The sequence below is a fragment of the Toxorhynchites rutilus genome, chromosome 3 (genome assembly GCF_029784135.1).
Source record: "Toxorhynchites rutilus septentrionalis strain SRP chromosome 3, ASM2978413v1, whole genome shotgun sequence".
NCBI lineage: Eukaryota > Metazoa > Arthropoda > Insecta > Diptera > Culicidae > Toxorhynchites > Toxorhynchites rutilus.
The window spans coordinates 275,965,850-276,225,390 of record NC_073746.1 but is presented as its reverse complement, the minus strand read 5'-3'; the positions used below and the strand labels follow the sequence as shown (position 1 = coordinate 276,225,390).

Below are 259,541 nucleotides of genomic sequence, written 5' to 3'. Positions count from 1 at the left end.
AGTGAAAAACTTAATAGCTGATGTTTCACAACTATATCCTGTACTAAATTACCTCGTCTTCAATAAATTGTCATTGTTGAAATTCCAACATATGCGTATATCATTCAAAATTTCAAAATTTTGTTGGTTCTTGAATTTTTGATAAAAAAATATTTTGACAATATTTCTCGATACGCCAGAGTAAGATGCAATTTGAATATTTTTTGCAAATTTTTATCCCGAAGTCCACGAATAAGTATCCTTTGTAATTCGTTAGAACCATGCACTACAACTTCCGAGCACGTTTTTTAACTACCAAATTTTGAAGTTCACTCAACAAATATTTACTGGAACGACGTGGAATGTGTTGTGTTTTGAATTCACCTTGCGATCAGCTCCGCAAATCAAGATAATAAAACGAGTCCATTCGAGTGAACCCTCGCAGGTTTGCAGTCATCGCGAACATCTCACTCGTCAATACAACATTTTTATTTCGCCAAGAACTTACCTGTTGGGTTTTTCAATCCTTCCACCAGCCACAGGAGAAACAACGGCGGCAGCAACGCGATGCGGAATTCGAATTCACCTCAATTGAAACTACAACTCGTTCCACTAACAAACCGCGAAATAAAAATAACACGACAGAAAACTTGTTTCCGAAATTAAACAAAAGATGGAAAACACACAAGAGAAAACCACACTGTTTGAAACTCAGCCAAAGCTGCCAAAATTCAACAATAAGAGCATTATCCAACATCAAAATAATCCTCCACTTTGCGTTTCTTCTTGCGATTTTGCTGCGAATATAGCCTTTTTGATAATAGCCTTTTTGTTACTTTTATTTTTTGGCTATTCTTGTGTGTCGTTTTTGGGACAACCTTTTCTTTTTCTCCAAACCGGGAACCACTTTTGACTTTTACATTTTTATCTCTCCTCCACTGCTGTTGTCACTATCATTCACGCCTTCACTCGCCTCCTCGCGGCACCTCACTTCACATGAGTGTTTTTGCTTTATAAGTTTTCTCCTCTGACGAAGCTATAATCACTTTTATTCACTCTCTCGGGCGGTGAAAAACCAAAATGATACCCAAAAAAACCCTACATGTTCCAGCAATTAGTGTGACATTTCTGTTTGTCCTCTTGTTTACAAACGCGCGCGTTTGCTCATGATAATTGACAATAACTCCAACTGAATCCAATGCTGTTATCGAGTCTGAAAAAAGGAAAAAGGAACAAATGTATCGAAGATTCCGTACAAACAAACGAAGCCACACACACACACACACAGAAAAAAATTACGAATGCAAAAGCGTGGCGCTCAGTATCGTCCGCTATCGAGCCCCATCGTCCCGGATGCGATCTTTCAGATGATATGCGAGCAACCACCATATGAATACGCTAATGATTCTTGTACACCCACTACAACTTGGAAAACATCGCAATAATATCCGCCTGAGACCTCGTGTGTACACTTCCTAAATACTCTTTTTTGATCAGTGTTCAAACAAGATCCGTCACATCCGATCGAATTCACCGTGCTTGTCCTGTGACGAAAGTTTCATCAATAGTAAGGCGTCTTGCACCAATTAGGCAACACGAGAAATGGGTGAAGAGAGAGGGGGAAGGGACTGGAGGTTGCGTTACTTACTGAGTATTAGAGATAGGAATTGCGTTACGTAAGAGGGGGGGGGGAGAAGGTGTCTTCAATCAGAATTTTTAGCGTTACGTAATTTGTGCACTACGCCTTATGGCTTGAGATGTGCTGATACTTTAGGGTTATTGGTTTCATTCAGAATCTCCCGAGCAGTATTTACTACCAAACGTTCTGTACGTCCTCTAATAGTGATTGTACGGTTTCCGAAATGGTTTTTTTTTTCTTATTTCATGATATCATCGTTTACAGAAGAGCTGCAATGTCCAAGACAGTCGTCGTTTTCATCCCCTTCTTGGTCTTCTTGAAGGCCTAGGTAGCATTCGAGGAATCTTGCTTTACTTATAGTAGATGTGTCAACAGTATCTACATTTATACGGCATTACACTTACCTATCCACTTATGATAGGAGTACGTGCATCATTCCTTTACCCAGTTATCAAATATATCAAATAAAAAAAACCCAAATGGTAACACAAATAGTAAGATGTTTGATATAAAAAGCAACGAGTTTTTTTGTTGGTTTCACCGGTTGTATCCTGTGGCAAATGCTTCATCGGATTTTTTCCAATGAAGACAAGGATCCGATGAAACATTCGCCACAGGACACGACCGGTGAAACCAACAAAAAAACTCGTTGCTTTTCATATCAAATATCATACTATTTGTGTTATCATTTGGGTTTTTTTTATTTGATATCTATTATTGAGGATTTTGACCAGTACCTGAGTAGAAATTGAACTGGGATTCTTCAGATTATGTATCATATTCCAAATAGCTCGTTTCCTAAGTCGAAAAACTTGCGCGTCCGGCTACTAAACCAACTATCGCCAGTTCAATTTCAGAACCCTTCAATTCCGATTCTTGTGTTATCATTCATACCGGATTCAGTCAACCAGTTATAAGTTTTCAGAAGATTTCAGTTTCCAGCTCGTATGATAGATTGCATATTAAAACTACAAACTCAAATTCTACATTTGATTTTAGATTCTTATATCACATCCAGATTACAGATTACAGATTCGAAATTTTACCCTTTACGGCCATATGTATGCTCTCGGACACCAATTTTTTTCACGTTTCCGGTTATATGTTTGCTCTCAGCCACCATAGCAAGGAACCTTACTATTCTTATATTTTATCCAGCCATATACAGTTTACAATTCCTCTAAACCAGGGCGTCTCAAACTATTTTGGGCAATAGACCCCTTTTCCAGAATTAAGTGATACCTCTGACCCCTTTAGTCAAATTTTTAAAACAAAAATCTATTCCTAGTTTCTATCTTATTCATACAGAAGTCTTACTAATTTAGAGACTTTGCGGTTGATTAATCTGTTATAAGGCCGTAACAACTATATTGCCACCCACAGAAAATATTTTTTTGCTCACTTGAAATATTATTTCAATTTTTTGTTTAACCAAAGACTTCTAATAGTATTCTGTTTAAGTTCGTTGAACATGCAACAAGTTCATAAATTTTCACTGTAAGAGTTCATTTTGGATCTACTGTGTAATTTTATATAGTTTCTTCGATAAAAAAAGGTGTATTTGATGAAAAATTCAGATTTTATATTTTTTCTTTGAAATTCTACAGGGTTAAGCCAGGGTTGTCAGGTGTATTATACAGAAATCTGGATGTTGGAAAATCAAAAGTCTGGATTTGTCTAGATTTTTGTCGATATTTTTTTCATTTAATTGCGAATTTTATTGAACATTTTCCCGAAAGCGTTGTTTGACGTTTGTGGGAGCGAACACGGTTTGTTGACGAGCAATGACAATGAAGTGTCATTCTCAAGGCAGGTGAAGAAGAAGTTTGGATTGAGTGTGTCCACAAGCAACCTTCTCAAGACTAGAACTGCAAAAGTTTAAAGTCTCTGCAATCAACAACACAACACAACACAAGCAACACAATCAATCAATCAACATTTTTACGCCTGATGTGTAAACCATGTTTTGACAGTTATTTCTTCTTATCATCTTATGTATATCGACGCATAATACTTGAACTTGAGTTGTGGCTAGAACTTTACCCAAAAAGATAACTACAATGATTCGGTCATCCGGAGAATAGTCTGGAAAATCGACATTGCGCAGCTCTCTGAATTTCTCATCTATTGGCTGAAAGATTAGGAAAATTTTCAGCAAGCGGTAGAATGGTTTGATGTTTTCTTCTGATAACATAGGACGGGTCCAGCATGGTCAGCTCTCCAATGGTTTTCGTAATTTTGTTGATTAAACGCAACTTTATTCAGATCTTTTAGTGTTTGCATGAACTCATTTGTGAAAAAAATATGATAAATATGATTAATATGTTTCACAAATCCAAAGTAGATTCGGAGTGGTTCATATCTGGCAAGCACTCTCTGCACCACTGCTTCCAGTGAAAGCCATCCTGAATCTCATCAATTTCCTGAATCTCATCACACTCACTAGATTGCAGCTAAGAAAGCTATTAGTTTGCGTATTTTCGTCTGGAATATGCTTACACGCATACGAAGAACATAAGGCAGAACTATAGAAAATACACTGAAAGGCGATGGACCATCTCTTTTAAGCAAAGCGCCAAGTGAGTTACCTGGTGCAGTCATGGTCTTTGCTCCATTAGCCTCATAGTCAATCAAATAAATTTGGTATGCAATCATTCACGAACAGTATACCGTCCTTCCAATAGCTGGTTCTGGCTACTAAGGATTCTCATACATTGTTTGACCGAAGCCAACTGTTTGACTCTTTTCGACAGATAATTCAGATCTTCGACACAAAACACGACAAGCAAATATTCAGTTATAAGATGCCTAACATATTGTTTTGGTCTGTTTTTCAAACCATCAATGGTAAGGTTACCTCAAATATTTCATTCGAATTTTTTGCATGTTCGATGTTTGACTGTTGACTGTTGGTAATTGAAGAGTGGCAAACAAAATAGTGTTTGTACAAATTTTAAACCAAACTTCATCTGTGTCAATTATTTGACCTCCGAATAAACAGTGTACGGCTACCTTAAGGCTAGTGACTTTTTCTTCGGCAGATCCGTCGATTCGTCGGCAATCAAACTGAACGGATTGCTTCGCAGTTTGCTCGTTGGCTCCTCGTGTTGACCATCTCCGAGAACATTCGTAATCACAGCAGTCGCTTTTGTGCTTCTCAGTCGTAACATGCTTCAAGAAACCCTTCAATCCTCCAAGACATTTTATGTCTTTACTACATACTTTGTAAAAACCAGCATGCTTATCGGTGCTCTGAGAAAACCAGCTCAATCTGGCCTCCCATTCTCTTTGGTGAAATCAGTGATGCCATTTTGAATAACTGTTTCAATAAAACTAGCACAAACTAGTTTTCCAAACCAACTCAATAAAGTCAAATGTGATTGCAGAATTTATTTTTCATCTGGAAAAATATGGGCAAAATGCGGAAAACCTGGGCGTTCTGAATATGATGATGATTCACCAAAATCTGGAAGGTTTCAGACAAATATGGAAGTCTGACAACATCATTTTCTCATCAAAATTCAACAAAATGGATAGATGTGTAATTATATAAATATTCATTCAAATGTAAATATGTTAATACAAATTACTCACAAATACTGGAGTAGGCAATAAATTTTAAAATATATATAAAAATCGCACGTTAATGATAATTTTTTCAAAAATACTGTGCTATGAAATGAACCTGGTGCCTTTCTTTCTATTTCTACTAATTTAATCTCTTGTATTAAATTAGTGAATGAGTGTATTCAAGTTCCAACAAATTCAGAACGTAACAGTTTGGCTGAAATGTTAATAAGGTTGACATCTAGATGGCGCGTCTCGCAAAAATCTTCTTGAAAAAGTACTATAAAAATGGTATCGAAAAGTTGCAAGATCGCTATAATCGCTATATCGCCCTCGAAGGCAATTGTGTTACATAATAAAATTGAATTTCGCAAGAAAAAATAGTTTTACTGTGTTACTTATAAACTTTTCAGTCGTACTGTTATATGCCAAATGCACTTGCCATATTTTTCATTTTATACGAACTTGCGCGCTCATCTATTTTTTGAGTTTTTGAAAAGTACAACAATAATACTTTACACTAGCAATCTAGTTGGATCAAGTAACACATATTAGATGTAAGGATAGTTTTAAGAATTAAGTGTGAAGTGTCAGTGTGAATGAGAATGTGAATGTGAGTGCGAGTGTAAACACACATCTCCTTACATCCCATCCTTTTCCTAATGAAAATGTGTCACCCTTCTAAACTCGAGTCGACCGCGAGTAATCGGTTTCCTATTTCATTAACCATAGAATTAAGAAAACAACATGTTGATATATGCTAGTTGAAATATAGTTAAGAGTTTGGCTCCATTAAACTTATGTAACTGAGCCTGTAAAAATAAACGGATTAACAAAAAAAAAAGGTAACACAACTTATACTGTATCGTGAACATTTCAAACAAGAACTTGTGTTAATTAATGGGGGTCAAATCTCAGATCTCGTCGGCCCCCGAAATCAATTTTCGTTCATGTCGACCCATGACCGACCCAATATCGACCCCAAGGGTTGAGAACCCCTGCTCTAAACAAATACTTATGTCTACCCAGGTAACCACCAAGCATTAGTATTAGCAGTAAATCAATTCTTTATAAGCATTCGAACTGCTTGCTGCTGTAAATGAACATTTTTTAAGCATAGCTGTTGCAAATCAGCATATACAATACTGTTTTAATACTCCTTGTCATTAAACAGCATTCTGACTGCACAATGGCCGTGAATAAGCAATGTGAATGCTCTCAAGTATTCCGAGAATAGTGCGTCTTAAATGCCACGGAAATGCTATTGTATGACTTAAAAATTTGGAGTGTTCAAAATCAAGTGTGGGGAGAATGGAAACTGAAATGGTCTCCACCATCCATTATATATATCTTTCTATGTTCGAAAATCAACGCGCCACTAGTGTATATGCATTAGTAGTTACATCACTAATAGCACATAAGCAATAATAAGGTAGATATATCACCTTTGTCAAATTACACCTATAGATCGACGTATCATTTTCATTAGAAATTAGTTTAAACTCCATACCTGAAAACAACATGCTTTAAAATATCTGTAAACCAAGTTCGAAAATATATGCACTATTGGAAATCTTTCGTAAACTGATAGCCATAGCTGTTAATGAAAAAAACTGTATTTATACCCCTTCATCACACGCTCCCAACAACAAATAACTGAGATAATAATAAATAAATAAATAAGCATACATAAACACATTACATTTTATTTTAATTCATATGAATATAACATTCCGAGATCTATTATTCCATCGATTCATGTCAATCTTTTATTACATTAATTCAAACAATAAACTGAATCAAAGCTGAGAATCATTCAATAATAATTGAATTTCGATTCTTTTTAGTTTCTTTTTCCTCAATATTAGATTTTGAATTTCGTGATCCTGAATCCTGAGGTTTGCGCTAAGCTGCTGTTGGCTTCCTTGTACCACCGATTTCTCAAACCTCGGTGCAAATACTCCTTACATTCAGCAAATGAAAAATCAGAATCCAAATGGAGAACAAACATGGAACATGGAAAGAACAAATCGATCACTTTCTCAAATTTGCAAAACGGGATCTTCCGCGGAATTTGCTCATGGTCATCAGATTTGCGTCCTGTTCCAGTCCAATAGCATTGAAGGAGAAAATTGCGTTCAAAAGAATTATCCACGATTTGGAGACAAACACTGACACCTTTTCCTGTATATCGTATACGGCCGCAAAACTGACCGATTGAAGCAAAAACCGATTCCACAAATTTGTCGCCCTTGCATTTTCCTCCAAATCATTCATATCTTTAACATTCTTCACTTGCTCCAGGTTAATCTTACTAATAACCACTGGTTGTGCTACGTGGTTGCACTGTGAAGATGCGGTGGTACCCAAAGCTTCTCATATAGCATTTGCATGTGCCAATAATTCCATACATTTATTCAGTTTTGATTCCGAAATGAGCATTTCCTGGTTAGTCTGTGTAGTTGCATCAGAGAACATTTTCTCGTTTTCATTTTCTAGAGCCTCGAACAACGCTGCTGCAGAGTGCTTCTTCGTGGCATTTCGTTTCGCCATTACGCCTGCAGACATATTATTTATTTAAATTTACATGCAAGAAAAATATAATAGAAACTTACCGGCTGAAAGTTATTTGCACTGCAAAATAAACACGCAGAAATTAAATGATCCACCACATCGATTCACTGTTAGCAGAAATATGTTTGACATTCCGTGTACTGTGATTAAGACAGGGATATGGAAATAACATTATTGTGTCCTTCACTAACGCGCTACATCGCTACATATACATCAAAATCGTTTTTGTGTACGGTGTGTGGGAGAATAGAAGAAAACGAAACATCTCATCACAAATCGCTCTAGCCAAAGCGGTGTATGTGGTAACGAAGTGTCACTCGCTCAGAGAGGAAATGAGAGAAATATAATGCCGCAAGGAGATGGAGTTTATGAAGGGTAAATATCACTCCTTCCTTCATGTCATCCACAGGTCATTGGATAGGGGCAACGCATAGGAGAGTGGTTTTACCGACTAATCAGAGTAGTTCAAGGTTCGAATCCCGTTCAGGTAATATATAAAATTGTTAAGAAATAATGGCGTTCAACATTGGGAATGGATAAAAATGATATTCAAATTATACATATCATATAGCAACAAATTGGAAATATATCAGCTTATGGGGATAAGATATGCACATAATAATAACCTCTCTGATACCTGGTGAGATGAGTTTAAAAAATAAACAAAACCAAAATCTTTTTTTTTATTCAATTAAAAAAAAAGCATTAAATCAGCAATGATACAACCGTTTCAATGCTAACGTTACCAATCTTTGCTACCAATTCTCGCCAACTTATTGACATTGGCAGCGTTAAGGTCACCTAGCAGTAAAGCGGCCGTATATTTTGCCAAAAGTTGTTTTAAAATAGCACTGGGGGCGCATTAAATGCTTATTAGCATTACTGTACCTGCATTTGAAGCGCATATATTGCTATTCAAATGCAGCTCTTAATGCTTATTGGTTACCTGGGTAGTGAAGCTGTTCACAAATTGATACGGTACTCCTAAGAATAATAGAAATAGATACTCATTAAAACAAAAGTTATCACCCATGCAACACTACGTTGCAAGTCAGTCGCCTCTTGTCCATGGAGAAATCGACAAGACATCACATCAAAACATATCGTTCAGTGAATACATGATGATGAGTTGTACGTACGAAAGAAAGACCTTCGTTCTATATATACAGTATACCCAGCTTTTTAAGCGGTTTTTAAGAGGTTTAAGGTATGTGAATTTTCCAATCAACGCGGTTTTCTACACGGATTTTCCAATTACCGCGTTTTTACGAGGTACGTTTCCCCCGCGTAAAAAAAAAACTTTGGTATATGTTCCAGTTAGTATTTGGTCGCTTCTTTCAAGTTACTGCAGCGCTAGTTGTCGTGCCACGCAACTAATGACAATGTTTATATATAGAAGAATTGTTTACTCAGTAGTAAAAGTTTCATCAGAATTAATACACACGTTGAAGATTTATCGTAGATGGTGAAAAAAATCTTGAAAACCCAACGTGGTCAGTAGGAATGATCGCCACGGTAATCAAATTTTTAAAATCGACTTAAAATAACGCCCTCAAACGTATGCATTTGCAAAGTTGACATGAAGGCCGTACAACACTCCTGTTCCGACATCAAACGGAACCTTCGCCGAACAGTCGATTACGAACCGTTTTTAAATTTTCAAATTTTTGTTTTCAACAATGGACAATGTATCTTTAATTTCAATAAATCAGATCTTCCTCAATTATGTTTGTCTTCTTTGGCAAGAGAAATCCCAAAAAGAACTAGTGGCAGCTACTGAGGGGTGCGATTTACTGCAACTTAGACTGGCTCATACGATCACTGAACTGGAATCAGAAATGTCATCTCACTCAGGAAAGATGATCCGTATGTTAAAAAAATAATGAGAAGTAATGTAGAGGTTTATTTTTTGGAATAATATTCCACAATGTGTTTGATTTAAAAAAAAAAAATCATTGTGCCCCACCACAGAACCAGTCAAACAACTGGAAACGATGTTCCTGGTGCAACAGTAACACCAGGGGAAAAAGTAGCACTAACAACTTTTCCATGGTTTCATTGAAAAAACTACAACTAACCCTAATTTTGTTCAAATTCAAGATAGCGATACAGTGAATTCGACAAAGTTTTAGATTTCATTAAAAATGTACTTTTGTCGAAGACGTCAACTTTCTATCTTTTATAGTTGCTGGAATATACGGCACTTTGTATGGAGACTCCGGAGAAAGTAATGTTTTACTCGTAACATTTTTGTGTATAAATTCTCGCGTTTGACATGTTCTTGACATGCTGCTAAATAGGAGAAAAGTTTGCAGATCATGTAAATCGCGATAGTTTACACATAAAAATGTTACGAGTTTAACGTTACGTAGTTTAAAGTAATTTTTCAAAGAAAACATGAAAAAGTTGTTGTTCGAAAAAAATTTCCCCTGTAGCAGTGCTCTTCTTCCGATGTATGGGCGACTTGTTGTTAATTGTATGGGCTATTCATATAATTTTTAGGCAGAATTGAAAAAAAATAAGAAAATATAATTTTAAATTTTAACATTATTTGGTTTCAATTGAATTTCATTTTTTTTATTTGTTTAATTTTTTTCTTAAACCTAAATATGTTCTTACATTTCAGTCTTCAACCAACATTTTATAGAACTTATAGTATACTTATAGTAACTATAGTAACTCATAGAAAAAAAAATTGAAAAACTCAAAATTAAAAAAAAAATTAACTCAAAAAATATAAGACCTTCTAAATATTGGTTAAATAATGAAACGTAAGAGATTTTTTATGTTTTCATTAAAAATATCACATAAATTTAAAAAATTATAGGAGGTTGTGTTCAAGACACGACCGCATTGTTGACGTAGAATTACGTGGCTACGTTGAACGCTGTGGTTTAATTCAAGTCGCTTGTTTATAACTGCAGATATTATTTTATAATGCCACGACAATTTTGAAATAATCATTCTACCAGTTTGGTCGCCTAGAAATGTTTTTTTATTGTATAATCATTTGACGAGTATTGTTTGATGATTCATTCTTGTGCTCGCAGAACAATACATGCTCGAGATAAGCGCAGCTGTCATTCTTAGTGGAGAAAGTTTGGCTACTGGCAAGCGAAACCAAATCACATAAAAAAATCCAGAACGACATTTACTTTCTTGGTGACTAAATAAACGAAATGAACTCTATCTGTTAAGCTCCATAACCTCGAAAAGAGTAGCACTGATCAAGATTAGCGCAAATACAATCCTACTTGAAAGCAGTTTTGCGGCTGGCTCACGAGACCAAATAAATTAATAACTTAATATAACTTTACGAATAACTTGGTATTCCCCAAAATTTTTTTTGGTGCACAACCTTAACACGTGCTTCACCATAGCGTCGGTTCAATGCATTGATGACAGAAAACAAACAATGTTAACTGCTTGGAAAAAGACTGAATATTTACCTCAGCAGAGATTCATTAAGGTGGGACCACAATGCCGCGCTATGCGTCGCATTGCGACAATTGTGCTTTGTGAGCTTTTTTTGAATTCTGGACTGGTCAGCTTGTTTACCAGATCAAAACCCTATCAAGAACCTATGAGGAGTGATCTTGAGAATAGTAGATGCAGCTTACAAGCAGTATGAGTGATTTGAAGAACTTAAACAAGCAGCATGCTCTCCGTAGAACGAGATACACACTACAACATGGCGCAGTTTGGTCGAAACCACCCCGAATGGGTTATTTGAACTGATTGAGAACTAAAGATGACTTACAAATTAGAAGCTTATTGTAATTCATGCGAAATTGGCGTTTATTTTGTAAAGGAGTGAGAGTTTTTCCATCTGGTTCTATAGTTATGGAACACTGGAAGTTTAGTTTTTCGAGTGTTTCGCGCCTGGATACAGCAATAAAGTTCAAATGACCAATCTTATAAATGAAAATAGTTATTATATCTTACAGTATATACTTCAATTCAACCGACTTCTTACATATCTCTGGAAACTCAGAAAAAAATAAGGATATGCTGTAATTTTTTCGAAGAAAACATGAAAAAATTCTTGTTAGAAAAACTTTCGATGTATGCCCATCAAATTTCCAACAAGTCACCCAACAAGTGTAGGAAATTTCAAGGACTATTTATATTTTTTTGAGAAATTAAAAAAATCGGTTGTGAGAAAAATTAATTTCAATTTTTAAAACATTTTTACTTTTTCTTTTTTTTTCAGTGTCTCAAAAAAAAGAAGTTTTTTTAATGAAAACTTCAACATTTTCCTATATTTCATTTTTTGAGCAGTATTTTGTAGGTATTATAGTTTCTAGGTTATATTTTTTTGTAAAAATCAAGAAAAAAAAACTCTTGAACATTAGGTCGGGCATATAATTGTTAAGATGAAGTGATATCGATAGTTTGTGACTACGGGGGAAGAGAGCATTACATCACTTCCACTCCCGTAAGGTTTCCCCTTCATCAATACAATACAAACCAATTCTTTTAATATAGCTATTAATGTGACAACCATCGGAAGGCCGGAGTGCTTTTGTCATATACTACAATTAGGAATGATATAACTTAACTAACCGATCCCCTCCGCAGATACCATTTGCAGTGAGTAAAAGTTTTTAACCACCAGCAAAAAAAAACGGCTGCGTTTATCCTATGGCTTACCTTCCATACTAACACATTCCCAAAACTCCCGAGATATTTAGAAGAGATCGTAGGGAGTTACGCATCTCTCACAAGTCCATGTCGAACTAACATTCCTTCCCTTTTTCCGGCAGTAGCAAGGGCGTGGCATAGACAATTCTGAATTGTTGGAGGGAGCATGCCTATCTCGAAGAAATTTATCTATCTATTTATAGTAACTACTAGCTGACCCGGCACACGTTGTTCTGCCATATAATGTACTTCTGAAGAATATTTTGGTTGGTAAAAATAACGAATATACTTCAAGAGAGTTTGTATATTATCGTTCAGATCTGTGAAATTTATCTAAATGATGATTTTCACAACGAAACATACATATGCGTACCACTTTTTTTCGAATTTTCCCTTTTTATTTTAAATATCCTTCTTATATATAAAGATATGCATAGTCATTTTTTCTAATTTTTCTAATCATCTCAAATATTTTCCGAAGTTTTTTCTAATTTTTCAAATCATCTCAAATATTTTCCGAAGTACTTTATTATTCTAATTTGGGTGAAGACAAACTCACAAAATATATGGACGATGTAGATCTGATCAGCCGTTCTCCCGTGATGATGAGTTGTACGTACGTGGGAAAAACTCTCTTTTATATATAAAGATTTATTATGCAATGGAGGTAAGCTTTTAACTCAACAGTGCTAGATTCATACTACCCACAATATTGTGCGGCTGGCTTGTTCAATGCTTTTACTAGTTTGAGAAATGGTAATCTAATCGTATATTTCGAAATTAATTAAAAAAGTATTCACTAAAGATACTGCCTCAAGAGACAAACCGATTTTTTTCGTTGATTTTAGCTAAAATATCGAAATAACCTAAAAAGAGTTAATTACATGTTATCTGACTTAATGAGAATATAGACTATTCAAATTCTTCGTAACGATGCCACGATGACTACAAACGATTTATCAACCTTGTACCCAATTGAGATCACTATTACTCGCCACAGAACCACTCTTGACCACTATTACCACTTCGCGACCCCACAGCATCTCACTATGGTAATTCCATCGATCTTTTTATTATATTCAGTTCCAGCCCCCCTGACCCGTGTGTTGGTACTAAATCCCAATTCTCATCGTTGCACTGAAATTGACGACCATTTAGCCCGTGTTTATGTCAACCACCTCGCTGCACTGGAAGCAACAGGCTGTCAATCACACGATCGCACCATACTTGCGTTGACGTTTTTTTTTTTTGCAAACACTATAATTTTGTGTGCTCCGAGCGGCAATCTCAGGAAAGAGAAAAATCCAAAACATGATAATCACCTGGATAAATAAAGTATACTGCAAACTCTCGGCACCGAACACTGACCACTGTTAGGTATATCTTTTTTGTTTTTAATATTTTTCGAACTTTCTCACGGTGAAATTTTCTGCAACACTTGATCACCTCAAACGTCGCAATACACCAGCAAAAATTACACGGAGAACTGTTTTCCAGAGCACAAATCTGCGTTACGTCAGCTTCTTGAGCACAAATCAAGAACGTTTCAAACAGTTAGTTCAGAAAATTTTTTTCTGCGAAATAATAATAACCAAAGTAGAATTCACCAAAACAGACAGAGCAGCAATCCGCGCGATGTGCTTAATTGTCCGAATCTATAACCACATACTACGCGAATAAACCAGCCGACGGTTGGAACAAAACTGAATAGAAAACTTCGGGTTGAGCTTTGGACGGCGTTGCGGGGAACAACCGCTACGCAAACACAACATCATTCATTGCACAAAAGCGCGAGCTCACTAACACACATACGCATATATAATGTTTACATTTCGGCAAAAGCTGCCATCTGTTGGAAAATGTGCGACACTCAATACCGTCAAGGGAATATTCTAGTAGGGGAGATAGGGGTAATACGGACATGTTAAGAAGAACCCTAATTATATCATTTGAAACTTATGCTTTCCAAAACTTAAATGCAGTTTCGTGCAATTCAATATACTGTTTTACGAATCAATCCGCCAAATGTTTTCAAAAATGTGTTTTTAATGTTCTTTACTGAAATCCAAACAGACCGAAAAGTAGAACATATTTGTCGATGCGGGTATAATGGACATATAGTGGGGGAAATATGGACAGATTCTTAATACGTAGAGGTTTATCAATCGCGAGAGGGATAACTTCGCTCTCTCATCGTTCGTTTGTCCAGCGACTGATGTAGAACAAACAAAGAAAGCGAGCGAAAAAGAGTTGAATACTCTTTCCATCCCGGTCCGCCCGGATGTCACCCTTAGAGGGGTGACACCCATGACCAGAGATGCCAACCTTCCTGATTTTTCAGGATTTCCCAGACTTTTCAGCACGCTCCCTGATATCCTGACAAACACTCAATTTATCCTGATTTTTCTGAAATGATCCTGATTTTTTCTGATTTTTGTACTCTTTACATTATCTGTAATAAATATACTGGTTTCCATGCCAAAGTTTTCTGTCATGATAGTTCTCCGGTTCGCACTTGTATATATCTTACATTAAGTTAAATTCTCTAGACGCAAAGCTGTACTTAACTTTTCTTATCTCTACCCTCAGTTGTTTTGTGGCTTTTCAAAACAGTGCTAGAATATTCATGAAACCAGATTGGCTGACGAATTTATGAAATTACAACGAAATTAAGTTTGAGGAACAACATTGCTTTATCGAGAACTGAGACTAGACATGACAATAGGGGGCCGATTCCGGACCACTTTTTCTGTCAAACTCGGACCACTTGCAACTCGGCTTCTGATTGGCTGATGAGGAAAACAATTGACAAAGATATATATATATATATATTGACAAAGATATATATATATATATATATATATATATATATATATATATATATATATATATATATATATATATATATATATATATACAAAAATGGGATTTCCAAGATTTTCACAGTGTTGCCAACTATATTCGAAATTTAATAATAGTTGCATTCACATTTCAGTTTAGCGATAATTTCTATAATGAATTCTTTGTATATTTTCGGTTCTATTACGTCCGGTGTTCAGTTTCCGAAGAGAAGGAAACATTGCATCTGAATTTCCACCATACATCTTTTCGGAATTCTCTTGCCATCTAGCATAGCATAATAGCAGCGGCCTAGCAGAGAAGAGCATTCAATTATTTCCCAACCGTTAGCAGTTAGCAATAAAGTTAAGATCAAATAACAACCAAGGCAGCAGAAAAAGTATTTAAAATCATGTTGGCACCTGAATAAACGATACATACCTACAAAAAAAAACTGAATAAACGCTATGTTATAATTTGGGAATGTCATATTTTATCAATATTTCAGTACTGTTAGTATTTGAACGATATCAAAGTTGAATTATAAGGCCTTATTCCCGTATACACTCCACGGAGAAAACGAAATGAAGAGCATTTGCGATGACAACAATACGGTGTCGATATCTGGATACGAAATTAGTTTTTAAGTCTTACTTCTCGGTCCGAAGGCACTTTTAAATTGCTAAAATCTGAATGAAAATTTGTATCTGGCGATATTTATTAACTTGAAGTACGTCTTTCTTACCCTAACTTGATCTATTTTCTACACATTTTCCGATACTCTCACTAAAACTTATCATTATAATATAAAATTATCTTCAGATACAATTTATTTTTTTATCCCTTTTATTTATTTTAGGCTCATTAGCATTTTAGCTGTAACAGAGCCGAATTTTAATCGTGTACCTGTCACATTTATCATATCTATAATTAGCACATTACACAGTTGCCATTTTTCGGCGTTAGAGTATTCCCTTCTATACCATTGCAAATGGTACACATTTACACAGTAGCCATTTAGGCGTAAGAGTTTTTCTATCTGTTCTTCCATTATCCAGTTAAGATTGGACGGCGGAGACAGTCGTTGATCCATTGTTGAGTTATTTATAGAACAGCAGCCCGATGTTGTCTTGCAGAGCAGAGCAGTTGTATGGATGAATCGATCTTATTTCGACCGTGGATCGATCTCCATCGCTGATGATTGTTGCGTGGACGTAGTTATTCTGTAACAACACAAAGATGGTCAATGAGGGCCCTGAGTTTTGAACTCACGATCGATCGCTTACTAAGCGAACGCGCAACCAATGTGGCTACGGAGACCCCCTAGATACAATTTTTGTACGAGATTATTTTACCAAATGAGGAAAGCAAGGTTTTCCATTCTCATTGAACACTGGTTTGATACGGAGAAGTTAATTTTCATTCATAATTTCTATTTGAAAAGTGTTCATTCTACCTGAAAACCATCATTTTCTTCAACTCGTAAAACGAAATTTAATGGCGTGTCGCTCATTTCGTTTTCATCGTGAAGTGTAAATCATAGGCCCATGATCTCTTGATAAATAAAATTAACTTTGAAATTAATTCATGGATTTCAACATATCATACTCCTACTATCAAATCTACGTTTTTTAGTTTTCTTTATCTTTTCACGTTTAATTTTTTTTGCTTACCTAAATAACAGGAAAATAATTATTGTTTAAAATATGTGATATTCGGTTGAAAAATGAATACAAAAAATGGTGCAGCACAGAAAATACATGATACGAAGAACACATGTTTTTCATGGGAAAATAATCTTCCGAAATTTTATAACATTTGGCAACCTTCACGTCTCGCTTCCCTGCTATCTTGCACTTGGTCGACGAAAATGCAGAAAGAAGAGCAAGAAGCCAGTTGTCACGTCTTGTCTTAGATCGAGAATAATGTGTATGTAAATGTATCCCCAGAGTTATCAATGTTGGAATACATTTCAGAGTGAAAATTACTCGAGAGAAATTTTTTGAATCTACAGTCAATATAAAAAGATTTTATATGTAATTTGTTTGTCTGATCCAAAGTAGAATCATCTGTAAATTAGGAAAAAATCAACAAGCTGATATGCTTTCCACATTTGTCGAATAAAGATTCATTCCAAAGCATAGACGATGGATTCAGTGAAAAGTTGAATATTCATTTATCTGCAATTGACTGTAGTGATGCTGTAGGTTTTTTGGAAAAAACATAAACTATCAAAAGGTCGGGCAAAACACTAGCATTTCTGCCTATGCGAGGATTTATACCTCATTAATTCTTTTACATATCCGGTTTTCGCCCGAAGAAAGATATACTCTGTTTCTGGTGGGATTTGCAATGGATTCTGTATTAACCTGTTTTTCACATGTATGCCTCGCAGCAGTTTTCGACGAGGAAGCAAACATGTGCTGGGAGGATAGAATACTTAAGCTGTCTGAAAGATTGTGAAACAGAACTAGGGATATAAAATTAAATTATAATACTTTGATTGAAAATTATTTTTTTGTTTTCCCAAAAATCGACATTAACTTTTCGGACAACCCATTATGAGCTATCCTGATTTATCTTGATTTTTATTTTCATTCTTCCTGATTTTTAAAACTTATAGTTGGCAATCCTGCCCATGACCATGACAAGTATATTATCATATTATATTGAAAAAAATCATGATTTTGAATGAAGGTAGCCGGTTATTACTTATTGTATTATCTAACAAAGCAAGTCACTGTGGAAAAGTTTATGTTTTGTAATCTTTCTTGGTTTTTGTTCATTATTTCGTTATACTACATCTTTCATTTGTTTACTGGGGTGTAAATTCAAAGTCTCGAAAACGAGGGGGTGACGTTCGAAGTACAAGGTTCCAAACATGATTATCTCTCTATCGGATAAACGAAGTAGTTCGAAAAATAAAAGATCTACGAGAGACATTTTTTACAGTTTTGCGAAAGCAAACTATTTAAATCATCATGAATAGTGTTAGCTTAAGTCTCGATTAGTCTGCAGTTCACAACTATAGAACCACTAATGTTTCCGAGTTTCCAGAGACATGTAAGAAGCCGGTTGAATTGAAGTATATAGTGTAGCACAAGGCGTCTAAAAGTATATCCTAAGGTGAGGCCGTTTCGTCACTAAGTTGGTTAGGGGAGCGGTATATGAAAACAGTACGGAACAAGGCAGAAGGGGAATAGGGCTCTTGCTACACATACATGCGGAGCATCTGTTGGGCAAACATCGCTTGTTTACGTTTGTAATTTCTTTGCAGCAGCAGAGGCTTTATTATCAATCGGCATCTTGTTCTCGATTTAAATATAGATGCGGTATTCCTACTAGCACGAAATTGTTAACAGCACTAGGGGCTGTCCACATACCACCTGGACACCTTTGGGGGGGGGGGGCAAACTTCTCCGCTCAAATATGTATTATAAATGAAACTCACATAAACGGTGAGCGATCAAGTTTCCATCGAAAGTAGAGGATCATTGTTTTCAACTTCTAAGCTTCGTCATTTAAGCATAAACTGAATTCTGTGTTCTAGGTCCAAATCTACGGAGAGTAAATTTGGCATGGCAAAAGGCTGATGCATTTTTATCTGCAGAGTACATGTGGGGTGTTGATAACTGTCGTGACCAGGAATTTTATCGAATTAAAACACGTCTATTCGCACCAACAATAATCCAGAGAATGAATCATCGTTTCAATCAAGCACAATACTTGAACAAAATCAAGCTCTCGCTATACCAAACTCTCAGCTCTCCATATCCTGACAAGGGTACAGGAGATTGGAGAATGTGTTCGGTTTGCATTCCCGATTCTCTCTGTATAACGCTTTCTCATTTTTCTCTTATTATTATTCTTAGTTCTGATATTTTCAGGTTTAGAGTTTGTCAATTCATCGCTAGTTATTTTCAGTTCTAGTAGTGTTATGATCCGATGAGTTCTAATAATATTCAGCATTCCTAGTCTTGTCTCCCACAATAAGATGATGAAATGACCGGAATATTTGGAGGATTATCTAAATAATTTGGGAAGGAAACGAGTGCTATCCAAATCTCTATACCTGCACTTGTGTAATAGAAGAACCAGATTCAGTCCACCTTTTCTGGGTACTCTCGTTCCCGAATATTTCCCGAATTTTGCGACGTTATCTTTAATACAGCTGAGTTAGGCATGCTCAGCAGCGGAGAGCGGTTTTTTTACGGATCACTTTGTCCTACCGAACGAAAGACTGGGATGTTGCAAGTGAGTTTTCCGTTAATTAGTACATCTTATTACAACATTCGTGTTTTTTTTCAAGAGGCTTTGAATCCGGGATTAGATTACATATTTTGCACCACAGCTAAGAGGCTGATTTCCTCTATGGAATTAGATCAATTCCACAGTGGAAATCACAAGCGTTAAGTCTTCCTATATTTGAAATTGAACTTGACAATTCCACGTTTTATGGAATTAACCGCATCGAGAATATTTTTGTTTCTAATTGGAGCATTTTAGGCATCCAAAATATTGTTTTATTTGTTCAAATTTTCTCTTCATTATCTGAACTTGTATCTCACGGCAAAGTTCAGTAAAGAAGTATGCCGAAATTCATTGGGTGTTTCTCCATTGGAATGCTTTCGACACATTTTTCTTAATAGTACCTTGATTAGCTTCATTCAAAACAACATTCAATTGTGCTAAATCGTTTCAGAAGTCTTCAGAAAAACTATGTTCGATAGACACTTGTTTCTCGGAGATTTTCTGCAGGCGAATGATTCTATTGCCAAATAAGTTTCTTTAGATGTTATTTCATGCGTCATTTGATTATAGTTTATTGATTCAGCTGTGATTTTTATATTACAGAAAAAGTTTTTGCTAGATTGTGCAGTTCTACTGCCGTACCGTTTTAACCATTAGAAAAGCAGATATGCATTTGTCGTTGGTTTTCTCGAATGTGCTTGAAAAGCGATTTTGAAGGAGTAATATTTTGGGCATAATACCAGTTATCATAGTGGAATAATTACATAAATGATTAAATAGATTTCCATACGCATTAGAACAAATGAGATTGAAAAGAACGATTTTTTGTTTTAGCAACATTAACCCACCATTTCATACATTTGCCATTACCGAGCTTTTCCTGCAGCCAACGATTTCACATATTTTCAAACTCTAAGATATATTGGTAGGGAGAGGTGCAATCAATCAAAGAATAGAAAACAACCGCAACTACTAATAAAGCCTATTCGCATTTTTTTCTTTTCAAAAAAGAATTTAGGATTATGATCCGAATAAAACGATTTCAATGTTGCAGGCTCCGGAAGTGAAGCAGTTTGCGTTGCATCGTAAGAAAGATGCGCTGCCTGAGTCAATAATTGTCTAGTGTAATTGTGCCTCACGAGCACTCCGAGAGAAATCTGGATATTCAATGCAGAATGGTCGCTAGGAATTTGTTATTAAAACAAGTTTTCAATGCGGAAAAAACCAAAACAAAGGACATCTTTTTTTCTTTAAATGTTTGTTTCTTTTTTTATCATTATAAAAACACAAAAAATAAGACTAATTTAAGATTGAATATAGACGCAATGCAATTATTTCTTATTTTTTCAATTAAAATATATGGAAGAATGTCCACGTGGACAACAGGGGAGGGATATAGTCAATGTTCACGCTTGTCCACGGAGGGGGAGGGGGGAGTCTAAAATCGTGCTTTTTCTGCCCACGTGGACAGCCCCCTAACATAAACTTTGTGAAACAATAAGTAAGCTATTTCTTGAACAAGAGTTTTTGTGTGACGCATATTAGTTTATTTTATTAGCACTCATTTCGCATATCAGTTTATATGAGCGACTTTCCCCCTAGATTTGGATCGAAATTGACGGAAAAAAGGATTATCAACATGTTTGGATCAAGATCAAAGTTATAGAGGCTCGAGCTCACGTTCGAATGCTTCCTTGTATTTTCTATGAATTGGTGAACTGATGGATTTTCTCCGTTTCCGATCAATTTTCTTATAACCATATTTCACTTCTCCGCAGAGCATTCAGGTACCTGGAAATCATATCTGAGGGATGGTTTATCTTTCTGGTTGAATATGCTCTTAATTTCAACATAATCGTCTGCTTTTTTGGCGAAACTTACCACCGATTAAGAATATCTGCAAACGAATACTCATTATAGTTTACTTCTTCACGAGACCAGCATTTTAGGGCAAAAGCACGAAGCCTAAATGGGAGCACACTTCACACAATCCGGCTATACAGTCGCAATGTTCAGTTTGTTCAGTTTCTGTGAATCTTTTTGAATAATCAATCTGCTTCGATTGATATGTATCATAGCCATAACAGAAATTTCTATTTTTCTCCGTATATATGGCTTTGACGCTAAAAGTAAATATTCTTATGTAAAGAGACATATATTCGCATGTTATTAATGTAGTGTTGCGCGTAATTTCTACAACTATTTCGCTAAAATAATTATTTTAACAAAGCTCAATCTTGTCGATCCATATAAATCCTATGCAGCGATCTCTTTTGCCTGCCCAACAGATCACTAATACATATGCCCGCTGCAAGGGCCCTATTATTAGCTTGAAGCGTGAAAGAGACCGACTGATCACGAGCGAGTTTGGGCACAAGCGTATTGTGTTTTGTTTACAAACAAAACACAGTAGACTTTCAGGACGGCTGAAGAGTGGTTTTAGAAAGTTGGCCCACCTTAGGATATACTTCTAGGCGCCATGGTGTAGGACATAACAACTATCTTCATTTAAAAGACTTGCCATTTGAACTTTATTGTTGTGTTCAGGCGCGAAACATTCAAAACAAAAATTCCAGTGTTTCACAACTATAGAACCAGATGGAGAAACTCTCACTCCTTTACAAAATTAACGTCAATTCCACATGAATTACAATAAGTTACTAATTCGTAAGTCATCTTCAGTTTTCAATAAGTTCAAATAACCCATTCGGGGTGGTTTTGACAAAACCTGCGCCACGTTGTAGTGTGTATCTCGTTCTACGCAGTGGATACTGCTCGTTTAAGCTCTTCAAATCACTCATACTGCTTGTAAGCTGCATCTACTATTCGTACGATCACTCCTCATTAGTTATTGATAGGGTTTTTGATCTGGTAAACAAGCTGACCAGTCCAGAATTCCAGAATTTGAAGCTCTTATTCATCAAACCATGCTATGAATTTCCGGATTTTATGAATTTGTAAAGGGGGATCCTGCTCGGGTCTGCGAAATCTCCGACTTTCGCGCCAGAGGACGAACGCCCTCTGTCGGAATTCAAATTTATAGTTGCCCCGGACTAGCGCCTTTGCTTGGCCACGCGACAGTATCCACCTTCAATTGACCTTCTCCACCAACTTATCGGAACCGATATGAACAGGGAATCAATTTATCATTGTTTTTGCTTGAAAACAAGCGATAATATCACCGAATGATACAGTCGATATTTTCTTTCAGAGTCACAATCTCTTGTTGCTACTGTTTGCGTATCACAACAAAAAATTGAGAGAATCAACTAATGTTGCACCGGTGAGACGACAAAGGCGTATCGCAGTGTGACATTGTTGTGATACACATTCAGGCTGCAGCAAATTTGTTTTTGTGTGGCTGTGACAAACGTTTTGTAATTGTTGCATTTCTTGAACAACAAGGAAAGAAACTTTGTCATCAATATGAAACATTTGGGACAATTTTTCAACTCAATCGCATGTTTTTATGTCAAAGCAGCATTTCTTGTTTGAATAGGTAACGAAATGGGAACGTAAGCATTTTCAAATAAATTCCAAATAAATTTTTCAATATTTTTTTTATTTTGGGTACGAAAATATAAGTGGCAAGGATGATTGAATGGAACTGGAGGACACCTTTACAGGTATTTTTTTTTCGGAAACATGTGCTTTGTTCCCGATTTGGAAAAAGGTACTTTTGCCATTTTCCAAATCGAAAACATGGGTTATGTACTGAATCATAACCCGTTATGTACTGAATCATAAGCGATGATTATTGTGTCGATTCTATAACAAATACCCGAATTCTACATGCCCGAGAAACGTTTACCCAAATGTATGACTTACCTGAAAAAAGTTTACCCGAATGTAACAAATACTCGAATGATCAATTATCCGAATGCAACAAACACCCGAACGACAAAATACCCAGTATTATTCAGTCTCTCCAATGGTTGAGTGTTTTGTGTTACACTTATCATGATGAATGTTAAATAATTTTCATATAATTAAATTGTGATGAAATATTGAATTATTGTTTGTGTACAATGCACTTGTTTTGTTCTTGAAAATATTAATAAATAAGAGTTGGAAGACATTGAATAATTTTGACATAGAATAGTCAAAACCATAAATTTCGGATTAAGAATATTCATATTTAAATTAGCGAAAAATTCCTGTAAATCCAAACTGGTCATCTCTTTAAAATAGTGGTTTTAAAGAATCTCTTTCCACCCCACAATATGAGTATCAAATGGGCCTGACTAGTGGAATACGAAAAACAAATTCAAAATGACCACCATCATAAAATGTCGGAATGTGGGTATCAAATGAAAGGTCTTGACTAGCAGAATACGAAACACACATATCCAAGATGGCCGCCATGGCAAAATGGTGGATGACAACAATCTTATAGCGAATTCGTTTTTAAAACTGAGTCAGTGCCAAACTGACTCTGTAATAAAAAAACGTTTTCAGTTTCACGAATGTGTTGGTTTGTTGGTGTACGTTATATAGTCTGATTTGTTTATATTTACGACGGCAAATGTACAGTGTCGACGTCTGGTGGTGATATTAGTGCTTGGGAGGTAAATTGTTCTCCATCAGATCAGAAGGGCCAAGTGCAGTGTAAACATATAAAAGTTTGAATGAAAATTTGTACTTCATATTGTTCGATTACCTAATACCATGGACAGACATACAACTGTACTAGCGCTGTACGTGTACAGCGTTGTACAGGTACCACGATAGCATGACACACATACTTTGGTTGTACATTGTACCGCATGTCAGACTGACAAATAGAAGTTTGAATTTATTGCATTGTATTTTCACCAATATTTCAATGAAAAAGGTTTTTATTTAGCGTCTAAACTATCGAACACAACAAATATGTTTCCACTCTGAGTTATTAACTCAAGAGAAAGTCAATGAAAAGAATGTATACCAAATGTTTTGATTCGTTTTGTTCATGCTACCCACCACTAACCATCTATGGCGCTGCGCACAGTACAACTGTAGCCACGTACAGCGGTAAAACAGGTCGGTACAGGTACAGCGATTGTACCGAGTTGCTTGCATGGTTCTAGCGCTGTACATGGTGACAGACATACAATTTTCGAAGTACAACGGTAGTACAGCTGTATGTCTGTCATAAGTATAACACATGTAGTTCTGACACTCACTTAACCATTTGTCGATGCATTTCCTGTCTGTTCCACAAATAATTACTATTATAATATAAAATCATCATTAGACACAGTTTTCGTTCAATATGTTTCTGCGATATCGGAAAAATCCTCTTATTTAATCACATAAAATAAATATTCGATACGTTAAAGTAAATTTTCATTCATAATTTTGATTTTGAAATTTATTCCACCTGAATATCCATCATTATTTTCACCCTCCAATGAAAGCACACGTAGCTTAATGCCGTCTACTCGAATATACTCTTCAAAATCAGAATCCGAATTGGATTACGCTTCCAATAATACAAAAGCAAAAGCAGCAGGTTTTCCATTTTCATAGTCTTTATTTTTAGATTTTCCAAAATAATATTCGGAACTTGACAGTTCAGTATAGTTGTATTGGTGAACCCGAGTGCCAACCCGTGAAACATCTCAGTGCGAAACTAACAGTTTTCGGGGCGAACTAGTGCGACACTGAGTGCGAAACTGAGTGAATAAAAAAACGTTTTGACAGCAGTTAGTGCGGCACTGGGGTTGAAACTGAACAAAAACGAATTCGCTATTATACCCAATCCACACAATATGGGTATCAAATGAAAGGTCTTGGCTAGTAGAATACGAAAAACACATATCGAAAATGGCCGCCATCACAAAATGGTGGATGACAACAATCTTATTCCCAACCCACACAATATGGGTATCAAATGAAAGGTCTTGACTAGTAGAATACGAAAAAAAACATTCAAGGATAATATAATTCGGCAAAAATCAATTTGAAAGTTGCGGTTTCAATGCGATGTGAAGAGCGGGTTCAACAAGATCTTTGTTCAGTTTGATCTTCATAACATTTTCAACGTTTTCGCCCCCCAAACGATTTCTCTCGTTTGTAAAAACCCTGTTGTATGATGAAAAATCTCGCTCCACGTCTGACTAAGAAGATGCTGCAGCGAGGACAACTCGTGCTATCTCCCAGTACCGTTTATCTCGTATTCTTTGCGCGTACCAGTAGTGAAATCCTCCGCCGGACTGACCCGATCTTGATACTGGATTTGCGATATTTTATCTTCCAAGGATGACTCAGATGGACGCGAGGATGTGCCTTCTCCAAAAAGTTGAGTGAAATAATGATCAATCGATATTTTCGATATTCGATATTTTCAGTTGTAGTATTAACTTCCGGACCATTGATATCGATTTTATTCCACAGTTTTACCAGATATTTCTGAAAAAAATAGTTGTTCATGAAAAAATAAGATCAGTTAAATACTTCAAAACGTAACGTATTTATAAGCAATGTGAGAGCAATCAAAAAGTTAACGTACTCATAAAGGTTAACGATATAACGAACCTCCAATTATAATTCTCTTAATAATTTTGGCGTAGAACTACGTCTTTGTTTCTAATACAGGGGGTGTAACTCCACGAAAGCGTGTAACTAAAAAAGTGATTTCAAACGCAAGGCAAGATATTGCTATGAATTTTTTATTATATATCATTAGACGGGTAATCTATTCAGCAATTTTCAAAGTGAATAATAAATTTGGAAAAGTGAAAAATCAGATTATTAGGAAATTGTAAAATTAAGGATTCTGAAAAAGGAGAGCGTCGGTCACTGGGATCGACAGTTACAAAATAAGATAATAAAAAGTGGTTTATTTTCGGATGTTTTAAAGAACGTGACTGTTTTTAGTTATGTTACTGAAGATCTCCATTTTATCAAATGAATGTTTTTGGGAGTTGGGACTGACATTGAGCTGGGACCGACACTTTGACATTTTCCATTTTATTGCCGGAAAAAAATCGAAATGGATAAAAATCTTCCAATCCTCGAAACGTTCCAACACTTATTTGTTTTTTTTCAACTGATCGCTTAATAAACATCTTTAGAATGAATTTGAATTTGGAGCGTGCTTGTAGCAGTTAAATGTTAAATGTTCTTTCGAACATGTTATGTTCTTTCGATGCGAGCTGAATGAAAAGCGCCATAATAACGGTCCGGGGCTTAACGTGTTGAAAGTGTATCTCCACTTGTACCTTGATAATTGAGACTGAAAAAATATTCAACGGCATAAAATAGCATGAAAAAAAAATAATCAAACCTCACATTGTAGAAACGCCTTGCGGAGTAATGAATTCAAACGTATTGTATTTGGAAAACCCAAGATAAACAAGGTGTGTGAGAACACCATCTACAACTGTGAACTTCGTATCACACCAGAATTAAATAACTTATAAAGAATTCAATTGATACAAGAAATAATTCAAAACCAAAACGTAGAGGGGTCTATACCTCGAACGGAAACTTGGCGTAGGACTGTGATGGGAACAACTACTATTAATTTTGATTCTTTGGATTTTTGAAAACCGCAATTTCCACATTCTGAACAGTGGTCATACAATAGATCGTTTGTTATATGCATTAGTGTGCTTCAAGGTAATTGTATTGATGGACAGAATCAACTATTATTGGGAACTAATTCTGGCTGTTGCTAAGATTTGTATTCCAGAAAAGCTTGTTATTTATTAGAACTTAGATTGTGGGTTGTTCACTAATCACGTAATGGAATATGGAGGAAAGGGAGTATGTGGAAGTCTAATACAACATTACGTCAACTATGAATTTTCACACAAAAAATCTTATTTAGAAGAGACGGTTTTTTTTCGTATGTGAAAAGTGAATAGTTCTTACGTTAAAATATGTGAACCCAACTGTCCAAAATTTCCAATTTTCCAATTCTTTTTTCCGACTTTCCAACTTTCCAATTTTCCAATTCTCCAATTTCCCAGATTTCTAATTTTCCAATTTTCCAATTCTCAAATTTTCCAATTTACCAATTTTTCAATTATTTTCAATTTCTTTGTCCCTAAAGGTGTTATATAGCTAATTGACTCTCCCTCCAAAGCCTGAATGGTTAAAATAATCTGAATTTATCATTTGAAGCAAGGTACATCAATGGGGGAAAAAGTTTGATCATATTAAAAAAGTGTTCACTATATCGAGGAAAAATGTTCGTTATATCGAGTGACGCAATATCGAGGGTACGTTATATCGAAGTTTACTTGTATGTCCAAGAATCTCAAGCACCCGGAAACTTAAATCCTCCAAAACACAATCGTCAATGATCCAATCATACGAAGATTTAATAAATTTCGCTACCACACTTGCGAATCAAGCAGAAAAACAGTCCTGTCGGTGTGCTGTTCACACTAACCACACACGCAAACACTATGAAAGCAACGGTAGTAGCAGCAGCGGAATTGAACATCATCGAAAATAAACAACAAGAAAATAAACATCACACGACACACCATCAGCGCAGAACACTCAGAAATGGTAAATTTTTCACTTTTGGACCTCTCGCACTTATTGCTTGGCTTGATTTTTTTTTATCCCATTTATTTATTTATCAGGCTCATTAGCATTTTCTCTGTAACAGAGCCGGGTTTTTATCGTGTACATGTACATATGTTTATGTTTCTATAAATTGTAAATTACACAGTAGAAGTAGTAGCCATTTAGGCGTTAGGTTTTCTGTTCCATTACATTATGGTAAATTACACTCTAGTAACCATTTCGGCGTAAGGGGCTGTCCATATACCACGTGGACAGAAAAAGTACAATTCTAGACACCCTCCTCCCCCTCCGTGGACAATCGTGGACATTTCCTATACCCCTCCCCTCTTTGTCCACGTGGACATTTCTATCTATTTCTGGAGAAAAAATCGATTTTTTTTTGGAAAACCACATAGTTGACGTAGGATTACGTTACGATATTTGTTATATGTTGATTTTGAATATCTTCGAATAAGATGAGATTCTAAATTCAACATCATCGTGAAATAATCAAGGGGCGAGATTGTATTACTTGTTATGTTTCAGAGGTATAGCTTGCGATACGTTAAGGAGGAGGGAGGTCCAAAATCCATATTTTCTGGCGTTATGAATTTTGTGAATAATGCCATAATATCGATCTATTCACTATTATTTTCTTTCTTCAATACTACTCGGGTATCACTCTTCAGTTTCTTCCGAATTCTATTATGTTTTCTACAATTAGCTTCTGTGCATGAAAAAAAAATGCTTCAACTGTTCCTGATAATGCGTATACATTCAGCATCTCGAAATTGTTCAGTCATTTCGTTATGAATTTACGAAATGGTCTGCAGTAAATTGCTCTACTCTCGTTTGTGCGAAGCTCCCGTTCTACCAGCATCCCAAGATCAGAAAAGTCGCAAATTAACTCAACTCCTGATCAAACTTTCTTAAAGCTTACGCTTGTCGAATGTTCACAAATGCTACAGTAAGTGTATTTGATAGTTTCGACCACAGGGTTGTCGAGTCGTATTCATTGGAATTTATCGACTGATTGTTTGTAAGAAGCTCATAACAGAAACGTCAGACCACATGTCTCCTCGACAATCTGGCAAGCAATTTTGGAGTTTGACAGGGATGTGCTGTTCCTGACATAGAAGATGACCTTTTGCGGGTGAGGGCTGACTTTGGGAATTGATAACGGTTTGTGTCGATTATCCCTATGAATTTTCCATTCAAAATTGTTGTAAATTTTATCACCTTTTCATCGCCCATCACGATTTTTTACAAAAATGGCGTTTTTTAAATAGAACGAGTCGCAAATTAAGATGTGATTCATTGAGTTTATTTCGGTCAAATAATGTGGAACCCATACGCCGTAGTAATTTGCTAGCTGCACCAGATGCTCAAAGACGGTGGTTTTTGGATATTTGTAGTGACTCTGTTAATTGATCTGTCGTGTATCAAATATTATTCTTAATGGATTCCTCGATTTGATTGACTTGAATTGACTCACAAATTACCACATTTCAATAGAGGGAAATAAAGAGCTTCGCTGCTAGTAACCCTTATTCATAGATACGAGCCGTGCACCTTTAAAAGAATTTGTTGTTCGTCTTCCAATTTTGCAAAACCTTGGAAGTTCTGAAGAGATAGAAACGAAGTGGTTTTTGTATCATGAACAGAAACTGGATCAAAGCCCGTATCTAAGAAAACAATGTCGACCATTTTTTGTATTACGATACTAAGCCAGTGATGTTATCTTCATCCTGACGGAATAAATTCTCCTTTACTAACAATGAAAATGAATCGATCGTTCACAATTTATGTGCATTAGTTTCAGCATATAAATTTCAATGAAAAAGACCAAGAAGAGAAAAAATTATAGGAGGTTGTGTCCAAGATACGACCGCATTGTTGACGTAGAACTACACTGTTATTTTATATAAGTCGCCATACATTGGTGGCTTGAAACTACTAGGAATATAAACACTTCTCATCATTTTGCGCTCGAAAAAGTTGCATTACTTTCTCATGCTCGAGAGAAGCGCAGCTGTCACCCTTAGTGGAGGAAGTTTTGCTACTGGCAAGCGAAACCTAATTACATACAAAATTCCAGAACGACATTTACTTCTTGGTGACTAAACAAGCGAAATAAACTCTTTTTGGTCATAACAACCTCGAAAACAGTAGCAAAGCTTCATTATGACCAATATTAGCGCAAATGAAGGCAGTTTTGCGCCTGGCACGCGAACCCAAATAATTCCAGTAAGACATTCAAGATGCTTGGTATTCCCCAAATAATTTTCTGGCGCACAAACTTATCGCCTGCTTCGCAATAATGTCAGTTTAATGCATTGATGATACCCCAAAGAAGCCCTTATGATGACGGAAAACAAACGATGTTAACAGCTTGGAAAAAAACTGAATTATGCCACACAGCTTGTACACTGCTGTAACACCCATCGATGGGAATTCGTTGATGAGTTTGTCAAGAGCGACCGCCTTCACCACCAGCGGGGGGAACTTGATTTTGATTGCTGCCTGGGTAACGGCGTTTACATTTTCGACAGACGCGCCAAAATCGCCTGCTTCACTGTTGTTCGATGCGGCGTCACACTCGCGAAGGCTCGGTTCAGTGCGAGCGCTTTTCACTGCACCAACATCGCGTGCATCATCAGATGACGCTTGCCTCGAAATTTTATTGCCCCTGGCAATGCGATCGTTTTTAGCAGGGCTCGAGCCTGCCTTCCTTTTCTTCTTGCTCATCACACATTACGCGAAGCGTCCAATTTATGACGCGGAAAGAAAAACACACGATACGAATAACGCGAAAAACGAACAGAAAAGCCAAACAACGATCCAAGTTGGATTATAACTGGTGGGGTCCAATCTTAGATCGAAGCGCAGCGAAAGCAAAGTGAACTGCATTGCTCAACAGTCCGATGCCGAATGAAAGTTTGCCTCAGCGAGATCCACTGTTTATACTCTAGACAAGTATTCCCCTTCATTCTTCTACTTTTCCTTTGTTCACGGAGACTTTAAATCCTACGATTTCCCCTCCGTTGGTCGTCGATAAAATGGTCGTTATTAACAGCTCTGTTCGGGAAAGCACATAAATGGACAGAACAAATGTATGGAAAAATGGAAACACCTCAAGTTTTCATGAATTTTAACCATTTACAAACCAGGGGATTCTAATGTATAGCATATTTAACAAATCTTACGAAATTTCCGATTCGTTTAGTATGTAAATCGCCAAAATCCGTTCGCGGCAAAAATAGTTATTAACATTAACTTTATTTCATAAAAACGTGACCTGTTTTCTGATTTGACACCCTTAATGAAAGACGTAGTTCTACGTCAAAAAAAGCGAAGTATGGATGCCCGACCGGCCCTCTCAGAGCCTCTTTACACAGTGCCAGCAACTGCTGAATCGGTCGAATCGATTAGAAACGAGTGCGAGTCGGTTCTGAAAATTGCATTCTATCTACTTAAAGTTTTTTTTTGTTTTGACACGGACCAGTCGCCACATACATGCATACAGATTAGACGTAATGTATTTGAAAAAATTTGTCCACGTGGAAATTATCTATACCCCCTCCCCCCTCACCGTGGACAAGCGTGGACATTTCGTGACCCCTACCCCCCCTAAAGTTGTCCACATGGTATGTGGACAGCCCCTTTCGTTGCTTGCTTATAATTTGTTTTTTTTTTCAAATATGTGGCTGATTTTCTCTATTTGCACAAATTTGCACGTATTTCGCATGAAATATAAAAAAACTTCTACCGAACCGGCGATGTCGTAAGCCTTTACACAATTTGTCAGAAAAGAGTAGTCTGTCTTCCTCTCTTTGGTAGGAATGTTGTGCGACAAACCTCTTGTTGCGAAAACTCATTTATTGAGACATATCGCATATCATGATATTTGCAAATAGGTACAATTGTGTTACTTTCGTAGCACAACAAACGGATGTGGTGATACAAATTTGTTCGCATTGAACTGAAACGCAATTCGTCACTCTCGTTTTGAGCATGCAACAATGCCAAAGATACATTTATTTTTATTGCAACACTGCGAACTAAGGACAATGTCGTTATTGTACAAAGGTTCGTGATTTTTGATTCCCTGGATCTGAAGTTTCCGATGTCCGAAAAATCAAACTAGTCCAGAAAATTTTCTTTAAAATCGTCTATTTTTTTTCAACTAATCCTATCTCCTAACGATGACGTCACTCTTAACCCTACTCTATGTGTATCCTACTGTATAAATGTTTTCCCTACTGTGGAAAGGTTTGTGTGCACACAGGTTTCAGGTTACTCACGAATCGATGACGTTCCAGCTCCGGTGATTCGCGTTGACGGCGGAATGGTGTCGACATCTGGATACATCAGTTTGTATGAGGCCAACTTTTCTCTATCAGATTAGTCGGCCCTAAGACAGTTTTAAATTACTAAAATGTGTATGAAATTTTTTTCTTGGCGTTATTTACCTACTAGCAGTACGTTGTTCTGACCCTAATTTAAACTATTTTCTATGAAATTTTAGATATTCTCACCAAAATTTACCATTATAATATGAAATCATCTTTAGACACAATTTTTGTATGATATTTTTTCCCTACTTGCAAGTTAAAGTGATTTTCATTTACATAGAGTACTATTTTGATTTGGAAAAAATAATTTTCATTCATAATTTTTATTTTGAAAGTGTGTTCATTTCTTCTGCAACCCCATATTGTCATGCCTACTCCCCCATTTCGTAATACGAAGCTCAAAGCCGTCAACGCGGATAGAACGATGGAGCAGCCTGATGTTCGATGAAGCGCTCACACACCATTCTTTTCACCGACGTGAGTTCTTCGGGAATCTCGCTGGCGTTGGTGGACTTTTCCCGTAACTGATGCAACCACGGTGAAGTAGTGCCGCTTGTAGCGTACGGCAGCCGTGGGACCGAGCTTCCTTTCCGATGACCAACGCACTCCAGATTGGCCTATAATGGTACGCAACCACGAGGCGATAGGCCACTCCGGGGGATTCGATCGATGCACCGGATCCGAATGGCGGATCTAACCATAATCCGAACACGGACTCGGACTAGGAGCCACAAGGCTACATAAATTAATGATGCTCATTAATGCCCTGTTTTATATCCCCATAAAATTGTTTTTTATAATTTACCTCTGTTGTCTAGGTGCTGCAACCGTGTATATGTATATAAAATTTAGCAAGAGCCATTCTATTGTCAAAATAAAAAAAAAACCTATTAATATACAAAAAGCTTTTGTCTTGTATTTGAATGACTCACTTCAATTGAGTTCAACACAAAACTCACGCTTTTTTGAAAAAAGAAAAACTCCGAAATTTTCCGGAATAGAAATTTTAATCAATAATTATAATTACTTTCCTATACAAATCTTCTCACTTAGATTCAACTAAAAAAAATCACTTCCAATCGTCACTAGAACTTATTCGCTCGGCGGCTAAGACGGAAAAGATCGAGTCGGTTTCGTTTCGTGAATTCGAAACCTATCGAATGTTCTAAAATGTTATTTTCTGTCCTTTTTCCTTACTGCTTCCAGTTTCACGAATATTGTTCGTAACGCCGCGCCATATTTGAAATATGGAGTCTTCAACGATTATTTTATTTAAGTCTGATCTCATCTAGGTTGTCTTCTACTATGCGTCTACTCTACTTAACTCTATTTAGAACGACTACGCTCGTTTCAAATTGATGCTAAATTATCCATTTATCACATTGTTTTTTATGTAAAAACAAAAGTTAATGATTCTGAAATACGTCATTGCACTTCTGACTGTGCATTCGTGTTGATGGAAAGCTATCTGAACCAGGCCTTTTAAAAAAATTCTCAAACTCCAGCTGCAAAGCTACGAGTTGAAAAATTATATCACGTTTTGTAAGTCCTTCCAGTATGAAGAAATTCTATTCAAGTTGAATATCTTATATTCAGAGAAGTTCTCCTGAAATAGTGAAACCCATGGGATTAGCTTCCATATTAGTTTTTGGACCCGCAGCTATGGAGATGAGATTTTTATGGTTCGGGGAGAATGTTCTCAAAAACGCCTTGTTCAGATAGCTTAACATCAACACAAATGAACAGTCAGAAGTGCAACAAAGTACTTTAGAATCATTTACTATTGCTGTTTATTTGTTATTGATAAAGTTTTAGTAGAAATTATAGGAAAACAGTTAAGTAAGGGGCAGGACTACAATGCCAAAGTACTTTAATAACATCAAGTCAAGTTAGCATTTGACCTGCTAATTTGAGAGTAAATTGCTTCACAAATAGGAATGAATTATTTTGATATTTATTTTGCGTCAAAGCAAGGTCGATTTGATCGGAAAAAATTGCGATTATCTCGAATTTCTAGACTAGGACAAGCAATTTGTATGTTAGTAACGAAAACTAATTAATTTTCACGCGAAATAGGTTTTATCAGATATGTAGACAACCAGAGTTTCTCAATTTCTCTAAAATAACATGATCAACAGGAATCCCACGAAGCTCTATATTCAGGAAGATATATTTTCGCAAGTTCTTCGATCCAGTATGTAAGCTTAATTATACTCAAAATGATACAACTTGTTGGACATTAGTCATAATATTCATTCACACACACACACACGCTGGCATACTTCAGTAATAATTATTCCCGTAAGGATAGGGACCACCCTGGGGTGGTTGATGCGGGCCAGCGTTCTGTGGCCAGCCGTACGGCATCTGCTGTTGCTGGTGCGGACCGCCAAACTGTCCGCCGTAGACTGCCTGTTGTTGGGGATGTGGTGGCCTCTGTTGCTGAGGATGTGGTGGTCGCTGCTGCTGATGCTGGTAGTAATACGGCATACTGTTCATGTTGTTGTTCCCGGGCTGAGTGTGTGGGAATTGGGGTCTATTTTGATTCATAAAACTGTTGTTGTTACCGCCGCCAGTGACAGGTATTTTCTTCGGAGCTCCAGCATAGGAATCGCCGTAAGCGGGATTGGGAGGATTGCTCTGCCGCAAAGGCTCAGCACTCTGTCCGATGGTCGAAATGGGATTGCCATAATTTGTGGGAGAATTTTGCGCGACCGATGCTGGCTTTTGCTTCAGTGATCCCATCATATTGGCAATAACGTTCTGCGGATCCAGTTGGTTAGTATTCAGTTCATTGCTGGTTCGAGAAAGGTTTGAGTTTCCATCTTGGTGATCGCTGGCGAAATCATTTCGACGGGTTGAACCTTGCAGGCTGTTGCTGTTGCTTTGCGTCGGTGGAATGGTGACGTTTTTGGACGCGGCTCGAACCACGTCGTCATAGCTATAATCATCTTCGTCTTCCGAATCAATCAGTTTCTTCTGTGAGAATGGCTCTGGTGATTTTCCGTAAGAGCTTGAGGCTAGTGTTTTGGTGGGATTGGACTGTGGTTGTCGACTGCCTTCGAAAGCTCGTGCATCATTATCGAAGCTACCGTCGTCCATATCGTAGTTCTGATCGTCTCTGTCATTGTCTTGGTCGTCATCTTCATTGAAAAAGTTACCTCTCTGCCGGCTGCTGCTGCTTGGTTCGTCGTCCAAATTTACATATCTCCGCAGTTTCTCCACCCGAACCGGATCTGTTTTCTCCAACTTCTTCAAATGAGTGATTAGATGTAGTTGCTCCTCGTTGGAAAGATCTTTAAAATTCTGCAGCAGTGTTTGCAAATCCGAATCCGTTAAACCTTCCAGAGCATTGGCTTCGGTGTTGTCAACCTCCTTTAAATCTTCAGTGCGACGACTCGAGTTTTCGGGTCTCCTCGATCCTGTATCTTGCTTTGGGGCTTCTATCTGATTGAGAAACACGTTGGTCGTTACAAGTTTATCTTTTTCTTTCGATGCTTCCGCCATGGCTACGTACACATTGATCAACTGTTCCAATTCGGTGCTAGTGAAGTCTGTTTTACCTTGCGCCACAAGGGCTGCAGCCAATTTTTGAGCTATGGCTACTTTATCAACACCTCCAGCGGCCAGACCTAGCGATGTGCTGGGTTCTGTAATTTGCTCATTGTTCTCTGGTTGAGCTTGTTTTTCCTTCTTGGAGGCTTCGTGAATCAAGCTAGCGATGTTCTTTATAGCTTTCTTGATCGGTACGATCTTCGGAAGTTCCACCATTTCAGCCATCAGGTGACCTTTGAGCTTCTCTTTGACCGTCTCCAAAAACGTACAATTGTCTTCGTTGAGTAACAAATCATCGGCGGAGTTCGCTTTGATTTTTTCCAAAGCAAGCGCTTTCGAGAGGAGATCGATTACCTTCGGACCCAAGCTGCCCAAAAACTCTTCCAACGCAGTCAGCAAACGACACACCGTAACGAAATTGAGCGGACCCGTATCTTCGTTACTGAACTCAGTGCGCACAAACACCTTTTTGTTTGGACCGTAGTAATTCTTTGCCCATTCATCATAATCGTGCGCATGTTTTGCATAGGCAGCGGACCTGTGATAAGCCTTTTCACGCTCCCGGTCTCGTTCCCGCCCCACTTCACGCTCTCGATCACGGTTGTAGCTTGAACTGTGGCGCGAACGTTCATCCAATTCTTCGTCGCTGAACGGACTAATGGATTTCTTGCTTCGGCTCTGTGCCTTCGGTTTGGTTGAAGGTACCTTCGATATGACGCTCATCCGCTCGTCATCACTGGATTCAATCATTTCGACCAATTGCTTTTTCTTGCTGGTCATTTTCACTGCGTACTGTTCCTTAAGAGATTTAGTGCTCTCCGGCTCTTCTTCGGGCAAGTTCAGCTTCTCTTTGATTTCGGCCTTCTTCTTGTCGATCTCCTCGTCATGCAGTTCCCTCATCCGCTTAGTCCAGAATTCGATCCATTCCGGTCGGAAATCATGCTTCGATGGATCTTTCTTCTCGGCCTGCAGCTCTTTGTATCGACGGTTCCAGAACTTCTTCCACTCCTCCGGATACATCGGATGTTTCTCCGGATTTTTCTCATGCTCTTTGAATATTTTGTCGATTTGAGCCGCTGCGATCTCAAGCGAGCAGCGATATTTTTCCCACTTGTAACGCTCGTGGGCAATTTCCGACGCTTGCAATGCAAGCTCCTTCGGTGTCGGAAGCTTAATACGCTTGTCCTGTTCCGGCGAAAGGGACTTCCTGTCACCGAATCGTAGCGGTGAACGGTCATTGCGGACCGGACTTCGTCGTCTCGTCGTTGGACTTCGAGAGCGCCGTCTCGGTGGCGGACTACGAGATCGCCGTCTCACCGGAGAGCTACGGTTACGGGTACGCTGGTCGTAGCGACTCCGAACTGGACTGCGGCGATACGATGGCAGCGGACTGCGTCTGATTGGACTCCTACGTCGAAGAACCGGGCTGCGACTACGGCGGCGATCTGGACTGCGACGGCGCTCGACACTACGTCGGCGTTCGAGACTCCGACTACGACGGCGTTCCGGGCTACGACTACGTCGGACTGGGCTTCGCCGATGGTCTACTATATGTCGGGTTATGTTATGTCCAGGACGCGGTTTTTTGGCTGCTGCCGAGCGGCTCGGTTGCTCGGTCTTGGAGTCACTGGAAAGAACAAACAAACATTTCATATAAAAAAAATCTGGAAATGTGGTTTAAGTCAACGAAATATTGTCGTAAAGAAAATTATGAGGAGGGGCCAGTAGCGATCCGAAATTCATCCGTTTATATATTAATTCTTCATTCATTTCATATATCAATAGAAACTTTATAGCCCTTACGATATTAATGAAAAATTTAGATCAGTATAATCAGTATAACCGCTCTTCGTGAGTTTTGATAGTTATAGCATGAGGCTACTGAAGTATACCTAGAACGGCTGAGTTGCATAAAACGAATTTTCTATGGGATTGGCATGACCCCCTCAAAACTTAATGAAACTTTCTGGGCGTGAAGACCTTACCCAATTAAGCAACTTCACATACTTAGTTTTCCGAAAATTTATCTAGACTAATATATGAAAAGGGCTAAATATTTTTGATCATTTTTTTATAAAATTTCTCGAAAACAGTAAGTCTTACAAAAAAAGTGATCTATGGAACAGTTGTATGAAAATTATTGAATTTTCAGAAAAAATATTTTTTGAAATCGAATTCAAGAACTAAAAGTCGATTTTCTCAAAATGGTCATCTCAGATAGATAAATATGTTCCCTACAACTCTTCCATACATCGCAACTTGTGCATATTTAAGGCAAAAAAGTTTTCCTAACAAAAACTTTTTCAAGATTTTTTCTCGAAAATATTCTAATTTTTTTTTGTGTACAGGTATAGAAAAAATCAATAACAGGTAGAGAATGGATTTATGGTGACCCTCGGATGCTAAAGTTTTCAGTTTTCAGCTTGTTTTTGTAGTCGAATACAATATGTTTCAATTCAGAGAGCAACCACAGCTCTCAAACAAAAGCCATCTGCCAAGAATCTCTTGATCGATCGGTCAGGTATCAAATAGTTGTTGTAAATTTACGTATCACTGTAGATATAATAATAATAAATGGATTGTATAGATAAATAATACAAGCAGTGATGCCAAACTATGAGATCGAAGTGTTCTACCATGTATTGAGGCCAGTAGAAAACGAAAAACACATTAGTTTCAACGTAAACGTGGAAGATTTCGCGTGTACAGTGCTGCACTCATGGCCCCAGCGGAATCATTTTTGAGTGCAGCACGGCACTCATGGCTGTCTAAGTGTTAATCTACAGATTTGAAATCTCCTCTATGTTCGTTTTTTTTCGCTACACTGGTTATGTTTATCAAATAAATTACTAATTAGATGATCGACCAACTCAAACCTATGTAGGGAAACGCGGCGAAACCTTTATTATTTTAATAGGTCGGTGTAGGCGTTTGGGACATACCATTGGACATTTCATCGGAGACACACGTCGTGAAAAGAAAAGATTCGTTGTGGTAGAACGTTTTGGCATAAAGCCATGTTGATCTATCGAAATGTGATACTTGCAGTGGGAGAATATCGGTCCTATAGCCACGAGTTCGAAAAGTTTGAAACCCTTGTTCAGGGTAGAGATTCCTCGATAACTGTGAATGTTCCTTTTGTCGTCTTTTTTTGTGAACCGGAAAAATGTATGCTCTCATCCAGAGCGAAGGGAAGAACCCCGTCGGAAAAAAAAGCAGATTAAATATCCTATTGGAAGCAACACCCATAATCCACAGCAAAGCACATTTTTCAGAATCAATGCTGATTCCACCCAGTCTAACGATGATTCGAGGTTTTTTTGTTGTTGTTTGTTGAAAGCTGATTCCAGTATTAGAACATCAACAGCGATGCGGAAAAAAGAGTTGCTCTGAAGAGGAGTGCCGTTGATATTCAGGAAGACTCTCCTTTGAGAGAACGCTTGGAAACTCCGCTGACAAATGGTTACAAATCGCTTGAACACAAGACGCTCCTCGTCCCTATTTGAATATAGATGATGGAAATACAGTCTCTGTACGTTGCTCATCGACATACCGTTTTGTCTCAAATTCCGAACACTTAAGTTTTATTAGCCATTAATTTATTTATATTGATACATCATCCCATTGAGGAATTAGATCTTTTTCACAATGTTGTGCCAATAAACTCGGTCCATGGCCGCAGTTGTTCAACAACTGGCGGCACCAATTCTTCCCGAGTCTTGCTCCACCTAAACCACCTTGTTCCCACCGGATTCGATGCGAACGCTATCTCTGCAGGGCTATTCTCCGGCGAATTTGCAACATATGATTTGTAGGTGGTCCACTGGCGGAGCTCATTGTATGCGCGACTTCCGTTGACTATGCGTCATCGAATTTCACAGCTGTTGTTGTTGTCAGTTGTTATCAACCACAAATTCCTCGAACACTTCGAGCTCGTCGCCGTAGATCACAACACCAAAAAGGATTCTGTTTCGATCAGCCCCTTCTGTTAGAATGTATTTAGTCTTAGACGCGTTGTTCCCAAGCCCTTTCAGTCCTGCTTCATCTTTTAATCTGGTATACAATTTGCATGTGTTCTTCCGGCTAGACATGTTAAAAATCGTGCCCCGCATGTTGAAGCCAGCTTTCCGTATAACACCTACTTGCGCTATGTTGAAGAGCAGACAGGAGAGTCCATTGCCTTGTCGAAGTCCCCTGTGAGTCTCGAATGATCCCGACAGATCGCTTGAGATCCGCACCGCACACAGTTCATCGTAACCTGAATCAGTCTTGTCAGCATAATTCTCTATAGCTGTCGTCGGTCGATTGCGGCTTTGAAGTCGATGAAGATGTGATGCGAAGGGACCTGATAATCGCGGCTCTTTTGGAAGATCTGGCGCAATGTAAAAATCTGTTCCGTCGTCGATCAACCGGACATCAATTCGGCCTGATAACTTCCCACAAATTTGTTTACTATTGGCGATTGACGCCGAAAGAGGATTTGAGACAGAATTCTGTAGGCACCATTCAGGATCGTGGCTGCACGGTAGTTGCCACAATCCAGACCTTTTTATAGATGGAGCAGTTAACCCCATCTTTACTTTCACTTCGTCTTAGATTTAAAAAAACATCTCACAGACTGACAAATCTTAAATACTACCTAATATTCCTAATTCTACGTTTAAAAACACATTTAGATACATTAAAATCAAAGTGACATTGAACTTCATTAAACGCACGGAAGCAGCTGGACAAAGGACAGTTTTGCCCGTACGACGTTGTATGCGGCCGTATCGCCAATAGTTGTCTTTCGCGGAGCTGTCTGGTGGGAGCGTAAAACCGTATCTCGCTGATCAACTCCGCACAGTCGATGTTTCTGGACAGTAAAGCAAAGACAAACAGACGTTGAATTTTCTTCCGCCTCGCCGAAAGCGTTTCTATATCAATAAGCATGCAGCGACTCTCGTAATCAGGAAGATGAGCGGGATCATGTCTTAAGGCGTAGCGAATAAAACAGCGTTGCACTTTTTCGATCCTGATGATGTGCGTTGTATGGTAAGGAGCCCACACGCATGCTGCGTATTCAAGGACACTTCGAACCATTGAGCTGTACAGAGCCTTCAGCGTGTACGGGTCACGGAAGGACTGCGTGTTCCGCCGGATAAACCCTAGAACAGCGTATCCTTTTGCGATAACGTTGTTGATGTGTTCGGTAAACTTTAGTTTGATGTCGAGAATTACCCCGAGATCTCGAATGGAGTTAACGCGATCGATAACAGCAGAACCGATGATGTAGTCATGGGACAGAAACGATTGGCGCCTTGTAAATGTGATTGTCTTGCACTTGCTGATGTTCAACTCCATGCCATTATCAGCACACCATGCAACCAATTCATTCACGTCAGCTTGTAGAGCACAGTAGTCCAATATGGAAGAGATTTTCCTAAATACTTTTAGGTCATCAGCGTAGAAAAGCTTACCAGACCTCAGCCGGCTGGCGAGATCATTGACGAAGAGAATGAAAATCAAGGGCCCAAGAACGCTCCCTTGAGGGACGCCGGATAAAATATGATATGTACGGGAACGAGCACTTCCAACTCTCACGAAAGCTTTTCTATCGGTTAGATACGATCTGAGCCACTCAGTTATCCATTCAGGAAGTCCAATATGTTTGAGTTTCGCGATAGCCAGTTCGTGGGGGACTTTATCAAAAGCTTTCGAGAAATCAAAATAGGTAGCATCTACCTGACTGCGACTTTCTACAGTTTCCGACAGAACGCTCATGTAACTCATCAGATTTGAAACGGTTGAACTTTTCTTCGCAAAACCATGTTGAGCATCAGTTATGAACGAACGCACCGCATTGAAGAGACTCCAGTGGACGAGTTCTTCAAAAACTTTAGCAATGCAGCATAGTATCGAGATTCCTCGGTAGTTACCAATGGCGTGAACACTACCAGACTTGTGGATTGGAGTGATCGATGCCATCTTCCACACCTCTGGAAACCTACGCTCGCTCAGGGAACGGTTGAAGATTGTGCTGATAGGAGTTTTCAATGCATCTGCACATTCCTTTAGAAATGCTGGAGGTAGACAGTCTGTATCGGCACCCTTGGAAGCGTCAAGGTTTTTCAAAACTGCAGCTACGTCATTTGGAGCGAAAGTTAATAGCGGAAGGTTTATGTCAAACGATGGAATGTTTCGACCAGCCGCTGAAAAACTGGGAGTGTCACGATTGTGCACGCTACTAAAAAAGTCAGCGATATTCTCGGGCGAGTCCGCAGTAGCTCCATCATGCGTCATTCGTGAGGGAATTCGAGTAGTATTTTTAAGGTTCCTAATGTAGGACCAGAAAGATGCTGGATCACGTATCAAGTTTGATTCGGTGCGGTTGTTGTAACTTCGAAACGCGTTTTCTTGACATTCATTGTAGAGCGTTTCAAGGTGTTTTAATCTATCCCTGTTGCACGAAGATCTTTCGCGGAAAAAACGTTTACGTGATTTCCGAACGATATTACGAAGGTGTCGTAGTTCTGGTGTCCACCAAGGGAGTTTTGAGTGAACTGCGGAACTCCTGTGTTTTCGTGGAACTTGATCGTCGAGTATGCCAAAAACCTTTTCATAGAACAGTGCAGCTGTCTGGTCTGTGGATGCGTCGCCGAGTATAGCATCCCAGTCAACCACCGCAAGCAGGCCATTAAGCGCTACGAAGTCACATTGTTTAAAATCGAAATCATCAACATCACTTACGCCGAAAAGGTTTTGATTTCCAGTCACGATTTCAAGCCGGAGAACAAACGGGTTATGGTGAGGATCAATTTTTAAAAGCGAAGATGGTGGATCAATGAGCTCTACATAGATAGACGTCCGTTTGCATTACGAACTGAGTTGATTTGGTGAAGTCCGGATGTGAGGATGGATTCTGCAAATGCAATTTCTGATTCGGTAGAGGCGTTGATTGACAGGTAACTGTTGTAGTCGTCTTTCCCCTCCTCCGGTAGATGGTCCATGTCCCAGATCCTGACTAGCAACCGATGCATACACTCTACAAGTTTTTCCGAGCCTTCCTTGAATAGCTCCGCTGCGAGGCCATCCTTACCAGCTGCTTTGTGGTTCTTTAGCTCATTAATGGCCTCCTTAACTTACCAATCGTCGGGGGTGGTACGTTTTCGTTGTTCACTGTACCGGTCCTCTTCAACGCCGTCTTGGTCTCGCCTCGGTCTCGACCAGGCAGAGATAGACGTGAGACGACGACATGAAAATTGAACGAAGGAAGAAGAACGAGAACAATGATTTTTAATAGGGAAACAGTGTGAGTGCCTTGGAGGTTTCAGTTTATCGGATAAGGAAGTTGCTTTGCAGTAGTTGAGCGGAATCCGGCGAGCACACCGGTGGCGGTTCAAGAAACGGACTACATGCGGTTTTGTGTGGGTAAGTCATTCTTTTCATTATTCTATTTCTTTTGTTCAAGTTAAACGCCATTGTAAGCAGATTTACGATAGTCATGGCGTTGTATAGATCTTTAGAGCCTTATGTACCTGGAACATCGTTTTCTAATTATGTAGAGCGCTACGGTAATATTGCTTCGAGTAATTCCATAGCCAAATTTGCGGTTTTTGACGAACTCAAAACATCTTTGTCCTATAATGACATAACAAAGAAGCTTAACCGCATGGGGGCGGGGAAGCGCGAAAGCGCTCCTCTCGTTTCATGTTTGACTTGGTTCATTTTAACGGGGTATATTGGAGGTACAAATTGAAAAAATCTAGATTGTATCGCTTATTGCTCATCTATTTTTCAATGAATTTAAGCATTTTTTTTTGCACCAATCCATCATTTCATATAAATATAACCAATTTTATCCTGACCGTGAGACTTTTGGAGGAAGCAGGTGAAAAAAGGGTGAAAAGGAGTAGCAAAAGAGAAACTATTCATTTTTGAGCCGGTGCAAATAAAATTACGGGCTGTAAGAAAATAGTTTTAAAAGGACAGAGACTCACAAAATTCGTTCCAACAGCATGATTGTACGATATAGTTGACCTTTCACTCACCTCGAAGAAATGCTCTGCACCGAATCGATACTCGAAATGGAGTCCAAGCTACTGCGATCGGCTTTCGGGACACGGGTTTTCTTCTGCGGCGCCTGCACCACCGGTGGCGAAGGATCGCGCTTTGGTTCCGCGGCCGGTAGCGTACCGCCCACGGCGGCCAGTTGCTCCTGGAGCATCTTCTTGTCAATGACCTCGACAAATTTCGGGCCGGTACGCTCGTCGAAATGCTTCTCGAAGATTACCTCCTGGAGATACTTCATCTTGTTCCGGGTATAATCGGCGCAATCGTGGACAGTGGGAGTCAGCCGACCGTGATGATCCTCAATCGCTTCACAGACCGTCTGAATGACACGGTGGATGATTTCCTTGCAGGCGCCGCCCTGCTGCATGCGGTATGGGGCAAGTTCGTTGATAACGGTAGGATAGTGTTTTTCCTGTAGATTTAAGTTCAGCAAATGTTACAATTGTTACGGTTTTCGCAGTTGGTGCGCGTTCTTACCAGAAATTTCACGCGGTGCACGTTTCCGGTAATGTGAACCACAATGGTTCTGGGATCGCCTTTCTTATCGCAAAGTACGCAGTGATAACTAGGTTCTTTAGCGCAGGCAGATGTCAGTTCCATGATATATTCCAAGCCAACCATGGGGCCTTCCTTGAACTTATCGATGGTGAACTGCAGCTCTGCCACCGGTTTCACCTCGTTCTCCATGCCAGGTGGAACCGGTTCTCCACGTGCGATATGCATTTGGACTGTTGAGACAAAATAAAATCAGTAATACCAATATACACTATCCAAATGGATGCGCTTACCCTTTGCGACTCTCGGAGTCATGGAATTGCGGAATAGATCCGCATCAATCACCGGGTGGTTCAACCTGCCCTGATGTTTCCGACCGGCAATATGGGTCTGCAGAACGCGTTCACCCGGCAGATTTGCCACTCCGCAGAGATGACACGAGTAGATAAGAAGGTTCTCTTTGTTGCGTCCATTTCGGCTGAACACCTTTGCTTCGGTGCCGTCGGAAAGGGGTACCGTTGTACCAAGCAGATGTTGTTCTATATCAAGTTCGGCCTGTAGATGGAAGAGAAGAAAGAGAAAAAAAAACAATAAATTAGACGAACGAATATTTTAATTCCTCAAAAGTGCATCCGTTTCTGATTTCATCCAAACATGTTGACGTTGACTGTATCACTTCACTTGCACTGTCAAAACACGATACGAAAAGGTAAACCGTCGTTGAACAATTGCTATCACTATCACTCCCGTCCACGGATTCTGTTTCGACATGTCAGTCCCGGAACTTACCTTTTCGTGGTAATCCAACTTTTTTCGGGAAATATAGAAGAAGAGACGTAATCGATGTGATTAAGAGGTAGACATAACTGAACGTTAATTACCTTGGTTATCGCTGCGTTGGTGTCGTTCTCGTCCACTATAATCACCGGGTCATTCATCGTGTTATTCCCAGAAACTCTTCTCTCAGCGAATGGATTTTAGATCAGGTTCCAATGTTTCTTTAGACTATCTCTCTTTTTGCACTTATTGAACACTAATACACTCGCACGCTTTTTTGTAATATACCACCTTCAACAACAGAACAGTGATTTCTCACTTGACTTGATTCGCTTCGAGGGGTTGATAAATTAGTGGAATGTGTGCTCCACGGCGAGATTCAGAACCGGATAGCAGTCGGGTTCTGAACCTGTAACCTAGCGGGGGCACCCACACAAAAAGTATTTAACTTTGCACACGCACGCACACTACCACGGTTGACAATGTGATCGGTACACGCGCAAATCAACAGCGCAAGGACTACGTAATCGGCACTTGACTGTTAGTGATATCTAGATTGACAATCAATCGGTGATTGTTTTAATTTCAATTTTGCAATAATCTGTAAGGAATAGAAGTAAAAGAAGATAAACAGTTATAATCGGGTAGGCATTGACTTTTATTTATTAGAAGAGAACAACAACAACAACAAAAATGTATACAATCTAGCAGAGGGTTACCACCTTATCTAATTTCGCTCCCGAATCTCATACTTACCATAGCAGGGCACCGTTAAAACATTAATCTACCCTTAAATTCAACATTTGAAATACTAACTGTCGCTTCGACGTAAGTTAATATTATCAGGATCATCCTTTATGGCTAGAATCAGTCATCATTTTCTACCTCGGATTTATTACTTACCCAGATTTTATGTTTATTTAAACTAAAGATGATATTTACTAGATGTACAAGTCGGAATAAGTGACTTTTTTTAGCCATGTTGAATGTACTGTTAACAACATTTTATTGGGAAGCATATGTATTCAGTTTTAACGGGGTTTTGAGTGGTTTTTAAATTAAAGTCATTCCTATTTCGATTCCTACGTCGATTCATATGCAATTTCCGCTTACATATGACTTCGCAGGTAACAGTTCGGTTACCTACTAGAAATTGTTCTATAAAAAGTAAAAACAATCCTATCGACAAAAAGTTAAAGAGTAATTGAGGTATTCTCAACTTCCAGTTACCACGGCAGTCATTGAACTCGCTTTCTTTTATCTCTGTTCAAACTAATGTTTTCTATGTTCATCGGAAACGTGCACTACTTAAACTATTGTAAACATTACAAGTGATATTTAGTTTTATATTTGAATGCAATTAGATGCATCGATTAGTCTTCTAACAAAAAAAAAATTAATGAAACTTTGTTTTTACCAAATTTCATCAAATTTCATTCTTTCTTAAACTTAAACTTAAACTTAAACTTGGAGGTTCATTCGCCTCTACCATAGGTCATTGATATGAATGATTCTTCAAAGGATCCCTACACAGTTGCGGAATATCCTAACTTTTTTATTTCCTTTGTTCTATGATTCTTATGTCGCAAGTTTGACCTAGTATTATAATGATGCATATTTCTTCATATTCGTTCTATTCGTTTCCCGAGTAAACTTTTTGATGAATAAAAACTTGTGATAAACTATTTAATACAAAAAAAACAGCTATACAACATGGTGCTTACGGTACTAAATGAACTTTATCTTTATCCACCTTCCCATTTTTCAAGCTGACTCAACAAATTAATGAAAGGGTAATGTGATGTTGGTTTCATAAATTTCAACTTCAATAATTAGATGTAGGGGAGGTGGGGGTAAAACGGACATGTTGAGAAGAACCTTATTATGACAATTATAACGCCAACTTCACTTTAACTCATGTTTCCCAAAACTTTGATGCAGTTTCTTGCAATTCAATATACTGTTTCAGGCCGAAAAGTACAACTTTTGTTTCGATGCGGGTAATATGGGCATGTAGTGAGGGGAAATAGGAACAGGTTTGTAATATATGAAGCGTAAAGTTTTATCTTTTCTTCCTCTGCGAGTAAAAGGTCCCCTTGTTATAAACAGTAGATCATGTTGAAATGTAAATACACTATGGATATACGAATAGATTTAACAATTTAGTGTGATCATCAACATTGTTACAATCCTCATATTCCATCCTTTTCCTGGAAAAATATGTCACCCTTCTACACTCGAGTAGACCGCGAGTAATTAGTTTTCTACCTTACTAACCTTAGATTTAAGAAAATTGTTTATGTATAGTTTTAAAAATATAATTATGAATTCGGCTCCTTAAAACTTATTTAACTGAGCCTGTAAAAATAAACGAATTAATAAAAAAATCAATCGCGAGAGGAATAATTTTATTCAACCAAGGTCTGAACTCATCACGAATGTCCGTTAAATGATGAAAAAACGAATTCATCCACCTAGAAGTGATATCGTGCTTTTCAGCAGTATAAACTGACAGACTGGTTCCAGTCAGCTTCTAAACAGTCCACATTTGGCGGTTTGATTTCCATTTATAGACGCGGAGCATTCCTTAGGAACAGATTAAACAGACCTTTCACAGTCCATCTCACCAATACACTTATTTCAATAATTTAAATTTTCCACTCAAAATCAATTTACTTTTCCGTACATACCTAATATCGCTTCTCTGTTAACTCACAAACCGAAATATAACCATCAGCGAATTGAATTTTGATATTAAACCACTCAAAATGCTTAATATCGAAACATCTAAAATCACATCCACACGTGGAATCATGTATGATTTTCGGTTTTTGTTTCCCTTTTCCACTTTAGATCAGTATTCATTGCCATAGGGTGGCTTAAATATTATAGAATAACATGTAGATGGTGTTCTCATTAACAGAAATCTGAAATTCGAAATGTAACTATACAAATCAACCACCTGTCCATTTTACCCCCACTGTCCGTATTACCCGCGGTTCCCCTATTTTTGGAGTCTTGGAAGAGCCGGCACATCACAAACGACTCATGCGATTGTGAGCAGTGTTTCCCGTTAGGGATGGAAGGATTTCGAAGGCATTTAATGGAAATAAAGAGTTTAAATCAAATCGTTTTCGAAAAGTGTTTCATGAAATCACTAATTGAAATTCGAATGGCGTCATATTAGGCTGTCAAAATAGTCCTGCGGTATTTCCGCGAGGTGTCGTTGTAAGCGCGTAGTTCTAGTTGTATTCACTGTATCGAGTCATACTATAGCTTGTAGGAAAAGTATTTTTGCGCGCACAGTGTTTTGTTTGGTTAAGTCGTTCGTGAGTTATAGTGTCGCAAATATGGTGCAAAATAAAGAGAAAATCCGACATATTTTACAGTACTACTATGACAAAGGCAAAAATAGGAGGCGATCTGGCGTAGTGGTAACATCCATGCCTCTCACGCTAAAGGTCACGAGTTCAATTCTCACTCCCGACATTCTTCCAAAAATGGAAGTAAAAGTGACGAACCAGCCTAATGAGTTGAAAATCACTATAATACAGATATATAAAAAAAAAGGCAAAAATGCATCTCAAGCTGCCAATAAAATTTGTGCAGTTTATGGACTCGATACAGTTTCCATTTCCACCGCACAACGATGGTTTCAACGTTTTCGTTCTAGTGTAGAGGTCGTCGAAGATGCGCCACGCTCCGGATGGCCTGTCGTCGAAAATTGCAACAAAATCGCTGTATTAGCCGAGAAAGACGGGCATAGTAGCAGCCGTAGCATCGGCCAAGAGCTGGGGATAAGTCATCAAACCGTTATTAACCATTTGAAGAAGCTTGGATTCACAAAGAAGCTCGATGTATGGGTGCCACACACGTTGACGCCAAAAACATCTTTGACCGTATCGACGCACGTGAATCGCTGCTGAATTGCAACAAAATCGACCCGTTTCTGAAGCGGATGGTGACTGGCGATGAAAAGTGGACAACGACAACGTGAAGCGCAAACGGTCGTGGTCGAAGCTCGCTGAAGCGACTCAGACGGTGGCCAAGCCTTCATTAACGGCCAGGAAGGTTCTGCTGTGTGTTTGGTGGGATTGTCAAGGAATAATCTATTATGAGCTGCTTCCCTATGGCCAAACGCTCAATTCGGACCTGTACTGCCAACAACTGGACCGCTTGAAGGTAGCACTCATGAAGAAGAGGCCATCTTTGATAAACAGAGGCCGCATTGTCTTCCATCAGGACAACGCCAGGCCTGGAGCTCCAGAAGCTCCAGGAGCTCGGATGGGAGGTTCTTTTACATCCGCCGTATAGTCCGGACCTTGCACCAAGTGACTACCACCTGTTTTTGTCCATGGCGAACGAGCTAGGTAATCAGAAGTTAGCCACAAAAGAGGCCTGTGAAAATTGGCTATCCGAGTTTTTTGCCAATAAGGAAGCGAGCTTCTATAACAGGGGTATTATGAAGTTGGCATCTCGTTGGGAACAAGTCATCGAACAAAACGGCGCATATTTGACTTAAAACAGATGATTATAACTAATTTTATGAACAAATGAAAATTCAAAAAAAAAATACCGCAGGACTTTTTTGACAGCCTAATATGTTATCGATAGCGGATATGTAATTAGAAAAACTATTTCGAGAATATTCGGAATTGTTTTAATCTAAAAATCGATTTTGGGCAGGATAAGATTCGACCGAATCTGCTGATAATAAATGAATAAATTGCATCGAACCGTATGCTGATTATCGGGCGGGAGACGAGAGCAAAATAAAACCGACACGAAACAACGTTCTTCCACGAGTCAGCCACTTACTTCGGTCAGTGCAATTCGCGTTGACGGCGGAATGGTGTCGACATCTGGATACGACATTAGTTTGTATGAGGCCAACTATTCTCTGTCAGATTAGCCGGCCCTAAGGCAGTTTTAAATTGCTAAAATTTATATGAATTTTATTTCTTGGCGTTATTTACCTACTAAAATTACGTTGTTCTGATCCTAATTTAAGCTATTTTCTATTATTTTCCGATATTCTCACCAAAACTTACCATTATAATATAAAATTATCTTCAGACACAATTTTTGTATTTTTTTTCACTACTTGTAAGCAAAAGTGGTTTTTTCATAATTCATAATTTTTATTTTAAAAGTTTGTTCATTTCTTCTGCAAACCCATATTGTCATGCCTACTCCCCCATTCTGTGATACGAAGCTCAATGCCGTCAACGCGGATAGAAAGCTTGAAATCCCACAACGACTGTCATAGGGCGTCGTGCTCAAATTATGTAGAACAAGAGGGAGGGAAGAGGGGTAAAGGTTGCGTTACTTACTGTGTATTAGATAGAAAAATGCGTTACGTAGAGGGGGGAGTGGGTTCAAAATCCGACTTTTTAGCGTTACATAATTTGTGCACGACGCCTAAGATCTAAATTATTCGTAAGTTGTAGAGCAGGGGTTTTCACTTTTTTTAGGACAGAGCACTTTTCATGGAAAAAACATTTGACGGAGCACCTGCATTTTTTAATTAATGAAACAAATCCTATTGCATTGAGATTACCTAACTGGGAACAACTCTATTTCGATTGCTTGTCACAGTTACACGACATCTTACCCGGAGTAAACAAGATGAATCACTATATGCCCAGTGAAGTTAGAATAAAGAATGTTTTTTCAAGGTAAGTTTTCAAGCGGGAGCATTTCTTATAACTTCGCGGAGCACCATTTGAAAACCCCTGTTGTAGAGAGTCCGAATAACTTCTAATCATCAGCTGTATCGAACGGGACTGTTCGTTTGTAACTTGCACTCACGATACACCTTGCATAGTAGAGACCATGGTTTCCCCTTTCGTATTATTGCAGTTCCATATTTTCGACCATTTTTCATCGTTTCGTATTTTTATCATTTTGTACCGTATTTTGAGTATAAAGAAAAAAATGTAATACTGTCATATTATACTACTATTAGTGATCTTTTAAACATTTATTGTCCTTGTCGAAAGAGATGATGTATCTCTGCCACTAATGTTGCTGTTAATTTTGATGATTTTATTAAAATTTTTCAACACAAAATAAAAGCAGTATTTTTGACTAGTGGGGTGCAAAGTGTTCTAAAAAAAATTATTAAAATTATTGGTCGGATGAATATCGGAACTTCTTCATCAGCGTGTTTTATGAGAACAAGCGAAGGTCCGTGATTGCGTAACATTTTAGCATTCCCTGCTCATAATCGGTTCCCTATGGCTAAAGCAATGGTTGACCCGTGTGACTACCATAGGAAGCACAATTCTAAGGGAAACAATTGGAAGATATAGGAGTTGAAACCTCCTGGAAATCTAAGAGTATGAGTTTGAATTGAGCAGTCACCGAGATGGTCTGTGAACAAATACAGTGTTGCTTCGCTTTGATTTAAAGTTCCATCTCTACAAAACCATATTAACTTAGGAATTAAATTTACGTAATCATATCTGACGCAAAAGACATTGTGAAGAAATACTTCAGACAATCCTCTACAGGAGGCTTTCGCGAGTAATGAAGAGGATCGCTTCCACAGGAGTATGGTTGCAAACAAGAAAAACTTTCGGTATTGGATGGGAAACCCACGGGAACCCAATGTACTGTATCTACTCTCTACAAATGCTACAGTAAACATTTTTTTTAATTTAATTTATTTTTAACTGGCTCAGCAACGTTAAGCATCAATGAGTCGTGTTACAGTATACATATTTTGAAGCGTTTCAGTTTTAGTTCGATTTAGCGCATGGAATATTAAAATGGCGACGAAAAGCTCTCTGTCGCATTCCTGAGCGATTGTTTTCAAATATTTTTTCGATTCTCTGAAGTGATTGGACTGAGTATTAGAAATCGTGAATTGTTTATTCATACCCAATAAGTTATAAACGTGTGAGACTAATTTGCAATATGTCCTCTCTCCACAGCGTCCGTATGAACGAGCGCTGCATTTGAATTTCGAGCGAGCGAATTACGCACGCCCTATTCGCAGTGGTATATAAAAATGATACCTCACCACTTCACTCGTTACTCGGATAGAAAACACAGGTAGGTAAGTACAAAAATGCACAGTAGTTTTGACGTAGGACTAGTTGATTCAGGTGCAATACAGGAGACTAAATCTATCAAAACTGGAAAATCCTAATGATACTGCGTTAGAGTACATTGAAAAATGGAAGGATAGTCTAGGAGAAACATAACAGTTTTATATTAAAGTCCATTCCGGAATTGCCAGAGATTCAAATTGGCATTAGTAAAAAAGAACTTCCTTTTTGTATAGATTGTTATTAGGAATTATAATTAATGAGATAACAAAGTTGAAACATATAATCCGTACCAGTTACAAATCGTCCTGTGTTCTCGGAAAAGGAAAACAATTTTCTGAAATTTAAGGAATTCGTGAAGCTTATTGATTATACAGTCATCTCTCCCTAACTCGATATCCAAGGGACCATCGTGTTAGGGAGGTATCGAGTTATGAAGAGTTGACTGTATTTTGTGTTTGGCTGGTAGTAGCGCATCAGTTAAAAGATTTTTCTACGATGATCTATATTTCATCAACAGAAAAGTCACGACATAAACGCTATGATAATTGTCAAACATAACTTTGAAGTGGATTGCGACAAATTTTATGAAAAAATTTCCGAAAATCATAACCTTCTTCGCAAAGTCTGACAATCATCTAAAATTTTCTTCTTTGTAGAGACTAATGCAGGTACATCTTCTTCTTCCTCTTTGTTTTAAAGAGGCTTTAAACTTTCCAGTTCATTCGCCTCTAAACAGGTACATCTAGGAATGTTTGATTGATTGGTTTTGACGTAGAACTACGTCTTTCATTTTTGTACCGGAATGTAAGTTCAAAGTTTCGAAAACGAGAGTGAGGTTTTGGTTTTGTTCTGAAAGTTAATACCTCTTTACCGGCTGAATGGAGTGGTATAATAATTAGTTCATTCAGCTATGAAAACAGGCTATTGAAATCATAACAATCTAGCTCATTGATGATGATTGCTTTTGTGGTGGTCAGAGTGTGTACCCGAACACGGACGCAAAAGAGGCATCTGGAGAAACCGTCATAGCGAATACATGCAGGCTGTGACGAAGGTAATGTTGGCTTGTAGATGCGCACGAACAAAAGAAGATTTGCACATGGGGTTCCCGTGATGCAATCATATCCAAAAGCATCAGTTTCTGTTTTGCTTTCGCATGGAATGGTCATAAGGAAATGTTTGCTTGTAATTGCGGTCGACCGAAGGAAGATCTGCACATTCAGTTTCAGTGATGTAATCGTATCCAAGAGCATCAGTTTCTATTCTGCATCCACGTGGAGTGGTCATGAAAACTCTCGTGTATTATTCTCACGAGAACAAAATAAAATTATGTATCAAACTTCATCAGTTGCTTTTGCATAAACACGCAAACCCGTCGGTTCTTTTCTGGACCACCAACAAGTTCGAAATAGTTGAATTCAATAACATATTAATTAATTACAATTTCATACTCATACTCATCCACTCACACACTAACAAGGAAAACTCTCAGCAATCTTTCCATTATTCATTCATTCTTTGAGAATTGATTCAGGTGCAATATCAAACGAATGATTACAGAGACAGCGGTAGTCCTACGTATACCTTGCTTCTAGTTTTATTTACTCATTGAAATTCTTCAAAAAAAAAATTTTGAGTTTTTTGGGTTTGCGTGTCTCATTTTTATTCCTGAATTGGGTACTTACAAGGCTGCGTCACCGGAGCCGAAATTCGAAAGATAACAATTTTATTTTTCGCACGGGCACTCCGTTATCCTTTGTATTGTTCTTGCCTTGTTGTTTGCACTGTTTTGTTATTTTTAGTGCTACGAAAATGCGTATTTGGGAATTGCGCTATTTACGTATGAACGCCATCGGAGCGAACCGGGCAAACGTTATGCACCAGGCTAACGTATGCCGGACGAAACTAAAGAATTGTCTCCTATGTTTCAAACTAACCGGGCAATCGGTGGAACGCAGGATTGCTTGGGATAGACCGCCGCTTCAGATAGCGGGTCGGCGACCCTAGGATGAATTTCATCACCCTGAATGGTATGGTCAGCCTTGATCTTGGTAGTTCATCGTCCCAAGTATACTGTCTGTGTACATATGAAGAATAAAAGAGCATCGCCTGCTGGAGGTGATTTTCAAATATTCGATTTGAGAGATATACATATTCATTGATGGTTAGGAGCGATTTTTTAACAACCATGTGGACGTCTATGTCAACTAACAAAATTACCGATTAAGTGGCTCAGTGGCCCGCGAATCACTATCAACCCTTTAACGGGCCGTAAGAACTAGGCATGTAATCAACAAAAACGTAAAACAATTAAAAACATTGAAAAAAAGAGCGGAGGCAATATAGCTGCCACCTGCCCGTCTAGCGGTAAATACTTGGTAAAATCGATTTTTTTGTTAGTTTCAACAAAAAAACAACTAATAAAACTCATAATCAGAGACAGCAGGTCTTAAACAGTTCAAATGTATTGAAAACTACAACAAATTGACTGTTTTTCAATAACTTTTCGGGAAATTTGCTCCAGTTGCTCTAAATTGGGAGTTGTTGACACGAAAATGGCTCCAAAATGAATAGTTTTTGATTTTTTTTGCTAGATATCAGGACTAGTTACCATATAAGAAGTGATAATTCATTGTTAAAGAGAAAAAAATAAAATTGTTGGTAGCAACATAGTTGCCACTACCCGTAAAAGGGTTAAATACACGAAAAATCACAGTTTTGAATGGTCAGAGTACGGCTCGAAAATTGATGAAATCGATGATGACATTCCTTTTCAATAAGATTATGTGACAGTGGTAAGCGGTGGTCATATGAAAAATTTGTTCAAATTAAAGATGGCATAAAATATAGCAACAAATGAAGCTGATGAGTCAATTAAAAAATATCCACAGTCTGTTCAATTTTTGAATTCATAACTTCTGTGGTTTACGGATGTATTTTTTTCCGAACGACAGCTCTCATGCTAAATAGTTTATCCATCAAGAAAGTTCAGCAGAAATCGAGCTGAGTAGTAGTCAGATGGTGCAAGGTCCGGGAAGACCTATAGTTTCACTGTGGAACTCGTCGACGCGAATCTTCCGCTCAGGGATAATCGAGGATCCACTGTATTACGTCAACAATGCGATCGTGTTTCGATCATCCAAAATATCTCACGTTCCAATCAGCTAGTTCTGACATCACTCTTAACCTACATGAAAATAAGAACTGCTGAATCCTGCTAATCGCCCTTGTATTTCACATTTGACATCAATCATGCTATTTCAACTGCTATATTCTTCCGGCATGAAAACTAACTTCTAAAGCATAGGATATGTACCCAAAATAGGTAGACTACCCTACCCTAACACCACCAAAGAAATGGACGCCATTGTTATAATCCAACGGAGCTGGCTTAAAATCGAACATTTTCGGTAGTATCTTTGATTATTCCATACACTTAGGGTGAAAAAATAATCTTGAACAATAGAACTACAGTTTTACATTTTATTTACCTGGTTTTGCGAGCTTTTGTATGTATATTTATGAGAAATCGGCACCACGAATCTGCTGCGAACACTCGAATGCAAATTTTTGACACATCATTGACAGCAGCTCGGCGTCTCATTGCCAGCACAGGGTCGCATCGTTTCACTGCACTCGATGCCCAAAATGTTTCAGCTCAAAATCTACTGCGAGAATCGGTTTGTTGTTATTGACGACAAATTGATAGCTTAAAACGAAGCATTTGCGGTTACACGCGAGGGAGCAATAAAATGATAATCATATTACATTTGCCTGCTCGTTACGGTTTCGGACAACATACAATTCGCGATGACAAATGCGCAGTGTAGACGTCTGGTGGCTCATAAATTTTATTTTTGAAGTGTGTTCATTTCACCTGATAATCCATCATAGTCGCTATCGCTTCCCAAATTCGGAGTAGGAAGCTCAATGTCGTCAACACGGATCAACTATGCTCCAAATCACTCCATTTGTAAACACTCCTCGGGACTGTCACTCGAACACTGCCGTTGCCGGTCAAAGTACGTAGAATAGAAGGTAAGTGATATTTTCTGTGCATACACACGGAGCGCGCATGTGATACACACACAAAGAAATTAGGAATAAACTATCCTCAATTTGTTCGATGTTCGGAAGTTTTTTCAATATTTCTTGTTTTTAAAAGTTCAAAAAATCGTACAAAGTGACAAAATCGTAAGTCGACCCGACGATAAACACGATAGTGTACCGCATTTTCACTGCAGGTAAGGTTTGATGTGATTTTTTTTATCGATTTCATACTGAACAGTGTTTGTTTACTTCAGCAATATGTCGAAGTGCCACGTCCCGCGATGCCGGAGCAGAAAAATTTTAAAACTTGGGGATACTGTTTTAACCTATAATCAGCAAAGAAGACATCTTTGTACTGGAGGTAAGTGTGTTTTATATAAATTGTGATGAGATAAACTAATCGGAGATGTTTTCAGCTATCTAATGCATTCGCTTCTTGGATCTTCCTAAACGTTCCGTTCCAATGGTTTCACACAAAATTCCAAATTTATACATTAACTTCTTGCGAAAGTGCAAAAAAAATTATTTGCAATCAATTCGGAAGATGACCCGGCGTGGAGGAAATGTTTTTCTCGTTTTTCAGAAACGCCAATTTGGTCCCGGCTGAACGGCTGAACACTCCAAACCGAAACCATTGAAAGCGTCGCGATGATTCTTGATAGCTGCTTCAATAAAAGAGAAAAAAAAATCAGCAGTGTGGGAGTTAATCTTTCATCATACTATCAACGACACGAAACGAAACTGCTTCGATATAACCTCTCCACACATTTGTTCATCGGTTATTTTTGGGTTATTTTCATAACACAGGTGTAGAGGCGAATGAACTGCAAAGTTTAAAGCCTCTTAAAAACAAAGAAAGAAAGAAAGTAACACAGGTGCCATAATTCCACTTTTTTCTATTTTAAAATGATTAAGTAAATTGCTATTTCATCATTTAGAAACATATTTTGAGACAGTTCTTTTGTTACAATTTAAAAAAAAAATCAAAAATGTTCAAATTTATATGGATTCGATGGATGGTTTATTACAATTTTTTGCTTTTTTCCTTTGCCTACCACTACTTGAACAAAGCAGGGAGGAGACCACCTTCTATTCTACCTACTTTGGTTGCTGGTAGAGAAGGTCAAACAAGAGAACAGCAGCGAAACTATAATCAAAACAAAAATCTGAAAAACCGAACCGATTGAACCCATGTGGCGGAAAAGTGAATGTAAGAGCAAATCTTATTGTTTTCGACTGCCATTTTCCAATCCTCTATCATTGATGTAGGAGTTGAATTTTTCGTCGAATATGAAAAAATTGATTTCTCATAAAATATGAAAAAATTTTTGTTCTAAAATGGTGCTGTTCTTCAGGGAGATGTGATTGGGTTTGAAGGAAGTGCGTTTTTTCTTAGAAAGAGTGTAATTGGGCGTCTAGCGAAGCCTTATCCTGGAAGCTCAATATAACCTCAAAATTGCTGAGCAACAATAAGAAAAAAAATACTATTTTGTGATTGAGTGAATTGCGGACTGTATTGGCCTTACTACGATAAACAGTGAACGATAACCAATGGTCAGCGAACATTGCTTTGAGAAGTGGCTTGGGAGCTAGAGATCAGAGTAGAACAGAACGCAGTAATGAATCCTGGTGGTAGCAGTAGCAGCAGCTTTGTGGGGCTGAACAACGGCGAGTCGGGTATTCTGCGCAAAACCAACGCACTGGGGCACCACCATCATCATCACCACTATGGGCAGGACAGTACTGCCGATTTGCTGGTGTTCGGTTACTCATGCAAGGTCTTCCGGGACGACGAGAAGGCTCGCTTCATCGACCAGGGCCGTCATCTGATCCCGTGGATGGGCGACAATCAGTTGAAGATAGACAGGTTAATAATTTCATTTCTTTCCGCAAATCCAATCCAATGCCATCTAATTGATTGATTCATTGATTAAGCCTTTTAACTAGCGAGAGAAACCGTAGCAAAATTGAATAGTTCCCAATTTAGCTAGCTCTTTGTGTGGTGAATAGAGCAAAATGCGAGCAGTGGCCGTTTGCAGTATCAACGTTGCACTTTTCATTCTCCGTTAACTCGAAAGAAGCTCAAAAAGAAAAGTGTTATAGCAATGACAATATTGCGATTATGAACATTTTCCGTTTGTTTCCCATTACAATTAACTCAATCAAAATGCGTTTGAAAATACAGCAATTCCGGATCCTTTCTAGCTACCGGCGATAGTTTTCAACGTGTCGCATTTGCTGTGACCCATTCGCCTCTTCGATCGACCCTCTGTATTTAGCTCTCTAGCCGCGGATCACTCGTTGAACCTTAGCATATTCCATCTATTCCCAGATGCCGGTCTCAGTGTCAAAGCGAGCAAACGATACTCCCAACAGAGACATCGAAAAATACAGAAAAATAAAATGCTCCAACTAAAACAAGACATTTCTTGAAAATGAGTACTTATTTAGGAACTATAGACACAAAGGGAATCTTTTTTTAGCTCAGAAACTCCCTAAAAAGATTCATCTCCAGCGCGGCCGTGGTATGTATAAGTGGTAATTTGATTTAAACTTCTTATGACATTTTATAACTTTAGTTTCTGATCGCCTTTGCCGGAGGGAGAAGCGCGTTGCCACTCTGATACAATTATGGCTGAACAAACTTGACAAAATTTAAAAAAAAGGAAATCTCACCGCGCTTCTCTGCCCAGTTCGAGGGGAAGATCTTTTTTCAGCCCGCTACGTATGCTGAAACCAAACTTGTGCTTCGAGGACCGGACTAATCTGGTATCGTTTGTTCTCTTTCCTCTCTTTGTTCTCTTTCACAACGGCATCTTCTCATCGCCATCATCACCCCCCGGGGGCGGTCTGCAGATACGATGCCCGCGGAGCATTACATGACCTATCGCAGCACGAACCACCTATCGGGGGCTACGGGAACCGGTTGGATTGTCTGTCACCGGCCGAACAACGGGCGGAGCAGTTGTGCGAGGAGGAACGCTACTACAGTCTCTACGCTAACGAGGTCGAGGAGGAGATTTATCTGGGTGAGTTTTTTCTTTGATCAAGCATCAGGGAGTGGATCAGTTATACGCCCGAAGTTCATGTCAAACTCAAAAGAGACACCACGACACCAACATCCACTCTTCACTTTGAATTTAGTAAACTCCAAGGAATTGAATTAGTTTTTCAAGATTGTAAGAAGAAACTGGTTTTGTTAGGATGTTTGTCAATTGTTGATCGAAAGCATCGTGTTGAAGAGATATTTTGTTCATTTCCAACTGCCCTTGAAAAGTAGGCACTCGTTAAACCACTCCTGAAACAAATCTTTTGTCATCCAAGCTTTTTTTGCGTTGTAATATGAAATTAGGAGCATCTTTTTGGCTGGGAAAGAATGTGAATTGGTCGCAGTTCCAATAAAAATTAATTAAATTTTGTCGGAACCATGGCATAAAGGTGTACCGCATTTTGTTAAATTTACGACCGCACACTTTCTTTCCATTGAGACTAATAATTTGACGCAAATGGGCGATCCATCAGCATTGTATACCTGGGACCTCAGCAGCTTCATTTCAGTGATTTTTCACGCCAAAACATCTGAATATTTTTGGTAAGCTTGCATGTCGGCAGAAGCTTTCTGACATGCAACCCAAAGCGCTCTCTAAACCGTCGCGTCCAGCCATCCGAAGATGTAAATAGCTGATTTTCACTGTGATCTAAGGAATCGAAATTTAGTAGATTGGCAGTCTTTGTTGAATTTTTGCTCCTCTTGAGCTATCAAAATTGGTTCGACCTAAAGTTTGGTCTGGCTCCTCCTCTCTGGAGCCACCAATGTTATATGAGGGAACTTTTTTCGTGGATTTTGCAAGTCATGACGATTATTCTGTTATGGGCTAAGCCCTTATAACGAGAAATCCCGACTAGAGTAAACGCAAAATTTCTGAATCCGACGGCTCCAGAATGGTCCGTCCGGGCGAAGCTTGTGTACTATTTTTCGGATTTGGGATTTCTCGTGGTTTTACCTTATTCTGTTCGTGGCGCCTGGTTGCCAACGCTTGATCGAGGATTTCGGATTTAGAAAAATTGCTTTCCGAACTTAGGACTGAACTTGATCTTGTTTCTCTGAATGAATTGAACTTGATCTTACCAACTGCTTTCCGAATTGATTTTTCGATTGAAGGATTTGAACTGATTTCCTGAGCAAGAATCCTGACTAATAATACAAGAATTCTTACGGTTACGGTTATAAGATGATCTCGTTAGGTCAAACCCACTCTCCTCGACACCTTTGATGACCTCTGGTTGAAGCACGACTTCCCAGCGAAATGGAGACATTGTATTTTGATCCCTATCCCAAAGACCAATATCTTTGATCTCCTGTACGTCCAAGACCCTAGAGAGTCCCTACTTGACTGAAAACTGTAAGTTGGCCTACCGACAATTTGCCTTTCGAGCGGGGATAGGCACAAACACGTATTTCGCATCCCTAAGAGAGGTGATAACTGAAGTCAGGAAGAATCGGCAACATCTGGAGATGATAGCCTTGGGTCTGGAGGAGGGGTACAATCGAATCTGGATTCCACTAGTTCTGAAGACACTGGCAGACAGAGGGGTAAACGGTAACCTGCTGCACTTTGTAAAAAAAACGCGACAAACTTGACTTTCAAGGTAAAAGTTGGGAACTACAGTTCTAGGCGCTTCCATGATGAAACTAGTGATACCGATGAACAGCCTGTTATGGGTACTACCGAAGGGAGTATTCGTACTCATCTATACGGACGACATCCGTTTGGTAGTGGTAGGGAACACGCACAGGGCACCACGCATCAAGGTCCAGGCAGTTACCAATGCTATCGATAAGTGGGCTGTCAAACAAGGTTTTCGTCTTTCGGCGCAGCAGAGTCACATGGTAATCTGCAGTCGCAAACACCAAGGATACCAATCGGTAGTCGAAATTTACAACACCGTAGAACATCGAGAATTCTGGAAGTGGTGGTCGACTGCAACCTGAACTTTCAGCACCGGCACGAGGTGAAGAAGAGCTGTACCACCCGGTTAAACCTCTTGAAAACTATCTCCAAACCTCACCGGAGTAATAACCGAACAATCCGTTTACGGGTGGCCAAAGCCATCACCAACAATTGCCTCCTCTACGGTCTCGAATTTACATGCCTGGCCAGAGATAAGCTTCAAAAAACTATCGCCGAACTACAACAATGTACTGTGGATTATCTCTGACCTTTTACCATCGGCACCAGCATCCTCGGTATGCGCCAAAGTAGAGGAACCTTCGTGTAACATTTTCGTGGATGCGACGATAGCCTCCAGAACTGCGAGCTTCCTCGCTAAAACCAGCGGAAGTAAGGAGACGCACCTGACTTTAAACGAACGAAAACTCGCAACAGGTGATACACTCCAACCTTCCACCGATAGCTAAACAGCTTTGGTTTGGGACTAACGACTGGAGGTGGACCGAGTCGATAATACAATCAAGAACAACTTCCGAGCTGGAACGAGGTCTATGGGGCTGAAGCAAACCTTTATCGAACTTGTGTCAATAAAATATTACAATTATGAAATTCGCTACGTGGACGGTTCCAAAGGGATGCTAGTAGTTGGTTTCGGGGTAAGCGGTCATAATATTTTTTTTAATTTTCAGCAAGAACTTTCTCGGAAATTTCTCGGCATCTGTCAGGTATTCTTTGTCGAAGCTGCTGAAATCTGTGAAGCTGCCACTATCCTGTCAAGCAAATCGATTCTAATCGTTCGCTAACTGGTCCTGGTTTAACTGGTCTGCGTTTTAACTTATATTCGAATGTAATTTGAAATGTTATGAAAATTGACATTATTTTCGCATGACAAAAACATTGATTAAATTACAGAAAAATAATTTCCTCAAATAATATTTTATATCTGTTGTCACGTTCAATGCGAAACTTCCATTTGAATCCTTTTGTTTATCCAAAGATTGAAGTTCCCTTCGATTTTATTTGACGTTTAACATGCCGGACCAGTTGAAACGCAAATGTCGATAACTGGTATTCCTTTTTCGCACAGTTAGTGAATGTTTACTGTAGTTACCAACTTGAGTAGCGACACGAACACATAGTCTGTGTTTGCCCGAAGTACTAGAACCTCCGGAACTTATACGGGGTTAGCGGGAGTATTCGTGATGTGCTTGGTGATGATCTTGCACAAACTGCTGCACTGCTCTGTTTTTTAAAAGATTTTAAAATCGAAATAAAACCTGGTGATCAAATCGAAGATCCTTGTTCCTTCCCTTGCATGATAAGGAGAACGAGAACATTAGGCATCTTCGAAAGGCGTGCCTGCGTGCCGCAAAGTATCAGTTTGGCTCTGACCAGTCTCTACTTCGTTGTAGTCTTCGTTACCCCATGACCCTTGCGTTTCTTGTACGGTTTGTACCTCAGGTTCTTCGTCATGACGGTGTGGGCAGTCCCGATCGACACATCCAAGTCAGCTGCGGTCTTCCGGATTGAGCAGTTCATTTTTCGACGAACCCGCTCCCTCACTACCTTGATGGCAGCTGGCGTTCTCACTGAACGCGGCCGCACGATCCTTGGTCGAGCCCGTCTCCCGAAATCGACGGATGGTGGTATATATAACATTCCGCTTCACCTCGTGGGATTTCAATCGCCGGGTCTTACCTCTCGCAAACAACTTTACTACGACGTCGCGGTGCTCCTTCATGGTGCGCAGTAAACAAACAACAAATGACGACAAGTCGACACCGTGCGCGTCGGTTAGCCTATATATGACACTAAAACTGACACCAATACCAATACACAGAATGCACATGGTGGTCACCTACACAACGATGAAAAGTTGTATTCGAACTTATAGCGAATTCGTTTTTGTTCAGTTTCAACCCTAGTGCCGCACTAACTGCTGTCAAAACGTTTTTTTATTCACTCATAGCGAATTCGTTTTTGTTCAGTTTCAACCTCAGTGCCGCACTAACTGCTGTCAAAACGTTTTTTTATTCAGTCAGTTTCGCACTCAGTGTCGCACTGGTTCGCCCCGAAAGCTGTTAGTTTCGCACTGAGATGTTTCACGGGTTGGCACTCGGGTTCACCAATACAACTATACCGAACTGTCAAGTTCCGAGTATATTTTGGAAAATCTAAAAATAAAAACTATGAAGATGAAAAACCTGCTGCTTTTGCTTTTGTATTATTGGAATCGTAATCCAATTCGGATTCTGATTTTGAAAGTATATTCGAGCAGACGGCATTAAGCTACGTGTGCTTTCATTGGGAGGCGAAAATAATGATGGATATTCAGGTGGAATAAACCTGCTTTCAAAATCAAAATTATGAATGAAAATTTACTTTAACGTATCGAATATTTATTTCATGTGATGAAATAAGTGGTTTTTTTTTCGATATCACAGAAACATATTGAACGAAAACTGTGGCTAATGATGATTTTATATTATAATAGTAATTATTTGTGGAAAAACCAGGAAATGCATCGACAAATGGTTAAGTAAGTGTCAGAACTACATGTTTTAAGTAATAAAACAATATGAAGTGAAAACATTCATTCAAACTTTTATATTTTTACACTGCACTTGGCCCTGCTGATCTGATAGAGAATAATTTACCTCCCAAGCATTAATATCGCCATTAGACGTCGTACATTTGTCGTAGCAAATATAAACAAATCAAACTATATAACGCACACCAACAAACCACCGCATTTGTGAAACTGAAAACGTTTTTTTATTACAGAGTCAGTTTGGCACTGACTCAGTTTTAAAAACGAATTAGCTATCAGTTTCGCACTCAGTGTCGCACTAGTTCGCCCCGAAAGCTGTTAGTTTCGCACTGAGATGTTTCACGGGTTGGCACTCGGGTTCACCAATACAACTATACTGAACTGTCAAGTTCCGAGTATTGTTTTGGAAAATCTGAAAACAAAAAACTATGAAAATGGAAAACCTGCTGCTTTTGCTTTTGTATTTCTTGGAATCGTAATCCAATTCGGATTCTGATTTTGAAGAGTATATTCGAGTAGACAGCATTAAGCTACGTGTTCTTTCATTGGGAGGCGGAAATAATGATGGATTTTCAGGTGGAATAAACCTGCTTTCAAAATCATGATCTAATGATGATTTTATATTATAATAGTAATTATTTGTGGATCAAACAGGAAATGCATTGACAAATGGTTAAGTGAGTGTTAGAACTACATGTGTTAGGGAATCAAACAATATGAAGTAAAAATTTTCATTCAAACTTTTATATTTTTACACTGCACTTGGCCCTGCTGATCTGATAGAGAATAATTTACCTCCCAAGCACGAATATCGTTACCAGATGTCGACACTGTACATTTGTCGTAGCAAATATAAACAAATCAAACTATATAACGCACACCAACAAACCACCGCATTTGTGAAACTGAAAACGTTTTTTTATTACAGAGTCAGTTTGGCACTGACTCAGTTTTAAAAACGAATTCGCTATTATTGAACAGTCTGTGTACCCATGATGTTTTCCGCGTCAGAGTGTTTCTAGCCTTCTTGTGACGTTAAGCTTTTCTCTGTTCGGTTGTTTCTGTTGCTCTTATTTCTTCCCCGATTTTATCCGGAAATATTTGCTACCAACGCATAGCAACCTCGTTTGTTCATCGGTAATAAATTTTTACTATCGTTCTGTTCTCCAATCAAACCGGGTGTACTGTTATTATACTCGGCGATATATATGTGACCACTTCAAAATGACAATTTTGAATACCAAATAAGATAGCTAGACATCCTGTACGGGAATTCACGCTACCTCTATCCCTTTGTTCTTCTTCGAAATCGCCGAAGTACACGTGGAGGGGATTCCAAGACAGTAGTGATCAATTGTCCATAATTTTATCAATCGCTAATGAATCAAGTGGGTATTTGGTATCATCTCACGAAAAATTTCGACGGAAATTTACAAAAAAAATACTTGAAGTCATCGTTGTGATGCATAAACTTTCATTTCCGGAGGATAGGGACCGCACAAAAAATCGTACTAAAATTCACCAGTAGCTTCAAAAAAAAGTGTTCGCTACACAATTTGAATTTTTTTTATGCTGTGAATAGGAACTGAAATAACCCACAACCTAATGATTCAATTCATGATCAATATTCGGTTTCCTTTTTTCACTTTAATAAGTGACCTACTCTCTTGCGTAGATCATTAAAATTAACTCTTTACTCCTTTCAATAAGCTCCTACCGACACCTTAAAACAAAAAAAAACGAAACATGAGAATGGGAATTAGCTGACACAGTCCTTATATAGAGCGATGAAATACATATCAAAGGTGCAAAATAGGAACAAAATATCGCATGAAATGTTTTTTTTGTGCGAATTCGCATAAAAAACCGCACAAAAACAGGTTTAACTGTACTCTTATATCAGGATTTACGATAGCGCACATCGATCCTCACAGAAATGTGTGACTCCTATCACTTTCCGACATTGCTATTGTTCGCATTGGTGTGGTTAGAAGCGCTAGGAGATTCAATTTGAGTACGACTCGCGATCAAAATTAAATAATCCGATTGCAATGTTGTACTGTATTTCGAATTGTTGAAGAAAACTATTAAAATTGTTTTTACAAGATTGTAAAAAACGATAAATTCACTGTTGCTTTCTTCAAAATTTCATTTGCTTGGAAAGGTCAAATTGCTTCCGCATGCCTTGAAGCCCAAGGGGCTTTTGATTCATTTTCTTTGGAAGTTCTCTAAGAGATAAGTTTTATAAGGTAGTTTGGAAACTTCACGACCGCTTGTAAATTCAGTAACCTTTTGGTTCCGATTGTATATCCGATGAGGGCTTTCTTCTGACTGCGGATTCAACTCCTTCCATCACTACTTTAGAATGTGACTGATCTATCTTGTTCCAAATACGCGCAGGTTAGACAAATCCGTCTTTATTGAACAAAATCGCTCTTCGGGTGTTACTTCGAGGTGTTTCGCTAAAGAAAATCTTAGAATATCAATTTTATGAATATCGTTGAATACCACCGCTGACCACACATCAATAAAAGGTTTTCCAAGTGGATTGGTTGTGTGTCCAAAACATATACATGTCGGACTCGATTATATATGAGGGGCTTAGAATGAAAGGGGTGTAAGTGATTTGATCGATTTCTCTACATCCACTCTCTCTTTTGGTCATAGCTTAGCCTCAAATATATTCCCAGCTATATTTCACAATGTGGAATATAGGTCAGAACCTCATCTATCAGATTCTATAGCAAACTTAAATTGGAACGTTTTTGCAATTGAGTTATTAACTAAAGAAAAAGTTGATGAAGAGAAATCGATCAAGTCACTTACACCCCTTGCATTCTAGCCCCTCATGTAGTCGACCATTTTTTCAACAATTATTTTCAAATCCTATACATAATCGAATCTTAAGAAAACAATTTTTTCATTAATGCATGAATGTCAAACATTAATACAAAAATAGCTTTTTTGTGATTCGATTGTGAAATTGCGATTATATATAATCGAGTCAGACCTGTACAGATATTAGTGCAAGCAATTTTGCAAAATAGATAGTGGTCAGGGCCCGAAATCTTTGAAGACGAAAAGTGAAAATTGACTCTTCTCTCAGTAGCCTCGCGTAGACTAGGACTACTTTGGCATTCGCTGTCAACACGATTTGAAAATGAATTGACGAGCGTTGAGAGCGAGGATGGCTGATGAACTATCCAGCAAATGGTTATTCTAATTGAGGTGACTAATGAATACAAATCTGCCTCTTTATTCTACCTGACTTCAATCCACATTTCTACTACCCCTGACACAGATCTCGTTACCCACGTACATAATCTTATTTTTACATCCATATAAAGTGAAACGAAAACATGAGTTCTGATGCAAAAAAGTAGTTACACTAATAATGGACAGTTTATTGTTTACCCACCGTGAACTCAAACCAATGAACTTAGACAGTTATCGGGTATGCTATAAAGGTCCAGGCGTTAGTATTAGTGAAAAGTGTGCAGTTTTGGGACACTAAACAAAATTTCAGAAAAAACGGGTCTGTATCAACAAAATTCATAAATTTGTCAGTGTTTCTGAACACAGCATTGTACGCTATTTTATATGTATGAGTAATTTTCGTGTACGATACAAAAAAATCTAGTATATCTAGTATATGTCAAACCATGTTGAACTCAAACATCGATTCATGCATACGTGATACATGAGAGAGAGAAACAAATTCAATATGCATTGAAGTCCATTTGGCGGGAAAGAATGAAATGAGATAGTCGAGTCGTAGAGTGAGATAGCAACTACACGTCCGAATGACTGTTGAGTCATGTTGACGGGTAAAATGCTGCAAGAGTCTATTATTCCAGTTGAATATGACTTTCCCGAGTCCTGATAGTGGTTGAATTAAAAATGCCTTTACATACTCAACAGTTCACCCTCGAATGAATCTAACCCTTCTTGTCTCACTATTTTCAGAGGAGGCAGCGAAACGGCAGTCTGCCGATGGCGCCGAAATCCCCTTCAATTATGACAGTTCCAGCGTTGCTACGAACGCGACCGTTGTTGGTCCGGAACCGTCAGACGCGACGGTGTCGTCGGTAGCAGACGATGAGAACAGCACAGATCCACCCTTCGTTGCGCTGGCTAATTTCGACATTCCGTCCGACCTCGACCTGCCGGATACGATGAAAGAGCATGCCATCATCGAGAAGACCGCAAAGTTTATTGCCTCTCAGGACTCTCAGATGGAGATTCTGCTGCGCGCTAAGCAGGCTGCCAATCCGCAGTTTGATTTCCTGGGACCAGGCGGGCGGTTGTATCGGTACTATCGGCACGTACTGATGGCTATCAAGACCAACCAGTACCCGGAGGATGTTCCAGCGGAAGAAGGTTAGTAGGCGAAGAATCAATTCCGCATAGTTTTCGGTTCTATTGATTATGACAATTTCTCTAGAATCGAACGCAGCTGATGTGGAGCAAGCAGATGATTCTCTCCCAGAATCCACAGAGAAAACTCCCGAAAAGGCAAAAGTAATCGTTCCCGCGATAAAATACAAACCGTCTGTGGATTGTGCCTATACTCAGTTGATCAGCAAAATCACAGGTGCCCCCATCCCTACGAAAGCTCTCTCGGATGAACCTAACCAGGAATCATCCCTGGCAGCCCCGATCGATGCCAGCCAATTAACTTCGCTAAACAGCAATTACAGCTACTGTACGGAGGAGCCGAGTATCGATGTTAAAAAGGTGTCCACCGGATTAGCTGGGCTTGTGCAGTATGATTCGGATAGCGATGATAGTGTATGCGACGCAACGGAGCAGACAGGGAAAGAAGAGGCGCCAAAAGGCGATGTTGAGCGGAGGGAAATCACTTTCGACGGGACGTTACCACCGGAGATCTTTCAGCATGTGATAGAGAAAACCGCTGCTTACGTGGCCAAGAATGGATACAGTTTCGAGGAAGCGCTTAGGTCGAAAAATGATCCACGCTTTCTGTTTCTACGCAAGGATCATGAGTTCTATCCATATTATGCGTTTAGAGTGCGGTATTTGATAGATCCGTTTGAGGAGGTTCCCCGGAGTCCGGAAACGGTGACTATTGTGAGGGAAATTGAGAACGGAACTGTGGTGGAGACACCGAGCATTGGTATCAAAACTGTTAATACGGCACCCGTGCCGATACCGGTCCCACCGTCGCTAATCCAGGCAACGAAGCCGGGCGGAGCGGTCTGTTTCTCGATTAAGAGCAAAGATGATGCGAATGTAACTCTGAAGTCAAACGTTATGCAGGAGTTGGACGGGGACGAAGAGGAAGCGGAAGCAGTGTTTGTAAAGAAGAAGGAGGAACCTGATCCACCAGAGCCGAGTATTGACACTGAACCATCAAAAGATGAACCGAAAGAAACGGAGGCACCCGAAGTCGTCCCGACAGAGGAGAACACAGAAGATGCTCCTCCCCAAGACAAAAATATCGTTGAAGATGATGTGAAGCAGAGGTAAGCGAGTTATAACTTAACCATTAAACAAAAATAAATAATTTTATCTTCTAGTAGTTCTACTCCGCCCCTGGAAGAACCTATGACGCAGCAAGTGGTGGATGAGGAGACGAAAGATCTCAAACGTTTAGAGGAACGCATCAAAGACAAGTTGGCTATAGCTGCCCGTGAAAGACTTGCACTGATCTCGAAAGAAAAACAGCTGCAGCTGGAGCGGAAAAAGAAGGCTAGCGCATTTCTTAGCATGATCGGTAAAACAGAACCCCGAGAAGAGGATGATCCAACCGACAAAGAAGAAACAACAGATATTATCTCTCCAAACATGACACCTCCAGCGCCGGCTAAAAATGGTCTCGAGCTGTTGCAAAATCAATTTTCCGATGTGGATGAGAAAAACGGAGACAGTGATTCATCGGAGATTTCCATCCATTCGATTCCTTCCCAGAGTGACAGTCCGGCCTCTAACCGGGTACCATCCAGCGCCGATGATGATGTGGTTCTGGTGGAAGATGACACGACACTGCCTCCCCGGTCGCGAACAAGAACTAGATCGAGCTCGGGCAGTGCCACGCTTAAGAAGCGGAAACATAAGCATAAAAGTAAAAGCAAGGGTAAAAGCAAATCAAAGAAGAAAAAGTCCAGGAGTATGAGTCGAAGCCGTAGTCGTAGCAGGAGCAAGACGAAGCACAAGCGGAAACGCAGCCGGAGCAGATCTCGATCTAGATCTCACGATCTCACCAGAAGCTCACGACGATCGAGGAGCCGATCCCGATCAGAGAGGGATACGAAAAAGAACAAAAAAAGTAAGAAGAAAAGTCACAAACGGCTTAAATCTTCCAGATCTTCCTCCACGACCAGGCACCACAGGAATAATCGTAAAGAAAAATGTTCACGCGATGGGGAATATTATTAACGACACTAAATCGCTACTGTGCAAGTTGTAAATATGAACGTAAAACTAGGGAACGAAACGAAAACTACACTCCATGGTGCATAACATTCGTTATGACTCATATCAGTAAACAGATTGATTTATCACAGTCCTTCCTTTCTTCCATCATTGAGCGTAGAGGAGCATAGGAGCCTTCAATCATTCATTTTCATTTTATAACAGCGGTCGTAGTAGGCGTACCTGAAATCTTTCGACGGTAAAAAATTCACGTTGATCCGTTTTGTTTTGAAAAAGTCAGGTCAGGTACTGAAATCGTGGAAGTGTATGACGCGTGAAACCTATAATTGTGGTTCGGATCAGGGTTGTGGAGACACGCTCGAATTGATTAGCCCCTCGCACCAAGTATACACGTACACACATACCATCATATATTTTAGGCAGTTAGTTTTTCAGACTGAGAAGTTTCAGTTAGCTTCCATCAGTCGACGCTAGAACAAGAGAATAAAGAATTGTAATTAAAATAAACGTTTTTCCTCACTCGCGACTCGAATCCCACATTGGTGACCCCGCCGGTTCGTTAAAAGTAAATCGCGTCCGGAAATCACTCGATTTGACGTTTTTTAAAGGAAAATCGATAAAAATAATCCACCACGATCGTTTATAATTTTACCGATACAAAATGGTGGACGAAGTCGCAAGAGTAAATCAAACAGCTGCCGCTGTTTTTGTAAAGCTACCAGATTTTTGGCGAAATGATCCGGCTATGTGGTTTGCACAAGCCGAAGCACAATTCGTTTTGGCCGGAGCCGTTGCTGATGACACAAAATATTACCACATCATCAGCAAAATTGATCAATCTGTAATCTGCCATATTGCTGATTTGGTGCAAAACCCTCCGGCAACCGAAAATATAAAAAAGTGAAAGAGCGACTCATTTCCCGCTTCGAGATTTCTCCTCAAGGAAAATTGGAACGCTTACTAAATGCGTGTGATTTGGGAGATATGCGTCCGACACATCTACTGGCACGCATGCAGGAATTGGCAGCCGGACTGAATATAAATGAAAATATTATGAAAGTGCTCTTTCTCCAACGAATGCCAGAAAGAATTAAGCCGGTTTTGACGATCAGTGAGGATGCACTATCGAAAATTGCAGAAATGGCAGATAAAATGCTGGAATCCTCAAACTCCGTCACAGTCGCCTCTACGTCTTAAATGGTGACTGAACCTGAGTTGAATACCATTCAAGATCAAATTGCCGCGCTCACAGCTGAAATTCGCTGTTTGAAAACAAGTGGGTTACGCAGCCGCTCATCGTCACGAACCCGTCAACCATCAAATGAAACCGTATGTTGGTACCATAGAAAATATGGTAGAAACGCACATCAGTGCCGAAAACCCTGTACGTTCGACAGATCAAAAAACTAGATTTGTGTCCACTTGAAGCGGCAACAGTAGATGCACCTCCTGAAAGCCGCCGCCTACACATCTTCAACCGTACTAGTAACTGTCGTTTTTTGATAGACACCGGATCAGATGTCTCCATAATCCCTGCTATCAGAAAAGATCGTTTGAAAGGACCCAAATCGTTTCAACTTCTTGCTGCAAACGGAACAATTATCAAGACCTATGACTCTCGATTTGTTACCACATATTTAGGCTTACGACGACGATTTTCTTGGAATTTCCTGGTAGCTGACACAAACACTGCTATCATTGGTGCCGATTTTCTAGCTTTCTTTGGTCTACTCGTTGACCTCAAGAATCATTGTTTGGTAGATAGTGAAACAAAACTTCACTCAATTGGTAGATTAATTACTGCTTGCGTGTATGGTGTAACAACAATCAGTGATGATCATCCTTTTCGTGATCTGTTGTTGGAATACCGCGAGATAACGCTACCATCAACGATGCGAGCTGCAGTGCAAGAACGTGAAGTGAAGCATCACATTGTCACGAAGGGCCCGTCTGTTGCTTCAAAAGCACGGAGATTAGCTCCGGATAAATTGGACGCTGCGAAGAAGGAATTTCAACTTATGTCCGAATTAGGCTTGTGTCGACCATCTAGTAGCCCATGGGCAAGTCCGTTACATTGTGTACCGAAGAAAAATGGACAGTGGCGTTTTGTAGGCGACTATCGTGCGTTAAATAAAGTAACCATCCCAGATCGCTACCCTGTGCCACACATTCACGATTTGTTAAATACATTCCAGGGTAAGAGAATTTTCACCACGATCAATCTCGAACGAGCTTATCATCAAGTGCCGGTTAACGAAGACGATATCGAAAAAACTGCAGTTATCACGCCGTTTGGACTGTTCGAGTTTTTAACGATGCAAAATGGTTATATAATGCTTCGCAAACATTTCAACGGTATATGCATCGGGTATTTGGAGATCTGGATTTCGTCATCACTTTCATCGATGATATATGCATTGCTTCGACTTTGGAGAAAGAACACCGGGATCACGTACGTATCGTTTTCGAACGCTTGAGAGAAAATGGCCTTGTTATAAACCTTGCGAAATGTCGTTTCGCACAACCTCAGGTGGAATTTCTCGGATACATTATCCGTAGTGATGGGATTATGCCTCTTCCGGATCGCGTAGAAACTATTATGAGATTCGAGCAGCCTTCAACTGTGAAACAACTCCGTCGTTACCTCGCTCTTGTGAACGGTTACAAACGATTTATTCCTCAAGCTAGTGATCAGCAAGCAGATCTCCGTGCGATGGTACCAGGAAATAAAAAAAAAATCAATCGAAAACTGATTTGGACAAATGCTGGAAAAGAATCATTCGAACTTTGCAAGAAGGCTCTTTCTGATGCCGTGTTGTTGCATTATCCCGACTCAACCAAACCAATGGCGCTAATGGTGGACGCTTCAAATACTGCAGCTGGTGCCGTATTGCAGCAGTTCTCGAACGGGGGCTGGAAGCCATTGGGCTTCTATTCAGCTAAGTTTTCGTCTGCACAGCAAAAGTACTCCACTTTCGGAAGAGAACTAACGGCAATGAAAATGGCGGTACAATACTTTCGACATCTTTTGGAAGGACGCACATTCACTATTTATACCGATCATCATCCGTTGACTCACGCCTTATCATCCAACTCCTCCGCACGACTACCACATGAAGATCGTTATTTGCAATTTATTTCACAATTCACAAGTGATATTCGTCATATCAGTGGTAAGGACAATGTGGTCGCTGACGTATTATCACGAGTGGAGTCAGTGGATTCTGTGTCGTCATCGATTAACTTCAGTGCTGTTGCAGCAGACCAAATAAATGACGTCGAAATGCGAAAATTATTACTGTCGTCGTCACTAAAACTGGAAAAGCGAATCCTTCCCGCTTGTACAGTTCCAATTTATTGCGACGTGTCGATTGAAGGTAAAGTTCGACCTTATATTCCGCCACAACATCGTCAAACTGTGTTGAACGTTGTCCACGGATTAGCACATCCTGGAGCTCGTGCTACTCGTAAACTGCTTGCCGACCGATTTGTTTGGAAAGAAATGAACAAAGATGTGAAGAATTTCGTTAAGCATTGTGTCGACTGCCAACGTTCAAAGGTTTGGCGACATACTATGGCGCCAATTGGAGTATTTGACCTTCCCAAATCACGTTTTTGTCACGTTCATGTTGATATTGTTGGTCCGCTTCCACCTTCAAATAGTTTCCGCTATTTAGTTACTATGGTTGATAGATTCTTTCGTTGGCCAGAAGCAGTACCCATCACGGATATTACGGCGGAGATGGTGGCTAAAGTGTTTATGTCTTCGTGGGTAGCACGCTTTGGGGTACCGCATCGTATCACTACTGATCAAGGCAGGCAATTTGAGTCAATTCTTTTCGGCGAACTTAACAGAATTATGGGAACGGAGCATTTACGAACGACTGCTTATCACCCACAGTCCAACGGTTTGGTGGAGCGTTTTCACAGAACTCTCAAATCTGCTCTTATGTGCGCAGATGCGAAACACTGGTCGGATAGGCTCCCATTGGTACTTTTGGAAAGATTTTAACTGAAGGAAGATTTTAACTGTTCTGCAGCAGAGCTAGTTTACGGCCAACAATTACGTATACCTGGCGAGTTCTTCGACGAACCTGGGAAACAACTGAATCGTAGTGATTACGCTCAGCAGCTGCATCAGATTTTTGATAATCTGAAACCTAGTTCGAAAACTCATCACGCTAAACAGAAGATATTCAAACAACAAGCACTTCAGGATTGTAAATATGCATTCGTACGGATTGACCTGGTAAAAAAAATCCTTACAGCAACCATACGAAGGACCGTTCAAGATCTTAGATAGAGGTGACAAGTTTTTAGATTTATTGGTGGCAGGGAAACATCAACGAATATCAATCGATCGAATCAAGGCTGCATTTGTATTAGAAGAGAATGACAACAAAAAAGTGAATGAAGAACTTAAAGGGTGTGTCACATCAAATTGCATCACGGAAAAAACGCTGTAGAAATTCGCCCAGTAGACCGATCCTTTTGAAAATTTTAGACAGTAAAATAAAAACTATTAAACAACTTTTGGCATTTTCTTTTTATTCATACTTCGAGCCCAAGCCCGTATGCTCGCACCTTCCTCTTTACCCCGTCCATAAGGTTCTGTACAACGTCAGGTTGTAGTTTTTTTTGATCAGAAATCCATTTTCTCTTGAAGTCCGCCTCCGATTTGACAACTTTTGGGTTCTTTCGGAGGGCCTGCTTCATAATCGCCCAATATTTCTCTATTGGGCGAAGCTCCGGCGCGTTGGGCGCGTTCATTTCCTTTGGCACGAAGGTGACCCGTTGGCTTCGTACCACTCCAACACGTCCTTTGAATAGTGGCATGAGGCGAGATCCGGCCAGAAGATTGTCGGGCCCTCGTGCTGCTTCAATAGTGGTAGTAAGCGCTCCTGTAGGCACTCCTTAAGGTAAACCTGCCCGTTTACCGTGCCGGTCATCACGAAGAGGGCGCTCCGCTTTCCGCAAGAGCAGATCGCTTGCCACACCATGTACTTTTTGGCAAACTTGGATAGTTTCTGCTTGCGAATCTCCTCCGGAATGCTGAATTTGTCCTCTGCGGAGAAGAACAACAGGCCCGGCAGCTGACGAAAGTCCGCTTTGACGTAGGTTTCGTCGTCCATTACCAGGCAATGCGGCTTCGTCAGCATTTCGGTGTACAGCTTCCGGGCTCGCGTCTTCCCCACCATGTTTTGCCTTTCGTCGTGGTTAGGAGCCTTCTGAACCTTGTATGTACGCAGGCCCTCCCGCTGCTTGGTCCGCTGGATGAATGAACTTGACAAATTCAGCTTATTGGCGACATCCCGGACCGAACTTCTCGGATCACGTCTAAACTGCTTAACTACGCGCTTGTGATCTTTTTCACTGACGGAGCATCAATTTTTGCCGTTCTTCACCTTCCGGTCGATGATTAGGTTCTCGAAGTTTCGTTTTAGTACCATGCTGACCGTGGATTGGACGATTCCCAGCATCTTACCGATGTCCCGATGTGACAACTCCGGATTCTCGAAATGAGTGCACAGGATTAATTCACGACGCTCTTTTTCGTTCGACGACATTTTTCCAAATTTGCGAAAAATTGACAGTGAAGCATGGCCAACGTGATCTATACACTCTTATCTGATTATAAGCGAAAGCTGAAGATATAATTCCTAAAAATTAAATTTCTACAGCGTTTTTTCCGTGATGCAATTTGATGTGACACGCCCTTTAAAACTAAAGTGACACCATCTGGTCATCGTATACGATTTTTGGTGTAACTGGAGGGGGTACTGTGGAGACACGCTCGAATTGATTAGCCCCTCGCACCAAGTATACACGTACACACATACCATCATATATTTTAGGCAGTTAGTTTTTCAGACTGAGAAGATTCAGTTAGCTTCCATCAGTCGACGCTAGAACAAGAGAATAAAGAGAATCGTAGTGAAACTTATTATTGGAAGCTGAGGTTGAAGGTTTCGGAAAAAATTAAGGCAAACCCGGGACTCGCATAATACGACAACGCGAAAAACCACGACTCTAACCTAAGTACCACCCAGAGAATCCGTATGCGAGAAGGTTATTGTAATCTCCGTGCCTGCAAGCAACCAAACAGGGAACCGAAGCGAAATCTGGTGGCCACATTTTTTGAGAAGTACGAAGGAGGCATGCTGATGGATGACGAAACGTACGAAAGATGAGTTTTGGACAGCTCCCGGGCCTGAAATTCTATATGGTCACTGCCAGAGTAGATGTCCCCAGCAAATTTAAGTTCGTTTTCGCCGATTAATTTGCCAGGAAATTCTTGATTTGGCGAAGGATTTGCAGCTGTGGAAAACCAAGGATCTCGTCACAAACAAGACAATGGACTCGAAAATATATAGGGAAGAGAGCTTGCCGAAACGTTTCCTTCCACTTATTAGGGCTCACAACGATCCGATGAGGTTTTGGCCAAATTTGGCAAGCTACAACTACAACCGAGAGGGGCTTTAGTAGTACCGTGAAAATGGGGACGATTACATTGAAAAAGACCTCAATTCTCCCAATTTCCCCCAATTCCGTCTATTAAAAAAATATTGGCAATTGTCAAGCGGAAATTGGGGAAGGGTGCCAAAGTGACTCGGGATATTGCAAACATGAAGAGAACGTGGAATGAAATTGCCACTGAATGGACAAACATAGAGTCCAAACCTTGATCGATGGTATCCGGAGAAAAGTACTAAAATTCATCCAAACTATACAGGTGTATTTTTTTCAATATTTTTTTATAAAATGAACAATCCTTTGTATGAAAAGCATTTTTGTACCTTTAATTAATCCCGAGATACAACTGGTTTTGTGATTCCGGATTCTAAATGTGTGAACCAAACTATATTCGATATACACTTCATACAGTTGATCATAGTAGGCGATGGTTTGGTGAACATGACAAACCATCAGGTGTATTGTGCACAGCGTTTGAGGTGAGACGACAATTATCACGTTACCATCCTGCAATTCTTTTTACTCTATTCGAGTTGTCAAATCAAATCGTTCACAAATTTTGCTAATTTCGACTGTTAGCTTTTGTCACAAACTTTTATTCCTTCCGCATGCTTTTTAAAATAGGGACAAAACCAGTCTTCAGAAAACAAACGCAGCGCTGCGCTTGAGTTGGATTTTCATCAGCGCGCGCTCAAAGAACACTCGTATTCTCTCTTGGTGCGAAGCGCACAAAATTCATAAGCACGATAGCGCAAAATGTACCTGGCGCAGAACTCAGTTAATAAACATTTCTTCTCACTTGTGTGATGCGCGTCTCATTCTACATACATACACACATACACATCAAATTTTAGCGCCCGCTTTGTCTTCGTTCGTTCTAAGCAAAGCATAAAAACAACAGCGCGCCCCCATTTGAACCGTATACGCTTGTGTGAAGAAAAATATCTCAACAGAGAGAGCAATCCAGGTTCAAGTGCGCAGCACGGCGCGAATTTCAACGTAAAACTCAGCTTAAAACTGGGCTTGCGCCCACGGCGCTGACAACCAAACATTTCATCTGTGTTTCGGAGCGTGCTCATTCGCCAGAGTGCGTGTGTGCACAAGGAGTGGGAGCTCAAGAGGGTACAAAAATCTTGTTGCACATCAGCACCGAGTTGCATTCTGAAGACTGGACAAAACAATATAAAAACATCATTGCTTTCAAATGAGAAATGCAGCTGGCATATTTTACAGACATTAGCACACATTTACAGATATTTCAACTTTCCATTGCAAATATTTGAGAAAAAAAAAATCTGACATCCCAGAATCTGAAATTTGTTCTGCCACACTTATTACCGTATCTATACGTTTGATTTTCCTTGGACTGTTGTTACCTTGAACGTTTTCTTTGCGTCTCAGGTAGTGATCCCCGATTTTTGAAATTAATCGTTCATCAACTAATCGAATACTTTTAAGCAATTTCTTATTCGATACGATTAATCGATCCAAATAATCGATTAATCGATTAATCGTCACACTGAGAGAAATAATTAGTTATACTAATATTTCTCATTCGTTAGAAAGCCATCTGGAATCAAAAAAGTGTTCATTACGCCTGAAAATCAATTCTTATCTTTTATTTGTTGTTTCGTCTTCGATAAAACTCGCACAGACTACTCTATCTAATATTTTTAATACTATTTTTAAAAGTAGGTTTGCTAGTCGTAAAATCAAAGTGAGCACTGATTTCATTGAATGCACGTAGGCATGAGTCCAATGGATTGTAGAAGCCGTAGCCGGTTCGGTGTACAGGTACAGAGATGAGCTGTGTGAATCTTAACTGCCGTGCAGGAACGTGAAAAGGAACATTTTCTAAGAGTTGGGGACAGTCGATGTTGTTGCGCAGTAGGTCGAAGATCATCAGTTGCAGAATGTGAGTGCGCCTCGCACGTAGTGTTTCCATACCGATCAACATACAGCGTGCGGAATAATCGGGCAGGTTAGAGGGGTCGTTCCAAGGGAGATTCCGCAAGGCAAATCGAATGAAACACTTCTGAATGCGTTCGATTCTGATGATCAGCGATGTGTGGTAAGGTGCCCACACAGGTGCAGCGTATTCCAGGATGCTTCGGACTAAAGCGCAAAACAAAGTTTTTTGGGCGTAGATGTCGGTGAACTGACAGGTAGATCGTCGTATGAATCCAAGTACCGTATAAGCCTTAGCAGTGATAAGCGCAACATGTTCGTTGAATCTCAACTTGGAGTCAATAGTAACTCCAAGATCGCATATTGTATAAACACGTTCCAGTGGCACAGACCCAATGTGGTACTGATGTTTTACGGCGGCGATCCTACGGGTGAATGAAATCGCCTTGCATTTTTTCACGTTTACTCTCATGCCGTTTACGTTGCACCACAATAACGTTTCGTCAATGTCTTTTTGGAGTACGAGGCAGTCGAGCGTTGTCCTGACTACTCGATACATTTTCAGGTCATCAGCGAACATTTGTTTGTATGATGAAATACGGGGGCACAGGTCGTTGACGAACAGAACAAATAACATTGGCCCTAGCACGCTTCCTTGCGGAACTCCTGAAGAAACTCCTTGAGAAGATTACTGAGTGAGCCGCATTGATCGTCACGAAGGATTGGCGACCGGTCAAGTAGGAAAAGGTCCAATCAACCACCCAACTTGGAAATCCCATAGCGCTGAATTTTTTGCATGCATACATGTGCGGCACGGTGTCGAAAGCTTTTGAAAAATCGACGTAGATGGAGTCGACCTGCCGACGAGCTTCGACTTCACGAAACAATGTATTTGTGTAGCAAAGCAGATTCGTTGTTGTGGACCGATGCTGGACGAAACCATGCTGGAACTCCGATATGAGTGGATGCACCACATTGTACAAAGCGTTGTGCACTAACTTTTCGAAGACTTTACTGAAGCAGCAGAGAAGTGATATTCCACGGTAGTTCTTCACGTGATTCCGATTACCCGCTTTGTGAATTGGTACTATTGAGGCCTTTTTCCAAACGGTGGGAAAAATTCTTTCCCTCAACGAGCGGTTGAATATGCAAGAGACGGGAAAAGCGAGTGAGTGAGCACAGTGTTTCAGCAGAGATGGAGGAATGCCATCGACTCCAGGCCCTTTTGATGCATCTAGATCACGCAAGGCTTTCAAGACTTCATCCGGAGAGAAATTGAACGTTGGCATATTCAGATTGTGCTCCTGTATGCGATCGAAGCTTGCACCGTGCAGAGGCGGTGAAGTTGAATTGTACACTGTCTGGAAGAAGCTCGCAAACAGATTAGCGACATCGCCAGGAGAGCTGGCAGTGATTCCATCGAACTCCATTGTATCCGGGATGCGATTGCCTGAGCGATGCGATTTCACGTAATTCCAAAATGCCGATGGGTTTCGCTTAAGATTTGCTTGAGTTCGTTGTATATATTCTCCGTACCTGGACCTCAATAATGCGTTGTAATTTGTTTCTGTTAATCTGAGACTATTTTTATCTTCTGTTGATCTTGTGCTCAAATAGCGTTTGCGTGCCTTCCGCAGTACGTTCCGAAAGTTGCGTAAATCAGAGGTCCACCAAGGTTGCGTCGGAATTGGCTTCACTACACGTCGTTTGAGGGGAATTTGCGCATAAAGAACTTCATACAATTTGTCGTAGAAACGTTCAGCTATAACTTCGACCGAGCCTCCTTCCAGCAGTTGAAGCCAGTCAATAGAGGACAGTATGTTGTTCAACGAGTCAAAGTTACACAACCTGAAATTCAATTCAGGTGGAAGAGACGCATAGTCAGAGAAGTTGGCCGGACTGTAGAGGGCGTCCATGTTTAAAACAAAGGGCTTGTGATGTTCATCGGCTGCCAATAACGGGACCGCAGGCTCTAGAAGATTCGCGATGTCCGGTTCACTTATGAACGCCAAGTCGAGAAGTCTGCCGTTCGAATTTGAAAGCGAATTCACTTGAGTTAATCCCAAACTTAGCATCGGTTCAGTAAGTGCCAGTTCCTGTTCCGTAGATGCGTTAGATGGTAAATAGCCGTTCATGTCCTCATCGAAGACCCAACTCAAAAGCGGGAGGTTGTAGTCGCCTAGTGCCAAGATTACATCTTTACTCGAACATCCATCCATGATCGTCTGTAGCGCGTTGGTATGAGACGTGTAGAGAGCCGGACTGGAGAGGGGGCGCAAATAGATAGCTGCGATGTATAGTGTTCTGTACAGCAGACTAATGCGCACAGCCACTTGCTCGAGATGGCCACAGTCCTCAAGCGGTACTACAGCACACGAGTAGTTGGATTTTACCGCGATAAGTACACCACCTCCTCTGGAAAATTGGCTGGTAACTGGATTACGGTCGCAGCGAAAGAACTGATACTCAGAGGATAGCTCACAATCTGAAATGTCCGCACGAAGCCACGTTTCAGTGAGAACTAGAGCGTCGTAGTCACAGGTCGAGAGCATCAATCGGAGCTCCGTGGTCTTCGTACGTAATCCCCTCACATTTTGGTAGTATATGACGAATACAGGATCAACTGGAGGTGATGAGTTATCTGGAATGAGGGCCCGATGGCCCTCAATATCCTCCGGTGGTAGAGCTGTTAATGGGCTACCGTGTTCGACAGTTGTGTAAACTGAGGTGTGCGAGCATCGGATGGAGTGAACGGGTCTAGACGAGGCAGTTTTGTCGTGCTCGGCATCCGAAAAACCTGGGAACGACGAACATCCTCGAACTCCCTGAAGAATATTCCAGCTGGCCAGGTAGAAGGGTCCATTGCCGTGTCCTTCAGGTTCGGATTGATTCCAATTTTGAATGACACAAACTGAAGTTTTGTCAGGTCGGTTTCCTTCTTCACTAGCTTCTTAGCAACGACGGTATCTGAGCATACTAAGCAGTCCTGAACCAACATGGCAACGTCCTCTTCAGAGACTTGCGGGTCAATCCGTGAAAGATAAATCCAGAATTTGTCAGCAGGCTTGGGTACAGTTGCGATAGTCTTGGCAGTGGGTGCTGATGACTTAGTCCCTATTCGCAGAGCTGCTGTTGGCTCTCTTGTAGGCGTTACATTCAATTCAGCGCGAGGCCGTTTTATATTGGGCCAGACTGTTGATGTGACTGTGCTGGGAAGTTGAGCTTGGACAATAGATGTTTTAATTTCACCAAGCTCGGTTAAAATAGGTTTTAACGAGTCGTCGAGCTTTTTCGCTAGCACGTCTTGTACGGCTGGGACGGTACCGTTAGTTTTCACGCAGTCGAGTATTTTCATGCAGTCATTGCAGAACCATAGCAAATTATCGTTTTGGGTGAGAAAATCCAGGTTTGCACGCTTCCAACCAATACATTTCATATGAGTCAAATGTTGGCAGAAACCGTTGCATTTGACGAACTCTAGTCCTCTTACCGGCGCAGAGCACTGGCAGCAAGTACGCTCCCCTAAACTCGTAAACGAAGCTCATCTCGCATCGACGGCATTGAGCTTGTTTTAGGAGTTTAGGAGAGCGTCAAAGATAATGAACGGTTTTTTTGCTCTGGGTTTGAATCTATTAATCGACGTAAATTATTCGTTCGCTTCGATTATTGGTTGTGCAGTATTCGTTCGATTTATAATCGATTTCTGTAGGAAGTATTCGATTAATCGATTAATCGAACGATTATCGGGGATCACTAGTCTCAGGCACATTCCATGTAGCCATGGGTTAGGCGGCGGTGACACTGGATGCAGAAAAGTGATCGTACGAATTGTATGCAATAGTGAAAGTAAACCGATCATGTTTGCACCGTCGTAAAAATGAGGCTCCTGCTTCACCTTGCATACAATGCTTTGGTTTTCTTTGTATGCACGTAAGCTATAATGAATATCATAATAGGCTGCGAGTAAAAGAACATGATCCGTTATTTGTCTCACGTATTCGTGATTTGTCCACGCGCAAATGTCGCAAACAAATCAATCGCCGTGAAAAGGGTCTTGGACCGAGAATAGAAAGGACAACTATTCGCGTAGATGGCTACAGTTTATTCGACGTCAGCTCGGATTCCGAGGGTTATCGCTGCCATTAAAAGGAAGATTTGGGCGAATCCTGTACGCACTGAGGAAAATGACGAAGGAACACGAGATCAGCGACTTTACGGCACGGAAGATCGTAAAGAAAGATTGCGGGGTAAAGTCGAGGGCACGGAAAAAATTCCGAGAGCTACGATTCGAGCGACATAAGAAAATCTTGTATTTCCTCAAGCGAAAAAAGCCAGTAATCCTGTTCACTGACGAGAGCATGTTTACCGTCGATATCTTTTCAAATTCGAGAACCGATCGCTATGTTAATTCTTTCATGGTAGAAGACGCGACTGATGAGCATAAAAACGTGCATCTAACCAAGTATCATACTAGTGTTATGGTATTTATATTGGTAGCATTCGATGGCAAGAAAATAAACCAGGTGTTAATTCCAGAAGGCGACAAAGTAAATACGGAGGTCTATATCGGGATTTTGAGAAAGTATGCTCTTGCGTGGGTCAAAGAGCAGTACGACCCGAAGCCAAATATTGTATTTGAACAAGAAGGAAATATTATAACGCATACGGTAGTTACTGCTGCTTCCGGCGTTCTCAATGTCGTTTAATTCATGCTCTGGCCCCGGATCGGTTACCAGGCTTTCTGGAATGTTGTTCAGTGATGATGAGACATGGCTGAGTACACCAAACACAGGACTCTAATACTAGATGTATTGCTAACATTGAATTGATTGCAAACACTGTCCGGAGTGGTTAATCACTCGTACCGAAGGTTAATCTAAATCGATGTTTATCAGCTCCTAATTCTTCAAAACAAATAGAGCAATTTCCATCCTTGTGACACCTCAAATAGTGCGAAATCGACTTCATAAAGAGGATTTTAAGGGTTAAGTGGTATTTAAGAAACCATGGCTATCAGTGAAAACATGGAAACACGACTGAGATGGGTACAAGATCACATTAATTAGACAATTGTCACTGGAAGAAGGCAATTTGGTCATATGAGACTAAAAAAATGTTATTTTGGTCTGATGGTATCACACGCAAAAGGTGACGAATCGGAGTATGAGGAGGGAGTATTTAAAGCCTACAGTCAAACATGGAGGAGGTGAATTATTGCAACATCATAATTCGTTAAATAATTCAACTATTTTTCACCGTTTTCTGTGCAGGTATAGTCATCGTTCGGGATTCAATGGCATTGTGTGGAATCAAGAACTCAAATTCATTGACGGAATAATGACAAAACAGATTTATCTGGACATATTGAAGCGAACATTTTCAGCTTGATCGTCGATACACATTCCAGCAAGACGGAGATTTAAGGCATATCTTGAAGCTGGAATCAAACTGTTTCACGGTAAGAACAATCAATGTTTTGGAAAGGCCAGGACAATCTGATCATAACTCAATAGAACATTTGTGAACTGTGGACTATTTTGAACATGAAGGATCAAGAAAGACATCAACAACTAAGGCCAGTAATTGCAATTGCGTGGAATAAAATCGCAAACAAGAACTTGAATCAATGTCACGGCGATATCAAGCCGTTATTCATGCCAAGAGTAGTCACAAATTGCCAGAATAAAGTGAACATACTTTTTTGCCTTATTCGTTACTGTTACTCGATCATCTGATCCCAATTTTTTTTGTAATTTATCTTTACCGATAGAATCATTTTGATAAAGTTTTTGGTGGATTGAGAGAAAAATTAAAACTACTTAGTCTTAGTCATAGTGAATGATTTTGGTTCGAAAATATGATCATGGTTTATCCACTTTTTTGAATGCTTTAGTTCAGCGCACCTGTGATGTACGTATTCGGATCTTTTCTGGATTGTAACACTTACAAATATTGTAAACATTATGCTTGCACACCATTTGTATCAGATGTACATAGCTAAACCATGTAGTTAATGCATGACATCAATTCTGATCATAAGTTGTCCGATTCACTAATGTTGTTTTGTCCACATGATTTCTATGACAACCGTTTGGCGCCCTGCAGTTTGTTTATGGTGTCCTTCGCGCATAGCAGAAATAAAGTTTCTCTGTGTTGAGTGTGTTGAGGTGAACACTTTTGAAATGCCCAAGAAAAGGCAATATTCTGACGAAAGCCTAAATTATGAATGGATCAATGCAATGGATCTGGATCTGGAATGGATCACAAGCAATGAGAAATGCAACCTTTACTTGAAAATTTGAATTTTTCATTCAAAAATCATCATTTTTCGGACAATACATGATCAGAGGTGGACAAGCCATGATCATAATTTCTCTTTGAGGCAAATTGCCAAGAAACATAAAAATTCGAATAATTACAACGCCTTATGGTAGTATTCGCAACTAGAGGCTTTTCAACAAATCCAAACTCGACTTGATTATATGTGATTTTCATGAAGAAAAATCGGTTTGCATTTACTAGTTGCGTGAAAACATCCTGAAGTGGACAAACCAAGATCATTTACCCTATATAGAATATTGCGTGTTTTTTGTATACCTCCGAACAATTAATTTCACGTAATCCACTAAACCTTACACTCCTCTCGAACAACCTTGGCCTTAAAAAATCCTACACTGAACTTCATTGCAATCCAGTAAACAACGCACTCCTAAACAAATCAATAGTTTATTAACCTCCGCGTGGAACTCCTCGATGGTTGATAGCGATGCAGTGACACAATGAAGATAAGCACCTCCCCTCAAAATCTCGTGCACATTGACTATGAGGCGCAGCATCTTCAACTTCAGCAGACCGTTGCAACCATCAAAAGTGACACGACGTAATCGTTAAAAAATAGCACGAAGTCAACCATCAAGAGGATTAAATAGGGCAGAAACGAGAGTTGGAAAAATGAAACGAAAGGTTGTGACCCGCTCTCTCCAGATTAATGAAACACAGTACGACATAATTATTTGGGCTGTCCTGGGATGAATTGGGTGCTTTCTAGCTTGTGGAATCCGCTGATAGCGTTGGGAGTTATGACTCGTTAAATCACTAATTGGCTGCAAGATGAATTTTTTACTCATTATTGGAATCTATACGTTTGTCCAATGATTGTTGAATATGTGATATTTCAGAAATTTATCTATGGCGCACATTATCTAAATTGATCAATTGAACAGATTGAACACAATTGCAGTAGCGCACCTCACGTGCGAATGTTTATTTCGAATCGGAACATCTATGCATTCAATACTTCTGAAGGCGCATTTCTCTCGGGGGATACCGGATTGGCAGTGAGCTGGAGCTGCGATGAATAAACAATTTGGGGAATTTACCATGGTGAAGACAGTCATCTACGACTATTCCAGATTAAGGTGAAGGTGGAAGCTAGCCACAAATGGCTGCCACAATGGCGCTTATTTCTTTCATCTCCGTCCCTCACCCCTTGCCCGAAAATCAATAATTTCGCGAAACAGTGTGAAGAAAATTATCGTTTTCGCACACTTCCCATGGAGTAATATCAACCATAATTTAATCGATTACTCACAAGATATCAAAATTTCATCTGCTGTCGCACTGTATAGTGAAAAACGTCGGAAAACTCGAGCAAGTGCTCTGAAAGTTAAATTTTCATTTTTCAATCTTCGGCAATGGTTTTGTTTGTGTTGGTGAAAGCATCGTTATTTTTTTGACACTGATGCCAGACAACATCATCGAAACAGCTATCAAAACCACTCAATAAAATGTTATTCCTGAGTCATAGCCTTTCATGTCATGAAAATCAATAGAATAAAATAGTGTTGATATCAATACAATCATTATTTTTACGTTTAATGGGTCTATAATGTAAGTTTTAGCAACTTTAACATTGGGTAAGAAAATTGTATTGCAGAGCTCGGAACACTGCCACGGCTGCCTATGCTTTCAAAAACAATAAACGGAAAAGTATTACATTCAATCAAAATGTCTCAGCCAACGAAGAGAAGGGTTAAGGTTCTCCAACGTGAATATGTGAAAACAATACGACCAACGAAGGAAAATATTGAGGAATTATCAGTATCGAGTTACTATGCGGTAGAACTTGTTAATATCAAAAGAGCCCCAATTCGCATGTGTTATAAATTTACACATGCTACGCTCGCGTATAATCAAAATTTTACTTCATATGCAAAAATACCCCTTCTATATATTTATGTTTGCAATTGGCTTGGTTCATCGGAACATATCGTTCATACATTTAACTTCAGTATTGAATTGTTATTTTTTTTCAAATGTATTCAAAGACTCGTGTCAATGAAGCGCCACACAGTCTGATAAGTGAATTGATCTATTTACATGTGCTTTGCTCTTCTCTCACAAACACTATTACCATTACCCCGTGGTTTTACCTATACTACTACAATGGCTAGCTTAAGGCTAGTAATTCGAACGAATGCGTACGATTTGCCGAAACGGATTTTTTGTATGAATTGTTTGATATACATTGCGATTTCCTAGTCCGTAAATTGTCTAAATTGAAGAAAATTGAGAGAATTTAGTTTTTCAATTTTCAATTTTGGGCTCCTCTCTTATATACAAATTTAGCCGCTTCTCTCTTATATAAACAATTTAGGGCTCCTCTCTTATATACAAATTTAATTCTTGTGTGAATTTCAAAACATTTTTTAATACAATATAATATAATGTCCGATTTGGGTGAAATATTTACGAATTTTGTTAAAAAATTTGTGGCCATTCCAAAGGTAGTTTTATAATGCCTCTCTCATAGAAGTCTTGGTCCTTATTGGCGAAAAACACTAGCAATAGATTTTTACAATCTTCTCTTGATCCCAATGTCTTATCACTCAGGAAGTTTTGCAATTCGAGAAAAAGGCGATAATCAGGTCGCCAGATGTCAGGTCCGGACATGGTAGATGCATTTAAACATTCCAATCGAGCTCCCGGAGTTGTGTGGCCTTGCGTTGTCCTGATGGAATAAAACGCCTCTTCTATTGGTCAATTCTGGACGTTTCTGGTCAATCGCTAGCTTCAAACGGTCTATTTGTTGACAGTAGAGAACTGAAGTTAGTGTATTGTACTAAAAAAAATAAAAATACACAAAAAAATTCAAAATAAATGAAATTTCACGTATTTTATTGTTACAGTATCAGCACCATACACACCATTCACAATTTCAGCGGCCTGGCTTGCATATTCGCCTTCTTAAAGGAGGAAGTGTAAAATGTACCGAATTTTCTCTTTGTTGATTTCCATTGTTAACACCCTGTAACTCAAAACTGAATAGAACAAACAAAAAACTAGACTTTCCGAGATCTCGCACAGCACGCAAAAGAGACAGTGTGCTTTGCGTTATGCAGTCTCGCATCTTACAATGTCAATGGGAGCTGTCTGCAACAATTGAGCGAGGCAGAAGGTAGCCGAGCGAGCAGACTTCCTGCGCGCGCTTAAATTTCTAGAGACGAGTATCGTTTTTTTCTTCCTCACAACTTTTTCATGTGCAAGCGATGAGACCGAGCTTTAGCACGCGAGCTTGGGATTGGCTCTTTCTCTTCTCTTACGTAAAATTTTGTGATGCGTTCAGGAATAGCTTGCAGACGAAAGAGAGGATACGGTTATTCACAATTAATGAAAAATTGCATTCTCTGCAGGTAACGAAAAATCTTGAACGAAAATTGTCTCTGATAATAATGTTTTGTTCTAGATAAGATTGTTTTGCTGAAATGCAAGGAGATTTATTGAGAAATAGTTAAGCTAGGGTCAGGACTATGTCTTCTAAGTATCAAAACAAAATCGAATAAAAATTTTCATTCTATTCTCAACAATTTACATTCGCTTTCGGGTCTGCTTATGACGAAATATGGGTTACTGTTCGATATTGTTACCACAGACATGGTTCATGGCCAAGTGGGGATCTAAAACTTGTATAGCCTTGCATGGCGGATGGAAAATATACACTGTATTTTCTTATAAATTTCATCAACGACAAGACCGCAAGCCTTGGTGGATGTCCAATATATCAACGAAGAAATACTGATTTTTATAAAAAACGCGTATGTATGTGTATGTATGTATGTGTAGATCGTTGAAACATTTAAACACACTTACAACACATAAGTTATTAACATTATTTACAGACTTTTTTTAAAAATCATCTGGCATCTCTTCCTTCCACTTTTTATCGAATATTTTCAAATCGCAGGAGTAAACATTTACGTGACTCTGACTTCGTTTGTTATTATTTTCGAAAAACGTTATGTCAAAGAGAGGGGACATTAAAAAGGCGTAACTCAGTGAAAGGCTGAGATGCTCTTTCAGAGATGCAATGGTTAATTAAACAATTGACGGAAAAATGTAGTTCGTTCATTTTATTGTTTGAATTATTTTTGCCCCTGACAACAATACCTCTTTTATAGTGTTGATTATCATAAGAAAAATAACACTCCTGATCGTTGGATCTCTTTTGACATTTCAATTGGATCTTTTTTGACAGCCGTTTTGATTCAGTCCGCACTACCTAGTATATAATAAGTGATTTTCAAAACTATGTTATTTTTTGTGTTTGAGTAATTTAAAATTGAAATCATGTATTTTTGGATGAAAACCCATCAATAACTTTGAGCAGGATTAAGATATTGGCATGTTCTGCATCACAAAATGTTGGTATTGATAAGCTCTAAATGCCGTACGAAGACCATTTTGATGTAGAATTTTAAATATAAAAGTTAGAGTATTTTTCATAGTTACCCCAATACAACTAAGATAGAAGACGCCGAAAACAACTTTGTGGGAGATATTTATTGTTTAACTAAAAACTGTCTTAGACAAAGTTGTTACATATGATAGACCGTTCATTTTTATGTTATCAAAAATAGGGTGACCAAAATTGTCGATGAAATGAAAAATCTAATTTTCTTATCTTTATAGATAGAGATAAACATAGTTCAACAATGTTGTAGCCCCAGTTATTTTGAACAACTTTGTACAAAACAGCTTTTTTCTATCTTTTGAAATAATCGATTTAACGCTTTTTTCTATGTCGCGTTAGGGTGACCATGAAAAAACGTGTTTTTTCTGCTTTAACTTTTATATTTCAAATTCTACATCAAAACTGTCTTCGTACGACTTTTAGAGCTTATCGATACCAACATTTTGCGATGCAGAGCTTGTCTATACCGTAATTCTTCTCAAAGTTATTGATGGTTTTTTACCCAAAAACTCATGATTTCAATTTTAATTTACTCAAACACAAAAAATGACATAGTTTTGAAAATCACACATCATGTAGAGTGAAATATGCTCTTTCAAATGCCGCCAATAAACTTTGTTTACGTTTGCCCCAGAAAGAATGACAAACAAATGAAAAGAGCATGTTTTTGGGAAGAAATTTTGTTTAATGGTAACACTAACGTAACTTAGAAAAAAGGCGCTATATCGGTTATTTCAAGAGATAGAGAAAAACTTTGTTCTACAAATATGTCTCAAATAATTGGAGCTACATCATTGTCGAACTATGTTTACCTCTATCTATAAAGATAAGAAAGCTAGATTTTTTATTTCATCGAAAATTTTGGTCACCCTATTTTTGACAACATATAAGCGAGCGCTCTATCATGAGTAACAACCTTGTCTAAAACAGTTTTTGTCTAGAGAATAACTGTCGAGCTCTAAATGCTAATTTCCACTTAAATAAAAATTTCGGTCAAATAAGAATGCGTGTGAATTGATTATTTTTTATTTGAAAAATTAAATTATTTTCCTTTTTGGAGTTGAATTGGGATAAAATATCAAAAAAGGTTTGGCTAAGCTACGTGTTGACCGAATCCGAATTGCCGTTTCGTTTATCTTCTGCCATCAGATTCTGCCTCACCTTGTTTACGGCGCAAAGCGTCAGTTTATCTTAAACTGCTTATCGCTTTCAACTGTTTTTGGATCATCTTCAGATTTCGCTTGACGATGGCCAAATATTTCTCAATTAGGAGGAGCTCTGGGAGTTGACGCTTCGTTTATCTTCTGCCATCAGGTTCTGCCTCGCCTTGTTTATGCCGCAAAACACTAGTTTGTCTTCAACTGCTTATAAAATCTAAACACTATCGTCCCGTCACCTCCAGGACGCCTCTTCTAGATGGTGTTAATAACAAATCACCTGTCAATTCCAACATATTGGTTTTTCCAATTTAATATTCTGCCTGACAGACCGTTGGGATACCGTTTAGTAGCCCCTTACTCAATGCATGTTCATGGGAACGCATGTGATTTGTTGGAATCATATATTCTACACCACTCTCACTCCTTTATCAGATCCACGTGTTGCAGGATTTGAATCAGCGAGTCTGACCGACTCCATCTGTTTGAATTCTATACGCGAGCGGGAGTCGAATCTCCCCTTGAATCTACATCTCGCGAGCGGACATCAGCCGGAGCATTCGCTCGTTGAGCGGTTTGATTCTCTCAGTATTGTTTTTTTTTCAATTTGGAATGAATAAGCAGTTATAAAAGCTCGGATGCATCCCGCCCGGCGCGATCATTTCCGCCGGTGGAGTTCTAGGGAGAAGTACATTTTTTAAAACTTTTTAAAGTATATTTTTGGAGAAGTGTTCGACTGTCGTTATTTTTTTCAGTTTATTCAAGTTCATCAGTGGGTGTTCTGTTAAAAGCAGTCATGAGGATTATTATAGAGGAGGTTAATGAGAATTTAGTGTTGTATTAAATCATAAACCACTGTAGCATTATATCAACTGCAACTGTTCGTAACAAATCGCCAAGACGCAATAGTGTCAGTGTGTCAGAGTTGGAAGAATCATGTGTTTGATTAGAAAAAAAAATTGGAAAAAAAATGTTTGGAGCAGTTCAGCGATATTCCCTAATCAAAGTCCCCCGCGGTGCCTATTACCGAATATTATCAAATTTATTCAATAGTACACTGCTTGATACACAGAGGTTAAAGCTATTATTTTGTAATCTAAGGGAAAATAAATAAACAAAAGTATCACGCGAACATTCCTGTTGCTCAATTGAATTGTAGTTGAATTGCGTTGCGGAAGTACTATTGTATCATTTCTATTTTTTTTACGTGAGAACTATTGGAAAAAAGGATTTCTTTCACTCTAAAATATAATACCAGCATTACACCAGTAATTTAGTTTAGTAAGAAAATATTTTAATAGATGAATTGACGCAAACAAAGTGTACAAACAAACAGTGGATTGTTATTGTGCGGTATAATCCGTATGATGATAATGTTCTATGAAAACAACACTATGACGCCTTTTTATGTGTACATCCAGATGTTTCAACTGTTTCGTATGGATTGACATATAAATCAGCGATAACCGGTAACCTTGGCGCAATTTGCGCATCAATCTGAAATATTCACTAATCTGGATCCCCTGTTGCGACTATTGTCAAATGTTATCAAATTGGTTTAACTACTAGCACTAGAATTATCTTACAACGAGCTCGAAGTTATCAATGCGCAAATTCACTGCTTGATAGAACTTTGATTACGTTTGTCGGGGGTTATTTGAGAGAACATTTTTTAGCATATTGCTGTTTTTTTTGTTATTCCCGAATGTGGTGAGGCGCGCAGCTATATATAGGGTGGTTCAGAGTAAATGTCACCAGTCATCACACTAAGTGAATCTCACTTATTCTGTGTTAACTAAATAAAATATTCCTAGTTATTTACATTGTGAGTTTATTTTGGACAATGTGGATATAATACTCTCGAGGTGGATTAGTCAAGTTTGAAGCTTCTCCTTTTGGCTTAATTGAAAACCAATTCCTTTTGATAAGGCTCTCATGCTGGCACGCATGGCGTCTAATGGCATTTCGTCCCATATTTTCACCAAACGTGTCTTGATTTTAACATTGGGTTAATTAAACAGGAGTAATATTTTCAAAATTTTGGGAAAACATCCGAAAACATTTACTCGGGAGGCATTTTGAAATCTTTGGATGGCTAAATTAGCTCTGAAAATCTTTGTAGGCTGGGCTGAATATATTAGGCTGTCAAAAAGTCCTGCGGTATTTTTTTTGAATTTTCATTTGTTCATAAAATTACAATCATCTTTTTTTTCTGTATTATAGTGACTTTCAACTCATTTGGCTGGTTCGTCACTTTAACTTCCATTTTTGGAAGAATGTCGGGAGTGAGAATTGAACTCGTGACCTTTAGCGTGAGAGGCATGGATGTTACCACTACGCCAGATCGGCTCCTATTACAATCATCTGTTTTAAGTCAAATATGCGCCGTTTTGTTCGATGACTTCTTCCCAACGATATGCCAACTTCATAATACCCCTGTTATAGAAGCTCGCTTCCTTATTGGCAAAAAACTCGGATAGCCAATTTTCACAGGCCTCTTTTGTGGCTAACTTCTGACTACCTAGCTCGTTCGCCATGGACAAAAACATGTGGTAGTCATTTGGTGCAAGGTCCGGACTATACGGCGGATGCAAAAGAACCTCCCATCCGAGCTCCCGGAGCTTCTGGCGCGTCACCAAAGAAGTGTGTGGCCTGGCGTTGTCCTGATGTAAGACAATGCGGCCTCTGTTTATCAAAGATGGCCTCTTCTTTATGAGTGCTACCTTCAAGCGGTCCAGTTGTGGCAGTACAGGTCCGAATTGAGCGTTTGGCCATAGGGAAGCAGCTCATAATAGATTATTCCTTGACAATCCCATCAAACACACAGCAGAACCTTCCTGGCCGTTAATGAAGGCTTGGCCACCGTCTGAGCCGCTTCAGCGGGCTTCGACCACGACCGTTTGCGCTTCACGTTGTCGTAAGTGACCCACTTTTCATCGCCAGTCACCATCCGCTTCAGAAACGGGTCGATTTTGTTGCGATTCAGCAGCGATTCACATGCGTCGATACGGTCAAAGATGTTTTTTTGCGTCAACGTGTGTGGCACCCATACATCGAGCTTCTATGTGAATCCAAGCTTCTTCAAATGGTTAATAACGGTTTGATGACTTATCCCCAGCTCTTGGCCGATGCTACGGCTGCTACTATGCCGATCTTTCTCAGCTAATTCAGCGATTTTGTCGCAATTTTCGACGACAGGCCTTCCGGAGCGTGGCGCATCTTCGACGACCTCTACACCAGAACGAAAACGTAGAAACCATCGTTGTGCGGTGGAAATGGAAACTGTATCGGGTCCATAAACTGCACAAATTTTATTGGCAGCTTGAGATGCATTTTTGCCTTTGTCATAGTAGTACTGTAAAATATGTCGGATTTTCTCTTTATTTTGCTCCATATTTGCGACACTATAACTCACGAACGACTTAACCAAACAAAACACTGTCAAGGACTATATTATAGCGCCTTTCCAACAAGCTATAGTATGACTCGATACAATGAATACAACTAGAACTACGCGCTTACAACGACACCTCGCGGAAATACCGCAGGACTCTTTTGACAGCCTAATACATTCTGTTAGTTATGTTGATCTTGTGGTAAAACATTTTTCTCATCCGAAAAGAAGATCTCACAACCGGCGTGCCACTTACGAAAGTGACAACATTCTTAAACTCTTCTGTTTGTCAGAGAGACCGTCAATGCGTTAGTTTCCGTACGCTGTAATTCCAAGGCCTTTCTTAAAAATACTGTGCATGGATGACTGAGACATTACTATCTGTCTGGCCATCTCACGTCCAGATTGATAGGGGTTTCGACGAATCTTTTTCACTTTTTCGCCACGTGTGGGGCTTGAATTTTCTTGAATCTGTTTTATGGTGCGAAACATGAATCTTCTGTCCGAGCTGTAGTGTACGGCGTTATAACTTTCTTTTTGGCAAACGCAAAAAAAAAACATTACAACTGATCTGTCGAACAGCAGATTATGGTTCTTTGAATGTGGAATGAAAAATGTTACATTCGGAAATCGCGTTGCAGTGTTTCGAAAAATCAATGAATTTAGTTGTCGTTAAACAGCAGTAAACATTCATTACCGCTCTCCTCTCGTAATTTTATCAGGTGTATACACATGAAACCGGCATTCGTTCATTAATAGTTACAATTACTTATATAAATTGTGAAGATTGTTAAAATTAGTTAAAATTGAATTGAAATTGTTATCCAACTTCAATCCACAAAATGTGTATTTTTAAAATTGGAAGGGTGGTGTCCAAGCCACGACCGCTTTGTTGATATAGGGTTCCGAAATTATTGCATTTAACTCGTCTACTAGTCACTTCCAATATTACCTTAGGAAGAAACAAAATTTAATAATTGACTCTTTAGTGGAATTTTTGGTGGCCTTGATGCTTTCATAGCCTTATTTATTACATCCTAGCTCGGAAGATATTTTTAGATGGAGAAGGCAACTTCCAGCAGGCACTTTGTGCTGTAAATCTACCCTCGTTCACCGCAAGCCCCCTTTTGTCTGTTGGTTAGCCACAGGATCACCTTCTTGGTGTGGGAGATGTACTTCACGTCGGAACATACCTCCTTGGTGTAGAACATGAAGTAGCTGGTTTCCTGTCAGTTATTGTCATCCAGCGTGTAATATGTCTCGTCGTCCAGAAAAAAATCATTCTCCGTCACTTTCAGCATTTGTTTCTGGGTCACAGTTTGCTGTTCCGACACGGCCGGTTTTGACTTACGTTTCCGCATGATGACTTTCTTCGCAACGGGATGAAGTTCTCAGTATGCACAAAGCATGGAGCGCAGTTGCTTTACTGTTTTCGCCATAACTTCCGCAGTTCAACTGATAGCGATGTCAAATTTTGTTCTAAAACTCATGGGTTACTATGATTGACGATGCAGAAGTGGTCTCACCACCAGGTGTTAAGGGGAACGCATGAAAAATTGCTAAATTTGATTGACTGTGCCAATCAATCAATTCTTTCGAGAGATTGTTCAGGACAAAATTCAAAACGTTCCGTTTTTAATTGCATGTTTATCTTTGAGATTTTCACTCTATACTTTCCTGTTACACTAAGTCCTACGTTAAAAATTCCGCTTTAATATTTATACACCTGGTATTCGTCCATATATACGTTCAAGGGCATACAAGTGAGGTGTGACAAAGCTTTCCATCTCCTATTACTTCCCATCCGAATGTTGTAATTATGGTACATTACGATCTCGCATCATATCACAAATTGTGATCGTTTTTAAAATGAAGAATGTACCATCGAGTTCATCAAACAATTATCAAAATAAATATGAGAAAAAGGAACGTGAACTCAAACAGTTCAAACCTTTTCCAGCATCCTTCCCTTCTCGATGTGTCCGAACTGCTGCGGCCGGAGAAAAAATTCGCCGACAAGGACCTGTCTAAATTTCGTGATTACACCGTGAACGATGGCGATCCGCTGAGGGAGCGCGTCCGGAGAACGTATCGGTTAATGCACACAAATCAAACGGTCGATTTTGTTGAAGGTAAGCGCAAATTAGTCACGCCGAATTAGACAGAATAAGCAAAAGAAGAAAAAAACAAAAAAAAATGAGGTAGCAGAATAAACAAAGCAAAATAAAACGAAATGTAATTCCATTGGGTGCTTGTTTTATTATGCACCCGATGACCCTCCAAAGGATCTATGAAGTAAACTGATATTCAGTTGATGAGCGGCCTGTCGAAAGTTATAATCGAGCTACTGATAAAGAATGATCGGTTGCAAATAGCGTGTGAAAACACTCTCGTGCTTCGACGTATTAATGCCTTAAGCAAACGATTGTTATTTTCTAGCAAACAACTTCATGAACGATCGCAACCGGCCTCACGATCCACGTGATAAGTGTAAACCCATTCATAAATAAACGAACGTCCTCTCTGCTATCTCTTACCGTTTTGATTAGTGATTTGAGCATGATCATTAAAATTAACATTCACAGTAGTATTTCATACCTTTGAATATATATCTTCAAATCTAGGACGCCACGAGGATTGGCTAAAGTTCGACCACTTCAAGGCCACTATTCGGGTGGCACTGGAAAAGCTGAATGATCTTGTTGATGAATCGGATCCGGACTTGGACCTCCCGAACATCATTCATGCGTTCCAGACGGCGGAGCGCGCCCGACTAGATTACCCCGAGTTTGATTGGCTCCACCTGACCGGATTGATTCACGATTTGGGCAAAGTGATGGCGTTCTTTGGTGAGCCTCAGTGGGCTGTTGTCGGGGACACCTTTCCCGTGGGCTGCGACTGGGGTGACAGCATTGTGTATCGGGATGAAAGCTTTGTGGACAATCCAGACGGGTGGAATCCGAAGTACAAGTGAGTTCGCTGTGGTTTTGTTTTATATGAGCGGGTGTTTACAACATGATTTCAGTACAAAATTTGGAAAGTATGAACCAAACTGTGGACTGGATAAGCTGACAATGTCCTGGGGACACGATGAATATCTGTACCGAGTTTTGGTGCACAACAAGAGTACGCTCCCGGAACAAGCGCTTCAAATGATTCGCTATCATTCTTTCTATCCGTGGCATTCAGGAGGAGACTATAGCCATCTCACCACAGAGAAGGATGAACAGACGAAGCAGTGGGTTCTTCTCTTCAAGTATGTTCTGGTAGTTTGATAAATATATTAACTTACTCTATGACATTTCTCTATTGCAGTCGTTACGATTTATATACCAAATGCACGACCATCCCCGACCTGGACGCTCTGTGGCCATATTACCAGGGCTTGATTGACAAATATATTCCGGGGGAATTGGAGTGGTGAAATGTTGTAACAAAAGCTAGTATTTGATTGTACTGTGTTTTTTAAAGTTTATCATTTAGTATCCTGTTAGAAAAAGTCTTGAGGATTATAATAGAGAGGATGGAGTTTCAGTGTTATACAGTTGGGGAAATCATGTGTATTATTGACGAAAATCGGTTAGTTTATAATTGCCAACCATTATCAATTATGGAGCGGTTCAGAGATATTCGTTAATCTAAATCCCCTAGTGCGTGTATTGTCGAATATGTTACTGCGAATTGTTTGATAAAAAAAATTAGGCTAATATCTTGCAATCTATGTAAATATAAATAAACAAAATTATCATACAAAAATTGCCGTTGCCTAATAAAATTGTGTTTGAATTGCTACCGCAGAAGTATTCCAGTTGTTGGATTTGATTTCAACTCACAACGATTAGGATAATTAATTTTTACAATTTAGATAATTCATTTTTACATGCTGAAACAAATTCCAGTCAAAACGGTCCGCTAGATGCTGAGGTAAACGTGCCACCAACTGAAAAAACATGGCTCCGAGCAAAACGCGTTTAAAGATTCGTACATCAATGCCGATGAGGTACAGAGTTGTTAGCGCAGCAAAGGTTTATTTGATAAAGAGAACGATACAATGATGATGATGTTGAATTAGAGAGACTTTAAACTCTGGGAGTTCATTAGTCTCTGCAACGATACAAGGTTAGGTTAGGTTTTTAGATTAAAGAGACTTTAAACTTTTCAGTTCATTCGTCTCTAGCCTTGAGAAAGGCCCTTGGAAAAACTTGTTTTTCAGCTCGTCCAACAACGATGTTGTCCAGTCGGTGTCCACACAAAGAAGAGAGAGAGATATTGAAATAAAGAGACTTTGAACTCTGAGAGTTCATTTGTCTCTGAACGATACAGTTCAGTTTTTGGTTTTAAGGGATTTTAACCCGATAGTCATTCGTCTCTGTCTGAACTGTGAGGTGCGTGAAAGACACAACGTCCTATCCCTCGCAGTTGACAGTATAATAGTGATGTTGATAGTATATACTGGCAGCACTAGTGAGCTATACATTGGGCATCATTTCCTCTCACAACAGACAACTGTCGAGCCGGTAAGTCATACTCAATATTTATTCCCTGTGTCGGGTGATTTCACTGTAGGTTTATACTGACGACATTGAGGAACCTTTACAGTAAATACATGAATGCTTCACATGAACGATACAATTCAATTTCGAGCAGTTATGGACTCCATGTCGGCCGAGCGACGAAAAGTGCTACAAAAGTGCTGGAATATTACCTCACCTTGTCTCCCGCAGGCAACAATGTCTATAGTTTCAGCTATAATTCTACAAGATAACTTGAACAGAGCGATCACTGTAGCTTTGCTTTCTCTCTTTCTCGTTAAGCTGTCATTCAAAACACGAAAGCAAGTGCTACATTTAAAAACAAAACATTGAAGCAGTGGTTGAATGGTTACAACAGCAAAAGGTAATTTCCCAAATCAAATGACTTGCCAACACGGTAGGCTTATATTTTCATTATTCTCAAAAGTAAACTTCAACTTATTTCAGCTGTTGCGGCACAAATTTCATGCACCAAACCCGTCCTGGAGAACATGCAGCTGGAACACCAGTGATTGAAGAATGATTAGCGAGGATGTGAAACGATTAATTACGATATATTATGGCTAAACTTTGGAGGATAAATAGAATGGTATTACTAGCGAAGACGATAGAAGATTAGACTTTAAAATTTATTTTATTTCAGCTGTTGCTGCCGCTCTTTCTCCCTCATTACAACGTATGAAAATCCCAGCCGGTGATGTTAACGAATTGAATGAGGAGGATGCTTCGAATGATGATGGTATTACCAGAGTTGAATGATCAGCTTATCGTCTTATCGTCTTATGCGTATAATAAAATGATTATAAAGAACGCTTTTCTGCACTTTTTATTTTAATTTTCTTGAACACAAACAAAGCTATAATAAGATTCAAGCAGTGCTGCGATCGGTCGACGTGGTGCCAGATTGGCACATCCTTGGCTCGTAATTGGTTGTCGAATACGAAGGGTAGGTCGACAAAATCATTGCAAAATGGCACGATATCGGCATCGTTGTCGACACCATTTGTTGGGACCAATTCGACACAACAATGTAGAGTGGGAAAGGATATGTCAAAGTGAAAACTGATCTAGTTATCTAGATCGTGTGTCTGTTATTCAACACCCCCTCTCAGACGCAGCGTTGTTCCTTGAACGTACACACCTCGGCAATGCGAATGCACGACTGATTGTCTTCGTTTATTACCACCCGCTCTACTATACTTTCGAGCGGTTATGGACCTAATACCGACCGGAACGGTGTAAAGTGCTGGAAAAAATCCCCTCTTTCATCCCCGCAGGCTAAACTGTCCATAAGTTGAACTATAAAAGTACACGATAACTAGTACTTAGTGAAACGGCATCACTGCATCGATTCCCTTTCTTCTTTCTCACTGAACTGTCATTCGAATAAACAAAAGCGAAAAGAGTGAACTGAGTGAAGAATTTTCTTAAACAGGTAATTTTTCTTCAAATAACAATTGGATTTTATATTTTGACGCCTTTTTCTTTGAATTTCAGCGAATAGCAAACGAAGGACGTGAAGTGATGACAATAAATTTAAGATTTCAAAGACAATATCGCCAACGGATGTTTCCAACGAAGTTTCATCTGATGTGGTTATTTCGCTTTTGTTGTCTTCAATCAGACTTGTATGGATATAATTGATGTAGCAATGGATGCATCCGGATTTGCAGTCACCTGTCTATGTAAAAATGCATACAGATCAATCAGTCTTTAAAGAAAAAAAACATTCTCACTATTTGAGGAACAAATGAACATGTATAAAATCAGCGATTGCGCGTTATTCAGTAGCAGCCAGATGTGCATATCAATTTAATGTATACAATAAATTATTTGCTTAAAAGCATTTTATTTCAGAGAACGTCGCAGTTGCAGAAAAAGCATCTGATGCATGGACCATCGTAACAATTACCTAACCTTGAATTTCTAACTGCTTCGTCAGCAGCTGCTTTAGGACCTGCATCCAACGATCGCGTTAAACCCACTTATTGATGATATAGATGATGCTTTCAACATCCCAAACTTTAACTGAATAGGAATGTTCAGGTAAAATTCAATTGGACAACAATTGCAATCAATTTATTTTTTCTACGTTTACTTTTTAGTGAAGATCTGATTCGTCCACACCCGCAAAGTATAGTCTAGAATGGTGGTATTTGGACTAAAGTTTCATTCTAGCCGCATCGAATAATTTTACGGTAGTCATTATAGGATAATCATCGGACGATAATTATGAATGCTTAAAATGTATTCGGCGAATGCTCCAGTGAAAGATTGTTTCGTTCGTTGTAACGTGTTGTGTAGGATAGTTATTATTCGTGATAGTATACAATATATCATGATATTAGTATTAGTATCGATTTATATAAAGTCGCATTGGATATCGAATAAATAATTTCTATCGAAGTTTTTTTTCAATTTTTGTTTTAACTCAGCCATAATGAGATTCGAGCAATTTTGCGACCGGTCGACGTGGTGCCAGATTGGCACAGTGTTGGCTCGTAATTGGTTGTCGAATACGAAGGGTAGGTCGACAAAATCATTGCAAAATGGCACGATATTGGTACCGTTGTCGACACCATTTGTTGGGACCAATCAGGCACAACAAAGTGGACTGGGCAGCGGTGCACTCAAAACAACGTCAAATTCTCCTAGCAAGTTCCTCATTCATATGGCTTCACATGCTGTACTCCGCTTCGTTCGACGACAGTGAAACGGTGTCTTGCTTCTGGGTGGTCCAACAGACAGTGTTCCCGAACATTGGAAAATGTATCTCGAGGTTGATCGGCGATCGAGGATATCGCTTCCCCAGTCGGCGTCGGCGAATCCAACCAAAGGATCTGCTCTTGGACTCCCTTGATACTCCAAGTTGAAGTGCTTCGTGCCTTGCAAGTACCGAAGAATTCGCTTCAGATGGCACCAGTGGACGACGGTGATGCCGCTTTGGAAGCGATTCAGGTAATTCACGGCCACACTGATATCAGGCCGTGTGGATACCATCAAGTAGGTTAGACATCCTATTAACTCTTGGTACAGTTAGTGAGTTTTTAAGAATTTATAAAATACTAGCTGACCCGGCGAAACGCCATTTTTGCATTTTTACATGCGAGAGTAGAGGAAATGATAATGAGAAAATTATCCCTTCTTTTTCACATAAGGGGCCTAGAATGCAAGGGGTGTAAGTGACTTGATCGATTTCTCTTCATCAACTTTTTCTTCAGTCAATAACTCAACTGCAAAAACGTTCCTATTTGAGTTTGCTATAGAATCCGGTAGATGAGGTTCTGATCAATCTTCCACATTGTCAAATACATCGGGAAATGAGTTTGCAGCTGAGTTATGACCAAAAGAGAAAGTCGATGTAGAGAAATCGATCAAATCACTTACACCCCTTTCATTCTAAGCCCCTTACATAAATTCGCAAAAGCCGAACATAGAAAGCCATCATTCGAATAAGCGTAACTGCAGTTTGTAGAGAGCCGCTCCAGCAGCGTTCTGATGCTGTTTGTGAACTATACCGACAGCAATTCCAAAATGGCTGAAAGTGCATTTCATATGATTGTTTCACCTGGTATATATAGGTGCCTTGACGCAGACTAAGATGCATCAAACCTGATACTGACTTTTAAGTTCGTCGCTCCGTTCTCAAGTTAAATCGGGAGGAACGGACACCAAATCATTTTTTGATTTATATAAGATTCATATAGGGTTGGGGAAAAAGGAATGTGGTATTTCTGATCGAAATTTGACGCTTTATTTAACATACTTAAAATTATCCAATTTAAGTCAAATATGCGCCGTTTTGTTCGCAAACTTGTTGCCATTTAGAAGGCAACTTCATTACCCCCCCCTTATGAAACCGTCCCCCCCCCTCCTTATTTGCAAAAAACTCAGACAGTTTTCGCAGGCCAACTTAGTATCACCAAGAGTGTTTTGCATGAACCGGAAGAAATGATAATCATTTGGAGCCTGGTCCAGACTATACGGTGGGTGCAATAGGACATCCCATCCGAGCTCCCATAGCTTCTGGCGGGTCATCAAAGATGTGTGAGGCCGAGTTGTCCTGGTGGAAAACAACACCATTCCTATTGATCATTTCTGGCCTCTTCTGCTCAATCGCCTGCTTCAAACGGTCAAGCTGCTCACAGTAGAGAACCGAGTTGAGGGTCTGGCCATAGTTGAGCAGCTCATAGTGGATGATTCCCTTCCAATCCCACCAAACACACAGCAAAACCTTCCTTTCCGTCAATCCGGGCTTGGCGATGGTTTGGGCCGGCTCACCGCGCTTCGACCACGACTTTTTTCACTTTAGGTTGTCGTACGTGATCCACTTTTCATCACCAGTCACCGTTTTCTTCAAAAATCGATCGAGTTCGTTCCGTTTCAGCAGTGCATCGCAGGCATTGATTCGGTCTAAAAGATTTTTTTACGTCAACTCGTGTGGCACTCATACATCCAGCTTTTTTTTAGATTCCATTCTTCTGCAAATGGTTCCAAACGGTTTTATGGTCTATACCCAGTTCCTGGCCAATTGAGCGAGTGCTCACATGCCGGTCTACTTGGATGATTTCAACGATTTTATCGGTTTCCACGACGATTACCAGTACGGGGTGTATCTACAACAGCCACTACACCAGAACGAAATCGATCAAACCAACGCTGTGCTGTGCGAATCGTTACAGTATCGGGTCCATAAACTACACAAATTCGATATGTGGAGGTTTTAGGGGCACGAAACGTTTCTATGGTGAATTGACGCTCCTCCTCCTCTCTAAGGGGGTGCTCCCATTCAAATGAAACACAAATTTCTGTATACTCGAGAATTAATCAAGCAAATTGAGCCATATTTGGCATATGAAGGGTTTAGGGGGCACGAAACGTTGGCATTTGGAGGTTTTTGGGTACGAAAAATGTCTCTATGATGATTCCTCCCTCCTGTGAAATGGAAAGGGGGTCTCGTAAAAATAATACACATATTTCAACCAAACATGACAATTGAATAACTCTGAAGGATAATGGAAAAATTCGGAGAATTCAATTCGCATGTTCTACAATTACAAAATAACAAGCGTTGTTAGTCCATTTGATATTTGCGCTAACGAAATTGATTTATGTTCGAAAGTGGAAATTGATTTTAATGTGATAAATCGCACTCCTATATCTTCTTCTATCTATATAAATAAAAATGGATCACCGAATGTGTTGATAAGAACAAAACTCAAGAAAGGAATTGTCCGATTTAGGGATGTCTTTATTCTATCATATTTCCTGTATCAAACATTTATTCCATTTAACGGAGGAACATGTTATTTGTAAGTGGCTGTGGATTCCTGATTGGCACCTATCACGCTATAGCTTTCAGTCTACTCCTTCATCAATAAGTAGTAGATAAGCTTGAAGTTTAGTATAAAAAAGGGGTATACCACAATAGTTCAAAATAATGGACGCATTGGTTCACACCCAACAGGGGGAAAAAAAGTGGCTGAAAAATCTTCAACGAGAATTGTGTCTGAAAATAATCTGATACTATAATGACGATTTTAGGTAGAAGTACTAGGAATTTTATAGTAAAAGATAATTTTAAAGGGTAGATTAGAAAATCAATCCATGAACCGTTCTGCGATTGGACCCATGAACGTGCGCCTAGTAAGGAAACGTGAATGTGATAACGAAAATTATTTTTTGGGCTGGACGAAGTTTGCCGGGTCAGCTAGTGTTATAATAAAAACTGTGATTTTGAGTACACGCAGAAACGTCCTTAGTAAAAGAAGCTACAAAATCTTTGGTAATGCAAACATTAGCGTAATGTACATATTTTCTGTATATTGTATATATTACCAACCGTGTGTAAAATGAATGTCGGATGCAATACACATTCCTACCAACGATTGATACATTTTACTACACGGTATTGGTAGCTTTGCGGATAGCAAAATACATAAAGATAAATCATTTTCAAACATGTTAAGGGTATATGTTAGACCAACGTTGAACCGACGAATTACTGCCGGTTTGACACTTGTTTACCATTTTGAAATTTTTACATGTACGAATAATTGGTCTACGGGAAATTCGCGATAACAGTGGTATAGTGTCGACGTCTCGTGGCGACTTTCTTATTGGAGCCATAATTTGGGTCCCAAACTTGATACTGTAATCACTATCATATTAGAGCATTGTAGCATACCAACAATTACCCCTTGCCTTCTTCTTATATGGCACTAACGTTCCTAGAGGAACTCCACCGTCTCAACGTAGTATTACTTGCGTCATTTTCATTAGTACTTAGTTGAGCACCATTTACTAATCCCGAATTCCATTCCATAAGCAGTACGCGCTTTCATAATTCATTTTTATTCCATTCTTGCGTAAGCAATACGCAGTTTTAATATCCTTCCAAATTATTTCCCCGATGAGTAATTTAGTCATACTCAAACTCATAAACTTCAAATAAACATAAACTTGAAATAATTTCCATATGACTAACTCATCAATACGCCTTTTATATTTTTCATATGACTCAACCAAAACGGGCACGCACTGCCCAAATTTCTTTACTACCGCATAAAATCTAGAACGCAGTTCAAGTGCATTATCCGCGTTGATGACATTGAGCTTCGTATTACGAAATGGGGTAGTAGGCATGGCAATATGGGTTTGCAGAAGAAATGACGCACTTTTAGAACTAAAATAATGAATGAAAATTATTTTTTTCCAAATCAAATTAACACTTCATGTAAATTAAAATCACTTTCGATTGCAAGTAGTGATAAAATATCATACAAAAATTGTGTCCAAAGATAAATTAAAATATAATGGTGAGCTTTGGTGAGAACATTTGAAAAACCATAGAAAATAGTTTAAATTAGGGTCAGAACAACGTACTTCTAGAAGGTAAATAACGCCAAGAAGAAAATTTCATTTAAATTTTAACAATTTAAAATTGCCTTAAGGCCGACTAATCTGAAAGAGAATATTTGGCCTCACATAAACTAATGTCATATCTAGATGTCGACACCATTCCGCCGTCAACGCGAATTATTTCATGCGCGCGCGGCTATCTCCTGATGTTCTCTTTCCCTTGAATCGAGTGCTATGTGAAATTTAATAATGACACATTGCACTCGAATTTGACGCGCTCGCTCGGAAGCGCAAGTAAACAAATTTTATAATGACCCCGTTCACAGCGATCAATTGTACTCGATCGCTGAATGAATTTGTTTGTTTTTATGTTTGTCCGGCTTCCTCTCCGATGATTAGTATTAAGTTATAAAAGAATCATGTAATTGTAATTAAGGGTCAGTATGTAATCAGTATCTGTACCAGTATCAGTAATGAACAAGGTTCTTGTCAAGCAATGTGTGAATTCGTTTTAGTTCCTTTTATCACGTCGGATGAATTAGTGCTCCTCCATCAACGCCAAGTAGTCTTTTAATACGCAATGATTTTAATGCGAAATCGGTAAGAACATTAATGCGAAAGCATCCCCAGTTGCTAAATTCGTTTGCGAAACACAATTAAGAAACTCTCCACCATAACTTGGCAACCACACCGGGAGTTGCCATTCTGGTTAGTAAAATAATAACGCACCCCAGAGTATCAGCCTGTTTATAAATTTGGCAACGCAGTAGCAACTTCATCGCAAAGTTGTTATGTGCAGCAAACGTCAAAATTTTGAATTGATTCTCTCTGTTCTGAGTTGGTTGAGGTTGAGTTGTTTTAAAAATTGTGATTTTTGCTTTCTTTTCACTACGCGTGTGTTTCTCAAAACTCGGAGGAAACAATCATAACAACAAAAAACAGACATCCTCGTTTGATAACCATCGGTGCGAAAAAATAATGGCAACCATGATAGCAACGACCGGTTCGAAAATGGGTTGCTATCTAAAATAGCAACAAGTCGAAAAATGTATGTCTGTCACCATGTACAGCGCTAGAACCATGCAAGCAACTCGGTACAATCGCTGTATCTGTACCGACCTGTTTCACCGTTGTACATGACTACAGTTGTACTGTGCGCAACGCCACAAACGGTTAGTGGTGGGTAGCATGAACAAACTGAATCAAAACACTTGGTAAATATTCTTTTCATTAACTTTCTCTTAAGTTAATAACTCAGATTGGAAACTTGTGTGTTGTGTTTGATAGTTCAGACGGTAAATAAAAAACTTTTTCATTGAAACATTAGGTGAAAATTGGTCGAATTTCTGATTGTCAATTTGACATGCGGTGCAATGTACAACCAAAGTATGTCTGTCATGCTACGATGGTACCAGTACAACGCTGTACACGTACAACGCAAGTACAGCTGTATGTCTGTCCCTGGTATAATACTTATGACAGACATACAACTGTACTTGCGCTGTACTTCGAAAAATGTATGTCTGTCACCATGTACAGCGCTAGAACCATGCAAGCATCTCGGTATAATCGCTGTATCTGTACCGACCTGTTTCACCGTTGTACATGACTACAGTGGTACTGTGCGCAGCACCACAAACGGTTAGTGGTGGGTAGCATGAACAAACAGAATCAAAACACTTGGTAAATATTCTTTTCATTGACTTTCTCTTGAGTTAATAACTCAGATTGGAAACTTGTTTGTTGTGTTTGATAGTTCAGACGGTAAATAAACAACTTTTTCATTGAAACATGTGGTGAAAATTGGTTGAATTTCTGATTGTCAGTTTGACATGCGGTGCAATGTACAACCAAAGTATGTCTGTCATGCTACGATGGTACCTGTACAACGCTGTACACGTACAATGCTAGTACAGCTGTATGTCTGTCCCTGGTATAACGCAAAACGTAAACGATCGGTGAGACATCTGGATTTTGTTTTTGAACTAAGAAAATTATGCTAATGTAACCTAAAACTCAAAAACAAATCACGTATATTTTACTTCCGGGCTTTCCAAGGTAGTTCTCACATGCAGGAATCGTGCATTTTTCTACTTGTGTTTGATTGTGCTCTCGAATTTCCTTCTTTAATTCAACCATTGTCAACCTTTTTATAGTTTTCACTACTGAAAGAGGTAAATAAATAACATGTTATATATAAAATTGCGCAGAATTAAATTTCTTACAAACTCATCGCAATCAAATAATCTTTTATGATTATAACATTGTAATTTATGGAAAGAACTACAAACCTTCCATAAGCTCACATGGCAAAATTTAAAACCATCATCACTTTCACCGCAGCGCCGCCTAGGTGTAGATGTGTACGTTAGATCGCCAATACATTGTGAACTTGCACAAAGGATGTTTGCAACAATATCCAATTAGAGGATCAAATGTCCAATTATTCGTGTCGCATTATAGGTCTGTCCAAGGCGCGTAGAAGTATATCCTAAGGTGGGCCAACTTGCTAAAACCACTCTTCAGCCATCTTGGAAATCTACTGTGTTTTGTTTGTAAACAAAACGCAATACGCTTGTGCCCTAAGACAAGACCAGACAACTGGCTTCTTACTCTTCTTCGTCGTCCGAAAACGAAGCCATGACATGAAGATGCCAGAGCTGCCAAATATTATAAAATATCGGATTTTTCAAATTTCTATTTTAATGAATCGTAACATTTGGTTGGTGCGAATTCAATGATTATTGCATATTTTCAAATAGACAATCTCAAAAATATGCTTTAAAAGGATAAAATAAGTCTTTTAAATACCCATATCTATAATATAATCGTTTCCAAAACAAATTTGGGATTTTTTTTTAGCAAATAAATCTAATCTGACAACCGTTACAGCGTTATGCAGATTCTCATTGAACCAAAACATTCTATCTTATTATATGAGCAGGAATACAACCAAAACAACGTTAGGAAGCCATTTTATTCATACAAAACGTAATTCAAAAATAATTCAATAATTCATCTAATTCTAGTGATAATGTGGATGATATGAATATTGAATTCGACTATGAGTACACCGTCGATGAAGCGAAAACTTTTCTCGACAGAACAGAACAAAATTCGTTGTTCTATATAGCTGGTTTCATCATCAAAAAAATTATTCAGCGGGAAAGAACATGTCAGCAGTGTAACAAGAGATTGGTAGTCAGCAAAACACAACCTAGATTGTATCAACCGTCTCTTTTTTCATATTTGCGAGCTACAGCTTCTAACTCTCCCATCTGCATAGTGAATGATGAGACTTTTAATTTCTTCTTAGCAATGGAAATTCTATTCCGAAATATGAAATAGCATTTGGAACCTAACGAAGCTGATTTGCCGAAGAAAATGGCAGGAGAAATGTATGTTTTGCCATCCACTTTATTCCATTGTGAAAAAACAAGGAATGACATTATAAAAAAATTTATATCTTTTCGTTTAAAAAGCGGAGAAAACAAAAAAACAAGGAAACGAAAATTTGATAGCAGGAGCATGGCATGGTAGAAATAAAATATATTAGTATCAGAAACCAAATAGATTATTATTAAACTAAACTTATGTCCATTTCCATTTTAGTGTTGTCCGAAAACTCATTTTTTCCACTTTTTCCCAAAAATGACTTTTTCAAAAAATCATAACTTTTGAACCTCTGAACCGATTCAGATGATCAATAAATCTAATTGAAGCCAATGAGGTAGATTTTTAATAGAAAAAATATTGAAAAAAGTATTGAACTTGGAAAGAGGGTTCTAGAGAGGTGTTTTTTTCGTTTTAGAGTCATTATTTTGTAAATTTAACATGTTTTAAGTCTTCGTTCAATATTCTTATGTGACTAGACCAGACCTATGCGACTTAATCCTATCTTTCCGGTAAGTGTGATATTTTTTCAAAAAAGATTGGCTTATTGGTTTCAATTTAATATGTCGATCATCTCAATCAGTTCAGTAGTTCAAATGTAATAAATTTTTGCAAAAAATTATTTTTGGATAAGAGTGGAAAAATGATTTTACGGACGACCGGTTAACTTTGAAAAGTCACTCAAAAACACAAAAAAGCCTATCTGATATCGAGATATGTTATGTAATAAATCCTCAGCTTTCAAGAAAAAACATAAAATATAAAAACATAAAAACAAAAAACATAAAAATAACAAAAAACAACTACAATCAATAGTTACGAAAACAAAATTCGATTTCTTGGCAAGCCTAATATTTTTCCAAAAAAGATTAATTGGCTTCAATTTGATATATCGATCATCTAAATCGGTTCAGTGATTCAAAAGTTATGAATTTTTAAAAAAGGCACTTTTAGGAAAAAGTTGAAAAAAATGATTTTTCGGACCACCCTAAAATAAGAAAAGGTCACCCTAACGAAAAAATAAAAAATACGGGTCTAATATTTTGCAATAAAGAAACTACCACTTTTCATGGAAATCTGAGGAGCACTTTATCGGTTTGACATGAAATGGATGTATATATATATATATATATATATATATATATATATATATATATATATATATATATATATATATATATATATATATATATATATATATATATATATATATATATATATATATATATATATATATATATATATATATATATATAAATTTTTCAATTCAATCAAAATATAGTAACAAAATAATTAGGTAAAACGTGTATACAATTCCTTCACATTTCCTCTAAACTAAGTATCGTAATATCAATTAAATTCATTTTTTTTTCTAAATTCAATACAAACCCAACGTAATTTATTTTTATTGGCAACACTGGAAAAATCGACTTTGTTTACAAAATTTATCGAAATCGACCAATCAGAAATCAGAACGACTGACAGAAATTTGGTCCGTAAAAGACCCCCTATTGTCTGATCTTATCTTAGCTTGTGCCCAAGCTCGCTCGTGATCAGTCTGTCTCTTTCACACTTCAAGGAAAAAATTCCCCTTCTGCTTTCTTCCGTGCTGTTTTCATATACCGCTCCCCTAACCAACTTAGTGACGAAACGGCCTCACCTAGTACCATAGACCCGTCTTGGGTCTGTCCAATTTGCTACATGTTCAAGTACAGACGAATCTCTGTACAACCTTTTAGAAAAATCGGAGTGGCTCGGAACTATGGCTGATTTGGCGTGGAATTTTGTACATCATACTGTTTCAGCCTCTACTGTACTCTTTGAAAGACAAAATTCACCACTTGGGACTACATATCGCTGAACCGGTACGAAAAGTGAAACATCTCAGGTGTAAGCAAATTTGTGCATGGTTTGTGTTTGTGAAGTCGTCAATATCATCCTGTCAAAAAGGTAAATAAACGTACCCCGATGAGAACTATTCCTACTCGCACAGACTCCGCACGTGCTGTTAGTACTGTAAAGATTTTCCGTTTGGATCTACGAAATCTGGGTATACTATTGTGTACATCCATCCAACCATGGTTTCTGTTGATCACACAATGACCGATCAGGAGGATGAAGTGGACGCGAGCGCCCACCAGAAGCTGCTGGCCGGCATCAACAGTCTCGTGAGAACGCAGGACATTAAGAAGGCGTCCCGTACGGAACCGTCTGTGAACAAATCCGAGTTTCACCTGGTGAAGAGACACCAAACAGAAGCGGGAGACGACGATGGTGACGGCGACCAGAAGAAATCGTCTAGCACCGTTAATGTGGGTGACTTGCTTGGGCTTCTCAAGAAGACCACTAAAAATACGGAGGTCGCGAAGGATCTTGCTCGGATAAAGAAAAAGAGAAAAACGTTGCAAGAGCCACTGGCGAAACCCGTTGCGGACCGCATAGGACGGGATGTTCTGTATGGTAAGGCTCAGAAGAATTTGGACCTGTGGGAGCCGGTGGTGACTGCCAGTGATTTTGCTCCGCAAACTGTTTTTCCTCTGCAGTATGGAGATTTGCGGGTGGAACATAAGGCTCCACAAAAGCTGTCCCAGTACAGGGTGAAGTCGGATTTGATGAAGGCAATGGAGGAACTGGATCGGAAGTACAAGGGAGAGGATTCTCCGGTGGAAGAAGTTGACAAGTACGAGCTGACACTGGAGGAATTGCGCCAGAAGCGGAAGGAAGCTGCTCGCCAGAAAATGCGCGAGGCGTACAAAATAGCGAAAGGACGACGGATGAATAAGATCAAGAGCAAAAAGTTCCACAGACTGATGAAACGGGATAAGATTCGAGCACAGATAAAACAATTCGAGGAGCTACAGAAGACGGATCCGGAAGCAGCGTTGAAACAGTTGGAGCTGATTGAGAAGCAACGATATCAGGAGAGAGTTTCGTTGCGGCACAAAAACACCGGTTCGTGGGCGAAGAATATGCAGATTAGGGCCCAATACGATATGGACGTGAGGAAGGAGCTCTCTGAGCAGCTATCGATCGGGAAAGAACTGATGGCGAAACGTTTGCTGCACGAAGATTCTTCCGATTCGGGGGAGGAGGAGGAGGTCGATGCGGATGGTGATGATAATCCCTGGGTTGGGAAGTTGGAAGAGCCAGAAGCGAATCGCGAGTTTACCAGTGGATATCGAAAATACTGGGAGCAGCGAAATAAGGCCAAAGAGGAGATGAAACGGTTTAACGAAGAGCAGGCGGAGGAAGATGATGAAGATGAGATGGAGCCAGAAAGGCAATCAATTGATCAAGAGAGTGAACAGGATTCTGAGGAATCTGAGGATGAAGTACAATTAGAACTGTTCAAAAAAGAGGTTAGTATTCAATAAATGTTGTATTTGACAATCTAATATAGATTCTCCTCTATTTAAGGTGAAGAAATCGAAAGCGATATCCACATCCGCCTGGGAAGAGGAAGATATATACGAATCGGAAGCAGTGTCGACAAATGGCTCACAGAAGAAAAAGAACGATACGACTCGTAAGGAACTGAATGTGGAAGAGCTTTTTGATGATGCGGAGCATCTCCTTCAGCAGCGCGCATCCCAGAAGATTGAAGAAATACGCGAGCAAACAAAATCAAGACCTTCCAATAGAAATAAGCCTAACACAAACGGTAACTTGCGCAAGTCGAATAAATCTAAATCGTCCGGGTTAGAGTTCAAGAAAATAGCTTCTCTCGCTGATGCGGATGTGGAATTGGCCGAGACTGCTCATGGTAGTGATCAACCCAAACAGGTTGTCATTCCCTCCGTATTTGCTGACGATGAGCAACCGTCGGCCTCTTCCACTCCGAGTGAGGTCCTCATCAACACCAATCAATTCGTTTCCATCCGATCGAAGCATCTATTGACGGCGGTTCCGGATATGACGACCGGAGGCGAACTGTCCGACGAGGAGGATCCGGAAGTGAAGCAGAAGCTTACGATAGCGGAAGCCTTCGAAAATGATGATATCGTAGCGGATTTCGAGAAGGAGAAGCAGGATGAGCGGAACCGGACAAAACCCCAGGAGGTGGACACGTTTCTACCAGGCTGGGGATCGTGGGCCGGAGCAGGCATTAGCGAGAGGAAGACCCGCAAAAATCGGCGGAAACTGTTTAAGGCTCCACCGGTGCTGCCCCGGCGAGATGATAACAAGGAGCGGGTTATTATAAACGAGGAAGGATTGAATAAGAAACTGACGGCACATTTAGTTAACGAGCTGCCCTTCCCGTTTGTGAGCGTCAAAGATTACGAGGCCTCGTTGAGGGCACCGCTTGGGCGTACGTTTGTTCCGGAAACAGCGCATTCGACGCTCGTGGAACCGCGGGTTGTAACGAAGATGGGAGCCGTTATCGAGCCGATGAAGAAGGATATCTTGTTGCAAGAGGCGTCCAAGAGCTTCAAAGTGGGTGGCAAGATGTTCAATAAGGCGGTTCAGAAATACGAAGCATTTCTCGAGAAGAAAGATGAAGTCGAATAATTTTATTTTGTTAATTGTTTATTTAATATAAACATCTGTAGCCTGTACGGATGGTATTGTGGGTATTATGGTGACCCTATTCAATGAGTTGTCCTAGCAACAAAGTCTGCAAAGTCTGTCAAAAAGTATCGTCACGTATGTAAACACATGTAAAGAAATAAAGTTAGATTTAATTGGTTTATTTCGTCGCGTTATTTACTCATCGTCACTTCCAAGCCACATTTGATGACCCCGACGTGATTGAAACGGGCTCCAGTCGAAAAAACGCTAAAACTAAATCGACAATCGAATAATGTTGCTTTTTTCCGAACCAATAAACAAAATGGTGGATTGTAGCAGTGGCAATTAAGTTGCCAGATTTCTGGAATAATGATCCACACATGGGATTCGCACTGGCGGAGGCGATATTCCATCTGGCACAGGTTACGAGAGATGAAACAAAGGGCCCTATTCCAGAAGACGAGACGAGCAGACGAGCGCTCGTCTCGTTTGTTTTCATATTCCAGAAGCCGAGCTCGACCAAAAACAAACGAGTAGCTCGTCTGACTCGACGACCGTTTGGCCGCGCTCGCCGATGAATCAGTCGAATCGTCTAGTTAGTTTGATGTGTTCGTTCACCTTGTTGATTTAAAGGATCGGTATTCTTCTTTTCCGCCCTTATTTTCAAAAATTGTTTCACCACTTAACTAGTATTGCATAAGCAATGTAAAGGGTGTGTCATATCAAATTGCATCACGGAAAAAACGCTGTAGAAATTCGCCCAGTAGACCGATCCTTTTGAAAATTTTAGACAGTAAAATAAAAACTATTAAACAACTTTTGGCATTTTCTTTTTATTCATACTTCGAGCCCAAGCCCGTATGCTCGCATCTTCCTCTTTATCCCGTCCATAAGGTTCTGTACAACTTCAGGTTGTAGTTTTTTTTTTTAACAGAAACCCATTTTTCCTTGAAGTCCGCCTCCGATTTGACAACTTTTGGGTTCTTCCGGAGGGCCTGCTTCATAATCGCCCAATATTTCTCTATTGGGCGAAGCTCCGGCGCGTTGGGCGGGTTCATTTCCTTTGGCACGAAGGTGACCTCGTTGGCTTCGTACCACTCCAACACGTCCTTTGAATAGTGGCACGAAGCGAGATCCGGCCAGAAGATGGTCGGGCCCTCGTGCTGCTTCAATAGTGGTAGTAAGCGCTTCTGTAGGCACTCCTTAAGTTAAACCTGCCCGTTTACCGTGCCGGTCATCACGAAGGGGGCGCTCCGCTTTCCGCAAGAGCAGATCGCTTGCCACACCATGTACTTTTTGGCAAACTTGGATAGTTTCTGCTTGCGAATCTCCTCCGGAACGCTGAATTTGTCCTCTGCGGAGAAGAAGAACAGGCCCGGCAGCTGACGAAAGTCTGCTTTGACGTAGGTTTCGTCGTCCATTACCAGGCAATGCGACTTCGTCAGCATTTCGGTGTACAGCTTCCGGGCTCGCGTCTTCCCTACCATGTTTTGCCTTTCGTCGCGGTTAGGAGCCTTCTGAACCTTGTATGTATGCAGGCCCTCCCGCTGCTTGGTCCGCTGGACGAATGAACTTGACAAATTCAGCTTAGTCTCGAAATGAGTGCGCAGGATTAATTCACGACGCTCTTTTTCGTTCGACGACATTTTTCCAAATTTACGAAAAATTGACAGTGAAGCATGGCCAACGTGATCTATATACTCTTATCTGATTATAAGCTAAAGCTGAAGATATAATTCCTAAAAATTATATTTCTACAGCGTTTTTTTCCGTGATGCAATTTGATGTGACACACCCTTTATGCTCCAACCTGCAATCGTCAAATTCAATTCAGTAATTGCAAGATTATACAGATTTTCAAATGGGCCTTTTCCAAACAGCACAACCAAATGTAAACATTGAACTCATATCCAGGGATGCCAGATGACTGTTTTGATATATTAACACGGCACGAAAAGTGTCTTTACATCATACTGAACGAGAATGAGTAATTTAAAACAACTACTTTGTTGGAAATACATGCATATAGATTTAAAACTTTTCTTGATAAATCGTTGAAATCGAATATCGATGAAACCAATAGATATATGAATCTTATTCCTTTTTGTTATGTTTTTAATATTTTGACACTGAGAAAAGAGTATCGATTGATCAATTTTAAAAATGTTTTTTGTTTTTCTCATCTGACATCACTGATCATACCGAGAAAAAGTGACTGAAGTCTCTCCAGTCTACAAATAAAACATCGAACAATTACTTGGTTCTTGCGATTTGGTTGATCTTCGACCCACACATCTTCTCGCCAAGATGCAGGAAAGCTCCACGGGATTGAATATCGACGACGCGTTAATGAAGATGCTACTCCTTCAAAGCATGCCGCAGAACGTTCGAGTGGTACTGAGCATAATTGTTTGTTTCTTTGTTTTTAAGAGGCTTTAAACTTTGCAGTTCATTCGCCTCTATGTCCTGAGCATAAGCGATGGGAGTTTGCAAAAACTAGCAGAAATGTCCGATAAAATGATCGTTTCATCCACGGCCACTACCGCAGTTGTTCAGATTCCAGCTCAACACGCTGGACAGAATGCTGATTACGCCAATCTGATGGAAGAAATGGAAGTTCTTACAGCCGAGATTCGACGTCTCAAGACTACCCCAGTACGAAACCGTACAAAACAAAAATACAGACCTATGGAAGTAAATTTATCGCAGTGGATCTCGGCCTTCGACGATGTTTCAAATGGTGCTTCCTAGTGGCAGATGTAAATATTGCCATCATTGTTGCGGATATACAGAGTTTTCCATTTCGGGCTTACGAAAGTATACAGCCCTGCGCTGACAACCGTTTGACATAGCTGTCAACCAATGCGTAATATCGTTAGTTGAATGTCTGCCATTTTACAATATCGCATCGTTTTAGCATCGCACAACGTGTTAACTTTGTTAAATTATACTATAAAAATGATGAAAAACCGGCAAATGTTTTTCGAGCATTACGGACGGATTTTGGTCGTCATGGACGGCCTACAGAGCACACAATCGTAGTGCGTAAATTCGAACAAACTGGATCCGTAGCGGATATTGTGAAACCTATGCATCATCGTTGTACAGTCACCACTGAAGGTCGAAGGATTGACTCCCTTTGTCGAGTGACTGCTGCAGCTGGTGTTGAGTGGACTGTATGTGGATTCCCTTGAAGCCGATCTGGCTTCTGCTGAGATCCAATCGGTGTCCAAAGGGGAATACTGTGGGCTCTATTGTGTTCTAAGCTGATGGCAGGTTGTGTTGGTCAGGGGATTTTCCATACTCCTTTCGGGCTGGGGACGCTCATTCGATAACGGGAGCGTACAATCGTAATGTGCGTTCGGCCGAAAATATTGCTGCTGTTGCTGCCAGTGTGGAGGATGACCCGAATGTTTCGATTCCACGGCGTGCTCAGCAATTGGGCTTGTCAAACACATCATTGTGGCGAATTTTGCATTTTGACTTGCACCTACATCCATATAAAGTCCAACTGGTACAAAAATTAGAGCGTGGTGACCATGGAATGCGTCGGGCATACGTCGATTGGGTGAACGAACAACAGCAGCAAAATGCTGAATTTTCGCATCAAATTTTCTTCAGCGATGAGGCACATTTCGAGCTCGGTGGCTATGTGAACACCCAAAATTTCCGTATATGGGGCTCAGAAAATCCACACGTGATTGTTGAGAGGCCATTGCATCCGCCAAAAGTCACTGTTTGGTGCTCATTATGGTCTGGTGGAGTCATCGGGCCGTATTTCTTTGAAAATGAGGACGGCGAGACGGTAACTGTGAATGGTGAGCGCTATGGTCGCATGTTAACCGATTTTTTTTACCACAAATTGAAGATATGGATACGGATGACATGTGGTTTCAGCAGGACGGCGCCACGTGCCACACAACACGACCGAACATGGCCATATTGCGAACGAAATTTTAGGGACGCATAATTTCGCGTTTTGGTGATGCCAAAATGGTGTTTTATTTCAATTTACTTTCGGAATTTAAAGTTGGAAAACCCTGTATTAGCACATTTTGGATTGCTAGTGAATCTAAAAATCCGGCACTTGATTGACGAGACAACGAAACTACGAACTACTGGTTGTTTGTTGGAAGTGCCTCTCCATGGAATAACTGCAGTGGACGCTCAACATCCGTTTCGAGACGCGCTCACATCGTATCGAGAAATATTAATTCCGTCATCGATTCAGCAGGAAGTTAAGTACGATGTCACATATCATATAATTACACAGGGGCCTCCGGTGGCTTCAAAGCCACGTCGTATGCATCCAGAAAAACTTCAAGCAGCAAAATACGAGTTCCGAACCATGTGCGAAATGGGAATATGTCGCCCTTCGAAGTGGTGAATGGAGGTTTGTGGGCGATTATCGGCGCTTGAATAAAGCTACAATCCATGATAGGTACCCCGTACCTTACGTCCACGATCTTGTCAACAGATTCCAAGGTAAAATCATTTTCACTACGTTGGATCTTGTCAGAGCGTACTATAATATTCCGATGGAAATTACAGATATTTCAAAAACGGCCGTCATCACTCCTTTCGGTCTATATGACTTTATGCTCATGCCCTTTGGCCTCTGCAATGCAAGTCAGAGCTTCCAGCGGTTCATGTACAAACTTTTCGGGGATTTGGACTTCGTTATCGTGTTTATCGACGATATTTGAATAGCGTCAGCAAGCATGGCTGAGCATAATGAACACGTCAAAGTTGTCCTCGAAGGCCTCAAAACAAACGGTCTCATAATAAATGCCGAAAAGTGTGTTTTTTCGAAACCACAGGTTGAATTTCTAGGATATTTGATTGATAAGGACGGAATAAGTCTCACTGTATCACGTGTTCGCGCTGTTCTCGAATATAAGATACCAATATTGGTGAATTATTTGCGCCGGTTCCTGGCATTGATTAAAGGGTGTGTCACATCAAATTGCATCACGGAAAAAACGCTGTAAAAATTTTTAGGAATTATATCTTCAGCTTTCGCTCATAATCAGATTAGAGTGTAGAGATCACGTTGGCCATGCTTCACTATCAATTTTTCGTAAATTTGGAAAAATGTCGTCGAACGAAAAAGAGCGTCGTGAATTAATCCTGCGCACTCATTTCGAGAATCCGGAGTTGTCACATCGGGACATCGGTAAGATGCTGGGAATCGTCCAATCCACGGTCAGCACAGTACTAAAGCGATACTTCGAGAACCTAACCATCGACCGGAAGGTGAAGAACGGCAAAAATGGATGCTCCGTCAGTGAAAAAGATCACAAGCGCGTAGTTAAGCAGCTTAGACGTGATCCGAGAAGTTCGGTCCGGGATGTCGCCAATAAGCTTAATTTGTCAAGTTCATTCGTCCAGCGGACCAAGCAGCGGGAGGGCCTGCGTACATACAAGGTTCAGAAGGCTCCTAACCGCGACGAAAGGCAAAACATGGTGGGGAAGACGCGAGCCCGGAAGCTGTACACCGAAATGCTGACGAAGCCGCATTGCCTGGTAATGGACGACGAAACCTACGTCAAAGCGGACTTTCGTCAGCTGCCGGGCCTGTTGTTCTTCTCCGCAGAGGACAAATTCAGCGTTCCGGAGGAGATTCGCAAGCAGAAACTATCCAAGTTTGCCAAAAAGTACATGGTGTGGCAAGCGATCTGCTCTTGCGGAAAGCGGAGCGCCCCCTTCGTGATGACCGGCACGGTAAACGGGCAGGTTTACCTCAAGGAGTGCCTACAGAAGCGCTTACTACCACTATTGAAGCAGCACGAGGGCCCGACCATCTTCTGGCCGGATCTCGCTTCGTGCCACTATTCAAAGGACGTGTTGGAGTGGTACGAAGCCAACGGGGCCACCTTCGTGCCAAAGGAAATGAACCCGCCCAACGCGCCGGAGCTTCGCCCAACAGAGAAATATTGGGCGATTATGAAGCAGGCCCTCCGGAAGCAAAAGTTGTCTAATCGGAGGCGGACTTCAAGAGAAAATGGATTTCTGTTCAAAAAAAACTACAACCTGATGTTGTACAGAACCTTATGGACGGGGTAAAGAGGAAGGTGCGAGCATACGGGCTTGGGCTCGAAGTATGACTAAAAAGAAAATGCCAAAAGTTGTTTAATAGTTTTTATTTTACTAAAATTTTCAAAAGGTTCGGTCTACTGGGCGAATTTCTACAGCGTTTTTTCCGTGATGCAATTTGATGTGACACACCCTTTAATGTCTATAAACATTTTGTACCACATGCAGCACAAGTTCAAGAGCAGTTACGAAAGCTAATTCTTGACAATCGAAAAAACCATAACAGAAAATTTTCATGGGACAAAGAAACATGTCATTGTTTCGAACGATGCAAACAATCGCTAGCCGAGGCAACATTGCTTCACTATCCCGACGCATCAAAGCCTCTTGGGCTCATGGTAGATGCATCTAACAGAGCCGCGGGCGCTGTGTTCGACAATACTGGAAACCCATTGGATTTTTCTCTCAAAATTTTTCTGCGAATCAAAAAAGCACTCTACTTTTGGTAGAGAATTAACTGCTGCACATCTAGCAGTGAAATACTTCCGGCATTTAGTGGAAGGACGAGAATTCACCATTGACTTGTGCTTTGACCACGAATCCGAATAGCCGTCTACCTCACGAAGAGCGATATCTGGCATTCATAGCAGAATTCACAAGTGACAATCGCCACAAAAGACAACAATCGTTGCGGATGTTTTTTTTTCTCGAGTTGATGGGGTAAAAACCGGAATCGATTTCGATGCGATTGCTAAAGATCAACAAAATGGCCAACAATTAAAAAAAATCTATCGTCGAAAAACTCTTCCTTAAAACTAGAGCTCCAGACATTTCCTTTTTTTTATTCTTTATTTGGAAGGCTTTCAGCCTCCTGGGCTGGTTCGCCTCTGTAGCGACGGCAGTAGACATTGCCGCATGGTTAAACAAATGACATAAAATATACATAAAAATTAACATAAATTTAAAAATGAACGAACAACAATTTGAACCAGAATAATAGCATTAAGAACATTTAAAAACATTTTTAAATAATTAATTAAAAATTATTGGTGTTTTTCTACTTGCTGGATCACCGCAAGGATGTCCTCGAACCATGGCCAGTGGAGAGGAAGCCTTGCCGTTGAAGATGCTGAAGTGTTCTTATTCCCCTTCATCGTGGAGGGGAAGGAACAAGGATCTTCGTGGCTGATCCATTGTTCACATGTTAGAAATTCGAGACATGACAATCGGACTAGACCCACGCAAAGAACACGGACTAGAGATTGGAAACTCGGAACATGGAACTGCAAGTCTCTCAATTTTCTTGCGAGTACCCGAATTCTTTCGGAAATATTGAGAGCCCGCAATTTCAACATCGTAGCGCTGCAGGAGGTGTGCTGGAAAAGTTCGATGGTGCGATCGTTCCATGGTGGGTATACCATTTATCAGAGCTGCGGCAACACACACGAGCTGGGTACAGCTTTCATCGTGATGGGGGAGATGCAAGAACGGGTGATTGGTTGGTGGCCGATCAATGAAAGAATGTGCAGATTGAGAATGAGAGGCCACTTCTTCAATATCAGCATTATCAACGTCCACAGCCCCCATCTAGCTAGCACCGATGACGAAAAAGAAGAATTCTACGCGCAGCTAGAGCGTGAATACGATCGCTACCCAAAACACGACATCAAAATCGTCATCGGTGATTTGCACGCTCAGGTCGGCCAAAAGGAGGAGTTCAGACCGGTAATTGGTAGGTCCAGCGGCCATCAGCGAACCAACGAAAACGGCCTAAGACTTATCGACTTCGCTGCCTCCAAGAACATGGCCATACGTAGCACCTTCTTCCAACACAGCCTCCACTACCGTTACACCTGGAGATCACCACAGCAAACAGAAACACCTCATTGACCACGTTTTGATCGATGGTCGGCACTTCTCAGATATCATCGACGTCAGAACCTATCGCGGCGCTAACATCGATTCAGACCACTACATGGTGATGGTCAAACTGCGTTCTAAACTGTCAGTCGACAATAACATAAGACACCAGCGCTCACCACGGTATCACCTACGACGACTACAGAAGCCGAACGTTTCTGCAACATACTCCAGCGTTTTGAAGCTGCGTTACCGGGGGTAGACGAACTGGATGCTGTTCCCCTCGATGAATGCTGGAACACCTTAAAAGCAGCCATTAGCAGCACAGCAGAGACCGTCATCGGGTATGAACAACGAGAACAACGGAACGAATGGTTTGACGACGAGTGCACGCGCAGCCATGCTGCAACGAGCGACTCGACAAAACGTGGAACGATACAAACTGAAGCGCGGGCAGCAAACACATCTCTTTCGGGAAAAAAGTGCCGCCTGGAAGAGAAAGAGTGTGAGGGGATGGAGCTGCTTTATCGCTCTCGAAAATCGCGGAAGTTCTTCAAGAAACTAAACGCTTCGCACAAAGGCTTTGTGCCGCGGGCCGAAATGTGCAGAAACAAGGAAGGAGGCATCTTGACGAACGAACGCGAGGTGATCGAAAGGTGGAGGCAGCACTATGACGAACGCCTGAACAGCGCGCAGACAGGAGACCAAGACGGCGTTGAGGAGGACTACACCGGTGCAATGAACAACGACGACGTACCACTCCCGACGATGGGTGAAGTTAAGGAGGCCATTCATCAGCTCAAGAACCACAAAGCAGCTGGTAAGGATGGCCTCTTAGTGGAGCTCTTCAAGGGAGGTCCGAGAAAACTTGTAGAGTGTATGCACCGGTTGACAGTCAGGATCGAGGACACAGAACAGCTACCGGAGGAGAGGAAGGACGGGGTAATCTTTAAAAAAGGCGACAAGTTGGATTGTGGGATCTATCGTGCCATCACAATCATGAATGGTGCCTACAAAATTTTGTCTCAGATTCTCTCCCGCCGTCTATCGCCAATAGTAAGTACATTTGTGGGAAGTTATCAGGCCGGATTCATGCCCGGTTGCTCGACGACGGACCAGATTTTTACATTGCGGCAAATCCTCCAAAAGTGCCGCGAGTATCAGGTCCCTACACACCACATCTTCGTCGACTTCAAGGCCGCATATGATACAATCGACCGACGACAGCTATGGAGGATCATGGACGAACACGGCTTCCCCCGGAAGCTGACAACACTGATTCAGGCAACGATGGACGGTGTGCGGTGCAGTGTGCGGATCTCAGGTGAGCTATCGGAATCATTTGAGACTTACAGGGGACTTCAACAAGGCGATGGACTCTCCTGTCTGCTCTTCAACGTGGCGCTGGAAGGTGTTATGCGGAGAGCGGGCTTCAACATGCGGGGCACGATTGTCAACAAGTCTAGTCAGTTTATCTGCTTCGCTGACGACGTGGACATAATCGGAAGAACACATGCGACGGTAGCCGACTTGCATACCCGACTGAAACACGAAGCAGGGCTGATTGGGCTTGGGATCAATGCGTCTAAGACTAAATACATGCTAGCTGGAGGGACTGATCGCAACAGAGTTCTTCTTGGTAGTAGTGTTGTGATCGACGGCGACGAGCTCGAGGTGGTGGAGGAATTTGTCTACCTTGGCTCGTTGATAACAACTGACAACAACAACAGCCGTGAAATTCGAAGACGCATTGTCAATGGAAGTCGTGCCTACTATGGGCTCCGCAAATCCTTGAGGTCCAACAAGCTCCGACCCCGTACGAAGTGTACCATGTACAAATCCCTAATTTTTACCGATTGTTCTCTATGGGCACGAAGCATGGACGATGCTTGAAGAGGACTCACAAGCGCTCGGAGTTTTCAAACGCCGAGTGCTCAGAACAATATACGGTGGTGTACAGGAAAATGGAGTATGGAGAAGGAGAATGAACCATGAACTTGCGCAACTCTACAGCGAACCTAGCATCCAGAAAGTCGCCAAGGCTGGACGAGTGCGATGGGCAGGGCATGTTGCAAGATTGCCGGACAGCAGCCCGGCAAAGATGGTGTTCGTATCTAATCCGGTAGGAACAAGAAGGAGAGGAGCCCAGCGAGCGAGGTGGTTGGACCAGGTGGAGCAGGACTTGGCAAGAATCGGTGCAGCCGGGAGTTGGAGAACTGCAGCCATGGACCGGGTTTATTGGAGAAGAGTAGTGAATCAGATCTAATCTCAATGGGATGTAGAGTCATAGTAAATAAATAAAATAAAACGAAGGACACAATAAACAAACTGGAGCGCACCAAGCGGTTGCCATAAAAATCATGTGGACAAAATACATGACAACTCATGATCAGAATTGAGTTCATCAAAATTCGTTAATTTAATGGTTTAGCTATGTAAATCTGATACAAATGGCGTGCAAGCATGATGTTTACAATAATTGTAAGTGTTTTAATCCAGAAAAGGTGAATACGTGCCAAATAATCATCTGGTGGTCGATTAAAAGTTAGCTCGAATGAGGGGTGCATTGACTCTAATAGAAGATGTATTTTATAATCCTTTAAAACATGTGATTCCTTAAAAATATACTATAAAACTATTGTAAATCATGAAAAAGACAATTTTATTTATATGTTTTGAAACATTCGAATACCTTATTTGACATCTTCTTCTTCTTCTTCAATGGCACTAACGTTCCTAGAGGAACTTCGCCGTCTCAACGTAGTATTACTTGCGTCATTTTTAGTATTACTTGCGTCATAGTACTTAGTTGAGATTTCTATGCCAAATAACACGCCTTGAATGCATTCTGAGTGGCAAGCTCTAGAATACGCGTGATCACAGTGCAAGTCGGAGGAAATTTCTTTGACGAAAAATTCCCCCGACCAGAACGGGAATCGAATTCCCCCGAACACCCGGCATGTTAGTTATGACGCTAACCACTCGGCCACGGGAGCACACCTTATTTGACATAGGAACGCTGAATTAAAGCATTCAAAAAAGTAGGCAAACCATGATCATATTTTCGACTGGACAAACCACAATCATTTACCTTATAAATCATAAAAATATGGATGGCACACTTAATTTCTCCCTTTTTACTATAGTTATTGTGTTCGATGTATCGTAGGTACTCAGTATCGTGACTATCTTCTTGGCTTTCCACGCTACTATTTTTTGACGTAGGACTACGTCTAACCGGAAGATATAGGGGGTGAAATGGAAATCTAGGCACTGAACAAGTAGGAAAAAATGCAAGATTTGGAACGCTTATAACTCGAGCATTTCTCAATAGATCGCAAAGGTTTATGCATCAATTGATAGGAAATATATCTACGCATCTATCATAACGAATAACATTTCATTTTTCTTGAGATAAATAATTGAATAATTGTGAAATATCAAGCATTGTCCAAATGCACTATGTGCCCATTTTTGATTGGTCCATTTTGTGCTCCTCAAATCGTGCCGACCAAAACGGGCAACCAGAGCAGCAGCGAAGTAGAATGAAACACGATTGGAAAGGAAAAAGAAAAAAAAAATGAACGAAACATTGGTCGCAGTCGCACACATGCGTGATTCTCGAGCCAGTCAGTCAGCTTAAAAATCCCCGCTCCGCTGCCGTAACGATCATTCTCATTCAAACCGTACACCACATCAGTTCGCATCACAACACATCAACAAACCAACCCAAGCAGCCATGTCTGGACATGGCAAAGGAGGAAAAGTGAAGGGAAAGGCAAAATCCCGCTCGAACCTTGATCTGGAGTTCCCGCTCGTGTTGATCTGGAGTTCCCCGCAAGGGTAGCTAGGCCGAGCGCGTTAGTACCAGTGCACCAGTCCACCTAGCCGGCGTTATATAGTTTCGGCCGCCGAAGTGATTGAGTTAGCTGGCAAAGCTGCTCGCGACGATAAGAAAACTCGCATTCGGAACAGAACACATTCGGTTCGGTGGACATCAAGACAACAGGCAGTTGCAGCGAGTGGCGAGTGGCAAACGCAATCGCAAAACGGCATCAGGTAGCAGAAGAAAAAAAGTTTGTTCTTTATACAAACTGCTTTGGTGGCAAATCCAGAACAAGGCGGCATCGAGGGTGTTCGAAATGGTTTTTTTCAAAACCACGAGTACTAAGTTTTCTAAATTGGAACCATTCCATAAAACAAGGCGCTTTTCAGGGCCATTAAACCTTCCAAAAAAGAGTTTAGGAAATACAGTTCAATGCATTCTAAAACAATATCCAAAATAATGATAAAACACAAATTGATTTTTTCATAATTTGTTTGCCAGGATATGATGAGTATGTGAATTTGGCAGTTGTTCTGAGCTTATTGATTTTCACCAATTCTTAAATTGCTTCTAGATTGAAAGTACAGTAATTTACACTTATCTCTACATTTAGCTAATTGGACGGACCTGTAATGCGACATATTTATTTGGACATTTATGTAAACATAGAGTTCGGGGTCCAAATTATGACCCCACTTTGAAAGTTGACACTGTACCACTGTCATCGCAAATGTTCAATTACAGGTTAAAATTACCTCCAATCCGATACTGAGTGGTGGTAATGCGACGTGCCATTGAATGTAATTTACTGTAAAATATGTCACAAGCTGCATGGGAAGAAATTTTCCAACCGTGAAAGCTATGGCGAGTGGCAAATGCAATCGCTAAACAGAAAGGTTTAGCCGAACAAGATGGGGATATCGAGTGATAACAAAACAATAAACTCTTTAGATTGAAGATAATTTTGTGAACCTGAAAAGGACCCTTTTTAGCATGCATGTGAACGAGCGAACAAATCGTAATGAATGTATTTTTTTGCCATTTCTCCCTTTTAACGCTCATTCGTTCATCTCGTTGGCCGATTTGTCTCTATCCTGTGAGTGTGTACCGCTAGAGTATAAAACACGCGGACCCCAAAAAATATCTTATTTTCTTTCAAACCGTAAACCCGTGTGGTTGTACGGCATCGGCATCGTGGACGTAACAAAGGAGGACAAGTTAAGGGAAAGGCAAAGTCTCACTCGAACCGTGCAGGTCTCCAGTTCCCTGTTGGTCGCATTCACTGATTGCTCCGCAAGGGTAACTAGGCCGAACGGATTGGTGCCGGAGCACCAGTATACCTAACAGCGATTATAGAGTTTCGGCCGTCGGAGTGCTCGAGTTGGCTTGCAAAGCTGCTCACGACAATCAGAAAACCCGCATCAAGAACAGAGCAGCTTCGGTTCGGCGCTCATCAAGGCAACAATTAGTTTCAGTGAGTGGCAAAGTGTTTCTCCGGCACGTCGCATTAAATGTAATTTACTGAACAATATGTCACAAGCTGGATGGAAAGAAATTTTCCAACTGTGAAAGCTGTGGCGAGTGGCAAACGCAATAGCTAAACAGGAAGGTTTAACCGAACAAGATGGGAATATCGAGTGATAACAAAAACACAACACCAAAGGTTCTTTTCAGAATCATCAACATATTCATAAAGAGTAAACAGTAAACTAATCCATTTTTCAGGTAGATAGGTAGGTATTTACGTAGGAGAAGAAAATAAAACAATATATTTAAAATATATATTTAACAAAAGCTGTCCCCTTTGTATAGTCCTACGTCACTCCGGTTATGTCCCCGACATTACCCACCCGTCTTTTTTTTTGTATTAACATATTAACTGGCGAAAAGGTGAAAACGAGCTCTCAGGCAACTCGGTCTTTCTATTGATGAATACAAAGTACTCAAGATGGGCGCAAAGTCAAAAAATCTTGTAAATACTGAAAAGATATAATTTTGACTATAAACATGAATGTTTTGCTTTAAGAAATGTTTAACGTGTCCACATGGATATTTTTTGAGCCCAGCCCCCTCACCGTGGACAAGCGTGGACATTCGTTATCATTTTGCAAAGAAAAAACTATGGATGGGTTATACCTACGATATAACCGTAAGGTTGACGTAGGACTACCGTGGGCTTAGTAATCAATTGTATTTCTTCAATTATCAATAATCCCACCTCGGATGATCCTCATTGGGTGCGATATTGTCGCTGCGCAGTGCTATCTTTTGTGAATTGATTAAATTATTGATTAAAATAGTTAATGAATGAAGCTATTTACGAATTCAATTGCAAACAAATCTCAATTCAAGTCAATTTATGCATTATGGTAGTAAACAGTTATCAACAGTATCGCAGTAAACAGTTATCAACGTTTTGCCTAATCATCAAACAGTATGAATAGAAGTTCAGTGAGCTGGCGGCATGAAGGGATATACAGTCTCGACAAACCGAACCAAAGCGTTGCATTTGTACCCGCATTTGTAGACCGTGATAACAAAACGAATTCTGGAGTGTTAAAATATTTGGGGGTATATAAGTATTGCCGACTTAAATGTATCTGCAATGCCGATTCTCCCATCTTCTTGGTTTCGGAATCTGTATTGGGAAAACACATTCCGGTTAGCAAAAATGCAAGCGAGTACAAAAGTTTGTATCTTTTCACAGGCTTCATGGTTTTGAAGTCTGTGTTAGGAAAACATTCCAATTAACAAAAACGCAAACAAGTACGAAAGTTCCCACTGCTTGCATCTAAATTTCTATGCCGACTTCCACAGGCTCCATGGTCTTGAAGTCTGTGTTAGAGAAACATTCCGATTTCCCGAAACGCAAGCGAGTACAAAAGTACACGCAGCTTGCATCAATTTTGCAATGTCAATTTCCTCAGGCTCCATGGTTTTGAAATCTGTGTTAGGGAACATTCCAATTTCCAGAAACGCAAGCGAGTGCAAAAGCACCCGTAGCTTGCATCTAATTTGCTATGCCGATTTCCACAGGCTTCATGGTTCTGAAGTCTGTGTTAGGGAAACAGCCACCCATTCCAGCGATCGTACCTCAATCGTTGCGCAATCGTAACTGAATGGATTTCCGAGCGGCACTCGCTTATATACCGATTGGTGTGATTTCAATTGCCTGTTTTGAAGGCAATTTTAGGGCTATTGAAACAAGTTTTTGGACCAAAAAGTAACAAGCATATGACGCGTAGACATTTTATCTTTCGAATGAAGTGTTTATCATATCATTTCGTTCAGTTGTTTAGGAGTTATTAACGCTCAAAATCTCGTTCTCCGGCGTAACGCTTTCGTTTTCGAAACTTTAAACTCACACCCCAGTATAGAAATGAAAGACGTAGTCCTACGTCAAAAACATATAGATGAAAATGGCTACTGCCACTGAATGGCACTTGTCCTGGCCGTTGCACCTATAATATTTGAAGATCAGAAAAAACAGAAACGGTTCCATAAATGCAGCATGTGGATGAACGAGTGGATCGAACAGCGCGAAACGCGATTTTACGTGAAACTGACCCGAGAGCAACGAAATGAGTATGCAATAATATGAAAGAACATCTTTCGAGCTTAAAGATTTCGATTATTTTGTTTGATTACATCGTTAATCGAAAAAGAAAATACACTAATGCGGAAAGCGATGTGCATTAAGGTTATCGGCACCTGGAGACAGTTTCGTGTCGCTACAGTAGCTCTTAGAATCCTGGAATATGTCCCGTATTGTTCCCAAGGTACTACATGCTGTATTCACAGCATGAATGAGTCCGTGAAATATATATTTAATGTATATGTTGCCTATTTCTGTAGACTTTGTACTAACCGTATATCAAAGAAACGATTTTTGAAATCATTTATATTAGTTTTATTAAATTGTGTTCTTTCAAATAGAAATGATTATTCTAATAAAAAACAAAACTATCGCACACCTATTTACTTATATGCACTTACACATACACCTACCAACCCCCGTTTAATTGATAACAACCGAACGCTTGTCATGATTCTTCCGCTGGTGATTGTGCCCTCCTTGAAGGCGGCCACATTGATGAACTTCTTTTCCGCCTCGGCCATCTCGGCGTTACCCTGGACGTCGTCCAATCGGGTACCAGCTGCAACACATCCCACAGAAAACCGTTCTCCGACAGATGTACGTTTCGGACTGGGCTGCTGTGAAGGGCAACAGCATCGGCATTGGCACCGCTCGAATGTTTCTTTTGAAATAGCTGCCGAAGATTCCCTCGAAGCTTTTCATCAGTGGCAGCAACTCTCCAATATCATCCGAACCAAGGAAATTGACCAAACTCGAAGCCATGCAGAACTTGGCACGGGCGTTGTGCGAGACGGCGGTATCCTGTGCGACCGCCAACAGAACAGCTTCAGCACTTTGATTAGTTCGTAAATATCGTCAACTTCTATTACCGAACTCGAGATCAATGTGCATCTTGTGACATATACGATCGATTGTCGGTACTGGGAACCTTACCGGCAAAAACTCTTGCCAGAAACTTCGCGAAGTTTTGCAAACCCTCATGACGCGTAAACGAACTCTTCCGGGAAACCACCGCAATGCATTAACTTATATTATCCATTAGATCGGTTAAAACTTCACAGTTGGTTTCTTTTATCTAAAAACAGAAATCCATTGAATAATATGAAGATCAAATATATACGTTCCTGAAAACGTTCTTCCTCCTTGTGAGGATGGCACCTTAATATTATCCAAAAACATTTCCAAACCTGATTAACAGGTTTTCCAACCAAATCAGTTGGCCAATTTCAAATTCGGAATCGGCAGTGGGTTTTGCATCACCGAGTTGATATCATCAATACGGAGGACAATGTCGGACGATTTGAACCGTGTTGATTCATATTCCTCGCATATTTTCCGTGCACTTTTGGGTCTATCAATTGTAGGTCATAAAAATTATATCAGTGATGAAACCTAGAAATAAATCGCAAATTAGAATATAATTTTATAAAGAAAATCATACTTACCTTCCTGCCATAATGCGAAATGTAGAACTAATGTTTACTGTTGGGCATGAATGCCAGGTGCACAGATTGATCTGTGTTGCTCTTTTTTTTATGTATATCAGGCCTAAAATGCATTAATTAATTTCGTTGGGGCTTGAACAATATAAATAGCAAATACAAATTACACAGATTTTAATTAATTTGAAAATGAATGAATAAAAATTACAATGAAAAATATCTGGCATCGCTTTCGGCAGTTTTATTTGCCACTTGCCACTTTGTTTGCCATTCTTCAATTATCAACAGTGGCAAACACTGCCAAACATCAAAAATACAAAAAATTTGACTGGAATATTTAACGTACGTCAGTACACGGTGTGACAAATTGGTCTCAAAAAGTTTAAGCAAGCAAGTACTAAATATTTGCTCGGCGTATTTTGTGTCGAATATATTTGTCCAGTACACGTTGATCAAATTTCATCTGTCAAAAATAGTCAAATATTTGGCATCGGTCAAACAGTGTATGAGCACCCTTAGTGTCATTCAAGAAGAAAAAGAAGAAGAAGAAAACAACTGCAACAGAAACGACCGCTTAGAAAAATAAATACTACAATAAAACAATAAAACAGTCGACGCTCGCTAAAGCTCGATCGGATGGTCGGAAGGATCGTATCCTATGTTTCAAACTAACCGGATCAGTGGTTAGTTTGAAACAGTGGAACACAGGTTTGCGCGCGAGACATTGCCGCTTCCGACGGCGGGTCGGCAGTGGACTCGGACGGCTTGGCCGCCTCGATTCCTTATCCTGGTTCAATGGGGACTTTGCCTCCATTACTACATGGGCTGTAAAGTCTCGGGATTTTTCAACAGATGGCGCCATTAAAAATGAACAAGATCCAATTCGAGAGGTTCATCTGTCACCAGCTTATGTGTTATGTGTTTCATGACATATCGTTTATTTGTTCACAAACTACAGTGTCACTACCTGAGCGTTCGTATAAAAAATGTTAAAAGGGGAATATCGTATTTTGAACAAAACTGGCGTATTTTGATCAGGAACAATCGATGCAGTGGTTGACGAAGTGTTATTCCACTTCTACGCCGTCGAGAAAACAGTTTTTTTTTTGTGGTTTACTGAATTTAAAATGTGCTATACAAGCACTGCAGGTGCTCCTCGCTCTGGAAGGCCAAAAGAGGCTACGAATCCAGAAATCGTAAAATAAGCGCATCGACTCGTTTTGAACGATCGTAAATTGGAGTTACGCGAGATAGCTGAGGCCGTAGGCATTTCAAAGGAACGGATAGGATACATTACCACACTATTGAGTCCAAGAGGCAGTCTGTAGAGTGGCATTAAGGCATATTTCGAAGACTTAGACGTTTCGTTCTACAGAAAAGGAATCTAATTATAACCTCACGAACATTTCCGCCATTCATTTTTTGTTTGCCTGTAGTAAATCGCATGGACGTATGACAATGACTAGATGCACGTGTAAGTTGTATATTCATTCAAACTAATTCGCAAGCAATTGTCACTTCCACTTTTTCGTGTATATGCCAGTTAGGCGCATAATTTAACACCCAAAATATGGGATATATGATGCTGTGTATGCGCTAGTTATACGATTTAATGTTTGCTGGGTTCATACCCATGAAGATTCACTGCAATCTGAGATGGTGTTGCCAATGGCCAGTCGAGTTGACATGAAATTCGTCACTATAAAATGGCAACAATTGTTGTTCGAAAGCTGGCCTTAATTTTATCAAGGCTTGCTGGTCTGTAAGCACAACCTTTAGACTTAACTTACTCCCATGAGAAACATTCAATAATTTTAGGTTACACAATTACAGTCATCAATTGTTAGGGATATTTTGTGATATTATCGAGTCATCGGACTGTTTTTTTTTATAGTGTAAAATATATCGTTTATTTCAATTCACATAGAAGATTATTTACAACAAAATCATTAAATTTCACATCTCAAAAAGAATGCATCAACATCGATTCTATCATTAATTGCATTAATATAGGTGATGTGTAATATGAACGTTCTCAATATTTGATCTCGTTGGAATGGTCCTATGTTCAACAGTGTTGGTCGCATTAATGCTTCGAAGGACAAACTTTGCCATCCGTCGAGGATCTCTACCATTCTTTGCTGTACGTAATCCCAAGCAAGTGCTACGCGAGGACAGTCACTGAACTTATTTCAAATAGCAATCAATTCCTCGTAACTAGAAATGAATGCTCGATAAAATCAGGATCGCTTACCATCTTCTTCGAAGCCCAGTCTTTGAACTTTCAATGTTCAATCGATAGTATTAATATGAATGAAAAGCTTGACTGAAGATTAATGGCTACCAACGTAGGATTTCAGAAATCCAAGATGAGCTTTCCAAACCTGTTATCTGTATTGCAAACCACTGTAGAATTGAAACTCTCTGAGCGTTAACGGTAGATATTTGGATGAACACTGCTAGACACCATAGCGAAGAACAAGTTGCATAACCGCCCCCCTCACAGCTTATTGCAAACTTCGAAGAAGAAGTTATACGTCGAGTCAACCTGCTACATGCAAATGCTTTCAGAATAAATTTGGTTATGAAATTATCTAGACAAAACCTCCAGCCGAACCAGTTATGCACTTTGGTCTTTCGGTGCATAGTTTTCATATTTTCTCAACACTGGCAGCGCTAAATTTTGTTCAAGTTTGGGTTCAAGCGGCATAAACACGCAGAAAGATGAGATTCGAACAATCAAACTTTGTCGCGTAATTTAATTATGAATATTCTGGAGCAGATTTAGGATAAAGCTGAATCCCATACAAATCGAACTCAAACATCTTTCACTCACTTAAAGCATTCCTATCACTGATGTTCCCCGCTCCGTTTTCCATAGACATGTTGGGAAGTGACTTGGCCAGAACTAAAAATATCGCTTCCCAGAAATAGAGCATATTGTGGCGCCAAAAAAGTTAAAAACAACTTACTGTGCTGCAATTATTTATTCAAATTTCGGTGATATTATCATAAAACACGCCAAACAGGATTACTCTCCCGCACTTGACACGATCCCTCACCGCCCCAAAACAAACTTAGAATCGCAAACAACGTAAACGGAAACAAATCCATACACACACAGCTGTCGCTATCTTCGCCGTCGACGTCGTTGCCACCCCCGCCATCATCATTATCCTGCCTCCGTCAGCATTACCCGTTCACGGTTCGTGTGGTGGACCACCGGTTGCCACCCTCTGCCCCACCAGCAGCGTAAGGCACGGCACTCGGAGTGTCTTCCGGCTTTCCCGAGACTGGCGGAACCGGTGTTATATCCTGTGAGTCAGCTGAAATGGGAAATAGTAGAGAAACATAAGAAACATAAGCAATCGGCGGTAGGCAAAGTTTGTAACGCCGAGCTTATTGCGGAAAGAAATACACGAGAAAGGTTTTAAGGATTTGTATGGAAAACAAACATACCGCGGTCCGTATCACTCTGACCGAGAGTTTGTGTAATTGAATTTGGGTTTGATGGTGCTCTTAAATTGACTTCTGAAAATGCTTAGATTGCAGACAGCTGAACGAATCGGAATTTCGGTGAATTATTTAACTTTTTAAGTTCACAAAAATGATTTTCTTTGAGTTGCCTCGAATGGTAAGTATCTTGCATTATAATTCTGTAACCTAAGCCAACTGTTTGATTGAGGAAACTTAAAAGCTTGGATTTATAATGCGAGCTAGCGTGCGAAATTTATGACCACATAACATCATGCGAAACCGTATAAAGTGCGAATTAGTCAGAATCTTACAACCGAATTACTACAACATTCTTTGATTTTTATTCGCCTCTCGTGTTCTCTCATCACACCACAAGCAGTATTACTTCTAATTGCTAGGCGTGGGTGCTTTCTTCGTTTTCACATGTTTTTCATGTTTTGAGGTGGACAACTGTCTACTGTCAGGTAAGCAAGTAATACGAAGTAACCAAGTAACTCGGATGCAATTTTACAACCGGCTCTCATTCGTTTCTAACCGCTCTTGCTGCATTCGTCAGACTTGGTCTTTCCGATTGTTCCTGGCGCCGGTTTTCGATGAATGACTTAAATGCGCTACATTTGATCAATTTTCAAAAATTGCTAAATTGGTTAGATGAGCGTGTTTGATTCATAAACGTAAAGCTTTATCGTTGCGGTGTTGCCTCAGTGTTACAATACTCTCAGCAAACTATTATTTCATGATTTCACTTTGCTATCATTATTCAGGAAATTTTAGGGGATTAAGTTCGAAGGTCGGACCATTCCTTAACGCGACATGAAGCGATAATTGTTATGCATTGTAACAAGAAATCACGAAATGATACTCACAACTACTGAAGCAGCATCCCATGCTTTCGGCAAAATATAACCGAGTATATATGAAATTAACCACTAGGATAATCGTACACTAACCAAACAGCAGTTACAGAAGTTACATTCGGTCACCGCCCAAATAACGTCATTCTACTCGCTATGGTTCAATCCGATGAATGTGCTGTCCGTCGAAGAACTGCCGTGAGCTCGTGGAAGTCGGCAAAATAATCTACATTCACCGTATCTAAGATAAGCACACTTTATAGGTAAGGCTACGAGTAAGTCATATCTGGGCGAAAGCTTTTTTTTATCGAATATCAGTCGATGCCGATTATTTTAAACAGCGTGCGACTTGGTTGTTGTGAACTTGAGTCATTCTAGAATGATGCTATGCTCTGAAATGTGTAAATATAATTAACGGTAATCGAAATGGGTCATGCGTACCCTCTCAATCGCTCAGCCTGTAGCACATGGATAATTCAACTTGACACGCCTTTGTGTAGAGGACAACGTTACCGATCTATGATGTGACGAGTCTGGAATTTCGTATGAAGAAAACTTTTTAAACATGAGGCCTTTGTCATATCGTCTCCAATCAACTCGCTAAATCGTTATGATTCCAGAAAGATAGCGTTACTATTTTGCTTTTTTGTTGAGTACATGACGATTAATGTACTATAGATATAGTTTTCTACATAATGTTAACACTCTCGTTGTCTGATATTTGTATGAATCGAAAGTATATACCTATTTATGCTATTCGTTTCTAACCGCCTGAATTTTAAAATGACATTGGAATTAAGATGTATTGTGTACCTAACGTGCTTAACATCCTGCACCTTGTGTATATTTTGTGTGCATAAGGTATTTAGAACCCGGAACCACTGTTCATTTTATAGCAGCGGTCGTAGTAAGCGTATCTGAAATCTTTTGACAGCAAATTGTTTGGAAAACCTACTGTTGTTTGAAAGGATCAGTGACAGGTCATAGTGAAACTTACGATCGGAGCTGACGTTGAAGGTGTTGAGAACGATTTAGGCAAACCCGGGACTCTCGGACTACGATATCCCCAGAAAACACAACTATAACCAAAGTACCAAACCAAAGTATCGTAGTTTCTGTGCCTGCAAGCAATCAAATATGACGCTGAAGAAAAATCTGGTGGCTAGAAGACGCGCTCGAAAGTTGTACAAAAAGGTTTTGACAGCTTGTCCAAAGTTAGGGAGGAAAGGTATATATAATGTCCACTTGAACACATTAAATAAATATTTTTAAATGGTAATCCACATCTTGATTCAAAAATAAATGAAACCGGTTTCGCATTTTCAAGCACTACAAAACTTTTCTTTTCAAATAAAACGGTTGAGCTGTCTGAGAGCGCGGTCCGGTCGTACACATATATTTTTCTCTTGTTCACTAAAACGAGGATCATTCTTCACCATAAATAAGGAACCGTAATATTAATCAATGAGTTCTGTAATAGAGCAATCCCACGCTAAATTAGCTGGCCGGTTACACAATTTCGAAACCATGGTCATAATGCCCCTAGCTGAACAGTATGCATTTACTATTATTTCTTATGAAATAACAGTTGCAATCAGGGCTCGGTAAAGTCATACTCAACTGAGAATAGTCAGGGGACTGAGAAGATATTCGCCTTCGTATTCAATTCAAAAGACTTTTGGCCTCTTTCAGCTGATTCTCCGTCAATATGACTCAACAGTCATTCGGGCGTTCAGTTGCTATCTCACTCTACGACTCGATTATCTCATTTCATTCTTCCCCGTCAAATGGACTTCATTGCATATTGAAGTTACTCCTCCCAAAATGAATCCTTCCCCTCTCTCATGTATTACGTGTGCATGTATCAATGTATGCATGTATCAACGTGGTTTGACATGTACTACAGGTGAGTCTAATTTTTTGTTTGTATCGTACACGGAAATTACTCACACATATAAAATAGCGTGCAGTGTTGTGTTCAGAAACACTGACAAATTTGTGTATTTTGTTGATATAAACCCGTTTTTCTGTATGTTTATTTTCACAAAATTGAACTCGAAGACAAAGTGAACAAAGTGAATCAGAATCCAACGAAAATAACACCAACGCCAATGACAACACCGAAGGTTCTTTTGAAAACCAATCAAAATTCCATAAAAAGGTATTTGTTCCAGAAAATGAATTAGTTATTTTCTGGGTAGATTACTCCACGCATATGATTACAAATTTAATATTCAAAGTATTGCCCATCGCTGGTAAAAACGGTTTCCCATCTTTCTGGCAATTCATGGATCCCTTTGCGAAAATATTCGGCCGGTTTGTCGGCTAACCATGAATCGATTCAATTTTTGACTTCATCAAAATTGGAGAAGTGCTGGTCAACCAGGCAATGTTTCATCGATCGAAAAAGGTAGTAATCGGACGGAGCAATGTCTGGAGAATACATTTGGACATGGACATTTCAGTGTTTCCAAGTATGTTTTGACCGGTTTCGCGATATGCGCCCGAGTATTGTCGTGCTGTAAAATAACTTTATCGTGTCTTTGCTCGTATTGTGGCCGTTTTTCCTTCAGTGCACGGCTCAAACGCATCAATTATCGTCGGAAGAGGTCCCCCGTAATGGTTTCATTTGGTTTCAGTAGCTCATAGTACACCACACCCAGCTGGTTCCACCAAATAGACAGCATAACCTTCTGACCGTGAATATTCCGCGCGGTCGTCGATGTTGATGCATGGTATCCATACGTTGTTCGACGTTTAGGATTGTCGTAATGGACCCACTTTTCATCGCCAGTAACGATTCGATGAAAAAACGCTTTTTTTATGCCGTTGGAGCAGTTGTTCGCACGTGAAAAAACAGCGTTCGACGTCTCGTGGCTTCAATTCATACGGCACCCAATGTCCTGTCTTTCGGATCATTCCCATTGCTTTTAAACGATCGGATATGGTTTGCTGAGCTATTCTAAGTGTATCTGCAAGTTCTTGTTGCGTAAAGCCTCCAATACTTCATCTTCAAACTTTTTTGGCGGTCCGGAACGTTCATCGTCTTCCAAGTCAAAATTACCACTATTAAACCGTGCAAACCACGTCTGACACGCACGCTCAGTTGGAGCACGGTCACCATAAACTTCCACCAAAATGCGATGACTTTCCGCAGCTTTTTTCTTCATATTGAAGTAATGAAGTAACACTCCCCGCAAAAACACTCTCGTAGGTACGAAATTCGACATATTCGAAGTGGCAAAAAACTATGTTGTTTACGCTTCAACTTTTTGAAATATACTGAAAAAGACGCGCAATGACAGTAGTTTTCCAACGAATGTCTGGAAATATGATTCACTGCAAAAATAATGAGGTTACGCCATCTGTTGTAAAACCGAAGAAACTTACCGGTACACATAATCAAAATTATATAATATATTAAAATGTTAAAATTAACAGCCTTCGGTGTAGTCCTACGTCTCTCCGGTGTTATCTATCCGAATGCACCCATCCGTCTTTTTTTTGTGAATAAAACTATATTAACGTTACAGGCAATATTGCGTTGCCAGGAAAATAGGACGGACACACTGAGTCGAGAGTTGTACTTTGAAAATTGTCTCATGAGCATTTTGGAAGTTATTTATGTATCCAATGCAGAGTGGTTCACAACGAAATCTTAGCCGAAATATGAAGTGGAACGTCTTCTTTGAAAACTCACCGAACAATTGTGGAAAAGCTTTAGTATGTCATTGACGAAAACGGTAAAGCTGAGATACTGTAGCTGGACAGGTAGTTGTCGAATGTCAACCGGAAATCGAGAATGATGATGACCCGGCGTTTCCTATGAACTATCATATCCCGCAGTGGGCTAGGTCACTATGAACAGAAGAACTTGACCGCTAGATATTTGTACCTGTGGCCTACTTTATCTTCAGAATTTCTTAAAATTGTTCTTTCACGTGAACGTGATCTTTTTGTAGCCACTAAGATGTGGTTCACAAAATATGGAACGCAAAAAACCCGGATTAACCATTCAGTTTTGTAGATCTTATTATTTATGGTAACTTTGGTCACGAATGGTTCCCTCCATTTGCCATAAGCGCATATGCCCTTTGGAGCGAATATCGACAGCTTCTTCCGTTTATCCACAGCAATCTTGTCATTACCCGTGAAATATTGGTGTTCCGGCAAGTGCTCAGAATACGCTTTGATGTAGGTCTCATCATCAATTAAGTAGGTCTCATCATCGGTTTTTGTACAGCTCCTGGCCTGGATTTTGCATGTGAGTGAACAAAATCCTTTCGCGAGCGGTTTGCTGATTTTCTTCTGTCTTGATCGGAATCTCACTGACAACTGGTCGGTGTTAAGTCAGAGTCAGTGTTAAGTCAGTCAGTCATTCCCCAGTCGCAAAATATATAGTTTTGAGTTATTGATTGCATTTGGTTAAGCATTACGTGGGTTACATACCACACTTGTCAGATTTTGAAGATCACACGTACAGCAGGAATAACGTATCGAAATTGTTTTGAATGCTCAATGAAATCCCCTTATAGCACCAAACTTCAAGCTCGTTTTTCTCGAAATCAGAAAAATGTCACATGGTCCGGTCTGACTTAACACCGACCAACTGTACATCAAATACTCTAAAGAAAATATTAGCAAAATATGGTTAATTTCAGTCAAGTATGAAAAAATTACGCAAGTTTGAAAGTGTCGATCAGAAAGCAAAGTGAAAATGTTGACATCGTAATCATCTCAAAAGGACATGGGGAAACAGCTTATAACAGTGTTTATATAATAAAAAGCTTAAACTATGACTGATCTACCAAAAACTGAAACGTGTGGATGCATAACTAAACACCAGAATCCAAACAATTGAAAAAAACATTGAAAACCCACCAAGGTGACCAAAACCACAACATGAATTGTTGTTAATCGATTGAGAAAGAAAAAAAACTATCCCTGGATCTCTATTATAAAGTATCATTGGATAAAGTAAATGATGCAATAAAACAAAAACGATAATATTCTGGAGAGAAAAAGTCCTCCTTCTATAGGAAAATGCGCCAGCTCACAATTCAGTAACGGCAATGGCCAAATTGCATAAACTTTCCATCGAACTACTTTCTCACCCATTATATTGGTGAATATTTTTATGAAGTACTAGCTGACCCGGCAAACTTCGTCCCGCCCAACATTTGTTTTTTGTTATCAACACCTTCAAACATTCACGTTTTCTTACTAAGCGCAAGTTCATTAGTCCAATTGCAGAACTGTTCATTGATTGATCTTCTAATCGAACCCGTTGAATTTACCTTTTACTATAAAATTCCTAGTACTTCTACCAAAACGCATCATTATAATATCAGATTATTTTCAGACCCAATTCTCGTTCATTAGTCCAATTGCAGAACTGTTCATTGATTGATCTTCTAATCGAACCCGTTGAATTTACCTTTTACTATAAAATTCCTAGTACTTCTACCAAAACGCATCATTATAATAACAGATTATTTTCAGACCCAATTCTCGTTCAAGATTTTTCAATCACTTGCAAATAACATGTTTCTCCGTTACATGGAATAAATGTTTTATACAGAAAATATGATAGAATAAAGACAGCCCTAAATCGGACAATTCCTTGTTCGAGTTCTGCTCTTATCAACATATTCGGTGATACTTTTTTATTGGTATAGATATAAGAAGTTGAAACAAGAAAAATAAATGAGAAATGTTTCTTGCCCCCTAAAACCTCCACATGCCAAATTTGGTTCAGTTTGATTGATTAGTTCTTGAATTATGCAGAAATGTATGTTTCATTTGTATGGCAGTGCCCCCCCCCCCCCCTCAGAGCGAGGAGAGGAGTGTCTATTCACCATGGAAACGTTTCGTGTCCCTAAAACATTCGCATGACAAATTTGGCTCCATTTGCTTGATCAGTTTTCGGACTATGCAGAAATTTGTCTTTCATTTGTGTGGCAGTTCCCTCTTAGAGAGGGGAGTGGAGTCCACATGCCAAACTTGATTTCATTTGCTTGATTTATTTTCGATTAATGCAGAAATTTGTGTTTCATTTGTATGGCAGCCCCCCCTTAGAGAGGGGGGAGGGCCTCAAACTATCACGAAAACCTTCCCCGGCCCCAAAAACCCCTACCTACCAATTTTCATGTTGATCGGTTCAGTAGCTTCCGAGTCCATAAGAATCAGACAGACAGACAGACAGACAGAAATCCATTTTTATATATATAGATAGATAGATGAAACTTAAATGATCTTTTGAAGGTATAAATAAAAATCCCGAAAAACATACGTTGTATTGTCAATACAGGAAATATGGCAGCCCATTGAGTGTTCGATTTCAAAAATTGTTATCGAAAAGTTTTCATCCGTAAATCCTTCAAATCAAATTGTTGGAAATTATGGTAAGTGATTATCGTTGTGTGTGGATTTTCGTTGTCCTGGTGAAACCCAATTCTTGTTCTATTGGCCAAAGCTGGCCGCTTTTGGGCGATTGTTTCTATCGGATGGTCTAATTGTTAATAGTACAGGTCCGAAATAAGTTAAGCCGAGGAGGAGCAACTAAGAGTAGATGATCCTGTTGCCAATCGCATCAAACACACTAAAATATGAATGACCAAATAAAAATAGCAAATAATTTGTTTTGTGCGAAATGACATCTTTCCAATGAGAATAAATGTGGAATCGTTTGATCGATCATGTAGGGATATTAGATGTTGGTTTGTCCACTTTTATGAATGCTCTAGTTCAGCGCATCTGTGTCAAATCAGGTATATAAATGTTTCCAAACATATAAATAAAATTGTCATGATTTACAGCATATATTTACGATATTTTAACGAATTCTCACATTTTAAAGGTTCATAAAGTCCACCTTCTATTGATGTCAATATACCTCTGATTTGAACTAACTTTATTCAACCACCAGATGATTATTTGGTACGTACTCAGACCTTTTATGGAATATAACACTTACAAATATTGTAAACATCATGCTTGCACACCATTTGTATCAGATTTATGTATCTAAATCATACAATTTATGCATCTCGAAGATCTTAATTCATATCATGGTTTGTCCGATGCACATGATTACTATGGCATCCAGAGCTGCAATCCATCACCGTCAATGTCACTCAATTCCTCTCACGGCTCGTGAGATCCAAATATTCAGTAGTGATACTCACTCTTTTGTTTCTGACACCTAACCAAATGACGGTTGGTTCCAATGCCTCTCACTGCCGATCGCTCCGTTTACAACTTTACGTTACGAGAGCGGTGGTTGTGGCGTATGATGGTAGTAGAAATGTGAGTGATCAGACAGTTCCAATCATTTTTGACAATCGCGACGGTTGTTTAGATCAAGAAGGTGGAGTTAACAGGTGGCTCGTAATTTACACTATTTAGAAAACACGTATGAGGAATGGCAAGACGAAAGGTTTGGATTTGTTTATGTTATTACTTACGTTGGTATGGTTACATTTGATTTCGTCGAAGGTATTTGAAGCAGTATAAAAAATAAACAGTTGTCGTTGAAAATAGTAACCTAGTAACCTTTATGCATATGCTTCCGCAAGCTGGCTCGGCTAATGTGATATGATTTATTCAGGGAATGCTTTGATCGTGGTACCGACATGGTTCATAATTTGCAGCTTTGTTTTTTGTGCTGGTTCATAACGGCAATCAACTGTGCCGACGAAACTGTAGCCAATGTTTAGTGTTGTTTAGATACCATCTATGTAAATAAATTCAAACTTAAACATGGTGCAGCCAAAACCATTATTTGGATGAAATGGTATTTAAGTATATTGATAAATTTACCATTTCATAATTATTTGCGGATCATGAAAATGATCCGATTGAAAACCGACAAGGCGTTTTTTTTTATTTAGAGTAAAGCCTTACCAGAACTATTGAAGTTTAGTTAATAAACGTGAGATGAACACAAAAATTTCATTTTTTTATAAATCGAAAGAAAATTGCGATCTCAAAGAATCGCTCAAAAATCATCCACTACCATTGAGGCTTTATTGAGAAACTTCTTTTACAGTGTTACAAACTGCGCCACGAACACGTCCAGATGGAATATATGGTTGCTTCCTTGCTGCATCCAGTGTTCATAATGCCCGGCAAAATTCAATGTTTGCGTCTTCAGACTCATATCGCAATTTTTAACCAGATTCGGTACCAATCCACAGATTATAACATTCGCCTTGAAATAGCAGCTCGTATAGCCGTTCGCTCACCCCCTCCAGCTTCTGTGGACTTTGTTCGAGGACAATCTGATTGGCGGTTTCTCGATGGAATATTTGCCAGTCAATTTCCGGTACTTCTTAGTTGACCGTGAACGGTTACTGTTGTACCTTGCAAGCTTCCAGCATGAGGATAGCGTAATTCTTTTCTCCGAAGGAATGTGCTGAAATGCAAATAGTGTTGTTATATTCAAGATACAAACAAATGACAATATTACATTCAAAATTTTAAGAATATCCTCCTAAGATAGAGCCGGCTCCCTTATTCCCAAGCAACGACTTCTCACCGCGGGAATAACCCGCGAAGTAGAATTGGCGCACAAAATCAATCTGCACCTACACACATACTTTTCAATGGTTTTTCTCAGCGCATCCTGGGTATCTTTGGTCAGCTAATCCACCACGGACAAGACGAGTCTCATATTCACTCTACCCGCTGGGATCAATTTGATTGATCAAATCCGACACGACCACCCTGTCATATATCCCGGTAACCGATGAATTCAACTCGATGTGGTAATTACTGCTGATGGTACTGATTTCCACCTTCCGGTTCGAGGGCGTTGTGGAGTTTAATATTTCATTGCGTAGCCGTTCCACGCCCGGTTGGTAAAGTTTCCACAGCAGATACATGATGCGAGTTTTCTTACTGGCCCGGAAGGACCGTATAACATGAGATGCGGGAAGTCTCCCTGGGAGCGAAGATTAATCAGATGCGCAACTTGCGTTTTGTGGTAGTCCAGTTTGGACAGCTGGCGCGATCGGTAGCGGTCAACTCAGAGAACCATTGTACACAAAAATATTTGATGTATAATACAAAAATACTTGGTGACTTGTTGTTTTTGTGTTGGCCTTTGTCAGAGTAAATGCATCACCTCCAGATATGCCAGATGATTTTTTTGAAAATCTTCGACAAAAATCTGAAATGTTGATGAGATGCAGATACTTTTGTAACCGCGAGAATAGCAAAGTAATGTTTGAAAAAAGGGGGTTTAAGCGCAGGGAATCAAGTCATAAAGAGAAGAAATACCATATCCCTACAGTCTGCAACTGAAAATATAAGTTTGCAACAGGATAGACAGGACATTAAATATCAGTAAAATTGCGAACATGTCTGCAGATTTAGTATCCTTGCAATGATGAGAAACAAATTTGGTAAAAAAATCGAAGTCGAACGGGTTACAAAATACATCATTTTGCTAATTTCAAACCCGATCGGGAGCCGGAATAGAGGGGATACGCAAGACGTGTTATTCCACAAACTAAGTACTAATACAAATGACACGTGTATTACTACGTAGAGTCGGCGAAGTGCCGCTAAAAACGTTAAGGCCGTTTGAAAAGTTGAAAAGAAAATACATGCCTGAAAACACAATATTCTTCAAATTGTATTGAAAATGAAACTGTATATTCACATCTGGCATCCCTAGTCACGAAGAACGAACACAAAGAGGCGAATGTTGTGAATATCGCCAAACACCAAACCATCAGCTAGACTTTTGAGTGTCGCACTATTCTGACATTTCAGCGACAGGACACTCACCAAGGAGCTCGGATTTCTACTGTCAAGTAGAAGTTCACCATGCGTTAGTGTTGTGATAATACTCTTCTCACACTATTGGACTGACTTTGGGATGGCCACCAAAGATAATCGTAGTACAAAATTTGTTGATTATCTTTGTGTGAGTACCATCACTTGATTCTCACGACAAATCGCAGCTCTGATGGCATCCGCTTGGTGCGCTGCAGTTTGTTGTCTTTCATGCGTTGTCTTTCATGCGTAGCAGAAATGAAGTTTCTCTGTGTTGAGTGCTGTTCATCTTTAAAATGCCCAGGAAAAGTTCTCGAAGGCAAAGGGTTAAATTATGAATGGTTCAATATGATGACAGTAAACTCAGAGCAATGAGAAATGCAACATCTACTTCAGAATTCGAATATCTTCGTTCAAAAATGGTGATTTTTTAAAACCGGACAAACCATGGTTATTTTTCAGGCAAACCATGATCTGAGGTGGACAAACCATGATCATAATTTCTCTTTGAATAAAATCGTCGAAAAACATAAAAATTTGAATAATTTGAACGCCTTAAGGTATTATTAGCAACTAGATACTTGGAAATTATCAAAAAACCCAAATTAATCTTGATTACATGTGATTTTCTAAAGAAAAATCGATTTGCATTTACTAGTTGCGTGAGCACATCCAACATCGGACGAAAACCAACCCTTACCCTACTATTAATAATTAATTTCTTTTTCCCAACATAATATTCGGTTTGCAGACCACTCCGTCGAAACTACTCATAGTGAACGCAACACTTGAGGAATTAATGAGACCAAAGGATATACTGTTAATGAGCAGTACTCACTCAAACGATGGGGTAGACATGCATTAGTTCAGCGGATGCCAAATACTACGGCCGCGAAAATAAAAAAAGAGCATGCTTCTACTATTGCTTGGTTATCAAAAAGAAACCGCTATCAGACAAAATAAGTGTTTCATATTTTGAAGTACATTGTGAAGTACATCATCATTTCGTTATACTGCACGTTGAACTGACACTTCGTCGGCAATACATAATGACCCACTCTGTAACATAGACAGTTTATTTGTTCATTATTACGCACAGTCTCTGGAATTAACGTGACACCTTTGAGTACTTTGAGCAACTCACCCCTTCCGCGAAAACGTGATTCTTATAAGCGCGCGATTTACATCTTCCCGCCCTCTACACCCAAACTAGCGTTGGCTGAAAACATTTCATCTTTGGCAGAAATAATGCCATTTCGTGTGCTGGGAGGTGAAATATGCAGATAATTAGCTGTTTTAAAAGCTTAAAAAAAGGAAGCAGACATCTCTTTCTTTTTTCTTTTCTCATTTCATTTGGGATTGTGCCAAGAAAAAAAATCCATACGGCTTCAATGGGGATCGAACCAAGGCCGACTGGAATGCAAAGCTATTTAACACGACCACGCTATCCACATAGCCGCTAGTACTGTTAGACAAAATTGTGATAATATTACACCTCATCATAAAATGAAGTTGGAAAGTGTTTTCTAAGAGGATAAAGAAGAGCATGAACGAGAATATTTATTTCTCTGTCGGGGCCGTGTATTTGGCAAACTATACGAAAAGTTTTCATATGCTTTCATTTAAATGTGTCTCCTGTTTCGCTCGCTCATATTGGCTCTAGCATTATATATATATATTATACAAATGATATACACGTATTGGGGAGTAGAACATTTTCTGTTATTTTTCGGCTCATTTTATGTAATAAATCGGGATGCCATAACATTTGCTAAAAATTAACTTTGGGTGTAGAATGTCATCATACATTTGAGCGAATCTAAAAAATATAGTGAATGTAGTAATTCTTTTCGGTGGATCTTTTTTTTGAAACGTATTCTAAAATATCACATGCATGAAACAGTTCTCGATGTTATTTTTGTAAGATGTATCCTTCTGCTTGTTTTTCCCAAATTCACTTCTGATGCCTGCGGTTACGTCACTCCTTGTTGGGAATATCAATTTCCTATCCCTTATATTAACCTCAACCTAATCGAAGGACCCCTCAACAGTTAGCTGTCATCACAGCGGAAGCTTATATAATTCTTTTCATTCTAGAACTGTACCTCAAAGAGAAAACATACGTTTTATTAAAACTCGTTTATTAAACTAAATAGTTGTTTTTCTTGTTCGATTCCGTTACCACTGCCCGAATTCCCATAAGGTTATGGGCCCAGTGAATTCGCGAGTGTCGGAATAGTTCGTTAATTGAATTGTCGCGTCGAAAAGAGTGTTTGTAGAAATGGAAAGAGAAGCTGAAAATGCGCGTGTTCCGCAATTCGACGGTACTAACTTTCCCTCGTGGAAGTTCCGTATGCAGGTGGTGCTGGAAGAGCACGAACTCACCGAATGCATACAGGCGGAGCTGGAGGAGTTAGATGAGTATGTCGTGAAGCAGGAAGACACAAATGTCGTGAAGGACACAAAGGAGAAAGCTGCGGAAAAACGACGGAAGAAAGATCGTCGTTGCAAGTCCCTCCTGATTTCGCGGATTCATGACAGTCAGCTTGAGTACATTCAAGATAAACCGACACCGAGAGCGATCTGGCTTGCGCTGGGGCGAATTTTTGATCGCAAAAGTATCGCGAGTCGACTGCATCTGAAAAAGAAATTGCTGTCGTTGCGACAAAATGGTGGTTCTCTTCAAGAACATTTTCTTATGTTTGATCGTGTTGTGCGAGATTACAAGGCAACGGGCGCAGTGCTCGAAGATATTGACATTGTTTGTCATTTGCTACTGACACTTGGGTCAGAATACGCGACGGTAGTGACGGCAATAGAAACAATGCCGGAAGAAAATTTATCTCTTGATTTTGTGCGGTGCCGCTTATTGGATGAAGAAATAAAGCGGAAGAGTACCGGTGTTGACATTTCTGTGTCTAAAAGTGACGAAGCAGCTTTTACCGGTTCGAGCGCCGGGAAGCAACAACAACAGCAAAAGAAGAAGTGGAAGTATTTCGGCTGCCATAAACAAGGCCATAAAATTTCCGACTGCCCCGAGAAGAAAAACAAGAAGAGCAGTGGTGCAGTGAAAAATAATGCACATTACGGAAATGGTGAAGATGGTGTTAGTTTCATGAGTGGATTGCGAGAAACTCCGCCCGCGCAGAAAGTGAGCTGGATCATTGATTCGGGATCGTCCGAACACTTGACAAACGATCGGAGTTTGTTTGAGTGTTTATCGCCGATGGAAAAACCGATGTTGATAGCCGTGGCAAAGGAAGGAGAGTGCATTACCGCGAAGCACCACGGAAAGGTGAAATGTGTATCCATGGTGAATCTATTCCAATTACTCTTGAGAATGTTTTATACATCCCGGAGGCAAGAGTGAATTTGCTCTCTGTGCGTAAGATGGAAACAGCAGGGCTGAAGATAGTGTTTGCTGATGGATAAGTGCGTGTCGAGAAAAGTTCGAGGTTGATCGCGGTTGGTTCACGACGCGGAAAATTGTATGAAATGAACTTTCGCCGAGAAAGTGAGAATACAGTGAAGTCGTATTTTTGCGGTCGCATTCCGAAGGAGCTCGAACTTTGGCACCGTCGGTACGGACACTTAAGTGCAAAGAATTTATCACTGCTTGTACGTAATGATATGGTCGTTGGAATGGATTTTGGAAAGAAAAAGAATGATACTGCAACCGTATGTGAGTCGTGCATCGCCGGTAAACAGACTCGTGAACCGTTCTCCGCGCGCGAAGGTAGACATTCCAGGAGAATTTTGGAATTGGTTCATTTGGACGTCTGTGGACCAGTATCCCCAGTGGGAGTTTACGGTGAGAAGTATTTTGTTTCGTTTATTGACGACTGGAGCCGGTTTACTGTTATCTTTTTGATGCGTTCAAAAGATCAAGTCGTTGAAAAATTTCGAGAATACGAGGCAATCGCGAGTGCTAAGTTTGGAAGAGGCATCTCTCGGCTCCGTTGCGATAATGGAGGAGAGTATAAAAACCGTACGTTCACTGATTTCTGTAAACAAAAGGGAGTTGTGATCGAGTGGACGGTGCCATACACGCCTGAACAAAACGGCACAAGTGAACGTATGAATAGAACGTTGGTCGAGAAAACGCGTTCAATGCTGGAAGACAGTGGTGTTGACAAAAGACTGTGGGGTGCAGCAATTCAAACTGCGGCGTTTTTAGCTAACCGTAGCCCAGCAAGTGCTATTGACTCGAAAAAGACTCCGTTTGAGATTTGGAACGGTGAAAAGCCGAATGTGAAGAGACTTCGTGTGTTCGGTGCGGATGTGTACGTTCACATTCCGAAAGAGTGTCGGAAGAAACTTGACGCGAAATCGTGGCGCGGAACGTTCGTCGGGTATACTGTTAACGGTTATCGGATTTGGAATCCTGTGCGAAAAGAAATCGTTTCGGCGCGTGACGTGATATTCGTGGAAGAAAGAAACCATGGTGTCCAGCGAGTGAATGAAAATTCGGGAAGCGATCATTTTAGGATTCCGACAGATCGTATCGAAGAGCAGTTTGATGCAGACGATAAAAGTGTTAACGATGACCAAATAGAGGAGGATTCTGATGCTGAAAGATCTGAAGAAGATGATTTTGATAGTGCAGCTGAGCAGACAATGATTGATCCAGAAGATAGCGAGGAATTGGTTGATAATAGTCAACGGTCTCAGAGAAAACGCAGTACTCCGAGTTGGATGAATGATTATGAGCTAGACTACACCGGATTTGCTCTGAACGCTACGAGTTTCGTCGAAAATCTGCCAGGTTCATTAACTGAAATGAAGAAGCGAGAAGATTGGCCGATGTGGGAAGAAGCTGTTCGCGAGGAAATGGATTCGCTGATTAAGAATAACACTTGGACATTGGTAAAGTTACCAAAAGGTAGGAAACCGATTTCATGTAAGTGGGTATTTAAGATTAAAAGGTCTGATGATGGCCTAAGCGACCGTTATAAGGCGCGTTTAGTGGCGCGTGGTTTTTCGCAAAAGCATGGATTCGACTATTCAGAGACTTATTCACCGGTAGCCAAACTGGATACAATCCGAGCAGTTTTGGCGATAGCGAACCAGGAAAAATGGCAGGTTCATCAAATGGATGTACGAACTGCATTTTTAAACGGAAAGATTACCGAGGAGATCTTTATGGTACCACCAGAGGGATACGAACAAAGCGATGGTTTAGTATGTCGACTCCATCGTGCCCTGTATGGTTTGAAGCAGTCATCGAGAGCATGGAATTTGCGGTTCGATCGATTTATGCAGGAGTTAGGATTCAGGAGGAGTGTTAACGATCCATGTTTGTACATGAAGGGAGCGGCTACCTCATTTATTATTCTTATTCTGTACGTCGACGATATTCTGATTGCGTCTTCGAACGTAGTACTGGTGAAGAAATTGAAGAATCGCTTTGTCGATGAATTTGGAATGTCAGATGTTGGCGAAATAAAGAGTTTTCTTGGAATGAAGGTGGAGCGAGACATTGGTAAACGAGTCTTGAGAATCAGCCAGCGTGGATTCTTAGAAAGTCTTCTTTGTCGTTTTAATATGCAAGATTGCAAACCTGCTTCGACGCCGATGGAAGTGCGCCTTCAGCTGGAACGAGGAAAGCAAGCTGAACAGACGGACAAGCCCTATCGTGAATTGGTGGGATGCTTGATGTATGTAGCATTCACGTCGCGACCGGACCTTTGTGTGGCTGCAAATTATTTCAGCCAGTTTCAAAGTTGCCCAACTGAGGAACACTGGGTACACTTGAAAAGAGTTTTGCGATATGTTCGTGGAACACTCGATCTCGGATTGGTGTATAGAGGAAATGATGAAGCATCAATTCTCGAAGCATATGCAGACGCAGATTGGGCGAATGACTTGATAGACAGGAAGTCATTGTCCGGATACGTTTTCCGTATTTATGGCAGTACAGTTTGTTGGCTTACGCGGAAACAGTCTACGATATCCTTGTCTTCCACTGAGGCGGAACTAGTTTCGTTGAGTACAGCGGTATGCCATGGGACATGGTTAGTGCGTTTGTTGGGAGATTTGGGATTCAAAATCAATGATCCAATCATATATCACGAGGACAACCAATCGACGATCCGTGTAGCAGAGGATGAACGTGGCGTGGGACGATTGAAGCACGTTGACGTGAAACACATGTTCGTGCGGAACGAGATACAGCAGAAACGTGTTGTGCTGCAGTACGTGCCGACGACCGAGCAGTTGGCGGATGTGATGACCAAGGGTCTACCAACTGCGGTTTTTCAGAAACATCGAACGAATTTAGGGTTGATGGGTTCTGTAAATTGAGCGGGGGTGTTGGGAATATCAATTTCCTATCCCTTATATTAACCTCAACCTAATCGAAGGACCCCTCAACAGTTAGCTGTCATCACAGCGGAAGCTTATATAATTCTTTTCATTCTAGAACTGTACCTCAAAGAGAAAACATACGTTTTATTAAAACTCGTTTATTAAACTAAATAGTTGTTTTTCTTGTTCGATTCCGTTACCACTGCACGAATTCCCATAACTCCTGACATTAGTGACGGAACTTCTCAGGAGTGCGGAAAATGAACTTTTCAAAACTCATTTTGGCAAGGTTAAAGACCCTCCCGCCCCCAGGCTTTCCGCATAGATTAGATTTAAAACACAAATAGAATCAAAAGATATCAAAGCTTCATTCATTTACCCTCCGCATTTGAAAATAGAAGTTAAAAGCAGCTGGTTCTACACAACCGCATTTTTCGTTGAACTTTTCATCCTTCGCAAGTTGAAACTCAATCTCTAATAGGGAGCTTGTTCATGAGTGTTATCGTAACCCGCAGTTACGTTATTCCAGTATTTTTAACAAACATTCTAAGGATCGGGCTTTCATTTTTGTTCAGCCGTTTGGCATTCGACTTTTAATGAAGGTTACGCTTTTTTCCCTCAGTTTGAATTGACGAGAAAAGATGTGGAGGCTAGGCTATTTTCCAGGTTCTTTTCATCGCTCTACTGAAAATTCAGTATTTAATTGCGCGTTTTTGTGAGCTAAATTCCACGTCCCACGTCTACGGACGAGTGATTGACTGCAACAGAAAAACAGAAAGTGTAGTCCTGTATCGAAAGGATTGCCAATATCCTCCCGCGAGGACAACTTGAACGATCCATTCATAAAGTGTTGTTCATTGTTCATAGAAGAACGGGATAGAGTGTGAGATAGTGAGATTGGAAGACTGCTACAGTCAACTTAACCGGCTCGATGATGATGAGATACAGCATGAACTCTTCTAACTGTCATTGAGGGAGAGCGAGCTCGGTTGTGGGGATGTCCAGCCATTGAATTAAATTTAATAATTCCAGGATGAGATGTGTAAGAGCTCGGTTGAAAAGATGTGTGGGGTATAGTAATTATCTTCGTTTATAACCCTGGCCAGTGTTTCATAACTATAGAATCAGCCGAAAAACTATCTTTGCTTTACAAAATTAACAACAATTTCGCATGGATTACAACAATTTTTATTTTAAATCGTTGGTCATCCTTATTTTTCAGTCAATTCAAACAACCTATTCGACATGCTCAGTACCCGGCTACGGAATGTGGAAATTTGTATCTCACTCTATGCTGCTCGTTTAAGATCTTCAAAACTTATACTGCCCGTTGGCTGCATCTATTCTTAGTACGATCACTCCACATAAGTTCTCGATTAGGTTTTGAACTGGCAAAAAAGCAGAGTAGTTCAGAATCTTCAGCCCCAGTTCAATAAACTTTTATGAATTGATGCGTTATCGTGCTGGAATACTCAATAATCACGGTGGTTTCTGTGCAAAAAATGCGGTAAATGATTCAGGAGTACTTGAACTCCTTATTTATGTTGGTGGAAAAACAATCTGACTCTGTCCTTTCTGAGAAGTTTCTCCATAAACCTTTGAACTTTCGAGTTTTGCAAAATGTAATATTCCAAAATATTTTTTTTTCTTATTTGAACATGAGCTGATCTTTGGAGTTTACTTGTTCAGTTATAAATGTTTAAGTCAGATTTACCAAATGTAAATATTAAAACTCAATAATTTTAGAAAATGATACCTTCTTTGACAAATGGGCTTCTCTTTCACGTGGTGTTCAATTGTTTTCAATTTATTATAAGAACTATTAACAAAAATTGTAATCTTTTATTAATATTTATTTTTCATTGGGGCAAACATTCTATCTAGATAAATGGTGTTCGAGTAAGCATGTTTCTTGTAAATGATCTAGAATTTCGATGTGTTATACTATTACCTTAACAAGACGCATTAGTCCGTACCAGCGTTATTTTATAGGCGAAAATACTTCAAAGTACGGGAGCTTGGAACATCCACTCTACTCGACAAATCTTCGACTTTGCTCAACAAATTTCGACGTGGAAAGCTTTTTTCATCAGACGAATGAATGATCTTCACTCAATGAAAGTTATGCTCTGTGTCTGGTGGGATTGAAATAATATTCAGTGTTATGAACTCATTCGCTGAATTGCAACAATTACTACTCGAAACTGGATGAATTAAAGACAGTGGTAGAGAGCAAATGTCCAGCATTAGCCAATAGGAAAGGCCTCGTGTTCCAACATGACAATGCGAAAGACTGTATGGATGGATCTTTTCAAATAAGCTCAAAACTAAACAATAAGCGACTTCATGGCACGGAAATTTCTTATGAAAATGGTTGTCTTTTTTTAAGAAACCGGATATATCACAAACCTGTCATTAGATCTATGAATAATCATCAATTCTGAATGGTACACAACTGATCGTTAGCTATAGTTGTTCAAGCTGATGAGGGAAACAAATCGCCAAAGAAAAATCAGAACCAGAAGAAACGGGATTGCCATAACTACACATTAATCTATATTTTTAAAGGTTTCCCAAAAGTTTGAAATCAAGAATCTGTGTTAGCAGATTACAATTTTTTTGGATTTCACACATAATTTGAAGATTTTCTAAAAATTACTTCCTAATATTAGATTAGATTACGATGATAACATTTTTTGTTATTCTTTTCTATGATCGCTTTGTACTCATTAATTAAATACAACTATCAATATCGGTTAAGAATAACGATGTTTTGATAATACATACTTGTTTATACTTATATATCACCTTAACTTGTCGAGCACCCATCGAGTTGCTGACTCAGGATCATACTTGTAATATATGGTTTTTCCTTTGCAGACATTTTTAAAATAAGCTACAAAAAATTCTTCTTAGGATGTGAGATGTTCATATCAGTTCCCGATTTCCATTGCACATGAATTTCCGTTTTGCTTTCGTCACTCTTGAACAAATTGGCTGCTCAAGAATGCAGAAAATGAACTTTGTGAACTCCTTTTGATTGGAACAACGAACTTTACACAGATCAAATTAAAAATAATAATTAAACGAAAAAACAGGAAGTGGGTTATATCTATGGTATAACCGCAAGGGTGACGTAGGACTATCGTTGATTTAGAGATCATTTGTTTGAAGATGAATCTAAATCCAATCTGAATGAATGATGAATATTTGGGGGACTTCGAAAGAGAGCGTTACGTTGGAGGCAGAAGGTTTTATGCATCCAATATTGGATACAAAAAACCTTGTTCTGAATAATAATCTTCAGAAGCTTTCCTGCTAACTGCACTTGATTGATAAATCACAAAACCAAATGTATGTGGTCGCAGTATTATATGGATAGAAAACATTAAAATAAACTCTTTCGCTTGAATGTAATTTTCAATTCCAAGGGGAACTGGCAGATTATTTTGCAGCAACGATGACATCGTTCCGGATAATTCTCGATTCTTCTCGAAGTCCACTATTGGTTAATGCTAACTCGATAACCACCTGTTGATTGCACTTGATTGAAAAATTACAAAATCAAATGTATTTGGCCGCTGTGTTATATGGTTAGAGAACATTAAAATAAACTCTTTCACATGAATGTATTTTTCAATTCCCAGGGGAACTGGCAGATTATTTTTCAGCAACGATGAAATTTTTCAAGATTTTCCTCGATACTCGAAGCCCACCAGTGGTTAATGCTAACTTGATAACTACCTGTTAATAGCACTTGATTGAAAAATATTTAGTCACAGTGTTACATGGATAGAAAACATTAAAATAAACTCTTTCGCATGAATGTATTTTTCAATTCCCAGGAAAACTGGCAGATTATTTTTCAGCAACGATTAGATCTTTCCGGAATTTTCTGGATGCTGAATGGTATTCAAAAGAAGAGCTCCGCGCGTGTATGTGTGTGTGTGGCGGCTGCTCCGATGTCTTCCCGGGGGAACCGTTTGTGGCATCACTCTCCTCCTGAGGAATTCCCTTCTGGCCTAAGGTACACAAACAGGCTCTTGGTGATAGTGTTCATCCGCGCTTTCATAATAAACGAAGAGCTTCACCACAACAGCGACAACATGCTCCATCGCTGTTCAATTATAACTGAGTGGATTTCCGAGCGGCGCTCGCTTATATACCGATTGATGATTTCAATAGCCTGTTTTGAAAGCAATTTTAAGGCTATTGAAACAAGTTTTTGGATCAAAAAGTAACAAGTATATAACGCGTAGACATTTCATCTTTCGAATGAAGTGTTTATCATACCATTTCGTTCAGTTGTTTAGGAGCTATTAATGCTCAAAATCTCGGTCTCCGGCGTAACGCTTTCGTTTTCGAAACTTTGATTTTACACCCCGGTATAGAAATGAAAGACGTAGTCCTACGTCAATATATCAAGGCTTCGTTTCTTTACTTCCGCTATAAGGCAACGGGAGCTACGAGCGCTTGGTTTTCATCACAGCCGTCTTTAACTGTGAACTTTTTTTCGCAGAAAACTAATTGACCCTCTTTTGAGCGTTAGTCTTCGAGTGGAACTTTTTCGCAACCCGTAGTTCAGCTCCCATTATAGTCATAGGAAACCATCGACAGAGCCATGCGCCTCCACAGTTCAGAACAAAGAGTAATTGGGGAACGTGTCTTCATTTTTATTTCCGACTTTAGACATTCGTTTGTTAATATAGGTTGCGGTTACTTATTCCCCTAGCATCCGCCAGTAGATAAACCACCGAAAAACGAACCTCATACTGGCAGTGGCTGTGAGGCTATTTTCCATTTTTCTTCCATCATTCCACTTTCATAGACAGCTGTTGTTCAATTTTCCACATGGGTTGCTCGTCAACATCCTGTTGCCGCCTTGTAGGCGGACCGGCCGATAAGTTTCCTGCAGTATATATTGCGGGTGAACGGTGGCAACAGGCAAACGGAAAGTCTGGTTCGGTTTCGAAAGGATTGGCAGTTTCATCCCACGTGAATCAACTGAGAACAAATAATTGAACAAAAGATACCGTTGAAGATGAGAAAGAATGTAACCATCTCACAGTCTCATCGAACGAATGGGCACACAACTGAACCAGTGAACCAATGAGAAATAATGATGATTCAGCGCTGCGTGAACTCTCATATTCATTGAGCGAGAGCGCGCTTCGTTATGGGGATGCTCAGTAAAACTAATTAGAGCCCGGTCAGTTTGAGGTCCATCCTAGTTTTCTTTCCCGTAAAATGATTTTATATATATTCATATTTTGTTTTAAAACCATTTTATTTCTAAGATAATTTTGTAAGCCCTACTTACAGAAATACAGATACAGTCGAAAAAATGAAATAAATGGAGAATCAGGGTGAAAAATTGTATTTTTCAGGTTATTCACTCAACCCTATTTTTCAAATTACATTTGCTTCCTAGAATAAAATCATTGATTCAATAAAAAATGACCCTTTCGTTTTTGACTATCAATATTCTAACAAATAGCCCATAAAATCGATAGTCAGCCTGGCAAACTTGATCAATACAATTCATAGGAAATCCTCTTCAAATTCATTCACGATAACAATTAAATTCGCCCCACCTCGGGAGTAGCCATGCCAACTTTTAATTGTGCGCTAAAAAGGTTCCAGCCACCGTGGCATATCTCAAAAAGTTGAAACCTTCTTGAATAAAATTGACTCTCTTCAAAGACATTATTGTTTCATCAAGCATGTGCGGAGATTTTCAAAAATCAATAAACTCATATCGATTTGGTAGAACCGATGAGCGAGATGTGAGTAGAAGATGATGATGTTTCTTTGATTCGGTTAGGTTCGTCCTAAGAGATTTTCTGTTCTTCTGAAATTGTTCCTTTATCGTTCTTCTTAGATGCTCCAACCGATCTCATGGAGCTCGCATCGAAAAAGTTGGCATGCTGCTGGTCTCTTTGAGCCTTAACATCTCATCATAACAAACAAAAATCTTTTATTCTATAAATTTTTTATTCCTTCACGCAGTCGCTATGGAAATTCGAAAAAGAGTACGCTCGACGATTAAGGGATTATATCGTCGGTCTGATTGATTTGATAAAAGTTCTCTCGGTAACCTTCTTAGGTTTCCCAAAGATAATTCTCCGCAGTCGCGATTGGAGTTTCATAAAGCGTACGTGCGATGAATAACGGAACATATCGCCTAGTCGCTTGATTTTAGAGTAGTTCTCTCGTTTACCTTCTCAGGCTCCCAAAATACTACTTCCCTTCGTTGCGATTAGGCATGTATAAAGCGTACGCGCCATGAATAACGGAACATATCGCCGGGACGATTGGTTCTAGAGGAGTTCTCACCCCGCTCACCCCCTTCACAATTGAAGGTCGATGCAGAGTACGCGCTATGAATAACGGCACAGATTCTGTCGAGTATATGCCGGGAATTTGTGTTTTTTAAAGAAAATGCTTTATTTATCATCTAAATTCATATCATCGACTTCAAAATAGGCTCCTTCCGAAGCAACACACATTTTCTAACGAACAATCCAGTCATCGTGACGTTTTTCATAGCTGTATTCAGGAATTGCCTTCAGCTCAAGCAGCGAATTCGTTTTTATGTCTCCAATGCTTGCAAAACGGATCACACGAAGCAGTAATTTGAGTTTCGGAAATAGGAGGAAGTCACACAGGGCCATATCTGGAGAGTACGGTGCTTGTTCAATCACATTCGTGCCATGTTCGGTTAAAAATTCGTTCACAATGATCAATCCATGAGCTGGTGCATTATCGTGGTACAAAATCCAAGTGTTATCCTGCCACAAATCTGCCCGTTTGCGACCGTCTCTCAAATGTTTTTCATGTTTTCATGCTTTCCAAAGAAAACATGAAAAAGTTATTGTTAGAAAAACTTTTTCCCTGTAAAAGTGTATATATATTTACATATATTTGGGAATTAAAAAAAAAACTTTTTTGAGAAAAATGAATTTTAATTTTTAAAATAACTTTTTTTTTTTCAAATTTTGGTATTTTTTTGAGAAAACTTACTCCGAGTTGGCATGAAATTCGTCATCTAGCAAAAAAAAACAACAGGAAGTGGGTTATACACTTTTCGACTCCACTCGATGAAATCAGAAAATGTCTGTTTGCGTGTGTGTATGTGTGAGGGTAACGGAAAGAATAAAATTTTTTAACCACTGAGCCGAAATGAATGAAACAATCGTCAGATGATATGTCCCGTGTACTTCCAGAATACTGAATACTGAAATACTGAATATTATGAATCCTCCCGTAATGGTTCGATTAGACAACTTTTCACCTGTGTCACATACGGAGATCTGATCCGGTCTAAATTTCTCTTCCAGAATTTGATCGGCATCAACTTTTTTTTCTCAGAAGTACGAAACATGGCCTTCCATGACAACACTTCATTCTTCACTTAATTGCAAGTCCTTTCCACTTCTTCGTATATCTGATGAAAAATTTATATATCTGTGTTACGATATCTAAATTGTTATGATATATAAACTAGTGCATTGGCCCTGTAACGATGTAACAATCGCCTAGTTTTTGTATGCTATGATTGACGATTGTTTGGTGTTGCAAATTATGCAGTCGTAATGATAAATATTAACAAGGAGGGGAGATAGCGGGAGGGAAATATTTACGCTAGAGTATTAGTAATGAATCTCTGCTGAGGCAAATATTCAGCCTTTTTCCAAGCAGTTCACATTGTTTGTTCTCTGTCATCAATGCATTGAACTGACGCTATGGTAAAGCAGGTGTTAAGGTAGTGCACCAAAAAAATTTTCGGGGAAAACCAAGTTATTCAATAAGTCATATTCAGTTATTAATTCATTTGGGCTCGCGTCCAGTCGCAAAACTGCTTTCAAATAGGATTGCATTTGTGCTATTCTTAATCATAATGGAGCAGTGCTATTCTTTTCGAGGTTGTTGAGATTAACAGATAGAGTTTATTTCGTTTATTTAGTCACCAAGAAAGTAATTGTCGTTCTGGAATTTTGTATGTGATTTGGTTTCGCTTGCCAGTAGCAAAACTTCTTCAACTAAGGATGACAGCTGCGCTTATCTCGAGCATGTATTGTTCTACGAGCACAAGAATGAATCATCTAACAATTATCGTCAACAATGCGGTCGTGTCTTGAACACAACTTCCTATATTCTTTCTATTTTCATTTCTTTAAACATACAAAAAAACCCTTCATTATCATTGATACGAAGATGGCAGTGCATTCTTTCATACATACACACACAAACACAATTCGTTAAAAAACAACTTCGTTAATTACAATTTTACCATTCAAATTACATTTTTGATATGTGAAATACACTGTCGTTTAAAATCCACTAATGTGGTTGCTCTTTTAATGTGCCTAGGCATCGAATTGAAATAAGTTACACCTTTAAACAATAGGGAGTTCTGTGACACTCTACTTAAGAAGTTAAGTGTTGGTGCTTCGTCAGAATTTCTGGTATTATATCTATGAATATCGAGGCAGCAATCCATTTATAATTTTGAAAACGAACACCATGGTTAAATATACAATCCTTTGCTTCACAGAGAGCCATTGAAGCATGTTTAACATAAAAGCTAAGGAAGTCAATCTATTAAAACGCAAAATTAAGCGCATTACTTTATTTTGTTAACTTTGTAACCTCAACGTTTGTGTTTCGTTAGCAAGAAAAAAAAAATGGATGAACAGAAGTCTATGTGTGGCGATATTATTGATTTATATAATTGGATTTTACTCGAAATTGTCAGCTCATTTCTTAAACGGCAAATGATACCGTATTTTTTTACAATTTTTCTGATGACATTATCTATGTGAGACTTAAAAAGCAGTTTGTTATCTATAGTAACACCAACATACTTTATCTCTCTAACGCGATCAAGTGTCTCACTATTTATCATTACCAAACACTCGGTGTTATAATATCTAGAAGAAAATACCATGTATTTGGTTTTTCCAACATTTAATTTTAACTGCTTCTAATTCAACCAAATACTAAGCCAATGCAAATCTCCATTTAAGTGCAATGCTGCGGATTCCAATTTTCTAGCTGCTATGAACAGAACTGTATCGTCAGCAAATAAATTTTTATCGCAAAAATGTAAGACTCGTTTCATGTCATTTATGTACATTATGAATAAAATAGGCCCCAACACGTTTCGTTGTGGAACACCGAACGTGCTAGCTATTGGTTCAGAAATAGAATGAGCAAAAACAGTTCTCTGTATTCGATTACTCAAATAACTTTCAAACCATTTGAATGCCGAACCCTCTAAACCAAAGCGCCACAGAGTCTGTAACAACAAGAGCCTGGAAATAGTTTCAAATGTGCGTTTCAAATCCAAAAACACTGCAATGACCGCTTCTTTGTTCTCGATATATTTTTTCCACTTAGCTAACACCAAATTCAAAGCGGTTTCACAGGAATGTGATTCCCAAACTTCGTCATGCCCAAAATGCATGTTTGTTATCAATACCTTCGAATAATCACGTTTTCTTACTAAGCGCACGTTCATGGATCCAATCGCAGAACTGTTTATTGATTCATTTTCTAATCGACCCTTTGAATTACCTTTTACTATAAAATTCCTAGTACTTCTACCAAAACTCGTCATTATCAGATTATTTTCAGACACAATTCTCTTTCATGATGTTTTATGTTTCTCCGTTAAGCCTTGTTTAGAGTTCCCGTGAACGTGAACTTGAACAGGTGGTGGAATAGTACGATCATTTCACGGTGAACTAAATTGCGAACAAACAGCTCAAAAAATCGTGGCGAATAGAATGATTTCCGTTCGCGTTCACGTTCATATTAAAAGTTCGGCAGTAAACGTGAAGTAAATAAACATCGATCTTCAATAAAGTAATTCGGATAAAATATACAGTTGTTCACGAATCAACCCGATGATACGAAGTTTTTCAACCCGCGCAGAGATCCGATTGAATGAAATTGCATCCATATCTAAATTTTTTTTTTGAAAACTTGAGAATTGCTAAACATATCCTTTTACAGTTCACTGTGAAATAATTTTCAGAATGCCTTGGGACATTTGAACGTGAACATGAACGGGGAAACATTTTGACGTCTATATTCACCACTGTTTTCACGTTCACGTTCACCAAAGTCGGTGAACTACGGTGAGTTCACCAACATCTTGATTTCACGGTGGAAGTTTAAAATCGTTATGAAATATTGAATTAATCCACTTTTATCAATATGAATTGTGTTTAAACATGTTTTTCAAAAAGAAAATGTTTATTCCCATCTTTTCAAGATGTTTTCCTCGCGTTTTATAAATGGACTGATGAATTATTAACAAAAAAGGGTTTGTTCGCGTTCACGTTCACGGGAACTCTAAACCTACCTTTACATGGAAAATATGTTGGATACAGAATATATGATGGATTGAAGACAGTCCTAAATCGGACAATTCCTTCCTCGTGTTTTGCTCTTATCAACATATTCGGCGATCCATTTTTATTTGTATAGATAGAAAAAGATCTAGGAGTGCGTTTTATTACATTGAAATCCATTTCCACTTTCAAACAAAGATCAATTTCGTTAGCGAAAACATCAAATGGATGAACAACGCTTGTCACTATGTAATTGTGGAACATATGGGAATTGAGTTTTCCTCTCTTCTCTTGAATGGCACTAACGTTCTAGTGGAACTTTTGCCTTCTCAACATAGCATTACTTGCGTCATTTTTATTAATAGTACTTGGTTGAGATTTCTATGCCGTATAACACGCCTTGAATGTACTCTGGAGTGGCAAGCTCTAGAATACGCATGATCACAGTGCAAGCTGGAAGAATTTTATTTGACGAAAAATCCCCCGGCCAGAACGGGAATCGAACCCGAACCCCCGGCATGATAGTGTGAGACGCTAACCACTCGGCCACAGGAGCAATAACTGAGTTTTCCAAATTTTCCCATTTCCTTCCGAGTTTTCCGAAAATTTTCAATTGTTATGTTTGGTTGAAATATGTGTAATATTTTTATGGGACCCTCTCTTCATTTCAGAGGAGGGAGGGGTGTCATACTATCATAGAAACATTTCTCGTACCCAAAAACCCTCGCATCCCAAATTTGGCTTCATTTGCTTCATGAGTTCTCGGGTTATGCAGAAGTTTATGTTTTAGGGAGCAGAAATGTTTTTATGGTGATTTGGTAGGTTGCTGAACAACTCGGGAACTAATCAAACAAATGGAATAAAACTTAGCATATGGAGATTTTAGGGATCGATAAACGTTTCTATGGTAGTTCGACACTCCTCTCCCTTCTCTTAAGGGATGCTCCCATACAAATGAAACACAATTTTTTGCATAACTCGAGAACTAATCAAGCAAATTGAGTCATATTTGGCATGTGGAGGTTTTAGGGGGCACGAAACGTTCCTATGATGGTTCAATACACCTACCCCCTCTCTAAGGGCATGGGGGCTGCTAGACCCATGAACGTGCGCTTAGTAAGGAAACGTGGATGTGATAACGAAACATAGATGTTGGGCGAGACGCAGTTTGCCGGGTCAGCTAGTAGATAATAAAAAGGGGTAATTTTTTATTTAATCTAAATAATCTCTGTGGCGAAAGGTCCTACAGGAACGTACTAGGATCAATTTTAATCTGATTGATAAGGTTAATTATTGACATGGTTAGTAACCTACTGTGTAAGTCTACAAAAGCCTCAAAAAAACGAAATAAATCGATTTTTCATTTCTTTCCGATATTTTTGAACATATACTGGGACACCCCTAGCGCCGTCTCATAGAAAATTTCTCTCAGAAATGAAATGAATCTCACTCCAAACATGTTCACCTCACCGCATGTTGTTGCCATTCTTGATGATGCTGATGACGACGATGATTGAACGCTGACGCCGCTGGAAATATTTATCCCAGCAGTAGTAATCCGCCGCCGTTGGTCCCGAAAGCGCCGTTCTGTGTGCAGCAGCAAATTTTCAACTCTCGTTCACTGCTCACTTCTTGTCACACGTGCGCCAACCTTGGCACGGACGGTTCGTGTGTTGATCCATCCATCCTCCGAGTCAGTCACCGGGGTGCAACAGCGCGCGATGATGCCATGGCAGGACCCTTTCGCGCTCGTTCTGGACCACCCAGTCGATTGTAGACGCTCGTGGGAAACGGTTGCCACTTCTCTAACTTCGCGCGCGCTTTTGCGTAGTCTCTGTAGCTTTTGGCGGGTAATATGAGATTTTCTCCGGTTTCGTATGCGATTGCCGCAAGGTTTGAAGCTGCCTATTTCGACCGCAAGTTTGTCTCGACGAGCTGATTCTGTAGTTCTGAAATATGACGCGCGATATTTGCGTAGCAGCTGTGCGCGGATGATAGATGGGTAGTGGGTGAAGAATACAAGTTTTTGGCGCAAATTGCTTTGGGAGATTTGATGGATTTTAGTGTTCGCTAGCGGTAGCGTGTTTTGAAAGTGCCACGTGGCTTTCGTTTGTTCGTTGATTCGGAAGTCAAGGATATGATGAGCGTCAGCCTGAATGGATTGGGAGCCGCTTCCGTTAATTAGTTTGCAGTGATTGAAAGTGAAAGAAGAAAAGAAACAAGCAAAAGACCAAGTTAGCGCGAAGAGGTCTTGGCCTGGTGCTGTGCATAGAAGCGAGGGAGACAGAGAAAGAGAAAACTTGTAATTTAATTTGGGTGCAGCAATTTGGATTAAATGGGATGTGGAAAGTGCTAATAGAATGTGAGGAGCAGTGAAGTAAACGCGATTGGAAGTGTTTTTCGTGCTAAATTGCACGACGAACGATTGGAGGAGTCGGAGACGGAAGCTGCACGACACTTGCCTGACCTAAGTCAAGTAAGAGAGCCTATGAAAACACTAATTATTTTTTGAAGAAAGTTCGAACTGCTAACGGCTGCGGTATTTTTCTTCTTAAGTGTCATTCTATGGTTAGACTAAAACGTATTATTGAATGGTCGAAACAAATTCATGTCGATCGCAAATAGGGTCGCAATTCATAATCGACTGTGTGGTCGAATCGTTTGGATGATGAAAAATGGCGCGTCTCCTTTGATTTTTTTGCGTTATGAAATGTTCAGATATAAATGATTCTTTCATGCTCTTTTATGTATTTTATTACAAACAACGGTTGAGGAAGTTGAACGACACACCGAAACACTAATTGGTATCGTCGATTCAGTCGGTGCAATACGGGGGTGTTAGGCAATTAATTGAGAATTTCCCAGGAATGACGTCAACGTGGACACTGCTTGCTAATGACCCATCTCGGTGAGACGGGACTAACTCCAGTTTTTGATCATTCTCGTGTATAAATGACATGGTTTTCAAATAATAAACGACGTCATCGTAAAATTGGGCTAATTTCCAACAATAATCATCCGTTGAAGAATATTAAACAGAGGAGTTTATTTGTCACCAGTCGAATAGTGATAAGATATGACAAATTCTGATCTTTTTGCGGTTTCCAACTGTTGAACACTGATATAGTTATTCAGTGCTTAGGGTGGAAATACGATTCAAAAAGCGTTTTTACAAAGTGAATAGCGTGTGTTTAATACAGAATTTTACTACATTGTAGAACGCTATATGCTATTTTCAGGGTTAATTATTGCCCTGAGTAAACTTCCTCCCTCAGAATGGATGCCGAATTTCTCTAACCATGTGTACAAGCCAAAAGTTCCTCCGCCTTTTTCTGAACTGTCATCACTCTTGATGAAGCGCATCAACTTTAATGGTGAGGTCAATTTATACTTCTTACTAACATGAGAAGCAAATTTTTGTTGACCTGTAATCTTTAATGGCGAGTGAATAATTTATATGTATTTTGCGTGATGTGAGCACATGATTTGTGACATTTCGTACTTTCCTATTTCTGGATGGAAAAAAATTATTTTGAAGTTTCACATAAGTTACCAATCGTTTGAGTTGTTGAATAGTAATTTCTTCTTTATCATCAGAGATCTTATCGGGTGATCGTTTTTTCTCACCCAAATTTACACTCAAGCCATATTGTTTGACAACTGATTACAGCAACACTTTAATTCATTAGAAGGTGGAAGTTATACAAAAATAATACGTATTATAATGAAATATCCTACGCCAGGGGTTTTCAGATGGTGCTCCGCGGGAAATTTGTGCTCCGCGAAGTTATAGCAAATGCTCCCACTTGAAAACCCGCCTTGAAAAAAAAAACAATTTTTCAATTTAATTTCACGGGGCATATAGTGGTTTATCTTGTTTACTCTGGATTAGATGTCGTAACACTGCGACGCGCAACCGAAATAGAGTTGTTTCCAATTGAGTATTGTTAATGCAAATAGGATTTGTATTATTGAGTAAAAAATGCAGGTGCTCCGGCAAATAATTTTGCTATAAAAAGTGCTCTACCATAAAAAAAAATCTGAAAACCCCTGTCCTACGCTATTTTAGTTCGTTTTAGACATCCAGACTTTATCAGTGTTTCAAACCACTTAAACCAATTTCTTTACGTTATATTACTCTTATTGTTTACAAAGAAAATCTCAAGTATAAATATACGATGGATTGGGTAAAAAAAATATATACATATTTTAATTTTAAACAATTTAAAACTGCCTTCGGGACTGGTGAAATGATAGAGAAAAATATGCCCCCTGAATGGATATCGCTACCAGATGTCGAAACTCTGGATCTACATATTAGATATACACCCATACCTCGCTATACGGCCGCTCTTTATACGGCATTTCGCTTTAACGGCCCTCTTCAATTCAGGCACGTTTTCGATTTACGGCCTAAAATGTTTCGTTATAACGGCAAAAAAATTGAGGATTGGTTCAAAAATCAGTTTTGTGCAGAAGTGAAAAAAATATTGGCGAGACAATAACTTAAGCAACATACAAATTAGGTATGTATACGTACACTTATTCCAATGAGATACATATAGAGGTGGAGCAGTAGGCGAAGTATATCTGTATTGGTAAGCAAAATATCGTGTCGTAATTATTTGCATTCAATATGGAATGTATATGGAAGAAACAAAACAATGTTGAAAGTAGTCACGGTTGCATGATAATTGGAGCCAAAATTCTAATGAAATCATTCAACTGTTTGTTTTTTAACAGATGACAATTATATCGATTACTTATGAGGTAAAAAGGTCTAGAGAGCAGTCGTTTGCTTACTTCTCGAATGCAGTAACATTTTCGGTGAAATTTTGATTAATTGGCGATTATTCTCTAACAACATACACTCCGACAATGAGTGTAACATCAACTTCATAACGTTATTTCAACTTCGAAACATCAACTTCATAACGTTGAAATAATGAAACTCCGTTTGTTTCTATGGACGTGGGGGAGTGAAAATGGCACATGAAAATATCACTTATATCCATCTTTTTCGACGTGATTTCACAAATATTTACTGCATGCTATCACATTCGCCTCATATTCAGCGGGAACTCTAAAAAAATGTACGTTTTTATTTAATAAATTACTTCCTGAACATAGCATTTTCACATGGATGCGGTGGGTTATCGAAAATAAACGCAACGACTGACGTCACTATTTGAGAAATAGTTATGGCAGCGCATGCTATGTCGCTCGAAACTCTACCATCTTCATTACCTTTTTTCCAGGACATTGCACATATTCCATGAAACATGAAGTTGTTTCATTTTTGTTTATAGATTATTGTTGGTTTTTATGAATGTATGTTGTATGTATTGTATGTTTTATGTTTATGTTATGTATATATTTTTGATTTAAATGAATTTATTTTTTGATTAAAATGAAATAAAAATAAAAGGATACAACGCATTTTGAATGATAAACCATGTTACATATTTAACAAATTTAGAACAGTCATGATTGAATTTGTATAAATTTGTATTAGAATAATTGATTCCTTATACGGCTATTCGCTTTGCGGCCGAATTTCGTGCAACGTATCTAGGCCGTAAAACGAGGTATGGGTGTAGAATAAAGTGACCAGATGGTCAGAGGTCTAACGCGGGACACAAAAAACAAAACGTTATGTATATACGTTTTGTGATCATAAACTATAGTTTAGCAAGTCTAAACTGATCAGTATTGTTTCTTTCTGAGTATCAGCACTCAGTTGTGATTTTTCGGTGGTTTTGATTTTGTTTACGCCCGAAAATCACTCGCTCAATCAGAGCATTTAAGCCTGGCAAGCACGATTCAAATTCTACAATTTTCTTCAAATTACCGAATGTAATGCTCGAAAATTCCATTTCATTTTTCATCGATTTTAGTGTTAACTTATGCAATCATAAAAATGGGTTAATTTCGGATGGCGATGAAATATAATTTATAGGAACAAATTTTCTTTAAATCTTACGTTTATTAAGTCTACAACAAAAATGATTCAAGGATGTTGATTCGCAGCAGCAGCACTGTCAAGCAACTTGAAAATTTTTCCATACTGCAAGCTCCACCCCACAGCGAAGGAGTTGGACATCCTGAGGCACTTTGTGTCCGCCAGATATAGCCGATCTGGTATTTACAATATCATCTCTTCGCCGCTCCTTAAGCCGGGAGATCGAAGCAACCGGCCAAACGGTGGAGAAGAATCTGGCCTAAATAGACATTTTTATGCGGAAGCGTCAGACGAGACCGGCCGTATCTGAGCATCAGGCAATCACCCAGAAGGAGTAGCTTGAGGTGCTGGTGGAAAACTTCTTTCCGGTGAAAAACTTCTTTTCGTACTCATAATGAAAGACGAGACGTACTTGATGCGAGAATTCAACGAATGGCAGGGGACCGGGTACTTTACGTTCTCCAGGTAAGCGATGACGTCGACTATATCATTCACATCAAGTTCTCGAAGAAGGTCCTTCTTTGACAGACGTGAAGGGATTGTCCAAGGCGCTCTTCTTTCGAGTCATATGGTGAATGAGGAGATATATAATACGAAGTGCTTGCCGGAGTTGAGAAGGTGATGTGGTCTTTATGCCACACCTGGGATCAGCCCATTATGCCAAAAGATCACTGGAGGATGGATCGGCTGGAGATAAACATTGTCGCGAAGACCATCAACCTTCCCAACGTTCCCCAGCTGCGCCCGATAGAAAACTTTTGGGCGAATGGCCAAAATAGAGAGACAGACGACCACCAAAGCCACGAAAAGGTAAAATAACGCCTATATACATCTTTTCATCGGTTCCGGCCAATGGCACCATGGTTCAGGTTCCGGCCAACTTCCGTAAGACCGCCCAGCGCTTCATTTACGTTACTTCATCAAACAACTCTGCCTCTTTCTGTCGCGTATACACTAGTTCTTCCGGCTTATTTAAAACGTTAAGCCCTGACCGAGATAGGGGACCAAAGATGAACTTTTCGTCTGACTCACGTTAGTCCCTGCGGATCAATAGGGGACTTTCATAAAAATCATTTTCCAATTTTGTTGCTGTCGCTTCAAGTTGATACTCTCTAAACAAAAAGCGCAATGTCGGTGCGATGAAACCAGCTCAACATATTAATCTTTGGATGCATTAGAAGCGCTCTTGAACAGTCTGCTAAATAAAAGTTTTTTTTGAGGTTCATCCATTTAAGAAAATCAACATGATCAAATTGTGATATTGAAATATCACAGAAACGCGGGACATTTTCGTTTCTTTTGCCAAATGCGGGACGTTTCGCGGGACGAAATCTTACGCGGGACATTTTGTTAAAATGCGGGACTGTCCCGCGTAACGCGGGACGTCTGGTTAGTTTAGTGTAGAACATATAGCAAAGTTATTCTGTATTCATAATTGTCTTCTTGAGAGTGCGTTTATTCCACCTGAAAAAGCCATTTTATTCATTGTCGCTTCCCAAACTCGTGAAAGAAGGCTCAATGTCATCAACGCGAATTAACTTCTCACTCCGTCTGTGCTGCCGGTCCGTACTGAGCACCCGCTATGTCTGACAATATAAGTATATCACATATTTGTCGACTCGTGTTAGTACGTTTCTGATAATACCGTGTTTGTTCTCTCCATTCAACATCTATCAAGTTTTTCACAAAATGTTGGCATTGAGCTGCGCGAGTAAGAATATTTCCTATCGATTGATGCAGATATCTCTGCGAACTATCAAGAAATGCCGAAACTTAAATCGGGTTCAGACGGAGCGAATAAGCATACGAGTCGGTCTAGTCAGTTACTGCAGTGCAGTTATTCACACCGTGTGAACACATCATGCCAGTTAGTTTCATGTGTAATCCGGCGTGCGAGCTACTTCAAAGTTTTTTGAATTTACTCGCACTCGCATCCTTCAAAACGTCAAAAACAGAATTTGGCGTTCGAATCAGGGATGCCAAATGTAAAGAAATGTCTCTATTTTTAGGATATTTGAAAATATGCGAAAATATTTATAGACTTGAAAATTATCGTTGTTATTTTGTTATGCACGCTGGCGGGGCACGCTTTCTTTTTGAGATTGTTTTCTTGAGAATCTTCAATATAGAATCATTATCAGGCACAATTTTCATTCAAAATTCACTCACAACTTGCAAAGAAAGTATTGTTCTAAGAAACAAAATACATATTCGATTTTGAAAAGTACATTTTCATTCATTATTCTAATTTTTTGACGCGTATTTATTCCACCTGCAAATCTACTATCATTTTTATTTCATAAATAAGTACACGAAGCTGCTGGAAAGGCGAAATAAATAAAATTTAAGAAAATCTTTTAGATGGCCATTTATAGCATAACATACTTCCGGAATTATCTTAGCTATGGATGCTTTCGAGATTCTAAAAAATATCACCAACAATCTGAACGATATTCCAGAAGAGAGGCACATCAATGTCGTTTCTCAATTTCACTCATGCAGGTATATGCATCATGCATCCTTCATGAGTGTTTCTTGGTGTTGTATTTTGGGAGCAAGGAAATCCAACAGTGTTTCAGCACAAAACACGGTCAGCGTGTATTTCGCGATAAAATTGTGCAACTAAATAAAATAAATGCTACTGAAAACCTGAGACGAAAACTGCCAATAGAGAAGTCGATTACGGATCAATCATCTGTCAAATTCGGACCTGATTGCTGTTTCTTACTATTTAATGGACATTTGAAAAATCACCTGGCCAATGCAGTAGTATCTAGTTTCTCGTCAGCAGCTCACACTGTGTGAACGGTCAAGGCGAGTCAACCAATTGTCAAGCGAGTTCACCGGCCCAGTAGATGCTCACTGTGAAGTCAGTTACTAGCAACGTATAAATGGGCCTTTAATCGCAGTAGTTCCTCTCTCCTTTCTCGCTGTCCATACAACAGCTTCATTTGATTCGTGTAACACGTAGGGTAAGGGTGGTAAAAACGAACACCTTAAGTAAACGTTGTTTCTTTTGGTGCATTTCACAAAAAATATATAACTATTTCACCATAAAATTATAGTCTAGGTCTCTTTTTATAATAAAATTTGTTTTTGAGGCAGAAATTCAGCAAAATTAATGTGTCCGGCATCTTTGAAAAAATAAGAATGAGTCAGGAAAGACGGTCACTTGACGGGAAAGATGGACATCTGAGGTGGGAAAGATGGACATTAACTAAAAATTCAAGTTTATGAATTCACCGCTGATTTGATAAACTGATAAACTGGAAGAGAGGTGATGGTAAAACATTCACGAAATGGAAAATACCCCAAAAAATTACTCGATTGCAAGAGCACCTAATTTAATGCAGACGAACATTCACATCGAGCTGCTCTTTGTAGATTACTTTTTTGTTTTTATTTACAATTTTAACAGAAAGCCAGTTAGGTGTACAGTAGGGTGGCAGCGAAAATGGTCATGTCAAATTTCAAAAACCGACCATGTACATTTTGTTTGTTGGCCCAATAAAAAGGCCTTTGCAAAGTTTCTGCCCAATCGGGTGCCTCAAAGCGCTCAGAATTTCGATTTTTTGATCATCGAAAATCTTCCAAGAGGGGGTAAAGGAAATTTGGGTAATCGAAAATTTGTTTTCACTGCTAAATGATTTAACACTTTCGTCGCCCCGTCACCCAGATATGGGTGACACTTTCCTCGTTCAAATTGAATTTGGGCCCCGCAAGAAACTCAATAACGTTGCGTTGGGCGACGAACGTGTGGTTTTTAACAAAACGTTGAAACGTGAAACGTTGAGATCTGAGAGGGAATGAAGGTATGGAAAAAAATAATTACCGAATTTTAAGAACTGACCATGAACATTTTGTTTATTGGCCAAAAAAATGTTCTGTGCCAAATTTCCGCTCAATCGGACATGATTTAGGGGTGCCTCAAGGCTCTCAAAGTTTTGTTTTTTTTATCCTCGAAAATTTTCCAAAGGGGGAAATTTGGAAAATCGATTTTTTTCTTCGATGCCAAATGACTTAAAAATGCATGAAACGTCGAGATCTGGTGTTACCTAGAAAAAAAAAATTTGGCCGAAAATCGAGCTTGGCTAAAAAATCAAAACTTTGAGAGCTTTGAGGCACCCCTAAATCATGTCAGATTGAGCTGAAACTTTGCACAGGTAATTTTTTTGAATAATCAATATGAGTATCAAATGAAAGGACTTGACTAGTAGAACACAGTTATTTATGAAGAATGTAAATCCAAGATGGCGGCCACTGAAAAATGGCGAATTACATATTTTCTCAGAACCCCATCAATGTGAATATCAAATGAAAGAGATTGATTAGTAGAACACAGGTGTGAATGAAAAATGCAAATCCAAAATGGCCGCCACTTCAAGATGGCGCCACATATATTTTTTTCACACCCCCATCAATATGAGTATCAAATGAAAGGGCTTGACTAGTAGAACACAGTTATTTAAAAAAAAAATGCAAATCCAAAATGGTCGCCATAAAAAAATTACGCCATCTTTTTTTTCAAAGCCCCACCAATATGGGTATCAAATGAAAGTGCAAGACTGGTAGAACACAGTATATCATGAATAATCCAAACAGAATATGGCCGCAGTTCCCAAATAAACAATTACTTTTTAATGGTTTCATTCATTTTGCCCTGTTTGTTTGTATGTTTGAGTGTTTGTAGGGTCGTGCATTAATTGAAATTTGACCCCGTTCCTGATCACTGGTTGGTTCGAAATTTGGAACATACCTTTAATTCTACTGTCATTATAAAACTGCGTATTCCATGATCGTGAAAAATTCAATTTGGCTGCCGCTAAAAATGGCTGAATGGCTTGACTTGGAGAAAACACTACATTATGAACAACATAAATTCGAGAAGGTCATCGCCACTAAATGGTCGACTATGTATTTTTTGAAATTCCCTCAATATCGGTATCAAACGAAATGATCTGACTAATAGAATATAGTACATCATCAAAATATTTTCACAATATTATACAACTTTTATGTTAATGATATCGACAATTGCCTTTCCGGACATTGCACGCAACGACAACTTGCAGACGATGGAGTGGTTTCCATTAGTGGATCCTCCTCCGTCGATCTGCAAAGACCATAACAGGATACTTTGGACAATTTGTCCACATTGTCTATCAAGCTGGGTATCGAATTCTCTACGGAGAAAACAGAGATGGTAGTTTTTTCTAAAAAGCGCAAACCCGCAAAATTTCCGCTTCATTTATTCGGCAAAACAATAACCCACTCTGTGCATTTCAAATATCTTGGTATCTATTTCGATTCTAGATATACCTGTGGGAGACATATTGCGTATCTGAAACAGAAATGTCTACAGAGAATCAACTTCCTCAAGACAATAACTGGAGCATGGTGGGGTGTCCATCCAGGAGACCTCATAAGTTCATTTAAAACAACGATATTATCAGTCCTAGAGTACGGTAGTTTTTGCTTCCGAACGGCAGCTAAGACTCATATTCTAAAGATGGACCGGATACAATACCGTTGCTTGCGTATTGTTTTGGGTTGCATGCAATCGACTCATATGATGAGTATTAAGGTCTTCAAGGGATTGAATGCAGGTCGTGACTTCATTCGCGTGATGTCCCGGCCCATGTCTAATCATTACTAGTTAGATGCACATCTGTATCGCATTGGGATCGTTGATAATAATATTTGCGTTTGTGGTGATGGTTATCATGACATCGAGCATGTTGTCTGTCAAGGCACGAGGAAGGCAATCTGACTTACCGTTTAGAGACATCTTAGCTAGTCGCGACCTCAACCTAAAGCTTTCTCCTTACCAATTTCTCAAAAAGAAATGATATCTCTGTTTAATTCCTTTCCTCCTCCTCACCCTACTCGCTCCATCCTAGTCCTAAATCCTAATCCTGTCCGATTAATCTAATGTTAGATTTAGTTATCAATCATCAATCCGTCATGAAATAACTGAGCAATAAGCGTTTGAAATTGGACATTTTTCACGATGCGATTGATTTTCGTTTTTCAATTTGTACCCCCAATATGTTCCCGAAAGACGTAATCATATACCAACAAAAATTCATAATTAGAATAGTTACAAGCTGATGAAGTGAGGGGGTACTAACAAAAGTTGTGCCATGGCGTATACGATTCCAGCCCTCCTGGTCATCCGAAACAAAAAAAATTGTACAGTTCTGATTCAGTAACGCCGCTATCGCATGAACCTCGGATAAGTGAGACAAGTAAGTTGAATGTCTAAACTTCTGAAATATGACGAAACAATTTTTGATGTTTTTCAAATTGCTGGACTTAACCCTATATCTGCCTTAACCCTATCACGTACAACATCGAGTCTCACTCGATGTGAAATGATTGCGTCAAAATGTACAACATCGAGTCTCTCTCGAGGTGCGCTTGCATATCACAAGGCGCTAAGACGCTCAGCAGAGTAGTGAAATTACTCGATGCGTAACCCATTGAAGTGTTTGCATTTGGTCCGCTATTTTAAAAATCACACAGGAAGCAGGAAGAGGGCCTGACGACAAAAACAACGACAAAACACCAAAAAATACCGGTTGATATTTACACTATTTTAAGAAACAAACCATAGCAAGTAACCGTTGATTGTTTCTTTTTGATTTAATGTTGTGCTCGTCATTTTTGTTCAGTCGAAACCGCAAAGTTTCGTTCGGAGACAGTGGCCAGAGCAACTAGCACGGAAGTCTTTGGGTTTAGGTTTGTTAGATTCAGTTTGGAAAGAATTGTGCGCAACTTGTGGTATTTTTTTAAATATTCTGTGTTCCTGCTAGTGTGCACCCGTGGCCGAGTGGTTAGCGTCTCACGTTATTATGCCGGATGTTCGGGTTTGATTCCCGTTCTGGCCGGGGGATTTTTCGTCGAAGAAATTTCCTTCGACTTGCACTGTGGTCACGCGTATTCAAGAATTTGCCCCTCGGAATACATTCAAGGCATGTTATTGGCTTAAGTAATTTCAACTAAGTATTAATAAATGACGTTAATTAATGCATACGTTGAGACGGCAAAAGTTCCACAGGGAATGTTAACGCCATTCAAGAAGAAGAAGAAGTTCCTACTCTTTTGGTGTCCTCCTGAAGAGTCGGCAAGATTCAAGTTTTCACCATTCAGTTAAAAAAAATGTTGCTGTAATCAGTTTCCAAGCAATGTGACTTAACGGGTGTTAAATAAAAAATGAGAATTTTTTCAATACCTTTCAGTAACTCAAATAAAGAACGTAAAATTTTCTTTCTTCAAGAAAATTGCTCTTTGGGCTCCCTAGAAACAGTAGGCGTGTTTGGTTTTGCTAGTTTGAATTTAGAAACAGCACGTGCTCCGCGAACGCATTGTACGGTTCTACGAAACGCATTTCCAGCAAGGAAAAAAGTTCACGCTGGCACATTTTAAGGAAGAAAATGTACCTGTCAGTACAGTATATCGTATCCTGAGTTCCCTGAACGTAGAGCGGAAGGTCGGAAGTGGTCGTCCGGTGACGATAATGACGAAGCAGAGAAAGACATCGTTAAAGAAGCTGTTTGACAACAAGGACGCAACCAGCCTGCGTGACGCCGGTCGGAAATATGCTGCTACCACGTATTGATCCATCGGACCCTCAAGATGGAAGGAATCGTCTGCAGGAAGAAGACGAGGTCGCCGGAGTACACGGAGGTGCAGATTGAGACGGTTAAATCACAGTGTCGGTGGATGAAAAAAAAGTACCGCGGGACGTCTTTCGTTCTGGACGACGAAAGCTATTTTCCGCTGTCCAAAGCGCATATTCCAGGAAATGATAATTATTACTCCAGCGACAAGTCATCCACACCGCCTGAAGTGAAATACAAGTTCAAGCACAAGTTTGAAAAAAAGGTTATGTTGTACATCGCCATTTCCGACCGAGGCATTTCAAAGCCTTGGTTTAAGCCGAGCGGACTGGCAATCAACCAACAAATCTATCGAGAAGCTCTCGATAAAATCCTGCTGCCGTTCCTGAACGAGCATCACGCGGATCGGAAGTACGTCTTCTGGCCGGACAAGGCGTCTTCCCATTACGCCAAGAAAACGCTGGCGTATCTTGAGGAGAAAAAGATACCGTTCGTGCCGAAAGATCGTAACCCAACAAACTTGCCCCTGTGCCGCCCAATAGAGAATTTCTTTGGCTCACTCAGTGCCCTAGTGTATAAAAACAATTGGAGGGCCAAGGACACGAAGCAACTGACTACAAGAATCCGGAATTGTATCCGGAAAATGGACGTAAGTGCCGTACAACGTTCTTGTGAGAGCATCGCGACAAAGTTGCGTCGAACAGCAGACCACGGCCCTTACTCAAACATTCACTGACATTTTTTAGAAGAAAATACATTATGTTATTAAAAAAAAATACTGAAATCGATGAAAAAAAATAAAAAAAAATTTTTATATGTGATTGAAAAAGTTCTCATTTTTTATTTAACACCCGTTAGGCGCAAATTTGAGTGAGAAAAATACGTCATATCAATAAATGATCTGTTTGTTTTCCTTTTAATCAGTTGATCAGAGATGTATAAAGACAGCGAAAGGTTGAAACTGAAACTACAAGTTTCAATATGCTGGTTTTCTCATCTGTTCCAATCATTCGATGAATGCATAACTGAACTAGGAGACATTATTTTGTTTGTGAAAAGTAGTTTGGAAGAGCACTGATCTCGATTGATGTTCCGAATGAGCCAATTCTGCGCTTTAGACGGATGATGTATCCAGGGTTACTACATCGAATTTTTGACGTAGGACTACGTCTTTCATTTCTATACCGGGGTGTAAAATCAAAGTTTCGAAAACGAAAGCGTTACGCCGGAGACCGAGATTTTGAGCGTTAATAGCTCTTAAAGAACTGAACGAAATGGTATGATAAACACTTCATTCGAAAGATAAAATGTCTACGCGTCATATACTTGTTACTTTTTCATCCAAAAACTTGTTTCAATAGTCTTAAAATTGCGTTCGAAACAGGCTATTGAAATCACCAATCGGTATATAAGCGAGCGCCGCTCGTAAACCCACTCAGTTATAATTGAACAGCGATTGGAGCATGTTGTCGCTGTTGTGGTGAAGCTAATTTCGTTTATCATGGAAAGCGCTGATGAACGGTGTCACCAAGAGCCTGTTTGTGCACCTAAGGCCAGAAGGGAATCCATCAGGAGGAGAGTGATGCCACGGTTCCGCTTGAGACATCGGAGCAGCCGCCACACACACACACACACACATACACGCGCGGAACTCTCGTTGCTATCATCGTTGGACGAAAAATAATCTGGCAGTTCCCCTGGGAATTGAAAAATACATTCATACGAAAGAGTTTATTTTAATGTTTTCTAACCATATAACACAGCGACATTTGATTTCGTAATTTTTCAGTAGGATATTTTCGTATCCAATATTGTATGCGCGCGCAACGGAAAATGTTTCGTATCGCGAAAATTATATAATTTTCAATCGGTGAAACCCATTCATTTTTCGTGAGGCGTCGTGTACAAATTACGTAACGCGATCTGTGTATTAGAGATAGTAAATTGCGTTACGTAAGGGGGGGGGGGTGTTGGAGGTGGTTCAAAATCCGGATTTTTAGCGTTACGTAATTTGTGCACGACGCCTGAGGACATCGACAAGACAACATCGTTACTGAACGAGCTGAACGGCGAGGAATCGAGGGATTCATTACCTGACCAGATCTGACCTGGAATGCAATCAGTTTGTTTTAACTGTGAGGGAGCGCAGAAAAGCCGATCGATCAGAAGGAGAAGAGAAGGTGACCAAGAGAGTATCAGCATCGAAATACGGTTCCTCGGGAAGACATCGAAGCAGCCGCCACACACACATACACACGCGCAATTCTTTTCGTTTGCTGGTTATCGAGAAGAAACCTGGGAAGAAATGATCGTTGCTGAAAAATAATCTGCCAGTTCCCCTTGGAATTAAAAATTACATTCAAATTACAAAAAAACATTACATTACAAATTTACATTACAAAAAATTCTATCCATATAATACTGCGACCACATACATTTGGTTTTGTGATTTGTCAATCAAGTGCAATTAGCAGGGAAGCTTCTGAAGATTATTCTTCAGAACAAGGTTTTTTGTATCCAATATTGGATGCATAAAACCTTGAGCCTGCAACGTAACGCTCTCGTTTTATTCATTCATTCAGAATGGATTAGATTCAACTTCAAACAAATGATCTCTAAATCAACGATAGTCCTACGTCACCCTTGCGGTTATACCATAGATATAACCCACTTCCTGTTTTTTTGTGATGGTTCTAGGTTAACAAAAATATCTGATCATTTGACGTCCTTACACTGCCAATTCAAAGAATGGGAGTCGGAAATTTTTCATTGCGCTAATTCATGTTCTCCGTCACAAGCTCCATTCTCTCGTTATGTCTAATGTTTGCATTATCATATGAAAACAACGTAGGTTGGTTCGGTGTACCTTACCTTCCACATGGAATCGGTACTTTAAATACAGGAATCTCGTCCTGGTTTTCTTTCTGCTAAAATACCTCGTCAATTCCGGTATTTATGGTATCGTTTTAATAACAGAAAAAGCCCTTCTGCTGGTATGAAATTCTTTGTATTGCACGGAAAATTACAGCAAATAAGCCGAACGTATTATTTCTACTTATGTTTAAAAAACAAACACATACAGAAACCATATGTCTCCTCACGATGGAGGATTTTGCAAATCTGCTCCATGAATGGTGCACAATTCTACGACTGGATTCATGCCGTAGAATATGCAACGGATGTTATTTTTTGTTATTTTCGTTTCATGATAAGATATTGAAGACTGTATTTCGCCAGGAATAAAACGAATGCCATCCAATAGCCATTGAGTTCACCAGACATGTGTTCTTGTGACTTCTCTCTGTTTGATCGAGCTAAAATCTACAACAAGGGAATCGTCATAACAAATACATAGAAGTGATGGTCCTAGACGGATGTGATAGCCCTACTGAAAAAGTAGCGTTTCTTCTACAATAGTTACGATGCAGTTAAGGCGTTGAGAATTTGTTGAGGATGTGAATAATAAATGTGATAACCTTTGGTCAAGGTGGTTGCTTTTCAGGCGAAAGTTAAAATATTTCAAACGTAGAAACGAAATATCGATACAACTAAAAATAATATATCCATTGACATCATTCGGAAAAATAGACACGTACTTTGACGTCAATTAGTAGAGGATGAAGCCAATAAAATAAACTCTACAAGTGATATCTGTATTTTCATTATAATAACATTCATAATTGGTTTGCTGTGACACATGGTTTCATCAATATTCACTTTTCCAAAAGAAACAAGAAACAAAGCATCGCAGCTAAATTAACACTATGGAGTTATCGCGATCCATTGATTGTTGATATGAAATGAAAAAGAAACTTTATTAGCAACTGAAACTGGAAAACGTCCATCGAATCGCTTGTTTGACGCAGTTTTTCCGCCCTAACTGTTTTCTCTCTGCTCGCTCGCTTGTCTGCGTTGCGAATACATAATATAATGGAATGGAATTGCAAATTGTTTGGCACTGTTCGTTTTCCCAAGTTTCGTTTGATTTAAGCGGCATAAAAACGTGATAAAATCGTTCGCTCCCCATTTCAGAACAATTAATTGCACATATAAAATGTATGAGCTATCCATTCCGTTTCAGTTTACTGCCCGGAAAACGAAATTTTATCGAAATAAAATAACCAATCCAATCAATGAAGAACGAAGGCAAATTGGTTTGAGCATCTGGGATATTGCACGAGGAAAAGATTGGTATGAAATATTCATTGTATGTATTACATGTAATAGAAGTCATTGGTGATTATTTTTTATTTTTTGTTAAATTTAAATGAATAACATTCTTTCACAATGAATGCGATATATGTAAAAAAACTATGAAATAAACAAAATTTTGAAAACATAAAAAAAAATTATTGATTACTTAAACGATGTGCATCATGCACAGCATACCATGCTGCTCCACCGTTCGCGGTATGGAACCATGTGTTCCCATGGAAAAGTGTGAATGAGAACCTAGAATGTATTCTCAGGATCTGTCAATTTAGTCAATGCAAAAAGCTCGGTAAAATGTTTACCATGATTCGATGGGTTTTCGTTCATTCAAATACGGCTATTATTTAGTTGAGGAAGCCATTTTCAACGAACCAACCAGTGAAAACACGACATGTAAGATAATCAACAAGTCGTGTTGGAGTTCTTGCGTCAACTTTATCTTTTATCTTTTGTTTATATTTTTGTGCACAATTCGGCGAAATTGGTCGTGGCAATAGCCGATTGGTGCCATACTTTGCTTGACAGCAGCGCTACTGTGCGGCTACTCAAATTTATACCCCAAATGACCTTCCTTTTGTTCTATTTCATTTGATGTTCGATGTGCTTGTATTATAACTATGATGGAGAAACAGAGTTTCGACACGAACTTGTTCATTCTTCATTGAAAGATTTTCACTCTCGCTGTTACACTCTGTTCCTTGGTCGATTTTATAGGGCTTATGTCCCACGCATACACGCAAAGCATTTCCAAAGCAACTCAATGGTGGCCAAAAAGCGATGTATTGTCAAAGATTAATTTTCACCTCGGCAACGTTACAAATTAGTTATTATTCCATTTCTTGAATTTTCCATTTTTGTCCAATATTCTTCCCGTCAACCTTTGACATTCATTGGCGTTAACCTTTGTTACTGCGGGTTGGAATATTTGGTGATGGTTTCATGGAATAACTACTTTTAATGCATGTTCATCTAATGTTTGTTGAGAGGACAAACTGTATAAATAAAAATGATTAATAAAATTAAATCGTGAGGACGCCAACGTTCCTCACGATTTAACTCAAGAACGAAGCAACGGATTTGGAAAGTCAGTATCAGGATTGATGTGTCTCAGTTTGCGTCAGTTTTATATGCTGAAAAGAATTATGAAAAACTATTCGGAAAGTTGAAAAATGGGAACGTAGTTTTTTTTGGCAAATTTTGTATATCTTCATAATTAAAAATAATTTGGTGTCCGTTCCTAACGATTTAACTCAAGAACGGAGCAACGGATTTGAACAGTCAGTATCAGGATTGATGTGTCCCAGTCTGCATCAGGTGCATATGTCAAAAAAAAAAAAAAAATCCGCGAATATAGATCGCGCACAGAAAAATAATTTTTTGGGAAAGTGAGCGTTCGAAATTATTTGAATCAGAAAAGCAATAGTTGGCGGGACGAAGTTTGCCGGGTCAGCTAGTTAGAGAGCTAGTTCCATGCTCAAATTTGGGTTTGTCTTCTCAAATATTCAACTTTGTAGGAAATCCCTGTCAGGAATTCATCGAGTGTGAACACGTTCTTGTCGCTTCGTGTCTAGTGCCATTTAGGTTGATTTTTTTTTATTGTTTTGAGTTTAATTCTAACTTTTTTGCAAAAAAAAAAAATCATACTTTAAAACTAGGCGTAGTGGTTACATTGTTACCTCTCACACTGAAGATCATGAGTTCAATACTCGCTCCCGACATTCTTCCGAAATGGAAGTAAAATGATGAACCAGCCGAAAGTCAAAGTAAAATCCCTTTTCCTCAAAATGTTTTTTTTTAATACTGAAAAAATATAAGAAAAGTCGTACATTGACCAACAAGTTATCCATACATTGGTGACATCTACAGGAAAATAATTTTTTTTCACAACAATTTTTTTAATACATCTTACATTGAAAATAAATCAATCAATCATTTAGTTGAGTGGTTAAAGCGGCAATACAAGCAACAATCACTCCATTCTGCAACCCTACACGATCACTTTTATTGACGGTACTTTCCTTCAGTGTTGAGTTTGACAGCTTGTAGGAACGCAGCATCTCTAGCCTTTATAGTCGTGAGAGAAATAAACACATTTTTGAAATGAAATTTATCAATGAAAATCATTTTCTTGTATCATATAAACATCCTATAATCCTATAAAAGTCCCTATAATGACTTTGAGTAATGGATGAAGAAGGTTCACAATAAAATGTTATGAGCATGCAAATAACGATTTGCAATTATTTTCATTGATCTACACTCGAAAAAAAAGGTTAGAGGAACAGTGTGTGAAGTCGAAATTTTTAGGTGATTTTTGAAATGCTGTAGCTTCGTGAAAAATCGACGCCTGTCATCCTTACTACACAGAGATATTTCCGTTTGATTGAAAAATTACCCTTTCGTCTGTGATGATTTTATTTATTTATTTATTTACTATGACTCTACATCCCATTGAGATTAGATCTGATTCACTACTCTTCTCCAATAAACCCGGTCCATGGCTGCAGTTCTCCAACTCCCGGCTGCACCGATTCTTGCCAAGTCCTGCTCCAACTGGTCCAACCACCTCGCTCGCTGGGCTCCTCTCCTTCTTGTTCCTATCGGATTAGATGCGAACACCATCTTTGCAGGGCTGCTGTCCGGCAATCTTGCAACATGCCCTACCCATCGCACTCGTCCAGCCTTGGCGACTTTCTGGATGCTGGGTTCGCCGTAGAGTTGCGCCAGTTCGTGGTTCATTCTCCTTCTCCATACTCCGTTTTCTTGTACACCACCGTATATTGTTCTGAGCACTCGGCGTTCGAAAACTCCGAGCGCTTGTGAGTCCTCTTCAAGCATCGTCCATGCTTCGTGCCCATAGAGAACAACCGGTCGAATTAGGGATTTTTACATGGTACACTTCGTCGGAGCTTGTTGGACCTTAAGGATTTGCGGAGCCCATAGTAGGCACGACTTCCATTGACAATGCGTCTTCGAATTTCATGGCTGTTGTTGTTGTCAGTTGTTATGAACGAGCCAAGGTAGACACATTCCACCACCCCCTCGAGCTCGTCGCCGTCGTTCACAACACTACTACCAAGAAGAACTCTTTTGCGATCAGTCCCTCCAGCTAGCATGTATTTAGTCTTAGACGCATTGATCCCAAGCCCAATCAGCCCTGCTTCGTGTTTTAGTCGGGTATACAAGTCGGCTACCGTCGCATGTGTTCTTCCGATTATGTCCACGTCGTCGGCGAAGCAGATAAACTGACTAGACTTGTTGAAAATCGTGCCCGCATGTTGAAGCCCGCTCTCCGCATAACACCTTCCAGCGCCACGTTGAAGAGCAGACAGGAGAGTCCATCGTCTTGTCGAAGTCCCCTGTGAGTCTCAAATGATTCCGACAGCTCACCTGAGATCCGCACACTGTACCGCACACCGTTCATCGTTGCCTGAATCCGTCTTGTCTGCTTTCGGGGGAAGCCGTGTTCATCCATGATCCTCCATAGCTGTCGTCGGTCGGTTGTATCATATGCGGCCTTGAAGCCGACGAAGATGTGGTGTGTAGGGACCTGATACTCGAGGCACTTTTGGAGGATCTGCCGCAGTGTAAAAATCTGGTCCGTCGTCGAGCAACCGGGCATGAATCCGGCCTGATAAATTCCCAAAAATGTATTTACTATTGGCGATAGACGGCGGAAGAGGATCTGAGACAAAATTTTGTTGGCACCATTCAGAATTGTGATGGCACGATAGTTCCCACAATCCAATTTGTCGCCTTTTTTATAGATGGGACAGATTACCCCGTCCTTCCACTCCTCCGGTAGCTGTTCTGTGTCCCAGATCCTGATTATCAACCGGTGCATACACTCTACAAGTTTTCTCGGTCCTCCCTTGAAGAGCTCCGCTACGAGGCCATCCTTACCAGCTACTTTGTGGTTCTTGAGCTGATTAATGGCCTCCTTAACTTCACCCATAGTCGGGGGTGGTACTTCGTCGTTGTTCATTGCACCGGTGAAGTCCTCCTCAACGACGTCTTGGTCTCCTGTCTGCGCGCTGTTCAGGTGTTCATCGTAGTGTTGCCTCCACCTTTCGATCACCTCGCGTTCGTTGATGGCGCGTCGCGTCTATGATGATAAATAATTCAATAAATAATTATAGCACCGCAAACAGAAAAGTAGTTTTGAGACCACACAGAAATTCTATGCAAAACTATTTTAAAAATATTCAAAACAAAGTACCAAACACACCTTTTTATAGTGTTTTAGAAAATATTCTGTGATTTTACAAATATTGCTGTAAGTTTCAACTAATGAAGAGCTATATTTATATGAATTGATGGATTGGTGCAAAAAATCTTCTAAATCCATTTTAGCCCCAATACACCTGTTAAAAAGTGCCAAGTCAAAAATACCATCAAACAAGAGGAGCGCTATCGTTCTCTCCAGTGCCCAAACGGTTGATGTTAGCACGTAAATTTTTAGCTTAGTGTATTCCCTAAACTCCTGTGAACGTTTAATATTTATACGCTCAGCCTTTTTTGCCAGCCGAATGATCGGAGATTGGAGTAAAATAGACGACCTCATTCGCCTCTAGTATCTGAAATGACGATTTTCCCAGGATTTTCTCAGTTTAAAAGTACGTTTTAGGGAAACATATTCCGGTCTGCACAACGACAAGCGAGTACAAAAATACTCGACACCAAAAAATACCCCCAACTTACATGTATTTGCAAAACGGATTCCCCCAGGCACATTAATTTCGAAGTCCGTGTTAGGGAAACGCAGCTCAGTGGGAAAAAATACCCCCGACTTACATGTTTTGATAACGCGGATTCTCCCAGTCACATTGATTTTGAAATCCGTGTTAAGGAAAGACAGCTCGGTGGGAACAAAAATAGCCCCGACTTGCATGTATAATTGCAAAGCGGATTTCCACAGGTACATCGATTGCGCGCATTCCCTTCCAAAAACAAGAATCGAATCACCGACCGATATATTATTTCTCCATTTTTCTAACATCCGCGGACACGCCCGTTTCCACACACGGTCAAAGCAAGACTACGAGTCCGATTCGGCTGAAATTTTGACAATAGCCGTTTACGAGAATGTACTACACGATAGTAATCTCTCTTGCGATACTGACACCATCGGGCGATAAGGCTAAGTACTTATCTGACCGCCCTCGTATGTTAACAGCTTGATGTTCAAGCGACCTATGAAAAGCTTTATTTTATTTACTCTGACAACCCAACAACATGTTACTATAGGTCGGACTCGATCATATATGATTCGATTGTACACAATTTTGGACTGAATTATATACAGTTGAAAAAATATTATTTCTATATTTCAAATACGACCTATTTTGAGCGAAAATGAGATATTTCAACGATAAAGTGAAAGTGATTTGGCTGTTTTTTAGTACAGCGGAGTAAAAATCGTGATTTTGGTATATTCCAGTTCAACATTCACCAGGAAAAAATGATATTGCAGCGAAATTAAAAATAATAGGAGTTAAGTGTCAAAGAACGAATTGTAGAAAAGTTGGAGGGCTTCAATTTAGTTGATCATTCGGATTTGGGAGAAACATTCAAGTTTATCATGATTTTTTAAATATAAAATTAAGAATAACACTTCAAAACCTACTGACTTTAAATTTTTTACTAAAATGTTACTTAAATCCACTTATTTGAAAGTTTCACAACTGTATCCTGTATAAAATTTTCTCATCTTTCAAATGGAATCAACATAATTTTCCTACGTAGCGTAATTTTTTAATTAGAGCCAGTTTAAGGCAGACAGAGCCTGAAACAGAGAAAGAGTTCAATAGCTCTGTCACTGTTGGAATTCGAACATAAGCGTAGAAGGATTTTTTTTCCAACGAATATGAACGAATTCGGATTTTTTATATGAGAAAGTTATTTTATGACTTTGAGGGGATGAATAAAAAATTAAATTCTTCTTCTATATTCAAAAAACTAAAAATATATGTATAAAAAACAAATAAACATTGTTTTTACTGGATTATATAAAGGATTCAATTCTATACAGTGAAAATAAATCGAAGACTGTATATAATCGAGTGTCCGCTCTGTATTTGGAATTCCATGCCAAATCGGTCAGCCGTTGATCCGACTCTCTCCGATCTTTCAAAAATTTTCTATGTTTGGTGACACTCACCAAAAATCACAATTTTCATTATCCTATGACTTAATTTTATTATGACAGATTTTTCGTAAAGGCGTATGTAGAAAAATTGATTTTCTTTCAAATAATCGTAATATGAAATAAAAATGACTGATCAACATATGACGTACGGCAAAGTTTTTGGAAAATCATTGAACCATTTATAAAAATAATAGTTCAAATACACTGTAAAAAACATTACTCAAAAATTGAATTTAAAGTTAAAAACTTTTGTATATATTTTTATTAGAAAACTTTTTCAATTCAACAAATTTTGACACATAGTGGTCTGCCGGACTCTTCAAAATGGAGCTGTGATTTTTTTTTAAATCTATGAAATTACAATACTTTGAGAAATCTTAACAATTGAGGAAAAGTAATGTGAAAAATGGAATATTTTGATTAGACATCTTGATTTCGAGTTACGATTTTTTGAAAAAAAAATAAATTTTTCTACGCACGCTCTTATGAAAAACTAGCTGACCCGGCAAACTTCGTCTCGCCCAAAATTTGTTTCTTGTTATCAATACCTTCAAACATTCACGTTTTCTTACAATGAGCAAGTTCATGGGTCCAATCGCAGAACTGTTCATTGATAGATCTTCTAATCGACCCCATTGAATTTACCTTTTACTATAAAATTCCTAGTATTTCTAACAAAACTCATCATTATAATATCAGATTATTTGACCCAATTCTCGTTCAAGATTTTTCAACCTCTTGCAGATAACATGTTTCTCCGTTACATGGAATAAATGTTTTATACAGAAAATATGACAGAATAAAAACAGCCATAAATCGGACAATTCCTTCCTCGAGTTCTGCTCTTATCAACATATTCGGCGATATATTCACGATCACGATCACGATCATTTGCTTGATTAATTCTCGTGTAATGCACAAATTTGTGTTTCATTTGTATGACAGCCCCTCTTTAGAGAAAGGGAGGAGTATCTAACCACCGTAAAACATTTATTGCACCCTTAAACCTGTACATGTCAAATTTGGTTTCATTTGCTTGATTAATTCTCGTGTAATTTACAAATTTGTGTTTCATTTGTATGACAGCCTCTCTTTAGAGAAGGAGGAGGAGTATCTAATCACCGTAAAAACATTCATTGCACCCTTGAACCTCTACATGTCAAATTTGGTGTCATTTGCTTGATTAATTCTCGATTAATGCAGAAATTTGTGTTTCATTTCAGCTCCCCTTAGAGAGGGGGGGTGGAGAGTCTAATCACCATAGAATCATTTATTGCACCCAAAAACCTCCATTTGCCAAATTTCGTATCATATGCTTGATTAATTCCCGAGTAATGTAGAAATTTGAGTCCACTGTCTTAACTTAGTTTCACTTATGTTCAGATTTAACGGCTAGAACGGATATCTATCCGAAACTTCCGATATTTTATGTGCAAGGGTGACAACTTGGCTACGGGAACCCCTAATATGTGATGTAGACGGTAAATAGGAGTTTTCTCGAATGTGGCCACTAGCGAAGGTATTGATGCAGTTGTGTTAAGTCTACACGACATAAAGTAAGATGCTCCAAACAATTGCCCTTCACTATTGTCCTCCTGCCATCTGTAAAATGTAAATAAAGCTGACGATCTCAATTCAAAACCACAACGCGAATTATACTTTCAGATTTCGTGAAATTACTTCAACGACCAAAACTAATAAATATGGAAATTTTTACCATTATTTTATCCCATTCATCGATGTCAAAACAAATATGTAAGCGTCCAGCGATGGGAAATTCTGGCGTCAATGTTATTCCCAAATCCATAGATTAACAGATGTTTTATGCATACATGTTTTGAAGATATTTACTTGACGGGGTCGTAGTTTTGACGTAGGACTACGACTAACCGGAATATATGGGGGGGGGGGGGGTTAAAATGAAAATCTAGGCACTGAACAAGTAGGAAAAAATGAAAGAATTCGAACGCTTATAACTCGAGCATTTCTTAATAGATCGCAAAGATGTTTACATCAATTGATAGGAAATATTTCTACGCATCTATCACAATGAATAACATCAAATTCGTGTAACCGATCCAGCACACAGTAATAATATTGATGCGAAATTGCAAGTGGCTGCATTCAGTTTGTCTAGAAAAGTGCATTGAAAAAATGAGGACACCAATTTTGACATCACGTGAACAAGAATTAATCCATTGGCGCTTTTCAGGACAACCATGTAATTGACAGAACCAAAATGTCAGTGAACCGCAGCAATATTGGGTACACTGGCAATATGAGGGATTTGACGTTTCAGTTATACCTAATCTTTCTAATAATTTCTTTCTAATCTTTCTAATCTAAGGTCTAACCCCGTCTTTTTTTTTAATTCCGATTCCGACGGTTTCCGAGAAGGGTTGAACGTCCTATGGGATCCTGTGAGGTGTTGTCCTTTTGTGTGATCTGCTAGATAGCAATTGGCCTGATCACGAATATCACTTTTACTACACTTACACTTCATTTAACTTTTTATAAGGCCGTGGAAACGAATCGACTTCAACTTCATAGACCATATTCCTTACATGAGGAATAACACACATTTACCATTGATGAAAAAATAACTATTGAAACAGATGAAAAAAGACCACAGAAGGGTTGTGTCCGAGACACGACCGCCATAGTTGACGTAGGATTCCGTTAGGCTATCTGTTGCATGCTGATTTTGGATGTTTGAAGAAATACATCGTTGAACTCTTTGATAATGATTTGGTTGTTGGGTATTGTTTGTTCACTCCACCAGTGTTTACAACTGAGTGATGATGCCACAAAGAGGGTAATTAGCCGTTGAATGGTGCGTATCCAATAGAAGATCCCGAAGTAGAATGAGATATGATGAAAACCGCCTTTTGTGACCTTGAGATGCCTCCTGTGCTCTGTATGGATAAAACAAAGAAAAAAAAACTCACCAATGTAATATAAGATAATTATCAATACCGAACACAAAAATCAATTTTTCTCATCATCCCATGTTACTTTAGTATACAGCCATGCCAAACCGATATAGTGGTTCTCAGATTTTCGTCGAAAGTGGTAGTTTTGTTCTTCATTGCAAATTATGAGATCCACATTATTTTATTTTTTTGTTAGGGTAACCATTTCCATTTCAGGGTGGAAAAAAAAATTTTTTTCGCATTTTTGCTAAAAATGACTTTTTTCAAAAATTCATAACTTTTAAACTACTAGACCGATTCAGATGCTCGACATATTAAATTAAAGTAAATCACCTGGTCTTTTTTGAAAAAACACTATACCTGCAGAAAATTTTAATTCTGCTCTCGTTATTATTCATTGTATTCGTTTTTTATTGTTTTCATAGTCTCGGGACCAAAGGCGCTATAGTTTTTTTTATATTTTTTCTGGAAAGCTGAGGATTTTTCATACAATATATCTCGAAACCAGGGAAGCGTTTTTTCGTTTTTGAGTTATGATTTTTCAAAGTTAGCCGATGGTACAAAAAATCATTTTTTTCTCATTTTTTCCACTACAAAAAATCATAACTTTTGATCTACTGGACCGATTCAGATAATTCCAGTTAGTTTCATATAATATATTATTTTATTCATTATGATGAATTGTTATGGGGTGCTCAGATCGATTCATGTAAATATCTCGTAAATCCATCAGGAAATAACTGCGCAATAATTGTAAGTACATGAGCAGCCGCTTATGTCGTCAATTTCGACCTATCAGAAGTGGGTATTTCCGTTGGGACAGGGATTGAGATTTTTCAATTGTTCAATAGTTGGTTTCATGACATATGTTATTTTATTCAATTCAAAAAAATTGTTATGGAGTACCGAAATCGATTGACGCAAAAATCTCATCAATCCATCATGAAATGACTGAGCAATAAGCGTATGAAATTGGTCAATTTTCACGATGTGCTCGATTTTCGATTTTCAATTTGTACTCCAATATGTACCTCAATATATACCCGAAAGACGTAATCGTACGTCAGAATTGATGGTAATATAGTTGCCACTACCCGTTAACCCTAAAAACATTGTTTGCCGCTGTCTTGTAAATTTTCTTTATTGCGCCTTTGATTATACAAAAATCAAAACAATATTTCTAGTGCAGCGAAACAAAAGGTTTTTTTATATAGAGGTATAAATGGAGTAATTGATGAACAATTCAAATTTTCATTTTTTTCTATGTAAGTCTATTTATTTCAGGTTCATTAGCATTTTAGCTGTAACAGAGACGGATTTTTGTTGTGTACATGTTACTGTTTTATTGTATCTATAAATTGTTTATTACACAGTAGCTACCTTCAGGTGTAAGTCTATTTTTTCAGTATCATTGCAAATGATACATTACGCAGTAGCCATTTAGGCGTAAGAGTATTTCTTCTGTTCTTCCATTGTTCAGTTAGACCACTGGACAGCGGAGACAGTTGATATGATCATTGTTGTGTTGCCACATTTTCATTTATACCAGAGGGGTTTAAAATCTTTCTCATGTGTACTTTTTCTTCCAACAATCAGTACCATCGAAAATAATAGTTGTTAGCATTAGAAAATATTAGTTGTAGAGAAAAATCAATTTAATAGCATTAATTGATCAGTTAATCATTTATTTACTGCAAATACTTCATTTACATTCGAAAGCCATTCGTTTTGATGATGCTTATACATAGTTTTTCTGAATCTTGATTGCATACCATCATTCATTAAAATTTTCGAGCTTCCTCCACGATATTTGGTCAAAACTTTCGATCTCAAAATAACGTTCGTCGTATCGTTGCTGAGCCGTTTTCGAAGCCTATATTTATTCTGATCATATTAAGAAAAAATCGCTTGACAGTTGCCGAGGAGTGAAGCACAGTGAGGACTTTACAAACATGGCATCGTTGCACCAATTCATTTTAGACATCCTATATTTGTCCACCAATTCTGCACATGCTCGTTTTCTGAAACTGTGATTTCCTTACGGAGTAATTTTACATTTAGGGTACGGAATTCATTCTCCAGATCTAGTATATTCTCATCGTAGAACTCTCGAAACGCCTTGAACACAACGTTAATGCTTGTCAAATCGGTAATGTTTCTGAGGTTTAACATTGCCGCAGTCTTGTGCGTCGAATCATCAAAACGGAATCATTTTCTCATTTACTTGATCAGCTCCACGAAAAAACCCCACAAATATCCTTTAAAATGACCTGTCTTCCGCTGTCAATTGTTCTGATAGTTTTTTTGCCGATAGTAATTTTTTGCCGCTTTTCAAATGATCTCTAAATTTAATAGCATTGAACATTAAACTGAAGTAAGATTCTTCTTAAATATTAGTGAGAATGATCAACAAAAAAAAAATCTTCCAGATCTTCATTCAGCATCGTGAATTCAGTTTTTTCAACCTGGAACAAACGATTTAATCTGTTGATCTTGGGCAAAACATACTCCAAAAAAAAAAGCAACCATGGTTTTGTCATTGAATCTTTGTGGCAGCCAACGGGTAGCCGAAGGGTGTAGGATTTTAGGCGGGTTGAATTCCAAAATTTCCTGTATTACCTCCAAATCGTTAGTCCCGAATTCGTTAGTTAGTTAAGCGCATTACGGAATTTGAAACCCCCATCACCACGGTCGCACCGTCCAACGCGGAGTCTTTCAGACGATTCTTGTAAGGAATTCCGTCCTTAAGAAACTGATCAAATATTGCTTTGTAAATGCTTTTGTGTAAAAGTCGTCATGTACCTAAATGTTGCTTTGTTCGAATGTAAGAAATCTCACACGCGGAAAGAATCTTTACCAATCTGCACTTTTTGGCGAAAATCTGAGCCTTACAGACAACAGGAAACCTTACAGAATCTGTACCAAAAATAACGAAAAAATCTGTACCTTTTCAGATAAATCTGTACGTGTGGTTGTGTTATTAATAGCACAATAGCCCGATGTTTCTTGCAGTTGAATGGATGAATCGATCTTCATTCGACCGTGGATCGATCTACGATCTTCATCGCTGATGATTGTTACGTGAACGTAGTTATTCTATAACAACACAAAGATGGTCAATGAGGGCCCTGAGTTTTGAACTCACGATCGATCGCTTAGTAAGCGAACGCGTAACTAATGTGGCTATTTGAAAGTCTATAAAAATTTTTTTTTATCGCTGCACTAGAAATATTGTTTTGATTTTTGCATAACCAAAGGCGCAAAAAAGTGAGTTTACAAGGCAGCGCGAAGCAGTGTTCAGGCCTAATATGTTGATATTCTCTACCAATGTTGTTTTCCCCTGGCTGTAATGATTTAGTTCGATCCAATTATCCAAACTTATTGTTGATATTCATTGGAATTAGAACTTGTGAAAACATTTTTATCATAAGTTTGGGGAAAAAGAAATTCATTATTTTTACGAAAATTTCAAGACTTATATAACATGATAACTCGTTGTCATTTCAAACGTAATTTAATTGCGTATGTCTTCTGAAATCCTCATCAGTATAGGCTACAAAATGGGCCGGTCGATTTTAAAGTTTAAGATTTAAAAACAAGTTTCTGTTAAGGTGAAACTCTCACCAGCAATATCATTCACCATAGGAGACAGTTGAAACAGATGGTGCAGGTAGAAACAGGTTTGAACTATAAGATAAGAGGAACTAACCCAACCAAGCTCCCGGACTTTCCGACGCGTCATTAAGTGTTTGGCCGAAGGAGAGTAGCTCATAATAGATGGTTCCTCGCTAATTCACACACATGATCGAGTACTTATATATCAAGCCGCTTCTTGTGCCCAGTCTTATTCAACTGGTTCAAAACGATTTTCGTCTGGTGAGAAAATAAAAACAGTGTCGCACTATACGATTCCCATGGGCTCATCGACACATTCGACAACTGACCGACCAGAGCGTGGTGCATCTTTAACATCAAAATTATCGGAACGGTATCGACGAAACCAAAATTCACATTTAAGGCCGCCTGGTTCGCGTTTCGGCTTTATCGAGGTGTTACTGTAAAAAAATAACATATTTCTCTGAGTCAAATAATCATTAAATTCTCTGTGTTTAGTTCAAAATTTTATCCTTCTCACGTCACCTATAATCTAACCCGATTGCACAAAGCGAGAATTCAATAACTACAACCATCTACCGAAAAAAAATTTTTTTCCGATTTAATCTGTTCAGTTTCTTTGCGAAGCATCACACACAATGGATGTGTTCATTATCGCGCTCATAGTAAGTATGTTTAATTAATTCCCCGAATACCATACGCAGTCGACTGTCATCCCGAGAACAATCAAATTCACCGTGACTCGATAATTAGAGCTCTGCTCATATTTCAGCATAAACATATTTTGCAGGATCGATAAACGATCATTGTTCGATTTGCATCTGCTCTCACGTGGGATTTTTTGTTATGCGGACGGCCATACAGAGGTTCGATGAAACATTGTCTGCTTTTCATCGTTCTCATCTCGATTACCCCACCACTGGCCGTGTTTGTTTTTCCGCGTGGAAAGTTACGGGTTGATTGTTGCTTCGATAGCCGCCGTATTGAAATCGGCCGGGCATTTCAGCATATAAGCATTAATTGAACCCTATTTACGATTGTTTCTGTAAGCAATCGTAATTTTGTTGTTGATTTACACGTATTGTGTGATGTAGCAAAATATTGAGGGAAAGCAATTGAGGCGATAATTCAATGGCGATGGTTACATCATTATTTTAAAAACTGACAACGAAAGCTGCTTTAATTATTTTGTTGTTTATTATGCTTAAAAAAACTACGTCATTGACTGAGTAAAAATTAACGTGCAGCTTTTCACAGCAAATTGTATAGAACAACGTTTGACGGATGGTTGAATGATAGATGCGTTATTGTCCGGCAGATTTTTATGCGCAAATCGTACACATGAATGAAAATCAATTTTATATCGTTACCTGTTTATTATTTTATATCATTAACAGTATATCAAAAATAATATGATTTAAACCATAACCATAACCATTTCATGGGGGAATTTCGTCTCAACTTCCATGGTGCTGCTCCATTGGCCATAACTTTCTCATTAAAGGGAAACGATCTGGAACTGATTGATTGAATTATTTGCCTCTGGACGGAGGCAATCTTTTTTTGCCGCTGTTTTCCGCGAATCGGTGAAATGGGGAGCAAATTGAATTAACAAAATCCACAGTATCAGCCAAACAGTGGTAACACAGTGTCAGATCCGAACTTCCATCTGTTTTCCCTAGCAGATGGCAACGCCAGCTGGTGAAAGCATTCCTGTTCATAAGTCTATCCTATAGCTGGACAAGGCGATATTGAATTTGAATATTGCAAATGGAAATATGCCCTCTCAGCAGATCGGAGCCGACGTCTTACGGTAGAGTTGATATGAAGCAGAAAAGTCACATGCGTACATATGCCACCAAGAGACAGGTGGTTTGAAGTTTTTATTTTGACGCAGCATCCGAACGAATCGGAGCAGATGTTATGAATGGGAATATGTATTAGAAAGTTCCTTCCAATTCACGTTCTGGACTGTGACCGAAGGCGCATCATAATAAAGACGCGTTGTTGACGTAGGGGTACGAAATCGTTTCCCAAATTCGCTTATTTATTTTATTATTTATGAAACGAAAGAAACTATACTTGAAATCTTACCAATTCTTGGTAAAGTTACTTAATTTTCTACCAGACGCCATTCATTTTTTTGGTACGGCACATACTATAGATTTTTGTCCTAAAGTACAGATAGGTACAGATCTTTTTTAGAGTGATAGATTTATAACACGTGCAGTTAGTCAAGCAGATGAGGAAGACAGACTACGATGATTCGAGCCTCAGGTCTGCTACCAAATTAAATCCCAGGCACTTTTCCAATCTATCCAGCATCCGGGCAGTATTGAGAGCGTTTTCAGGCTTCTAGAATGGGTATCTACAAGGGAGCGAATAATTAAAAATGAAATTGTTCCGCAAGGAAATCTCTGTTACAGAGAACATACACGTGCGGGATTGGTGGACGAAAATCGGTTCCCTAAAAAGAAATAACGGCTCACTCGCAACTGCGGCTCTACGGTACTTTTTTGCCAACGGCTCACACATCGGCAATCGTCGAGCGATTTTCTTTCTGATTAAAATCACAACAGAACTAAGCTAAACAACGATACGTTGAGCGCAATCTTGAGATCTAAACAGCGCAACGCAGCTTTAAACTTTGAATAACATGTAATATGCAGTTCGAGTTTAGCAAGAGCACACCTAGATAAAAATGTGTTCATAAAATATTCCAAAACATTGAATCCGAATTTACAGCATTTCAAAAATCACCAAAAAATTTTGCAGTATGTTCCTCTATTTTTTGTCAAGTGTATATCTGAACAAAAATACGAATTAAAATACTATAATATATTTTCTGCAAATAGATGTATTTATCATGTACAGGTAAACTTCGATATAACGTACATTTCACTTTCAAAATTGTACGTTGTATCTAATTGTACGTTATATCGAAGCATAATAAAGTACTCACAAACATAGTATATAATACTTTATTGTGTTGCTTTTTAGTAAAGTTAATGAATAACTTCAATCAGAAGATGAAGCCAGCCTTTCTCATGATGTTTGCTTTCGTACTGTTGACTAAAAATTGATTCATTTAGAATCCGGAATCACAAAACCAGCTGTATTTCGGGATTGATTGAAGTTACAAAACTTGTTTAGCATCACAATACAGATATTCCATTGTTCTATCAGAAAAAAAATATTGAAAATTTTTTTTCTTTACACTTTAAAAATGTGTACGTTATATCGAGTGACGTTATATCGAGGGTACGTTATAACGAGGAAATTATCCAACGTAAACAAATATTAACATATATGACTCCAAACAGTAAACAATACGTGAGTCCCCTTAGCGTGAGCCCTGCTTTATGCTGCCTACGCTCAATTTGCATTGGTTGGGATAGGGTTGCCAGAGCCCCGTTTTTATCACTGCTCCAATTCTGAGGTGGATGCTCGATGAACAGATACACGTCTTATTTTATGTACCACACACATTGCTAAAAGTACTGGTATCGTATTGCCAAAGGCTTTTGCTAATTGACTTTTTTCAAGGTTAGAGGCTATGAACTTTAAAGTTTGAAGCTATAATATTAGGGAAAATATTGGAAACTGTAATATTAGGAGAAAAACTAATTCATTATTTTTGGGTGAATTTCAAAATCTATTTTAATATACTTCGGATTGTCCGATTTGGGTCAAATATGCACTGTTTTGTTGTAAAATTTGTTGCGATTCTAAAAATAGCTTCAGAATGCATCTCTCATGAAATTCTTGGTCCTTATTGGTGAAAAACTCTAGTAATAGATTTTTACAATCTTCTTTTCATCCAAATTTTCTATCACTCAGGAAATTTTACAATGCAAGAAAAAGGTGGGAATCGCTTGGTGCCAGGTCCGGACTATATGGTGGATGCATTAAAACATCCCAATCAAGCTCCCGGAATTGCGTGGCCTTGCGTTATCCCGATGGAACACAACACCTCTTCTACACTCTGTCCAACTTCTATAAGACCACCTCGAATATATTTCTTTGTAATTTCAACAAGATATTTTCATACATTGTTGAATGCTTAGAATAAAGTAGGGAAAATGATCTTGGTGTGTCCGATTTGGGGGGTTTTTACACAACTAGTAAATGCAAATCGGTTTTTCTTCATGAAAATCACATATAATCGATACGATCTTGGTTTATCCGATTTGGGGGGGGGGGGGGGGGTATTTACACAACTAGTAAATGCAAATCGGTTTTTCTTCATGAAAATTGCAAATAATCGATACGAGTTTGGGTTTGTTGAGAAGGCCCAAGTCTCTAGTTGCTGATACTACCGTAAGGCGTTGAAATTATTCAAATTTTTATGTTTTTTAACGATTTTCCTCAAAGAGAAATTATGATCATGGTTTGTCCAAAAAATGATCATGGTTTGTCCGGTTTTATAAATCACCATTTTTGAATGGAAACATTCGAATTTTCAAGTAGATGTAGCATTTATCATTGCTAACTGTCCTCTTATTGATCCATTCATAATAAAGGCTTTCTTCAAAATATTTCCTTTTCTTGGGCATTATACAAGTGATCATCTCAACACACTCAACACGGAGAAACTTTATTTCTGCTACGCGCGAAGGACACCATAAACAAACTGCAGCGCGCCAAGCGGTTGCCATAGAAATCATTTAGCTATGTAAATCTGATACAAATGGTGTGCAAGCCATGATCATATTTTCGACTGGACAAATCAAAATCATTTACCTTATATATAACATCAATTTCGTTTAAAAGGGTCGTTTGTTTATTTATTGGGCTTCAATATGATAATTTCAGCTGTCCAGTTTGTATAAAACCATTTCGAAATTCGTAAGTATGAACAATGAAAAATTCAAAGCAATCGGCAGATTTACATGTCAATAGTAGGTAACCTTGCCATTTCGGTTAAAAACCAGGAAAATGAGTGTTGGTATACTATTTAACAAATTCTGCTGAACGGATGTCTCGATATTTCCTCATGTCTCCAAAATCGCGACCTTAAGGTTAATCAACCGTGTTGTACTGCCTTCTCTCAGCGTAGATTCTGTGTACTAGGATCCCCAATGATTTTCAACAGGATTCAAGTCTGGAAAGCGAGTCGGCCGGTCCAAGAAGTTAAGTTTTTGAACCTTAGTCCATTGCTTCGTTTCATGTCATCTTACATTGAAGAACTTTTCATTCTTCTTTCTTTGTCATAACATACCAAGTCCCAATGTCGGTTCATGTGAACTTTGATAAAACTCAGACGCCTTTGGTGTAAGATTAGGATGTTTAAGCTAATTAGCCCTCTTTATGTAAGGATTTTTTTCACAAAAATTGACGAATTTTCTCCCGGGAAACATTTAAATTAAAAAATTACATTATTTGCATAAGCAATTTTGATGTATTCAAAGCTGTTCTTACTATTTCACGCTTATCCCGGCCAGAGAGCCTCGATTTACGTGGAACTCTCTTCTTCTAACTGTATCCTCGAGAATTCGCCAAATAATTGAGCCTTGCTCGATTGAATCATCCAATCCGACATCTGTCAAATTTTACCAAAGTTTTCTACGTTAGATACATACGGTTCAACCCATGAGCAGGAATATTAGGTGGAGCAGATGGTAGAGTTTGCGAGCGTAGTGTGCGTGATAGCATAGCTATCCATGGCTACATTTTGCATCGTGACGTAAATATTTGTGTTTACATTCAATTGCCTGGATGTGGACCATGTGAAAACGATATTTCCAGCAAGTTTTTTATCAATTAAAAACAGATCTGTTTTTGAAGTTCCCACTGAATCAAGGTGCTTATATAAATTTATAACAGGTGAAGCAACATCATCACTTCAATAGGAAGGGGATTACGGTTTGTCGGAGTTGGCAGCCCCCTATGAATGATGCGCCACTGGCATGATGCGAATTATGGCAAATATATGTGTATTAGTGTATGTAAATAGAGAAGGCGATAGGGTAATTGTCAGTTTGATGTTTTTTGTTGCCTATAGCGTATTATTGTGTTTTTTGAATTTGAAATGGTTGTGTAGATTAAATAGAAGGTATAGATTTAAAATAAATAATAGGAAATAGATATACACTGCGCTTCACAACTATAGAACCACTAATTTTTTTCTGAGTTTCCAGAGATATGTAAGAAGTCGGATAAATTGAAGTATATAGTGTAAGATATAAGTGCACCCGTGGCCGAGTGGTTAGTGTCTCACATAATAATGCCGGGTGTTCGGGTTCGATTCCCGTTCTGGCTGGGGGATTTTTCGTCAAAAATATTTCCTTCGACTTACACTGTGGTCACACGTATTCTAGAGCTTTCCCCCTCGGAATACATTCAAGGCGTGTTATTTGGCTTAAGAAATCTACACTAAGTATTAATAAATGACGCTAGTTAATGCACACGTGAGACGGCAAAAATTCCGCAGGGAACGTTAACGCCGTTCAAGAAGAAATGTAGGATATAACAACTATCTTAATTTAAAAGACTGGCCATTCGAACTTTATTGTTGTGTTCAGACGCGAAATATTCAAAAAACTAAAATTCCAGTGTTTCATAACTATAGAACCAGATGGAAAAACTCTCACTCCTTTGGAAAATTAACTTCAATTTCACATGAATTACAATAAGTTTATAATTCGTAGGTCATCTTTAGTTCTCAATCAGTTCAAATAAACCATTCAGGGTGGTTTTGACCAAGCTGCGCCATGTTGTATTGTGTATCTCGTTCTACGCAGAGGATACTGCTCGTTTAAGCTTTCAAAATACTCAGACTGCTTGTAAGCTGCACCTACTATTCGTACGATCACTCCTCATAAGTTCTTGATAAGTTCCAAGCAGTATGAGTGATTTGAAGAGCTTAAACGAGAAGTATCCTTTGCCTAGAACAAGATACACACTACAGCAAAGCGCAACTTGGTCGAAACCACCCGAATGGGTTATTTGAACTGATTGAGAACTAAAGATGACCTACGAATTATAAACTTATTGAAATTGAAGTTAATTTTCCAAAGGAGTGAGAGTTTTTCCATCTGGTTCTGTAGTTATGAAACACTGGAATTTTAGTTTTTTGAATATTTCGCGCCTGAACACAACAATAAATTTCAAATGGCCAGTTTTTTAAATTAAGATAGTTGTTATATCCTACACTATATATAGGGTTGGGGAAAAAGAAATGTCTTATTTCTGATCGAAATTTGACACTTTATTTAACATACTTAAAATTATCCATTTTAAGTCAAATATGCACCGTTTTGTTCGCAAATGGTTTAGGCCGGCTCACCGCACCTCGACCACGACTTTTCGCTTTAAGTTGTCGTACGTGATCCACTTTTCATCACCAGTCACCATCTTCTTCAAAAATGGGTCAAGTTCGTTCCGTTTCAGCAGTGCATCGCAGGCTTTTATTCGGTCTAAAAATTTTTTTTTGCGTCAACTCGTGTGGCACCCATATATCCAGCTTTTTTTGGAATCCAATCTTCTGCAAATAGTTTCAAACGGTTTTATGGTCTATACCCAGTTCCTGGCCAATCGAGCAGATGCTCACATGCCGGTCTACTTGGATGATTTCAACGATTTTATCGGTTTCCACGACTATTGCGAAACGCAGTGTAGAGTTGAGAAAGGAAGTTAGGGAATAAATGTTGAAAGTCTAGTTAGTCTCAGTCCAGTAGTCAGTTCGGTCACCCAAGCGTTTTTCAATTGTTGGCTCGAAAGTGAAATTGTGATAAATTCCCTGAGCTATCGTTAGTGGATCGGGTCGATCCAGACGCGGTTTATGGAGCGGGGGTTGTTTATTTTGTTATTGCTGGGATACGCCATTTTTGTATTTTCACATGCGAGGATGAACTGGATGAGAATGAAATTCTGTCATCCCTTCGTTTTCACATAAATTCGAGAATGCCGAACATATGAGGCATCGTTCAAATAGCGTTCCGATGATTTTTGATGCAAAATGTCTTAAAATTGCATGAAACGAGATTCTAGATTTAGTGTCATCTCGAATTTTTTTTTCGAAATGACACTAGATCTCGACGTTTCATGCAATTTTAGGACATTTGGCATCATTTGGTTCGAAAAATCAATTATTTCACTTTTTCCCAACAATGACTTTTTTTAAATTCATAACCTTTGAACAACTGAACCGTTTTATATTATTGACATATCAAATTGAAGCCAATGATTAATTTATTTAAAATATTGAAACAACAAAAAAAATGGATTTTGTTTTTGTAATTATTGATTGTAGGTGTTTTTTGTTGTTTTCATGGCTATATGGTGCTATATTTTTTTATATTTTTTCTTGAGGGTTTTTTACATAACATATCTCGATATCAGAGATCCTATTTTTTTTCGTTTTTAAAATATAATTTTCCAAAGTTAACCGATGGTTCGAAAAAACATTTTTTTACCTTTTTTCCATTACAAAAATTCATAACTTCTGAACTACTAGACCGATTCAGATGATCGACATATCAAACTGAAGCTTATGAGTTAGTTTTCTTTGATAAAATATACCTTTTGGGAAAAGTTTTGATTTTCGTTTTTGTAATTATTGATTGAGTCAGTTTTTCATAGTTTTCTCGGTTGAAGATAGAGGGCGCTATATTTTTTATATTTTTTCTGGGAAGCTGAGGAGTTTTTACATAACATATCTCGATATCAGAGATGTTATTTTTTCGTTTTTGAGATATTATTTTTCAAATCTAACATGTTTTAAGTCTCCGTTCAATATTCCTATGTGACTAGACTAGACCTATGGGACTAGAATCCAGTCTTCTCACACGTGTGATATTTCTTCAAAGAAGTTTAGCTTATTGGCTTCAACATAATATGTTGATCACCTAAATCGGTTCAGTAGTCTTTTTTGGATAAAAGGGGAAAAATGATTTTTGGACCACCGGTTAACTTTGAAAAATCATATCTCAAAAACGAAAAAAAAATCGCATCTCTGATAACGAAATCCTCAGCTTTCAAGGAAAAATATTAAAAAATATAGTACCCTCTAGTCCAAAGCCATGAATGACGTTTCTTCTTGTTCTTATGTTGTAGTTGGTGAAATTTACTTCATTCAGTTCGGGTGACTCAAGTTGATTCTATTAATTTCATTCTACGATTCAGAAACCCAATAAGGAAGGGATATTAACGGACGTTCCACGTTCATCGTATTCTAGTCTATTCTGCCTCCCTGACAGAGTCGATCGACTCTGTTGTGTCTAACATGGAATAGGGCTGTTTACGGTCCATTGGGTTGTTAGCGATGTTGTTTTGATCTATTTTGATTAACCTCGTTGCCTTTGCTTGTCCGAAATCTTATCCCCATAATTGGGACAACTTGGCGATTTCCTGTCAGTTTCGTTCGCAAAGAGAAACGAAGCGTTCCATCCGAAGGTCGGTATACATACTAATCCTTTGCTAATTACCAAAGACAAGCGGCGTTTTTTTCGATGAGTGTAAGGCAAAGATAGGGAAGTGGAAAACTCTCGTTCTAGCATGAAAATGTTTCACATGGAACTAAATTTTTTTATATCAGGAGAAAAACTCACTACGTGAAAGCTTCCTTTTGTCACATACAGACACAAATAGCAATGGCAATGAGATAATCAAGAGATTGTCGCCAAATAGGGATGTTCGGTTGATTGGCTTCCCCTGACCTTCATATATTCTCAATTCGTAAACCACTGGTGTCTAGGTCAAACGATGCTTAGTATTTCGAAGCGGCCATTTCGTTTATGTTCCGCATTCACACAAATGTTATCTTAATCGTGATATCAATAACTGCAAATTAGGATTTTTATGGAGACCTTGAATCGGTTCTTTCTGGTTTTCCGTGAAATATAATATAACATAGGAAAAATCGATCATAGTCTAGCCGCGATATTTTCTTAATCTTATGGCAGCACTTGAATTCCCTGTCGGAATACAGGGTACGTTTATGAGAAGGTATCCTGGACTCGAAGTGTGTCCGACACGATTCACTTTTACACTCTCAACTATGACATCTTAGCTTTGACGGAAAGCAGCGATCGCTAAGCAATTCATAACAAGTGTTTCTTTTTGTTGCGAATATTACATGTTTTGCTACATTTTATTTGAAAATATGTCAATAATACGTGAGATAGAGGAGTTAGAGAACCATTAAATTTAAAATAACGGAACTAGTACCCAGGATGTAATGTTTCTGTGTTGTTTTTTAAAGTGGTCTTTTTACGGCCGCCCGACTGCGAAGGAATATATATATATATATATATATATATATATATATATATATATATATATATATAAAATATTTCTATTTTCAGATAACTCTATGGCTCGATGTGTGGCACCCGGATGCGTGAGCGTTTAGCCATTGATACCCGGGCTCGAGTCCGACACGAATTATGAAAACATATCCCACAAATTATCATTCCATCGATCCCCAAGGGATGCGACTATTCGGAAGAATTGGCTCGATTCTTGGGCAGGACCTAAACAGCAATACTAAACACATGTACATTAGCTCGCTTCACTTCAGCCCAGATTGTTTCATTCATATCGATGGCTTGGAAGTACAATATCGTCGAAAACTGATACAAACAGGTAAATTTGAACAAATCCATATTATAGTTACATTTATTACACAAAAATGTTTATTTTACGCAATTCCTACTGTCAGAAAGGCCAACGATTCTCATGCCTCGGGAAATCAAAACGGACGGCTCGCCGAAAAGTCTTGATTGACATCAAGCAAGAGTAAAAAATCATAAATCATCCATAACATCCGAGGAATTGGTCCAGTTTTCTAATGGGACGAAACATGACTATCCCGAGAGGGATATTCCGTCAAATGAAATCGGGAGCAACCTAGTGATTCTGCTAGTTCTGAAAGCTTAATTCAAGCACTGCAGTAGGAGGTATCGGAGAGCTACAGAGAGCTTCAGGAAGCTGAACTCTGAATTACCGAACCACAATTTCCCCTAGGTTTTGATCTAAATAGATTATCTTTACGCAGCAATGAATAAATGTATACATTTGGCTAGAATACAAAAGAAATAAACTTTTTTAGACAAATTCATTATACCGCTCCATGATACTTGCAAAGCTAACACGTCACAGCCTCACTGTTACTGATGCACTAGTCAGTCCAGACTACCCTTCATAAACGTACCCTGGTCGGAATATGCATATTTTTTCTTTATAATCAATATCGAAATCATTAGTATTAGTCCTAATCAATCGCAGTTGTTGTTATTTTTGAGAGTGCGCCGTCACCTTTAGTCCTAACGAGAACCCTGTGCACTTCTTCTGTAACTTTTTTTAAATAAAGCAATGCAGTCTGAATATTTTAAAATACACATTTTTTAACCCAAAACTCGATATACATAACACTATAAAAAACTTGTTTATGGTTTGGCGAAATAGTTGTACTTTCTTTAATTGCACTATTCAGCCGAACAGTCGAGAATGGTATGTTCATCTAAGGAGAGATGCTGTAAATATTTGAGTGTTCAACTATTTCATTAAAACTGATTTTTTCCAGCAGCCCAATATTGCCAGTACTGATTTGTTATTATAATATTTTTAGTTTTAATTTCAAATGTAGTTTCTTGATTTTGAATTGCAACCTTCAGCAGACATTTCAATCATTCTCTAAAATTATGAATAATTTTGGTAATGAATATGCACTTTTTCTCTTTTTTTCAGGTAATTACCTTACTTATTTGATGATGATATTGAAACTGGCAATGGTAATTATGGGAATGTATTCTGAGACTTCTGGATCGGACAGCTTCCTGAATATGACCATCAACACAGTAAGACCACGAGGACATGGTTTTGTTTATCATATCAATAACATGTTGAGGAAAACTTACGAAATGTTAGTATATGTTTATTTATTAGACCAGAATGAACTACGATTCATTATAAAAGCTGCTGTGCAAATGGAACACAAATTGATACATTACTCGAGAATTAATCAAGCAAATGAGACCAAATTTGGCATGTGGAGGTTTAAGGGTTGCAATAAATGATTCTATGGTGGTTAGACACACCACCCCCTTTCTAAGGGGGAGCTGCCATACAAATGAAACACAAATCTCTGCATTACTCGAGAATTAATCAAGCAAATGTAACGAAATTTGGCATGTGGATGTTTTAGGATACAATAAATGTTTTTATGGTGATTAGACACTCCACCCTCCCCTCTCTAAGGGAGGGCTGCCATAAAAATGAAACACAAATCTCTGCATAACTCGAGAATTAATCAAGCAAATGAGACCAAATTTGGCATGTGGAGGTTTTAGGGTGCAATAAATATTTTTACGGTGGTTAGACAAATTCATGAAAGGAATTGTCCGATTTAGGGCTGTCTTCATTCTATCATATTTTCAGTATCAAACATTTATTCCATGTTACGGAGAAACATGTTATTTGCAAGTGGATAAAAAAAATATTACACGAGAATTGTCTGAAAACAATCTGATATTATAATGTCGAGTTTTGGTAGAAGTACTTAAATTTTATAGTAAAAAATAATTTTAAAGGGTAAAGATCAGTCAATGAACAGTTCTGCGATTGGACCCATGAACGTGCGCTTAGTAAGAAAACGTGGATGTGATAACGAAAAATAAATTTTGGGCGGGACGAAGTTTGCCGGGTCAGCTAGTATATCTATTATTATCATATTTCACTCTATGTGCATCATTTCAACTAAGCTCTTATACAACCATTCCACGCCAAACCGATATAGTGGTTCTCAGATTTTCGTGAAATTTGGTATTTTTGTTCCAAATATATATGCTATATATATTATATGCTATTCCGAAAAAAAAACATAAAATAATATAGCGCCCTTGGTCCTGAAGCTATGAAAACAAAACAAAACGAATACAATCAATAATTACGAGAACAGAATTCGATTTTTATGCTATTTTCTGTATTTTTTTTAAAAAAAGACCAGATGATTGGCTTTAATTTGATATGTCGATCATCTAAATCGGTCTAGTAGTTCAAAAGTTATGAAAAAAGTCATTTTTGGACAATCCTAAAATGGAAATGGTTACCCTACTGAAAAAATAAAAAAATCGGGTCGAATGTTTCGCGATAAAGAACAAAACTACCAATTTTCGGGTCCAACGTTTTGCGATAAAGAACAAAACTAACACTTTTCACGAAAATCTGAGAACCACTATGTCGGTTTGTCATGAAATGGCTGTATATATCTCTGAAAATTCTAATTAGAAATATAACATATTCTTTCGGTAGTTGACTATAGTCTACCAAGCGAACGATCATGGGCTCGTAACTCAGGGCCCCTCAACTGACCATCTTTGTGTGTTATTCTAGCTACTATGTCCACGCAACAATCATTATGTGTCGGTGGTCCCAGCTTCTTACCACTCACATTTTCAGTCTGCTGCATTGGTAATTGGCACTATTAATAATATAACAATGGAAGCTTCGTATCAACAGTCCCGCTGTGAACAGTCCAACTGTGAACATTCAAATAATAGAAATATTCTTACGCCGAAAAGGTGACATGTGTTGTGTAAAGATAGAGTAGAAAATCTCTTACGTCTGAACGGCTACTGTGTAATAGATAAAACAAATGTTTATCGATGGGTATGAATACTCTTACGCCTAAAAATGGTAATAGTGTAATATACAACAAAAGTTATCTTAAGATAAAAAATGTACACGAATGAATTCGGCTCTGTTACAGCTGAATTTATAAATGAAGCCTAATAAAAAAACTGATGGGATAAAAAAATGGCTATGTGTTTCTATCTCCCCATTTTCAATGTCAGTGCCAAATATTCTCTTTATTCATCAAACTCGAGCAGTCATATTCCGGTTGAAAAAAAAAGAGCCAAAACTCCGATAAATAGTCTGTTGCTTTTATTGCGATTAGTACCGAGGTGTGAATTGAATGAGCACAACGGTTGACTATTTAAGCAAATAAACGACCAATTTACATTCCAGTCCGAAAAAACGTTCAAATGTGCAAATTTCGGCTGGTTGCTAAGTGATAATCTAGCTTTGGATTAAAGCATTTGCGATTAATTCAGTTGAGATATAGGAGCGAAGCGAAGAAGTGAAAATATGGAGGATAATATATTGAATTGAATAGGATTTTGCGTTCATCTCTGATTTCCGTGAAACGAAATTCGACTGGTTGCCCATTTTTATGGTTTTTTTTCCAGGAATTCCGCTTATGCTCGGTTATATGAAGCAGATGAATGCTATGCCCATAATTAATGGCCACGGTGGAAGTACATCAGCGGCGTCCATCAGTTGATCAACAAACGAGCACGATTGTAGCTGGGAATCGAAGTATCTAATTTTAGTCCTAACGTTCTTTAAAGTTTATGTAATAGGAGGTGTAATTACGAAGGTAATCGGAAACAATTAACACGTCGTCCTCATAATTTGCCGGCGTTTCAAAAGTTACGGAGTTATTGGTGTTCTCTCTTAGACACTATCTTGAAGCGAAGCAAGTGAAACGGTAATGAAATGACAGTAGTCTCTAATTTATTTGTTACCGTCCCACAGTGTATGGGAATGTATATATGGTATACAGTTGTGCTCCCGTGGCCGAGTGGTTAGCGTCATAACTAACATGCCGGGTGTTCGGGTTCGATTCCCGTTCTGGTCGGGGGAATTTTTCGTCAAAGAAATTTCCTCCGACTCGCACTGTGATCACGCGTATTCCAGAGCTTGCCACTCAGAATGCATTCAAGGCGTGTTATTTGGCATAGAAATCTCAACTAAGTACTAATAAAAATTACGCAAGTAATACTACGTTGAGACGGCGAAGTTCCTCTAGGAACGTTAGTGCCATTGAAGAAGAAGAAGATATGGTATACAGTTAATCGCAAAATTGAGTGTACATATGCTACTTGACAATACTTTCCATTTATTTGGTACAGAATATTTATAATACATTTATTCTTTTGATGCATATTAATTACTTACACATTTAACTAGCTATACGCGCAATAAAATTCCGCGAAAAGTTTTTTGGCAAATTATTTAACGCTAAAAGATAAAAAATATCAACTTGAGGCATTGCAAAATTTAGTGTACACCTTAAATTGCTCCAAACAAGCAAAGTCTTGTAATTAAGATCATTTCATCAATTAGTGTCCTTTTTTCGTCAACTTGTAATATCAACATCCAACCACTGCTTGGGCAGTGTCGTTTTTTTGTTTTTTTGTTGATGTTTGTAAAAGTTTTTTTTCCCAAAATGGCAAGTAAAGGGAAAGAAGTAGATATTGTTACACGTACAATGATAATAAGTAAGACTTGTCGAGGAAATACATTGCGGGAAATAGCAGCTGCTGTCGGAAGAGTTCACTCTACAGTAAAGAAAATCATAAAAAAGTGGAAGTACGAAGGAATCATGGAAAATCTCTCAGGTGAGGACACAAACGGATCCTGTCTTCTGATGATGAATGGATAATTGTGCGAACATTTCGAAATAACCCTAAAACAAACATTCCTAAATCGACTACCGAAGCAGGTCGTGTTGCCCGTAAAACGTCTTTTATCTCAATGGTGAATATGAAAAAGCAACTACAGTTTGCTCAGGCATGTGTAAACAGACCTTAGGAGTTCTGGAACAAGCTCCTTTATACGGATGAGACTTAAACCAATCTCTTTGAATCGAATGGAAGACAGATGGATCGATGCTCCAGACTCAGCATTTTTGAAATGGGTATGTTTTTTCGATTGCACTAATCACTCGCTTCCCTCCCCGACGCAACGAACAAACTTTTTGCCTGCAATTTGGCGTTAGCTCACAATGTGATCGATATGTATCACAAATTAGTCTCCATTTTTCGGACAAACATGCATTTATAAGTTCGAAAGGGTATACTCACGCATATCAGATTATAATAGCTTGAATAGTCGCGATCTTAATATTATGTTGCCAATATATATATCGTCCTCAAAAACCCGCTTCACTTCCTCGGACGCACTTGCCCATTCTTCTTTCCTATACATAAGCAGAATTTAGCAATGAGCTCAGTTCATTACAGCGGTTACACGAACTTCCCAAGAGAGCACTCATGGTCATAGGATATTCAATATACATCATCTGGCTGTAAGGTTATTCGAACCCCTACATACAATGTTCCGGACAAACGTGGCAACGAATAAGAGAATGCTATTTTCCATCTATTATATATCTCTGTAGTCATATATTTATTTGACTTAGGCTTAGTCATGTAGATCTTAACTTTTTAGACTTGTATTTAAAAATGATAAATGATGACTTCTTGTCTTCTTCTGCATAGTTGAATAAACAGAAGAAAAGGGTAGTAATGGCTTTAATGGTATTTTTGTGTACATTTTTGAACAGAAAGTGGTTCCGGATTCTAGCACGCTATCTCATCTAACCCGTTTGAAGGATACACGTTCATATAGGAAACGGATTTTTGTCAGGGCTCCATTTTATGTATCAAAACTAACAAACTCACACGGGGTGTACCCTCAATTTTGCCATTAACTGTATATGGCGTGTATATACGGTCAATATAGTATTTGTTCCCTTATAAGTATAATGGGAAAGGAGTTAGTGAGGATGAATAGTGGAATCTACTGTTTGCATACAGCACTGTACAGAATAAAGTACACATTTGCAATAATTTAAAACTTTCATAATTTTCTAGTATGAGGTTGAGGAATAAAATCCATTATTTTTGCGTAAAATTGAAAAAATATTTTGAGATGTTCCGGATTGGTCGATTTGGGTCAAGTATGCATCATTTTGTTGTTAAATTTGTTGCCCATTCAAGGTAGCTTCTTAATACCTCTATCATAGAAGTGTTGGTCCTTATTGGCGAAAAAATCTAGTAATCGAGTATTTTTCTAGTATTTTCTCTTGATTCCGATTCCTTATTACGCAGAAAGTTTTGCAAAGCGAAAAAAGATGATAATCGCTTGGTTCAAGGTTCGGACTCTATGGTGGACGCATTAAAACGTCCCAACCAAGCTCCCAGAGTTTCTGACGAATCAAATCTGGCCTTGAATTTTCCTGATGGAACAAAACAACTCTTCTGTTGGCCAATTCTGGCCGTTTCTGGTCCGGTTGCTGACAGTAGAGTTGTTGACGGTAGAGTGTTTGGCCATACGGAAGCAACTTATCATAAATGATTCCTTTCAATTCCTACAAAAAACACAGTAGAACCTTCCTGGACATTATTCCTGGTTTGGCCACCGTTTGAGCTGCTTCACCACGCTTTGACCACGATCATTTTCGCACCATATGACCCATTTCTCATCCCCAGTCACCTTCCGTTTAAGAAATGACAGATGTAAATTCAATTCATAATGTTTTTTGGTCTTAAGGGGGTATTCTAATGTAGAGGCGCGAGTTTCAGGCGTTTGTTTTCGTGCTCTGAACAAATAGAACAATGAACATTGCTACTATCCATTGTTTCATTATTTGTTTCATTATTTATCAACTATAAAACAAGGACTAAATGGAAAAAAATATTAAAATATTAAAAATTAGAATAGTTACAAGCTGGTGAGGTGAGGTTGATAAAAAAAGTTGTATCATGGCGTACACCGTTCCAGAACAGATTCTGAATCGAACAGATTTTGAATCAGTAAAGATGTCACTATGGCATGAGCCTTCGACAGGTCAAAAAATTTGTTTTGACAAAATGATTGCTTGTCAGCAAGTTTTTTTATGACGATCTAATTTTTTTATGAAAAAAAAATCATAATTTTTTATTGGTTTATGTGATAGAGAGACGTATGAAGATTTATTCAAACTTAAGTTGGAATAAATCGGTTCAGTAGTGCCTGAGTTATATCGTGTACGCCAGCTCGAAAAAACTAATTTCAAGATAAGACGAATTTCATGCCAACTCGACTGGCCGTTGGCAGCACCATCTCAGATAGTAGTGAAACGTTGTGGGTGTAAAGGTCATTCAAGCAACTTTGCATACTTGAAGTATTCGAAAAACAATTAGACTACTTTTTGGAAAAAGCCAAATTTTTTACTTGAATTTTTACAAAAATTTATAACTCAAAAACTATGATACCAACAAAATTTATGTCAAAGGATGAAATGTAGAAAATTGTTTAAATTTTAACGAAAAAATACAAAAAAATTGTTAGAAAAAAATTTCGCTGAAAAAAAAATTATTTAAAAAAATTAAAATTCATTTTTCTCAAAAACGTATTTTTTTTAAATTCCCAGAAATATATATATGAATAGCCCTTAAAATTTCTAACAAGTTGTCCATATATCGGAAGATGGGCACTTTTACAGGGAAAAAGTTTTTCTAACAACAACTTTTCTATATTTTCTTTGAAAAAAATACAACTTATCCTAATTTTGTTTAAAGCCAAGATAGCGATATAGTGTATTCGACAAAGTTTTTTTATCTTATTAAAATGTGAACTTTTGTCGAAGACGTCAACTTTCTATCTGTTATAGTTTTTTGGAATATATGTCATTTTTTGTATGAAGACTCCTGAAAAAAAAATAGTGTTTTGCTCGTAACATTTTTGTGTGTAAATTCTCACGTTTGACATGTTTCCAAATAGAGAAAAGAGAGCATGCAGAGCTTGTGAATTGCGATAATTTATACATAAAAATGTAACGAAATAAACATTAATAGTATTTTTTCAAAGAAAAAAATGAAAAAGTTGTTGTTCGGAAAACTTTTTCCATGTAAATGTGCCCATCGTCCGATGTATAAAAACTTGTTGGAAATTCTAAGGGCTATTTATATCTATTTATTTCAGAATTTTTAAAGCATATGTTTTCGAGAAAAAAGAATTTTAATTTTCAAAATATTTTTGATTCAATGAATTTTTTTTCCAAAAAATTCTTTGATAATTCTTAATGAAAACCTAAGTAATTTCCTACATTTCATTCTCTGACCATCTTTTTGTAGATGTTATAGTTTTTAAATTAAGATTTTTTTGGAAAAAAGTTTCAAAATTAAAAAAAAAAATACAAAAAAAATTTCAGACCTACAAATTTTTAGTCAAAGAATGGAATGTAGAAAATTATTTTGGTTTTCATTCAAAATTATCAAAAAAATTTTTGGAAAAAAATTTCATTAAAAAAAAAATTTGGGAAATTAAAATTCATTTTTCTCAAAAACATGTGCGATATCTAATTCTGAAAGAATTATATATAAATAGCCCTCAAAATTTCTGACAAGTTTTAATACATCGGACGATGGGCACATTTACATGGAAAAAGTTTTTCGAACAACAACTTTTTCATGTTTTTCTTTGAAAAAATGCTATTAATGTTCAATTCGTAACATTTTTTTGTATAAATTATCGCATTTTAAATGCTCTGCTAACTTTTCTCTATTTAGAAACATGTCAAACGTGAGAATTTACACACAATAATGTTACGAGCAAAACATTTTTTTTCAGGAGTCTTCATACAAAAATGACATATATTCCAAAAAATATAAAAGATAGAAAGTTGATGTTTTCGATAAAAGTTCATTTTTTAACAAGATCTAAAACTTTTTCGAATACATAGTTGGCACATTTACATGGAAAAAGTTTTTCTAACTATCTTGACTTCAAACAAAATTAGGATAAGTTGTATTTTTTTAAAGAAAACATGAAAATGTTGTTGTTAGAAAAACTTTTTCCCTGTAATAAAGGGTGTGTCACATCAAATTGCATCACGGAAAAAACGCTGTAGAAATTTAATTTTTAGGAATTATATCTTCAGCTTTCGCTTATAATCAGATAAGAGTGTATAGATCACGTTGGTCATGCTTCACTGTCAATTTTTCGTAAATTTGGAAAAATGTCGAACGAAAAAGAGCGTCGTGAATTAATCTTGTGCACTCATTTCGAGAATCCGGAGTTGTCACATCGGGACATCGGTAAGATGCTGGGAATCGTCCAATCCACGGTCAGCAGAGTACTAAAACGATACATCGAGAACCTAACCATCGACCGGAAGGTGAAGAACGGCAAAAATGGATGCTCCGTCAGTGAAAAAGATCACAAGCGCGTAGTTAAGCAGTTTAGACGTGATCCGAGAAGTTCGGTCCGGGATGTCGCCAATAAGCTGAATTTGTCAAGTTCATTCGTCCAGCGGACCAAGCAGCGGGAGGGCCTGCGTACATACAAGGTTCAGAAGGCTCCTAACCGCGACGAAAGGCAAAACATGGTGGGGAAGACGCGAGCCCGGAAGCTGTACACCGAAATGCTGACGAAGCCGCATTGCCTGGTAATGGACGACGAAACCTACGTCAAAGCGGACTTTCGTCAGCTGCCGGGCCTGTTGTTCTTCTCCGCAGAGGACAAATTCAGCGTTCCGGAGGAGATTCGCAAGCAGAAACTATCCAAGTTTGCCAAAAAGTACATGGTGTGGCAAGCGATCTGCTCTTGCGGAAAGCGGAGCGCCCCCTTCGTGATGGCCGGCACGGTAAACGGGCAGGTTTACCTTAAGGAGTGCCTACAGAAGCGCTTACTACCACTATGGAAGCAGCACGAGGGCCCGACCATCTTCTGGCCGGATCTCGCTTCGTGCCACTATTCAAAGGACGTGTTGGAGTGGTAGGAAGCCAACGGGGTCACCTTCGTGCCAAAGGAAATGAACCCGCCCAACGCGCCGGAGCTTCGCCCAATAGAGAAATATTGGGCGATTATGAAGCAGGCCCTCCGGAAGAACCCAAAAGTTGTCAAATCGGAGGCGGACTTCAAGAGAAAATGGATTTCTGTTCAAAAAAAAACTACAACCTGACGTTGTACAGAACCTTATGGACGGGGTAAAGAGGAAGGTGCGAGCATACGGGCTTGGGCTCGAAGTACGAATAAAAAGAAAATGCCAAAAGTTGTTTAATAGTTTTTATTTTACTGTCTAAAATTTTCAAAAGGATCAGTCTACTGGGCGAATTTCTACAGCGTTTTTTCCGTGATGCAATTTGATGTGACACACCCTTTAGTGCCCATCTTCCAAAGTATGGACGACTTGTTGGAAATTTTAAGGGCTATCCATATATATATTTTTGGAAATTTTCAAAAAATACGTTTTTGAGAAAAATTAATTTTTATTTTTAAAATAACTTTTTTATCAGCGAAATTTTTTTCCAAAATTTTTTTGGTAATTTTTTATGAAAATTTAAACAATTTCCTACATTTCATCCTTTGACATGAATTTTGTAGATATCATAGTTTTTACGTTATATTTTTTTTTTTAAATTTAAGAAAAAAAATTTGTTTTTTTCCAAAAAGTAGTCTAATTGTTTTTCGAATATTTCAAGTATGCAAAGTTGTTGCTCTTTACACCCACAACGTTTCACTTCTATCTGAGATGGTGCTGCCATCTCCTGAGACGAGTTGGCATGAAATTCGTCATAAACACGTTTGAAGTTTTGTGTCAATGCCGTATTAGATTTGATATCGCTTCACACTAAAATGGCTATAACTCTGTAAATAATGGCATTTTTGAAAAGAGTAAAGACTTGAATGTCTAAAATTCAGGGATATGAACGTAACAAGATTTTTTTTTTAATTTTTAAATTAAAATATCACGTTATGATTCTTTCTTCTGGGTGGATTTGAAGGATGGAAGAAATTCAAAAATTTCTATTTTTTGAATGTTTCCGGAAAAAAAATGCTGTTTTTCAAAAAAAAAAATATATATAAAAAATGTAAATCGAAACTTGAGAAACAAATATGGAACAAATTTCCTCAACAATTCCTCAGTTCATATAGACTAGGGGTGGCCAAATTTTTGGTCTTTGCGGGCGAATAGTTGATGTCAAATGTCAGACTGCGGTCTAACAACGGAGAATGATTGAAGGTAATCGGCATCTTGTATGTTCATAAAGATTGTAACTAATACACCCAAGTAGAGTATTATATTCCTTAATTACCAAGAGGTATAACAACTGACGAATTTCATGCCAACTCGTCTTAGGAGTTTGCAGCACCATCTCAGATAGTAGTGAAACGTTGTGGGTGTAGGAAATTACTTAGGTTTTAATTAAAATTTATCAAAGAATTTTCGGAAAAAAATTTCATTGAAAAAAAATATTTTGAAAATTAAAATTCATTTTCTCTTGAAAACATATGCTTTAAAAATTCTGAAAAAAAAATATAAATGGCTCTTAAAAATTCCAACAAGTTTTCCATACATCGGACGATGGGCACATTTACATGGAAAAAGTTTTTCGAACAACAACTTTTTCATTTTTTTTTCTTTGAAAAAATACTATTAATGTTTAATTCGTAACATTTTTATGTATAAATTATCGCAATATGCATGCGATGCTAACTTTTATCTATTTAGAAACATGCCAAGAACATGTCAAACTTGAGAATTTACACACAAAAATGTTACGAGCAAAACATTTTTTGTTTCAGGAGTCTTCATACAAAAATGACTTATATTCCAAAAACTATAAAAGATAGAAAGTTGATGTCATCGACAAAAGTTTATATTTTAACAAGGTCTAAAACTTTGCTGAATACACTATATCGCTATCTTGACTTTAAACAAAATTAGGATAAGTTGTATTTTTTTCAAAGAAAACATGAAAAAGTTGTTGTTCGAAAAACTTTTTTCCTGTAAAACTGCCCATCTTCCGATGTATTGACGACTTGCTGGAAATTGTAAGGGCTATTCATATATATATTTTTGGGAACTTAAAAAAAATAAATTTTTGAGAAAAATAAATTTTAATTTTTAAAATAACTTTTTTGTCAGCGAAATTTTCTTCCAAAAAATTTTTGGTATTTTTTTGTGAAAATTTAAACAATTTTCTACATTTCTTGGCATGGCATGAAATTCGTCAACTATCTTCAACGGTAATAATATGACTTTGTTAGTACGATTGAAGGGTGAATAAAAAAATAAAGACTCCTCTGAGAGGATGATTTTTTGAATTCTTAAAGCACTTTTCGAACATCTTTGTCTGCGTTGAAAATTTGCTTACGATGACGGCTAATTGGTTGAAACACCGACGAATAACGAAAATCAATATTCCAAAGGATATTCACTTCCACGACGCGTTGCGTCGGTCCTGACCATGAAAACCGAACCTACTGTCTACTCGAATAGAAAAGGTTCATGCTGTGGGAGATCGTTCCACCCGAAAACGTTTTCAAAACATCACATCGACCGCCGCAGACTGTGCAAGTCAGACGTCCGCTTTGCTACGCTATTGATGCAGTTGGGCCCGCAGAGAAATTCCTAACCGCCGGGTTCCGGGCGTGTGGTAACCCGGAAAAATTTAATTGACTTTTGTTTGTGTATCTATTTAGTCGGACTGATGAGGGCACACCGGGGGAACGGACATCACAACTGTTTGTATGTTTTCAGCATTTCTGACTCGTTGTTCGAACAAATTTCATGAGGAATGTGAATTTTAGGGTGAGAAGAACATTCATTCAGTGACTATTGTATGTCAGACCTTCGTGACAAAGAAACTCGTAAATAAATCACGTTTTCGTGTCAGCAAAACATTAGCATACATCCAAAAATAACGAAGAGCGACGTAAATGGGCACCCAAATAATGAGGAAGCATTTGCAAATCCCGGAAGGTTAGTTCTTTAATCACAATACAAGGGTTGGATTTAAATATATCCAATTTATCAAACACGCTGTTGGTTCCATTTGATTCTATCCCATAGAGCGTATCGAAATTGAAAGCTTTCTGAATAGATGAAAACAAAGCTATCAAATTCAATCTGTACAAACAAACCATCCCATAATAGAGAAAAGGATCTCTTCCGGAGGGAATCACATATCTTCAGGGCTACTGAAACCAATCGGTCCCTAAGCTAGATAATTTGTTTGTCATTGACAAGCACTCAATTTCCACTTTGCAGTGTAAATGCGTAATTCGTTGCAGCCGCTAACGCCAAATCAATCTTAAAAGCCAATAAAAACATCTAAACAGCCATAAACTTTCTCATTCGCAAGCGAGGATGGAAAAACAAACGAAGGCAAGGGCTAGATAATCGGTTCACGTACCATCGTGTGAGATTTTTCCCAAAGTAAAGGAACCAAATTGAACGACCGCCTGGTTGAGACATACACTTGCTCTATTTTTGGCACTTGGCGTGCTCCTCGCTGCAGTGAAACCGTTCCGTTTCCATCCAGTATCAAATCACTCGGTAAATCTGGCCCATTTGCTCTGATGGGAAGTATGCTAACACAGAACACGGACATATCACAAGACCCCCACCACCCCATTAACCCGGTGCCAGTGGGAAGTAATCCCCCTGGACGGGAAGGAAGGTACGACTAATTCATTGATGCTGTTCCTGTTTATTTATGAGCGCTTGCCGTGCGCTTGTCGATTTGTGGGCATCTGTTGGCGGTAGAATGGGGAGAAAGCAGCTGCAGGCGGCTAGTCGGCGCGCATTATGATCGAAATTTGGCAGAGGCATGCGATTTTGAAGAATCTGGATAATTTTATGGCCCAATTTATTCCTATTGGGATTGCCAGAAATTCGTGGAGTTTTCCCGATTGATGGTTTTAATTACGCGCATAAACAGCTGTACTCATCGATGCCACTGTAAACAGGTGACAGTTATGTTTAATATCGGTGTACCAAATTGCGGTTATAAAATTGTTTACGATAGAAGTATGGAGGGTCATAATGAGGAAGATTCAAGGGGAAGAACGTTACGATGAATTTTGGGGAAAAATTGCATATTTTATGGCGAAGGTCCTTTATCCTAATCTATTGCGCTACCTTCTCGAAAAATTTTATGTTGAATAAATGATAAAGGTCGAATAGGATAGGCACATCGGCAATGGATATATTGCCATGATGCAAACATTATTTATTTTTATAGGTTCAGTTACAAATTGTAAGAGTTAGATTGTAAGGATCCGGATTGTTTTGCATTCTACTTACCCGGCAAACTTCGTCTCGCTCAAAATGTGTTTTTTGTTATCAATACCTTTAAACATTCATGTTTTCTTACTATGAGCAAGTTCATGGGTCCAATCGCAGAACTGTCCATTGATTGATCTTCTATTCGACCCCGTTGAATTTACCTTTTACTATAGAATTCCTAGTATATCTAACAAAACTCATCATTATAATATCACATTATTTTCAGACACAATTCTCGTTTAAGATTTTCCAATCACTTGCAAATAACATGTTTCTCCGTTACATGAAATAAATGTTTTATACAGAAAATATGATAGAATAAAGACAGCTCTAAATCGGACAATTCCTTCCTCGAGTTCTGCTCTTATCAACATATTCGGCGATCCTTTTTTTGGTATAGATAGAAGAAGATATAGGAGTGCGTTTCATCACATTAAAATCCATTCCAGTTTCGAACAAAGATCAATTTCGCTAGCGCAAACATGGACTAACAGCACTTGCCACTATTTAATTGTAGAACATATGGGAATTTAATTTTCCTTTTTTCCTTCAGATTTTTCCGAAAATATTCAATTGTCATGTTTGATTGGGATATTTTTGGTTGAAATATGTGTAATATTTTTATGGGACCCTCTCTCCATTCCAGGGGAGGGAGGGGTGTCATACAATTATAGAAACATTACTCATACCCAAAAACCTTCACATCCCAAATTGTGCTTGATTAGTTCTCGAGTGATGCAGAAGTTTGTGTTTCGTTTATATGGCAGCCCCCCTTAGAGAGGGGGAGGAGTATATTCACCATGGAAACGTTTCATGCCTCGTAAAACCTTCACATGCCAAATTTGGCTCCATTTGCTTGAATAATTCTCGAGTAATGCAGAAAATTGTGTTTCATTCGTATGGCAGCCCCCCCCCCCTTAGAGAGGGGGTGGAGAGTCTAACTACCATAGAAACATTTATTGCACCCTAAAACCTCAATATAACTAATTTGATTTCATTTGCTTGATTAATTCCCGAGTAATGTAGAAATTTGTGTTGGTAGCCCCCCTTTAGAGAGGACGGAGGGGTCTCAAAATATCACGAAAACCTTCCCTGGCCCCAAAAAACCATACATACCAAATTTCATGTTGATCGGTTCAGTAGTTTCCGAGTCCATAAGAATCAAACAGACAGACAGACAGAAATCCATTTTTATATATATATATATATAGATTTTTACATTCTACGAATAATAGGATGGGAAAACGATTACTCGCGGACAATGTTGGTGATTGACGAGGGAATCGACGATAGAATCCAACTTTTTTCAGCATGTGAAAATATCTTCTTCAATCAATGTGTTGGTCTCGCATCATACGATACCACTCAGTGAGTGAGCGAATCCAAACATGTGGTAGACAAGTTCATTCTGTCTCGTAAGTAGAAAAAACAGCAGCTCTGTCGACCAATGATTCACTCTCCATCGATCGGATTTGTGTGTGGATGAGACAGAGAAGGATCGCCAAGCGATAATTTTCCCGTGATTGCACTCATTTGAACAATTATCATTCCGACAGCAGGCGTTTTAGGGGTCAATGCAGCAAATGTCTGTATATTGTGATGCATACCGTACAAAAATCTATAAGCAGGGAACAAAGCGGCGATTTTTATTCGATCAGTTGTTTTTGAATGTCCCCTACTTATTCTTAAAATTTATCAGGTGTAATACATATTTTAGATTAATGTGGGCTAATTGTATATGCGATAAAATATGTTATGTTTTGTAAATGCTTGTGGTACAGTAGTCTGTTTTTGTTTGTTTGCAGCATTAAAGAAAATTGGAAAACCGCCAGTAGGTAACTTTTAACAACAAAAGATCAGGACCACATGGCTAACGTAAAGAAGAAAACATCGAATAAAAAAGTCTGATGCATGCGAATATACACACAGATGTGATATGAAATTAATAGCAAGAATTTTTCTGTTATCCGGATGGTCAATATTTACCAGTTTTCGCATGGAGTATAGCGTTTCACCAATCGATGGAAAATAAATACGATACAGTAATCTTCCGAATATACATATTTCAGTTTTTGCGGAATGTTTCTTCAGAAAAGAAATGATGTTCTAATGTAAATCCGAAATAACTTTTCACACAATCAGATAACGTTACGTTCCAGATTGTATCCATTACTTCTCCCAACAAAACGTTTTAAACCTGTTCTTAACCCTAATATACTGGCGCAAATGGTCTCCCAGACCGACAATCAATAATTTTGTTTTATAGAGGATAAATGACTTTAAAAACTGAGTGAAGACGAAGAACACATATTAATAGAGTATCACGTTTTCTGCAAGGAATATTGAACAGAAAAAATATTGAAAGGTTACAATTATGATTTTTTGGGAATATATTGAAATAATTTTAATATTAGTTAAGAAAGAGTAAGTACAGGACTCAATTATCCAGAGGCTCCATTATCCGTAATTTTAGACTCGATCATCCGGAGTATTTTGGTTTTGGTTTTTTTTTTATCGAAAATTTTGAATAATTTGTTAATATACTTTATAAATATGATTATTTGAACAAATTTGTACGAAGCTAGATAGAGGAGAGGGTTGGAAAAGGGGTTGGTCAATACAACTAGTTTCGATTATCTGCAGTAGATTTATATACGTTGGAAATTCCAAATTTAAATGAATACATCGATTTAATATTTAAACATACCTAATATGATAATTCAATGAAACATGGATGTAGTCAGGATGAGCATGGTCTGTTTAGTATGTTTTAATCCAGTTATCCACAGTGCATCATATATAATATGATCTTTCGAACAATCACGGATGTAGTAAGGAAAAGGAAAAGTTGGGGTAGGAGTGTTGAGATTGTTGCAAAGAATACAAAATAAGTGATAAATCTTTGAATCCGCTTGGATAGTCCTTCGATTTATTGGATTCTCAAAAGATGTCTATTGAGCATCTTCATATGTTACGATATTATCGCAGAATAGATTTAATCAAATTTTTTTTCTTGCAAATTATTATTTATTTCGGTTTAAAAATAAATTCATGAGTAACGATGTGCATTAGAGTGCCAGCGAGAATGGTCATCTCAAATTTACGAATGGGACTTCCTGAAAAATATTGATTACCTCGAAAAGATATACTATACAACATTTTAGCTCATTCAGACTTTACTTACTATTGTCGTAAAGACGCCAATGTTTGAGTCTTCCGAAAACCATAAAATCACCGTTCATGCGTTCTTTTACAGCCAACAACAGGATATCAACATTTTCCTTGACTTCACAATTGAATCAGTCGGTACCTCATCCCAAGCCTCGGCCACCCAAAACATAGCATCCCTAATGTTGATTCGCTTAACCATCTCATCGAACTCTCCTTGGCACCTGGATGCCAAGCTTTTGCTTGTATTTGGACTTGATCATTTGAATAGTATTTTGGTTCATGAGCTGTAACAAGGCAATGATTTTTTATCTCGAAATTCAAATTTTTACTCCTCCCCCATGGGGCGCTAGTCAATTTGTGGGTAAGATACTGCATTATACGAATAAGTCAGTGCAAATCATTGTCATTTTACGTTTACCGAGAGATTTCCTTTTATTTTTATTTTTGATTCGATTATCCGGAAAATTCGATCATCCGGAGTGAAAATAAAATCAACATTCCTTTTCATCTCTAGTCGAGAGTGAGCTGTCTGAGAAACTGATCATCCATTGCAGACCATTGGACAAAACGATTTCTCCAAAGATTTGGTGTTTTTGTGAAAGCCATTAAAGTCCAGCGTGGATACAACCAGGTTACAAAACTAGAGGGACGAGATCTAGCTTAATGAGGATACATCGTATGCCTTTTCGAAATTTACAACAAATCAGTCTAGCCAGCAAGTAATCAACTACCCATTTCCTTTTAGATGATGCCTACACGCGCTACTAATGATTTTTTCACTACTAATGATAAATCATTGATTTTTGATACAAGTTAACTCAAAAGTTTATTTCAATAATTGCGATCGTTTGTCTCATAGGCTGCAAACTTGTGCCTCCACAATTGGACAAAAGTCCGCATTTGAGAATTTCTATTATAATAAATATTGGACAAGCAAAACCAATTTATAAATAGCGTATCGAAGGTTATATATAGTTACTATCTGGTAAGCAAACTTAACCCTATTGGCTTTCCTTTTAAAAGTTATTGGACGACAACTGTTAGGTGCGCACCTGCGACCATTAGCACATCGAAATATTATATTTTTATCGCATCGCATTTTTGCCTTGCGATTCGATTCTTTTCTGAGAGCGACACCACTCTATCACAAAGCGATTCGATCCAAAGCTCCGAGGCTAAGCACCCAATCGGATCAGGAAACGAAAGTAAAGCGCCGGCAGAAATTAACGAACGAATCATAAAATGATACAAGCGAGCATCGATGAACACGCGCTCAGATACCAAACGATAACTCTCACGCTGTGTTCATTCAGTGTTTTCGTTGACACGTCAGTTTTCTGTTTCATGAGTGATTTGAAACATTCTATTGTGTGCGTTGAATGAATCAAATAAGAAAATGTAACGAGCGCTCGTTGAGACGATTGGAACCATCCTTGCTCGCGGACATCTTTAGGTTATTAGGGTGACATATTGAAATGAGTAAGTCGTTTCAGGAAGATTTGAATTGAGTTACGCCTAATGACAGCTCACAGATACTGATAGAATCAGACGTTCGAATAATTGATGAAGAATGTAGTGTATTCGAAAAAGATTCTAGATTCTAGAATACAGGAAACAGGAAGCAGATAAAGGTCGGACTGGATTATATACAGACTCGATTATATACGATATTCGATTGTATACAATTTTCGACTCAATTAAATACAGTGTGAAATATTTTATTTTTATATTTCAAATATGACTCATTTCAAGAAAAAATGTATTATTTCAATGTTAATGTGAATTTTAATTTCCTTTTATAAGTACAGTGGACTAAAAATCGTGATCTTTGAAGATTTTGATTGAATTTTCACCAGGAATTGTTTATAACTGTACTGCAGCGAAATTGAGAAATATAGAAGTTATCAAAGATATCAAAGAAAAAATTGTTGAGCGGTTCGAGAGCTTTGATTTAGTTGATAGAAACTATCAAACCAATTTTTTTTAAATCCATTACTCCATAAATCCAATCCATGCCGATACGTAACAGTAAAATACGGCAATAATTTTTTTTTTATTCAGTATAATACACTAAATTCAGATCTCTACAGTCAACAAATGAACCGTTTGAAGCTAGCGCTTGACCAGGATCGTCCAGGATTGAGAAACAGAGGAGTTGTTGTGTTCCATCAGGACAACGTAAGACCACACAACTCCGGGAGCTTGATTGGGATGTTTTAATGCATCCACTATATAGTCCGGACCTGACACCAAGCGATTTTTCTTTTCTCACATTGCAACGTTTCATAAGTGATAAGAAATTGGGATCAAGAGAAGATTGTAAGAATCTATTGCTAGAGTTTTCCACCAATAGAGACCGAGACTTCTATGAGAGAGGCATCATGGAGCTAACTTTAAAATTGCAACAATTTTTCGTACAAAACGGTGCATATTTGACCCGAATCGGATAATGCGAAGCATATTAAAAAAATATTTGAATTTCACCCAAAAATAATGGATAACTTTCTCCCCAATTTAATATACAGTGAAAAGAAATCGGAAACCGTATATATTTTAGTCAGCCCAGTACAGACATAAAAAGAAATTGCTCTAGAATATTTTGAAGGTTTCGAAATCGGAAAAAATAGAGAAATCGATCATTCCATTCTGAGCTGCCGAGCGAATCAGCTCAGAAAGTGTAAAGTGTGATTGGAAGTATATTTGAGGAAGTTCAATTAAAGAAAATTTATATTGTTTTCCATTTTTAAGTTTCTACCCCTTGCCAGAGTTGCCATTATTTTACAGAGGAAATCGTGAGTCGTTCAATTAACGGGTGGCGACTAAAATTTTGAAATGTTTTTCTCAAGCTGGCAAAAAAGACAAACAAACTAGAAGATCTGATTTATTGAAATTAAAGATACATTGTTCATTGTTGAAAAATAAATAGTGAAGATTTGGAAACGGTACTTAACTCGCGAGGCTTCATAATGCGGACGGCTTTTTAATCCGGATCCTTTTTCATTATATTCAATTTCATACTAAAACCATAACATGTTTTGCATGCTGAATTAATGTTACTGATAGTTATTATTGTCCGGAATTCAGATCATGATTTAAAAAAGTGTATGGATTTCAAAGCACGGCACAATGAAGAAATTTACTAATTTTGAACAAATGTAACATAATTTTGTGGAATTCTGTGATTCATAACTTACATGGATGCATTCTAATCGAATATGTGAACAGTCGTCCAAACTGATAAATTGTCGAAGATATCAGGTTGGATAAAATACATTTCAAGGGAAATTCCTTAAATATGGTCCGCGTAAAAGGTTCGCGAATGGCCACCGCGAGAGAAATTTTTGATTCTTTCATTATTTCCAACCTTTGACAGTTTCATGTATAACAGACTGTCTTAAAATGCTTAAGATGTTCTAAGAATAGGATTATCAAGAGGTTACGTTTGATATTTGATAGTTTTTAGTTAATTTATTGAAATTCAGGCACCGGTCCATTTTACCACCCTGTTCATTTTAATCGCCTTTCCCCTACGAGTTATTGTCGGCAACTAGATGTGTAAAAATCAAATAACTAACTAATATCACTCCCACCACTAATATGTTTCATTGAGATCAATATAAACACCTTATCAAGGCAAAAGGTGAAGTTATGTTTAACTCATTGCAATCCTAACCATAATTTGTTTCGGTTACGACAGTCACATCAGGAAATATTCCATCACAACATAGCTGTGTCAAAGATACGGTAACTGTGATATATTCTGCTCATCATATCATTCTCAACTCATTGAACATTTTGGTTGATTATTTGTTATTAAAAAAAATTCTGAAAAACTAACGTCCAGATTTAATACAAATCGCGTGACACGTGCTTCTCATGGCAAGGCATCATGCAACTTTCACATATTTTTTTTTGTACCCATTTTACAATTTTTAATAAACTATCTAGTGGTTTTATGACATGGCTCTGTAGGATTATACGATGAAACATGATGGATATGATGAGAGCAGTTCGAGCGCCGATAGCAAAAAGAAAAAGTTTTCGCTTTCAGGAAGCAATGGGACGGAAGAGTTTTGCGTTTTGCATCCATACAACTCGTTAGAATGTTAGTTAGAATGACACTAATTGAAATTTCATGTTACTCTGTCAGTTTGTCTGTCACCAAACCAAGCGGATGAGTCCACAGCTGCAGTGCTCTCCGGATACTGCTAATTCTAGTACACTTAAAATAATTTTAACCTTCATCTAAATTGTTAGATTGACGAAATTCATCTCAACATTATAAGAAGAATCCCTTCTTCTTCTTGAATGGCGTTAACGTTCCCTTGTGGAACTTTTGCCGTCTCAACGTATGCATTAACTAGCGTCATTTATTAATACTTGATCGAGATTTCTTAAGCCAAATAACACGCCTTGAATGTATTCCGAGGGGCAAGCTCTTGACTACGCATGACCACAGTGCAAGTCGAAGGAAATCTTTGACTTTCTTTGACGAAAAATCCCCCGGCCAGAACGGGAATCGAACCCGAACACCCGGCATGATAATGTGAGACGCTAACCACTCGGCCACGGGTGCACGGGAAGAATTCCTAAAGCTGCGGAATTTCCTATAAATTTCTCTCTTTAAGTTTTATTTTTATACACTTTTTAGGTCTACCATAAAAGCATTTTTTGTTGTTGACTGTTCGTTGTTCCCATTTGGGTTGCGAAAAAAAAAATCAAATGCACACACAGCTTCTTTGATTCTTACCGCCATGTTAACTCTTGCTCGGTTTTTCAGTGTTGTTTTTCAGAAATCTCAACCAAGTTGTAATAGAATGACGCAGCTAAATTCCTATTTTCGCCCGGAGCTCGGTTAAATAGTGAAACGTCAACTAATTATCGAAATCGTTACGACCAACGAGGCGATTGGTCGCCTTCGATTGAGGACAAGCACAAGCACAAGCGAGAAACGCTTGGCTGCTCGGCAAATTTTGCGTATAATGCTTCCGCTAATCCCTTTCACCTCTCCCCTCTTGGATAGGATATCGGCACGAATGCCCAAATCCCTTAATTTTGCCCGGCTCAGAGAATACATCAAGTTTCGTTTTGACGTTTTGGCGTCGGTTAGACGTCGAATGGCATAGGGAAGCGATAACGAGACTCGGTCTGGGTGAAATTGATGCTGGATTGAGTTACTGTCGATGATGGTGATGGATTATGTCATCTATGATGTGACGGATGAGGGGGGGGGGCTTTGTGATCGAATAGATTAGGTGCGGAAGGTTTTATGAGCCAAGCGACAGAATCGTGAGTGAGATATTTTTGGTTGGGTGGTAATGAATGCTGGTTTAGCAGAGAATTCAATTCTGAACAGATTTTGAGTAAACTTTGAACTTGATTTAAAATTAATGGGAAACGTTCTATGCTCGGGAAAATTTATAATTGATTTATGATGGTTATGCTGTTTAGCTAGTACTTCCATCATTAATTAAATATGGATAATGAATGACAGAGATGATTGTAGCATGTTGCTTAATCAAATTTCTATACCTCGAGAATCCAAGCAATTTTTGACACGAATCTTACGAATAAGTAACGCATTATGGCAAGACTGTGCATTATCGTCATAGTAAATATAAATAAGATTTGCACCCGTTTCCAAACCTATATTTTATAATTGATATTTCTTAATGAAAATATTAATAATTTTATGAAAAACGGCGTTTTTTCCATCGGTCAAATCATTGATATGACAGTTTTCATGAATTATAATCTATGTAGTTTCTTAGATTTCGATTCAATAGATCGAATTTCATTTGATTGATGTCGTTTTTGCGTGATAATGGTAACGATGGTAAGATTCGTGACTACTACTGCTCATCAGCGTCAATCTAATGCAAGTAAAATTCACAACAATTGTGAAAAGTGTATGATTTTTTTGTCATTTGATGCGATAAATTGGTGTCTGCTTTTGACGACAATTTCATACGAATGTAGGCCAGCGACTTTGCTTGGGGTGGTTCCAAAATCAGCAACTGAGAAAAAGGCAATCAAAGTTTTCTATCAAATTTGTCTAACAGTAGCTTCAAGCATTTCAGTTTAGCGATACACTAGATTTTTTGAAAGCAGTAATTTATCTCAGTTACGGGCTTAAACATTCCTGGTGGGACAGTTATGTCTAGAATAACAACATGGAACAATTGAGTTTCATATTGTTTTCTTAAAAGCTGGGAACGAACAATAACTTTTTTTTGTGTTTTTCCGGAAGATTAGGCATAAAAACATCGTTTTATGAAGAAAAGTGAAAATTGTCAAAAAGTAACATGGGACAACTATGCGTAGAATGGCAGTATAGTGGTTCTCAGAATTTTGAGAACATTGGTAGTTTTGTTCCTTATCGCAAAGTATGAGACCCGTATTTATTTATTTTTCTATTAGGGTGCTCATTCCCATTCCGAAAAATCAACCTTTTCTCCCTTTTTTCCAAAAATGTCTTTTTTCAAAAAATCATAACTTTCGAACCACTGAGCCGATTCAGATGATCGATGTATAGAATTAGAGACGATTAATACTATTTTTTTTGAAATAAATATTATGATCGCAAAATATTTGGATATTGTTTTTGTAACTCTTGATTGTATTTGATTGTATTATTGCATTTAAGAGTAAAAAAGGAGCGCATGAAGGAGAACAAGATCTATCTCGGTCTAGGCTGTGTATGTGGCAAGGTATGCGGAAAGCTTATTTGTCTTTTGTTTCGCGCGCTTATTAATCTTATATTGCTGTACCATGTATATTATACAAATGCTTATCAGTATTTGTGAGTCATGACATTTTCTGTTATGTTATGTCCCATTTAATGTCATAAATCGGGATGACAAAACATGAGCTAAAAACTATGGATGGGTTATACCTATGATATAACCGCAACCAATTCATGCATTATGGTAGTGGTTATCGCAGCAAATAGTTATCAACATTTTGCCTAATCATCAAACGGTACGGAAGTTCAGTGAGCTGAAGGGGAATGTAGTCTTGAACAACCGAGCCAAAGCGTTGCATTTGTACCCGCTTTTGTAGACCGTGTTAGCAAAACGCATTCCGGAGTGTAAAAATGCATGGGGGTATAAAAAGTACTGTCGAGATCTGGAATGCCGATTTTCCCAATTCATTGGTTTCGGAATCTGTGTTGGGAAAACACATTCCGGTTTATAAAAACGTAAGCGAGTATAAAAGTACTCGCAGCTTGCATCTCATTTGCAATGCCAATTTCTCCCGGCTCCATGGTTTTGAAGTCTGTGTTAGGGAAGCATTCCGATTTGCAAAAACGCAAACGAGTACAAAAGTACCCGATGCTTGTATCTATTTTGCCATGCCGATTTCCCTAGGCTCCATGGTTTTAAAGTTTGTGTTAGGCAAACATTCCGATTTGCAAAAACGCAAACGAGTACAAAAGTACCAGCAGCTTACTTCTATTTTGCAATGTTGATTTTCCCAGGCTCCATGGTTTTGAAGTCTGTGTTAGGGAAACGTTCCGATTTGCAAAAGCGCAAACGAGTACAAAAGTACCCGCTGCTTATATCCATTTTGCAATGCCTATTTCCCCAGGATCCATGGTTTTGAAGTCTGTGTTAGGGAAACATCCATTCATTCCTGCGATGGTACCTCAATCGCTATTCAATTATAACTAACTATATACCGATTGGTGATTTCAATAGCCTGTTATGAAAGCAATTTTAAGGCTATTGAAACAAGTTTTTGGATCAAAAAGTAACAAGTATATAACGCGTAGACATTTTATCTTTCGAATGAAGTGTTTATCATACCATTTCGTTCAGTTGTTTAAGAGCTATTAACGCTCAAAATCTCGGTCTCCGGCGTAACGCTTTCGTTTTCGAAACTTTGATTTTACACCCCGGTATAGAAATGAAAGACGTAGTCCTACGTCAAAGTTTTGGGTGTACACTTGCGAAAACATTGGATTCTAGATTCTTCTACTTTTTCAATGGCACTAACGTTCCTAGAGGAACTTCGCCGTCTCAACGTAGTATTATTACTTGCGTCTTTTTTATTAGTACTTAGTTGAGATTTCTATGCCAAATAACACGCCTTGAATGCATTCTGAGTGGCAAGCTCTAGAATACGCGTGATCACAGTGCAAGTCGGAGGAAATTTCTTTGACGAAAAATTCCCCCGACCAGAACGGGAATCGAACCCGAACACCCGGCATGTTAGTTATGACGCTAACCACTCGGCCACGGGCGCACGGATTCTAGATTCATAGATCTTGAATAGCCGCATAGAAATATTAAATGAAGACTGAAAACAAGTTAACTTTGAAAAATCATAACTCCGATTCGAGATAAACAGATCTCTGATTCTTGGATATTTTATGTAAGAAAATTATTCAAGAAAGAATATAAAAAAATATAGCGGCCTTTACTTTTAACCTGGGTCATGCGGACTCAATTAAGCATTTTTTTCAAGTGCATTTTGCTTTGCTTCATTCTGCGCATTACTGAGGCTAACAAAAAGAAATATACTAGATCATTGAATACAAGCTGAAGCAAACACTGATCTTATGATTCATGATGATGATTCATTCTTTCCCTAGCAGGACAATACACAAGCTGATCTTATGTCGCAATATGTTTCAGGTCAATGCATTGAAAGATTTATCTCGAACACCATTCCTGTGGCCTTTTTCACAATTGACAGACACTCGGCTACTTGCGATTATATACTTGTTGCACCAGAATCATTATTCAACATCTCATAACTGAATCAATTTATCTTTGACACCGCATGGAAACAACAACAATGGCAATACTTGCAAGTATCAAGTATAATGCTACATGTTATTTAGTATTGCCCAGTGGAATCGCACCGCTAGACATCGTTCGTACAACGTAAACCAACCAACACCAAACAAGCGTTCAATATAGCATGCATACAGAGCCATACATTGGTGTCTTGAAGTGACTAAATATATAAACACTTCTCACCATTTTGCGCAATTCTCAAAAAAAAAAACGCTTTCAGTTAATATTACTGGCCTGGAAAAATGTTGCATTACTTTCTCATGCTCGAAAAAAGCGCAGCTGTCGTCCTTAGTTGAGAAAGTTTTGCTACTGACAAGCGAAACCAAATTACATACAAAATTCCAGAACGACATTCATTTAAGCGAAGTAAACTCTTTCTGTTAGTCTTAAAAACCGCGACGCCTACTTCACCTTAGCATCAGTTCCATACATTGCTTCAATGTTAAAACCACCAACGAAGCCCTTATGATGACTGAAAACAAGCGATGTTAACTGCTTCGAATATAGAAAAATATCATATAATAAAGGGTGTGTCACATCAAATTGCATCACGGAAAAAACGCTGTAGAAATTCGCCCAGTAGACCGATCCTTTTGAAAATTTTAGACAGTAAAATAAAAACTATTAAACAACTTTTGGCATTTTCTTTTTATTCATACTTCGAGCCCAAGCCCGTATGCTCGCACCTTCCGCTTTACCCCGTCCATAAGGTTCTGTACAACGTCAGGTTGTAGCTTTTTTTGAACAGAAATCCATTTTCTCTTGAAGTCCGCCTCCGATTTGACAACTTTTGGGTTCTTCCGGAGGGCCTGCTTCATAATCGCCCAATATTTCTCTATTGGGCGAAGCTCCGGCGCGTTGGGCGGGTTCATTTCCTTTGGCACGAAGGTGACCCCGTTGGCTTCGTACCACTCCAACACGTCCTTTGAATAGTGGCACGAAGCGAGATCCGGCCAGAAGATGGTCGGGCCCTCGTGCTGCTTCAATAGTGGTAGTAAGCGCTTCTGTAGGCACTCCTTAAGGTAAACCTGCCCGTTTACCGTGCCGGTCATCACGAAGGGGGCGCTCCGCTTTCCGCAAGAGCAGATCGCTTGCCACACCATGTACTTTTTGGCAAACTTGGATAGTTTCTGCTTGCGAATCTCCTCCGGGACGCTGAATTTGTCCTCTGCGGAGAAGAACAACAGGCCCGGCAGCTGACGAAAGTCCGCTTTGACGTAGGTTTCGTCGTCCATTACCAGGCAATGCGGCTTCGTCAGCATTTCGGTGTACAGCTTCCGGGCTCGCGTCTTCCCCACTATGTTTTGCCTCTCGTCGCGGTTAGGAGCCTTCTGAACTTTGTATGTACGCAGGCCCTCCCGCTGCTTGGTCCGCTGGACGAATGAACTTGACAAATTCAGCTTATTGGCGACATCCCGGACCGAACTTCTCGGATCACGTCTAAACTGCTTAACTACGCGCTTGTGATCTTTTTCACTGACGGAGCATCCATTTTTGCCGTTCTTCACCTTCCGGTCGATGGTTAGGTTCTCGAAGTATCGTTTTAGTACTCTGCTGACCGTGGATTGGACGATTCCCAGCATCTTACCAATGTCCCGATGTGACCACTCCGGATTCTCGAAATGAGTGCACAGGATTAATTCACGACGCTCTTTTTCGTTCGACGACATTTTTCCAAATTTACGAAAAATTGACAGTGAAGCATGGCCAACGTGATCTATACACTCTTATCTGATTATAAGCGAAAGCTGAAGATATAATTCCTAAAAATTAAATTTCTACAGCGTTTTTTCCGTGATGCAATTTGATGTGACACACCCTTTATATTGTTCATAATATATAATACTTAAAATATTCATACCCTAGCACAAATGTTCTCCACCCGCTATCCCCCCTCCTTGTTTATATTATAATGGCTGCATTATTTGCACCATCCATTAATCGTCCATAATAACATCAAAAAATTAGGACCAATGCACTTCATCTACTAGTGTCGCACAGCAGTTTTTTTAAACCAAAAATCACTCAATCGAAGTTTTCGAATTTTTTTTATGTCAAATGTCTTCAAATTGCATGAAACGTCGATATCTACTGTCATCTCGAATTTTTTTTTGTCAAAAATCGACACTCTCGGACTTTTTTCGGAATACGAGACAAAACGTATGGTTTAGGGTGCTAATGAAAGTCGTCATAATGGTTGCCAACTATAATTTTCCAAAATCAGGAAGAATGAAAATAAAAATCAGGATGAAATCAGGATACCTTATATTGGGCTGTTCGGAAGGCTCGCGCCGATTTTTATTCTGCATTTTACATTTATATTATTTTATTCTACAATCTTCTGTTATCTTTCGCCATCTTTCAGACAGTTTAACATTCTATCCTCCCAAAATACATCCTGGTTTCATGAAATTATCCAGCATTGTTTCGAAAAACATCGAAACATTTGTGTGTTTTGAAAATAATTCAGAATTTTCACTCGAGAAAAGCTTATTCAGTCGATTCGCAAGGATCATACATATTGATAAAAATGTTAGCTAAAGCTTTGTATCAAGAAAAATTAATGTAATTTAATGTAAGCATTATACATGAGCGGACTGGAAAGCTATTACGGCAGTTCTCATTTCCAATTAGGAAATCTTTGAAATATTTTTTACGGATAATTTTCATTCTGATAAAGTAAAAAGTACAAAAATCAGGGGGAATCAGGATTACTTCAGAAAAATTAGGCAAGTGTTTGTAAGGTTATCAGGGAGCGTCACAAAAAGTCTGTGAAATCCTGAAAAATTAGGAAGGTTGACATCTCTAGTCGTCATATCATTTTTCATAATGTGAAATGTTGATTTGCACGATACAATACCCTATGCAAAATATTAGCTCATTCTGACTTCATTTACTATTGTCGCAGATGTCAAAATTTGAGTTTCCTGAAAATCGAGAAATTACCTAAAAGAAAATCGGGGTTTCAAAAAAAAAAAATTATGCCAAATGTCTTAGAATTGCATGAAAAGTCGAGATTTACTGTTAGAAAAACTTTATTGTCACGTATAATTGTTGAAAGTATTTTTGATTTTGTATATTTCCTCTAGGTATCAAAAATTTTCAAAACGCTCAAAATCATTCAAACTTGAAGTTGAACTTGAACTTGAACTTGAAATCAGAACTTGTTAGTACATACCTAAAATTTCAAAAAACAGGACCCGACCCGGGAGTTCCTGCGAGTAAAAAGATGTCGACCAACCATATTGAAAGTATGATTTTTTCTTCTTATTTTCACACTTACCAACACTTACCAACAAGATTTTCGGATAGCCTAATCAATAACGTTTTCAAGATTATAACAGCCATTCCATGCCAAACCGATATAGTGGTTCTCAGATTTTCGTGAAAAGTGGTAATTTGGTTCTTTATCACAAAACATGAGACCCGTATTTTCTTTTTTTTTTGTTAGGGTGACCATTTCCATTTTAAGGTGGTTCTAAAAATGAATTATTTCCACTTTTTCTCAAAAATGACTTTTTTTTTTAATTCATAACTTTTGAACAACTGAACCGTTTTGGATGATAGACTTATCAAATTAAAGCCAATGAGATAGTCTTTTATTAAAAAATATTGAACCAGCAAAAAATGGATTTTCTTTTCGTAATTGTTGATTGTAGTCGTTTTTTTGTTGCTTTCATGGCTCTTTTTTCCATTACAAAAATTCATAACTTCTGAACTACTAGACCCATTCAGATGATCGACATATCAAATTTAAGCTTATTAGTTTTCTTTGAAAAAATATTACTTTTAGGAAAAAAATTGATTTTCGTTTTTGTAATTATTGATTGAGTCAGTTTTTCATAGTTTTCTCGATTAAAGATAGAAGGCGTTACATTTTTTTTCTGGAAGGCTGAGGACCTTCCACATAACATATCTCTTTATCAGAGATACTATCTTTGAAAAAATATTACTTTTAGGAGAAATTTCGATTTTCGTTTTTGTAATTATTGATTGATTTAGTTTTTCATAGTTTTCTCGGTTAAAGATAGAAGAGCCTACATCTTTTTTATTTTTTTTCTTGAAAAGCATAGGATATTTGACATAACATATCTCGATATCAGAGATGCTTTCTTTGAAAAAATATTACTTTTAGGAAAAATTTCGATTTTCGTTTTTGTAATTATTGATTGATTTAGTTTTTCATAGTTTCTCAGTTAAAGATAGAAGGCGCTACATTTTTTAATTTTTTTTCTGGAAAGCATAGGATCTTTGACATAACATATCTCGACATCAGAGACGCTTTCTTTGAAAAAATATTACTTTTAGGAAAAGTTTTGATTTTCGTTTTTGTAATTATTGATTGAGTCAGTTTTCCATAGTTTTCTCGGTTAAAGATAGAAGGCGCCAATTTTTTTTATAATTTTTTTGGAAAGCTGAGGATATTTGACATAGCATATCTCGATATCAGAGATGCAATTTTTTTCGTTTTTGAGATATGATTTTTTCAAATTTGGGATGTTTTGAGTCTTCTTCAATATTCCTATATGACTAGACTAAGCCTATGCGACTAGACTCCAGTTTTTCCACAAGTGTGATATTTTTTGAAAGAAGGTTAGCTTATTGGCTTCAATTTAATATATGGATCATCTAAATCGGTAGTTCAAATGTTATGAATTTTTGCCAAAAATTTTGCAAAAATGCATTTTTTTTAATTTTATCTTTATTTCTCGATATCTCAGATATCTCAGTAGTACCTGCTACATTCCTGAAATTTTGAACTTTTCATAGTTGAAGTATCTACTTTCCATAGGAAATATAGAAAAACAGATCGGTGACAGTCACTTCTCCGATTTTTGACCACCTGCAAACCCATCCTTAACACGATAAGCCCCGTGGCGGTCCCTAGGGACTGACATTGAGCTTTTAGTTACAAAAACGTTGATTACTGGGACCGACAATTACTAAATAAGAAAGTAAAAAGAAATATGGTTTGTTTTCGGATGTTTTACGATGTGTGACTACTTTCTTGTCGAATTTCTGACTATTTTCTTTTTGTACAAAAAAATCTTTGGGAACGGGGACCGATATTTGCATCACTAAATTTTGTTTTACTGGTCTGATTGATTAGCTCAAAGTAGATCTAAACTTTCTGATCCCACCAAACACAGAGTATTGCCTTCCGTTTATAGCGATTTGACCGTACAAGCGATGTTGATGTTTTCCCTGGATTTATCCAAGCCTAGGATTCTTCAAACAAATCCACTGTTCATCGCTAGTGAAAATCCGATGGAGTAATGACTCTTTTTTTGAACCCGACGAGCGACGAGGTTTGAACAATGTAACTCGCAAAGCAAACACCAATTAATCGATGGGAATTTTCGTTGTTGAGTCCACTTCCACTGATTTTAAGTCTGAGCTTTCGAGTCTGATTCTGAGTCCTATTGATATTTGCTTTGGCAAGAAGGACGACCATGCGAATTTCGACTTTAGCTATCATTTCATCCGCCCTGTATTTTTCGCTTGTTTCCATTTTTGCTGCTCTCTTTATTCCTTCATTTATTTATTCATCATGATTCATTGGAATCCCCATCTTTACTTTAGCGCGACACTCGATTTATTCCCATTTTTTCAGCTTCTTTGGGCGAGTATAAATGTCACCTTAGCATATCTTTTATTTGGTAAACTTTTCTAATATCGTTGTTGTGAATTGAAGTGAAAAGCTTTCATTTCACAAGCAAATACAAGATCTCTTGCCAATAAATATCTTTAAGCACTCAATTTTCCTCGTTATAAAGGAAGGCCAGCTATCGGTTGATTTACGAGTGAATATCATAAGCCAAGCCACTATTCGGTTTACTAATCCGATTGCATTATTCATAGCACATGTCCGTCCCCTGCAAAATGCTTACTTAACAGCGGGGAGATGCTTGTATGTTCTTCATGGTCAAACAACGAATCCGATTTCCTCCTGGCGGCGGAAAACACACATATGGCCAGAAAACGCCACGTATCGATCCGTCAGGACTACGGTAAGCAAGCGATAATACATAAGTGGCATCAAGCGAGTATGACTATACCGAAAGTTCAGGGAGGCAGGACGACAATGCAGTGCTAAGTGGTCATCCTCCAGTCGTTCGGTCGATCTGCTGCGATGGTCGAAAGTCGTAAAATTTTAATACCCTGCGGCCATCGATGCAAAGCGGCCGCACAGCATTGGAGGCCCCTTTCGTTTCTATCCGGCAGAGAGCCATACTGTAGTTGCAGCCATTGTTTGGTCCGGTGTGGTGATGCAGCGGAAGTGAACGACGGTGGGTAATGGGCACGTATCCGGTGAAGTGATCTACCCTGGAAAATATTAGAAGCTGAAAGAACCACTTTGTTTGAGAGTTTCTGTCAGAGTTCGGGAATAAATTGCGATGTGATGATGGGGGTGGTATAGCAGGAAAGCCGGTAGCTATATCCTGTTTAGCATGTTTCACCGAGATATTTATTGATTCTGACAGCGGTTTACCGCAATGAGCATTGATTGGAAGGTTACTTCGGTTGGAGAATAACGTGTTGGGATATTGTTGCACTATGCGTGAAACCGGGATTCACCGAGGAAACCTTCTATCCGCCAACGGATCAGGGTGGCTTGCCGCTCAGTGTTACTTCAGTGAACCTTGGAATTGATTCAATCTAACCAAAATCAATTCGATGAAAACATTTGGTAATTTATTCTCGCAATCGACCGGAAAACGGAGAACAACATCTTCCGGAAAACTTCTCACTCTTAGGGAACACACGGAATCGATGCGAACTTTCATCTCCACCCACATCCATTTTCTGAAGGGATTGAATTCATGGTTTGCCTCGAAGAATGGGCGTGAAACTTCGCATTGAATTGAGGGATTAATGACTGCTTTCTGTTGTAGTCCTGGTGCTCGCTATTTGGGACTACAAAAAGGGGAAAAATGGTGCATGTTTTCCGAGCTAGCGAACACAGAACAAGACACGACTTCCAGAATTTATGCAAATTGCTCCGGGGCTGAAGGTTCCGTTTGAATTTTGAGATAGTTTATCGCTCGTTAGGGCGTGTTTTAGTGAAATTAGTATGCTAATAACGGTGGGAAAAAGGGGATGGCTTGCGTCTGATTTTTAGATGTTATGATATTAAAACTTAATTCCATCATCGTTACAGAAATAATGATTATTTAAATTTTGCTCGCAAATGTGCCGCCTGAGACAATAAATTCTCAGCATTCTATGATATGCTCGAATTCGTGAAAATTACTTTTCACTGAGTTGTCAATAAATAAGGAAATACGACGATGATTAGATTCTTTCGTTAAGGCTTCATGGGTTCCTATTTTCCTGAAATTCTAATAATCTAATAATACTAGTTACAAGATCATCTGTATATATGTTCAATTAGTTGTTGCCTTGTGTGGAAGCCTGCGATTACTCGAAATAAAATGTTGATGATCATAGTGATTAGAACGTATTCGGTAGGACATTGGTAGATAAAAGACAAGAAAAGGTCAGATTGATAAATGGAAAATGCTCCAGCTACTACTCCCAGGAACGTTTCTACTCTCATCTGCACTGAGAATATATTTTGAACGGGATTTAAACAGATTATTTTGAACCTATGAATATGATACGAACAAGCTGATCCCTTTGTGTTGAATTTCAGTAGAATGGCAGGGGCATGGTATCGTATGTCGAAACTGTGCAGTAGAGGAGTATGCATACATCCTGAATAAACTTCGTTCCCAAAATATGCGAGGAATCAGGAGCATGAAAATCACGACAAATATGAACATTTTCTCTGGCTTATGTTTGATGGTGGAAGCACAAAAATCCACAGAAAATTCCAAAAACTTTAGATGGAAACATTTTGGTCTAGAAAGTCAACACCCCATACCATATCAGCGCCAGTAACACACACCAATTCGACATCATATATTAACAAGTATCAGATAAATCATGCGGATGTATACCATTGGTTGTTTTGTGTAGCTTTGGGATGCTGAATTACTTGAGCGTACGCAAAATTTTCTTGACAGCATATTGCACCACTTTTCGGCACATCAGACTGCGCGATGTACGAGAACAAACTTCTCAGGAAGTTTCTCATTCGGTTTAGTTATTGAAACTTCCGCTGCTACGAACAGCGTACAGTACCGGCTGATGAAGTTACGGAGCGATCTTGAAATCTATTTTAATCCACTCAAACGATGAAATTGAATTATCTTCATATCTCGTTCGGAAGAATGCGGAGATGAAAAGTACGTCAAGATGCTTGGATAATTACGCTGATGATGGTAATGTAATTTAAGTTTTTTTTCGTGGAAATGGAAACTCTTGAAAAAAAAATTTCCGCAGAATTGCCAATGTATCTGAGTAATGTTTCATCCGGTGGGCGATATAATATCAGCAAATGGTCGGTCTGAGGCGGCATAAGAAGCAAATAAGAACTTTATAATCAGACTCGTTGCTTCTGCCGATTTCACCAGAGAAATATTGTTGAAATCATGCATTTTTTCTTCTCTTAGCGCCAGAAATGTTGAATAAAAATTGCTTTGACCAAAAGATTTGAATTTTTCATGCCTCACCTGCGGAGTTTTACATTTCCATACAACGAGTTATGAGTTGCTGTTTTTACGAAGTTACAAGGATACAGAAATGTGCGATGTTTGACGAAAAAAATAAACACAAATGGAAACAATTAGAAACACGAAACAACTTTTGTCGTTATAAATGTTTGGGAATGTTCTTGTACCCTTTTGGCAATACATTTAGATCTTATATATAAAACAAAGTTTTTTTTTCCATACGTATAAATCATCATCACAAGAGAAAGGATGGTCTTCGTCAATTTATCCGTTATCCGTTTCCGTCAAAAGAAATTAACGTTGACGACTGTTGCGACGCATAAGTGGTCGTGTTTCAATTTGTGCCGGATTCCGTGACTGTCCCCTTTTGCTAGTAGCTTTTGTTCACTACGCGAAATCTCTCCCCGAGTATGAAGCGAATTTCGTTGTTCGATTTTTCAATTAAGAACACTGTTAGCACCAATGACTACACATTTTATTACAATTTTAGACTATACACTAACAGACTATTACTACATTTAATTGAACTTCATACATAAATACATATAATTTTTACATTTAATTTACGGTGGCCGAACTGCACTCTAACGGAGACAAAAAACGATTAAATTCAAAAAGTGCCCTAAAGCTCTTGCAAAGCACAATGCCTGCTTTATTCCATTGTACGCAATTATTATACGTATTGCGTAAAATCTAGAGTTAAGCTTTTACCCATATTATCGCAACTATAGTGCATTTCAGTTGGATCTACTTAAACGGCTCACATCTCTCATTGAACACTATAGAAACGTCAACATAGCCGGCCACCTAAATTTGTTTACAAATTTACAGAGTACATAGTGCAGTGGTGATCACATTATAATGTTAACAAGTGTTTATGCTAATAAATGAATTTTAAAACCATATCCCTATTTGTGTTCTCTTTTCACTCATTCGGACGTGATGATGACTTTGTTTAGTGGTGTGCTGTTGTGCTCGGAAAACGGTAGTGGACAAATCCGAGAAACGGGTCTCTTGTATGTTCCATTTGTTGTCTTCACCGTCACAACACGGGTTATTCAGCTCAGTCAGGTATTCCTTCTTCCATCTTGCCCAGTGATCTTGCACTATTTTTTGAAGTTGCTGGAAATGCTTGAGACGATGTGTTGGAACGGTCGTATAATCTGGATCTGGCAGACAGTTCAAAGATGAGCCAGTCAGAAAATGCCCTGGAGTCAATACGTCTAATTCGGTGGGATCGTCGGATAATGATGTAAGAGGCCGTGAGTTCATATTGGCCTCAACTTGGGTAAGAATTGTGGAATAGTCTTCAAAAGACAGTTGAGTGTTGCCAATTGTTTTTGACAAGGTTGTTTTCGCTGTTTTCACGCCTGCCTCCCACAGGCCGCCAAAGTTAGGTGCTCTTGGTGGAATAAAGCTCCACTTTATTCCCGAATTTGTGCAGTTGTTAGCTATTGTTTGCTGATGATTTTTGTTTTGCAGGAAATGGTAAAGTTCAGCCAGTTGGTTTTTTGCTCCTTGGAAATTGGTTCCATTATCAGAGTGTATTTCCGCCGGTGTACCTCTACGAGCGATGAATCGACGTAGGGTGGCTAGGAAGGACTCTGTCGATAAGTCGCATACGAGTTCAAGGTGGACTGCCTTTGTTGCAAAACAAACGAAAATTGCAATGTATGCCTTTCTTGAACCTGCTCGGCGGTGTACGGGCTTGAGATAAACTGGACCACAGTAGTCTACTCCGGTGATCGTGAATGGTCTGCCAGGGATAGTGCGTGCTGTCGGTAGTTGCCCTACAGGCTGTTGTATAGGAACAGGGTTGTGGCGAAAACATCTGACGCAATTATGAAAGATTTGCTTCGCGAGTGTCGTACCTCTGATTGGCCAGAACTGCTGACGCATGGATGCCAGGATCATGCGGGGACCTGAGTGTAGGGTTTGGGTGTGGAAATGCGCTGCAATGAGACGCGATAGTGGGTGTTTGTATGGCAGAATTGAAGGGTGCTTGGTTTGGTAATGTTGTGTGGAATGCTTGAGCCGGCCACCAACCCGAAGTATGCCTTTCTCATCAAGGAATGGATGTAACAATTTGAGATAAGATTTTTTCGACACAATTTGATTCTTTCTGAGGGATTTGATCTCCTCAGAGAAAACTTCTGATTGCGCACATTTGACCAATGAATCTTTTGCAGTTCCTAGCTCCGATGTAGTCAGGAATGGTTCTACGATTTTGCTTTTGAGTCGACACATGTTAATAAAGCGGAGGACGTAGGCGGTAACTCTCACCAGACGCTGAAAGGATGAATAACGTTCGAACAAGTGGAATGGTTCGGGGACATTTAATGTCAGCACTGTTTTACGTCGTTCAGTAATTCCATCGTCAGGTGGGTGTAGCTGTGTTTGTTTCGGCCATTCGTCTTCCTTCTTATGCAGCCAAGCTGGACCCACACGCCAGCTCTCAAGTGGGACGAAATCGTTCGGCAGTAGCCCACGTGAAATGTGATCAGCAGGGTTTTCAGGTCCTTTCACGTGGTTCCAAGTGTGTCCGTGTGTGAGGAGTTGAATTTCTGCAGTGCGGTTGCCTACGAATGTTTGCCATGTATTGGGTGGAGCTCGAATCCAGTGCAGGACAACCATCGAATCTGACCAGAACCAGCAAGGAATTCCCTCCATTCCCAGCGCTGCAGAGACCTTAGCGTAGAGTTTCGCTCCTAATAGTGCAGCACATAGCTCCAATCGCGGAAGGCTGAGTCGTTTTAGTGGTGTTACGCGTGATTTCGAAGCGATGAGCTGTATGTTTATTTTGCCATCCTCACTGGTCGATGATCGAGCGTAGATACACGCACCATAGCCTGCTTCAGAGGCGTCGCTAAATACGTGAAACTGCACGTCCTTTTGTTGTGGTGCTAGAAAGCAACGATGTACTTTAAAGTTTTTCAAAACTGCTAGCTGGGCATAAAATTCTCTCCACCGTGCTGCGATTTCTTTTGGCACGGGATCGTCCCATCCGATACCTGCCGACCATAATCTTTGCATCTGGATTTTTGCCCACGATATAATCGGTGACACGAGCCCGAGCGGGTCGTAAAGTTGGGCAATTGCAGAAAAGATTTTTCGTTTCGTCCAATCATCGTTGTTAGTTGTGGCTCGTACATCAATGCATAGTAAGTCTGGTTCCGTCTCCCAGACGACTCCCAGAGTTTTGACTGTCGTTTCTGACACTAGATGAAGTGTTGTTGATGGATCGGTTTCACCATGATTCAAGTCTTCTAGAACGGCACGTTGATTTGAATTCCATTTTCGTAGGGGAAATCCTGCTTCTGCCATTATTGATTGCATTTCGTTTCTCAGTAGTATAGCATTTTCGACGTTATCGGCTCCCGATAGGAAGTCATCCATGAAAAAATCGTTTTTCAGTGCCTTTGCGGCTAGTTTGTATTTTTCTCCAGCATCGTTAGCAAGCTGCTGAAGAACCCGGGTGGCCAAAAATGAGGATGGAGACAAACCGTAAGTTATTGTCTGAAGCTCTTACTGTTGGATAGGATCGGATTGATTAAATCTCCAAAATATTCGTTGGAGAGCTGCATCCTCAGAGTGGACACGAATCTGGCGATACATTTTTTCTACATCCGCTACAACAGCGACGGAATGTTTTCGGAAGCGAACCATTAAATCTACCAATTCATCCTGCACAACCGGACCCGTTAGAAGAGCATCATTGAGGGAGTAATTCGTTGATGTTTTTGCTGAGCCGTCGAAAACTACCCTGACCTTGGTTGTCGAACTGGATTCCTTAAAAACCGGATGATGCGGGAGAAAACAGACCGTTCGCGTTTCATTCATTTGGACCTCGTTGTTTACCAGTTTCATGTGACCCATCTTTAAGTATTCTCCCATGAATTGATTGTAGCATTTTCTTAAATCTTCATCTTTTTCCAAACGCCTTTCCAGATGTTGAAATCTTCTGAGTGTTGTGCTTTCCGATTCGCCTACTAATTGGTGGAAGTCTACACGTTTTGGATAACGTACAACATAGCGACCTGATTCATCCCTGTGCACCGTATTTTGAAAATGCATTTCGCAATCTTCTTCCTCCCGAGAGCGGAGTTTTTTACCCGGCAGTTCTTCAATGACCCAGAATTTTTCAATCGCTTCATCTAATGGATCCGTAAACGCTGCGTTGCAGCTCACCCGTGTATCCTGTCTCTGCCGATCGACTTCACCAGCAGCCACCCAACCAAAGACGGTGTTGATAAATATTGGCAATGAGTTGCCAACCTTTCGCACCTGGATCCGGCCACCATCCAAACGATGAAAATCGTAAAAATATTGCGACCCAAGAACCATGTCAATCGAACCAGGAGTGGCGAAACCTGGATCAGCAAGCTCCATATCTGGTGGCGGTTTCCACTGTTGAAAATGAATCGATGTGGAAGGTTGATCATCTGTAATACGATTCATCACCAGAAAATCCATTGGTTGATGGAAATCGAAAATTCTCGAAGCAATGGTTGCAGATACCTCACAAGCAGTTTGATGATGCGATCGCCCTATGCCAGAAATTGCTACCCTCTTGTTGCGTCGCGGAAGTTTAAGCAATTGGCAAAGATTTTCTGACATCAGATTTGCCTGGGAACCACTATCCAACATTGCCCTCGCGAAGTGGGGCCTATTCCATTTGTCCTTCACCTTCAACAGCACGGTAAGAAGAAAGACGTGCGTATCATGAGAACCCAATGCCAAGTTTGTCGAAATTGATGTCACCGAACTAGACCCTGATCCACCGGAGTTCGATGCATCTCCAGATGTTGATGGGTTATCCATTGTGGGAGAAGGAGAGGAACCAGAACCAGGAAATCCAGGATGCAGGAGTGTGTGATGCTTTTTCGAGCACGTTCTACATCTGAATTTCGAAGGACAATCCCGTGCCATGTGGTTTCTGCCCAGACAATTGGAACAAAGTCGTTTTGAATTCGCCAATTTCAAACGCTTGTCCACTGTAAAATTGTTAAATTTGGAACACCGTGATATGAAATGCTGTTCCCCACACGAGACACAACTTGGACCCTTGTTGTCGGTCGCCGAGTTGACCGACACCTTAGCTGCATGTGTTTTAGTTGAATGTGATGGAGCCGCCGAGTGCACGACGGATGTGCGTTGATCAACATTGACTGCATCTAACACTCGTGTCTGTTTCTTCAGGAAGTCCACCAGCATCGCATAGGATGGATTCTCGTGCTGCGTCGCATGTGCCTCCCAGTGCTTCTGTGTCACGTCGTCGAGTTTCGAAACTAATACGTGCGTCAACATAGCCCCCCAACCACTTGTCGCCTCTCCTAATTGGTCAAGAATTTTTGTATTGCGCTCAAAGCAGTCTATTATGTCGTGAATGCCGATCGCTGATTCCTTTTTTATTTTAGGATATTCCAGAAGTGCGTTGAGGTGCCGTTTTTTCAATAGATAAGTATTGGAGAATCGTATAACCAAGCCATCCCAAGCAACCCTGTAATTTGCGTCACTCATCGGATAAGCATCGATTAGTTTCAGCGCATCACCCTTAAGAGCAGCCCGCAGATAATGAAATTTCTGTATATTAGACAACTCAGACGAAGAATCAATTAAAGCGCGAAAAGTATCATGGAACTGTAGCCAGTTTTCATAGTTCCCATCGAACTCAGGCAGGCTGATTTGTGGCAAGCGTACGAATGTGTGTGCGTTGCTCCCAGCGCCAGGTGTAGAGAAAGTACTTGAGGATTGCTCTGCCTGTTCTACTAATTTTCGCGGTAGTTTGCTCTCCAACCCTGCCCTTACCTGGAAATATTTTTCCTCAAATTCTGCCCTAATCTGACGGTGCTCTTCTACATTCTCCTCGTGCTCCTCTAATTCTTCTATCTCTCGCTGAATCTCCTCGAATTCGTCCCATTTCGCTTCGAGTTTCTCCAGACGAAGCTTGATTTGGCTTTCGTTTGTAGAACGGTATTCCAGGTTAAATTGCTCCGTGCGGCGAAGAAAGTCGACGATGTTGTCCCTCACGTGCAATTTTGGTTTCAGCTTCTTTCCCATGATGAAACGAAATGAAAGTAGCCAGTACGATTCCTAGGAGAGCAACAAGAGAAGCACCCTTCGAGAGACAAATGAAGTTTTGGACAAGTACTCACCTTGTGAGCCTGTCAATCAGGCCTTGTATTTCAAATTCTCTCGGTTGTATCGATGTGACGAATATTGCACTCGTTCAAGCCACAGGTTGAAGGCACAAATATAAATCCAGCGCAGAATAGGCCCAGCTAGCCAGAAGTTGAGAGCCACTATCCCAACTCCACTACCGGTAGTATAATCCACGCCGCCTTTCTATGAGCTGTAATATACGACAAGCGAAGCACCTTCCTGATTCGAAAAATTTATTTGGACAGGTACTCACCTTGTGAGCCTGTCAAATAGGCCTTGTATTTTTCGAATAAATATCCGTTGGAACGACGAACCAAAATTGTTATCACTCCAGTAATCCGCGTTGGTGACAAATCCTAATTCTGGTCTTCCAGTAGATTACTCCAGCCAGCCATACACCGTGTCTCCGCTCCAAATTATTCAGCCACCGAAATGTATACCGGAACAGAAAAAACGACCACGTAGAACGTACAATTTAATTTTGTTTTGTTGGACAGACTCTCACCTTTTGAGGCTGTTCAACAAGCCTTGTATAAATTAAATTCCAAAATCCAAATCCAATTTCCTGTTCCAAATTGAAATTGCGCGAAGTGATGGCGCCTCAACAATACAGACTATTCATTTGAATACGCTCTTTGAATTCGCGCATGAAGAATGGCGCATTGTTCCTGTCCATCCTATTGTTCCGATATCAGAAGCAGTTGGGACTTCCGGAATTGATCCTTGAAACACTGAATCCTGGTCACGGCACCAAATGTTGCGACGCATAAGTGGTCGTGTTTCAATTTGTGCCGGATTCCGTGACTGTCCCCTTTTGCTAGTAGCTTTTGTTCACTACGCGAAATCTCTCCCCGAGTATGAAGCGAATTTCGTTGTTCGATTTTTCAATTAAGAACACTGTTAGCACCAATGACTACACATTTTATTACAATTTTAGACTATACACTAACAGACTATTACTACATTTAATTGAACTTCATACATAAATACATATAATTTTTACATTTAATTTACGGTGGCCGAACTGCACTCTAACGGAGACAAAAAACGATTAAATTCAAAAAGTGCCCTAAAGCTCTTGCAAAGCACAATGCCTGCTTTATTCCATTGTACGCAATTATTATACGTATTGCGTAAAATCTAGAGTTAAGCTTTTACCCATATTATCGCAACTATAGTGCATTTCAGTTGGATCTACTTAAACGGCTCACATCTCTCATTGAACACTATAGAAACGTCAACAACGACATTGAGCTACATGTATCGTTATTATGAAAATAATAATGGATTTTCAGGTGGAATATGTATATTAGTCTTAAATATAAAACAAAACCAATCGAATCGAAAATTTTCTAAGATTTGTTTGATATGCTATACATGACAATCCCATAGTCTGTATATGGTTTAAATTGACGAAAATTGGAAGCATTCCATTTCCCAAACATTTGTTCTGTCCATTTGTGTGCTTTCCCGAACAGAGTCGTCAATAACGGGCAACTTATGCAGGCGCTAGAATAGAATCAACGAAGGGAGATAGCGAATAGAGAATATTTGCGAAGTAAATTCCACCCTTACATAGTAAGTAAGCTGTCGCTAGCGTATAAGTATTGCATCTACTCTGAGGAAAATTCTGTGCCCAAAACAACAAAGGTCGCTTACTCTGCACGTTTTGTGTTTTATGTTTCCCCTCGAGCTGTGAATGCTAGCGAATATTTCACTTGAAGTGCATCTGGCATTGCATCTTGGCATTGCAAGCCATTAAACCTTTTCAGGGCCCCCGGAACTTTTGACGTAGGACTACGTCTAACCGGAAGATATAGGGGGTGAAATGGAAATCTAGGCACTGAACAAGTAGGAAAAAATGCATGATTTGGAACGCTTATAACTCGAGCATTTCTCAATAGATCGCAAAGGTTTTTGCATCAATTTATAGGAAATATATCTACGCATCTATCATAATGAATAACATTTCATTTTTCTTGAGATAAATAATTGAATAATTGTCAAATATCAAGCATTGTCAAAATGCACTATGTGCCCATTTTTGATTGGTCCATTTTGTGCTCCTCAAATCGTACCGACCAAAACGGGCAACCAGAGCAGCAGCGAAATAGAATGAAGCACGATTGGAAAGGAAAAAGAAAAAATGAACGAAACATTGGTCGCAGTCTCACACATGCGTAATTCTCGAGCCAGCCAGTCAGCTTAAAAATCCCCGCTCCGCTGCCGTAACGATCATTCTTTGTGTGGACACCGACTGGACAACATCGTTGCTGGACGAGATGGACGGCGAGGGATCGAGTGCCTTTCTCAAGGCAAGAGGGCGGAGGTGGTAGCGCTGGAGTAGAGTAGAGTAGAGTTTTCAAAGGGCCTTTCTCAAGGCTAGAGACGAATGAACTGCAAAAGTTTAAAGTCTCTATAATACAATACCTTCCTTCCTTCCGTAACGATCATTCTCATTCAAACCGTACACCACATCAGTTCGCATCACAAAACATCAACAAACCAACCCAAGCAGCCATATCTGGACATGGCAAAGGAGGAAAAGTGAAGGGAAAGGCAAAATCCCGCTCGAACCGTGTTTAGTTTCGGCCGCCGAAGTGATCGAGTTAGCTGGCAAAGCTGCTCGCGACGATAAGAAAAACTGCATTCGGATCAGAACACATTCGGTGGACATCAAGACAACAGGCAGTTGCAGCGAGTGGCGAGTGGCAAACGCAATCGCAAAACGGCATCAGGTAGCAGAAGAAAAAAGTTTGTTCTTTATACAAACTGCTTTGGTGGCAAATCCAGAACAAGGCGGCATCGAGGGCGTTCGAAATGGTTTTTTTCAAAACCACGAGTACTAAGTTTTCTAAATTGGAACCATTCCATAAAACAAGGCGCTTTTCAGGGCCATTAAACCTTCCAAAAAAGAGTTTAGGAAATACAGTTCAATGCTTTCTAAAACATTATCCAAAATAATAATAAAACACAAATTGATTTTTTCATAATTTGTTTGCCAGGATATGATGAGTATGTGAATTTGGCAGTTGTTCTGAGCTTATTGATTTTCACCAATTCTTAAATTGCGCTAGAGTATAAAACACGCGGACCCCAAAAAAATATCTTATTTTCTTTCAAACCGTAAACCCGTGTGGTTGTACGGCATCGGCATCGTGGACGTAACAAAGGAGGACAAGTTAAGGGAAAGGCAAAGTCGCACTCGAACTGTGCAGGTCTCCAGTTCCCTGTTGGCCGCATTCACTGATTGCTCCGCAAGGGTAACTAGGCCGAACGGATTGGTGCCGGAGCACCAGTATACTTCTTCTTCTTCTTCAATGGCACTAACGTTCCTAGAGGAACTTCGCCGTATCAACGTAGTATTACTTGCGTCATTTTTTATTAGTACTTAGTTGAGATTTCTATGCCAAATAACACGCCTTGAATGCATTCTGAGTGGCAACCTCTAGAATACGCGTGATCACAGTGCAAGTCGGAGGAAATTTCTTTGACGAAAAATTCCCCCGACCAGAACGGGAATCGAACCCGAACACCCGGCATGCAGTTATGATGCTAACCACTCGGCCACGGGAGCACAGCACCAGTATACCTAACAGCGATTATAGAGTTTCGGCCGTCGGAGTGCTCGAGTTGGCTTGCAAAGCTGCTCACGACAATCAGAAAACACGCATCAAGAACAGAGCAGCTTCGGTTCGGCAAGGCAACAATTAGTTTCAGTGAGTGGCAAAGTCGCATTAAATGTAATTTACTGAACAATATGTCACAAGCTGGATGGGAAGAAATTTTCCAACTGTGAAAGCTGTGGCGAGTGGCAAACGCAATAGCTAAACAGGAATGTTTAACCGAACAAGATGCGAATATCGAGTGATAACAAAAACACAACACCAAAGGTTCTTTTCAGAACCATCAACATATTCATAAAGAGTAAACAGTAAACTAATCCATTTTTCAGGTAGATAGGTAGGTATTCACGTAGGAGAAGAAAATAAAACAATATATTTAAAATATATATTTAACAAAAGCTGTCCCCTTTGTATAGTCCTACGTCACTCCGGTTATGTCCCCGACATTACCCACCCGTCTTTTTGCTAAAGAGAATCAATGAAATTTCGACGTATTCGCAAATAATATCCGAAATGGTAAACCAACAAATTTAAAATTAAAAAAAAGATTGCGCAGTTCTACGTCCTAAGTGGTCGTGTCTCGGATACAACCCTTCGAATTTTTTTTTCGTGTATCGAAACACTATTTATAGCTATATTCAGGAGTTTCCTTCAGATCACGCAGCGAATTCGTTTTTATGTCTTCAACGCTGCCAAAACGGTTCCTACTAAATAAGCGATAATTTGAGTTTCGGAAATAGGAAAAAGTCACACCCATGCAGTGTTGCCACATTTTCATCTGTACCGGAAGGGATAAAAATCTTTTTTATCTGTTCTTTTCCTTCCGAAAATCTGTACCAAAAATTTGTATCATCGAAAATATTAGTTGTAGAGAAAATTGTGTCTTACTAGCATGGGAAAAAAACTCATTTATATTCTACAAAATATTACATTTTCTTACTATCTTCATATTATATTATATTGACTTGCTACAGATACCACATTTGTTGTAAATATACATTAACATCTGCAAGCTTCGGTTCACTCGTGCGTTTGTGGATGTTCATATGTAGTCTTTCTAATTTAGATTGCACACCATCATTCAAGAAAATTTTCGATCTGCCGCCATGATTTTTTTTGTATCTTATAGTTGCGTTCATTGTGTCATTGATGAGCGGATTTCAAAGCTTATTCTTGTTCTGATTATATTTAAAAAAAATCTCTCGTTGTATGCCGAAGAGTGACGCATAGTGAGTTCGTTAGAAACAAAGCATCGAAGCGCCGGAAATGCGATCAATTATTAAATTGAATTATTTCAGGCATCTAATGTTTGTCCACAAATCCTGCAAATGATTGTTTTCTGAAACGGAGATTTCCGTTCGGATCAATTTTAGATTTATGGCCCGGAATTCTATTCCTAATGCATTCTATACGTTGATGCTTGTTAAATTGGAAAAGTTCCTGGGAGTTAACATTGCAGTAGCCTTGAGCGTAGGATCATTAAAGTCGAATCTTTTTCTCATTTTCTTGAACAGTTACACGAAAAAACTTCTGCAATATCCTTAAAAATATCTACGTTCGTCATCCATCGTTCTGATAGCTTCTTCTGCTGCCATCCCAACATAAATGTTCTTCAAATTCAGTAGCATTGGAAATTGCAACAATGTGAGATTCCTCGCAGTGATAATGGTTAGATAAAAATCTTTCAGCTCTCATTTAGCATCGTGAATTCAGGTTCATTCAGCCTGGAACAAGCAATTCAATCTATTGATCTGGGGCAAAATATACTCCAAAAGGCAAAAGAAGTTATGTCAATCAATCTTTGAGGACAATCAGTATTCTTCTTCTTCTTGAATGGCGTTAACGTTCCCTGTGGAACTTTTGCCGTCTCAACGTATGTATTAACTGGCGTCATTTATTAATACACAGTTGAGATTTCTTAAGCCCGAGCTTTGGCTTAAGAGTCATGAGAATTCATTCACACTTATTCATTGCCATTGAATTTTCAGGAATTCTGTGACTGTTCATTTTCAATATCCCGATATGTGTGTGATTTTCTCATTGAGTCAGTGCCTTGCTTATTCAGTTTTAAGTTACTCCGAAAGGCAACGCAAATCGGTGGCGCAAGCGGAAATGTCAACAAAAGAGCAAGATCTGCATGCACACTAACAACTAAGAATTGCATAGGCTTGGACGGCGTGGAGGCATTCTGCAGAATCGATCTGAGTAGCGAATGCAAACTTTGTCAGCCAAAGCTAGATGTTGTCATCCGCTAATCCTATAGCTAATCCGTTTGCAAAAGGAAGCTCGAAATATTCCTATTGCGGTCGTGTCTTGGACACCGCCATTTTATGTTCGTGTATTCGGAATTTGAGTCAATAATTAATTTAATTTGAAATTTGAGTCAAGACGGAATTTTTTTGCATCGGAATTGGAGTCTTTTGAGGCATTTCTGACAAGTAGAATTGGAATTGCATATTCACTATGTAAAATGAAAGCATTTTAACTGAGACGGAAACCTTACAAACTTGAACAATTTAACAATTTATGAGCATTCTGTACATCGTTATCTTCCTCAACGAATTTCTCCGTTTCGTCAGTATCCGAGAACGATGCTGATAGTGAATGAACTGGTATATTAACATCAATGAATGACAAAACTAGGGATATTTTCTTTTGCTCACATTCCGTGAACGCAGAACAAAACGAAAAATAGAATGGACAAAACTGGATGAATCAACTGCGAGGGGCTTGATTGCGAGGTTCGACGTTGGTTCATTTTCGGTATCACGAATGCAATGGTATAAAGATCGAATGTGGTCGGAAATTCAGCTAAAAAGATTGAATTGATACAGATATTCCCAAGCACTGGTGGCAACACTGCACCCATGTCTCGACACTAGTAATTATGCGTCGGATGGTCGTGGGATCAAATTTGATCGTTCAAGCATGGGTTCAGCCACTTGATTGCGATAATTTTTTTAAAGAAAGTTGAGCTCTTTCGGCACTAGTCGTGCTGTGATGCCCAAACATTTTATGACGAATGGTCTCGTGAGAGATATTTATTGCACGGGCTAGCTCTCTTAAACTTAAAAACTTAAATGACGATTTCCGAGCACCGTTCCTTTTATATTGTCGATGTGTTCATCAGTAGAAGAGGTGGATTGCCGTCCTTGACGTGTCAAACGGTCATCTTTTCTCGGCCGTCTTTGAATGCCTTATATCATCCATACACCTGTGTTTTCGACATAGTTGAGTCTCCAAATGTATTCTGTGACATTTTAAACGTATCAGATCGCACTCAAAATTTACGTTGAGATTTTTCAAAGTTCAACTTGAAAGTTATCTTAAAAAATCACTGAATCATTAAATTGAAATCTGTTTGCAGCATATACAAGGTATGAAAGCTGATCTTCGACAAAAAATAGAGATTCACCCTGGATGTTTCGAAAAATATTAATTTTGAAAATGCTTAGTTTTCATATGCATTGTTTCAACTTGTCGCGTAGAGAAGGGTAAGTTGATACGAGAACTTCCACGAGTTTGATGCGCAGTTTCGCTTCTCGAATCATCTACAACTGATTTATGAGACACCAAATTGAAGGAATCACATATGAACATCTGGAACAAGCGGTTGGTACACGTGAGATGTGGGGTACCAGTCTGATGTTCGCTTTTTGAGCCAGAGTAGAGCCACTTAAAACGGCCACTAATGAGGTTTATAGGATCATTCAAATATTCATATATTACGTAACGCACTCAGGAAGGAAGGAGGGGATGCCTTGTGGAAGCTTGTTTGGTAATAAATCCAAATAAGTCTAAACATTCTTGTGCAAATGCCCATTTATTACATGTGACGTAGGGAATAGGGAGTCTAAAATAGTTTTAAAAAATGTATTGCGTAATATTTGAACGACCCCAAGTTGAAAAATTAACAAATTTACTTGTCTCATTTCATACTGAGGAAGGACATATGAACGATTCTTGTTTTTTGAATTTAGCGATCATCTACAAATAACGTCCGGCACCTGCAGCAAAGTTTAAAAAGTAGTCGATTTTCACTGCTTTTTCAACTTACCCCAGTGTAAGTAGGGTGAGTTGAAATGCTCAGAGCTATACGGAAAAATATTTTTCAGTTTATTTTTCAAAACCCCTACACTTGATTATCCCTATTTCATTACTTAACGTGCAATTCTGGAGATATTTAATAAAAATCAGTGTTTTGCACCTATTGAATCAGCGCACAAAAATTTTTGTTTTGATTTCACGAATGAGAAAAAATAAACAGATGCGCGGATTGCATTAAGACATTATTAAGACAATATTCTGGTTGTGGCTGTCATAAGGTGGGTTGAAAGGTTATGGTTACTGAAAAAATATATCACGTTAAGCCATCATTCCTAATAAAAGTTGTAGCTTTCGTTTTAACTTACCCCGTATTTCAACTCGCCTCGTTGTACCTTATATATTATCTGATTCAAATTGCAAGTTTTGGATTTCTCTCACGCTAAAGGTCATGAGGTCATTCAATTCTCACTCCCGACAGTCTTGCGAAATGGAAGTCAAGTGACAAACCAGCCAAAAGTGTTTAAATTTACTATAATACAGAATGAAAAAAAAAGTTTTGGATTTTTATATTTTATTTTTTATTATTAAAATGATGCACCGCGTCGAAGTTCATAGCTTCGTGTGGACAGATTTAGTGTATTACTGCTTAACAGGCACCATTGTTGTTGTTGTTCTTCTTCTTCTTTTTCTTCTTTGTTTTTAAGAGGCTTTAAACTTTTCAGTTCATTCGCCTCTCATTGTTGTTGTTTTCATGCGTTGTCAAATGTAGATTGAAGTGGCCATTATAGTGTTGTACTCTGTTGATTGGAAAGGAGGAATGATGGCGACGGTGTGAAAAATATTCAATGACCTATGGAGAAGTGTAAGTAAACTGCTAAAAGAACCTCCGCGAAAACTGTTTCGGAAAATCCTCTGTGATATCAGAGTTCGCTTGAGACTAGTTGTTTGCACGCGGCACTTAGCTCGGGCCTTAGTATTGAAATAGAAACGCCAAAGGGTACAGATCTTAAATAAATGGCGCATGGATGAATTTAGACAAGAAAAAATAACTTTAAGAATCTTTCACGGATCACATGGCTGTATAGTAATTCTATGTCCCCTTTTCATGTGTCGACAACTATCCAATTTTCGAATTGTTATTTTTATTTCTATGCATTTTTTCGGTTTTTGGGTGAACCAAAAAATATCACCCCATCAAGCATGTTGTTCGGTCGTGCAAAGTAACAGTTCGGCTGGAAAGTTTATTAGGTAACACAGTAAAACAATTTTTTTTTGTAAAGTTCAATTTTATTATTCAACATAATTGCCTTCGAAGGCGATACTGCGATTATAGCGATCTTGCAACTTGCCGATGTCATTTTTATAGTACTTTTTCGGTTTTTCCTCAAAATAGGCCTCAGTTTCGGTAATCACTTCATCATCGGTCTTAAATTTCCTGCCAGCGAGCATTCTCTTCAGATCTGCGAACAGAAAATAATCACTTGGGGCCAGATCTGAAGAATACGGTGGATGCGGAAGCAATTCGAAGCCCAATTCATGCAAATTTTGCCATCGTTTTGATTGATTTGTGATTTTTATATTTTTTTCACAATAACAAAAGTTGCTTCACTCTCAATGCTGTAACTCACGAACCAATCGACCGATTGCTGTCGAATTTTGACACGTATCCATTGAAAGATGGTGCTTTGTGATCGTCATGTAGATTTTTGCAAGAGGCGCCATATAGACGTCAATCTAATGAACTTTTCAGCCAAACTGTTATATCCTATCACCAGATAGATTTCAAAGAACAAACTTTGGGCCTGAGTGAAACATCCCAATGTACCGGTAGAAATGTGTTGACCATGTTGGTCCACGATGGCATGTCACACATCTATATTTCCCTCGACACTATCAATTCTCGTGTGTGGTCGTCAATATTAATCCCGTCAATCATCCTATATCCTCTCCACTTGTAATGAAAATATGTTACCCTGCTCGGCTCGAGCCGTTCGCGGGTGATCAGTTTCCGATTTCATTAATCATAGGATTAAGCAAAAATGTAAATGTAATGACAGGTCGTAACATCAGCTAAAATATGATCGATGGATGATCGTGGGATCGTGTTAACGGCGACGTTTACTTCTTAAGGCACCTGTAATGATCCGAGTCCATTGTCTTATCTGTGATGAAAACCCTAGTTTTATGGCCACAACTACATATGCCTCGCAGGACCCTGAAATTGTATTGCATTTATCAGCAACTACCCGGCGAACTTCGTCTCGCCCAAAATATTTTTATATATGAACTTATATTTATTTTCGACGTAATTTTCACTCAAGATTTTTGATTCACTTGCAAATAACATGTTTCTCCGTTACATGGAATACATGTGTGATAAAATTTTTCAAATTTTAACCATAACATAAGATTGCTTTACGGGAAGAGACGAATACATCAAAATAAAGACGGCTCAAATCGGACCCTCCTTTCCTCGGATTTTCCGCTCACCAACGCGTTTGGCCTTCCATTTTTATTTATATAGAATAAATAAAAGATATAGGAGTGCGTTATTTCGCTTAAAAATCCATTTACCGTTTTGTCTCATATTCCGAACACTTAAGCTTTGATGGCCATTAAACAGTGTTTCATTACTCAAAATAGTACTCTGGATCCAATAGGATACAATTCTTTTTCATTTGACTACAATAAAATTGATTTACAAATACATATTCATGGTGAAAAACTAAAAATATGTTTAATCACCTTTGTCTCAAATTCCGAACAGCAAAAATGCATTTTTTTAAATCATAAATTTTAAACCACTGGACCGATTTATATGATCGATATATCAAATTAAAGTCAATTAGCTAGTCTTCTTTGGAAAAATATATGCTCGCAAAAAAGTTGGATTTTGCTTTTGTAATTATTGATTGTATTTGTTTCTTATAGTTTACACGGTTTCGGGACCAAGGGCGCTATATCGGTATCGATACCTGTAAATGATGTTAGAATGAAGTCTATAACCCAAAAAATGTGAGGGTTTTGAATATTCAGTTAGAAATACATTAAAGTTCTATAAATTTACATTTGGAATGAAGTGTTCGGAATTTGAATCATGCGTAGAAACTTGATTCATATTCCGAACACTAATTTTAATGAAGATTTGTGCATAAAATATCATTCTATTTTATCCATTTATTGTAGATTCTTACCATTTCTAGCACTTAACATGAAAACAGCAAACAAAATAGTTGAAAAAACAACAAAAACATAAAAATTAACGATGCTTGTTTTTTCAAGAATTTGCTAACGCAAACATTTTATCATTATCATATCATTATCAACTTGATTCATATTGCGAATACTACTTCAATATTAATTTTCATGAAGATTTGAGCATAAAATATAATTTTTGCACCCATTTATTGAAGGTTCATACATTCTCTAGCACTCAACATGAAAACAACAAACAAAATAGTTAAAACAACTACGAAAATTGAAAAATGAACGATGCTTGTTTTTACGGATTCGATCATCGATTAATTAATCGATTACTAATCGAACGGTTAATGCGCAATCAATAGGTCATGAAAAGAGAAGAGGTTTATCAATCTAATAAGTTCGCTTTGTGGTCATTGGTGTTATTGGTTTTTTGTAGTCAGTATGCGAAGCGATTAGTCAGTATTCAGTTAATTGAATACTGACGAATACTGACTATTCGATTAATCGAATACCGACTACAAAAACCAGTTATTGATCGAACAATTACTGCGCCATCAATAATCGGAGCGAACCAATAATTTGTCTCGATCAATCTATTTTAAATTTAGAGGAAAACAAAACCCGTACGGCTCAATATGCGATTAATCGATAAATCGAAACAGGATCACTAGTTGCAGCCAAAAGAATGAGATCACCTTAAGGAATAAGTATTTCTGTACGAATTTTTAAACGCGTCTTTCTCGAAACCATTTTTTTTTCAGCTGGTGGTGTCGATATCTCAGGATCTACCCGACCGATTTGACTGAGATTTTTTATCAGCATGTAAAAATGAATTATCTAAAGCGTTACAAAGCCTGTTTTTGATATCTTATTTTTTTCAATTTTTTTTGAACAGCGATTTTATTTTCAACAAAAATGGCCGCCATTTAGGCAATTATTCGAATTTTTAAAAGCCCGTATGTAACGCTTTAGGTATTGACATAAAGTTTCAAAATATTCTTTGGGCTTCGTTCTGCGACACACCATTGCTTCAGAACCGATACCACCATCAAGGTACCAATTTAAAGACAACATCTACGCATCCACCTGTCAACAGCGTAATAATCATTATTCGTTCACTTAAAAATGGAAAATGCATCTTCAAATATACATTAAACAATAACCAAAATACCCGAACACTTCATTTTTCTTATGTTTGGTCATTTTATTGCATCAGTAATTCTACAGAAGTATAAGTTGAGCTTAAAACCACCGTTATGCAAACAGAGTGTCCGAAATTCGAATTCACTTTGTCCGAGATTTGATTTTTTCATAAACAGTGTCCGAAATTTGATTCTTATTCGCTTCAATTGAAAAACATTTTTATTCGATAATTGTTGATGTTTTCAATCAAGTAGGCACCAAAGTAGAAAGCTTAAAAGCTTATTCAACTAATTTAATAAAAATATCAACCAAATAATACTTGTGCATAAAGTTTAGATCTGTTTTCTACATCAAATGTCTTAAGCGTCCGAAATATGATTCAGAACGGTACAACAAAATAGAGATGGCTCAAATCGAACCTTCTCTTCCTCGGGTTTTCCGCTTACCAACACATTTGGCCTTCCATTTTTATTTATATAGATAGATAGAATATAAGGAAGTGCGTTATTTCGCTTGAAAATTCATTTACGCTTCCAAACAAGGATCGTTAGCGCAAACATCAAATGGACTAACAACACTTATCATTATGTAATTGTAGAACATATGGAAATTCGATTTTCCGGATTTTCCGACCTCGTTTCAGAGTTTTCCGAAAATTTCCAATTTTGCTCTCCGCTATGTTGATCTATGGGAAGAGTCGAATACAATGAAATAAAGACGGCTCAAATCGAACCATCCCTTCCGCGGGTTTTACGCATTTGGCCTTCCATATTTATTTATCAGCAATCACATCTTCCTCGGTCGTAGGCATGGTAAATTTTCAACCCTGGTATCAGGCAGAAGTCGACTCTCTAATTTTTTTAGATTTTTTTATATCTGAATTTAATTTAAAAAAAGGCCCAGACTAACCAGATTCCAGATTTGGTACGCGTTTTTGATTTAGTATACAAATAGCAACTTCAAGCATATGATTCAATTCCAGATTCCAATTCGGATTCCCGATTTTCCAGACCTTCGTTTTCAATCCAATATTAAATACAAAATTTAAGATTACAGTTTACGTCAACATTCTGCAAGCGTGTATTGTAAAGCTCGATTAGTTCTCAAAATTACCAGAGTAAAACAACCTTTCTGATAATTCGTGGAATATTCGTGTTCTATGGATTGTTTTCTCATGTTATACGATACCGTCATTAACCTGTTGTGTATAACAATATGTGATCGATTTTCCCGTCATGAAGTGGAAAATCACTGGTTCTCTATAATGTACATCAGTTCTCGATTTAGGTTTAGGTTGCCTCTGAAGGTTACTAAGGCCAATATTCGTCGTCGCTTAGTAAATACATCTTGTATTCCGAGAAATCCCACGTGTGATGAGCTGATTCGTTACATGTACACGTTTTCGGCATTTCGCACCATCGTGAAGTCGTGAAACCAACTTTGAATGAAAGACCACTTAACACACAGTGAATCCTGATATATACCCTTCTTCACTTACAATAATCCTTTCTATGAGAACCCCGCGGGGTAACCACGTGACGGAGGTTTTACCCTGTTCTTACCAAAAATATGTTCATGTAAGCGAGCGTTAGAAGAACAATATACCCGTATTATTTTCTTTGCTACCGAAGTCAGTAAGAAACACGATAGCCGGTTAAATATAGCATCAACTGCTATGGGTAACATTTCGTTGTTACTCTTCTATGTTGGGGAACGTAAAAAAAGGTGCTTGCTAGCTTTATATATATCCCACGGATTAGCTGTACGTGACATAATCACACTTCAATCTGCCTTACGATAATCGTTCCATCGTTTAATACAATCGCTCACAATATTTTATATGCTAATCACACATACTACCAGCAGCCCAAACCGAGAGTCTTACTCTAATTGCGCAACACTCGCAGATCACATTCTGGCGTCACCGATGACAAACGAACGATTTAATTAATATTCCATCGCCGCTGAACATTCCACGGATGTCGACCGCAAAGATTAACATTTCTTAACTTTTAATTAAATCATCCCCACAACCCAAAGCAAGTGTAATATGCTAAAGTCTTCCATCCCTCCGTCAGGGTGTGTCTAATCCCTGCCTAAATTCCATCGTTGTGGGCTATGCGTGTTCACAATTTACCACCGGGATTTCGACAACGGCTTCTTACAATTGCTCACCACCAGACAGTGGCATGATACAATTCTTATCGGAAGGAGAGAACTGGGAGAGAACATTCGTTCCATTCCATCGGCATGAAATAGAATTCAAATCGCAACACATCTTTCCACCTTTACCGGTTGGAATTGTATCCTTTTGATTGAAAAACATTTGCGTGCTTATCATCGGCATCACATTTTCTTCCGAGGGCAAAGGCAATCAAAAGGAGATGTGTTTTAATCCCATTCGCATTGCGTCAATAGGATATATTTGCGTACATGATTATCTTCCTTGGGAATAATCAAACCAATTGAAACATCAAACAAGAAATGATTGGAATTAGTAGTTGAAAATGTTCAGAACATTTGGTGAGCATTAATCTGATTACATTTGAATGCTGTACAGATACGGTGTTATCGGGAATTCCGTCACAATTCTCCTACTTATTCGATAGAACTCATCGAATCAAGTTAGAATCAAGAGTTACGTACGGTATTCGGTAACCATTATTTTCTAAGGCCATTTCTTAGAAATCGAAGCATAGCTTATCTTCCTCGATGATCTGCTTTGATGTTCGTAACAATGTAGCAAAAGAACAAAGTTATCCGCGCGGTATGCCTCGCTTGGCCAACTGACTACCCTTATTTGCTCTTTTTCAGCGATAAAATGATCATGCATCAAAAACTTCGAAAAGCGCTTTTCTTGCCCAGGAATGTGAGGCCACCGTAAATCGCGCTTCCCCTGAGTTAAAAAAAAATGGAGGGAAGAGTTACAAGTACGTTCATGATGTCATACCATCGGAGGGAAAGTTTTCTCATTTTCCAAAGTGCTTTGGATGAAATTTGATATTGCTAACTGCCGGTTTCTTAGTTGGGCCGTCTCGCGAGGAAAGAAATTAAGAGAACCGAATGGGTATTGCTTTTTACGTTCGGGAATGCTGCAATTTTTCTTAACGGTTATTCAAAGCATTGAGTGAAGTGTTATCACTCGCTGCCAAGTATGATTTCATTTTTTTGTAGGATTTCATAAACGTATTAGTTAAATGTGTCGTTATTAGAATGATTTTGGATGATTGATGATGAAACTGGTGATAGAACAAGATTTTCCTTTTACCTTTCTTTTACCTTTTACCTTTTACCATGAATCATTACTACTTGCAATGATTTTACCGACCTTCTGATCGCATCTAGTAGCAGAGTTACCAACCTTCTAGCTTTTCCTGGATATTACCAGCTTTTTTTTGCCAGCGAAACAGCCAAAGACAAATCGTCTCCAGTTTTTTTGTACACTTTTACAGTTTTGTCCAGATTTTCCTATTTTTCCGTCATGTTCATTTTCTTTACTCCCCAAAGCTTCACTTCTAGAAGGAAGATACACTTCATGTTAGTATCTGCTTCTACGACTTTATTGGGGTTATCGAAACTGACTCCAAAACGCTCTACAGGACTGTGGTTGACTGCTTTAATAGAGATGGAATATCATACCAGCAGAAACTTGTAGGATATTCTGCCGACGGAGCTAATAACATGTCCGGTCCAGAGTAGGCATTCAAAGTCTAAGGTAAGACTTCCCGGACTTGTTTACACTGAAATCTGTTTGCCACATTATGGCTCTGTGTGCATAATATGCATGTAAACATACAGCCATTCCATGCCACACCAATATAGTGGTTCTCAGATGATCGTCAAAAGTGGTACTTTTGTTCTTTATCGCAAAACATTATTTTATTTTTTTAATAGGAAATATTTTTTAATTTTTTAATTTTTTTTTAAATTTTCCTGAAGGCTGAGGATTTTTTACATAGCATATTCCGATATCAGAGAGGCTTTTTCTTCGTTTTTTGTGATATTATTTTTCAAAGTTAGCCGGTGGTCCGAAGAATCATTTTTCCCCGTTTTATCGAAAAATGACTTTTCACCAAAATTCATAACATTTGAACTACTAAACCGATTTAGATGATCAATATAAAGATTGGAAACCAATTAGCCAACCTTTTTGAACAAAACTTACACTTGTGGGAATATTGGATTCTTGTCGCATAGGTCTAGTCTAGTCACATAGGAATATTGAACGAAGACCTCAACCATGTTAAATTTGCAAAATAATAACTCAAAAACGATAAATAACACCAATAACAACCTCAGCTTTCCAGAAAAAATATAAAAAATATAGCGCCCTCTATCTTTAACCGAGAAAACTATGGAAAACTAACTCAACCAATAATCACAAAAACAAAAAATCCAAATTTTTCCGCAAAAGTAATATTTTTTTAAAGAAAACTAACTCAGAAGCTTCAATTTGATATGTCGATCATCTGAATGGTCCAGTTGCTCGAAAGTTATGGATTTTTGTAGTAGAAAAAAGAGGGAAAAGTTGTTTTTTCGAACCATCGGTTAACTTAGAAAAATCGTTACTCAAAAACAAAAAAAAAAACACCTCGTTATGAATTTTCGAAAAAAGGCATTTTTGGAATAAAAGGAAAAAAATATTTTTCGGACCACACTAAAATGGAAATGGGCTCCTTAATAAAAAAATTAAAAAAAACGGGT

General features: G+C 38.8%; 8 protein-coding genes, 2 long non-coding RNA genes and 1 pseudogene across 19 annotated transcripts in view; 5 read left to right on the top strand and 6 right to left on the bottom strand.

Annotated features, from left to right (window-relative positions):
* LOC129777932 (probable serine/threonine-protein kinase nek3) overlaps positions 1 to 14,109 on the bottom strand; it is a 197,878-nt gene extending 183,769 nt beyond the window's left edge. For 2 of the 3 annotated variants that reach the window (XM_055784524.1, XM_055784529.1), the window contains exons 1-2: positions 13,726 to 14,109; positions 488 to 1,192 (exon numbers count right to left, since the gene is read on the bottom strand). The gene's annotated coding sequence lies outside the window, so the exon portion shown is untranslated. The remainder of the gene's footprint in view (positions 1 to 487; positions 1,193 to 13,725) is intronic. The other variant, XM_055784526.1, reaches the window with a different exon arrangement.
* A 20,384-nt stretch (positions 14,110 to 34,493) lies between these two features.
* Positions 34,494 to 56,287, bottom strand: LOC129777933 (uncharacterized protein CG7065-like). Of its 5 annotated transcripts, XM_055784530.1 has the most exons (7): positions 55,781 to 56,094; positions 45,336 to 45,832; positions 45,244 to 45,261; positions 44,748 to 45,009; positions 44,437 to 44,687; positions 43,938 to 44,371; positions 34,494 to 37,534 (listed from the first exon to the last, which is right to left on the bottom strand). In XM_055784530.1, the coding sequence occupies exons 2-7, from the start codon at positions 45,390 to 45,392 to the stop codon at positions 34,636 to 34,638; spliced, it is 3,921 nt and encodes a 1,306-aa protein (XP_055640505.1). In that variant the 5' UTR covers positions 45,393 to 45,832; positions 55,781 to 56,094; the 3' UTR covers positions 34,494 to 34,635. The 5 variants fall into 5 exon arrangements, with proteins under 5 accessions (XP_055640505.1, XP_055640507.1, XP_055640506.1 ...); XM_055784532.1 differs by lacking the exon at positions 45,244 to 45,261 and having other exon boundaries at positions 55,781 to 56,093; XM_055784531.1 differs by lacking the exon at positions 55,781 to 56,094 and having other exon boundaries at positions 45,336 to 55,749.
* LOC129777942 (uncharacterized) lies at positions 55,976 to 57,121 on the top strand. Of its 3 annotated transcripts, XR_008743329.1 has the most exons (4): positions 55,976 to 56,327; positions 56,455 to 56,533; positions 56,594 to 56,700; positions 56,756 to 57,121. It is a non-coding gene; the product is annotated as an uncharacterized LOC129777942 (long non-coding RNA). The 3 variants fall into 3 exon arrangements; XR_008743328.1 differs by having other exon boundaries at positions 56,455 to 56,700; XR_008743327.1 differs by lacking the exon at positions 55,976 to 56,327 and having other exon boundaries at positions 56,340 to 56,533.
* A 456-nt stretch (positions 57,122 to 57,577) lies between these two features.
* LOC129777934 (protein suppressor of white apricot) lies at positions 57,578 to 70,699 on the top strand. Of its 2 annotated transcripts, none has more exons than XM_055784538.1 (5): positions 57,578 to 58,206; positions 59,196 to 59,368; positions 67,809 to 68,222; positions 68,287 to 69,328; positions 69,386 to 70,699. In XM_055784538.1, exons 1-5 carry the CDS (start codon positions 57,959 to 57,961, stop codon positions 70,239 to 70,241), a joined length of 2,733 nt encoding a protein of 910 aa, XP_055640513.1. In that variant the 5' UTR covers positions 57,578 to 57,958; the 3' UTR covers positions 70,242 to 70,699. The 2 variants fall into 2 exon arrangements, with proteins under 2 accessions (XP_055640513.1, XP_055640512.1); XM_055784537.1 differs by having other exon boundaries at positions 69,383 to 70,699.
* A 10,610-nt stretch (positions 70,700 to 81,309) lies between these two features.
* LOC129774252 (uncharacterized) lies at positions 81,310 to 82,056 on the bottom strand. The gene has a single exon (XM_055777960.1). It carries the CDS (start codon positions 82,054 to 82,056, stop codon positions 81,310 to 81,312), a length of 747 nt encoding a protein of 248 aa, XP_055633935.1.
* Positions 82,057 to 91,153: 9,097 nt separating this feature from the next.
* LOC129777939 (inositol oxygenase) lies at positions 91,154 to 98,082 on the top strand. Its single transcript, XM_055784548.1, has 6 exons — positions 91,154 to 91,215; positions 91,283 to 91,344; positions 95,882 to 96,053; positions 96,546 to 96,891; positions 96,947 to 97,177; positions 97,237 to 98,082. Exons 2-6 carry the CDS (start codon positions 91,324 to 91,326, stop codon positions 97,343 to 97,345), a joined length of 879 nt encoding a protein of 292 aa, XP_055640523.1. The 5' UTR covers positions 91,154 to 91,215; positions 91,283 to 91,323; the 3' UTR covers positions 97,346 to 98,082.
* Positions 98,083 to 99,654: 1,572 nt separating this feature from the next.
* LOC129777941 (uncharacterized) lies at positions 99,655 to 100,859 on the top strand. Its single transcript, XR_008743326.1, has 4 exons — positions 99,655 to 99,888; positions 99,951 to 100,253; positions 100,311 to 100,499; positions 100,559 to 100,859. It is a non-coding gene; the product is annotated as an uncharacterized LOC129777941 (long non-coding RNA).
* Positions 100,860 to 110,669: 9,810 nt separating this feature from the next.
* On the top strand, positions 110,670 to 113,379 carry LOC129777935 (U3 small nucleolar RNA-associated protein 14 homolog A). Its single transcript, XM_055784539.1, has 2 exons — positions 110,670 to 112,066; positions 112,125 to 113,379. Exons 1-2 carry the CDS (start codon positions 110,786 to 110,788, stop codon positions 113,214 to 113,216), a joined length of 2,373 nt encoding a protein of 790 aa, XP_055640514.1. The 5' UTR covers positions 110,670 to 110,785; the 3' UTR covers positions 113,217 to 113,379.
* A 13,663-nt stretch (positions 113,380 to 127,042) lies between these two features.
* Positions 127,043 to 127,201, bottom strand: LOC129781001 (U4 spliceosomal RNA; annotated as a pseudogene).
* A 106,976-nt stretch (positions 127,202 to 234,177) lies between these two features.
* On the bottom strand, positions 234,178 to 239,979 carry LOC129774251 (uncharacterized). Its single transcript, XM_055777959.1, has 3 exons — positions 238,527 to 239,979; positions 238,344 to 238,452; positions 234,178 to 234,403 (listed from the first exon to the last, which is right to left on the bottom strand). The coding sequence occupies exons 1-3, from the start codon at positions 239,977 to 239,979 to the stop codon at positions 234,178 to 234,180; spliced, it is 1,788 nt and encodes a 595-aa protein (XP_055633934.1).
* A 201-nt stretch (positions 239,980 to 240,180) lies between these two features.
* LOC129774250 (uncharacterized) lies at positions 240,181 to 242,715 on the bottom strand. The gene has a single exon (XM_055777958.1). It carries the CDS (start codon positions 242,713 to 242,715, stop codon positions 240,181 to 240,183), a length of 2,535 nt encoding a protein of 844 aa, XP_055633933.1.
* Positions 242,716 to 259,541: the final 16,826 nt, after the last annotated feature.

Bases quoted from the DNA above. Each gene is read 5' to 3' on its own strand.
- LOC129777933 (XM_055784530.1), bottom strand. From the start codon at position 45,392: ATGAATGACCCGGTGATTATAGTGGACGAGAACGACACCAACGCAGCG. The intron at 44,688-44,747 runs GTAAGCGCATCC...TTGTCTCAACAG, and splicing joins GACTCCGAGAGTCGCAAAGG to TCCAAATGCATATCGCACGT. The intron at 37,535-43,937 runs GTGAGTGAAAGG...TGTTCTTTCCAG, and splicing joins GTGCAGAGCATTTCTTCGAG to TGACTCCAAGACCGAGCAAC.
- LOC129777934 (XM_055784537.1), top strand. From the start codon at position 57,959: ATGAATCCTGGTGGTAGCAGTAGCAGCAGCTTTGTGGGGCTGAACAAC. The intron at 58,207-59,195 runs GTTAATAATTTC...GGCGGTCTGCAG, and splicing joins AATCAGTTGAAGATAGACAG to ATACGATGCCCGCGGAGCAT. The intron at 69,329-69,382 runs GTAAGCGAGTTA...TTTATCTTCTAG, and splicing joins GAAGATGATGTGAAGCAGAG to TAGTTCTACTCCGCCCCTGG.
- LOC129774252 (XM_055777960.1), bottom strand. From the start codon at position 82,056: ATGAAATGTATTGGTTGGAAGCGTGCAAACCTGGATTTTCTCACCCAA.
- LOC129777939 (XM_055784548.1), top strand. From the start codon at position 91,324: ATGAGGATTATTATAGAGGAG. The intron at 96,054-96,545 runs GTAAGCGCAAAT...CTTCAAATCTAG, and splicing joins AACGGTCGATTTTGTTGAAG to GACGCCACGAGGATTGGCTA. The intron at 97,178-97,236 runs GTATGTTCTGGT...TCTCTATTGCAG, and splicing joins CAGTGGGTTCTTCTCTTCAA to TCGTTACGATTTATATACCA.
- LOC129777935 (XM_055784539.1), top strand. From the start codon at position 110,786: ATGGTTTCTGTTGATCACACAATGACCGATCAGGAGGATGAAGTGGAC. The intron at 112,067-112,124 runs GTTAGTATTCAA...CCTCTATTTAAG, and splicing joins TAGAACTGTTCAAAAAAGAG to GTGAAGAAATCGAAAGCGAT.
- LOC129774251 (XM_055777959.1), bottom strand. From the start codon at position 239,979: ATGGCAGAAGCAGGATTTCCCCTACGAAAATGGAATTCAAATCAACGT. The intron at 238,453-238,526 runs GTACGACACTCG...CCTATACAACAG, and splicing joins GCAGTTCTGGCCAATCAGAG to CCTGTAGGGCAACTACCGAC. The intron at 234,404-238,343 runs GTTCAAGAAAGG...AATATTTTCCAG, and splicing joins GCCCGTACACCGCCGAGCAG to GGTAGATCACTTCACCGGAT.
- LOC129774250 (XM_055777958.1), bottom strand. From the start codon at position 242,715: ATGGGAAAGAAGCTGAAACCAAAATTGCACGTGAGGGACAACATCGTC.